Raw genomic sequence first — 288,358 nt, 5'->3', positions numbered from 1 at the left:
CTGACACTAGTTATAGATTCCGATGCTTCACTTCAGGTTTAATGTATCTCTTGGACCTTCTTGTTGACGATGAAACACAGAAATTGCATCGGAATTTAATACAAAAGGCACAATGCTGACATAAGTACAAGATGACTGACTCTTACGTACTGACTATGCTTTGAACCATTCCTGTGACACTATTTATAGAATCCGATGCTTCACTCCAGGTTTACCGTATCCCTTGGACATCCTTATTGACGATGAAACGCAGAAATGGCTTTGGAATTAAATACAAAAGTCACATTCCGACTTAAGTACAAGATGACTGACTCTTCTCACTGTCTATGTTTTGAACCATTCCTGTGACACTAGTTATAGATTCCGATGCTGCACTCCAGGTTTGCTGTGTCCCTTGGCCCTTCTTAATGACGATGAAACACAGAAATTGCATCGGAATGAAATACAAAAGGCACAATGCCGACTTAAGTACAAGAAGACTGACTCTTCTTACTGACTATGCTTTTAACCATTCCTGGGACACTAGTTAAAGATTCCGATGCTTCACTTCACGTTTACTGTATCCCTTGGACCTTCTTATTGACGATGAAACACAGAAATTGCATCGGAATGATATACAAAAGGCACAAAGCCGACTTAAGTACAAGGAGACTGACTCTTGATACTGACTATGTTTGGAACCATTCCTGTAACACTAGTTATAGATCCCGATGCTTCACTTCTGGTTTACTGTATCCCTTGAACCTTCTTATTGACGATGAAACACAGAAATTGCATCCGAATTAAATAGAAAAGGCACAATGCCGACTTAAGTACAAGAAGACTGACTCTTCTTACAGTCTATGTTTGAACCATTGCTATGACACTAGTTATAGATTCCGATGCTTCACTTCAGGTTTACTGTATCCCTCAGACCTTCTTATTGACGGTGAGACACAGAAATTGCATCGGAATAAAATACAAAAGGCACAATGCCGACTTAAGTACAAGAAGACTGACTCTTCCTACTGTCTATGTTTTGAACCATTCCTGTGACACTAGTTATAGATTCCGATGCTTCACTCATGGCTTACTGTACCCCTTGGACCTTCTTATTGACGATGAAACACAGATATTGCATCGGAATTGAATAGAAAAGGCACAATGCCGACATAAGTACAAGAGGACTGGCTCTTCCTACTCTCTATGTTTGAACCATTCCTGTGACACTAGTTATAGATTCCGATGCTTCACTTCAGGTTTAATGTATCCCTTGGACCGTCTTGTTGACGATGAAACACAGAAATTGCGTCGGAATTAAATACAAAAGGCACAATGCGGACTTAAGTACAAGAAGACTGATTCTTCTTACCGACTATGTTTGATTCATTTCTATTACACTAGTTATAGATTCCGATGCTTCAGTCCAGGTTTACTGTATCCCTTGGACCTTCTTATTGACGATGAAACACAGAAATAGCATCGCTATTTAATACAAAAGGCACAATGCCGACTTAAGTACAATAAGACTGACTCTTCTTACTGACTATGTTTTGAACCATTTCTGTGTCACTAGTTATAGATTCCGATGCTTCACTCCAGGTTTACTGTATCCCTTGGACCTTCTTATTGACGATGAAACACAGAAATTGCATCGGAATGTAATACAAAAGGCACAATGCCGACTTAAGTACAAGGCGACTGACTCTTCTTACTGACTATGCTTTTAACCATTCCTGGGACATTAGTTACAGATTCCGATGCTTCAATTCAGGTTTACTGTATCCCTTGGACCTTCTTATTGACGATGAAACACAGAAATTGCATCCGAATTAAATACAAAAGGCACAATGCCGACTTAAGTACAAGAAGACTGACTCTTCTTACAGTCTATGTTTGAACCATTGCTATGACACTAGTTATAGTTTCCGATGCTTCACTTCAGGTTTACTGTATCCCTCAGACCTTCTTATTGACGATGAGACACAGAAATTGCATCGGAATGTAATACAAAAGGCACAATGCCGACTTAAGTACAAGAAAACTGACTCTTCTTACTGACTATGTTTTAACCATTCCTGGGACACTAGTTACAGATTCCGATGCTTCACTTTAGGTTTACAGTATCCCTTGGACCTTCTTATTGACGATGAAACACAGAAATTGCATCAAAATGAAATACAAAAGGCACAATGCCGACTTAAGTACAAGAAGACTAACTCTTCTTACTGACTATGATTAGAACAATTCCTGTGACACTAGTTATAGATTCCGATGCTTCACTCCTGGTTTACCGTATCCCTTGGACATCCTTATTGACGATGAAACACAGAAATTGCATCGGAATTAAATACAAACCGCACAATGCCGACTTAAGTACAAGAAGACTGACTCTTCCTACTGTCTATGTTTTGAACCATTCGTGTGACACTAGTTATAGATTCCGATACTTCACTCCAGGTTTACTCTATCCCTTGGACCTTCTTGTTGACGATGAATTACAGAAATTGCATCCGAATTAAATACAAAAGGCACAATGCCGACTTAAGTACAAGAAGACTGACTCTTCTTGCTGTCTATGATTTTAACCATTGCTGAGACACTAGTTATAGATTCCGATGCTTCACTCCAGGTTTACTGTATCCCTTTGACCTTCTTATTGACGATGAAACACAGAAATTGCATCGGAATTAAATACAAAAGGCACAATGCCGACTAAAGTACAAGAAGACTGACTCTTCTTACTGTCTATGTTTGAACCATTCCTATGACACTAGTTATAGATTCCGATGCTTCACTTCAGGTTTAATGTATCTCTTGGACCTTCTTGTTGACGATGAAACACAGAAATTGCATCGGAATTTAATACAAAAGGCACAATGCTGACTTAAGTACAAGATGACTGACTCTTCCGTACTGACTATGTTTTGAACCATTCCTGTGACACTAGTTATAGATTCCGATACTTCACTCCAGGTTTACCGTATCCCTTGGACATCCTTATTGACGATGAAACGCAGAAATGGCATTGGAATTAAATACAAAAGTCACATTCCGACTTAAGTACAAGATGACTGACTCTTCTCACTGTCTATGTTTTGAACCATTCCTGTGACACTAGTTATAGATTCCGATGCTGCACTCCAGGTTTGCTGTGTCCCTTGGCCCTTCTTAATGACGATGAAACACAGAAATTGCATCGGAATGAAATACAAAAGGCACAATGCCGACTTAAGTACAAGAAGACTGACTCTTCTTACTGACTATGTTTTTAACCATTCCTGGGACACTACTTAAAGATTCCGATGCTTCACTTCACGTTTACTGTATCCCTTGGACCTTCTTATTAACGATGAAACACAGAAATTGCATCGGAATGATATACAAAAGGCACAATGCCGACTTAAGTACAAGGAGACTGACTCTTCATACTGACTATGTTTGGAACCAATCCTGTAACACTAGTTATAGATCCCGATGCTTCACTTCTGGTTTAATGTAACCCTTGGACCTTCTTATTGACGATGAAACACAGAAATTGCATCTGAATTAAATACAAAAGGCACAATGCCGACTTAAATACAAGAAGACTGACTCTTCTTACAGTCTATGTTTGAACCATTGCTATGACACTAGTTATAGATTCCGATGCTTCACTTCAGGTTTACTGTATCCCTCAGACCTTCTTATTGACGGTGAGACACAGAAATTGCATCGGAATAAAATACAAAAGGCACAATGCCGACTTAAGTACAAGAAGACCGACTCTTGCTACTGTCTATGTTTTGAACCATTCCTGTGACACTAGTTATTGATTCCGATGCTTCACTCAGGGCTTGCTGTATCCCTTGGACCTTCTTATTGACGATGAAACACAGATATTGCATCGGAATTGAATAGAAAAGGCACAATGCCGACATAAGTGCAAGAGGACTGGCTCTTCCTACTCTCTATGTTTGAACCATTCCTGTGACACTAGTTATAGATTCAGATGCTTCACTTCGGGTTTAATGTATCCCTTGGACCGTCTTGTTGACGATGAAACACAGAAATTGCATCGGAATTAAATACAAAAGGCACAATGCCGACTTAAGTACAAGAAGACTGATTCTTCTTACCGACTATGTTTGATTCATTTCTATTACACTAGTTATAGATTCCGATGCTTCAGTCCAGGTTTACTGTATCCCTTGGACCTTCTTATTGACGATGAAACACAGAAATAGCATCGGAATTTAATACAAAAGGCACAATGCCGACTTAAGTACAGGAAGACTGACTCTTCTTACTGACTATGTTTTGAACCATTCCTGTGTCACTAGTTATAGATTCCGATGCTTCACTCCAGGTTTACTGTATCCCTTGGACCTTCTTATTGACGTTGAAACACAGAAATTGCATCGGAATGTCATACAAAAGGCACAATGTCGACTTAAGTACAAGAAGACTGACTCTTCTTACTGACTATGTTTTTAACCATTCCTGGGACATTAGTTACAGATTCCGATGCTTCACTTCAGGTTTACTGTATCCCTTGGACCTTCTTATTGACGATGAAACACAGAAATTGCATCGGAATGAAATACAAAAGGCACAATGCCGACTTAAGTACAAGAAGACTAACTCTTCTTACTGACTATGTTTTGAACCATTCCTGTGACACTAGTTATAGATTCCGATGCTTCACTCCAGGTTTACCGTATCCCTTGGACATCCTTATTGACGATGAAACACAGAAATTGCATCGGAAGTAAATACAAACGGCACAATGCCGACTTAAGTACAAGAAGACTGACTCTTCCTACTGTCTATGTTTTGAACCATTCCTGTGACACTAGTTATAGATTCCGATACTTCACTCCAGGTTTTCTGTATCCCTTGGACCTTCTTATTGACGATGAAACACAGAAGTTGCATCGGAATTAAATAGAAAAGCACAATGCCGACTTAAGTACAAGAAGACTGACTCTTCCTACTGTCTATGTTTTGAACCATTCCTGTGACACCAGTTATAGATTCCGATGCTGCACTCCAGGTTTAATGTATCCCTTGGACCTTCTTATTGACGATGAATTACAGATATTGCATCGGAATTGAATAGAAAAGGCACAATGCCGACATAAGTACAAGAGGACTGACTCTTCCTACTCTCTATGTTTGAACCATTCCTGTGACACTAGTTATAGATTCCGATGCTTCACTTCAGGTTTAATGTATCTCTTGGACCTTCTTGTTGACGATGAAACACAGAAATTGCATCGGAATTTAATACAAAAGGCACAATGCTGACTTAAGTACAAGATGACTGACTCTTCCGTACTGACTATGTTTTGAACCATTCCTGTGACACTAGTTATAGATTCCGATGCTTCACTCCAGGTTTACCGTATACCTTGGACATCCTTATTGACGATGAAACGCAGAAATGGCATTGGAATTAAATACAAAAGTCACATTCCGACTTAAGTACAAGATGACTGACTCTTCTCACTGTCTATGTTTTGAACCATTCCTGTGACACTAGTTATAGATTCCGATGCTGCACTCCAGGTTTGCTGTGTCCCTTGGCCCTTCTTAATGACGATGAAACACAGAAATTGCATCGGAATGAAATACAAAAGGCACAATGCCGACTTAAGTACAAGAAGACTGACTCTTCTTACTGACTATGTTTTTAACCATTCCTGGGACACTAGTTAAAGATTCCGATGCTTCACTTCACGTTTACTGTATCCCTTGGACCTTCTTATTGACGATGAAACACAGAAATTGCATCGGAATGATATACAAAAGGCACAATGCCGACTTAAGTACAAGGAGACTGACTCTTCATACTGACTATGTTTGGAACCAATCCTGTAACACTAGTTATAGATACCGATGCTTCACTTCTGGTTTAATGTAACCCTTGGACCTTCTTATTGACGATGAAACACAGAAATTGCATCTGAATTAAATACAAAAGGCACAATGCCGACTTAAGTACAAGAAGACTGACTCTTCTTACAGTCTATGTTTGAACCATTGCTATGACACTAGTTATAGATTCCGATGCTTCACATCAGGTTTACTGTATCCCTCAGACCTTCTTATTGACGGTGAGACACAGAAATTGCATCGGAATAAAATACAAAAGGCACAATGCCGACTTAAGTACAAGAAGACCGACTCTTCCTACTGTCTATGTTTTGAACCATTCCTGTGACACTAGTTATAGATTCCGATGCTTCACTCAGGGCCTGCTGTATCCCTTGGACCTTCTTATTGACGATGAAACACAGATATTGCATCGGAACTGAATAGAAAAGGCACAATGCCGACATAAGTATAAGAGGACTGGCTCTTCCTACTCTCTATGTTTGAACCATTCCTGTGACACTAGTTATAGATTCAGATGCTTCACTTCAGGTTTAATGTATCCCTTGGACCGTCTTGTTGACGATGAAACACAGAAATTGCATCGGAATTAAATACAAAAGGCACAATGCCGACTTAAGTACAAGAAGACTGATTCTTCTTACCGACTATGTTTGATTCATTTCTATTACACTAGTTATAGATTCCGATGCTTCAGTCCAGGTTTACTGTATCCCTTGGACCTTCTTATTGACGATGAAACACAGAAATAGCATCGGAATTTAATACAAAAGGCACAATGCCGACTTAAGTACAGGAAGACTGACTCTTCTTACTGAATATGTTTTGAACCATTCCTGTGTCACTAGTTATAGATTCCGATGCTTCACTCCAGGTTTACTGTATCCCTTGGACCTTCTTATTGACGATGAAACACAGAAATTGCATCGGAATGTCATACAAAAGGCACAATGCCGACTTAAGTACAAGAAGACTAACTCTTCTTACTGACTATGTTTTGAACCATTCCTGTGACACTAGTTATAGATTCCGATGCTTCACTCCAAGTTTACCGTATCCCTTGGACATCCTTATTGACGATGAAACACAGAAATTGCATCGGAAGTAAATACAAACGGCACAATGCCGACTTAAGTACAAGAAGACTGACTCTTCCTACTGTCTATGTTTTGAACCATTCCTGTGACACTAGTTATAGATTCCGATACTTCACTCCAGGTTTTCTGTATCCCTTGGACCTTCTTATTGACGATGAAACACAGAAATTGCATCGGAATTAAATAGAAAAGCACAATGCCGACTTAAGTACAAGAAGACTGACTCTTCCTACTGTCTATGTTTTGAACCATTCCTGTGACACTAGTTATAGATTCCGATGCTGCACTCCAGGTTTAATGTATCCCTTGGACCTTCTTATTGACGATGAATTACAGATATTGCATCGGAATTGAATAGAAAAGGCACAATGCCGACATAAGTACAAGAGGACTGACTCTTCCTACTCTCTATGTTTGAACCATTCCTGTGACACTAGTTATAGATTCCGATGCTTCACTTCAGGTTTAATGTATCTCTTGGACCTTCTTGTTGACGATGAAACACAGAAATTGCATCGGAATTTAATACAAAAGGCACAATGCTGACTTAAGTACAAGATGACTGACTCTTCCGTACTGACTATGTTTTGAACCATTCCTGTGACACTAGTTATAGATCCCGATGCTTCACTTCTGGTTTACTGTATCCCTTGGACCTTCTTATTGACGATGAAACACAGAAATAGCATCGGAATTTAATACAAAAGGCACAATACAGGAAGACTGACTCTTCTTACTGACTATGTTTTGAACCATTCCTGTGTCACTAGTTATAGATTCCGATGCTTCACTCCAGGTTTACTGTATCCCTTGGACCTTCTTATTGACGATGAAACACAGAAATTGCATCGGAATGTAATACAAAAGGCACAATGCCGACTTAAGTACAAGAAGACTGACTCTTCTTACTGACTATGTTTTTAACCATTCCTGGGACATTAGTTACATATTCCGATACTTCACTCCAGGTTTACTGTATCCCTTGGACCTTCTTATTGACGATGAAACACAGAAATTGCATCGGAATTAAATAGAAAAGCACAATGCCGACTTAAGTACAAGAAGACTGACTCTTCCTACTGTCTATGTTTTGAACCATTCCTGTGACACTAGTTATATATTCCGGTGCTGCACTCCAGGTTTAATGTATCCCTTGGACCTTCTTATTGACGATGAATTACAGATATTGCATCGGAATTGAATAGAAAAGGCACAATGCCGACATAAGTACAAGAGGACTGACTCTTCCTACTCTCTATGTTTGAACCATTCCTGTGACACTAGTTATAGATTCCGATGCTTCACTTCAGGTTTAATGTATCTCTTGGACCTTCTTGTTGACGATGAAACACAGAAATTGCATCGGAATTTAATACAAAAGGCACAATGCTGACTTAAGTACAAGATGACTGACTCTTCCGTACTGACTATGTTTTGAACCATTCCTGTGACACTAGTTATAGATTCCGATGCTTCACTCCAGGTTTACCGTATCCCTTGGACATCCTTATTGACGATGAAACGCAGAAATGGCATTGGAATTAAATACAAAAGTCACATTCCGACTTAAGTACAAGATGACTGACTCTTCTCACTGTCTATGTTTTGAACCATTCCTGTGACACTAGTAATAGATTCCGATGCTGCACTCCAGGTTTGCTGTGTCCCTTGGCCCTTCTTAATGACGATGAAACACAGAAATTGCATCGGAATGAAATACAAAAGGCACAATGCCGACTTAAGTACAAGAAGACTGACTCTTCTTACTGACTATGTTTTTAACCATTCCTGGGACACTAGTTAAAGATTCCGATGCTTCACTTCACGTTTACGGTATCCCTTGGACCTTCTTATTGACGATGAACCACAGAAATTGCATCGGAATGATATACAAAAGGCACAATGCCGACTTAAGTACAAGGAGACTGACTCTTCATACTGACTATGTTTGGAACCATTCCTGTAACACTAGTTATAGATCCCGATGCTTCACTTCTGGTTTACTGTATCCCTTGGACCTTCTTATTGACGATGAAACACAGAAATTGCATCCGAATTAAATACAAAAGGCACAATGCCGACTTAAGTACAAGAAGACTGACTCTTCTTACAGTCTATGTTTGAACCATTGCTATGACACTAGTTATAGATTCCGATGCTTCACTTCAGGTTTACAGTATCCCTCAGACCTTCTTATTGACGGTGAGACACAGAAATTGCATCGGAATAAAATACCAAAGGCACAATGCCGACTTAAGTACAAGAAGACTGACTCTTCCTACTGTCTATGTTTTGAACCATTCCTGTGACACTAGTTATAGATTCCGATTCTTCACTCAGGGCTTACTGTATCCCTTGGACCTTCTTATTGACGATGAAACACAGATATTGCATCGGAATTGAATAGAAAAGGCACAATGCCGACATAAGTACAAGAGGGCTGGCTCTTCCTACTCTCTATGTTTGAACCATTCCTGTCACACTAGTTATAGATTCCGATGCTTCACTTCAGGTTTAATGTATCCCTTGGACCGTCTTGTTGACGATGAAACACAGAAATTGCATCGGAATTAAATACAAAAGGCACAATGCCGACTTAAGTACAAGAAGACTGATTCTTCTTACCGACTATGTTTGATTCATTTCTATTACACTAGTTATAGATTCCGATGCTTCAGTCCAGGTTTACTGTATCCCTTGGACCTTCTTATTGACGATGAAACACAGAAATAGCATCGGAATTTAATACAAAAGGCACAATGCCGACTTAAGTACAGGAAGACTGACTCTTCTTACTGACTATGTTTTGAACCATTCCTGTGTCACTAGTTATAGATTCCGATGCTTCACTCCAGGTTTACTGTATCCCTTGGACCTTCTTATTGACGATGAAACACAGAAATTGCATCGGAATGTAATACAAAAGGCACAATGCCGACTTAAGTACAAGAAGACTGACTCTTCTTACTGACTATGTTTTTAACCATTCCTGGGACATTAGTTACAGATTCCGATGCTTCACTTCAGGTTTACTGTATCTCTTGGACCTTCTTATTGACGATGAAACACAGAAATTGCATCGGAATGAAATACAAAAGGGACAATGCCGACTTAAGTACAAGCAGACTAACTCTTCTTACTGACTATGTTTTGAACCATTCCTGTGACACTAGTTATAGATTCCGATGCTTCACTCCAGGTTTGCCGTATCCCTTGGACATCCTTATTGACGATGAAACACAGAAATTGCATCGGAATTAAATACAAACGGCACAATGCCGACTTAAGTACAAGAACACTGACTCTTCCTACTGTCTATGTTTTGAACCATTCCTGTGACACTAGTTATAGATTCCGATACTTCACTCCAGGTTTACTGTATCCCTTTGACCTTCTTATTGACGATGAAGCACAGAAATTGCATCGGAATTAAATACAAAAGGCACAATGCCGACTAAAGTACAAGAAGACTGACTCTTCTTACTGTCTATGTTTGAACCATCCCTATGACACTAGTTATAGATTCCGATGCTTCACTTCAGGTTTACTGTATCCCTCAGACCTTCTTATTGACGATGAAACACAGAAATGGCATCGGAATCAAATACAAAAGGCACAATGCCGACTTAAGTACAAGAAGACTGATTCTTCTTACCGACTATGTTTGATTCATTCCTGTGACACTAGTTATAGATTCCGATGCTTCACTCCAGGTTTACCGTATCCCTTGGATATCCTTATTGACGATGAAACACAGAAATTGCATCGGAATTAAATACAAAAGGCACAATGCCGACTTAAGTACAAGAAGACTGACTCTTCCTACTGTCGATGTTTTGAACCATTCCTGTGACACTAGTTATAGATTCCGATGCTTCACTCCAGGTTTACTGTATCCCTTGTGCCTTCTTATTGACGATGAATCACAGAAATTGCATCGGAATCAAATAGAAAAGGCACAATGCCGACTTAAATACAAGAAGACTGACTCTTCCTACTGTCTATGATTTGAACCATTCCTGTGACACTAGTTATAGAATCCGATGCTTCACTCCCGGTTTACTGTATCCCTTGGACCTTCTTATTGACGATGAAACACAGAAATTGCATCCAAATTAAATACAAAAGGCACAATGCCGACTTAAGTACAAGAAGACTGACTATTCTTACTGTCTATGTTTTTAACCATCGCTGAGACACTTGTTAGAGATTCCGATGCTTCACTTCACGTTTACTGTATTCCTTGGACCTTCTTATTGACGATGAAACACAGAAATTGCATCGGAATGATATAAAAAAGGCACAATGCCGACTTAAGTACAAGAAGACTGACTCTTCATACTGAATATGTTTGGAACCATTCCTGTAACACTAGTTATAGATCCCGATGCTTCACTTCTGGTTTACTGTATCCCTTGGACCTTCTTATTGACGATGAAACACAGAAATTGCATCCGAATTAAATAAAAAAGGCACAATGCCAACTTAAGTACAAGAAGACTGACTCATCTTACAGTCTATGTTTGAACCATTGCTATGACACTTGTTATAGATTCCGATGCTTCACTTCAGGTTTACAGTATCCCTCAGACCTTCCTATTGACGATGAGACACAGAAATTGCATCGGAATGTAATACAAAAGGCACAATGCCGACTTAAGTACAAGAAGACTGACTCTTCTTACTGACTATGTTTTAACCATTCCTGGGACACTAGTTACAGATTCCGATGCTTCACTTTAGGTTTACTGTATCCCTTGGACCTTCTTATTGACGATGAAACACAGAAATTGCATCAAAATGAAATACAAAAGGCACAATGCCGACTTAAGTACAAGAAGACTGACTCTTCTTACTGACTATGTTTTTAACCATTCCTGGGACATTAGTTACATATTCCGATACTTCACTCCAGGTTTACTGTATCCCTTGGACCTTCTTATTGACGATGAAACACAGAAATTGCATCGGAATTAAATAGAAAAGCACAATGCCGACTTAAGTACAAGAAGACTGACTCTTCCTACTGTCTATGTTTTGAACCATTCCTGTGACACTAGTTATAGATTCCGGTGCTGCACTCCAGGTTTAATGTATCCCTTGGACCTTCTTATTGACGATGAATTACAGATATTGCATCGGAATTGAATAGAAAAGGCACAATGCCGACATAAGTACAAGAGGACTGACTCTTCCTACTCTCTATGTTTGAACCATTCCTGTGACACTAGTTATAGATTCCGATGCTTCACTTCAGGTTTAATGTATCTCTTGGACCTTCTTGTTGACGATGAAACACAGAAATTGCATCGGAATTTAATACAAAAGGCACAATGCTGACTTAAGTACAAGATGACTGACTCTTCCGTACTGACTATGTTTTGAACCATTCCTGTGACACTAGTTATAGATTCCGATGCTTCACTCCAGGTTTACCGTATCCCTTGGACATCCTTATTGACGATGAAACGCAGAAATGGCATTGGAATTAAATACAAAAGTCACATTCCGACTTAAGTACAAGATGACTGACTCTTCTCACTGTCTATGTTTTGAACCATTCCTGTGACACTAGTAATAGATTCCGATGCTGCACTCCAGGTTTGCTGTGTCCCTTGGCCCTTCTTAATGACGATGAAACACAGAAATTGCATCGGAATGAAATACAAAAGGCACAATGCCGACTTAAGTACAAGAAGACTGACTCTTCTTACTGACTATGTTTTTAACCATTCCTGGGACACTAGTTAAAGATTCCGATGCTTCACTTCACGTTTACGGTATCCCTTGGACCTTCTTATTGACGATGAAACACAGAAATTGCATCGGAATGATATACAAAAGGCACAATGCCGACTTAAGTACAAGGAGACTGACTCTTCATACTGACTATGTTTGGAACCATTCCTGTAACACTAGTTATAGATCCCGATGCTTCACTTCTGGTTTACTGTATCCCTTGGACCTTCTTATTGACGATGAAACACAGAAATTGCATCCGAATTAAATACAAAAGGCACAATGCCGACTTAAGTACAAGAAGACTGACTCTTCTTACAGTCTATGTTTGAACCATTGCTATGACACTAGTTATAGATTCCGATGCTTCACTTCAGGTTTACAGTATCCCTCAGACCTTCTTATTGACGGTGAGACACAGAAATTGCATCGGAATAAAATACCAAAGGCACAATGCCGACTTAAGTACAAGAAGACTGACTCTTCCTACTGTCTATGTTTTGAACCATTCCTGTGACACTAGTTATAGATTCCGATTCTTCACTCAGGGCTTACTGTATCCCTTGGACCTTCTTATTGACGATGAAACACAGATATTGCATCGGAATTGAATAGAAAAGGCACAATGCCGACATAAGTACAAGAGGGCTGGCTCTTCCTACTCTCTATGTTTGAACCATTCCTGTCACACTAGTTATAGATTCCGATGCTTCACTTCAGGTTTAATGTATCCCTTGGACCGTCTTGTTGACGATGAAACACAGAAATTGCATCGGAATGAAATACAAAAGGGACAATGCCGACTTAAGTACAAGCAGACTAACTCTTCTTACTGACTATGTTTTGAACCATTCCTGTGACACTAGTTATAGATTCCGATGCTTCACTCCAGGTTTGCCGTATCCCTTGGACATCCTTATTGACGATGAAACACAGAAATTGCATCGGAATTAAATACAAACGGCACAATGCCGACTTAAGTACAAGAAGACTGACTCTTCCTACTGTCTATGTTTTGAACCATTCCTGTGACACTAGTTATAGATTCCGATACTTCACTCCAGGTTTACTGTATCCCTTTGACCTTCTTATTGACGATGAAGCACAGAAATTGCATCGGAATTAAATACAAAAGGCACAATGCCGACTAAAGTACAAGAAGACTGACTCTTCTTACTGTCTATGTTTGAACCATCCCTATGACACTAGTTATAGATTCCGATGCTTCACTTCAGGTTTACTGTATCCCTCAGACCTTCTTATTGACGATGAAACACAGAAATTGCATGGGAATCAAATACAAAAGGCACAATGCCGACTTAAGTACAAGAAGACTGATTCTTCTTACCGACTATGTTTGATTCATTCCTGTGACACTAGTTATAGATTCCGATGCTTCACTCCAGGTTTACCGTATCCCTTGGATATCCTTATTGACGATGAAACACAGAAATTGCATCGGAATTAAATACAAAAGGCACAATGCCGACTTAAGTACAAGAAGACTGACTCTTCCTACTGTCGATGTTTTGAACCATTCCTGTGACACTAGTTATAGATTCCGATGCTTCACTCCAGGTTTACTGTATCCCTTGTGCCTTCTTATTGACGATGAATCACAGAAATTGCATCGGAATCAAATAGAAAAGGCACAATGCCGACTTAAATACAAGAAGACTGACTCTTCCTACTGTCTATGATTTGAACCATTCCTGTGACACTAGTTATAGAATCCGATGCTTCACTCCCGGTTTACTGTATCCCTTGGACCTTCTTATTGACGATGAAACACAGAAATTGCATCCAAATTAAATACAAAAGGCACAATGCCGACTTAAGTACAAGAAGACTGACTATTCTTACTGTCTATGTTTTTAACCATCGCTGAGACACTTGTTAGAGATTCCGATGCTTCACTTCACGTTTACTGTATTCCTTGGACCTTCTTATTGACGATGAAACACAGAAATTGCATCGGAATGATATAAAAAAGGCACAATGCCGACTTAAGTACAAGAAGACTGACTCTTCATACTGAATATGTTTGGAACCATTCCTGTAACACTAGTTATAGATCCCGATGCTTCACTTCTGGTTTACTGTATCCCTTGGACCTTCTTATTGACGATGAAACACAGAAATTGCATCCGAATTAAATACAAAAGGCACAATGCCAACTTAAGTACAAGAAGACTGACTCATCTTACAGTCTATGTTTGAACCATTGCTATGACACTTGTTATAGATTCCGATGCTTCACTTCAGGTTTACAGTATCCCTCAGACCTTCCTATTGACGATGAGACACAGAAATTGCATCGGAATGTAATACAAAAGGCACAATGCCGACTTAAGTACAAGAAGACTGACTCTTCTTACTGACTATGTTTTAACCATTCCTGGGACACTAGTTACAGATTCCGATGCTTCACTTTAGGTTTACTGTATCCCTTGGACCTTCTTATTGACGATGAAACACAGAAATTGCATCAAAATGAAATACAAAAGGCACAATGCCGACTTAAGTACAAGAAGACTAACTCTTCTTACTGACTATGTTTTGAACCATTCCTGTGACACTAGTTATAGATTCCGATGCTTCACTCCAGGTTTACCGTATCCCTTGGACATCCTTATTTACGATGAAACACAGAAATTGCATCGGAATTAAATACAAACCGCACAATGCCGACTTAAGTACAAGAAGACTGACTCTTCCAACTGTCTATGTTTTGAACCATTCCTGTGACACTAGTTATAGATTCCGATACTTCACTCCAGGTTTACTGTATCCCTTGGACCTTCTTATTGACGATGAACACAGAAATTGCATCGGAATTAAATAGAAAAGGCACAATGCCGACTTAAGTACAAGAAGACTGACTCTTCCTACTGTCTATGTTTTGAACCATTCCTGTGACACTAGTTATATAATCCGATGCTTCACTTCAGGTTTAATGTATCCCTTGGACCTTCTTGTTGACGATGAATTACAGAAATTGCATCGGAATTAAATACAAAAGGCACAATGCCGACTTAAGTACAAGAAGACTGATTCTTCTTACCAACTATGTTTTGATTCATTCCTGTGACACTAGTTATAGATTCCGATGCTTCACTCCCGGTTTATTGTATCCCTTGGACCTTCTTATTGACGATGAAGCAGAGAAATTGCATCCGAATTAAATACAAAAGGCACAATGCCGACTTAAGTACAAGAAGACTGACTCTTCTTACTGTCTATGATTTTAACCATTGCTGAGACACTAGTTAAAGATTCCGATGCTTAACTCCAAGTTTACTGTATCCCTTTGACCTTCTTATTGACGATGAAACACAGTAATTGCATCGGAATTAAATACAAAAGGCACAATGACGACTAAAGTACAATAAGACTGACTCTTCTTACTGTCTATGTTTGAACCATTCCTATGACACTAGTTATAGATTCCGATGCTTCACTTCAGGTTTACTGTATCCCTCAGACCTTCTTATTGACGATGAAACACAGAAATTGTATCGGAATCAAATACAAAAGGCACAATGCCGACTTAAGTACAATAAGACTGACTCTTCCTACGGTCTATGCTTTGAACCATTCCTGTGACACTACTTACAGATTCCGATGTTTCACTCCAGGTTTACCGTATCCCTTGGACCTTCTTATTGACGATGAATTACAGATATTGCATCGGAATTGAATAGAAAAGGCACAATGCCGACATAAGTACAAGAGGACTGACTCTTCCTACTCTCTATGTTTGAACCATTCCTGTGACACTAGTTATAGATTCCGATGCTTCACTTCAGGTTTAATGTATCTCTTGGACCTTCTTGTTGACGATAAAACACAGAAATTGCATCGGAATTTAATACAAAAGGCACAATGCTGACTTAAGTACAAGATGACTGACTCTTCCGTACTGACTATGTTTTGAACCATTCCTGTGACACTAGTTATAGATTCCGATGCTTCACTCCAGGTTTACCGTATCCCTTGGACATCCTTATTGACGATGAAACGCAGAAATGGCATTGGAATTAAATACAAAAGTCACATTCCGACTTAAGTACAAGATGACTGACTCTTCTCACTGTCTATGTTTTGAACCATTCCTGTGACACTAGTTATAGATTCCGATGCTGCGCTCGAGGTTTGCTGTGTCCCTTGGCCCTTCTTAATGACGATGAAACACAGAAATTGCATCGGAAAGAAATACAAAAGGCACAATGCCGACTTAAGTACAAGAAGACTGACTCTTCTTACTGACTATGTTTTTAACCATTCCTCGGACACTAGTTAAAGATTCCGATGCTTCACTTCACGTTTACTGTATCCCTTGGACCTTCTTATTGACGATGAAACACAGAAATTGCATCGGAATGATATACAAAAGGCACAATGCCGACTTAAGTACAAGGAGACTGACTCTTCATACTGACTATGTTTGGAACCATTCCTGGAACACTAGTTATAGATCCCGATGCTTCACTTCTGGTTTACTGTTTCCCTTGGACCTTCTTATTGACGATGAAACACAGAAATTGCATCCGAATTAAATACAAAAGGCACAATGCCGACTTAAGTACAAGAAGACTGACTCTTCTTACAGTCTATGTTTGAACCATTGCTATGACACTAGTTATAGATTCCGATGCTTCACTTCAGGTTTACTGTATCCCTCAGACCTTCTTATTGACGGTGAGACACAGAAATTGCATCGGAATAAAATACAAAAGGCACAATGCCGACCTAAGTACAAGAAGACTGACTCTTCCTACTGTCTATGTTTTGAACCATTCCTGTGACACTAGTTATAGATTCCGATGCTTCACTCCAGGCTTACTCTATCCCTTGGACCTTCTTATTGACGATGAAACACAGATATTGCATCGGAATTGAATAGAAAAGGCACAATGCCGACATAAGTACAAGAGGACTGGCTCTTCCCACTCTCTATGTTTGAACCATTCCTGTGACACTAGTTATAGATTCCGATGCTTCACTTCAGGTTTAATGTATCCCTTGGACCGTCTTGTTGACGATGAAACACAGAAATTGCATCGGAATTAAATACAAAAGGCACAATGCCGACTTAAGTACAAGAAGACTGATTCTTCTTACCGACTATGTTTGACTCATTTCTATTACACTAGTTATAGATTCCGATGCTTCAGTCCAGGTTTACTGTATCCCTTGGACCTTCTTATTGACGATGAAACACAGAAATTGCATCGGAATGTAATACAAAACGCACAATGCCGACTTAAGTACAAGAAGACTGACTCTTCTTACTGACTCTGTTTTTAACCATTCCTGGGACATTAGTTACAGATTCCGATGCTTCACTTCAGGTTTACTGTATCCCTTGGACCTTCTTATTGACGATGAAACACAGGAATTGCATCGGAATGAAATACAAAAGGCACAATGCCGACTTAAGTACAAGAAGACTAACTCTTCTTACTGACTATGTTTTGAACCATTCCTGTGACACTAGTTATAGGTTCCGATGCTTCACTCCAGGTCTACCGTATCCCTTGGACATCCTTATTGACGGTGAAACACAGAAATTGCATCGGAATTAAATACAAACGGCACAATGCCGACTTAAGTACAAGAAGACTGACTCTTCCTACTGTCTGTGTTTTGAACCATTCCTGTGACACTAGTTATAGATTCCGATACTTCACTCCAGGTTTACTGTATCCCTTGGACCTACTTATTGACGATGAAACACAGAAATTGCATCGGAATTAAATAGAAAAGCACAATGCCGACTTAAGTACAAGAACACTGACTCTTCCTACTGTCTATATTTTGAACCATTCCTGTGACACTAGTTATAGATTCCGATGCTTCACTTCAGGGTTAATGTATCCCTTGGACCTACTTGTTGACGATGAATTGCAGAAATTGCATCGGAATTAAATACAAAAGGCACAATGCCGACTTAAGTACAAGAAGACTGATTCTTCTTACCGACTATGTTTTGATTCATTCCTGTGACACTAGTTATAGATTCCGATGCTTCACTCCCGGTTTATTGTATCCCTTGGACATTCTTATTGACGATGAAGCACAGAAATTGCATCCGAATTAAATACAAAATGCACAATGCAGACTTAAGTACAAGAAGATTGACTCTTCTTACTGTCTATGTTTTTAACCATTGCTGAGATACTAGTTATAGATTCCGATGCTTCACTCCAGGTTTACTGTATCGCTTTGACCTTCTTATTGACGATGAAGCACAGAAATTGCATCGGAATTAAATACAAAAGGCACAATGCCGACTAAAGTACAAGAAGACTGACTCTTCTTACTGTCTATGTTTGAACCATTCCTATGACACTAGTTATAGATTCCGATGCTTCACTTCAGGTTTACTGTATCCCTCACACCTTCTTATTGACGATGAAACACAGAAATTGCATCGGAATCAAATACAAAAGGCACAATGCCGACTTAAGTACAAGAAGACTGACTCTTCCTACGGTCTATGTTTTGAACCATTCCTGTGACACTACTTACAGATTCCGATGCTTCACTCCAGGTTTACTGTATCCCTTGGACCTTCTTATTGACGATGAAACACAGATATTACATCGGAATTGAATAGAAAAGGCACAATGCCGACATAAGTACAAGAGGACTGACTCTTCCTACTCTCTATGTTTGAACCATTCCTGTGACACTAGTTATAGATTCCGATGCTTCACTTCAGGTTTAATGTATCTCTTGGACATTCTTGTTAACGATGAATCACAGAAATTGCATCGGAATTTAATACAAAAGGCAGAATGCCGACTTAAGTACAAGAAGACTGATTCTTCTTACCGACTATGTTTGATTCATTCCTGTGACACTAGTTATAGATTCCGATGCTTCACTCCAGGTTTACCGTATCCCTTGGACATCCTTATTGACGATGAAACACAGAAATTGCATCGGAATTAAATACAAAAGTCACATTCCGACTTAAGTACAAGATCACTGACTCTTCTTACTGTCTATGTTTTGAAACATTCCTGTGACACTAGTTATAGATTCCGATGCTTCACTCCAGGTTTACTGTGTCCCTTGGACCTTCTTGTTGACGATGAAACATTGAAATTGCATCGGAATTAAATAAAAAAGGCACAATGTCGACTTAAGTACAAGAAGACTGACTCTTCTTACTTACTATGTTTTGAACCATTCCTGGGACACTAGTTATAGATTCCGATGCTTCACTTCAGGTTTACTGTCTCCCTTGGACCTTCTTATTGACGATGAAACACAGAAATTGCATCGGAATTAAATAGAAAAGGCACAATGCCGACTTAAGTAACAGAAGACTGACTCTTCCTACTGTCTATGATTTGAACCATTCCAGTCACACTAGTTTTAGATTCCGATGCTTCACTTCAGGTTTACTGTATCCCTCAGACCTTCTCATTGACGATGAAACACAGAAATTGCATCGGAATTAAATACAAAAGGCGCAATGCCGACTTAAGTACAAGAAGACTGACTCTTCTTACTGACTATGTTTGCAACCCTTCCTCTGACACTAGTTATAGTTTCCGATGCTTCACTTCAGGTTCACTGTATCCCTTGGACCTTCTTATTGACGATGAGACACAGAAATTGCATCGGAATTAAATACAAAAGGCAAAATGCCGACTTCAGAACAAGAAGACTGACTCTTCTTACTGTCGATGTTTGAACCATTCCTATGACACTAGTTGTAGATTGCGATGCTTCACTTCAGGTTTACTGTATCCCTCAGACCTTCGTATTGACGATGAAACGCAGAAATTGCATCAGAAATAAATACAAAAGGCACAATGCCGACTTAAGTACAAGAAGACTGACTCTTCCTACTGTCTATGTTTGAACCATTCCTGTGACACTAGTTATAGATTCCGATGCTTCACTCCAGGTTTACCGTATCCCTTGGACATCATTATTGAGGATGAAACACATAAATTGCGTCGGAATTAAATACAAAAGGCACAATGCCTTATTACGTACAAGAAGACTGACTCTTCCTACTGTCTATGTTTTGAACCATTCCTGTGACACTAGTTATAGATTCCGATGCTTCACTCCAGTTTTACTGTATCCCTTTGACTTTCTTATTGACGATGAAACACAGAAATTGCATCGGAATTAAGTAGAAAAGGCAAAATGCCGACTTAAGTACGAGAAGACTGACTCTTCCTACTGTCTATGATTTGAACCATTCCTGTGACACTAGTTATAGATTCCGATGCTTCACTTCGGGTTTAATGTATCCCTTGGACCCTCTTGTTGACGATGAATCACAGAAATTGCATTGGAATTAAATACAAAAGGCACAATGCCGACTTAAGTACAAGAATACTGATTCTTCTTACCGACTATGTTTTGATTCATTCCTGTGACACTAGTTATAGATTCCGATGCTTCACTCCCGGTTTACTGTATCCCTTGGACCTTCTTATTGACGATCAAACACAGTAATTGCATCCGAATTAAATACAAAAGGCACAATGCCGACTTAAGTACAAGAAGACTGACTCTTCTTACTGTCTATGTTTTATCCATCGCTGAGACACTAGTTACAGATTCCGATGCTTCACTCCAGGTTTATTGTATCCCTTTGACCTTCTTATTGACGATGAAACACAGAAATTGCATCGGAATTAAATACAAAAGGCACAATGCCGACTTAAGTACAAGAAGACTGACTCTTCTTACTGACTATGATTAGAACCATTCCTGTGACACTAGTTATAGATTCCGATGCTTCACTCTAGGTTTACTGTGTCCCTTGGACCTTCTTATTAACGATGAAACACAGAAATTGCATCGGAATTAAATACAAAACCCACAGTCCGACTTAAGTACAAGATGACTGACTCTTCCTACTGTCTATGTTTTGAACCATTCCTGTGACACTAGTTATAGATTCCGATGCTTCACTCCAGGTTTACTGTGTCCCTTGGACCATCTTATTAACGATGAAACACAGAAATTGCATCGGAATAAAATACAAAAGGCACAATGCCGACTTAATTACAAGAAGATTGACTCTTCTAACTGACTATTCTTTGAACCATTCCTGGGACACTAGTTATAGACTCCGATGCCTCACTTCAGGTTTACTGTATCTCTTGGACCTTCTTATTGACGATGAAACATAGAAATTGCATCGGAATTAAATAGAAAAAGCACAATGTTGACTTAAGTACAAGAAGACTGACCCTTACAACTGTCTATGATTTGAACCATTTAAATGACACTAGTTTTAGATTCCGATGCTTCACTTCAGGCTTACTGTATCCCTCAGACCTTCTTATTGACGATGAAACACAGAAATTGCATCGGAATTAAATACAAAAGGCACAATGCCGACTTAAGTACAAGAAGACTGACTCTTCTTACTGTCTATGTTGTGAACCATTCGTGTGACACCAGTTACAGATTCCGATGCTTCACTCCTGGTTTACCGTATCCCTTGGACATCCTTATTGACGATGAAACACAGAAATTGCATCGAAATTAAATACAAAAGGCACAATGCCGACTTAAGTACAAGAAGACTGACTCTTCCTACTGTCTATGCTTTGAACCATTCCTGTGACACTAGTTATAGATTCCGATGCTTCACTCCAGGTTTACTGTATCCGTTGGACCTTCTTAATGACGATGAAGCACAGAAATTGCATCGGAATTAAATAGAAAAGGCACAATGCCGACATAAGTACAAGAAGACTGACTCTTCTTACTGTCTATGTTTTGAACCATTCCTGTGACACTAGTTATAGATTCCGATGCTTCACTATAGGTTTAATGTATCCCTTGGACCTTCTTGTTGACGATGTATCACAGAAATTGCATCGGAATTAAATACAAAAGGCACAATTCCGACTTAAGTACAAGAAGACTGATTCTTCTTACCGACTATGTTTTGATTCATTCCTGTGACACTAGTTATAGATTCCGATGCTTCACTCCCGGTTTACTGTATGCCTTGGACCTTCTTATTGACGATGAAACATAGAAATAGCATCCGAATTAAATACAAAAGGCACAATGCCGACTTAAGCACAAGAAGACTGACTCTTCCTACTGTCTATGATTTGAACCATCGCTGAGACACTAGTTATAGATTCCGATGCTTCAATCCAGGTTTACTGTATCCCCTTGACCTTCTTATTGACGATGAAACACAGAAATTGCATCTGAATTAAATACAAAAGGCACAATGCCGACTTAAGTACAAGAAGACTGACTCTTCTTACTGACTTTGTTTTGAACCATTCCTGTGACACTAGTTATAGATTCCGATGCTTCACTCCAGGTTTACTGTATCCCTTGGACCTTCTTATTGACGATGGAACACAGAAATTGCATTGGAATTAAATACAAAAGACACAATGCCGACTTAACAACAAGAAGACTGACTCTTCTAAGTGTCTATGTTTTGAACCATTCCTGTGACACTAGTTATAGATTCCGATGCTTCACTTCAGGTTTACTGTATCCCTCTGACCCTCTTATTGACGATGAAACACAGAATTTGCATCGGAATTAAATACAAAAGTCACATTCCGACTTAAGTACAAGATCACTGACTCTTCTTACTGTCTATGTTTTGAAACTTTCCTGTGACACTAGTTATAGATTCCGATGCTTCATTCCAGGTGTACTTTGTCCCTTGGACCTTCTTGTTGACGATGAAACACTGAAATTGCATCGAAATTAAATAAAAAAGGCACAATGTCGACTTTAGTACAAGAAGACTGACTCTTCTTACTTAGTATGTTTTGAACCATTCTTGGGACACTAGTTATAGATTCCGATGCTTCACTTCAGGTTTACTGTATCCCTTGGACCTCCTTATTGTCGATGAATCACAGAAATTGCATCGGAAATATATAGAAAAGGCACAATGCCGACTTAAGTACCAGGAGACTGACTCTTCCTACTGTCTATGATTTGAACCATTCCAGTGACACTAGTTTTAGATTCCGATGCTTCACATCAGGTTTACTGTATCCCTCAGACCTTCTCATTGACGATGAAACACAGAAATTGCATCGGACTTAAATACAAAAGGCGCAATGCCGACTTAAGTACAAGAAGACTGACTCTTCTTACTGACTATGTTTGCACCCCTTCCTCCGACACTAGTTATAGTTTCCGATGCTTCACTTCAGGTTCAGTGTATCCCTTGGACCTTCTTATTGACGATGAGACACAGAAATTGCATCGGAATTAAATACAAAAGGCACAATGCAGACTTCAGTACAAGAAGACTGACTCTTCTTACTGTCGATGTTTGAACCATTCCTATGACACTAGTTTTAGATTCCGATGCTTCACTTCAGGTTTACTGTATCCCTCAGACCTTCGTATTGACGATGAAACACAGAAATTGCATCGGAATTATATACAAAAGGCACAATGCCGACTTAAGTACAAGAAGACTGACTCTCCCTACTGTCTATGTTTTATACCATTCCTGTGACACTTGTGATAGATTCCGATGCTTCACTCCAGGTTTACTGTATCCCTTGTACCTTCTTATTACGATGAAACACAGAAATTGCATCGGTATCAAATAGAAAAGGCACAATGCCGACTTAAATACAAGAAGAGTGACTCTTCCTACTGTCTATGATTTGAACCATTCCTGTGACACTAGTTATAGATTCCGATGCTTCACTTCAGGTTTAATGTATCCCTTGGGCCTTCTTGTTGACGATGAATCACAGAAATTGCGTCGGAATTAAATACAAAAGGCACAATTCCGACTTAAGTACAAGAAGACTGATTCTCCCTACCGACTATGTTTTGATTCATTCCTGTGACACTAGTTATAGATTCCGATGCTTCACTCCCGGTTTACTGTATCCCTTGGACCTTCTTATTTACGATGAAACACAGAAATTGCATCCAAATTAAATACAAAAGGCACAATGCCGACTTAAGTACAAGAAGACTGACTCTTCTTACTGTCTATGATTTTAACCATCGCTGAGACACTAGTTATAGATTCCGATGCTTCAATCCAGGTTTACTGTATCCCTTTGACCTTCTTATTGACGATGAAACACAGAAATTGCATCGGAATTATATACAAAAGGCACAATGCCGACTTAAGTACAAGAAGACTGACTCTTCCTACTGTCTATGTTTTAACCATTCCTGTGACACTAGTTATAGATTCCGATGCTTCACTCCGGGTTTACCGTATCCCTTGGACATCATTATTGAGGATGAAACACAGAAATTGCATCGGAATTAAATACAAAAGGCACAATGCCGACTTACGTACGAGAAGACTGACTCTTCCTACTGTCTATGTTTTGAACCATTCCTGTGACACTAGTTATAGATTGCGATGCTTCACTTCGGGATTAATGTATCCCTTGGACCTTCTTGTTGACGATGCATCACAGAAATTGCATTGGAATTAAATACAAAAGGCACAATGCCGACTTAAGTACAAGAAGACTGACTCTTCTGACTGACTATGTTTTGAACCATTCCTGTGTCACTAGTTATAGATTCCGATGCTTCACTCCCGGTTTACTGTATCCCTTGGACCTTCTTATTGACGATGAAACACAGAAATTGCATCGGAATGTAATACAAAAGGCACAATGCCGACTTAAGTACACTAGGACTGACTCTTCTTACTGACTATGTTTTTAACCATTCCTGGGACACTAGTTACAGATTCCGATGCTTCACTTCAGGTTTACTGTATCCCTTGGACCTTCTTATTGACGATGAAACACAGAAATTGCATCGGAATTAAATACAAAAGGCACAATGCCGACTTAAGTACAAGAAGACTAACTCTTCTTACTGACTATGTTTTGAACCATTCCTGTGACACTAGTTATAGATTCCGATGCTTCACTACAGGTTTACCGTATCCCTTGGACATACTTATTGACGATGAAACACAGAAATTGCATCGGAATTAAATAGAAAACCCACAGTCCGACTTAAGTACAAGATGACTGACTCTTCCTACTGTCTATGTTTTGAAACATTCCTGTGACACTAGTTATAGATTCCGATGCTTCACTCCTGGTTTACTGTGTCCCTTGGACCTTCTTATTAACGATTGAACACAGAAATTGCATCGGAATTAAATACAAAAGGCACAATGCCGACTTAATTACAAGAAGATTGACTCTTCTAACTGACTATGCTTTGAACCATTCCTGGGACACTAGTTATAGATTCCGATGCCTCACTTCAGGTTTACTGTATCTCTTGGACCTTCTTATTGACGATGAAACACAGAAATTGCATCGGAATTAAATAGAAAGAGCACAATGTTGACTTAAGTACAACGAGACTGACCCTTCCTACTGTCTATGATTTGAACCATTCCAGTGACACTAGTTTTAGATTCCGATGCTTCACTTCAGGCTTACTGTATCCCTCAGACCATCTCATTGACGATGAAACACAGAAATTGCATCGATATTAAATACAAAAGGCACAATGCCGACTTAAGTACAAGAAGACTGACTCTTCCTACTGTCTATGCTTTGAACCATTCCTGTGACACTAGTTATAGATTCCGATGCTTCACTCCAGGTTTACTGTATCCGTTGGACCTTCTTATTGACGATGAAGCACAGAAATTGCATCGGAATTAAATAGAAAAGGCACAATGCCGACTTAAGTACAAGATGACTGACTCTTCTTACTGTCTATGTTTTAAACCATTCCTGTGACACTAGTTATAGATTCAGATGCTTCACTATACGTTTAATGTATCCCTTGGACCTTCTTGTTAACGATGAATCACAGAAATTGCATCGGAATTAAATACAAAAGGCACAATTCCGACTTAAGTACAAGAAGACTGATTCTTCTTACCGACTATGTTTTGATTCATTCCTGTGACACTAGTTATAGATTCCGATGCTTCACTCCCGGTTTACTGTATCCCTTGGACCTTCTTATTGACGATGAAACACAGAAATTGCATCCGAATTAAATACAAAAGGCACAATGCCGACTTAAGTACAAGAAGACTGACTCTTCTTACTGTCTATGCTTTGAACCATTCCTGTGACACTAGTTACAGATTCCGATGCTTCACTCCTGGTTTACCGTATCCCTTGGACATCCTTATTGACGATGAAACACAGAAATTGCATCGAAATTAAATACAAAAGGAACAATGCCGACTTAAGTACAAGAAGACTGACTCTTCCTACTGTCTATGATTTGAACCATTCCAGTGACACTAGTTTTAGATTCCGATGCTTCACTTCAGGTTTACTGTATCCCTCAGACCTTCTCATTGACGATGAAACACAGAAATTGCATCGGAATTAAATACAAAAGGCGCAATGCCGACTTAAGTACAAGATGACTGACTCTTCTTACTGACTATGTTTGCAACCCTTCCTCTGACACTAGTTATAGTTTCCGATGCTTCACTTCAGGTTCACTGTATCCCTTGGACCTTCTTATTGACGATGAGACACAGAAATTGCATCGGAATTAAATACAAAAGGCACAATGCCGACTTCAGTACAAGAAGACTGACTCTTCTTACTGTCGATGTTTGAACCATTCCTATGACACTAGTTGTAGATTCCGATGCTTCACTTCAGGTTTACTGTATCCCTCAGACCTTCGTATTGACGATGAAACGCAGAAATTGCATCGGAATTAAATACAAAAGGCACAATGCCGACTTAAGTACCAGAAGACTGACTCTTCCTACTGTCTATGATTTGAACCATTCCAGTGACACTAGTTTTAGATTCCGATGCTTCACTTCAGGTTTACTGTATCCCTCAGACCTTCTCATTGACGATGAAACACAGAAATTGCATCGGAATTAAATACAAAAGGCGCAATGCCGACTTAAGTACAAGAAGACTGACTCTTCTTACTGACTATGTTTGCCACCCTTCCTCTGACACTAGTTATAGTTTCCGATGCTTCACTTCAGGTTCACTGTATCCCTTGGACCTTCTTATTGACGATGAGACACAGAAATTGTATCGGAATTAAATACAAAAGGCACAATGCCGACTTCAGTACAAGAAGACTGCCTCTTCTTACTGTCGATGTTTGAACCATTCCTATGACACTAGTTGTAGATTCCGATGCTTCACTTCAGGATTACTGTATCCCTCAGACCTTCGTATTGACGATGAAACGCAGAAATTGCATCGGAATTAAATACAAAAGGCACAATGCCGACTTAAGTACAAGAAGACTGACTCTTCCTACTGTCTATGTTTTAACCATTCCTGTGACACTAGTTATAGACTCCGATGCTTCACTCCGGGTTTACCGTATCCCTTGGACATCATTATTGAGGATGAAACACATAAATTGCATCGGAATTAAATACAAAAGGCACAATGCCGACTTACGTACAAGAAGACTGACTCTTCCTACTGTCTATGTTTTGAACCATTCCTGTGACACTAGTTATAGATTGCGATGCTTCACTTCGGGTTTAATGTATCCCTTGGACCTTCTTGTTGACGATGAATCACAGAAATTGCATTGGAATTAAATACAAAAGGCACAATGCCGACTTAAGTACAAGAAGACTGACTCTTCTGACTGACTATGTTTTGAACCATTCCTGTGTCTCTAGTTATAGATTCCGATGCTTCACTCCAGGTTTACTGTGTCCCTTGGACCTTCTTATTAACGATTGAACACAGAAATTGCATCGGAATTAAATACAAAAGGCACAATGCCGACTTAATTACAAGAAGATTGACTCTTCTAACTGACTATGCTTTGAACCATTCCGGGGTCACTAGTTATAGATTCCGATGCCTCACTTCAGGTTTACTGTATCTCTTATACCTTCTTATTGACGATGAAACACAGAAATTGCATCGGAATTAAATAGAAAGAGCACAATGTTGACTTAAGTACAAGAAGACTGACCCTTCCTACTGTCTATGATTTGAACCATTCCAGTGACACTAGTTTTAGATTCCGATGCTTCACTTCAGGCTTACTGTATCCCTCAGACCTTCTCATTGACGATGAAACACAGAAATTGCATCGAAATTAAATACAAAAGGCACAATGCCGACTTAAGTACAAGAAGACTGACTCTTACTACTGTCTATGCTTTGAACCATTCCTGTGACACTAGTTATAGATTCCGATGCTTCACTCCAGTTTTACTGTATCCGTTGGACCTTCTTATTGACGATGAAGCACAGAAATTGCATCGGAATTAAATAGAAAAGGCACAATGCCGACTTAAGTACAAGAAGACTGACTCTTCATACTGTCTATGTTTTAAACCATTCCTGTGACACTAGTTATAGATTCCGATGCTTCACTATAGGTTTAATGTATCCCTTGGACCTTCTTGTTAACGATGAATCACAGAAATTGCATCGGAATTAAATACAAAAGGCACAATTCCGACTTAAGTACAAGAAGACTAATTCTTCTTACCGACTATGTTTTGATTCATTCCTGTGACACTAGTTATAGATTCCGATGCTTCACTCCCGGTTTACTGTATCCCTTGGACCTTCTTATTGACGATGAAACACAGAAATTGCATCCGAATTAAATACAAAAGGCACAATGCCGACTTAAGTACAAGAAGACTGACTCTTCCTACTGTCTATGTTTTGAACCATTCCTGTGACACTAGTTATAGATTCCGATGCTTCACTCCAGGTTTACTGTATCCCTTTGACCTTCTTATTGACGATGAAACACAGAAATTGCATCGGAATTAAATAGAAAAGGCAAAATGCCGACTTAAGTACAACAAGACTGACTATTCTTACTGACTATGATTTGAACCATTCCTGTGACACTAGTTATAGATTCCGATGCTTCACTCCAGGTTTACTGTGTCCCTTAGACCTTCTTATTAACGATGAAACATAGAAATTGCATCGGAATTAAATACAAAACCCACAGTCCGACTTAAGTACAAGGTGACTGACTCTTCCTACTGTCTATGTTTTGAACCATTCCTGTGACAGTAGTTATAGATTCCGATGCTTCACTCCAGGTTTACTGTGTCCCTTGGACCTTCTTATTAACGATGAAACACAGAAATTGCATCGGAATTAAATACAAAAGGCACAATGCCGACTTAGGTACAAGAAGACTGACTCTTCTAACTGACTATGCTTTGAACCATTCCTGGGACTCTAGTTATAGATTCCGATGCCTCACTTCAGGTTTACTGTATCTCTTGGACCTTCTTATTGACGATGAAACACAGAAATTGCATCGGAATTAAATAGAAAAAGCACAAGCCGACTTAAGTACAAGAAGACTGACCCTTCCTACTGTCTATGATTTGAACCATTCCAGTGACACTAGTTTTAGATTCCGATGCTTCACTTCAGGTTTACTGTATTCCTCAGACCTTCTCATTGACGATGAAACACAGAAATTGCATCAGAACTAAATACAAAAGGCGCAATGCCGACATATGTACAAGAAGACTGACTCTTCTTACTGGCTATGTTTGATTCATTCGTGTGACACTAGTTATAGATTCCGATGCTTTAGTCCAGGTTTGCTGTATCCCTTGGACCTTCTTATTGACGATGAAACACAGAAATTGCATCGGAATTAAATACAAAATGCACATTGCCGACTTAAGTACAAGAAGACTGACTCTTCTTACTGTCTATGTTTTGAACCATTCCTGTGACACTAGTTACAGATTCCGATGCTTCACTCCAGGTTTACCGTATCCCTTGGACATCCTTATTGACGATGAAACACAGAAATTGCATCGGAATTAAATACAAAAGGCACAATGCCGACTTAAGTACAAGAAGACTGACTCTTCCTACTGGCTATGCTTTGAACCATTCCTGTGACACTAGTTATAGATTCCGATGCTTCACTCCAGGTTTACTGTATCCGTTGGACCTTCTTATTGACGATGAAGCACAGAAATTGCATCGGAATTAAATAGAAAAGGCACAATGCCGACTTAAGTACAAGAAGACTGACTCTTCTTACAGTCTATGCTTTGAACTATTTCTGTGACACTAGTTATAGATTCCGATGCTTCACTATAGGTTTAATGTATCCCTTGGACCTTCTTGTTGACGATGAATCACAGAAATTGCATCGGAATTAAATACAAAAGGCACAATGCCGACTTAAGTACAAGAAGACTGATTCTTCTTACCGACTATGTTTTGATTCATTCATGTGACACTAGTTATGGATTCCGATGCTTCACTCCCGGTTTACTGTATCCCTTGGACCTCCTTATTAACGATGAAACACAGAAATTGCATCCGAATTAAATACGAAAGGCACAATGCCGACTTAAGTACAAGAAGACTGACTCTTCTTACTGTCAATGTTTTAACAATCGCTGATACACTAGTTATAGTTTCCGATGCTTCACTCCAAGATTACTGTATCCCTTTGACCTTCTTATTGACGATGAAACACAGAAATTGCATCGGAATTAAATACAAAAGGCACAATGCCGACTTAAGTACAAGAAGACTGACTCTTCTTACTGACTATGTTTTGAACCATTCCTGTGACACTAGTTATAGATTACGATGCTTCACTTCAGGTTTACTGTATCCCTCTGACCTTCTTACTGACGATGAAACACAGAAATTGCATCTTAATTAAATACATAAGGAACAATGCCGACTTAAGTACAAGAAGACTGACTCTTCTTACTGTCTATGCATTGAACCATTCCTGTGACAGTAGTTATAGTTTCCGATGCTTAACTTCAGGTTTACTTTATCCCTCTGATCTTCTTATTGACGATGAAACACAGAAATAACATCGGAATTAAATACAAAAGGCACAATGACGAATTAAGTACAAGAAGACTGACTCTTCTTATCGACTATGTTTTGAACCATTCCTGTGACACTAGTTATGGATTCCGATGCTTCATTCCCGGTTTACTGTATCCCTTGGACCTTCTTATTGACGATGAAACACAGAAATTGCATCGGAATTATATACAAAACGCAGAATGCCGACTTAACTACAAGAAGACTGACTCTTCGTACTGACTATGTTTTGAACCATTCCTGTTACACTAGTTATAGTTTCCGATGCTTCACCTCAGGTTTACTGTATCCCTCTGACCCTCTTATTGACGATGTAATACAGAAATTTCATCGGAATTCAATACAAAAGGCACATTCCGACTTATGTACAAGATGACTGACTCTACTAACTGTCTATGTTTTGAACCATTCCAGTGAAACTAGTTATAGATTCCGATGCTTCACTCCAGGTTTACTGTGTCCCTTGGACCTTCTTATTGACGACGAAACACAGAAATTGCATCGGAATTAAATACAAAAGGCACAATGCCGACTTAAGTACAAGAAGACTGACTCTTCTTACTGTCTATGTTTTGAACCATTCCTGTGACACTAGTTATAGATTCCGATGCTTCACTCCCGGTTTACTGTATCCCATGGACCTTCTTATTGAAGATGAACCACAGAAATTGCATCGGAATTAAATACAAAAGGCACAATGCCGACTTAACTACAAGAAGACTCACTCTTCTTACTGACTATGATTTGAACCATTCCTGTGACACTAGTTATAATTTCCGATGCTTCACTTCAGGTTTACTGTATCCCTCTGACCTTCTTACTGACGATGAAACACAGAAATTGCATCTTAATTAAATACAAAAGGCACAATGCCGACTTAAGTACAAGATAACTGACTCTTCGTACTGTCTATGATTTGAACCAGTCCTGTGACAGTAGTAATAGATTACGAAGCTTAACTTCAGGTTTACTGTATCCTCTGACCTTCTTGTTGACGATGAAACACAGAAATTGCAACGGAATTAAATACAAAAGGCACAATGCCGACTTAAGTACAAGAATACTGATTCTTCTTACCGACTATGTTTTGATTAATTCCTGTGACACTAGTTATAGATTCCGATGATTCACTCCCGGTTTACTGTATCCCTTGGACCTTCTTATTGACGATCAAACACAGAAATTGCATCCGAATTAAATACAAAAGGCAAAATGCCGACTTAAGTACAAGAAGACTGACTCTTCTAACTGACTATGCTTTGAACCATTCCTGGGACACTAGTTATAGATTCCGATGCCTCACTTCAAGTTTACTGTATCTCTTGGACCTTCTTATTGACGATGAAACACTGAAATTGCATCGGAATTAAATAGAAAAAGCACAATGTTGACTTAAGTACAAGAAGACTGACCCTTCCTACTGTCTATGATTTGAACCATTCCAGTGACACTAGTTTTAGATTCCGATGCTTCACTTCAGGTTTACTGTATCCCTCAGACCTTCTCATTGACGATGAAACACAGAAATTGCATCGGAATTAAATACAAAAGGCGCAATGCCGACTTAAGTACAAGAAGACTGACTCTTCTTACTGACTATGTTTGATTCATTCGTGTGACACTAGTTATAGATTCCGATGCTTCAGTCCAGGTTTACTGTATCCCTTGGACCTTCTTATTGACTATGAAACACAGAAATTGCATCGGAATTAAATACAAAAAGCACAATGCCGACTTAAGTACAAGAAGACTGACTCCTCTTACTGTCTATGTTTTGAACCATTCCTGTGACACTAGTTACAGATTCCGATGCTTCAATCCAGCTTTACCGTATCCCTTGGACATCCTTATTGACGATGAAACACAGAAATTGCATCGAAATTAAATACAAAAGGCACAATGTCGACTTAAGTACAAGAAGACTGACTCTTCCTACAGTCTATGCTTTGAAGCATTCCTGTGACACTAGTTATAGATTCCGATGCTTCACTCCAGGTTTACTGTATCCGTTGGACCCTCTTATTGACGATGAAGCACAGAAATTGCATCGGAATTAAATAGAAAAGGCACAATGCCGACTTAAGTACAAGAAGACCGACTCTTCTTACTGTCTATGTTTTGAACCATTCCTGTGACACTAGTTATAGATTCCGATGCTTCACTATATATTTAAAGTATCCCTTGGACCTTCTTGTTGACGATGAATCACAGAAATTGCATCGGAATTAAATACAAAGGGCACAACTCCGACTTAAGTACAAGAAGACTGATTCTTCTTACCGACTATGTTTTGATTCATTCCTGTGACACTAGTTATAGATTCCGATGCTTCACTCCCGGTTTACTGTATCCCTTGGACCTTCTTATTGACGATGAAACTCAGAAATTGCATCCGAATTAAATACAAAAGGCACAATGCCGACTTAAGTACAAGAAGACTGACTCTTCTTACTGTCTATGTTTTTAACCATCGCTGAGACACTAGTTATAGATTCCGATGCTTCAATCCAGGTTTACTGTATCCCTTTGACCTTCTTATTGACGATGAAACACAGAAATTGCATCTGAATTAAATACAAAAGGCACAATGCCGACATAAGTACAAGAAGACTGACTCTTCTTACTGACTTTGTTTTGAACCATTCCTGTGACACTAGTTATAGATTCCGATGCTTCACTCCAGGTTTACTGTATCCCTTGGACATTCTTATTGACGATGGAACACAGAAATTGCATTGGAATTAAATACAAAAGACACAATGCCGACTTAACAACAAGAAGACTGACTCTTCTAAGTGTCTATGTTTTGAACCATTCCTGTGACACTAGTTATAGATTCCGATGCTTCACTTCAGGTTTACTGTATCCCTCTGACCCTCTTATTGACGATGAAACACTGAAATTGCATCGGAATTAAATACAAAAGCCACATTCCGACTTAAGTACAAGATCACTGACTCTTCTTACTGTCTATGTTTTGAAACATTCCTGTGACACTAGTTATAGATTCCGATGCTTCACTCCAGGTTTACTGTGTCACTTGGACCTTCTTGTTGACGATGAAACACTGAAATTGCATCGGAGTTAAATAAAAAAGGCACAATGTCGACTTAAGTAGAAGAAGACTGACTCTTCTTACTTAGTATGTTTTGAACCATTCCTGGGACACTAGTTATAGATTCCGATGCTTCACTTCAGGTTTACTGTATCCCTTGGACCTTCTTATTGACGATGAAACACAGAAATTGCATCGGAATTAATAGAAAAGGCACAATGCCGAATTAAGTACCAGGAGACTGACTCTTCCTACTGTCTATGACTTGAACCATTCCAGTGACACTAGTTTTAGATTCCGATGCTTCACTTCAGGTTTACTGTATCCCTGAGACCTTCTCATTGACGATGAAACACAGAAATTGCATCGGAATTAAATACAAAAGGCGCAATGCCGACTTAAGTACAAGATGACTGACTCTTCTTACTGACTATGTTTGCAACCCTTCCTCCGACACTAGTTATAGTTTTCGATGCTTCACTTCAGGTTCACTGTATCCCTTGGACCTTCTTATTGACGATGAGACACAGAAATTGCATCGGAATTAAATACAAAAGGCACAATGCCGACTTAAGTACAAGAAGACTGACTCTTCCTACTGTCTATGTTTGAACCATTCCTGTGACACTAGTTATTGATTCCGATGCTTCACTCCAGGTTTACCGTATCCCTTGGACGTCATTATAGAGGATAAAACACATAAATTGCATCGGAATTAAATACAAAAGGCACAATGCCGACTTACGTACAAGAAGACTGACTCTTCCTACTGTCTATGTTTTGAACCATTCCTGTGACACTAGTTATAGATTCCGATGCTTCACTCCAGGTTTACTGTATCCCTTTGACCTTCTTATTGACGATGAAACACAGAAATTGCATCGGAATTAAATAGAAAAGGCAAAATGCCGACATAAGTACAAGAAGACTGACTCTTCCTACTGTCTATGATTTGAACCATTCCTGTGACACTAGTTATAGATTCCGATGCTTCACTTCGGGTTTAATGTATCCCTTGGACCTTCTTGTTGACGATGAATCACAGAAATTGCATCGGAATTAAATACAAAAGGCACAATGCCGACTTAAGTACAAGAAGACTGACTCTTCTTACAGACTATGATTTGAACCATTCCTGTGACACTAGTTATAGATTCCGATGCCTCACTCCAGGTTTACTGTGTCCCTTGGACCTTCTTATTAACGATGAAACACAGAAATTGCATCGGAATTAAATACAAAACCCACAGTCCGACTTAAGTACAAGATGACTGACTTTTCCTACTGTCTATGTTTTGAACCATTCCTGTGACACTAGTTATAGATTCTGATGCTTCACTCCAGGTTTACTGTGTCCCTTGGACCTTCTTATTAACGATGAAACACAGAAATTCCATCGGAATTAAATACAAAAGGAACAATGCCGACTTAAGTACAAGAAGACTGACTCTTCTAACTGACTATGCTTTGAACCATTCCTGGGACACTAGTTATAGATTCCGATGCCTCACTTCAGGTTTACTGTATCTCTTGGACCTTCTTATTGACGATGAAACACAGAAATTGCATCGGAATTAAATAGAAAAAGCACAATGCCGACTTAAGTACAAGAAGACTGACCCTTCCTACTGTCTATGATTTGAACCATTCCAGTGACACTAGTTTTAGATTCCGATGCTTCACTTCAGGTTTACTATATCCCTCAGACCTTCTCATTGACGATGAAACACAGAAATTGCATCGGAAGTAAATACAAAAGGCGCAATGCCGACTTAAGTACAAGAAGACTGACTCTTCTTACTGACTATGTTTGATTCATTCGTGTGACACTAGTTATAGATTCCGATGCTTTAGTCCAGGTTTACTGTATCCCTTGGACCTTCTTATTGACGATGAAACACAGAAATTGCATCGGAATTAAATACAAAAGGCACAATGCCGACTTAAGTACAAGAAGACTGACTCTTCTTACTGTCTATGTTTTGAACCATTCCTGTGGCACTAGTTACAGATTCCGATGCTTCACTCCAGGTTTACCGTATCCCTTGGACATCCTTATTGACGATGAAACACAGAAATTGCATCGGAATTAAATACAAAAGGCACAATGCCGACTTAAGTACAAGAAGACTGACTCTTCCTACTGTCTATGCTTTGAACCATTCCTGTGACACTAGTTATAGATTCCGATGCTTCACTCCAGGTTTACTGTATCCCTTGGACATTCTTATTGACGATGGAACACAGAAATTGCATTGGAATTAAATACAAAAGACACAATGCCGACTTAACAACAAGAAGACTGACTCTTCTAAGTGTCTATGTTTTGAACCATTCCTGTGACACTAGTTATAGATTCCGATGCTTCACTTCACGTTTACTGTATCCCTCTGACCCTCTTATTGACGATGAAACACTGAAATTGCATCGGAATTAAATACAAAAGCCACATTCCGACTTAAGTACAAGATCACTGACTCTTCTTACTGTCTATGTTTTGAAACATTCCTGTGACACTAGTTATAGATTCCGATGCTTCACTCCAGGTTTACTGTGTCCCTTGGACCTTCTTGTTGACGATGAAACACTGAAATTGCATCGGAATTAAATAAAAAAGGCACAATGTCGACTTAAGTACAAGAAGACTGACTCTTCTTACTTAGTATGTTTTGAACCATTCCTGGGACACTAGTTATAGATTCCGATGCTTCACTTCAGGTTTACTGTATCCCTTGGACCTTCTTATTGACGATGAAACACAGAAATTGCATCGGAATTAATAGAAAAGGCACAATGCCGAATTAAGTACCAGGAGACTGACTCTTCCTACTGTCTATGACTTGAACCATTCCAGTGACACTAGTTTTAGATTCCGATGCTTCACTTCAGGTTTACTGTATCCCTGAGACCTTCTCATTGACGATGAAACACAGAAATTGCATCGGAATTAAATACAAAAGGCGCAAAGCCGACTTAAGTACAAGATGACTGACTCTTCTTACTGACTATGTTTGCAACCCTTCCTCCGACACTAGTTATAGTTTCCGATGCTTCACTTCAGGTTCACTGTATCCCTTGGACCTTCTTATTGACGATGAGACACAGAAATTGCATCGGAATTAAATACAAAAGGCACAATGCCGACTTCAGTACAAGAAGACTGACTCTTCTTACTGTCGATGTTTGAACCATTCCTATGACACTAGTTGTAGATTCAGATGCTTCACTTCAGGTTTACTGCATCCCTCAGACCTTCGTATTGACGATGAAACACAGAAATTGCATCGGAATTAAATACAAAAGGCACAATGCCGACTTAAGTACAAGAAGACTGACTCTTCCTACTGTCTATGTTTGAACCATTCCTGTGACACTAGTTATTGATTCCGATGCTTCACTCCAGGTTTACCGTATCCCTTGGACGTCATTATAGAGGATAAAACACATAAATTGCATCGGAATTAAATACAAAAGGCACAATGCCGACTTAAGTACAAGAAGACTGACTCTTCCTACTGTCTATGATTTGAACCATTCCTGTGACACTAGTTATAGATTCCGATGCTTCACTTCGGGTTTAATGTATCCCTTGGACCTTCTTGTTGACGATGAATCACAGAAATTGCATCGGAATTAAATACAAAAGGCACAATGCCGACTTAAGTACAAGAAGACTGACTCTTCTTACTGACTATGATTTGAACCATTCCTGTGACACTAGTTATAGATTCCGATGCCTCACTCCAGGTTTACTGTGTCCCTTGGACCTTCTTATTAACGATGAAACACAGAAATTGCATCGGAATTAAATACAAAACCCACAGTCCGACTTAAGTACAAGATGACTGACTTTTCCTACTGTCTATGTTTTGAACCATTCCTGTGACACTAGTTATAGATTCTGATGCTTCACGCCAGGTTTACTGTGTCCCTTGGACCTTCTTATTAACGATGAAACACAGAAATTCCATCGGAATTAAATACAAAAGGAACAATGCCGACTTAAGTACAAGAAGACTGACTCTTCTAACTGACTATGCTTTGAACCATTCCTGGGACACTAGTTATAGATTCCGATGCCTCACTTCAGGTTTACTGTATCTCTTGGACCTTCTTATTGACGATGAAACACAGAAATTGCATCGGAATTAAATAGAAAAAGCACAATGCCGACTTAAGTACAAGAAGACTGACCCTTCCTACTGTCTATGATTTGAACCATTCCAGTGACACTAGTTTTAGATTCCGATGCTTCACTTCAGGTTTACTATATCCCTCAGACCTTCTCATTGACGATGAAACACAGAAATTGCATCGGAAGTAAATACAAAAGGCGCAATGCCGACTTAAGTACAAGAAGACTGACTCTTCTTACTGACTATGTATGATTCATTCGTGTGACACTAGTTATAGATTCCGATGCTTTAGTCCAGGTTTACTGTATCCCTTGGACCTTCTTATTGATGATGAAACACAGAAATTGCATCGGAATTAAATACAAAAGGCACAATGCCGACTTAAGTACAAGAAGACTGACTCTTCTTACTGTCTATGTTTTGAACCATTCCTGTGGCACTAGTTACAGATTCCGATGCTTCACTCCAGGTTTACCGTATCCCTTGGACATCCTTATTGACGATGAAACACAGAAATTGCATCGGAATTAAATACAAAAGGCACAATGCCGACTTAAGTACAAGAAGACTGACTCTTCCTACTGTCTATGCTTTGAACCATTCCTGTGACACTAGTTATAGATTCCGATGCTTCACTCCAGGTTTACTGTATCCGTTGGACCTTCTTATTGACGATGAAGCACAAAAATTGCATCGGAATTAAATAGAAAAGGCACAATGCCGACTTAAGTACAAGAAGATTGACTCTTCTTACTGTCTATGATTTGAACCATTTCTGTGACACTAGTTATAGATTCCGATGCTTCACTATAGGTTTAATGTATCCCTTGGACCTTCTTGTTGACGATGAATCACAGAAATTGCATCGGAATTAAATACAAAAGGAACAATGCCGACTTAAGTACAAGAAGACTGACTCTTCTAACTGACTATGCTTTGAACCATTCCTGGGACACTAGTTATAGATTCCGATGCCTCACTTCAGGTTTACTGTATCTCTTGGACCTTCTTATTGACGATGAAACACAGAAATTGCATCGGAATTAAATAGAAAAAGCACAATGCCGACTTAAGTACAAGAAGACTGACCCTTCCTACTGTCTATGATTTGAACCATTCCAGTGACACTAGTTTTAGATTCCGATGCTTCACTTCAGGTTTACTATATCCCTCAGACCTTCTCATTGACGATGAAACACAGAAATTGCATCGGAAGTAAATACAAAAGGCGCAATGCCGACTTAAGTACAAGAAGACTGATTCTTCTTACCGACTATGTTTTGATTCATTCATGTGACACTAGTTATGGATTCCGATGCTTCACTCCCGGTTTACTGTATCCCTTGGACCTTCTTATTGACGATGAAACACAGAAATTGCATCCGAATTAAATACAATAGGCACAATGCCGACTTAAGTACAAGAAGACTGACTCTTCTTACTGTCAATGTTTTAACAATCGCTGATACACTAGTTATAGATTCCGATGTTTCACTCCAGGTTTACTGTATCCCTTTGACCTTCTTATTGACGATGAAACACAGAAATTGCATCGGAATTAAATACAAAAGGCACAATGCCATCTTAAGTACAAGAAGACTGACTCTTCTTACTGACTATGTTTTGAACCATTCCTGTGACACTATTTATTGATTCCGATGCTTCACTCCAGGTTTACTGTATCCCTTGGACCTCCTTATTGACGATGAATCACAGAAATTGCATCGGAATTAAATACAAAAGGCACAATGCCGACCTATCTACAAGAAGACTGACTCTTCCTACTGTCTATGTTGAGAACCATTCTTGTGACACTAGTTATGATTCCGATGCATCAATTCACGTTTACTGTATCCCTGGGACCTTCTTATTGACGATGAAACACAGAAATTGCATCGGAATTAAATACAAAAGGCACATACCGACTTAAGTACAAGATGATTGACTCTTCTTACTGTCTATGATTTGAACCATTCCTGGGAAACTAGTTATAGATTCTGATGCTTCACTCCAGGTTTACTGTGTCCCTTGGAGCTTCTTATTGACGATGAAACACAGAAATTGCATCGGAATGAAATACAAAAGGCACAATATCGACTTAAGTACGAGAAGACTGACTCTTCCTACTGTCTATGTTTCGAACCATTCCTGTGACACTAGTTATAGATTCCGATGCTTCACTTCAGATTTACTCTATCCCCCTGACCGTCGTATTGACGATGAACACAGAAAATGCATCGGAATTAAATACAAAAGGCACAATGCCGACTCAAGTACAAGACGACTGGCTCTTCTTCCTGTCAATGCTTTGAACCATTCCTGTGACACTAGCATAGATTCAGATGCTTCAGTTCAGGTTTACTGTATCCAGCTGACCTTCTTATTGACGATGAAACACAGAAATTGCATCGGAATTAAATACAAAAGGCACAATGGCGAGTTAAGTACAAGAAGACCGACTCTTCTTACTGTCTATGCTTTGAACATTACTGTGACACTAGTTTTACATTCCGATGCTGCACTCCAGGTTTCCTGTATCCATTTGACCTCCTTATTGACGATGAAACACATAAATTGCATCTTAATTGAATACAAAAGGCACTATGCCGATTTAGGTACAAGAAGACTGACTCTTCTTACGGTCTGTGTTTTGAACCATTCCTGTGACTCTAGTTATGGATTCCGATGCTTCCCTTCAGGTTCACTGTATCCCTCTGACCTTCTTATTGACGATGAAACACAGAAATTGCATCGGAATTATATAGAAAAGGCACAATGCCGACTTAGGTAAAAGAAGACTGACTCTTCTTACTGTCTATGTTTTGAACCATTCCTGTGACACTAGTTATAGATTACGATGCTTCACTTCAGGTTTACTGTATCCCTCTGACCTTCTTACTGACGATGAAACACAGAAATTGCGTCTTAATTAAATACAAAAGGCACAATGCCGACTTAAGTACAAGATAACTGACTCCTCGTACTGTCTACGATTTGAACCAGTCCTGTGACAGTAGTTATAGATTCCGATGCTTAACTTCAGGTTTACTGTATCAATCATACCTTCTTATTGACGATGAAACACAGAAATTGCAACGGAATTAAATACAAAAGGCACATTCCGACTTAAGTACAAGATGACTGACTCTTCTTACTGTCTATGTTTTGAACCATTCCTGTGACACTAGTTATAGATTCCGATGCTTCACTTCAGATTTACTGTATCCCCCTGACAGTCGTATTGACGATGAACACAGAAAATGCATCGGAATTAAATACAAAAGGCACAATGCCGACTCAAGTACAAGACGACTGGCTCTTCTTCCTGTCAATGCTTTGCACCATTCCTGTGACACTAGTTTTAGATTCCGATGCTTCACTTCAGGTTTACTGTATCCCTCTGACCTTCTTACTGACGATGAAACACAGAAATTGCATCTTAATTAAATACAAAATGCACAATGCCAACTTAAGTACAAGAAGACTCACTCTTCTTACTGTCTATGATTTGAACCATTCCTGTGACAGTAGTTATAGATTCCGATGCTTCACTCCAGGTTTACTATGTACCTTGTACCATCCTATTGACGATGAAACACAGAAATTGCATCGGAATTAAATACAAAAAGCACAATGCCGACTTAAGTACATGAAGACTGACTCCTCTTACTGCCTATTTTCTGAACCATTCCTGTGACACTAGTTATAGATTTCGATGCTTCACTACAGATTTACTGTATCCCCCTGACCGTCGTATTGACGATGAACACAGAAAATGCATCGGAATTAAATACAAAAGGCACAATGCCGACTCAAGTACAAGACGACTGGCACTTCTTCCTGTCAATGCTTTGAACCATTCCTGTGACCCTAGTTATAGATTCCGATGCTTCACTTCAGGTTTACTGTATCCCTCTGACCTTCTTACTGACGATGAAACACAGAAATTGCATCTTAATTAAATACAAAAGGCACAATGCCGACTTAAGTACATGAAGACTGACTCTTCTTACTGTCTATGTTTTGAACCATTCCTGTGACAGTAGTTATAGATTCCGATGCTTAACTTCAGGTTTACTGTATCCCTCTGACCTTCTTATTGACGATGAAACACAGAAATTACATAGGAATTAAATACAAAAGGCACAAGCCGACTTCAGAACAAGAATATTGACTCTTCTTACTGTCTATGCTTTAACCATCGCTGAGACGCTAGTTATAGATTCCGATGCTTCACTCCAGGTTTACTGTATCCCTTGGACCATCTTATTGACGATGGAACACAGAAATTGCATCTGAATTAAATACAAATGGGACAATGCCGACCTATGTACAAGAATACTGACTCTTCTTACTGACTATGATTTCAACTAATCCTGTGTCACAAGTTATAGATTCCGATGCTTCACTTCAGGTTTGCTGTATCCCTCAGACCCTCTCATTGACGATGAGAAACAGAAATTGCATCGGAATGAAATACAAAAGGCGCAATGCCGACTTAAGTACAAGAAGACTGACTCTTCCTACTGTCTATGTTTTGAACCATTCCTGTGACACTACTTATAGATTCCGATGCTTCACTCCACGCTTACTATATCCCTTGGACCTTCTTATTGACGATAAAACACAGAAATTGCATCGGAATTGAATAGAAAAGGCACAATGCCGACATAAGTACAAGAAGACTGACTCTTCCTACTGTCTATGTTTTGAACCATTCCTGTGACATTAGTTACAGATTCCGATGCTTCACTTAAGGTTTAATGTATCCCTTGGACCTTCTTGTTGACAATGAAACACGGAAATTGCATCGGAATTAAATACAAAAGGCACAATGCCGACTTAAGTACAAGAAGACTGATTCTTCTTACCGACAATGTTTGATTCATTCCTGTGACACTAGTCATAGATTCTGATGCTTCAGTACAGGTTTACTGTATCCCTTGGACCTTCTTATTGACGATGAAACACAGAAATTGCATCGGAATTTAATACAAAAGGCACAATGCCGACTTAAGTATAAGAAGACTGACTCTTCTTATTGACTATGTTTTGAACCATTCCTGTGACACTAGTTATAGATTCCGATGCTTCACTCCCGGTTTACTGTATCCCTTGGACCCTCTTATTGACGATGAAACACAGATATTGCATCGGAATTACATACAAAAGGCACAATGCCGACTTAAGTGCAAGAAGATTGACTCTTCTTACTGACTATGACTTGATCCATTCCTGTGACACTAGTTATAGATTCCGATGCTTCACTCCAGGTTTACCGTATCCCTTGCACATCCTTGTTGACAATGAAACACAGAAATTGCATCGGAATGAAATATAAAAGGCACAATGCCGACATAAGTACAAGAAGACTGACTCTTCCTACTGTCTATGATTTGAACCATTCCTGTGACACTAGTTATAGATTCCGATGCTTCACTTCAGGTTTAATGTATCCCTTGGACTTTTTGTTGACGATGAATCACAGAAATTGCATCGGAATTAAATACAAAAGGCACAATGCCGACTTAAGTACAAGATGACTGATTCTTCTTACCGACTATGTTTTGATTCATTCCTGTGACACTAGTTATAGATTTCGATGCTTCATTCCCGGTTTACTGTATCCCTTGGACCTTCTTATTGACGATGAAACACAGAACATGCATCCGAATTAAACACAAAAGGCACAATCCCGACATAAGTACAAGAAGACTGACTTTTCATACTGTCTATGTTTTTAACCATCGCTGAGACACTACTTATAGATTCCGATGTTTCACTCCAGGTTTACTGTATCCCTTTGACCTTCTTATTGACGATGAAACACAGCAATTGCATCGGACTTAAATACAAAAGGCACAATGCCGACTTAAGTACAAGAAGACTCACACTTCTTACTGACTATGTTTTGAACTATTCCTGTGACACTAGTTATAGATTCCGATGCTCACTCCCGGTTTACTGTATCCCTTGGACCTCCTTAATGACGATGAAACACAGAAATTGCATCGGAATTAAATACAAAAGGCACAATGCCGACTTAACTACAAGAAGACTGACTCTTCTTACTGACTATGTTTTGAACCATTCCTGTGACACTAGTTATAGTTTCCGATGCTTCACTTCAGGTTTACTGTATCCCTCTGACCTTCTTACTGACGATGAGACACAGAAATTGCATCTTAATTAAATACAAAAGGCACATTCCGACTTAAGTACAAGATGACTGACTCTTCTTACTGTCTATGTTTTGAACCATTCCTGTGAAACTAGTTATAGATTCCGATGCTTCACTCCAGGTTTACTGTGTCCCTTGGACCTTCTTATTGACGATGAAACACAGTAATTTCATCGGAATTAAATACAAAAGGCACAATGCCGACTTGAGTACAAGAAGACTGACTCTTCTTACTGTCTATGATTTGAACCATTCCTGTGACTCTAGTTATGGATTCCGATGCTTCACTTCAGGTTTACTGTATCCCTCTGACCTTCTTACTGACCATGAAACACAGAAATTGCATCTTAATTAAATACAAAATGCACAATGCCGACTTAAGTACAAGAAGACTCACTCTTCTTATAGTCTATGATTTGAACCATTCCTGTGACAGTAGTTATAGATTTCCGATGCTTAACTTCAGCTTTACTGTATCCCTCTGACCTTCTTATTGACGATGAAACACAGAAATTGCATCGGAATGAAATACAAAAGGCACAATGCCGACTTAAGTACAAGAAGACCGACTCTTCTTATTGACTATGTTTTGAACCATTCCTGTGACACTAGTTATAGGTTCCGATGCTTCACTCCCGGTTTACTATATCCCTTGGACCTTCTTATTGACGATGAAACACAGAAATTGCATCGGAATTAAATACAAAAGGCACAATGCCTCTTAACTACAAGAAGAGTGACTCTTCTTACTGACTATGCTTTGAACCATTCCTGTGACACTAGTTATAGTTTCCGATACTTCACTTCAGGTTTACTGTATCCCTCTGACCCTCTTATTGACGATGAAACACAGAAATTGCTTTGGAATTAAATACAAAAGGCACATTCCGACTTAAGTACAAGATGACTGACTCTTCGTACTGTCTATGTTTTGAACCATTCCTGTGAAACTAGTTATAGATTCCGATGCTTCATTCCAGGTTTACTGTTTCCCTTGGACCTTCTTATTGACGATGAAACACAGAAATTGCATCGGAATTAAATACAAAAGGCTCAATGCCGACTCAAGTACAAGACGACTGGCTCTTCTTCCTGTCAATGCATTGAACCATTCCTGTTACACCAGTTATAGATACAGATACTTCACTTCAGGTTTACTGTATCCAGCTGACCTTCTTATTTACGATGAAACACAGAAATTTCATCGGAATTAAATACAAAATGCACAATGGCGAGTTAAGTACAAGAAGACCGTCTCTTCTTACTGTCTATGTTTTGAACCATTACTGTGACACTAGTCTTACATTCCGATGCTTCACTCCAGGTTTACTGTATCCATCTGACCTCCTTATTTACGTTGAAACACAGAAATTGCATCTTAATTGAATACAAAAGGCACAATGCCGACTTAGGCACAAGATGACTGACTCTTCTTACTGTCTGTGTTTTGAACCATTCCTGTGACTCTAGTTATGGATTCCGATGCTTCACTTCAGGTTCACTGTATCCCTCTGACCTTCTTATTGACGATGAAACACAGAAATTGCATCGGAATTATAAAGAAAAGGCACAATGCCGACTTAGGTACAAGAAGACTGACTCTTCTTACTGTCTATGTTTTGAACCATTCCTGTGACACTAGTTATAGATTCCGATGCTTCACTTCAGATTTACTGTATCCCCCTGACCGTCGTATTGACGATGAACACAGAAAATGCATCTGAATTAAATACAAAATGCACAATGCCGACTCAAGTACAAGACGACTGGCACTTCTTCCTGTCAATGCTTTGAACCATTCCTGTGACCCTAGTTATAGATTCCGATGCTTCACTTCAGGTTTACTGTATCCCTCTGACCTACTTACTGACGATGAAACACAGAAATTGCATCTTAATTGAATACAAAAGGCACAATACCGACTTAAGTACATGAAGACTGACTCTTCTTACTGTCTATGTTTTGAACCATTCCTGTGACAGTAGTTATAGATTCCGATGCTTAACTTCAGGTTTACTGTATCCCTCTGACCTTCTCATTGACGATGAAACACAGAAATTACATCGGAATTAAATACAAAAGGCACAATGCCGACTTCAGGACAAGAATACTGACTCTTCTTACTGGCTATGTTTTTAACCATCGCTGAGACGCTAGTTATAGATTCCGACGCTTCACTCCAGGTTTACTGTATCCCTTGGACCTACTTATTGACGATTAAACACAGAAATGGTATCGGAATTAAATACAAATGCACAATGCCGACTTAAGTACAAGAAGACTGACTCTTCTTACTGACTATATTTGGAACCATTCCTGTGACACTAGTTATAGATTCCGATGCTTCACTTCAGGTTTACTGTATCCCTTGGACCTTCTTATTGACGACGAAACACAGAAATTGCATCGTAATTAAATACCAAAGGCACTATGCCGACTTAAGTACAAGAAGACTGACTCTTCTTACTGTCTATGTTTGAACCATTCCTATGACAGTAGTTATAGATTCCGATGCTTCACTTCAGGTTTACTGTATCCCTCAGACCTTCTTATTGACGATGCAACACAGAAATTGCATCGGAATAAAATACAAAAGGCACAATGCCGACTTAAGTACAAGAAGACTGACTCTTCCTACTGTCTATGTTTTGAACCATTCCTGTGACACTACTTACAGATTCCGATGCTTCACTTCGGGTTTAATATATCCCTTGGACCTTCTTGTTGACGATGAAACACAGAAATTGCATCGGAATTAAATACAAAAGGCACAATGCCGACTTAAGTACAAGAAGACTGATTCTTCTTACCGACTATGTTGGATTCATTCCTGTGACACTAGTTATAGATTCTAATGCTTCAGTACAGGATTACTGTATCCCTGGGACCTTCTTATTGACGATGAAACACAGAAATTGCATCGGAATTTAATACAAAAGGCACAATGCCGACTTAAGTACAAGAAGACTGACTCTTCTTATTGACTGTGATTTGAACCATTCCTGTGACACTAGTTATAGATTCCGATGCTTCACTCCCGGTTTACTGTATCCCTTGGACCCTCTCATTGACGATGAAACACAGAAATTGCATCGGAATTACATACAAAAGGCACAATGCCGACTTAAGTACAAGAAGATTGACTCTTCTTACTGACTATGACTTGATCCATTCCTGTGACACTAGTTATGGATTCCTATGCTTCACTCCATGTTTACCGTATCCCTTGCACATCCTTGTTGACGATGAAACACAGAAATTGCATCGGAATGAAATATAAAAGGCACAATGCCGACATAAGTACAAGAAGACTGACTCTTCCTACTGTCTATGATTTGAACCATTCCTGTGACACTAGTTATAGATTCCGATGCTTCACTTCAGGTTTAATGTATCCCTTGGACCTTTTTGTTGACGATGAATCACAGAAATTGCATCTTAATTAAATACAAAAGGCACATTCCGACTTAAGTACAAGATGACTGACTCTTCTTACTGTCTATGTTTTTAACCATTCCTGTGAAACTAGTTATAGATTCCGATGCTTCACTCCAGGTTTACTGCGTCCCTTGGACCTTCTTATTGTCGATGAATCACAGTAATTTCATCGGAATTAAATACAAAAGGCACAATGCCGACTTAAGTACAAGAAGACTGACTCTTCTTACTGTCTATGTTTTGAACCATTCCTGTGACTCTAGTTATGGATTCCGATGCTTCACTTCAGGTTTACTGTATCCCTCTGACCTTCTTACTGACGATGAAACACAGAAATTGCATCTTAATTAAATACAAAATGCACAATGCCGACTTAAGTACAAGAAGACTCACTCTTCTTACTGTCTATGATTTGAACCATTCCTGTGACAGTAGTTATAGATTCCGATGCTTAACTTCAGCTTTACTGTATCCCTCTGACCTTCTTATTGACGATGAAACACAGAAATTGCATCGGAATGAAATACAAAAGGCACAATGCCGACTTAAGTACAAGAAGACGGACTCTTCATATTGACTATGTTTTGAACCATTCCTGTGACACTAGTTACAGGTTCCGATGCTTCACTCCCGGTTTACTATATCCCTTGGACCTTCTTATTGACGATGAAACACAGAAATTGCATCGGAATTATATACAAAAGGCACATGCCGACTTAACTACAAGAAGACTGAATCTTCTTACTGACTATGCTTTGAACCATTCCTGTGACACTAGTTATAGTTTCCGATACATCACTTCAGGCTTACTGTATCCCTCTGACCCTCTTATTGACGATGAAACACAGAAATTGCATTGGAATTAAATACAAAAGGCACATTCCGACTGAAGTACAAGATGACTGACTCTTCTTACTGTCTATGTTTTGAACCATTCCTGTGAAACTAGTTATGGATTTTGTTGCTTCATTCCAGGTTTACTGTGTCCCTTGGACCTTCTTATTGACGATGAAACACAGAAATTGCATCGGAATTAAATACAAAAGGCTCAATGCCGACTTAAGTACAAGAAGACTAACGCTTCTTACTGACTATATTTGGAACCATTCCTGTGACACTAGTTATGGATTCCGACGCTTCACTTCAGGTTTACTGTATCCCTTGGACCTTCTTATTGCCGACGAAACACAGAAATTGCATCGTAAGTAAATACAAAAGGCACAATGCCGACTTAAGTACCAGAAGACTGACTCTTCTTACTGTCTATGTTTGAACCATTCCTATGACACTAGTTATAGATTCCGATGCTTCACTTCAGGTTTACTGTATCCCTGAGACCTTCTTATTGACGATGAAACACAGAAATTGCATCGGAATTGAATAGAAAAGGCACAATGCCGACATAAGTACAAGAAGACTGACTCTTCCTACTGTCTATGTATTGAACCATTCCTGTGACACTAGTTACAGATTCCGATGCTTCACTTCAGGTTTAATGTATCCCTTGGACCTTCTTGTTGACGATGAAACACAGAAATTGCATCGGAATTAAATACAAAAGGCGCAATGCCGACTTAAGTACAAGAAGACTGATTCTTCTTACCGACTATGTTTGATTCATTCCTGTGACACTAGTTATAGATTCTGATGCTTCAGTACAGGTTTACTGTATCCCTTGGACCTTCTTATTGACGAAGAAACACAGAAATTGCATCGAAATTTAATACAAAAGGCACAATGCCGACTTAAGTACAAGAAGACTGACTCTTCTTATTGACTATGTTTTGAACCATTCCTGTGACACTTGTTATAGATTCCGATGCTTCACTCCCGGTTTACTGTATCCCTTGGACCCTCTTATTGACGATGAAACACAGAAATTGCATCGGAATTACATACAAAAGGCACAATGCCGACATAAGTACAAGATGACTGATTCTTCTTACCGACTATGTTTTGATTCATTCCTGTGACACTAGTTATAGATTTCGATGCTTCACTCCCGGTTTACTGTATCCCTTGGACCTTCTTATTGACGATGAAACACAGAACATGCATCCGAATTAAACACAAAATTCACAATGCCGACTTAAGTACAAGAAGACTGACTCTTCTTACTGTCTATGTTTTTAACCATCGCTGAGACACTAGTTATAGATTCCGATGTTTCACTCCAGGTTTACTGTATCCCTTTCACCTTCTTATTGACGATGAAACACGGCAATTGCATCGGAATTAAATACAAAAGGCACAATGCCGACTTAAGTACAGGAAGACTGACTCTTCTTACTGACTATGTTTTGAACTATTCCTGTGACACTAGTTATAGATTCCGATGCTTCACTCCCGGTTTTCTGTATCCCTTGGACCTCCTTATTGACGATGAAACACAGAAAATGCATCGGAATTAAATACAAAGACACAATGCCGACTTAACTACAAGAAGACTGACTCTTCTTACTGACTATGTTTTGAACCATTCCTGTGACAATAGTTATAGTTTCCGATGCTTCACTTCAGGTTTACTGTATCCCTCTGACCTTCTTACTGACGATGAAACACAGAAATTGCATCTTATGTAAATACAAAAGGCACATTCCGACTTAAGTACAAGATGACTGACTCTTCTTACTGTCTATGTTTTGAACCATTCCTGTGACTCTAGTTATGGATTCCGATGCTTCACTTCAGGTTTACTGTATCCCTCTGACCTTCTTACTGACGATGAAACACAGAAATTGCATCTTAATTAAATACAAAATGCACAATGCCGACTTAAGTACAAGAAGACTCACTTTTCTTACTGTCTATGATTTGAACCATTCCTGTGACAGTAGTTATAGATTCCGATGCTTAACTTCAGCTTTACTGTATCCCTCTGACCTTCTTATTGACGATGAAACACAGAAATTGCATCGGAATGAAATACAAAAGGCACAATGCCAACTTAAGTACAAGAAGACCGACTCTTCTTATTGACTATGTTTTGAACCATTCCTGTGACACTAGTTATAGGTTCCGATGCTTCACTCCCGGTTTACTATATCCCTTGGACCTTCTTATTGACGATGAAACACAGAAATTGCATCGGAATTAAATACAAAAGGCACAATGCCGACTTAACTACAAGAAGACTGACTCTTCTTACTGACTATGCTTTGAACCATTCCTGTGACACTAGTTATAGTTTCCGATACTTCACTTCAGGTTTACTGTATCCCTCTGACCCTCTTATTGACGATGAAACACAGAAATTGCATTGGAATTAAATACAAAAGGCACATTCCGACTTAAGTACAAGATGACTGACTCTTCTTACTGTCTATGTTTTGAACCATTCCTGTGAAACTAGTTATAGATTCCGATGCTTCATTCCAGGTTTACTGTGTCCCTTGGACCTTCTTATTGACGATGAAACACAGAAATTGCATCGGAATTAAATACAAAAGGCACAATGCCGACTTAAGTACAAGAAGACTGACGCTTCTTACTGTCTATATTTTGAACCATTCCTGTGACACTAGTTATAGATTCCAATGCTTCACTTCAGATTTACTGTATCCCCCTGACCGTCGTATTGACGATGAACAAAGAAAATGCATCGGAATTAAATACAAAAGGCACAATGCCGACTCAAGTACAAGACGACTGGCTCTTCTTCCTGTCAATGCATTGAACCATTCCTGTGACACCAGTTATAGATTCAGATGCTTCACTTCAGGTTTTCTGTATCCAGCTGACCTTCTTATTGACGATGAAACACAGAAATTGCATCGGAATTAAATACAAACGGCACCATGGCGAGTTAAGTACAAGAAGACCGACTCTTCTTACTGTCTATGTTTTGAACCATTACTGTGACACTAGTCTTACATTCCGATGCTTCACTCTAGGTTTACTGTATCCATCTGACCTCCTTATTGACGATGAAACACAGAAATTGCATCTTAATTGAATACAAAAGGCACAATGCCGACTTGGGCACAAGATGACTGCCTCTTCTGACTGTCTGTGCTTTGAACCATTCCTGTGGCACTAGTTGTGGATTCCGATGCTTCACTTCAGGTTCACTGTATCCCTCTGACCTTCTTATTGACGATGAAACACAGAAATTGCATCGGAATTATATAGAAAACGCACAATGACGGCTTAGGTACAAGAAGACTGACTCTTCTTACTGTCTATGTTTTGAACCATTCCTGTGACACTAGTTATGGATTCCGATGCTTCACTTCAGGTTTACTGTATCCCTCTGACCTTCTTACTGACGATGAAACACAGAAATTGCATCTTAATTAAATACAAAATGCACAATGCCGACTTAAGCACAAGAAGACTGACTCTTCTTACTGTCTATGTTTTGAACCATTCCTGTGACAGTAGTTATAGATTCCGATGCTTAAGTTCAGGTTTACTGTATCCCTTTGACCTTATTATTGACGATGAAACACAGAAATTGCATCGGAATTAAATACTAAAGGCACAATGCCCACTTAAGTACAAGAAGACTGACTCTTCTTATTGACTATGATTTGAACCATTCCTGTGACACTAGTTATAGATTCCGATGCTTCACTCCCGGTTTACTGTGTCCCTTGGACCTTCTTATTGACGATGAAACACAGAAATTGCATCGGAATTAAATACAAAAGGCACAATGCCGACTTAACTACAAGAAGACTGACTCTTATTACTGACTATGTTTGAACCATTCCTGTGACACTAGTTATAGTTTCTGATGCTTCACTTCAGGTTTACTGTATCCCTCTGACCCTCTTATTGACGATGAAACACAGAAATTGCAATGGAATTAAATACAAAAAGCACAATGCCGACTTTAGTACAAGAAGACTGACTCTTCTTACTGTCTATGTTTTGAACCATTGCTGTGACACTAGTTATAGATTCCGATGCTTCACTTCAGATTTACTGTATCCCCCTGACCGTCGTATTGACGATGAACACAGAAAATGCGTCGGAATTAAATACAAAAGGCACAATGCCGACTCAAGTACAAAACGACTGGCTCTTCTTCCTGTCAATGCTTTGAACCATTCCTATGACACTAGTTATAGATTCCGATGCTTCACTTCAGGTTTACTGTATCCCTCTGACCTTCTTACTGACGATGAAAAACAGAAATTGCATCTTAATTAAATACAAAAGGCACAATGCCGACGTAAGTACATGAAGACTGACTCTTCTTACTGTCTATGTTTTGAACTATTCCTGTGACAGTAGTTATAGATTCCGATGCTTAACTTCAGGTTTACTGTATCCCTCTGACCTTCATATTGACGATAGAACACAGAAATTGCATCTGAATTAAATACAAAAGAGACAATGCCGACTTAAGTACAAGAATACTGACTCTTCTTACTGACTATGATTTCAACCAATCCTGTGTCACTAGTTATAGATTCCGATGCTTCACTTCAGGTTTACTGTATCCCTTGGACCTTCTTATTGACGACGAAACACAGAAATGGTATCGGAATTAAATACAGAAAGCACAATGCCGACTTAAGTACAAGAAGACTGACTCTTCTTACTGTCTATGGTTTGAACCATTCCTGTGACACTAGTTATAAATTCCGATGCTTCACTCCAGGTTTACTGTATCCCTTGGACCTTCTTATTGACGATGAAACACAGAAATTGCATCGGAATTAAAATCAAAGGGCACAATGCCGACTTAAGTAGAAGAAGACTGACTCTTCTTACTGACTATGTTTTGAACCTTTCCTGTGACACTAGTTATAGATTCCGATGCTTCACTTCAGGTTTAATGTATCCCTTGGACCTTCTTGTTGACGATGAAACACAGAAATTGCATCGGAATTAAATACAAAAGGCACAATGCCGACTTAGGTACAAGAAGATTGACTCTTCTTACTGATTATGCTTTGAAACATTCCTGTGACACTACTTATAGATATCGATGCTTCACTCCAGGTTTACTGTATCCCTTGGACCTTCTTATTGTCGATCAAACACAGAAATTGCATCGGAATTATTGGAAAAGGCACAATGCCGACATAAGTACAAGAAGACTGACTCTTCCTACTGTCTATGTTTTGAACCATTCCTGTGACACTAGTTACAGATTCCGATGCTTCACTTCAGGTTTAATGTATCCCTTGGACCTTCTTGTTGACGATGAAACACAAAATTGCATCGGAATTAAATACAAAAGGCACAATGCCGACTTAAGTACAAGAAGACTGATTCTTCTTACCGACTATGTTTGATTCATTCCTGTGACACTAGTTATAGATTCTGATGCTTCAGTCCAGGTTTACTGTATCACTTGGACATTCTTATTGACGATGAAACACAGAAATTGCATCGGAATTTAATACAAAAGGCACAATGCCGACTTAAGTTCAAGATGACTGATTCTTCTTACCGACTATGTTTTGATTCATTCCTGTGACACTAGTTATAGATTTCGATGCTTCACTCCCAGTTTACTGTATCCCTCTGACCTTCTTATTGACGATGAATCACAGAAATTGCATCGGAATTATATAGAAAAGGCACAATGCCGACATAGGTACAAGAAGACTGACTCTTCATACTGTCTATGTTTTGAACCATTCCTGTGACACTAGTTATGGATTCCGATGCTTTACTTCAGGTTCACTGTATCCTTCTGAGCTTCTTAATGACGATGAAACACAGAAATTGCATCTGAATTATATAGAAAAGGCACAATGCCAACTTAGGTACGAGAAGACTGACTGTACTTACTGTCTATGTTTTGAACCATTCCTGTGACACTAGTTATAGATTCCGATGCTTCACTTCAGGTTTACTGTATCCCTCAGACCTTCTTACTGACGATGAAACACATAAATTGCATCTGAATTAAATACAAAAGGGACAATGCCGACTTAAGTACAAGAAGACTGACTCTTCTTACTGACTATGATTTCAGCCAATCCTGTGTCACTAGTTATAGATTCCGATGCTTCACTTCAGATTTACTGTATCCTTTGGACCTTCTTATTGACGATGAAACACAGAAATGGTGTCGGAATTAAATACAGAAGGCACAATGCCGACTTAAGTACAAGAAGACTGACTCTTCTTACTGTCTATGTTTTGAACCATTCCTGTGACACTAGTTATAGATTCCGATGCTTCACTCCACGTTTACAGTGTCCCTTGGACCTTCTTATTGACGATGAAACACAGAAATTGCATCGGAATTAAATACAAAAGGGACAATACCGACTTAAGTACAAGAAGACTGACTCTTCTTACTGACTATGATTTCAGCCAATCCTGTGTCACTAGTTATAGATTCCGATGCTTCACTTTAGGTTTACTGTATCCCTTGGACCTTCTTAATGACGATGAAACACAGAAATTGCATCTTAATTAAATACAAAATGCACAATGCCGACTTAAGTACGAGAAGACTCACTTTTCTTACTGTCTATGATTTGAACCATTCCTGTGAGAGTAGTTATAGATTCCGAAGCTTAACGTCAGCTTTACTGTATCCCTCTGACCTTCTTATTGACGATGAAACACAGAAATTGCATCGGAATGAAATACAAAAGGCACAATGCCAACTTAAGTACAAGAAGACCGACTCTTCTTATTGACTATGTTTTGAACCATTCCTGTGACACTAGTTATAGGTTCCGATGCTTCACTCCCGGTTTACTATATCCCTTGGACCTTCTTATTGACGATGAAACACAGAAATTGCATCGGAATTAAATACAAAAGGCACAATGCCAACTTAACTACAAGAAGACTGACTCTTCTTACTGACTATGCTTTGAACCATTCCTGTGACACTAGTTATAGTTTCCGATACTTCACTTCAGGTTTACTGTATCCCGCTGACCTTCTTATTGACGATGAAACACAGAAATTGCATCGGAATTAAATACAAAAGGCACAATGCCGACTTAAGTACAAGAAGACTGACGCTTCTTACTGTCTATGATTTGAACCATTCCTGTGACACTAGTTATAGATTCCGATGCTTCACTTCAGATTTACTGTATCCCCCTGACCGTCGTATTGACGATGAACAAAGAAAATGCATTGGAATTAAATACAAAAGGCACAATGCCGACTCAAGTACAAGACGACTGGCTCTTCTTCCTGTCAATGCATTGAACCATTCCTGTGACACCAGTTATAGATTCAGATGCTTCACTTCAGGTTTACTATATCCAGCTGACCTTCTTATTGACGATGAAACACAGAAATTGCATCGGAATTAAATACAAAAGGCACAATGCCGACTTAACTACAAGAAGACTGACTCTTCTTACTGACTATGCTTTGAACCATTCCTGTGACAATAGTTATGGATTCCGATGCTTCACTTCAGGTTTACTGTATCCCTCTGACCTTCTTACTGACGTTGAAACACAGAAATTGCATCTTAATTAAATACAAAATGCACAATGCCGACTTAAGTACAAGAAGACTCAATTTTCTTACAGTCTATGATTTGAACCATTCCTGTGACAGTAGTTATAGATTCCGATGCTTAACTTCAGCTTTACTGTATCCCTCTGACCTTCTTATTGGCGATGAAACACAGAAATTGCATCGGAATGAAATACAAAAGGCACAATGCCAACTTAAGTACAAGAAGACCGACTCTTCTTATTGACTATGTTTTGAACCATTCCTGTGACACTAGTTATAGGTTCCGATGCTTCACTCCCGGTTTACTATATCCCTTGGACCTTCTTATTGACGATGAAACACAGAAATTGCATCGGAATTAAATACAAATGGCACAATGCCGACTTAACTACAAGAAGACTGACTCTTCTTACTGACTATGCTTTGAACCATTCCTGTGACACTAGTTATAGTTTCCGATACTTCACTTCAGGTTTACTGTTTCCCTCTGACCCTCTTATTGACGATGAAACACAGAAATTGCATTGGAATTTAATACAAAAGGCACATTCCGACTTAAGTACGAGATGACTGACTCTTCTTACTGTCTATGCTTTGAACCATTCCTGTGAAACTAGTTATAGATTCCGATGCTTCATTCCAGGTTTACTGTGTCCCTTGGACCTTCTTATTGACGATGAAACACAGAAATTGCATCGGAATTAAATACAAAAGGCACAATGCCGACTTAAGTACAAGAAGACTGACGCTTCTTACTGTCTATGTTTTGAACCATTCCTGTGACACTAGTTATAGATTCCGATGCTTCACTTCAGATTTACTGTATCCCCCTGTCCGTCGTATTGACGATGAACAAAGAAAATGAATCGGAATTAAATACAAAAGGCACAATGCCGACTCAAGTACAAGACGACTGGCTCTTCTTCCTGTCAATGCATTGAACCATTCCTGTGACACCAGTTATAGATTCAGATGCTTCACTTCAGGTTTACTGTATCCAGCTGACCTTCTTATTGACGATGAAACACAGAAATTGCATCGGAATTAAATACAAAAGGCACCATGGCGAGTTAAGTACAAGAAGACCGACTCTTCTTACTGTCTATGTTTTGAACCATTACTGTGACACTAGTCTTACATTCCGATGCTTCACTCCAGGTTTACTGTATCCATCTGACCTCCTTATTGACGATGAAACACAGAAATTGCATCTTAATTTAATACAAAAGGCACAATGCCGACTTGGGCACAAGATGACTGCCTCTTCTTACTGTCTGTGCTTTGAACCATTCCTGTGACACTAGTTGTGGATTCCGATGCTTCACTTCAGGTTCACTGTATCCCTCTGACCTTCTTATTGACGATGAAACACAGAAATTGCATCGGAATTATATAGAAAACGCACAATGACGACTTAGGTACAAGAAGACTGACTCTTCTTACTGTCTATGTTTTGAACCATTCCTGTGACACTAGTTATGGATTCCGATGCTTCACTTCAGGTTTACTGTATCCCTCTGACCTTCTTACTGACGATGAAACACAGAAATTGCATCTTAATTAAATACAAAAGGCACTATGCCGACTTAAGCACAAGAAGACTGACTCTTCTTACTGTCTATGTTTTGAACCATTCCTGTGACAGTAGTTACAGATTCCGATGCTTAAGTCCAGGTTTACTGTATCCCTCTGACCTTCTTATTGACGATGAAACACAGAAATTGCATCGGAATTAAATACTAAAGGCACAATGCCGACGTAAGTACAAGAAGACTGACTCTTCTTATTGACTATGATTTGAACCATTCCTGTGACACTAGTTATAGATTCCGATGCTTCACTCCCGGTTTACTGTGTCCCTTGGACCTTCTTATTGACGATGAAACACAGAAATTGCATCGGAATTAAATACAAAAGGCACAATGCCGACTTAACTACAAGAAGACTGACTTTTCTTACTGACTATGTTTGAACCATTCCTGTGACACTAGTTATAGTTTCCGATGCTTCACTTCAGGTTTACTGTATCCCTCTGACCCTCTTATTGACGATGAAACACAGAAATTGCATTGGAATTAAATACAAAAAGCACAATGCCGACTTTAGTACAAGAAGACTGACTCTTCTTACTGTCTATGTTTTGAACCATTGCTGTGACACTAGTTATAGATTCCGATGCTTCACTTCAGATTTACTGTATCCCCCTGAGCGTCGTATTGACGATGAACACAGAAAATGCATCGGAATTAAATACAAAAGGCACAATGCCGACTCAAGTACAAAACGACTGGCTCTTCTTCCTGTCAATGCTTTGAACCATTCCTATGACACTAGTTATAGATTCCGATGCTTCACTTCAGGTTTACTGTATCCCTCTGACCTTCATATTGACGATAGAACACTGAAATTGCATCTGAATTAAATACAAAAGAGACAATGCCGACATATGTACAAGAATACTGACTCTTCTTACTGACTATGATTTCAACCAAACCTGTGTCACTAGTTATAGATTCCGATGCTTCACTTCAGGTTTACTGTATCCCTTGGACCTTCTTATTGACGACGAAACACAGAAATGGTATCGGAATTAAATACAGAAAGCACAATGCCGACTTACGTACAAGAAGACTGACTCTTCTTACTGTCTATGTTTTGAACCATTCCTGTGACACTAGTTATAAATTCCGATGCTTCACTCCAGGTTTACTGTATCCCTTGGACCTTCTTATTGACGATGAAACACAGAAATTGCATCGGAATTATTGGAAAAGGCACAATGCCGACATAAGTACAAGAAGACTGACTCTTCCTACTGTCTATGTTTTGAACCATTCCTGTGACACTAGTTACAGATTCCGATGCTTCACTTCAGGTTTAATGTATCCCTTGGACCTTCTTGTTGACGATGAAACACAGAAATTGCATCGGAATTAAATACAAAAGGCACAATGCCGACTTAAGTACAAGAAGACTGATTCTTCTTACCGACTATGTTTGATTCATTATTGTGACACTAGTTATAGATTCTGATGCTTCAGTCCAGGTTTACTGTATCCCTTGGACATTCTTATTGACGATGAAACACAGAAATTGCATCGCAATTTAATACAAAAGGCACAATGCCGACTTAAGTACAAGAAGACTGTCTCTTCTTACTGACTATGATTTCAACCAATCCTGTGTCACTAGTTATAGATTCCGATGCTTCACTTCAGGTTTACTGTATCCTTTGGACCTTCTTATTGACGATGAAACACAGAAATGGTGTCGGAATTAAATACAGAAGGCACAATGCCGACTTAAGTACAAGAAGACTGACTCTTCTTACTGTCTATGTTTTGAACCATTCCTGTGACACTAGTTATAGATTCCGATGCTTCACTCCACGTTTACTGTGTCCCTTGGACCTTCTTACTGACGATGAAACACAGAAATTTCATCGGAATTAAATACAAAAGGGACAATGCCGACTTAAGTACAAGAAGACTGACTCTTCTTACTGACTATGATTTCAGCCAATCCTGTGTCACTAGTTATTGATTCCGATGCTTCACTTCAGGTTTACTGTATCCCTTGGACCTTCTTAATGACGATGAAACACAGAAATTGCATCGGAATTAAATAGAAAAGGCACAATGCCGACTTAAGTACAAGAAGACTGACTCTTCCTACTCTCTATGATTTGAACCATTCCAGTGACACTAGTTTTAGATTCCGATTCTTCACTTCAGGTTTACTGTATCCCTCAGACCCTCTCATTGACGATGAGAAACAGAAATTGCATCGGAATTAAATACAAAAGGCGCAAAGCCGACTTAAGTACAAGAAGACTGACTCTTCTTACTGACTATATTTGGAACCATTCCTGTGACACTAGTTATAGATTCCGATGCTTCACTTCAGGTTTACTGTATCCCTTGGACCTTCTTATTGACGACGAAACACAGAAATTGCATCGTAATTAAATACAAAAGGCACAATGCCGACGTAAGTACAAGAAGACAGCCTCTTCTTACTGTCTATGTTTGAACCATTCCTATGACACTAGTTATTGATTCCGATGCTTCACTTCAGGTTTACTGTATCCCTCAGACCTTCTTATTGACGATGAACCACAGAAATTGCATCGGAATAAAATACAAAAGGCACAATGCCGACTTAAGTACCAGAAGACTGACCCTTCCTACTGTCTGTGTTTTGAACCATTCCTGTGACACTACTTATAGATTCCGATGCTTCACTCCAGGTTTACTGTATCCCTTGGACCTTCTTATTGACGATGAAACACAGAAATTGCATCGGAATTGAATGGAAAAGGCAGAATGCCGACATAAGTACAAGAAGACTGACTCTTCCTACTGTCTATGTTTTGAACCATTCCTGTGACACTAGTTACAGATTCCGATGCTTCACTTCAGGTTTAATGTATCCCTTGGACCTTCTTGTTGACGATGAAACACAGAAATTGCATCGGAATTAAACACAAAAGGCACAATGCCGACTTAAGTACAAGAAGACTGATTCTTCTTACCGACTATGTTTGATTCATTCCTGTGACACTAATTATAGATTCCGATGCTTCAGTCCAGGTTTACTGTATCCCTTGGACCTTCTTATTGACGATGAAACACAGAAATTGCATCGGAATTTAATACAAAAGGCACAATGCCGACTTAAGTACAAGAAGACTGACTCTTCTTACTGACTATGCTTTGAACCATTCCTGTGACACTAGTTATAGATTCCGATGCTTCACTCCCAGTTTACTGTATCCCTTGGACCCTCTTATTGACGATGAAACACAGAAATTGCATCGGAATTAAATACAAAAGGCACAATGCCGACTTAAGTACAAGAAGATTGACTCTTCTTACTGACTATGATTTGAACCATTCCTGTGACACTAGTTATAGATTCCGATGCTTCACTCCAGGTTTACCGTATCCATCTGACCTCCTTATTGACGATGAAACACAGAAATTGCATCTTAATTGAATACAAAAGGTACAATGCCGACTTAGGTACAAGAAGACTGATTCTTCTTACTGTCTGTGTTTTGAACCATTCCTGTGACACTAGTTATGGATTCCGATGCTTCACTTCAGGTTCACTGTATCCCTCTGACCTTCTTATTGACGATGAAACACAGAAAATGCATCGGAATTAAATACAAAAGGCACAATGCCGACTTAAGTACAAGAAGACTGATTCTTCTTACCGACTATGTTTGATTCATTCCTGTGACACTAGTTATAGATTCTGATGCTTCAGTACAGGATTACTGTATCCCTTGGACCTTCTTATTGACGATGAAACACAGAAATTGCATCGGAATTTAATACAAAAGGCACAACGCCGACTTAAGTACAAGAAGACTGACTCTTCTTATTGACTATGTTTTAAACCATTCCTGTGACACTAGTTATAGATTCCGATGCTTCACTCCCGGTTTACTGTATCCCTTGGATCCTCTTATTGACGATGAAACACAGAAATTGCATCGGAATTACATACAAAAGGCACAATGCCGACTTAAGTACAAGTAGATTGACTCTTCTTACTGACTATGACTTCATCCATTCCTGTGACACTAGTTATAGATTCCGATGTTTCACTCCAGGTTTACCGTATCCCTTGCACATCCTTGTTGACGATGAAACACAGAAATTGCATCGGAATGAAATATAAAAGGCACAATGCCGACATAAGTACAAGAAGACTGACTCTTCCTACTGTCTATGATTTGAACCATTCCTGTGACACTAGTTATAGATTCCGATGCTTCACTTCAGGTTTAATGTATCCCTTTTACCTTTTTGTTGACGATGAATCACAGAAATTGCATCTTAATTAAATACAAAAGGGACATTCCGACTTAAGTACAAGATGACTGACTCTTCTTACTGTCTATGTTTTGAACCATTCCTGTGAAACTAGTTATAGTTTCCGATGTTTCACTCCAGGTTTACTGTGTCCCTTGGACCTTCTTATTGACGATGAAACACAGTAATTTCATCGGAATTAAATAGAAAAGGCACAATGCCGACTTAAGTACAAGAAGACTGACTCTTCTTACTGTCTATGTTTTGAACCATTCCTGTGACTCTAGTTATGGATTCCGATGCTTCACTTCAGGTTTACTGTATCCCTCTGACCTTCTCACTGACGATGAAACACAGAAATTGCATCTTAATTAAATACAAAATGCACAATGCCGACTTAAGTACAAGAAGACTCACTCTTCTTACTGTCTATGATTTGAACCATTCCTGTGACAGTAGTTATAGATTCCGATGCTTAATTTCAGCTTTACTGTATCCCTCTGAGCTTCTTATTGACGATGAAACACAGAAATTGCATCGGAATGAAATACAAAAGGCACAATGCCGACTTAAGTACAAGAAGACCGACTCTTCATATTGACTATGTTTTGAACCATTCCTGTGACACTAGTTACAGGTTCCGATGCTTCACTCCCGGTTTACTATATCCCTTGGACCTTCTTATTGACGATGAAACACAGAAATTGCATCGGAATTATATACAAAAGGCACAATGCCGACTTAACTACAAGAAGACTGACTCTTCTTACTGACTATGCTTTGAACCATTCCTGTGACACTAGTTATAGTTTCCGATACATCACTTCAGGCTTACTGTATCCCTCTGACCCTCTTATTGACGATGAAACACAGAAATTGCATTGGAATTAAATACAAAAGGCACATTCCGACTGAGGTACAAGATGACTGACTCTTCTTACTGTCTATGTTTTGAACCATTCCTGTGAAACTAGTTATAGATTCCGATGCTTCATTCCAGGTTTACTGTGTCCCTTGGACCTTATTATTGACGATGAAACACAGAAATTGCATTGGAATTAAATACAAAATGCACAATGGCGAGTTAAGTACAAGAAGACCGTCTCTTCTTACTGTCTATGTTTTGAACCATTACTGTGACACTAGTCTTACATTCCGATGCTTCACTCCAGGTTTACTGTATCCATCTGACCTCCTTATTTACGTTGAAACACAGAAATTGCATCTTAATTGAATACAAAAGGCACAATGCCGACTTAACTACAAGAAGACTGACTCTTCTTACTGACTATGCTTTGAACCATTCCTGTGACACTAGTTATAGTTTCCGATACTTCACTTCAGGTTTACTGTATCCCTCTGACCCTCTTATTGACGATGAAACACAGAAATTGCATTGGAATTAAATACAAAAGGCACATTCCGACTTAAGTACAAGATGACTGACTCTTCTTACTGTCTATGTTTTGAACCATTCCTGTGAAACTAGTTATAGATTCCGATGCTTCATTCCAGGTTTGCTGTGTCCCTAGGACCTTCTTATTGACGATGAAACACAGAAATTGCATCGGAATTAAATACAAAAGGCACAATGCCGACTTAAGTACAAGAAGACTGACGCTTCTTACTGTCTATGTTTTGAACCATTCCTGTGACACTAGTTATAGATTCCGATGCTTCACTTCAGATTTACTGTATCCCCCTGACCGTCGTATTGACGATGAACAAAGAAAATACATTGGAATTAAATACAAAAGGCACAATGCCGACTCAAGTACAAGACGACTGGCTCTTCTTCCTGTCAATGCATTGAACCATTCCTGTGACACCAGTTATAGATTCAGATGCTTCACTTCAGGTTTACTATATCCAGCTGACCTTCTTATTGACGATGAAACACAGAAATTGCATCGGAATTAAATACAAAAGGCACAATGCCGACTTAACTACAAGAAGACTGACTCTTCTTACTGACTATGCTTTGAACCATTCCTGTGACAATAGTTATGGATTCCGATGCTTCACTTCAGGTTTACTGTATCCCTCTGACCTTCTTACTGACGTTGAAACACAGAAATTGCATCTTAATTAAATACAAAATGCACAATGCCGACTTAAGTACAAGAAGACTCACTTTTCTTACTGTCTATGATTTGAACCATTCCTGTGACAGTAGTTATAGATTCCGATGCTTAACTTCAGCTTTACTGTATCCCTCTGACTTTCTTATTGAGGATGAAACACAGAAATTGCATCGGAATGAAATACAAAAGGCACAATGCCAACTTAAGTACAAGAAGACCGACTCTTCTTATTGACTATGTTTTGAACCATTCCTGTGACACTAGTTATAGGTTCCGATGCTTCACTCCCGGTTTACTATATCCCTTGGACCTTCTTATTGACGATGAAACACAGAAATTGCATCGGAATTAAATACAAATGGCACAATGCCGACTTAACTACAAGAAGACAGACTCTTCTTACTGACTATGCTTTGAACCATTCCTGTGACACTAGTTATAGTTTCCGATACTTCACTTCAGGTTTACTGTATCCCTCTGACCCTCTTATTGACGATGAAACACAGAAATTGCATTGGAATTAAATACAAAAGGCACATTCCGACTTAAGTACAAGATGACTGACTCTTCTTACTGTCTATGCTTTGAACCATTCCTGTGAAACTAGTTATAGATTCCGATGCTTCATTCCAGGTTTACTGTGTCCCTTGGACCTTCTTATTGACGATGAAACACAGAAATTGCATCGGAATTAAATACAAAAGGCACAATGCCGACTTAAGTACAAGAAGACTGACGCTTCTTACTGTCTATGTTTTGAACCATTCCTGTGACACTAGTTATAGATTCCGATGCTTCACTTCAGATTTACTGTATCCCCCTGTCCGTCGTATTGACGGTGAACAAAGAAAATGAATCGGAATTAAATACAAAAGGCACAATGCCGACTCAAGTACAAGACGACTGGCTCTTCTTCCTGTCAATGCATTGAACCATTCCTGTGACACCAGTTATAGATTCAGATGCTTCACTTCAGGTTTACTGTATCCAGCTGACCTTCTTATTGACGATGAAACACAGAAATTGCATCGGAATTAAATACAAAAGGCACCATGGCGAGTTAAGTACAAGAAGACCGACTCTTCTTACTGTCTATGTTTTGAACCATTACTGTGACACTAGTCTTACATTCCGATGCTTCACTCCAGGTTTACTGTATCCATCTGACCTCCTTATTGACGATGAAACACAGAAATTGCATCTTAATTGAATACAAAAGGCACAATGCCGACTTGGGCACAAGATGACTGCCTCTTCTTACTGTCTGTGCTTTGAACCATTCCTGTGACACTAGTTGTGGATTCCGATGCTTCACTTCAGGTTCACTGTATCCCTCTGACCTTCTTATTGACGATGAAACACAGAAATTGCATCGGAATTATATAGAAAACGCACAATGACGACTTAGGTACAAGAAGACTGACTCTTCTTACTGTCTATGTTTTGAACCATTCCTGTGACACTAGTTATGGATTCCGATGCTTCACTTCAGGTTTACTGTATCCCTCTGACCTTCTTACTGACGATGAAACACAGAAATTGCATCTTAATTAAATACAAAAGGCACTATGCCGACTTAAGCACAAGAAGACTGACTCTTCTTACTGTCTATGTTTTGAACCATTCCTGTGACAGTAGTTACAGATTCCGATGCTTAAGTCCAGGTTTACTGTATCCCTCTGACCTTCTTATTGACGATGAAACACAGAAATTGCATCGGAATTAAATACTAAAGGCACAATGCCGACGTAAGTACAAGAAGACTGACTCTTCTTTTTGACTATGATTTGAACCATTCCTGTGACACTAGTTATAGATTCCGATGCTTCACTTCAGGTTTACTGTGTCCCTTGGACCTTCTTATTGACGATGAAACACAGAAATTGCATCGGAATTAAATACAAAAGGCACAATGCCGACTTAACTACAAGAAGACAGACTCTTCTTACTGACTATGTTTGAGCCATTCCTGTGACACTAGTTATAGTTTCCGATGCTTCACTTCAGGTTTACTGTATCCCTCTGACCCTCTTATTGACGATGAAACACAGAAATTGCATTGGAATTAAATACAAAAAGCACAATGCCGACATTAGTACAAGAAGACTGACTCTTCTTACTGTCTATGTTTTGAACCATTGCTGTGACACTAGTTATAGATTCCGATGCTTCACTTCAGATTTACTGTATCCGCCTGAGCGTCGTATTGACGATGAACACAGAAAATGCATCGGAATTAAATACAAAAGGCACAATGCCGACTCAAGTACAAAACGACTGGCTCTTCTTCCTGTCAATGCTTTGAACCATTCCTATGACACTAGTTATAGATTCCGATGCTTCACTTCAGGTTTACTGTATCCCTCTGACCTTCATATTGACGATAGAACACAGAAATTGCATCTGAATTAAATACAAAAGAGACAATGCCGACATATGTACAAGAATACTGACTCTTCTTACTGACTATGATTTCAACCAAACCTGTGTCACTAGTTATAGATTCCGATGCTTCACTTCAGGTTTACTGTATCCCTTGGACCTTCTTATTGACGACGAAACACAGAAATGGTATCGGAATTAAATACAGAAAGCACAATGCCGACTTAAGTACAAGAAGACTGACTCTTCTTACTGTCTATGTTTTGAACCATTCCTGTGACACTAGTTATAAATTCCGATGCTTCACTCCAGGTTTACTGTATCCCTTGGACCTTCTTATTGACGATGAAACACAGAAATTGCATCGGAATTATTGGAAAAGGCACAATGCCGACATAAGTACAAGAAGACTGACTCTTCCTACTGTCTATGTTTTGAACCATTCCTGTGACACTAGTTACAGATTCCGATGCTTCACTTCAGGTTTAATGTATCCCTTGGACCTTCTTGTTGACGATGAAACACAGAAATTGCATCGGAATTAAATACAAAAGGCACAATGCCGACTTAAGTACAAGAAGACTGATTCTTCTTACCGACTATGTTTGATTCATTATTGTGACACTAGTTATAGATTCTGATGCTTCAGTCCAGGTTTACTGTATCCCTTGGACATTCTTATTGACGATGAAACACAGATATTGCATCGGAATTTAATACAAAAGGCACAATGCCGACTTAAGTACAAGAAGACTGTCTCTTCTTACTGACTATGATTTCAATCAATCCTGTGTCACTAGTTATAGATTCCGATGCTTCACTTCAGGTTTACTGTATCCTTTGGACCTTCTTATTGACGATGAAACACAGAAATTGTGTCGGAATTAAATACAGAAGGCACAATGCCGACTTAAGTACAAGAAGACTGACTCTTCTTACTGTCTATGTTTTGAACCATTCCTGTGACACTAGTTATAGATTCCGATGCTTCACTCCACGTTTACTGTGTCCCTTGGACCTTCTTATTGACGATGAAACACAGAAATTGCATCGGAATTAAATACAAAAGGGACAATGCCGACTTAAGTACAAGAAGACTGACTCTTCTTACTGACTATGATTTCAGCCAATCCTGTGTCACTAGTTATTGATTCCGATGCTTCACTTCAGGTTTACTGTATCCCTTGGACCTTCTTAATGACGATGAAACACAGAAATTGCATCGGAATTAAATAGAAAAGGCACAATGCCGACTTAAGTACAAGAAGACTGACTCTTCCTACTCTCTATGATTTGAACCATTCCAGTGACACTAGTTTTGGATTCCGATTCTTCACTTCAGGTTTACTGTATCCCTCAGACCCTCTCATTGACGATGAGAAACAGAAATTGCATCGGAATTAAATACAAAAGGCGCAAAGCCGACTTAAGTACAAGAAGACTGACTGTTCTTACTGACTATATTTGGAACCATTCCTGTGACACTAGTTATAGATTCCGATGCTTCACTTCAGGTTTACTGTATCCCTTGGACCTTCTTATTGACGACGAAACACAGAAATTGCATCGTAATTAAATACAAAAGGCACAATGCCGACGTAAGTACAAGAAGAATGCCTCTTCTTACTGTCTATGTTTGAACCATTCCTATGACACTAGTTATTGATTCCGATGCTTCACTTCAGGTTTACTGTATCCCTCAGACCTTCTTATTGACGATGAACCACAGAAATTGCATCGGAATAAAATACAAAAGGCACAATGCCGACTTAAGTACCAGAAGACTGACCCTTCCTACTGTCTGTGTTTTGAACCATTCCTGTGACACTACTTATAGATTCCGATGCTTCACTCCAGGTTTACTGTATCCCTTGGACCTTCTTATTGACGATGAAACACAGAAATTGCATCGGAATTGAATGGAAAAGGCAGAATGCTGACATAAGTACAAGAAGACTGACTCTTCCTACTGTCTATGTTTTGAACCATTCCTGTGACACTAGTTACAGATTCCGATGCTTCACTTCAGGTTTAATGTATCCCTTGGACCTTCTTGTTGACGATGAAACACAGAAATTGCATCGGAATTAAACACAAAAGGCACAATGCCGACTTAAGTACAAGAAGACTGATTCTTCTTACCGACTATGTTTGATTCATTCCTGTGACACTAGTTATAGATTCCGATGCTTCAGTCCAGGTTTACTGTATCCCTTGGACCTTCTTATTGACGATGAAACACAGAAATTGCATCGGAATTTAATACAAAAGGCACAATGCCGACTTAAGTACAAGAAGACTGACTCTTCTTACTGACTATGTTTGAACCATTCCTGTGACACTAGTTATAGATTCCGATGCTTCACTCCCAGTTTACTGTATCCCTTGGACCCTCTTATTGACGATGAAACACAGAAATTGCATCGGAATTAAATACAAAAGGCACAATGCCGACTTAAGTACAAGAAGATTGACTCTTCTTACTGACTATGATTTGAACCATTCCTGTGACACTAGTTATAGATTCCGATGCTTCACTCCAGGTTTACCGTATCCATCTGACCTCCTTATTGACGATGAAACACAGAAATTGCATCTTAATTGAATACAAAAGGTACAATGCCGACTTAGGTACAAGAAGACTGATTCTTCTTACTGTCTGTGTTTTGAACCATTCCTGTGACACTAGTTATGGATTCCGATGCTTCACTTCAGGTTCACTGTATCCCTCTGACCTTCTTATTGACGATGAAACACAGAAAGTGCATCGGAATTAAATACAAAAGGCACAATGCCGACTTAAGTACAAGAAGACTGATTCTTCTTACCGACTATGTTTGATTCATTCCTGTGACACTAGTTATAGATTCTGATGCTTCAGTACAGGATTACTGTATCCCTTGGACCTTCTTATTGACGATGAAACACAGAAATTGCATTGGAATTTAATACAAAAGGCACAATGCCGACTTAAGTACAAGAAGACTGACTCTTCTTATTGACTATGTTTTAAACCATTCCTGTGACACTAGTTATAGATTCCGATGCTTCACTCCCGGTTTACTGTATCCCTTGGACCCTCTTATTGACGATGAAACACAGAAATTGCATCGGAATTACATACAAAAGGCACAATGCCGGCTTAAGTACAAGAAGATTGACTCTTCTTACTGACTATGACTTGATCCATTCCTGTGACACTAGTTATAGATTCCGATGCTTCACTCCAGGTTTACCGTATCCCTTGCACATCCTTGTTGACGATGAAACACAGAAATTGCATCGGAATGAAATATAAAAGGCACAATGCCGACATAAGTACAAGAAGACTGACTCTTCCTACTGTCTATGATTTGAACCATTCCTGTGACACTAGTTATAGATTCCGATGCTTCACTTCAGGTTTAATGTATCCCTTGGACCTTTTTGTTGACGATGAATCACAGAAATTGCATCTTAATTAAATACAAAAGGCACATTCCGACTGAGGTACAAGATGACTGACTCTTCTTACTGTCTATGTTTTGAACCATTCCTGTGAAACTAGTTATAGATTCCGATGCTTCATTCCAGGTTTACTGTGTCCCTTGGACCTTATTATTGACGATGAAACACAGAAATTGCATTGGAATTAAATACAAAATGCACAATGGCGAGTTAAGTACAAGAAGACCGTCTCTTCTTACTGTCTATGTTTTGAACCATTACTGTGACACTAGTCTTACATTCCGATGCTTCACTCCAGGTTTACTGTATCCATCTGACCTCCTTATTTACGTTGAAACACAGAAATTGCATCTTAATTGAATACAAAAGGCACAATGCCGACTTAGGTACAAGAAGACTGACTCTTCTTACTGTCTATGATTTGAACCATTACTGTGACACTAGTTATAGATTCCGAAGCTTCACTTCAGGTTTACTGTATCCCTCTGACCTTCTTACTGACGATGAAACACAGAAATTGCATCTTAATTAAATACAAAATGCACAATGCCAACATAAGTACAAGAAGACTCACTCTTCTTACTGTCTATGATTTCAACCATTCCTGTGACACTAGTTATATATTCTGATGCTTAACTTCAGGTTTACTGTATCCCTCTGACCCTCTTATTGACGATGAAACACAGAAATTGCATTGGAATTAAATACAAAAGGCACATTCCGACTTATGTGCAAGATGACTGACTCTTCTTACTGTCTATGTTTTGAACCGTTCCTGCGAAACTGGTGTAGATTCCGATGCTTCACTCCAGGTTTACTGTGTCCCTTGGACCTTCTTATTGACGATGAAACACAGAAAATGCATCGGAATTAAATACAAAAGGCACAATGCCGACTCAAGTACAAGACGACTGGCACTACTTCCTGTCAATGCTTTGAACCATTCCTGTGACCCTAGTTATAGATTCCGATGCTTCACTCAGGTTTACTGTATCCCTCTGACCTTCTTACTGACGATGAAACACAGAAATTGCATCTTAATTAAATACAAAAGGCACAATGCCGTCTTAAGTACATGAAGACTGACTCTTCTTACTGTCTATGTTTTGAACCATTCCTGTGACTGTAGTTATAGATTCCGATGCTTAACTTCATGTTTACAGTATCCCTCTGACCTTCTTATTGACGATGAAACACAGAAATTACATCGGAATTAAATACAAAAGGCACAATGCCGACTTCAGAACAAGAATACTGACTCTTCTTACTGTCTATGTTTTTAACCATCGCTGAGACGCTAGTTACAGATTCCGATGCTTCACTCCAGGTTTACTGTATCCCTTGGACCATCTTATTGACGATGGAACGCAGAAATTGCATCTGAATTAAATACAAATGGGACAATGCCGACTTAAGTACAATATTACTGACTCTTCTTACTGACTATGATTTCAACTAATCCTGTGTCACTAGTTATAGATTCCGTTGCTTCACTTCAGGTTTACTATATCCCTTGGACCTTCTTATTGACGATGAAACACAGAAATGGTATCGGAATTAAATACAGAAGGCACAATGCCGACTTAAGTACAAGAAGACTGACTCTTCTTACTGTCTATGTTTTGAACCATTCCAGTGACACTAGTTATAAATTCCGATGCTTCACTCCAGGTTTACTGTATCCCTTGGACCTTCTTAATGACGATAAAACACAGAAATTGCATCGGAATTAAATACAAAGGGCACAATGTCGACTTAAGTACAAGAAGACTGACTCGTCTTACTGACTATGTTTGAACCTTTCCTGTGACACTAGTTATAGATTCCGATGCTTCACTTCAGGTTTGCTGTATCCCTCAGTCCCTCTCATTGACGATGAGAAACAGAAATTGCATCGGAATTAAATACAAAAGGCGCAATGCCGACTTAAGTACAAGAAGACTGACTCTTCTTACTGACTATATTTGGAACCATTCCTGTGACACTAGTTATAGATTCCGATGCTTCACTTCAGGTTTACTGTATCCCTTGGACCTTCTTATTGACGACGAAACACAGAAATTGCATCGTAAGTAAATACAAAAGGCACAATGCCGACTTAAGTACAAGAAGACTGACTCTTCTTACTGTCTATGTTTGAACCATTCCTATGACACTAGTTATAGATTCCGATGCTTCACGTCAGGTTTACTGTATCCCTCAGACCTTCTTATTGACGATGAAACACAGAAATTGCATCGGAATTGAATAGAAAAGGCACAATGCCGACATAAGTACAAGAAGACTGACTCTTCCTACTGTCTATGCTTTTAACCATTCCTGTGACACTAGTTACAGATTCCGATGCTTCACTTCAGGTTTAATGTATCCCTTGGACCTTCTTGTTGACGATGAAACACAGAAATTGCATCGGAATTAAATACAAAAGGCGCAATGCCGACTTAAGTACAAGAAGACTGATTCTTCTTACCGACTATGTTTGTTTCATTCCTGTGACACTAGTTATAGATTCTGATGCTTCAGTACAGGTTTACTGTATCCCTTGGACCTTCTTATTGACGATGAAACACAGAAATTGCATCGAAATTTAATACAAAAGGCACAATGCCGACTTAAGTACAAGAAGACTGACTCTTCTTATTGACAATGTTTTGTACCATTCCTGTGACACTAGGTATAGATTCCGATGCTTCACTCCCGGTTTACTGTATCCCTTGGACCCTCTTATTGACGATGAAACACAGAAATTGCATCGGAATTACGTACAAAAGGCACAATGCCGACTTAAGTACAAGAAGATTGACTCTTCTTGCTGACTATGACTTGATCCATTCCTGTGACACTAGTTATAGATTCCGATGCTTCACTCCAGGTTTACCGTATCCATTGCACATCCTTGTTGACGATGAAACACAGAAATTGCATCGGAATTAAAGACAAAAGGCACAATGCCGACTTAAGTACAAGATGACTGATTCTTCTTACCGATTATGCTTTGATTCATTCCTGTGACACTAGTTATTGATTTCGATGCTTCACTCCCCGTTTACTGTATCCCTTTGACCTTCTTATTGACGATGAAACACGGCAATTGCATCGGAATTAAATACAAAAGGCACAATGCCGACTTTAGTACAGGAAGACTGACTCTTCTTACTGACTATGTTTTGAACTATTCCTGTGACACTAGTTATAGATTCCGATGCTTCACTCCCGGTTTACTGTATCCCTTGGACCTCCTTATTGACGATGAAACACAGAAATTGCATCGGAATTAAATATAAAAGGCACAATGCCGACTTAACTACAAGAAGACTGACTCTTCTTGCTGACTATGTTTTGAACCATTCCTGTGACAATAGTTATAGTTTCCGATGCTTCACTTCAGGTTTACTGTATCCCTCTGAGCTTCTTACTGACGATGAAACACAGAAATTGCATCTTAATTAAATACAAAATGCACATTCCGACTTAAGTACAAGATGACTGACTCTTCTTACTGTCTATGTTTTGAACCATTCCTGTGACTCTAGTTATGGATTCCGATGCTTCACTTCAGGTTTACTGTATCCCTCTGACCTTCTTATTGACGATGAAAAACAGAAATTGCATCGGAATTAAATACTAAAGGCACAATGCCGACTTAAGTACAAGAAGACTGACTCTTCTTATTGACTATGATTTGAACCATTCCTGTGACACTAGTTATAGATTCCGATGCTTCACTCCCGGTTTACTGTGTCCCTTGGACCTTCTTATTGACGATGAAACACAGAAATTGCATCGGAATTAAATACAAAAGGCACAATGCCGACTTAACAACAAGAAGACTGACTCTTCTTACTGACTATGTTTGAACCATTCCTGTGACACTAGTTATAATTTCCGATGCTTCACTTCAGGTTTACTGTATCCCTCTGACCCTCTTATTGACGATGAAACACAGAAATTGCATTGGAATTAAATACAAAAAGCACAATGCCGACTTTAGTACAAGAAGACTGACTCTTCTTACTGTCTATGTTTTGAACCATTGCTGTGACACTAGTTATAGATTTCGATGCTTCACTTCAGATTTACTGTATCCCCCTGACCGTCGTATTGACGATGAACACAGAAAATGCATCGGAATTAAATACAAAAGGCACAATGCCGACTCAAGTACAAAACGACTGGCTCTTCTTCCTGTCAATGCTTTGAACCATTCCTATGACACTAGTTATAGATTCCGATGCTTCACTTCAGGTTTACTGTATCCCTCTGACCTTCTTACTGACGATGAAAAACAGAAATTGCATCTTAATTAAATACAAAAGGCACAATGCCGACGTAAGTACATGAAGACTGACTCTTCTTACTGTCTATGTTTTGAACTATTCCTGTGACAGTAGTTATAGATTCCGATGCTTAACTTCAGGTTTACTGTATCCCTCTGACCTTCATATTGACGATAGAACACAGAAATTGCATCTGAATTAAATACAAAAGAGACAATGCCGACTTAAGTACAAGAATACTGACTCTTCTTACTGACTATGATTTCAACCAATCCTGTGTTACTAGTTATAGATTCCGATGCTTCACTTCAGGTTTACTGTATCCCTTGGACCTTCTTATTGACGACGAAACACAGAAATGGTATCGGAATTAAATACAGAAAGCACAATGCCGACTTAAGTACAAGAAGACTGACTCTTCTTACTGTCTATGTTTTGAACCATTCCTGTGACACTAGTTATAAATTCCGATGCTTCACTCCAGGTTTACTGTATCCCTTGGACCTTCTTATTGACGATGAAACACAGAAATTGCATCGGAATTAAATATAAAAGGCACAATGCCGACTTAACTACAAGAAGACTGACTCTTCTTGCTGACTATGTTTTGAACCATTCCTGTGACAATAGTTATAGTTTCCGATGCTTCTCTTCAGGTTTACTGTATCCCTCTGACCTTCTTACTGACGATGAAACACAGAAATTGCATCTTAATTAAATACAAAAGGCACATTCCGACTTAAGTACAAGATGACTGACTCTTCTTACTGTCTATGCTTTGAACCATTCCTGTGACTCTAGTTATGGATTCCGATGCTTCACTTCAGGTTTACTGTATCCAGCTGACCTTCTTATTGACGATGAAACACAGAAATTGCATCGGAATTATATAGAAAACGCACAATGACGACTTAGGTACAAGAAGACTGACACTTCTTACTGTCTATGTTTTGAACCATTCCTGTGACACTAGTTTTGGATTCCGATGCTTCACTTCAGGTTTACTGTATCCCTCTGACCTTCTTACTGACGATGAAACACAGAAATTGCATCTTAATTAAATACAAAAGGCACAATGCCGACTTAAGCACAAGAAGACTGACTCTTCTTACTGTCTATGTTTTGAATCATTCCTGTGACAGTAGTTATAGATTCCGATGCTTAAGTTCAGGTTTACTGTATCCCTCTGACCTTCTTATTGACGATGAAAAACAGAAATTGCATCGGAATTAAATACTAAAGGCACAATGCCGACTTAAGTACAAGAAGACTGACTCTTCTTATTGACTATGATTTGAACCATTCCTGTGACACTAGTTATAGATTCCGATTCTTCACTCCCGGTTTACTGTGTCCCTTGGACCTTTTTATTGATGATGAAACACAGAAATTGCATCGGAATTAAATACAAAAGGCACAATGCCGACTTAACAACAAGAAGACTGACTCTTCTTACTGACTATGTTTGAACCATTCCTGTGACACTAGTTATAGTTTCCGATGCTTCACTTCAGGTTTACTGTATCCCTCTGACCCTCTTATTGACGATGAAACACAGAAATTGCATTGGAATTAAATACAAAAAGCACAATGCCGACTTTAGTACAAGAAGACTGACTCTTCTTACTGTCTATGTTTTGAACCATTGCTGTGACACTAGTTATACATTCCGATGCTTCACTTCAGATTTACTGTATCCCCCTGACCGTCGTATTGACGATGAACACAGAAAATGCATCGGAATTAAATACAAAAGGCACAATGCCGACTCAAGTACAAAACGACTGGCTCTTCTTCCTGTCAATGCTTTGAACCATTCCTATGACACTAGTTATAGATTCCGATGCTTCACTTCAGGTTTACTGTATCCCTCTGACCTTCTTACTGACGATGAAAAACAGAAATTGCATCTTAATTAAATACAAAAGGCACAATGCCGACGTAAGTACATGAAGACTGACTCTTCTTACTGTCTATGTTTTGAACTATTCCTGTGACAGTAGTTATAGATTCCGATGCTTAACTTCAGGTTTACTGTATCCTTCTGACCTTCATATTGACGATAGAACACAGAAATTGCATCTGAATTAAATACAAAAGAGACAATGCCGACTTAAGTACAAGAATACTGACTCTTCTTACTGACTATGATTTCAACCAATCCTGTGTTACTAGTTATAGATTCCGATGCTTCACTTCAGGTTTACTGTATCCCTTGGACCTTCTTATTGACGACGAAACACAGAAATGGTATCGGAATTAAATACAGAAAGCACAATGCCGACTTAAGTACAAGAAGACTGACTCTTCTTACTGTCTATGTTTTGAACCATTCCTGTGACACTAGTTATAAATTCCGATGCTTCACTCCAGGTTTACTGTATCCCCTGGACCTTCTTATTGACGATGAAACACAGAAATTGCATCGGAATTAAATACAAAGGGCACAATGCCGACTTAAGTTGAAGAAGACTGACTCTTCTTACTGACTATGTTTTGAACCTTTCCTGTGACACTAGTTATAGATTCCGATGCTTCACTTCAGGTTTAATGTATCCCTTGGACCTTCTTGTTGACGATGAAACACAGAAATTGCATCGGAATTAAATACAAAAGGCACAATGCCGACTGAGGTACAAGAAGATTGACTCTTCTTACTGATTATGCTTTGAACCATTCCTGTGACACTACTTATAGATATCGATGCTTCACTCCAGGTTTACTGTATCCCTTGGACCTTCTTATTGACGATGAAACACAGAAATTGCATCGGAATTATTGGAAAAGGCACAATGCCGACATAAGTACAAGAAGACTGACTCTTCCTACTGTCTATGTTTTGAACCATTCTTGTGACACTAGTTACAGATTCCGACGCTTCACTTCAGGTTTAATGTATCCCTTGGACCTTCTTGTTGTCGATGAAACACAGAAATTGCATCGGAATTAAATACAAAAGGCACAATGCCGACTTAAGTACAAGATGACTGATTCTTCTTACCGACTATGTTTTGATTCATTCCTGTGACACTAGTTATAGATTGCGATGCTTCACTTCAGGTTTACTGTATCCTTTGGACCTTCTTATTGACGATGAAACACAGAAATTGCATCGGAATTTAATACAAAAGGCACAGTGCCGACTTAAGTTCAAGATGACTGATTCTTCTTACCGACTATGTTTTGATTCATTCCTGTGACACTAGTTATAGATTTCGATGCTTCACTCCCAGTTTACTGTATCCCTCTGACCTTCTTATTGACGATGAATCACAGAAATTGCATCGGAATTATATAGAAAAGGCACAATGCCGACATAGGTACAAGAAGGCTGACTCTTCATACTGTCTATGTTTTGAACCATTCCTGTGACACTAGTTATGGATTCCGATGCTTTACTTCAGGTTCACTGTATCCATCTGACCTTCTTAATGACGATGAAACACAGAAATTGCATCTGAATTATATAGAAAAAGCACAATGCCAACTTAGGTACAAGAAGACTGACTGTACTTACTGTCTATGTTTTGAACCATTCCTGTGACACTAGTTATAGATTCCGATGCTTCACTTCAGGTTTACTGTATCCCTCAGACCTTCTTACTGACGATGAAACACAGAAATTGCATCTGAATTAAATACAAAAGGAACAATGCCGAATTAAGTACAAGAAGACTGACTCTTCTTACTGACTATGATTTCAACCAATCCTGTGTCACTAGTTATAGATTGCGATGCTTCACTTCAGGTTTACTGTATCCTTTGGACCTTCTTATTGACGATGAAACACAGAAATGGTGTCGGAATTAAATACAGAAGGCACAATGCCGACTTAAGTACAAGAAGACTGACTCTTCTTACTGTCTATGTTTTGAACCATTCCTGTGACACTAGTTATAGATTCCGATGCTTCACTCCACGTTTACTGTGTCCCTTGGACCTTCTTATTGACGATGAAACACAGAAATTGCATCGGAATTAAATACAAAAGGGACAATGCCGACTTAAGTACAAGAAGACTGACTCTTCTTACTGACTATGATTTCAGCCAATCCTGTGTCACTAGTTATAGATTCCGATGCTTCACTTCAAGTTTACTGTATCACTTGGACCTTCTTAATGACGATGAAGCACAGAAATTGCATCGGAATTAAATAGAAAAGGCACAATGCCGACTTAAGTACAAGAAGACTGACTCTTCGTACTGTCTATGATTTGAACCATTCCAGTGACACTAGTTTTAGATTCCGATTCTTCACTTCAGGTTTACTGTATCCCTCAGACCCTCTCATTGACAATGAGAAACAGAAATTGCATCGGAATTAAATACAAAAGGCGCAATGCCGACTTAAGTACAAGAAGACTGACTCTTCTTACTGACTATATTTGGAACCATTCCTGTGACACTAGTTATAGATTCCGATGCTTTACTTCAGGTTTACTGTATCCCTTGGACCTTCTTATTGACGACGAAACACAGAAATTGCATCGTAATTAAATACAAAAGGCACAATGCCGACGTAAGTACAAGAAGAGTGCCTCTTCTTACTGTCTATGTTTGAACCATTCCTATGACACTAGTTATTGATTCCGATGCTTCACTTCAGGTTTACTGTATCCCTCAGACCTTCTTATTGACGATGAACCACAGAAATTGCATCGGAATAAAATACAAAAGGCACAATGCCGACTTAAGTACAAGAAGACTGACTCTTCCTACTGTCTATGTTTTGAACCATTCCTGTGACACTACTTATAGATTCCGATGCTTCACTCCAGGTTTACTGTATCCCTTGGACCTTCTTATTGACGATGAAACACAGAAATTGCATCGGAATTGAATAGAAAAGGCAGAATGCCGACATAAGTACAAGAAGACTGACTCTTCCTACTGTCTATGTTTTGAACCATTCCTGTGACACTAGTTACAGATTCCGATGCTTCACTTCAGGTTTAATGTATCCCTCTGCCCTTCTTACTGAAGATGAAACACAGAAATTGCATCTTAATTAAATACAAAATGCACAATGCCGACTTAAGTACAAGAAGACTCACTTTTCTTACTGTCTATGATTTGAACCATTCCTGTGACAGTAGTTATAGATTCCGATGCTTAACTTCAGCTTTACTGTATCGCTCTGACCTTCTTATTGACGATGAAACACAGAAATTGCATCGGAATGAAATACAAAAGGCACAATGCCAACTTAAGTACAAGAAGACCGACTCTTCTTACTGACTATGCTTTGAACCATTCCTGTGACACTAGTTATAGGTTCCGATGCTTCACTCCCGGTTTACTATATCCCTTGGACCTTCTTATTGACGATGAAACACAAAAATTGCATCGGAATTAAATACAAAAGGCACAATGCCGACTTAACTACAAGAAGACTGACTCTTCTTACTGACTATGCTTTGAACCATTCCTGTGACACTAATTATAGTTTCCGATACTTCACTTCAGGTTTACTATATCCCTCTGACCCTCTTATTGACGATGAAACACAGAAATTGCATTGGAATTAAATACAAAAGTCACATTCCGACTTAAGTACAAGATGACTGACTCTTCTTACTGTCTATGTTTTGAACCATTCCTGTGAAACTAGTTATAGATTCCGATGCTTCATTCCAGGTTTACTGTGTCCCTTGGACCTTCTTATTGACAATGAAACACAGAAATTGCATCGGAATTAAATACAAAAGGCACAATGCCGACTCAAGTACAAGACGACTGGCTCTTCTTCCTGTCAATGCATTGAACCATTCCTGTGACACCAGTTATAGATTCGGATGCTTCACTTCAGGTTTACTGTATCCAGCTGACCTTCTTATTGACGATGAAAAACAGAAATTGCATCGGAATTAAACACAAAAGGCACAATGCCGACTTAAGTACAAGAAGACTGATTCTTCTTACTGACTATGCTTTGAACCATTCCTGTGACACTAGTTATAGATTCCGATGCTTCACTCCCAGTTTACTGTATCCATTGGACCTTCTTATTGACGATGAAACACAGAAATTGCATCGGAATTATTGGAAAAGGCACAATGCCGACATAAGTACAAGAAGACTGACTCTTCCTACTGTCTATGTTTTGAACCATTCCTGTGACACTAGTTACAGATTCCGATGCTTCACTTCAGGTTCACTGTATCCCTCAGACCTTCTTATTGACGATGAACCACAGAAATTGCATCGGAATAAAATACAAAAGCACAATGCCGACTTAAGTACAAGAAGACTGACTCTTCCTACTGTCTATGTTTTGAACCATTACTGTGACACTACTTATAGATTCCGATGCTTCACTCCAGGTTTACTGTATCCCTTGGACCTTCTTATTGACGACGAAACACAGAAATGGTATCGGAATTAAATACAGAAAGCACAATGCCGACTTAAGTACAAGAAGACTGACTCTTCTTACTGTCTATGTTTTGAACCATTCCTGTGACACTAGTTATAAATTCCGATGCTTCACTCCAGGTTTACTGTATCCCTTGGACCTTCTTATTGACGATGAAACACAGAAATTGCATCGGAATTTAATACAAAAGGCACAATGCCGACTTAAGTACAAGAAGACTGACTCTTCTTACTGCCTATGCTTTGAACCATTCCTGTGACACTAGTTATAGATTCCGATGCTTCACTCCCAGTTTACTGTATCCCTTGGCCCCTCTTATTGACGATGAAACACAGAAATTGCATCGGAATTAAATACAAAAGGCACAATGCCGACTTAAGTACAAGAAGACTGACTCTTCTTACTGACTATGATTTGAACCATTCCTGTGACACTAGTTATAGATTCCGATGCTTCACTCCAGGTTTACCGTATCCATCTGACCTCCTTATTGACGATGAAACACAGAAATTGCATCTTAATTGAATACAAAAGGTACAATGCCGACTTAGGTACAAGAAGACTGACTCTTCTTACTGTCTGTGTTTTGAACCATTCCTGTGACACTAGTTATGGATTCCGATGCTTCACTTCAGGTTCACTGTATCCCTCTGACCTTATTGACGATGAAACACAGAAATTGCATCGGAATTATATAGAAAAGGCACAATGCCGACTTAGGTACAAGAAGACTAACTCTTCTTACTGTCTATGTTTTGAACCATTCCTGTGACACTAGTTATAGATTCCGATGCTTCACTTCAGATTTACTGTATCCCTCCGACCTTCTTACTGACGATGAAACACAGAAATTGCATCTTAATTAAATACAAAAGTCACAATACCAACTTAAGTACATGAAGACTGACTCTTCTTACTGTCTATGCTTTGAACCATTCCTGTGACAGTAGTTATAGATTCCGATGCTTAGCTTCAGGATTACTGTATCCCTCTGACCTTCGTATTGACGATGAAACACAGAAATTGCATCGGAATTAAATACAAAAGGCACAATGCCGAATTCAGAACAAGAATACTGACTCTTCTTACTGTCTATGTTTTTAACCATCGCTGAGACGCTAGTTATAGATTCCGATGCTTCACTCCAGGTTTACTGTATCCCTTTGGATCATCTTATTGACGATGAAACACAGAAATTGCATCGGAATTAAATACAAAAAGCACAACGCCGACTTAAGTACAAGAAGACTGATTCTTCTTACCGACTATGTTTGATTCATTCCTGTGACACAAGTTATAGATTCCAATGCTTCAGTCCTGGTTTACTGTATCCCTTGGAACTTCTTATTGACGATGAGACACAGAAATTGCATCGGAATTTAATACAAAAGGCACAATGCCGCCTTAAGTACAAGAAGACTGACTCTTCTTACTGACTATGTTTTGAACTATTCCTGTGACACTAGTTATAGATTCCGATGCTTCACTCCCGGTTTACTGTATCCCTTGGACCCTCTTATTGACGATGAAACACAGAAATTGCATCGGAATTAAATACAAAAGGCACAATGCCGACTTAAGTTCAAGAAGATTGACTCTTCTTACTGACTATGTTTGAACCATTCCTGTGACACTAGTTATAGATTCCGATGCTTCACACCAGGTTTACCGTATCCCTTGCACATCCTTGTTGACGATGAAACACAGAAATTGCATCGGAATTAAATCCAAAAGGCACAATGCCGGCTTAAGTACAAGAAGACTGACTCTTCCTACTGTCTATGTTTTGAACCATTCCTGGGACACTAGTTATAGATTCCGATGCTTCACTCCAGGTTTACTGTATCCCTTGGACCTTCGTATTGACGATGAAACACAGAAATTGCATCGGAATGAAATAGATAAGGCACAATGCCGACCTACGTACAAGAAGACTTACTCTTAATACTGGCTATGATTTGAACCATTCCTGTGACACTAGTTATAGATTCCGATGCTTCACTTCAGGTTTAGTGTATCCCTTGGACCTTTTTGTTGATGATGAATCACAGAAATTGTATCGGAATTAAATACAAAAGGCTCAATGCCGACTTAAGTACAAGAAGGCTGATTCTTCTTACCGACTATGCTTTGATTCATTCCTGTGACACTAGTTATAGATTCCGATGCTTCACTCCCGGTTTACTGTATCCCTTGGACATTCTTATTGACGATGAAACACAGAACATGCATCCAAATTCAATACAAATGCACAATGCCAACTTAAGTACAAGAAGACTGACTCTTCTTACTGACTATGATTTGAACCATCCCTGTGACACTAGTTATAGATTCCGATGCTTCACTCCCGGTTTACTGTATCCATCTGACCTCCTTATTGACGATGAAACACAGTAATTGCATCTTAATTGAATACAAAAGGCACAATGCCGAATTTGGTACAAGAAGACTGACTCTTCTTACTGTCTGTGTTTTGAACCATTCCTGTGACACTAGTTATGGATTCCGATGCTTCACTTCAGGTTCACTGTTTCCCGCTGACCTTCTTATTGACAATGAAGCACAGAAATTACATCGGAATTATATAGAAAAGGCACAATGCCGACATAGGTACAATAAGACTGACTCTGCTTACTGTCTATGTTTTGAACCATTTCTGTGACACTAGTTATGGATTCCGATGCTTCACTTCAGGTTCACTGTATCCCTCTGACCTTCTTATTGACGATGAAACACGGAAATTGCATCGGAATTATATAGAAAAGGCACAATGCCGACTTAAGTACAAGAAGACTGACTCTTCTTACTGTCTATGTTTCGAACCATTCCTGTGACACTAGTTATAGATTTCGATGCTTCACTTCAGGTTTACTGTATCCCTCTGATCTTCTTACTGACGATGAAACACAGAAATTGCATCTGAATTAAATACAAAAGGGACAATGCCGACTTAAGTACAAGAATACTGACTCTTCTTACTGACCATGATTTCAAAAATTCCTGTGTCACTAGTTATAGATTCCGATGCTTCACTTCAGGTTTACTGTATCCCTTGGACTTTCTTATTGACGATGAAACACAGAAATGGTATCGGAATTAAGTACAGAAGGCACAATGCCGACTTTAGTACAAGAGGACTGACTCTTCTTACTGTCTATGTTTTGAACCATTCCTGTGACACTAGTTATAAATTCCGATGCTTCACTCCAGGTTTTCTGTATCCCTTGGACCTTCTTATTGACGATGAAACACAGAAATTGCATCGGAATTCAATACAAAGGGCAGAATGCCGACTTAAGTACAAGAACACTGACTCTTCTTAATGACAATGTTTTGAACCATTCCTGTGACACTAGTTATAGATTCCGATGCTTCACTTCAGGTTTACCTTATCCCTTGGACCTTCTTATTGACGATGAAACACAGAAATTGCATCGTAATTAAATACAAAAGGCACAATGCCGACTTAAGTACAAGAAGACTGACTCTTCTTACTGTCTATGTTTGAACCATTCCTATGACACTAGTTATAGATTCCGATGCTTCACTGCAGGTTTACGGTATCCCTCAGACCTTCTTATTGACGATGAAACACAGAAATTGCATCGGAATAAAATACAAAAGGCACAATGCCGACTTAAATACAAGAAGACTGGCTCTTCCTACTGTCTATGTTTTGAACCATTCCTGTGACACCACTTATAGATTCCGATGCTTCACTCCAGGTTTACTGTATCCCTTGGACCTTCTTATTGACGATGAAACACAGATATTGCATCGGAATTTAATAGAAAAGGCACAATGCCGGCATAAGTACAAGAAGACTGACTCTTCCTACTGTCTATGTATTGAACCATTCCTGTGACACTAGTTACATATTCCGATGCTTCACTTCAGGTTTAATGTATCCCTTGGACCTTCTTGTTGACGATGAAACACAGAAATTGCATCGGAATTAAATACAAAAGGCACAATGCCGACTTAAGAACAAGAAGACTGATTCTTCTTACCAGCTATGTTTGATTCATTCCTGTGACACTAGTTATAGATTCCGATGCTTCAGTCCAGGTTTACTGTATCCCTTGAACCTTCTTATTGACGATGAAACACAGAAATTGCATCGGAATTTAATACAAAAGGCACAATGCCGACTTAACTACAAGAAGACTGACTCTTCTTACTGACTATGCTTTGAACCATTCCTGTGACCCTAGTTATAGATTCCAATGCTTCACTCCCGGTTTAATGTATCCCTTGGATCCTCTTTTTGACGATGAAACACAGATATTGCATAGGAATTAAATACAAAAGGCACAATGCCGACTTAAGTACAAGAAGATTGACTCTTCTTACTGACTATATTTTGAACCATTCCTGTGACGCTAGTTATAGATTCCGATGCTTCACTCCAGGTTCACCGTATCCCTTGCACATCCTTGTTGACGATGAAACACAGAAATTGCCTCGGAATTAAATACAAAAGACACAATGCCGACTTAAGTACAAGAAGACTGACTCTTCTTACTGTCTATGTTTTTAACCATCGCTGAGACACTAGTTATAGATTCCGATGCTTCTCTCCAGGTTTACTGTATCCCTTTGACCTTCTTATTGACGATGATACACAGCAATTGCATTGGAATTAAATACAAAAGGCACAATGCTGACTGAAGTACAAGAAGACTGACTCTTCTTACTGACTATGATTTGAACCATTCCTGTGACACTAGTCATAGATTCCGATGCTTCACTCCCGGTTTACTGTATCCATCTGACCTCCTTATTGACGATGAAACACAGAAATTGCATCTTAATTGAATACAAAAGGCACAATGCCGACTTAGGTACAAGAAGACTGACTCTTCTTACTGTCTATGTTTTGAACCATTCCAGTGACACTAGTTATGGATTCCGATGCGTCACTTCAGGTTCACTGTATCCCTCTGACCTTCTTATTGACGATGAAACACAGAAATTGCATCCGAATTAAATACAAAAGGCACAATGCCGACTTAAGTACAAGAAGACTGACTATTCTTATTAACTATGTTTTGAACCATTCCTGTGACACTAGTTATAGATTCCGATGCTTCACTCCCGGTTCACTGTATCCCTTGGACCTTCTTATTGACGATGAAACACAGAAATTGCATCGGAATTAAATACAAAAGGCACAATGCCGACTTAACTACAAGAAGACTGATTCTTCTTACTGACTATGTTTTGAACCATTCCTGTGACACTAGTTATAGTTTCCGATGCTTCACTTCAGGTTTACTGTATCCCTCTGACCCTCATATTGACGATGAAACATAGAAATTGCATCGGAATTAAATACAAAAGGCACATTCCGACTTAAGTACAAGATGAATGACTCTTCTTACTGTCTATGATTTGAACAATTCATGTGAATCTAGTTATAGATTCCGATGCTTCACTCCAGGTATACTGTGTCCATTGGACCTTCTTATTGACGATGAAACACAGAAATTGCATCGGAATTAAATCCAAAAGGCACAATGCCGACTTAAGTACAAGAAGACTGACTCTTCTTACTGTCTATGTTTAGAACCATTCCTGTGACACTAGTTATAGATTCTGATGCTTCACTTCGGATTTACTGTATCCCCCTGACCGTCGTATTCACGATGAACACAGAAAATGCATCGGAATTAAATACAAAAGGCACAATGGCGACTCAAGTGCAAGACGACTGGCTCTTCATCCTGTCTATGCTTTGCACCATTCCTGTGACACTAGTTATAGATACAGATGCTTCACTTCAGGTTTACTGTATCCAACTGACCTTCTTATTGACGATGAAGCACAGAAATTGCATCGGAATTAAATACAAAAGGCACAATGGTGAGTTAAGTACAAGAAGACCGACTCTTCTTACTGTCTATGTTTTGAACCACTACTGTGACCCTAGTTTCACATTCCGATGCTTCACTCCAGGTTTACTGTATCCATCTGACCTCCTTATTGACGATGAAACACAGAAATTGCATCTTAATTAAATGCAAAAGGCACAATGCCGACGTAGGTACAAGAAGACAGACTCTTCTTGCTGACTATGTTTTGAACCATTCCTGTGACACTAGTTACAGATTCACATGCTTCACTTCAGGTTTACTGTATCCCTTGGACCTACTTATTGACGATGAAACACAGAAATTGCATCGGAATTAAATAGAAAAGGCTCAATGCCGACTTAAGTACAAGAAGACTGACTCTTCCTACTGTCTATGATCTGAACCATTCCTGTGACACTAGTTATAGTATCCGATGCTTCACTTCAGGTTTACTGTTTACCTCTGACCCTCTTATTAACGATGAAACACAGAAATTGCATCGGAATTGAATACAAAAGGCACATTCCGACTTAAGTACAACATGACTGACTCTTCTTACTGTCTATATTTTGAACAATTCCTGTGAAACTAGTTATAGATTCCGATGCTTCACTCCAGGTTTACTGTGTCCCTTGGACCTTCTTATTGACGATGAAACACAGAAATTGCATCGGAATTAAATACAAAAGGCACAATGCCGACTGAAGTACAAGACGACTGACTCTTCTTACTGACTATGTTTTGAACCATTCCGGTGACAGTAGTTATAGATTCCGATGCTTCACTCCAGGTTTACTGTATCCCTTGGACGTCCTTATTGACGACGACACACAGAAACTGCATCGGAATTAAATACAAAAGGCACAATGCCGACTTAAGTACAGGAAGGCTGACTCTTCCTACTGTCTATGTTTTGAACCATTCCTGTGACACTAGTTATAGATTCCGATGCTTCAAGCCAGGTTTACTGTATCCCTTGGACCTTCTTATTGACGATGAAACACAGAAATTGCTTCGGAATTAAAGACAAAAGGCACAATGCCGATTTCATTACAAGAAGACTGACTCTTCTTACTGTCTATGTTTGAACCATTCCTGTGACACTAGTTATAGAGGCCGATGCTTCACTCCCGGTTTACTGTATCCCTTGGACATTCTTATTGACGATGAAACACAGAAATTGCATCGGAATTAAATACAAAAGGCACAATGCCGACTTAACTACAAGAAGACTGACTCTTCTTACTGTCTATGTTTTGAACAATTCCTGTGAAACTAGTTATAGATTCCGATGCTTCACTCCAGGTTTACTGTCTCCCTTGGACCTTCTTATTGACGATGAAACACAGAAATTGCATCGGAATTAAATACAAAAGGCACAATGCCGACTGAAGTACAAGAAGACTGATACTTCTTACTGACTATGTTTTGAACCATTCCTGTGACACTAGTTATAGATCCGATGCTATACTCCAGGTTTACTGTATCCCTTCGATTTCCTTATTGACGACGAAACACAGAAACTGCATCGGAATTAAATACAAAATTCACAATGCCGACTTAAGTACAGGAAGACTGACTCTTCCTACTGTCTATGTTTTGAACCATTCCTGTGAAACTAGTTATAGATTCCGATGCCTCACTCGAGGTTTACTGTATCCCTTGGACCTCTTATTGACGATGAAACACAGAAATTGCGACGGAATTAAATAGAAAAGGCACAATGCCGACTTAAGTACAAGAAGACTGACTCTTCCTACTCTCTATGTTTTGAACCATTCCTGTGAAACTAGTAATGGATTGCGATGCTTCGCTTCAGGTTTAATGTATCCCTTGGACCTTCTTGTTGACGATGAAACACAGAAATTGCGTCGGAATGAAATACAAAAGGCACAATGCCGACTTAAGTACAAGAAGACTGATTCTTCTTACCGACTATGATTTGATTCATTCCTGTGACACTAGTTATAGATTACGATGCTTCACTCCAGGTTTACTGTATCCCTTTGACCTTCTTATTGACGATGAAACACAGAAATTGCATCGGAATTAAATACAAAACGCACAATGCCGACTTAAGTACAAGAAGACTGACTCTTCTTTCTGACTATGTTTTGAACCATTCCTGTGTCACTAGTTATAGATTCCGATGCTTCACTCCCGGATTACTGTATCCTTTGGACCTTCTTATTGACGATGAAACACAGAAATTGCGTCGGAATTAAATACAAAAGGCACAATGCTGACTTCAGTACAAGATGACTGACTTTTCTTACTGACTATGTATTGAATCATTCCTGTGACACTAGTTATAGATTCCGATACTACACTCCAGGTTTACCGTATCCCTTGGACCTCTTTATTGACGAGGAAACACAGAAATTTTATCGGAATTAAATACAAAAGGCACTTGCATACTTAAGTACAAGAAGACTGACTCTTCCTACTGTCTATGCTTTTAACTATTCCCGTGACACTGGTTATAGATTCCGATGCTTCACTCCAGGTTTACTGTATCCCTTGGACCTTCTTATTGACGATGAAACACAGAAATTGCATCGGTATTAAATTGAAAAGGCACAATGCCGACTTAAGTACAAGAAGACTGACTCTTCCTATTGTCTATGTTTTGAACCATTACTGTGACACTAGTTATAGATTCCGATGCCTCACTCCAGGTTTACTGTATCTCTTGGACTTCTTATTGACGATGAAACACAGAAATTGCATGGGAATTAAATAGAAAAGGCTCAATGCCGACTTAAGTACAAGAAGACTGACTCTTCCTACTGTCTATGATCTGAACCATTCCTGTGACACTAGTTATAGTATCCGATGCTTCACTTCAGGTTTACTGTTTACCTCTGACCCTCTTATTGACGATGAAACACAGAAATTGCATCGGAATTGAATACAAAAGGCACATTCCGACTTAAGTACAACATGACTGACTCTTCTTACTGTCTATATTTTGAACAATTCCTGTGAAACTAGTTATAGATTCCGATGCTTCACTCCAGGTTTACTGTGTCCCTTGGACCTTCTTATTGACGATGAAACACAGAAATTGCATCGGAATTAAATACAAAAGGCACAATGCCGACTGAAGTACAAGAAGACTGACTCTTCTTACTGACTATGTTTTGAACCATTCCGGTGACAGTAGTTATAGATTCCGATGCTTCACTCCAGGTTTACTGTGTCCCTTGGACGTCCTTATTGACGACGACACACAGAAACTGCATCGGAATTAAATACAAAAGGCACAATGCCGACTTAAGTACAGGAAGGCTGACTCTTCCTACTGTCTATGTTTTGAACCATTCCTGTGACACTAGTTATAGATTCCGATGCTTCAAGCCAGGTTTACTGTATCCCTTGGACCTTCTTATTGACGATGAAACACAGAAATTGCATCGGAATTAAAGACAAAAGGCACAATGCCGATTTCATTACAAGAAGACTGACTCTTCTTACTGTCTATGTTTGAACCATTCCTGTGACACTAGTTATAGAGGCCGATGCTTCACTCCCGGTTTACTGTATCCCTTGGACATTCTTATTGACGATGAAACACAGAAATTGCATCGGAATTAAATACAAAAGGCACAATGCCGACTTAACTACAAGAAGACTGACTCTTCTTACTGTCTATGTTTTGAACAATTCCTGTGAAACTAGTTATAGATTCCGATGCTTCACTCCAGGTTTACTGTCTCCCTTGGACCTTCTTATTGACGATGAAACACAGAAATTGCATCGGAATTAAATCCAAAAGGCACAATGCCGACTGAAGTACAAGAAGACTGATACTTCTTACTGACTATGTTTTGAACCATTCCTGTGACACTAGTTATAGATTCCGATGCTACACTCCAGGTTTACTGTATCCCTTGGATTTCCTTATTGACGACGAAACACAGAAACTGCATCGGAATTAAATACAAAAGGCACAATGCCGACTTAAGTACAGGAAGACTGACTCTTCCTACTGTCTATGTTTTGAACCATTCCTGTGACACTAGTTATAGATTCCGATGCCTCACTCGAGGTTTACTGTATCCCTTGGACCTCTTATTGACGATGAAACACAGAAATTGCGACGGAATTAAATAGAAAAGGCACAATGCCGACTTAAGTACAAGAAGACTGACTCTTCCTACTCTCTATGTTTTGAACCATTCCTGTGAAACTAGTAATGGATTGCGATGCTTCGCTTCAGGTTTAATGTATCCCTTGGACCTTCTTGTTGACGATGAAACACAGAAATTGCGTCGGAATGAAATACAAAAGGCACAATGCCGACTTAAGTACAAGAAGACTGATTCTTCTTACCGACTATGATTTGATTCATTCCTGTGACACTAGTTATAGATTACGATGCTTCACTCCAGGTTTACTGTATCCCTTTGACCTTCTTATTGACGATGAAACACAGAAATTGCATCGGAATTAAATACAAAGCGCACAATGCCGACTTAAGTACAAGAAGACTGACTCTTCTTTCTGACTATGTTTTGAACCATTCCTGTGTCACTAGTTATAGATTCCGATGCTTCACTCCCGGATTACTGTATCCTTTGGACCTTCTTATTGACGATGAAACACAGAAATTGCGTCGGAATTAAATACAAAAGGCACAATGCCGACTTCAGTACAAGATGACTGACTTTTCTTACTGACTATGTATTGAATCATTCCTGTGACACTAGTTATAGATTCCGATACTACACTCCAGGTTTACCGTATCCCTTGGACCTCTTTATTGACGATGAAACACAGAAATTTTATCGGAATTAAATACAAAAGGCACTTGCATACTTAAGTACAAGAAGACTGACTCTTCCTACTGTCTATGCTTTTAACTATTCCCGTGACACTGGTTATAGATTCCGATGCTTCACTCCAGGTTTACTGTATCCCTTGGACCTTCTTATTGACGATGAAACACAGAAATTGCATCGGTATTAAATTGAAAAGGCACAATGCCGACTTAAGTACAAGAAGACTGACTCTTCCTAATGTCTATGTTTTGAACCATTCCTGTGACACTAGTTATAGATTCCGATGCTTCACTTCAGGTTTAATATATCCCTTGGACCTTCTTGTTGACGATAAAACACAGAAATTGCATCGGAATTAAATTGAAAAGGCACAATGCCGACTTAAGTAAAAGAAGACTGACTCTTCCTACTGTCTATGATTTGAACCATTCCTGTGACACTAGTTATAGATTCCGATGCCTGACTCCAGGTTTACTGTATCCCTTGGACTTCTTATTGACGATGAAACACAGAAATTGCATGGGAATTAAATAGAAAAGGCACAATGCTGACTTAAGTACAAGAAGACCGACTCTTCCTACTGTCTATAATTTGAACCATTCCTGTGACACTAGTTATTTATTTCCGATGCTTCGCTTCAGGTTTAATGTATCCCTTGGACCTTCTTGTTCACGATGAAACACAGAAATTGCATCGGAATTAAATACAAAAGGCTCAATGCCGACTTAAGTACAAGAAGACTGATTCTTCTTACCGACTATGATTTGATTCATTCCTGTGACACTAGTTATAAATTCCGATGCTTCACTTCAGGTTCACTGTATCCCTCTGACCTTCTTATTGACGATGAAACACAGAAATTGCATCGGAATTATATAGAAAAGGCACAATGCCGACTTAAGTACAAGAAGACTGATTCTTCTTACTGACTATGTTTTGAACCATTCCTGTGTCACTAGTTATGGATTCCGATGCTTCACTCCCAGATTACTGTATCCCTTGGACCTTCTTATTGACGATGAAACACAGAAATTGCGTCGGAATTAAATACAAAAGGCACAATGCCGACTTAAGTACAAGAAGGCTGACTCTTCTTACTGACTATGTATTGAACCATTCCTGTGACACTAGTTATAGATTCCGATGCTACACTCCAGGTTTACCGTATCCCTTGGTCCTCCTTATTGACGATGCAACACAGAAATTGGATCGGAATTAAATACAAAAGGCACAATGCATACTTAAGTACAAGAAGACTGACTCTTCCTACTGTCTATGCTTTTAACCATTCCCGTGACACTGGTTATAGATTCCGATGCTTCACTCCAGGTTTACTGTATCCCTTGGACCTTCTTATTGACAATGAAACACAGACATTGCATCGGTATTAAATTGAGAAGGCACAATGCCGACTTAAGTACAAGAAGACTGACTCTTCTTACTGACTATGTTTTAAAACATTCCTGTGACACTAGTTATTGATTCCGATGCTTCACTTCAGGTTTACTGTATCCCTTGGACTTTCTTATTGACGATGCAACACAGAAATTGGATCGGAATTAAATACAAAAGGCACAATGCATACTTAAGTACAAGAAGACTGACTCTTCCTACTGTCTATGCTTTTAACCATTCCCGTGACACTGGTTATAGATTCCGATGCTTCACTCCAGGTTTACTGTATCCCTTGGACCTTCTTATTGACGATGAAACACAGAAATTGCATCGGTATTAAATTGAGAAGGCACAATGCCGACTTAAGTACAAGAAGACTGACTCTTCTTACTGACAATGTTTTAAAACATTCCTGTAACACTAGTTATTGATTCCGATGCTTCACTTCAGGTTTACTGTATCCCTTGGACTTTCTTATTGACGATGAAGCACAGAAATTGCATCGGAATTAAATAGAAAAGGCACAATGCCGACTTAAGTACAGGAAGACTGTCTCTTCTTATTGACTATGTTTTGAAACATTCCTGTGACACTAGTTATAGATTCCGATGCTTCACTTCAGGTTTACTGTATCCCTTGGACTTTCTTGTTGACGATGAAGCACAGAAATTGCATCGGAATTAAATAGAAATTGCACAATGCCGACTTAAGTACAAGAAGACTGACTCTTCCTACTGTCTATGTTTTGAACCATTCCTTTGACACTAGTTATAGATTCGATGCTTCACTACAGGTTTACTGTATCCCTCCGACCTTCTTAATGACGATAAAACGCAGAAATTGCATCGGAATTAAATAAAAAGGAACAATGCCGACTTAAGAACTAGAAGACGGGCTCTTCTTACCGTCTATGCTTTGAACCTTTCCTGTGAGTGCAGTTTTAGATTATGATGCTTCACTTCAGGTTTACTGTATCCCTTGGACCTTCTTATTGACGATGAAACAAAAAAATTGCATCGGAATTAAATACAAAAGGCACAATGCCGACTTAAGAACAAGAAGACTGACTCTTCTTACTGTCTATGTTTTGAATGTTTCCTGTGAGACCAGTTTTAGATTACGATGCTTCACGTCAGGTTTACTGTATCCCTTGGACCTTCTTATTGACGATGAAACAAAGAAATTGCATCGGAATTTAATACGAAAGGCACAATGCCGACTTAAGTACAAGAACACTGTCTCTTCTTACTGACTACGTTTTGAACCATTGCTGTGACACTAGTTATAGATTCCCATGCTTCACTCCAGGTTTACTGTTTCCCTTTGACCTTCTTATTGATGATGAAACACAGAAATTGCATCGAAATTAAATACAAAAGGCACAATGCCGACTTAAGTACAAGAAGACTGACTCTTCATACTGACTATGTTTTGAACCATTCCTGTGTCACTAGTTATAGATTCCGATGCTTCACTCCCCGATTACTGTATCCCTTGGACCTTCTTATTGACGATGAAACACAGAAATTGCATCGGAATTAAATACAAAAGGCACAATGCCGACTGAAGTACAAGAAGACTGACTCTTCTTACTGGTTATGTTTTGAACCATTCCTGTGACACTAGTTATAGATTCCGATGCTACACTCCAGGTTTACCGTATCCCTTGGACCTCCTTATCGACGATGAAACACTGAAATTGCATCCTAATTAAATACAAAAGGCACAATGCATACTTAAGTACAAGAAGACTGACTATTCTTACAGTCTATGCTTTGAAACATTCCCGTGACACTAGTTACAGATTCCGATGCTTCACTCCAGGTTTACTGTATCCCTTGGACCTTCTTATTGACGATGAAACACAGAAATTGCATCTGAATTAAATAGAAAATGCACAATGCCGACTTAAGTACAAGAAGACTGTCTCTTCTTATTGACTATGTTTTGAAACATTCCTGTGACACTAGTTATAGGTTCCGATGCTTCACTTCAGGTTTACTGTATCCCTTAGACTTTCTTATTGACGATGAAGCACAGAAATTGCATCGGAATTAAATAGAAAAGGCACAATGCCGACTTAAGTACAAGAAGACTAACTCTTCCTACTGTCTATGTTTTGAACCACTCCTTTGACACTAGTTATAAATTCCGATGCTTCACTACAGGTTTACTGTATCCCTCCGACCTTCTTAATGACGATGAAACGCAGAAATTGCATCGGAATTAAATAAAAAGGAACAATGCCGACTTAAGAACAAGAAGACGAGCTCTTTTTACCGTCTATGTTTTGAACCTTTCCTGTGAGTGCAGTTTTAGATTACGATGCTTCACTTCAGATTTGCTGTATCCCTTGGACCTTCTTATTGACGATGAAACAAAAAAATTGCATCGGAATTAAATACAAATGACACAATGCCGACTTCAGAACAAGAAGACTGACTCTTCTTACTGTCTATCTTTTGAATGTTTCCTGTGAGTCCTGTTTTAGATTACGATGCTTCACGTCAGGTTTACTGTATCCCTTGGACCTTCTTATAGACGATGAAACAAAGAAATTGCATCGGAATTTAATACGAAATGTACAATGCCGACTTAAGTACAAGAAGACTGACTCTTCTTACTGACTACGTTTTGAACCATTCCTGTGACACTAGTTATAGATTCAGATGCTTCACTCCCGGTTTACTGTATCCCTTGGACCTTCTTATTGACGATGAAACACAGAAATTGCATCGTAATTAAATACAAAAGGCACAATGCCGACTTAAGTACAAGAAGACTGACTCTTGTTACTGACTATGTTTTGAATCATTCCTGTGACACTAGTTATAGATTACGATGCTTCACTCCAGGTTTACTGTATCCCTTGGACATCCTTATTGACGACGAAAAACAGAAATTGCATCGGAATTAAATACAAATGGCACAAATCCGACTGAAGTACAGGAATACTGACTCTTCTTACTGACTATGCATTGAACCATTCCTGTGACACTAGTTATAGATTCCGATGCTTCAAGCCAGGTTTACTGTATCCCTTGGACCTTCTTATTGACGATGAAACACAGAAATTGCTTTGGAATTAAATACAAAAAGCTCAATGCCGACTTAAGTACCAGAAGACTGACTCTTCTTACTGTCTATGTTTGAACCATTCCTGTGACACTAGTTATAGATTCCGATGCTTCACTTCAGGTTTACTGTATCCATCAGACCTTCTTAATGACGATGAAACACAGAAATTGCATCGGAATTAAAGACAAAAGGCACAATGCCGATTTAAGTTCAAGAAGACTGACTCTTCTTACTGTCTATGTTTGAACCATTCCTGTGACACTAGTTATAGATTCTGATGCTTCACTTCAGGTTTACTGTAGCCCTCAGACCTTCTTATTGACGATGAAACACAGAAATTGCATCGAAATAAAATACAAAAGGCACAATGCCGACTTAAGTAAAAGAAGACTGACTCTTCCTACTGTCTATGTTTTGAACCATTCCTGTGACACTAGTTATAGATTCCGATGCCTCACTCGAGGTTTACTGTATCCCTTGGACTTCTTATTGACGATGAAACACAGAAATTGCGACGGAACTATATAGAAAATGCACAATGCCGACTTAAGTACAAGAAGACTGATTCTTCATACCGACTATGATTTGATTCATTCCTGTGACACTAGTTATAGATTCCGATGCTTCACTCCAGGTTTACTGTATCCCTTTGACCTTCTTATTGACGATGAAACACAGAAATTGCATCGGAATTAAATACAAAACGCACAATGCCGACTTAAGTACAAGAAGACTGACTCTTCTTTCTGACTATGTTTTGAACCATTCCTGTGTCACTAGTTATAGATTCCGATGCTTCACTCCCGGATTACTGTATCCTTTGGACCTTCTTATTGACGATGAAACACAGAAATTGCGTCGGAATTAAATACAAAAGGCACAATGCCGACTTCAGTACAAGATGACTGACTTTTCTTACTGACTATGTATTGAATCATTCCTGTGACACTAGTTATAGATTCCGATACTACACTCCAGGTTTACCGTATCCCTTGGACCTCTTTATTGACGATGAAACACAGAAATTGGATCGGAATTAAATACAAAAGGCACTTGCATACTTAAGTACAAGAAGACTGACTATTCTTACAGTCTATGCTTTGAAACATTCCCGTGACACTAGTTACAGATTCCGATGCTTCACTCCCGGTTTACTGTATCCCTTGGACCTTCTTATTGACGATGAAACGCAGAAATTGCATCTGAATTAAATAGAAAATGCACAATGCCGACTTAAGTACAAGAAGACTGTCTCTTCTTATTGACTATGTTTTGAAACATTCCTGTGACACTAGTTATAGATTCCGATGTTTCACTTCAGGTTTACTGTATCCCTTAGACTTTCTTATTGACGATGAAGCACAGAAATTGCATCGGAATTAAATAGAAAAGGCACAACGCCGACTTAAGTACAAGAAGACTAACTCTTCCTACTGTCTATGCTTTGAACCACTCCTTTGACACTAGTTATAGATTCCGATGCTTCACTACAGGTTTACTGTATCCCTCCGACCTTCTTAATGACGATGAAACGCAGAAATTGCATCGGAATTAAATAAAAAGGAACAATACCGACTTAAGAACATGAAGACGAGCTCTTTTTACCGTCTATGTTTTGAACCTTTCCTGTGAGTGCAGTTTTAGATTACGATGCTTCACTTCAGATTTGCTGTATCCCTTGGACCTTCGTATTGACGATGAAACAAAAAAATTGCATCGGAATTAAATACAAAAGGCACAATGCCGACTTAAGTACAAGAAGACTGACTCTTCTTACTGACTATGTTTTAAAACATTCCTGTGACACTAGTTATTGATTCCGATGCTCCACTTCAGGTTTACTGTATCCCTTGGACTTTCTTATTGACGATGCAACACAGAAATTGGATCGGAATTAAATACAAAAGGCACAATGCATACTTAAGTACAAGAAGACTGACTCTTCCTACTGTCTATGCTTTTAACCATTCCCGTGACACTGGTTATAGATTCCGATGCTTCACTCCAGGTTTACTGTATCCCTTGGACCATCTTATTGACGATGAAACACAGAAATTGCATCGGTATTAAATTGAGTAGGCACAATGCCGACTTAAGTACAAGAAGACTGACTCTTCTTACTGACTATGTTTTAAAACATTCCTGTGACACTAGTTATTGATTCCGATGCTTCACTTCAGGTTTACTGCATCCCTTGGACTTTCTTATTGACGATGAAGCACAGAAATTGCATCGGAATTAAATAGAAAAGGCACAATGCCGACTTAAGTACAAGAAGACTGTCTCTTCTTATTGACTATGTTTTGAAACATTCCTGTGACACTAGTTATAGATTCCGATGCTTCACTTCAGGTTTACTGTATCCCTTGGACTTTCTTGTTGACGATGAAGCACAGAAATTGCATCGGAATTAAATAGAAATTGCACAATGCCGACTTAAGTACAAGAAGACTGACTCTTCCTACTGTCTATGTTTTGAACCATTCCTTTGACACTAGTTATAGATTCCGATGCTTCACTACAGGTTTACTGTATCCCTCCGACCTTCTTAATGACGATAAAACGCAGAAATTGCATCGGAATTAAATAAAAAGGAACAATGCCGACTTAAGAACTAGAAGACGGGCTCTTCTTACCGTCTATGCTTTGAACCTTTCCTGTGAGTGCAGTTTTAGATTATGATGCTTCACTTCAGGTTTACTGTATCCCTTGGACCTTCTTATTGACGATGAAACAAAAAAATTGCATCGGAATTAAATACAAAAGGCACAATGCCGACTTAAGAACAAGAAGACTGACTCTTCTTACTGTCTATGTTTTGAATGTTTCCTGTGAGACCAGTTTTAGATTACGATGCTTCACGTCAGGTTTACTGTATCCCTTGGACCTCCTTATTGACGATGAAACAAAGAAATTGCATCGGAATTTAATACGAAAGGCACAATGCCGACTTAAGTACAAGAACACTGTCTCTTCTTTCTGACTACGTTTTGAACCATTGCTGTGACACTAGTTATAGATTCCCATGCTTCACTCCAGGTTTACTGTTTCCCTTTGACCTTCTTATTGATGATGAAACACAGAAATTGCATCGGAATTAAATACAAAAGGCACAATGCCGACTTAAGTACAAGAAGACTGACTCTTCATACTGACTATGTTTTGAACCATTCCTGTGTCACTAGTTATAGATTCCGATGCTTCACTCCCCGATTACTGTATCCCTTGGACCTTCGTATTGACGATGAAACACAGAAATTGCATCGGAATTAAATACAAAAGGCACAATGCCGACTGAAGTACAAGAAGACTGACTCTTCTTACTGGTTATGTTTTGAACCATTCCTGTGACACTAGTTATAGATTCCGATGCTACACTCCAGGTTTACCGTATCCCTTGGACCTCCTTATTGACGATGAAACACTGAAATTGCATCCTAATTAAATACAAAAGGCACAATGCATACTTAAGTACAAGAAGACTGACTATTCTTACAGTCTATGCTTTGAAACATTCCCGTGACACTAGTTACAGATTCCGATGCTTCACTCCAGGTTTACTGTATCCCTTGGACCTTCTTATTGACGATGAAACACAGAAATTGCATCTGAATTAAATAGAAAATGCACAATGCCGACTTAAGTACAAGAAGACTAACTCTTCCTACTGTCTATGTTTTGAACCACTCCTTTGACACTAGTTATAGATTCCGATGCTTCACTACAGGTTTACTGTATCCCTCCGACCTTCTTAATGACGATGAAACGCAGAAATTGCATCGGAATTAAATAAAAAGGAACAATGCCGACTTAAGAACAAGAAGACGAGCTCTTTTTACGGTCTATGTTTTGAACCTTTCCTGTGAGTGCAGTTTTAGATTACGATGCTTCACTTCAGATTTGCTGTATCCCTTGGACCTTCTTATTGACGATGAAACAAAAAAATTGCATCGGAATTAAATACAAATGACACAATGCCGACTTCAGAACAAGAAGACTGACTCTTCTTACTGTCTATGTTTTGAATGTTTCCTGTGAGTCCAGTTTTAGATTACGATGCTTCACGTCAGGTTTACTGTATCCCTTGGACCTTCTTATAGACGATGAAACAAAGAAATTGCATCGGAATTTAATACGAAAGGTACAATGCCGACTTAAGTACAAGAAGACTGACTCTTCTTACTGACTACGTTTTGAACCATTCCTGTGACACTAGTTATAGATTCAGATGCCTCACACCCGGTTTACTGTATCCCTTCGACCTTCTTATTGACGATTAAACACAGAAATTGCATCGGAATTAAATACAAAAGGCACAATGCCGACATAAGTACAAGAAGACTGACTCTTGTTACTGACTATGTTTTGAATCATTCCTGTGACACTAGTTATAGATTACGATGCTTCACTCCAGGTTTACTGTATCCCTTGGACATCCTTATTGACGACGAAACACAGAAATTGCATCGGAATTAAATACAAATGGCACACATCCGACTGAAGTACAGGAATACTGACTCTTCTTACTGACTATGCATTGAACCATTCCTGTGACACTAGTTATAGATTCCGATGCTTCAAGCCAGGTTTACTGTATCCCTTGGACCTTCTTATTGACGATGAAACACAGAAATTGCTTTGGAATTAAATACAAAAGGCACAATGCCGACTTAAGTACCAGAAGACTGACTCTTCTTACTGTATATGTTTGAACCATTCCTGTGACACTAGTTATAGATTCCGATGCTTCACTTCAGGTTTACTGTATCCATCAGACCTTCTTATTGACGATGAAACACAGAAATTGCATCGAAATAAAATACAAAAGGCACAATGCCGGCTTAAGTACAAGATGACTGACTCTTCCTACTGTCTATGTTTTGAACCAATCCTGTGACACTAGTTATAGTTTCCGATGCTTCACTTCAGGTTTACTGTATCCCTCTGACATCCATATTGCCGATGAAACACAGAAATTGCATCGGAATTAAATACAAAAGGCACAATGCCGACTTAAGTACAAGAAGACTGACTCTTCCTACTGTCTATGTTTGAACCATTCCTGTGACACTAGTTATAGATTCCGATGCTTCACTTCAGGTTCACTGTATCCCTCTGACCTTCTTATTGACGATGAAACACAGAAATTGCATCGGAATTATATAGAAAAGGCACAATGCCGACTTAAGTACAAGAAGACTGACTCTTCTTACTGACTATGTTTTGAACCATTCCTGTGTCACTAGTTATGGATTCCGATGCTTCACTCCCGGATTACTGTATCCCTTGGACCTTCTTAGTGACGATGAAACACAGAAATTGCGTCGGAATTAAATACAAAAGGCACAACGCCGACTTAAGTACAAGAAGACTGACTCTTCTTACTGACTATGTATTGAACCATTCCCGTGACACTGGTTATAGATTCCGATGCTTCACTCCAGGTTTACTGTATCCCTTGGACCTTCTTATTGACGATGAAACACAGAAATTGCATCGGTATTAAATTGAGAAGGCACAATGCCGACTTAAGTACAAGAAGACTGACTCTTCCTACTGTCTATGTTTTGAACCATTCCTTTGACACTAGTTATAGATTCCGATGCTTCACTACAGGTTTACTGCATCCCTCCGACCTTCTTAATGACGATGAAACGCAGAAATTGCATCGGAATTAAATAAAAAGGAACAATGCCGACTTAAGAACTAGAAGACGGGCTCTTCTTACCGTCTATGCTTTGAACCTTTCCTGTGAGTGCAGTTTTAGATTATGATGCTTCACTTCAGGTTTACTGTATCCCTTGGACCTTCTTATTGACGATGAAACAAAAAAATTGCATCGGCATTAAATACAAAAGGCACAATGCCGACTTAAGAACAAGAAGACTGACTCGTCTTACTGTCTATGTTTTGAATGTTTCCTGTGAGACCAGTTTTAGATTACGATGCTTCACGTCAGGTTTACTGTATCCCTTGGACCTTCTTATTGACGATGAAACAAAGACATTGCATCGGAATTTAATACGAAAGGCACAATGCCGACTTAAGTACAAGAACACTGAGTCTTCTTACTGACTACGTTTTGAACCATTCCTGTGACACTAGTTATAGATTCCCATGCTTCACTCCAGGTTTACTGTTTCCCTTTGACCTTCTTATTGATGATGAAACACAGAAATTGCATCGGAATTAAATACAAAAGGCACAATGCCGACTTAAGTACAAGAAGACTGACTCTTCATACTGACTATGTTTTGAACCATTCCTGTGTCACTAGTTATAGATTCCGATGCTTCACTCCCCGATTACTGTATCCCTTGGACCTTCTTATTGACGATGAAACACAGAAATTGCATCGGAATTAAATACAAAAGGCACAATGCCGACTGAAGTACAAGAAGACTGACTCTTCTTACTGGTTATGTTTTGAACCATTCCTGTGACACTAGTTATAGATTCCGATGCTACACTCCAGGTTTACCGTATTCCTTGGACCTCCTTATTGACGATGAATCACTGAAATTGCATCCTAATTAAATACAAAAGGCACAATGCATACTTATGTACAGGAAGACTGACTATTCTTACAGTCAATGCTTTGAAACATTCCCGTGACACTAGTTACAGATTCCGATGCTTCACTCCAGGTTTACTGTATCCCTTGGACCTTCTTATCGACGATGAAACACAGAAATTGCTTTGGAATTAAATACAAAAGGCACAACGCCGACTTAAGTACCAGAAGACTGACTCTTCTTACTGTCTATGTTAGAACCATTCCTGTGACACTAGTTATAGATTCCGATGCTTCACTTCAGGTTTTCTGTGTCCATCAGACCTTCTTAATGACGATGAAACACACAAATTGCATCGAAATAAAGTACAAAAGGCACAATGCCGGCTTAAGTACAGGATGACTGACTCTTCCTACTGTCTATGTTTTGAACCAATCCTGTGACACTAGTTATAGTTTCCGATGCCTCACTTCAGGTTTTCTGTATCCCTCTGACCTTCTTATTGACGATGAAACACAGAAATTGCATCGGAATTAAATACAAAAGGCACAATGCCGACTTAGGTACAAGAAGACTGACTCTTCCTTCTGTCTATGTTTTGAACCATTCCTGTGACACTAGTTATAGATTCCGATGCTTCACTCCAGGTTTACTGTATTCCTTGGACCTTCTTATTGACAATGAAACACAGAACGTGCATCGGAATTAAATAGAAAAGGCACAATGCCGACTTAACTACAAGAAGACTAACTCTTCCTACTGTCTATGTTTTGAACCATTCCTGTGACACTAGTTATAGATTCCCATGCTTCACTCCAGGTTTACTGTCTCCCTTTGACCTTCTTATTGATGATGAAGCACAGAAATTGCATCGGAATTAAATACAAAAGGCACAATGCCGAATTAAGTACAAGAAGACTGACTCTTCTTACTGGTTATGTTTTGAACCATTCCTGTGACACTAGTTATAGATTCCGATGCTACACTCCAGGTTTACCGTATCCCTTGGACCTCCTTATTGACGATGAAACACAGAAATTGCATCTGAATTAAATAGAAAAGGCACAATGCCGACTTAAGTACAAGAAGACTGTCTCTTCTTATTGACTATGTTTTGAAACATTCCTGTGACACTAGTTATAGATTCCGATGCTTCAATTCAGGTTTACCGTATCCCTTGGACCTTCTAATTGACGTTGAAACACAGAAATTGCATCGGAAATAAATGCAAAAGGCACAATGCCGACAGAAGTACAAGAAGACTGACTCTTCTTACTGGTTATGTTTTGAACCATTCCTGTGACACTAGTTATAGATTCCGATGCTACACTCCAGGTTTACCGTATCCCTTGGACCTCCTTATTGACGATGAAACACAGAAATTGCATCGGAATTAAATACGAAAGGCACAATGCATACTTAAGTACAAGAAGACTGACTATTCTTACAGTCTATGCTTTGAACGATTCCCATGACACTAGTTACAGATTCCGATGCTTCACTCCAGGTTTACTGTATCCCTTGGACCTTCTTATTGACGATGAAACACAGAAATTGCATCTCAATTAAATAGAAAAGGCACAATGCCGACTTAAGTACAAGAAGACTTTCTCTTCTTATTGACTATGTTTTGAAACATTCCTGTGACACTAGTTATAGATTCCGATGCTTCAATTCAGGTTTACTGTATCCCTTGGACTTTCTTATTGACGATGAAGCACAGAAATTGCTTTGGAATTAAATACAAAAGGCTCAATGCCGACTTAAGTACCAGAAGACTGACTCTTCTTAATGTCTATGTTTGAACCATTCCTGTGACACTAGTTATAGATTCCGATGCTTCACTTCAGGTTTACTGTATCCATCAGACCTTCTTATTGACGATGAAACACAGAAATTGCATCGAAATAAAATACAAAAGGCACAATGCCGGCTTAAGTACAAGATGACTGACTCTTCCTACTGTCTATGTTTTGAACCAATCCTGTGACACTAGTTATAGTTTCCGATGCTTCACTTCAGGTTCACTGTATCCCTCTGACCTCCTTATTGACCATGAAACACAGAAATTGCATCGGAATTAAATACAAAAGGCACAATGCCGACTTAAGTACAAGAAGACTGACTCTTCCTACTGTCTATGCTTTGAACCATTCCTGTGACACTAGTTATAGATTCCGATGCTTTACTCCAGGTTTACTGTATTCCTTGGACCTTCTTATTGACGATGAAACACAGAACGTGCATCGGAATTAAATAGAAAAGGCACAATGCCGATTTAAGTACAAGAAGACTACCTCTTCCTACTGTCTATTTTTTGAACCATTCCGGTGACACTAGTTATAGATTCCCATGCTTCACTTCTGGTTTAATGTATCCCTTGGACCTTCTTGTTGACGATGAAACATAGAAATTGCATCGGAATTAAATACAAAAGGCACAATGCCGACTTAAGTACAAGAAGACTGATTCTTCTTACCGACTATGTTTTGATTCATTCCTGTGACACTAGTTATAGATTCCGATGCTTCACTCCAGGTTTACTGTATCCCTTTGAGCTTCTTATTGACGATGAAACAGAGAAATTGCATCGGAATTAAATGCAAAAGGCACAATGCCGACTTAAGTACAAGAAGACTGACTCTTCTTACTGACTATGTTTTTAACCATTCCTGTGTCATTAGTTATAGGTTCCGATGCTTCACTCACGGTTTACTGTCTCCCTTGGACCTTCATATTGACGATGAAACACAGAAATTGCATCGGAATTAAATACAAAAGGCACAATGCCGACTTAAGCAGAAGAAGACTGACTCTTCTTACTGACTATGCTTTAAACCATTCCTGTGACACTAGTTATAGATTCCGATGCTTCACTCCAGGTTTACCGTAACCCTTGGACCTCCTTATTGACGATGAAACACAGAAAAATGCATCGAAATAAAATACAAAAGGCACAATGCCGGCTTAAGTACAAGATGACTGACTCTTCCTACTGTCTATGTTTTGAACCAATCCTGTGACACTAGTTATAGTTTCCGATGCTTCACTTCAGGTTTACTGTATCCCTCTGACCTCCTTATTGACGATGAAATACAGAAATTGCATCGGAATTAAATACAAAAGGCACAATGCCGACTTAAGTACAAGAAGACTGATTCTTCTTACCGACTATGTTTTGATTCATTCCTGTGACACTAGTCATAGATTCCGATGCTTCACTCCAGGTTTACTGTGACCTTCTTATTGACGATGAAACACAGAAATTGCATCGGAATTAAATACAAAAGGCACAATGCCGATTTAAGTACAAGAAGACTGACTCTTCTTACTGACTATGATTTGAAAAATTCCTGTGACACTAGTTATGAATTCCGATGCCTCACTTCAGGTTTACTGTATCTCTTGGACTTTCTTATTGACGATGAAGCAGAGAAATTGCATCGGAATTAAATAGAAAAGGCACAATGCCGACTTAAGTACAAGAAGACTGACTCTTCCTACTGTCGATGTTTTGAACCATTCCTGTGACACTAGTTACAGATTCCGATGCTTCACTTCAGGTTTAATGTATCCCTTGGACCTTCTTGTTGACGATGAAACACAGAAATTGCATCGGAATTAAATAGAAAAGGCACAATGCCGACTTAAGTAAAAGAAGACTGACTCTTCCTACTGTTTATGTTTTGAACCATTCCTGTGACACTAGTTATAGATTCCGATGCCTCACTCCAGGTTTACTGTATCCCTTGGACCTTCTTAATGACGATGAAACACAGAAATTGCATCGGAATTAAATAGAAAATGCTCAATGCCCACTTAAGTACAAGAAGACTGAATCTTCCTACTAACTATGTTTTGAACCATTCCTGTGACACTAGGTATGGATTCCGATGCTTCGCTTCAAGTTTAATGTATCCCTTGGACCTTCTTGTTAACGATGAAACACAGAAATTGCATCGGAATTAAATACAAAAAACACAATGCCGACTTAAGTACAAGAAGACTGACTATTCTTACAGTCTATGCTTTGAACCATTCCCGTGACACTAGTTACAGAATCCGATGCTTCATTCCCGGATTACCGTATCTCTTGGACCTTCGTATTGACGATGAAACACAGAAAATGCATCGGAATTAAATACAAAAGGCACAATGCCGACCTAAGTACAAGAAGACTGACTCTTCTTACTGATTATGTTTTGAACCATTCCTGTGACACTAGTTATAGATTCCGATGCTACACTCCAGGTTTACCGTATCCCTTGGACATCCTTATTGACGACGAAACACAGAAATTGAATCGGAATTAGATACAAATGGCACAATGCCGACTTAAGTGCAGGAATACTGACTCTTCTTACTGTCTATGCATTGAGCCATTCCTGTGACACTGGTTATAGATATCGATGCTTCAAGCCAGGTTTACTGTATCCGTTGGACCTTCTTATTGACGATGAAACACAGAAATTGCTTTGGAATTAAATGCAAAAGGCAGAATGCCGACTTAAGTACCAGAAGACTGACTCTTCTTACTGTCTACGTTTGAACCATTCCTGTGACACTAGTTATAGATTCCGATGCTTCACGTCAGGTTTACTGTATCCATCAGACCTTCTTATTGACGATGAAACACAGAAATTGCATCGAAATAAAATACAAAAGGCACAATGCCGGCTTAAGTACAAGATGACAGACTCTTCCTACTGTCTATGTTTTGAACCAATCCTGTGACACTAGTTATAGTTTCCGATGCTTCACTTCAGGTTTACTGTATCCCTCTGACCTTCTTATTGACGATGAAACACAGAAATTGCATCGGAATTAAATACAAAAGGCACAATGCCGACTTAAGTACAAGAAGACTGATTCTTCTTACCGACTATGCTTTGATTCATTCCTGTGACACTAGTTATAGATTCCGATGCTTCACTCCAGGTTTACTGTATCCCTTTGACCTTCTTATTGACGATGAAACACAGAAATTCCATCGGAATTAAATGCAAAGGCACAATGCCGACTTAAGTACAAGAAGACTGACTCTTCTTACTGACTATGTTTTGAACCATTCCTGTGTCACTAGTTATAGATTCCGATGCTTCACTCCCGGTTTACTGTCTCCCTTGGACCTTCTTATTGACGATGAAACACAGAAATTGCATCGGAATTAAATACAAAAGGCACAATGCCGACTTAAGCAAAAGAAGACTGACTCTTCTTACTGACTATGCTTTAAACCATTCCTGTGACACTAGTTATAGATTCCGATGCTTCACTCCAGGTTTACCGTTTCCCTTGGACCTCCTTATTGACGATGAAACACAGAAATTGCATCGGAATTAAATACAAAAGGCACAATGCATACTTAAGTACAAGAAGACTGACTCTTCTTACTGTCTATGCTTTGAAACATTCCCGTGACACTAGTTATAGAATCCGATGCTTCACTCCAGGTTTACTGTATCCCTTGGACCGTCTTATTGACGATGAAACACAGAAATTGCATCGGAATTAAGTAGAAAAGGCACAATGCCGACTTAAGTACAAGAAGACTGACTCTACTTACTGACAATGTTTTGAAAAATTCCTGTGACACTAGTTATGGATTCCGATGCCTCACTTCAGGATTACTGTATCCCTTGGACTTTCTTATTGACGATGAAGCACAGAAATTGCATCGGAATTAAATAGAAAAGGCACAATGCCGACTTAAGTACAAGAAGACTGACTCTTCCTACTGTCTATGTTTTGAACCATTCCTGTGACACTAGTTACAGATTCCGATGCTTCACTTCAGGTTTAATGTATCCCTTGGATCTTCTTGTTGACGATGAAACACAGAAATTGCATCGGAATTAAATAGAAAAGGCACAATGCCGATTTAAGTAAAAAAAGACTGACTCTTCCTACTGTCTATGATTTGAACCATTCCTGTGACACTAGTTATAGATTCCGATGCCTCACTCCAGGTTAACTGTATCCCTTGGACCTTCTCATTGACGATGAAACACAGAAATTGCATCGGAATTAAATACAAAAGGCAGAATGCCGACTTAAGTACAAGAAGACTGACAATTCTTACAGTCTATGCTTTGAACCATTCCCGTGACACTAGTTACAGATTCCGATGCTTCACTCCCGGATTACTGTATCCCTTGGACCTTCATATTGACGATGAAACACAGAAATTGCATCGGAATTAAATACAAAAGGCACAATGCCGACTTAAGTACATGAAGACTCACTCTTCTTACTGATTATGTTTTGAACCATTCCTGTGACACTAGTTATAGATTCCGATGCTACACTCCATGTTTACCGTATCCCTTGGACCTCCTTATTGACGATGAAACACAGAAATTGCATCGGAATTAAATACACAAGGCACAATGCATACTGAAGTACAAGAAGACTGACTATTCTTACAGTCTATGCTTTGAACCATTCCCGTGACACTAGTTACAGATTCCGATGCTTCACTCTAGGTTTACTGTATCCCTTAGACCTTCTTATTGACGATGAAACACAGAAACTGCATCTGAATTAAATAGAAAAGGCACAATGCCGACTTAAGTACAAGAAGACTGTCTCTTCTTATTGACTATGTTTTGAAAGATTCCTGTGACACTAGTTATAGATTCCGATGCTTCACTTCAGGTTTACTGTATCCCTTGGACTTTCTTATTGACGATGAAGCACAGAAATTGCATCGAAATTAAATAGAAAAGGCACAATACCGACTTCAGTACAAGAAGACTGACTCTTCCTACTGTCTATGTTTTGAACCATTCCTTTGACACTAGTTATAGATTCCGATGCTTCACTACAGGTTTACTGTATCCCTCCGACCTTCTTAATGACAATGAAACGCAGAAATTGCATCGGAATTAAATAAAACGGAACAATGCCGGCTTACGAACAAGAAGACGGGCTCTTCTTACCGTCTATGTTTTGAACCTTTCCTGTGAGTGCAGTTTTAGATTACGATTCTTCACTTCAGGTTTACTGTATCCCTTGGACCATCTTATTGACGATGAAATAGAAAAATTGCTTCGGAATTAAATACAAAAGGCTCAATGCCGACTGAAGAAGAAGAAGACTGACTCTTCTTACTGACCATGATTTGAACCATTCCTGTGACACTAGTTTTAGATTCCGATGCGTCACTCCAGGTTTACTGTATTCCTTGGACCTTCTTATTGACGATGAAACACAGAACGTGCATCGGAATAAAATAGAAAAGGCACAATGCCGACTTATGTACAAGAAGACTAACTCTTCCTACTGTCTATGCTTTGAACCATTCCTGTGACACTAGTTATAGATTCCCATGCTTCACTTCAGGTTTAATGTATCCCTTGGACCTTCTTGTTGACGATGAAACACAGAAATTGCATCGGAATTAAATACAAAAGGCACAATGCCGACTTAAGTACAAGAAGACTGACTCTTCTTACTGACTATGTTTTAAAACATTCCTGTGACACTAGTTATTGATTCCGATGCTTCACTTCAGGTTTACTGCATCCCTTGGACTTTCTTATTGACGATGAAGCACAGAAATTGCATCGGAATTAAATAGAAAAGGCACAATGCCGACTTAAGTACAAGAATACTGTCTCTTCTTATTGACTATGTTTTGAAACATTCCTGTGACACTAGTTATAGATTCCGATGCTTCACTTCAGGTTTACTGTATCCCTTGGACTTTCTTGTTGACGATGAAGCACAGAAATTGCATCGGAATTAAATAGAAATTGCACAATGCCGACTTAAGAACAAGAAGACTGACTCTTCTTACTGTCTATGTTTTGAATGTTTCCTGTGAGACCAGTTTTAGATTACGATGCTTCACGTCAGGTTTACTGTATCCCTTGGACCTCCTTATTGACGATGAAACAAAGAAATTGCATCGGAATTTAATACGAAAGGCACAATGCCGACTTAAGTACAAGAACACTGTCTCTTCTTTCTGACTACGTTTTGAACCATTGCTGTGACACTAGTTATAGATTCCCATGCTTCACTCCAGGTTTACTGTTTCCCTTTGACCTTCTTATTGATGATGAAACACAGAAATTGCATCGGAATTAAATACAAAAGGCACAATGCCGACTTAAGTACAAGAAGACTGACTCTTCATACTGACTATGTTTTGAACCATTCCTGTGTCACTAGTTATAGATTCCGATGCTTCACTCCCCGATTACTGTATCCCTTGGACCTTCTTATTGACGATGAAACACAGAAATTGCATCGGAATTAAATACAAAAGGCACAATGCCGACTGAAGTACAAGAAGACTGACTCTTCTTACTGGTTATGTTTTGAACCATTCCTGTGACACTAGTTATAGATTCCGATGCTACACTCCAGGTTTACCGTATCCCTTGGACCTCCTTATTGACGATGAAACACTGAAATTGCATCCTAATTAAATACAAAAGGCACAATGCATACTTAAGTACAAGAAGACTGACTATTCTTACAGTCTATGCTTTGAAACATTCCCGTGACACTAGTTACAGATTCCGATGCTTCACTCCAGGTTTACTGTATCCCTTGGACCTTCTTATTGACGATGAAACACAGAAATTGCATCTGAATTAAATAGAAAATGCACAATGCCGACTTAAGTACAAGAAGACTAACTCTTCCTACTGTCTATGTTTTGAACCACTCCTTTGACACTAGTTATAGATTCCGATGCTTCACTACAGGTTTACTGTATCCCTCCGACCTTCTTAATGACGATGAAACGCAGAAATTGCATCGGAATTAAATAAAAAGGAACAATGCCGACTTAAGAACAAGAAGACGAGCTCTTTTTACGGTCTATGTTTTGAACCTTTCCTGTGAGTGCAGTTTTAGATTACGATGCTTCACTTCAGATTTGCTGTATCCCTTGGACCTTCTTATTGACGATGAAACAAAAAAATTGCATCGGAATTAAATACAAATGACACAATGCCGACTTCAGAACAAGAAGACTGACTCTTCTTACTGACTACGTTTTGAACCATTCCTGTGACACTAGTTATAGATTCAGATGCTTCACTCCCGGTTTACTGTATCCCTTGGACCTTCTTATTGACGATTAAACACAGAAATTGCATCGGAATTAAATACAAAAGGCACAATGCCGACATAAGTACAAGAAGACTGACTCTTGTTACTGACTATGTTTTGAATCATTCCTGTGACACTAGTTATAGATTACGATGCTTCACTCCAGGTTTACTGTATCCCTTGGACATCCTTATTGACGACGAAACACAGAAATTGCATCGGAATTAAATACAAATGGCACACATCCGACTGAAGTACAGGAATACTGACTCTTCTTACTGACTATGCATTGAACCATTCCTGTGACACTAGTTATAGATTCCGATGCTTCAAGCCAGGTTTACTGTATCCCTTGGACCTTCTTATTGACGATGAAACACAGAAATTGCTTTGGAATTAAATACAAAAGGCACAATGCCGACTTAAGTACCAGAAGACTGACTCTTCTTACTGTATATGTTTGAACCATTCCTGTGACACTAGTTATAGATTCCGATGCTTCACTTCAGGTTTACTGTATCCATCAGACCTTCTTATTGACGATGAAACACAGAAATTGCATCGAAATAAAATACAAAAGGCACAATGCCGGCTTAAGTACAAGATGACTGACTCTTCCTACTGTCTATGTTTTGAACCAATCCTGTGACACTAGTTATAGTTTCCGATGCTTCACTTCAGGTTTACTGTATCCCTCTGACATCCATATTGCCGATGAAACACAGAAATTGCATCGGAATTAAATACAAAAGGCACAATGCCGACTTAAGTACAAGAAGACTGACTCTTCCTACTGTCTATGTTTGAACCATTCCTGTGACACTAGTTATAGATTCCGATGCTTCACTTCAGGTTCACTGTATCCCTCTGACCTTCTTATTGACGATGGAACACAGAAATTGCATCGGAATTATATAGAAAAGGCACAATGCCGACTTAAGTACAAGAAGACTGACTCTTCTTACTGACTATGTTTTGAACCATTCCTGTGTCACTAGTTATGGATTCCGATGCTTCACTCCCGGATTACTGTATCCCTTGGACCTTCTTAGTGACGATGAAACACATTAATTGCGTCGGAATTAAATACAAAAGGCACAACGCCGACTTAAGTACAAGAAGACTGACTCTTCTTACTGACTATGTATTGAACCATTCCCGTGACACTGGTTATAGATTCCGATGCTTCACTCCAGGTTTACTGTATCCCTTGGACCTTCTTATTGACGATGAAACACAGAAATTGCATCGGTATTAAATTGAGAAGGCACAATGCCGACTTAAGTACAAGAAGACTGACTCTTCCTACTGTCTATGTTTTGAACCATTCCTTTGACACTAGTTATAGATTCCGATGCTTCACTACAGGTTTACTGCATCCCTCCGACCTTCTTAATGACGATGAAACGCAGAAATTGCATCGGAATTAAATAAAAAGGAACAATGCCGACTTAAGAACTAGAAGACGGGCTCTTCTTACCGTCTATGCTTTGAACCTTTCCTGTGAGTGCAGTTTTAGATTATGATGCTTCACTTCAGGTTTACTGTATCCCTTGGACCTTCTTATTGACGATGAAACAAAAAAATTGCATCGGCATTAAATACAAAAGGCACAATGCCGACTTAAGAACAAGAAGACTGACTCGTCTTACTGTCTATGTTTTGAATGTTTCCTGTGAGACCAGTTTTAGATTACGATGCTTCACGTCAGGTTTACTGTATCCCTTGGACCGTCTTATTGACGATGAAACAAAGACATTGCATCGGAATTTAATACGAAAGGCACAATGCCGACTTAAGTACAAGAACACTGAGTCTTCTTACTGACTACGTTTTGAACCATTCCTGTGACACTAGTTATAGATTCCCATGCTTCACTCCAGGTTTACTGTTTCCCTTTGACCTTCTTATTGATGATGAAACACAGAAATTGCATCGGAATTAAATACAAAAGGCACAATGCCGACTTAAGTACAAGAAGACTGACTCTTCATACTGACTATGTTTTGAACCATTCCTGTGTCACTAGTTATAGATTCCGATGCTTCACTCCCCGATTACTGTATCCCTTGGACCTTCTTATTGACGATGAAACACAGAAATTGCATCGGAATTAAATACAAAAGGCACAATGCCGACTGAAGTACAAGAAGACTGACTCTTCTTACTGGTTATGTTTTGAACCATTCCTGTGACACTAGTTATAGATTCCGATGCTACACTCCAGGTTTACCGTATTCCTTGGACCTCCTTATTGACGATGAATCACCGAAATTGCATCCTAATTAAATACAAAAGGCACAATGCATACTTATGTACAAGAAGACTGACTATTCTTACAGTCAATGCTTTGAAACATTCCCGTGACACTTGTTACAGATTCCGATGCTTCACTCCAGGTTTACTGTATCCCTTGGACCTTCTTATTGACGATGAAACACAGAAATTGCATCTGAATTAAATAGAAAATGCACAATGCCGACTTAAGTACAAGAAGACTGTCTCTTCTTATTGACTATGTTTTGAAACATTCCTGTGACACTAGTTATGGATTCCGATGCTTCACTTCAGGTTTACTGTATCCCCTTAGACTTTCTTATTGACGATGAAGCACAGAAATTGCATCGGAATTAAATAGAAAAGGCACAATGCCGACTTAAGTACAAGAAGACTAACTCTTCCTACTGTCTATGTTTTGAACCATTCCTTTGACACTAGTTATAGAGTCCGATGCTTCACTACAGGTTTACTGTATCCCTCCGACCTTCTTAATGACGATGAAACGCAGAAATTGCATCGGAATTAAATAAAAAGGAACAATGCCGGCTTAAGAACAAGAAGACTGACTCTTGTTACTGACTATGTTTTGAATCATTCCTGGGACACTAGTTATAGATTCCGATGCTTCACTCCAGGTTTACTGTATCCCTTGGACATCCTTATAGACGACGAAACACAGAAATTGCATCGGAAAAAAATACAAATGGCACAATGCCGACTTAAGTACAGGAATACTGACTCTTCTTACTGTCTATGCATTGAACCATTCCTGTGACACTAGTTATAGATTCCGATAGTTCAAGCCAGGTTTACTGTATCCCTTGGACCTTCTTATCGACGATGAAACACAGAAATTGCTTTGGAATTAAATACTAAAGGCACAACGCCGACTTAAGTACCAGAAGACTGACTCTTCTTACTGTCTATGTTTGAACCATTCCTGTGACACTAGTTATAGATTCCGATGCTTCACTTCAGGTTTTCTGTGTCCATCAGACCTTCTTACTGACGATGAAACACACAAATTGCATCGAAATAAAGTACAAAAGGCACAATGCCGGCTTAAGTACAGGATGACTGACTCTTCCTACTGTCTATGTTTTGAACCAATCCTGTGACACTAGTTATAGTTTCCGATGCCTCACTTCAGGTTTTCTGTATCCCTCTGACCTTCTTATTGACGATGAAAACACAGAAATTGCATCGGAATTAAATACAAAAGGCACAATGCCGACTTAAGTACAAGAAGACTGACTCTTCCTTCTGTCTATGTTTTGAACCATTCCTGTGACACTAGTTATAGATTCCGATGCTTCACTCCAGGTTTACTGTATTCCTTGGACCTTCTTATTGACAATGAAACACAGAACGTGCATCGGAATTAAATACAAAAGGCACAATGCCGACTTAACTACAAGAAGACTAACTCTTCCTACTGTCTAATGTTTTGAACCATTCCTGTGACACTAGTTATAGATTCCCATGCTTCACTCCAGGTTTACTGTCTCCCTTTGACCTTCTTATTGATGATGAAGCACAGAAATTGCATCGGAATTAAATACAAAAGGCACAATGCCGAATTAAGTACAAGAAGACTGACTCTTCTTACTGGTTATGTTTTGAACCATTCCTGTGACACTAGTTATAGATTCCGATGCTACACTCCAGGTTTACCGTATCCCTTGGACCTCCTTATTGACGATGAAACACAGAAATTGCATCTGAATTAAATAGAAAAGGCACAATGCCGACTTAAGTACAAGAAGACTGTCTCTTCTTATTGACTATGTTTTGAAACATTCCCTGTGACACTAGTTATAGATTCCGATGCTTCAATTCAGGTTTACCGTATCCCTTGGACCTTCTTATTGACGATGAAACACAGAAATTGCATCGGAAATAAATACAAAAGGCACAATGCCGACAGAAGTACAAGAAGACTGACTCTTCTTACTGGTTATGTTTTGAACCATTCCTGTGACACTAGTTATAGATTCCGATGCTACACTCCAGGTTTACCGTATCCCTTGGACCTCCTTATTGACGATGAAACACAGAAATTGCATCGGAATTAAATACGAAAGGCACAATGCATACTTAAGTACAAGAAGACTGACTATTCTTACAGTCTATGCTTTGAACGATTCCCATGACACTAGTTACAGATTCCGATGCTTCACTCCAGGTTTACTGTATCCCTTGGACCTTCTTATTGACGATGAAACACAGAAATTGCATCTGAATTAAATAGAAAAGGCACAATACCGACTTAAGTACAAGAAGACTTTCTCTTCTTATTGACTATGTTTTGAAACATTCCTGTGACACTAGTTATAGATTCCGATGCTTCAATTCAGGTTTACTGTATCCCTTGGACTTTCTTATTGACGATGAAGCACAGAAATTGCTTTGGAATTAAATACAAAAGGCTCAATGCCGACTTAAGTACCAGAAGACTGACTCTTCTTAATGTCTATGTTTGAACCATTCCTGTGACACTAGTTATAGATTCCGATGCTTCACTTCAGGTTTACTGTATCCATCAGACCTTCTTATTGACGATGAAACACAGAAATTGCATCGAAATAAAATACAAAAGGCACAATGCCGGCTTAAGTACAAGATGACTGACTCTTCCTACTGTCTATGTTTTGAACCAATCCTGTGACACTAGTTATAGTTTCCGATGCTTCACTTCAGGTTCACTGTATCCCTCTGACCTCCTTATTGACCATGAAACACAGAAATTGCATCGGAATTAAATACAAAAGGCACAATGCCGACTTAAGTACAAGAAGACTGACTCTTCCTACTGTCTATGCTTTGAACCATTCCTGTGACACTAGTTATAGATTCCGATGCTTTACTCCAGGTTTACTGTATTCCTTGGACCTTCTTATTGACGATGAAACACAGAACGTGCATCGGAATTAAATAGAAAAGGCACAATGCCGATTTAAGTACAAGAAGACTACCTCTTCCTACTGTCTATTTTTTGAACCATTCCGGTGACACTAGTTATAGATTCCCATGCTTCACTTCTGGTTTAATGTATCCCTTGGACCTTCTTGTTGACGATGAAACATAGAAATTGCATCGGAATTAAATACAAAAGGCACAATGCCGACTTAAGTACAAGAAGACTGATTCTTCTTACCGACTATGTTTTGATTCATTCCTGTGACACTAGTTATAGATTCCGATGCTTCACTCCAGGTTTACTGTATCCCTTTGAGCTTCTTATTGACGATGAAACACAGAAATTGCAATCGGAATTAAATGCAAAAGGCACAATGCCGACTTAAGTACAAGAAGACTGACTCTTCTTACTGACTATGTTTTTAACCATTCCTGTGTCATTAGTTATAGGTTCCGATGCTTCACTCACGGTTTACTGTCTCCCTTGGACCTTCATATTGACGATGAAACACAGAAATTGCATCGGAATTAAATACAAAAGGCACAATGCCGACTTAAGCAGAAGAAGACTGACTCTTCTTACTGACTATGCTTTAAACCATTCCTGTGACACTAGTTATAGATTCCGATGCTTCACTCCAGGTTTACCGTAACCCTTGGACCTCCTTATTGACGATGAAGCACAGAAATTGCATCGAAATAAAATACAAAAGGCACAATACCGACTTCAGTACAAGAAGACTGACTCTTCCTACTGTCTATGTTTTGAACCATTCCTTTGACACTAGTTATAGATTCCGATGCTTCACTACAGGTTTACTGTATCCCTCCGACCTTCTTAATGACAATGAAACGCAGAAATTGCATCGGAATTAAATAAAACGGAACAATGCCGGCTTACGAACAAGAAGACGGGCTCTTCTTACCGTCTATGTTTTGAACCTTTCCTGTGAGTGCAGTTTTAGATTACGATTCTTCACTTCAGGTTTACTGTATCCCTTGGACCATCTTATTGACGATGAAATAGAAAAATTGCTTCGGAATTAAATACAAAAGGCACAATGCCGACTTAAGCAGAAGAAGACTGACTCTTCTTACTGTCTATGCTTTGAACCATTCCTGTGACACTAGTTATAGATTCCCATGCTTCACTTCAGGTTTAATGTATCCCTTGGACCTTCTTGTTGACGATGAAACACAGAAATTGCATCGGAATTAAATACAAAAGGCACAATGCCGACTTAAGTACAAGAAGACTGACTCTTCTTACTGACTATGTTTTAAAACATTCCTGTGACACTAGTTATTGATTCCGATGCTTCACTTCAGGTTTACTGCATCCCTTGGACTTTCTTATTGACGATGAAGCACAGAAATTGCATCGGAATTAAATAGAAAAGGCACAATGCCGACTTAAGTACAAGAAGACTGTCTCTTCTTATTGACTATGTTTTGAAACATTCCTGTGACACTAGTTATAGATTCCGATGCTTCACTTCAGGTTTACTGTATCCCTTGGACTTTCTTGTTGACGATGAAGCACAGAAATTGCATCGGAATTAAATAGAAATTGCACAATGCCGACTTAAGTACAAGAAGACTGACTCTTCCTACTGTCTATGTTTTGAACCATTCCTTTGACACTAGTTATAGATTCCGATGCTTCACTACAGGTTTACTGTATCCCTCCGACCTTCTTAATGACGATAAAACGCAGAAATTGCATCGGAATTAAATAAAAAGGAACAATGCCGACTTAAGAACTAGAAGACGGGCTCTTCTTACCGTCTATGCTTTGAACCTTTCCTGTGAGTGCAGTTTTAGATTATGATGCTTCACTTCAGGTTTACTGTATCCCTTGGACCTTTTTATTGACGATGAAACAAAAAAATTGCATCGGAATTAAATACAAAAGGCACAATGCCGACTTAAGAACAAGAAGACTGACTCTTCTTACTGTCTATGTTTTGAATGTTTCCTGTGAGACCAGTTTTAGATTACGATGCTTCACGTCAGGTTTACTGTATCCCTTGGACCTCCTTATTGACGATGAAACAAAGAAATTGCATCGGAATTTAATACGAAAGGCACAATGCCGACTTAAGTACAAGAACAATGTCTCTTCTTTCTGACTACGTTTTGAACCATTGCTGTGACACTAGTTATAGATTCCCATGCTTCACTCCAGGTTTACTGTTTCCCTTTGACCTTCTTATTGATGATGAAACACAGAAATTGCATCGGAATTAAATACAAAAGGCACAATGCCGACTTAAGTACAAGAAGACTGACTATTCTTACAGTCTATGCTTTGAAACATTCCCGTGACACTAGTTACAGATTCCGATGCTTCACTCCAGGTTTACTGTATCCCTTGGACCTTCTTATTGACGATGAAACACAGAAATTGCATCTGAATTAAATAGAAAATGCACAATGCCGACTTAAGTACAAGAAGACTAACTCTTCCTACTGTCTATGTTTTGAACCACTCCTTTGACACTAGTTATAGATTCCGATGCTTCACTACAGGTTTACTGTATCCCTCCGACCTTCTTAATGACGATGAAACGCAGAAATTGCATCGGAATTAAATAAAAAGGAACAATGCCGACTTAAGAACAAGAAGACGAGCTCTTTTTACGGTCTATGTTTTGAACCTTTCCTGTGAGTGCAGTTTTAGATTACGATGCTTCACTTCAGATTTGCTGTATCCCTTGGACCTTCTTATTGACGATGAAACAAAAAAATTGCATCGGAATTAAATACAAATGACACAATGCCGACTTCAGAACAAGAAGACTGACTCTTCTTACTGTCTATGTTTTGAATGTTTCCTGTGAGTCCAGTTTTAGATTACGATGCTTCACGTCAGGTTTACTGTATCCCTTGGACCTTCTTATAGACGATGAAACAAAGAAATTGCATCGGAATTTAATACGAAAGGTACAATGCCGACTTAAGTACAAGAAGACTGACTCTTCTTACTGACTACGTTTTGAACCATTCCTGTGACACTAGTTATAGATTCAGATCCTTCACTCCCGGTTTACTGTATCCCTTGGACCTTCTTATTGACGATTAAACACAGAAATTGCATCGGAATTAAATACAAAAGGCACAATGCCGACATAAGTACAAGAAGACTGACTCTTGTTACTGACTATGTTTTGAATCATTCCTGTGACACTAGTTATAGATTACGATGCTTCACTCCAGGTTTACTGTATCCCTTGGACATCCTTATTGACGACGAAACACAGAAATTGCATCGGAATTAAATACAAATGGCACACATCCGACTGAAGTACAGGAATACTGACTCTTCTTACTGACTATGCATTGAACCATTCCTGTGACACTAGTTATAGATTCCGATGCTTCAAGCCAGGTTTACTGTATCCCTTGGACCTTCTTATTGACGATGAAACACAGAAATTGCTTTGGAATTAAATACAAAAGGCACAATGCCGACTTAAGTACCAGAAGACTGACTCTTCTTACTGTATATGTTTGAACCATTCCTGTGACACTAGTTATAGATTCCGATGCTTCACTTCAGGTTTACTGTATCCATCAGACCTTCTTATTGACGATGAAACACAGAAATTGCATCGAAATAAAATACAAAAGGCACAATGCCGGCTTAAGTACAAGATGACTGACTCTTCCTACTGTCTATGTTTTGAACCAATCCTGTGACACTAGTTATAGTTTCCGATGCTTCACTTCAGGTTTACTGTATCCCTCTGACATCCATATTGCCGATGAAACACAGAAATTGCATCGGAATTAAATACAAAAGGCACAATGCCGACTTAAGTACAAGAAGACTGACTCTTCCTACTGTCTATGTTTGAACCATTCCTGTGACACTAGTTATAGATTCCGATGCTTCACTTCAGGTTCACTGTATCCCTCTGACCTTCTTATTGACGATGGAACACAGAAATTGCATCGGAATTATATAGAAAAGGCACAATGCCGACTTAAGTACAAGAAGACTGACTCTTCTTACTGACTATGTTTTGAACCATTCCTGTGTCACTAGTTATGGATTCCGATGCTTCACTCCCGGATTACTGTATCCCTTGGACCTTCTTAGTGACGATGAAACACATTAATTGCGTCGGAATTAAATACAAAAGGCACAACGCCGACTTAAGTACAAGAAGACTGACTCTTCTTACTGACTATGTATTGAACCATTCCCGTGACACTGGTTATAGATTCCGATGCTTCACTCCAGGTTTACTGTATCCCTTGGACCTTCTTATTGACGATGAAACACAGAAATTGCATCGGTATTAAATTGAGAAGGCACAATGCCGACTTAAGTACAAGAAGACTGACTATTCCTACTGTCTATGTTTTGAACCATTCCTTTGACACTAGTTATAGATTCCGATGCTTCACTACAGGTTTACTACATCCCTCCGACCTTCTTAATGACGATGAAACGCAGAAATTGCATCGGAATTAAATAAAAAGGAACAATGCCGACTTAAGAACTAGAAGACGGGCTCTTCTTACCGTCTATGCTTTGAACCTTTCCTGTGAGTGCAGTTTTAGATTATGATGCTTCACTTCAGGTTTACTGTATCCCTTGGACCTTCTTATTGACGATGAAACAAAAAAATTGCATCGGCATTAAATACAAAAGGCACAATGCCGACTTAAGAACAAGAAGACTGACTCGTCTTACTGTCTATGTTTTGAATGTTTCCTGTGAGACCAGTTTTAGATTACGATGCTTCACGTCAGGTTTACTGTATCCCTTGGACCTTCTTATTGACGATGAAACAAAGACATTGCATCGGAATTTAATACGAAAGGCACAATGCCGACTTAAGTACAAGAACACTGAGTCTTCTTACTGACTACGTTTTGAACCATTCCTGTGACACTAGTTATAGATTCCCATGCTTCACTCCAGGTTTACTGTTTCCCTTTGACCTTCTTATTGATGATGAAACACAGAAATTGCATCGGAATTAAATACAAAAGGCACAATGCCGACTTAAGTACAAGAAGACTGACTCTTCATACTGACTATGTTTTGAACCATTCCTGTGTCACTAGTTATAGATTCCGATGCTTCACTCCCCGATTACTGTATCCCTTGGACCTTCTTATTGACGATGAAACACAGAAATTGCATCGGAATTAAATACAAAAGGCACAATGCCGACTGAAGTACAAGAAGACTGACTCTTCTTACTGGTTATGTTTTGAACCATTCCTGTGACACTAGTTATAGATTCCGATGCTACACTCCAGGTTTACCGTATTCCTTGGACCTCCTTATTGACGATGAATCACCGAAATTGCATCCTAATTAAATACAAAAGGCACAATGCATACTTATGTACAAGAAGACTGACTATTCTTACAGTCAATGCTTTGAAACATTCCCGTGACACTAGTTACAGATTCCGATGCTTCACTCCAGGTTTACTGTATCCCTTGGACCTTCTTATTGACGATGAAACACAGAAATTGCATCTGAATTAAATAGAAAATGCACAATGCCGACTTAAGTACAAGAAGACTGTCTCTTCTTATTGACTATGTTTTGAAACATTCCTGTGACACTAGTTATGGATTCCGATGCTTCACTTCAGGTTTACTGTATCCCTTAGACTTTCTTATTGACGATGAAGCACAGATATTGCATCGGAATTAAATAGAAAAGGCACAATGCCGACTTAAGTACAAGAAGACTAACTCTTCCTACTGTCTATGTTTTGAACCATTCCTTTGACACTAGTTATAGAGTCCGATGCTTCACTACAGGTTTACTGTATCCCTCCGACCTTCTTAATGACGATGAAACGCAGAAATTGCATCGGAATTAAATAAAAAGGAACAATGCCGGCTTAAGAACAAGAAGACTGACTCTTGTTACTGACTATGTTTTGAATCATTCCTGGGACACTAGTTATAGATTCCGATGCTTCACTCCAGGTTTACTGTATCCCTTGGACCTTCTTATCGACGATGAAACACAGAAATTGCTTTGGAATTAAATACAAAAGGCACAACGCCGACTTAAGTACCAGAAGACTGACTCTTCTTACTGTCTATGTTTGAACCATTCCTGTGACACTAGTTATAGATTCCGATGCTTCACTTCAGGTTTTCTGTGTCCATCAGACCTTCTTACTGACGATGAAACACACAAATTGCATCGAAATAAAGTACAAAAGGCACAATGCCGGCTTAAGTACAGGATGACTGACTCTTCCTACTGTCTATGTTTTGAACCAATCCTGTGACACTAGTTATAGTTTCCGATGCCTCACTTCAGGTTTTCTGTATCCCTCTGACCTTCTTATTGACGATGAAACACAGAAATTGCATCGGAATTAAATACAAAAGGCACAATGCCGACTTAAGTACAAGAAGACTGACTCTTCCTTCTGTCTATGTTTTGAACCATTCCTGTGACACTAGTTATAGATTCCGATGCTTCACTCCAGGTTTACTGTATTCCTTGGACCTTCTTATTGACAATGAAACACAGAACGTGCATCGGAATTAAATAGAAAAGGCACAATGCCGACTTAACTACAAGAAGACTAACTCTTCCTACTGTCTATGTTTTGAACCATTCCTGTGACACTAGTTATAGATTCCCATGCTTCACTCCAGGTTTACTGTCTCCCTTTGACCTTCTTATTGATGATGAAGCACAGAAATTGCATCGGAATTAAATACAAAAGGCACAATGCCGAATTAAGTACAAGAAGACTGACTCTTCTTACTGGTTATGTTTTGAACCATTCCTGTGACACTAGTTATAGATTCCGATGCTACACTCCAGGTTTACCGTATCCCTTGGACCTCCTTATTGACGATGAAACACAGAAATTGCATCTGAATTAAATAGAAAAGGCACAATGCCGACTTAAGTACAAGAAGACTGTCTCTTCTTATTGACTATGTTTTGAAACATTCCTGTGACACTAGTTATAGATTCCGATGCTTCAATTCAGGTTTACCGTATCCCTTGGACCTTCTTATTGACGATGAAACACAGAAATTGCATCGGAAATAAATACAAAAGGCACAATGCCGACAGAAGTACAAGAAGACTGACTCTTCTTACTGGTTATGTTTTGAACCATTCCTGTGACACTAGTTATAGATTCCGATGCTACACTCCAGGTTTACCGTATCCCTTGGACCTCCTTATTGACGATGAAACACAGAAATTGCATCGGAATTAAATACGAAAGGCACAATGCATACTTAAGTACAAGAAGACTGACTATTCTTACAGTCTATGCTTTGAACGATTCCCATGACACTAGTTACAGATTCCGATGCTTCACTCCAGGTTTACTGTATCCCTTGGACCTTCTTATTGACGATGAAACACAGAAATTGCATCTGAATTAAATAGAAAAGACACAATGCCGACTTAAGTACAAGAAGACTTTCTCTTCTTATTGACTATGTTTTGAAACATTCCTGTGACACTAGTTATAGATTCCGATGCTTCAATTCAGGTTTACTGTATCCCTTGGACTTTCTTATTGACGATGAAGCACAGAAATTGCTTTGGAATTAAATACAAAAGGCTCAATGCCGACTTAAGTACCAGAAGACTGACTCTTCTTAATGTCTATGTTTGAACCATTCCTGTGACACTAGTTATAGATTCCGATGCTTCACTTCAGGTTTACTGTATCCATCAGACCTTCTTATTGACGATGAAACACAGAAATTGCATCGAAATAAAATACAAAAGGCACAATGCCGGCTTAAGTACAAGATGACTGACTCTTCCTACTGTCTATGTTTTGAACCAATCCTGTGACACTAGTTATAGTTTCCGATGCTTCACTTCAGGTTCACTGTATCCCTCTGACCTCCTTATTGACCATGAAACACAGAAATTGCATCGGAATTAAATACAAAAGGCACAATGCCGACTTAAGTACAAGAAGACTGACTCTTCCTACTGTCTATGCTTTGAACCATTCCTGTGACACTAGTTATAGATTCCGATGCTTTACTCCAGGTTTACTGTATTCCTTGGACCTTCTTATTGACGATGAAACACAGAACGTGCATCGGAATTAAATAGAAAAGGCACAATGCCGATTTAAGTACAAGAAGACTACCTCTTCCTACTGTCTATTTTTTGAACCATTCCGGTGACACTAGTTATAGATTCCCATGCTTCACTTCTGGTTTAATGTATCCCTTGGACCTTCTTGTTGACGATGAAACATAGAAATTGCATCGGAATTAAATACAAAAGGCACAATGCCGACTTAAGTACAAGAAGACTGATTCTTCTTACCGACTATGTTTTGATTCATTCCTGTGACACTAGTTATAGATTCCGATGCTTCACTCCAGGTTTACTGTATCCCTTTGAGCTTCTTATTGACGATGAAACACAGAAATTGCATCGGAATTAAATGCAAAAGGCACAATGCCGACTTAAGTACAAGAAGACTGACTCTTCTTACTGACTATGTTTTTAACCATTCCTGTGTCATTAGTTATAGGTTCCGATGCTTCACTCACGGTTTACTGTCTCCCTTGGACCTTCATATTGACGATGAAACACAGAAATTGCATCGGAATTAAATACAAAAGGCACAATGCCGACTTAAGCAGAAGAAGACTGACTCTTCTTACTGACTATGCTTTAAACCATTCCTGTGACACTAGTTATAGATTCCGATGCTTCACTCCAGGTTTACCGTAACCCTTGGACCTCCTTATTGACGATGAAACACAGAAATTGCATCGAAATAAAATACAAAAGGCACAATGCCGGCTTAAGTACAAGATGACTGACTCTTCCTACTGTCTATGTTTTGAACCAATCCTGTGACACTAGTTATAGTTTCCGATGCTTCACTTCAGGTTTACTGTATCCCTCTGACCTCCTTATTGACGATGAAATACAGAAATTGCATCGGAATTAAATACAAAAGGCACAATGCCGACTTAAGTACAAGAAGACTGATTCTTCTTACCGACTATGTTTTGATTCATTCCTGTGACACTAGTCATAGATTCCGATGCTTCACTCCAGGTTTACTGTGACCTTCTTATTGACGATGAAACACAGAAATTGCATCGGAATTAAATGCAAAAGGCACAATGCCGACTTAAGTACAAGAAGACTGACTCTTCTTACTGACTATGTTTTGAACCATTCCTGTGTCATTAGTTATAGGTTCCGATGCTTCACTCCTGGTTTACTGTCTCCCTTGGACCTTCTTATTGACGATGAAACACAGAAATTGCATCGGAATTAAATTCAAAAGGCACAATGCCGACTTAAGCAAAAGAAGACTGACTCTTCTTACTGACTATGCTTTAAACCATTCCTGTGACACTAGTTATAGATTCCGATGTTTCACTCCAGGTATACCGTAACCCTTGGACCTCCTTATTGACGATGAAACACAGAAATTGCATCGGAATTAAATACAAAAGGCACAATGCATACTTAAGTACAAGAAGACTGACTCTTGTTACTGTCTATGCTTTGAACCATTCCCGTGACACTAGTTATAGATTCCGATGCTTCACTCCAGGTTTACTGTATCCCTTGGACCGTCTTATTGACGATGAAACACAGAAATTGCATCGGAATTAAATACAAAAGGCACAATGCCGATTTAAGTACAAGAAGACTGACTCTTCTTACTGACTATGATTTGAAAAATTCCTGTGACACTAGTTATGAATTCCGATGCCTCACTTCAGGTTTACTGTATCCCTTGGACTTTCTTATTGACGATGAAGCAGAGAAATTGCATCGGAATTAAATAGAAAAGGCACAATGCCGACTTAAGTACAAGAAGACTGACTCTTCCTACTGTCGATGTTTTGAACCATTCCTGTGACACTAGTTACAGATTCCGATGCTTCACTTCAGGTTTAATGTATCCCTTGGACCTTCTTGTTGACGATGAAACACAGAAATTGCATCGGAATTAAATAGAAAAGGCACAATGCCGACTTAAGTAAAAGAAGACTGACTCTTCCTACTGTTTATGTTTTGAACCATTCCTGTGACACTAGTTATAGATTCCGATGCCTCACTCCAGGTTTACTGTATCCCTTGGACCTTCTTAATGACGATGAAACACAGAAATTGCATCGGAATTAAATAGAAAATGCTCAATGCCCACTTAAGTACAAGAAGACTGAATCTTCCTACTAACTATGTTTTGAACCATTCCTGTGACACTAGGTATGGATTCCGATGCTTCGCTTCAAGTTTAATGTATCCCTTGGACCTTCTTGTTAACGATGAAACACAGAAATTGCATCGGAATTAAATACAAAAAACACAATGCCGACTTAAGTACAAGAAGACTGACTATTCTTACAGTCTATGCTTTGAACCATTCCCGTGACACTAGTTACAGAATCCGATGCTTCATTCCCGGATTACCGTATCTCTTGAACCTTCGTATTGACGATGAAACACAGAAAATGCATCGGAATTAAATACAAAAGGCACAATGCCGACCTAAGTACAAGATGACTGACTCTTCTTACTGATTATGTTTTGAACCATTCCTGTGACACTAGTTATAGATTCCGATGCTACACTCCAGGTTTACCGTATCCCTTGGACATCCTTATTGACGACGAAACACAGAAATTGAATCGGAATTAGATACAAATGGCACAATGCCGACTTAAGTGCAGGAATACTGACTCTTCTTACTGTCTATGCATTGAGCCATTCCTGTGACACTGGTTATAGATATCGATGCTTCAAGCCAGGTTTACTGTATCCGTTGGACCTTCTTATTGACGATGAAACACAGAAATTGCTTTGGAATTAAATGCAAAAGGCAGAATGCCGACTTAAGTACCAGAAGACTGACTCTTCTTACTGTCTACGTTTGAACCATTCCTGTGACACTAGTTATAGATTCCGATGCTTCACTTCAGGTTTACTGTATCCATCAGACCTTCTTATTGACGATGAAACACAGAAATTGCATCGAAATAAAATACAAAAGGCACAATGCCGGCTTAAGTACAAGATGACAGACTCTTCCTACTGTCTATGTTTTGAACCAATCCTGTGACACTAGTTATAGTTTCCGATGCTTCACTTCAGGTTTACTGTATCCCTCTGACCTTCTTATTGACGATGAAACACAGAAATTGCATCGGAATTAAATACAAAAGGCACAATGCCGACTTAAGTACAAGAAGACTGATTCTTCTTACCGACTATGCTTTGATTCAGTCCTGTGACACTAGTTATAGATTCCGATGCTTCACTCCAGGTTTACTGTATCCCTTTGACCTTCTTATTGACGATGAAACACAGAAATTCCATCGGAATTAAATGCAAAGGCACAATGCCGACTTAAGTACAAGAAGACTGACTCTTCTTACTGACTATGTTTTGAACCATTCCTGTGTCACTAGTTATAGATTCCGATGCTTCACTCCCGGTTTACTGTCTCCCTTGGACCTTCTTATTGACGATGAAACACAGAAATTGCATCGGAATTAAATACAAAAGGCACAATGCCGACTTAAGCAAAAGAAGACTGACTCTTCTTACTGACTATGCTTTAAACCATTCCTGTGACACTAGTTATAGATTCCGATGCTTCACTCCAGGTTTACCGTATCCCTTGGACCTCCTTATTGACGATGAAACACAGAAATTGCATCGGAATTAAATACAAAAGGCACAATGCATACTTAAGTACAAGAAGACTGACTCTTCTTACTGTCTATGCTTTGAAACATTCCCGTGACACTAGTTATAGAATCCGATGCTTCACTCCAGGTTTACTGTATCCCTTGGACCGTCTTATTGACGATGAAACACAGAAATTGCATCGGAATTAAGTAGAAAAGGCACAATGCCGACTTAAGTACAAGAAGACTGACTCTACTTACTGACAATGTTTTGAAAAATTCCTGTGACACTAGTTATGGATTCTGATGCCTCACTTCAGGTTTACTGTATCCCTTGGACTTTCTTATTGACGATGAAGCACAGAAATTGCATCGGAATTAAATAGAAAAGGCACAATGCCGACTTAAGTACAAGAAGACTGACTCTTCCTACTGTCTATGTTTTGAACCATTCCTGTGACACTAGTTACAGATTCCGATGCTTCACTTCAGGTTTAATGTATCCCTTGGATCTTCTTGTTGACGATGAAACACAGAAATTGCATCGGAATTAAATGGAAAAGGCACAATGCCGACTTAAGTAAAAAAAGACTGACTCTTCCTACTGTCTATGATTTGAACCATTCCTGTGACACTAGTTATAGATTCCGATGCCTCACTCCAGGTTTACTGTATCCCTTGGACCTTCTTATTGACGATGAAACACAGAAATTGCATCGGAATTAAATACAAAAGGCAGAATGCCGACTTAAGTACAAGAAGACTGACAATTCTTACAGTCTATGCTTTGAACCATTCCCGTGACACTAGTTACAGATTCCGATGCTTCACTCCCGGATTACTGTATCCCTTGGACCTTCATATTGACGATGAAACACAGAAATTGCATCGGAATTAAATACAAAAGGCACAATGCCGACTTAAGTACATGAAGACTCACTCTTCTTACTGATTATGTTTTGAACCATTCCTGTGACACTAGTTATAGATTCCGATGCTACACTCCATGTTTACCGTATCCCTTGGACCTCCTTATTGACGATGAAACACAGAAATTGCATCGGAATTAAATACACAAGGCACAATGCATACTGAAGTACAAGAAGACTGACTATTCTTACAGTCTATGCTTAGAAACCATTCCCGTGACACTAGTTACAGATTCCGATGCTTCACTCTAGGTTTACTGTATCCCTTAGACCTTCTTATTGACGATGAAACACAGAAACTGCATCTGAATTAAATAGAAAAGGCATAATGCCGACTTAAGTACAAGAAGACTGTCTCTTCTTATTGACTATGTTTTGAAACATTCCTGTGACACTAGTTATAGATTCCGATGCTTCACTTCAGGTTTACTGTATCCCTTGGACTTTTTTATTGACGATGAAGCACAGAAATTGCATCGAAATTAAATAGAAAAGGCACAATACCGACTTCAGTACAAGAAGACTGACTCTTCCTACTGTCTATGTTTTGAACCATTCCTTTGACACTAGTTATAGATTCCGATGCTTCACTACAGGTTTACTGTATCCCTCCGACCTTCTTAATGACAATGAAACGCAGAAATTGCATCGGAATTAAATAAAACGGAACAATGCCGGCTTACGAACAAGAAGACGGGCTCTTCTTACCGTCTATGTTTTGAACCTTTCCTGTGAGTGCAGTTTTAGATTACGATTCTTCACTTCAGGTTTACTGTATCCCTTGGACCATCTTATTGACGATGAAATAGAAAAATTGCTTCGGAATTAAATACAAAAGGCACAATGCCGACTTAAGAACAAGAAGACTGACTCTTCTTACTGACCATGATTTGAACCATTCCTGTGACACTAGTTATAGATTCCGATGCGTCACTCCAGGTTTACTGTATTCCTTGGACCTTCTTATTGACGATGAAACACAGAACGTGCATCGGAATAAAATAGAAAAGGCACAATGCCGACTTATGCACAAGAAGACTAACTCTTCCTACTGTCTATGCTTTGAACCATTCCTGTGACACTAGTTATAGATTCCCATGCTTCACTTCAGGTTTAATGTATCCCTTGGACCTTCTTGTTGACGATGAAACACAGAAATTGCATCGGAATTAAATACAAAAGGCACAATGCCGACTTAAGTACAAGAAGACTGATTCTTCTTACCGACTATGCTTTGATTCATTCCTGTGACACTAGTTATAGATTCCGATGCTTCACTCCAGGTTTACTGTATCCCTTTGACCTTCTTATTGACGATGAAACACGGAAATTCCATCGGAATTAAATGCAAAGGCACAATGCCGACTTAAGTACAAGAAGACTGACTCTTCTTACTGACTATGTTTTGAACCATTCCTGTGTCACTAGTTATAGATTCCGATGCTTCTCTCCCGGATTACTGTCTCCCTTGGACCTTCTTATTGACGATGAAACACAGAAATTGCATCGGAATTAAATACAAAAGGCACAATGCCGACTTAAGCAAAAGAAGACTGACTCTTCTTACTGACTATGCTTTAAACCATTCCTGTGACACTAGTTATAGATTCCGATGCTTCACTCCAGGTTTACCGTATCCCTTGGACCTCCTTATTGACGATGAAACACAGAAATTGCATCGGAATTAAATACAAAAGGCACAATGCATACTTAAGTACAAGAAGACTGACTCTTCTTACTGTCTATGCTTTGAAACATTCCCGTGACACTAGTTATAGAATCCGATGCTTCACTCCAGGTTTACTGTATCCCTTGGACCGTCTTATTGACGATGAAACACAGAAATTGCATCGGAATTAAATAGAAAAGGCACAATGCCGACTTAAGTACAAGAAGACTGACTCTACTTACTGACAATGTTTTGAAAAATTCCTGTGACACTAGTTATGGATTCCGATGCCTCACTTCAGGTTTACTGTATCCCTTGGACTTTCTTATTGACGATGAAGCACAGAAATTGCATCGGAATTAAATAGAAAAGGCACAATGCCGACTTAAGTACAAGAAGACTGACTCTTCCTACTGTCTATGTTTTGAACCATTCCTGTGACACTAGTTACAGATTCCGATGCTTCACTTCAGGTTTAATGTATCCCTTTGGATCTTCTTGTTGACGATGAAACACAGAAATTGCATCGGAATTAAATAGAAAAGGCACAATGCCGACTTAAGTAAAAAAAGACTGACTCTTCCTACTGTCTATGTTATGAACCATTCCTGTGACACTAGTTATAGTTTCCGATGCCTCACTCCAGGTTTACTGTATCCCTTGGACCTTCTTATTGACGATGAAACACAGAAATTGCATCGGAATTAAATACAAAAGGCACAATGCCGACTTAAGTACAAGAAGACTGACTCTTCTTACTGATTATGTTTTGAACCATTCCTGTGACACTAGTTATAGATTCCGATGCTACACTCCATGTTTACCGTATCCCTTGGACCTCCTTATTGACGATGAAACACAGAAATTGCACCGGAATTAAATACACAAGGCACAATGCATACTGAAGTACAAGAAGACTGACTATTCTTACAGTCTATGCTTTGAACCATTCCCGTGACACTAGTTACAGATTCCGATGCTTCACTCTAGGTTTACTGTATCCCTTAGACGTTCTTATTGACGATGAAACACAGAAACTGCATCTGAATTAAATAGAAAAGGCACAATGCCGACTTAAGTACAAGAAGACTGTCCCATCTTATTGACTATGTTTTGAAACATTCCTGTGACACTAGTTATAGATTCCGATGCTTCACTTCAGGTTTACTGTATCCCTTGGACTTTCTTATTGACGATGAAGCACAGAAATTGCATCGAAATTAAATAGAAAAGGCACAATACCGACTTCAGTACAAGAAGACTGACTCTTCCTACTGTCTATGTTTTGAACCATTCCTTTGACACTAGTTATAGATTCCGATGCTTCACTACAGGTTTACTGTATCCCTCCGACCTTCTTAATGACAATGAAACGCAGAAATTGCATCGGAATTAAATAAAAAGGAACAATGCCGGCTTACGAACAAGAAGACGGGCTCTTCTTACCGTCTATGTTTTGAACCTTTCCTGTGAGTGCAGTTTTAGATTACGATTCTTCACTTCAGGTTTACTGTATCCCTTGGACCATCTTATTGACGATGAAATAGAAAAATTGCTTCGGAATTAAATACAAAAGGCACAATGCCGACTTAAGAACAAGAAGACTGACTCTTCTTACTGACCATGATTTGAACCATTCCTGTGACACTAGTTATAGATTCCGATGCTTCACTTCCGGTTTACTGTATCCCTTGGACTTTCTTATTGACGATGAAACACAGAATTTGAATCGGAATTTATTACAAAAGGCACAATGCCGACTTAAGTACAAGAAGACTGACTCTTCTAAATGACTACGTTTTGAACCATTCCTGTGACACTACTTATAGATTCAGATGCTTCACTCCCGGTTTACTGTATTCCTTGGACCTTTTTATTGACGATGAAACACAGAAATTGCATCGGAATTAAATACAAAAGGCACAATGCCGACTTAAGTACAAGAGGACTGACTCTTGATCCTGACTATGTTTTGAACCATTCCTGTGACACTAGTTATAGATTCCGATGCTTCACTCCGGGTTTACTGTATCCCTTGGACATCCTTCTTGACGATGAAACACAGAAATTACATCGGAATTAAATACAAATGGCACAATGCCGACTTAAGTACAAGAATACTGACTCTTCTTTCTTTCTATGCATTGAACCATTCCTGTGACACTAGTTATACATTCCGATGCTTCAAGCCAGGTTTACTGTATACCTTGGACCTTCCTGTTGACGGTGAAACACAGTAATTGCATCGGAATTAAATACAAAAGGCACAATGCCGACTTAAGTACAAGAAGACTGATTCTTCTTACCGACTATGTTTTGATTCATTCCTGTGACACTAGTTATAGATTCCGATGCTTCACTCCAGGTTTACTGTATCCCATTGACCTTCTTATTGACGATGAAACACAGAAATTGCATCGGAATTAAATACAAAAGGCACAATGCCGACTTAAGTACAAGAAGACTGACTCTTCTTACTGACTATGCTTTGAACCATTCCTGTGTCACTAGTTATAGATTCCGATGCTTCACTCCCGGTTTACTTTCTCCCTTGGACGTTCTTATTGACGATGAAACACAGAAATTGCATCGGAATTAAATACAAAAGGCACAATGCCGACTTAAGTAAAAGAAGGCTGACTCTTCTTACTGACTATGCTTTAAACCATTCCTGTGACACTAGTTATAGATTCCGATGCTTCACTCCAGGTTTACCGGATCCCTTGGACGTCCTTATTGACGATGAAAGACAGAAATTGCATCGGAATTAAATACAAAAGGCACAATGCATACTTAAGTACAAGAAGACTGACTCTTCTTACTGTCTATGCTTTGAACCATTCCCGTGACACTAGTTATAGATTCCGATGCTTCACTCCTGGTTTACTGTATCCCTTGGACCGTCTTATTGACGATGAAACACAGAAATTGCATCGGAATTAAATAGAAGAGGCACAATGCCGACTTAAGTACAAGAAGACTGACTCTTCTTACTGACTATGTTTTGAAAAATTCCTGTGACACTAGTTATGGATTCCGATGCCTCACTTCAGGTTTACTGTATCCCTTGGACTTTCTTATTGACGATGAAGAACAGAAATTGCATCGGAATTAAATAGAAAAGGCACAATGCCGACATAAGTACAAGAAGACTTTCTCTTCTTACTGTCCTTGTTTTGAACCATTAATGTAACACTAGTTATAGATTCTGATGCCTCACTCCAGGTTTTCTGTATCCCTTGGACCTTCTCATTGACGTTGAAACACAGAAATTGCATCAGAATTAAATACAAAAGGCAAAATGCCATCTTAAGTACAAGAAGACTGACTCTTCTTACTGACTATGTTTTGAACCATTTCTGTGACACTAGTTATAGATTTTGAAGCTGCACTCCAGGTTTACTGTATCCCTTGGACCTTCGTATAGACGATGAAACACAGAAATTGCATCGGAATTAAATAAAAAAGACACAATGCCGACTTAAGTACAGGAAGACTGACTCTTGTTACTGACTATGTTTTGAACCATTCCTGTGACAGTAGTTATTGATTCCGATGCTTCACTTCAGGTTTACTGTATCCCTTGGACTTTCTTATTGACGATGAATCACAGAAATTGCATTGGAATTAAATAGAAAAGACACAATCCCGGCTTAAGTACAAGAAGATTGACTCTTCCTGCTGTCTATGATTTGAACCTTTCCTGTGATACTAGTTATAGATTCCGATGTTTCACTTCAGGTTTACTGTATCCCTCTTACCTTCTTATTGACGATGAAAGACTGAAATTGCATCGGAATTAAATACAAAAAGCACAATGCCGACTTAAGTACAGGAAGACTAACTCTTCCAACTGTCTAAGTATTGAATCATTCCTGTGACGCTAGTTATAGATTCCGATACTTCACTTCAGGTTTACTGTATCCCTCTTACCTATTTATTGACAATAAGACACAGATATTGCATCGGAATTAAATACAAAAAGCACAATGCCGAGTTAAGTACAAGAAAACTGACTCTTACTACTGTCTATGTTTTGACCCATTCCTGTGATGCTAGTTATAGATTCCGATGCTTCACTTCAGGTTTACTGTATCCCTTGGACCTTCTTATTGACGATTAAAGCCATAAATTGCATCGGATTTAAATACAAAAGGCACAATTCCGACTTGAGTACAAGAAGACTGACTCTTCTTACTGACTATGTTTGAACTATTCCTGTGACAGTAGATATAGATTCCGATGCTTAACTTCATGTTTACTGTATCCCTCTGACCTTCTTATTGACGATGAAACTCAGAAATTGCACCGGAATTAAATACAAAAGGCACAATGCCGACTTAAGTACAAGAATACTGACTCTTCTTACTGTCTATGTTTTGAACCATCCCTGTGACACTAATTATAGATTCCGATGCTTCACTCCAGGTTTACTGTATCCCTTGGAACTTCTTATTGTCGATGAAACACAGACATTGCTTCGGAATTAAATACAAAAGGTACAATGCCGATTTAAGTGCAAGAAGACTGACTCTTCTTACAGACTATGCTTTTAACCATCCCTGTGACACTAGTTATAGATTCCGATGTTTCACTTCAGGTTTACTGTATCCCTTGGACCTTCTTATTGACGATGAAACACAGAAATTGGATCGGAATTAAATAAAAAGGCACAATTCCGAATTAAGTACAACAAGACTGACTCTTTCTACTGTCTATGTTTTGAACCATTCCTGTGACACTAGTTATAGATTCCGATGCTTCACTTCGGGTTTACTGTGTCACTTTGACCTTCTTATTGACGATGGAACACAGAAATTGAGTCGGAATTAAATACAAAAGGCACAATGCCAAATTAAGTACAAGAATACAGACTCTTCTTTCTGTCTATGTTTTGAACCATTCCTGTGACACTAGTTATAGATTCCGATGCTTCACTTCAGGTTTATTGTATCCCTTGGACTCTCTTATTGACGATGAAGCACAGAAATTGCATCGGAAATAAATAGAAAAGGCACAATGCCGACTTAAGTACAAGAAGACAGACTCTTCCTACTGTCTATGTTTTGAACCATTCCTGTGACACTAGTTATAGATTCCGATGCTTCACTTCAGGTTTACTGTATCCCTTGGACCTTCTTATTGACGATGAGATACAGAAATTGAGTAGGAATTAAATACTAAAGGAACAATGCCGACTTAAGTACAAGAAGACTGATTCTTCTTACTGTCTATGTTTAGAACCATTCCTGTGTCACTTGTTATAGATTCCGATGATTCACTCCTGGTTTACGGTATACCTTGGACCTTGTTATTGACGATGAAACACAGAAAATGCATCGGAATTAAATACAAACGGCACAATGCCGACTTAAGTACAAGAAGACTGACTCTTCTTACTGACTGCTTTTAACCATTCCTGTGACACTTGTTATGGATTCCGATGCTTAACGTCAGGTTTGCTGTATCCCTCTGACCTACTTATTGATGATGAAACACAGAAATTGCATCGGAAATAATTCAAAAGGCACAATGCCGACTTAAGTACATGAATACTGACTCTTCTTACTGTCTATGTTTTGAACCATTCCTGTGACACTAGTTATAGATTCCGATGCTTCACTTCAGGTTTACTGTATCCCTTGGACTTTCTTTTGACGATGAAGCACAGAAATTGCATCGAAATTAAATAGAAATGCACAATACCGACTTAAGAACAAGAAGACTGACTCTTCCTACTGTCTATGTTTTGAACCATTCCTTTGACACTAGTTATAGATTCCGATGCTTCACTACAGGTTTACTGTATCCCTCCGACCTTCTTAATGACGATGAAACGCAGAAATTGCATCGGAATTAAATAAAAAGGAACAATGCCGGCTTACGAACAAGAAGACGGGCTCTTCTTACCGTCAATGTTTTGAACCTTTCCTGTGAGTGCAGTTTTAGATTACGATGCTTCACTTCAGGTTTACTGTATCCCTTGGACCATCTTATTGACGATGAAATAGAAAAATTGCTTCGGAATTAAATACAAAAGGCACAATGCCGACTTAAGAACAAGAAGACTGACTCTTCTTACTGACCATGATTTGAACAATTCCTGTGACACTAGTTATAGATTCCGATGCTTCACTTCAGGTTTACTGTATCCCTTGGACTTTCTTATTGACGATGAAACACAGAATTTGCATCGGAATTTATTACAAAAGGCACAATGCCGACTTAAGTACAAGAAGACTGACTCTTCTTACTGACTACGTTTTGAACCATTCCTGTGACACTAGTTATAGATTTAGATGCTTCACTCCCGGTTTACTGTATTCCTTGGACCTTTTTATTGACGATGAAACACAGAAATTGCATCGGAATTAAATACAAAAGGCACAATGCCGGCTTAAGTACAAGAGGACTGACTCTTGATACTGACTATGTTTTGAACCATTCCTGTGACACTAGTTATAGATTCCGATGCTTCACTCCGGGTTTACTGTATCCCTTGGACATACTTATTGACGATGAAACACAGAAATTACATCGGAATTAAATACAAATGGCACAATGCCGACTTAAGTACAAGAATACTGACTCTTCTTCCTTTCTATGCATTGAACCATTCGTGTGACACTAGTTATAGATTCCGATGCTTCAAGCCAGGTTTACTGTATCCCTTGGACCTTCTTGTTGACGATGAAACACAGTAATTGCATCGGAATTAAATACAAAAGGCACAATGCCGACTTAAGTACAAGAAGACTGATTCTTCTTACCGACTATGTTTTGATTCATTCCTGTGACACTAGTTATAGATTCCGATGCTTCACTCCAGGTTTACTGTATCCCATTGACCTTCTTATTGACGATGAAACACAGAAATTGCAATCGAATTAAATACAAAAGGCACAATGCCGACTTAAGTACAAGAAGACTGACTCTTCTTACTGACTATGCTTTGAACCATTCCTGTGTCACTAGTTATTGATTCCGATGCTTCACTCCCGGTTTACTGTCTCCCTTGGACCTTCTTATTGACGATGAGACACAGAAATTGCATTGGAATTAAATACAAAAGGCACAATGCCGACTTAAGTAAAAGAAGGCTGACTCTTCTTACTGACTATGTTTTAAACCATTCCTGTGACACTAGTTATAGATTCCGATGCTTCACTCCAGGTTTACCGTATCCCTTGGACCTCCTTATTGACGATGAAACACAGAAATTGCATCGGAATTAAATACAAAAGGCACAATGCATACTTAAGTACAAGAAGACTGACTCTTCTTACTGTCTATGCTTTGAACCATTCCCGTGACGCTAGTTATAGATTCCGATGCTTCACTCCTGGTTTACTGTATCCCTTGGACCGTCTTATTGACGATGAAACACAGAAATTGCATCGGAATTAAATAGAAAAGGCACAATGCCGACTTAAGTACAATAAGACTGACTCTTCGTACTGACTATGTTTTGAAAAATTCCTGTGACACGAGTTATGGATTCCGATGCCTCACTTCAGGTTTACTGTATCCCTTGGACTTTCTTATTGACGATGAAGAACAGAAATTGCATCGGAATTAAATAGAAAAGGCACAATGCCGACATAAGTACATGAAGACTTTCTCTTCTTACTGTCCTTGTTTTGAACCATTAATGTGACACTAGTTATAGATTCTGATGCCTCACTCCAGGTTTTCTGTATCCCTTGGACCTTCTCATTGACGTTGAAACACAGAAATTGCATCAGAATTAAATACAAAAGGCAAAATGCCGGCTTAAGTACAAGAAGACTGACTCTTCTTACTGACTACGTTTTGAACCATTTTTGTGACACTAGTTATAGATTCCGAAGCTGCACTCCAGGTTTACTGTATCCCTTGGACCTTCGTATAGACGATGAAACACAGAAATTGCATCGAAATTAAATAAAAAAGACACAATGCCGACTTAAGTACAGGAAGACTGACTCTTGTTACTGACTATGTTTTGAACCATTCCTGTGACAGTAGTTATTGATTCAGATGCTTCACTTCAGGTTTACTGTATCCCTTGGACTTTCTTATTGACGATGAAACACAGAAATTGCATTGGAATTAAATAGAAAAGACACAATCCCGGCTTAAGTACAAGAAGACTGACTCTTCCTGCTGTCTATGATTTGAACCTTTCCTGTGACACTAGTTATAGATTCCGATGCTTCACTTCAGGTTTACTGTATCCCTCTTACCTTCTTATTGACGATGAAAGACTGAAATTGCATCGGAATTAAATACAAAAAGCACAATGCCGACTTAGGTACAGGAAGACTAACTCTTCCAACTGTCTAAGTATTGAATCATTCCTGTGATGCTAGTTATAGATTCCGATACTTCACTTCAGGTTTACTGTATCCCTCTTACCTTTTTATTGACAATGAAACACAGATATTGCATCGGAATTAAATACAAAATGCACAATGCCGAGTTAAGTACAAGAAAACTGACTCTTACTACTGTCTATGTTTTGACCCATTCCTGTGACGCTAGTTATAGATTCCGATGCTTCACTTCAGGTTTACTGTATCCCTTGGACCTTCTTATTGACGATTAAAGCCATAAATTGCATCGGATTTAAATACAAAAGGCACAATTCCGACTTGAGTACAAGAAGACTGACTCTACTTACTGACTATGTTTGAACTATTCCTGTGACAGTAGTTATAGATTCCGATGCTTAACTTCATGTTTACAGTATCCCTCTGACCTTCTTATTGACGATGAAACTCAGAAATTGCACCGGAATTAAATACAAAAGGCACAATGCCGACTTAAGTACAAGAATACTGACTCTTCTTACTGTCTATGTTTTGAACCATCCCTGTGACACTAATTAAAGATTCCGATGCTTCACTCCAGGTTTACTGTATCCTTTGGAACTTCTTAATGTCGATGAAACACAGACATTGCATCGGAATTAAATTCAAAAGGTACAATGCCGATTTAAGTGCAAGAAGACTGACTCTTCTTACAGACTATGCTTTTAACCATCCCTGTGACACTAGTTATAGATTCCGATGTTTCACTTCAGGTTTACTGTATCCCTTGGACCTTCTTATTGACGATGAAACACAGAAATTGGATCGGAATTAAATAAAAAGACACAATGCCGAATTAAGTACAACAAGACTGACTCTTTCTACTGTCTATGCTTTTAACCATCCCTGTGACACTAGTTATAGATTCCGATGTTTCACTTCAGGTTTACTGTATCCGTTGGACTATCTTATTGACGATGAAGCACAGAAATTGCATCGGAAATAAATAGAAAAGGCACAATGCCGACTTAAGTACAAGAAGACAGACTCTTCCTACTGTCTATGTTTTGAACCATTCCTGTGACACTAGTTATAGATTCCGATGCTTCACTTCAGGTTTACTGTATCCCTTGGACCTTCTTATTGACGATGAGATACAGAAATTGAGTAGGAATTAAATACTAAAGGAACAATGCCGACTTAAGTACAAGAAGACTGATTCTTCTTACTGTCTATGTTTTGAACCATTCCTGTGTCACTAGTTATAGATTCCGATGCTTCACTCCTGGTTTACGGTATACCTTGGACCTTGTTATTGACGATGAAACACAGAAAATGCATCGGAATTAAATACAAACGGCACAATGCCGACTTAAGTACAAGAAGACTGACTCTTCTTACTGACTGCTTTTAACCATTCCTGTGACACTTGTTATTGATTCCGATGCTTAACTTCATGTTTGCTGTATCCCTCTGACCTACTTATTGATGATGAAACACAGAAATTGCATCGGAAATAATTCAAAAGGCACAATGCCGACTTAAGTACAAGAATACTGACTCTTCTTACTGTCTATGTTTTGAACCATTCCTGTGACACTAGTTATAGATTCTGATGCTTCACTTCCGGTTTACTGTATCTCTCTTACTTTCTTATTGACGATGAAACACAGAAATTGCATCGGAATTTAATACAAAAAGCACAATACCGACTTAATTACAAGAAGACTGACTCTTCCTACTGTCTATGTCTTTGAACCATTCCTGTGACACTAGTTATAGATTCCGATGCTGCACTCCAGGTTTACTGTATCCCTTGGACCTTCTTATTGACGATAAAACACAGATATTGCATCGGAATTAGATACAATAGGCACAATGGCGACTTAAGTACAAGAAGAATGACTTTTCTAACTGTCTATTATTTGAACCAGTCATGTGACACTAGATATAGATTCCGATGCTTCACTCCAGGTTTACTGTATCCCTTGGACCTTCGTATAGACGATGAAGCACAGAAATTGCATCGGAATTAAATAAAAAAGGCACAATGCCGACTTAAGTACAGGAAGACTGACTCTTCTTACTGACTATGTTCGAACTATTCCTGTGACAGTAGTTATAGATTCCGATGCTTAACTTCAGGTTTACTGTATCCCTCTGACCTTCTTATTGACGATGAAACTCAGAAATTGCACCGGAATTAAATACAAAAGGCTCAATGCCGACTTAAGTACAAGAATACTGACTCTTCTTACTGTCTATGTTTTGAACCATCCCTGTGACACTAATTATAGATTCCGATGCTTCACTCCAGGTTTACTTTATCCCTTGGAGCTTCTTATTGTCGATGAAACACAGACATTGCATCGGAATTAAATACAAAAGGTACAATGCCGATTTAAGTGCAAGAAGACACACTCTTCTTACTGACTATGTTTTAACCATCCCTGTGACACTAGTTATAGATTCCGATGCTTCACTTCAGGTTTACTGTATCTCTTGTACCTTCTTATTGACGATGAAACACAGACATTGCATCGGAATTAAATATAAAAGGTACAATGCCGACTTAAGTACAAGAGGACTGACTCTTCTTACTGACTATGCTTTGAACCACTCCTGTGACAGTAGTTATAGATTCCGATGCTTCACTTCAGGTTTACTGTATCCCTCAGACCTTCTTATTGACGATGAAACACAGAAATTGCATCGGAATTAAATACAAAAGGCACAATGCCGACTTAAGTACAAGAATACTGACTCATCTTACCATCTATGTTTTGGACCATCGCTGGGACACTAGTTATAGATTACGATGCTTCACTCCAGGTTTACTGTATCCCGTGGACCTTCTTATTGACGATGAAACACAGAAATTGTATCGGAATTAAATACAAAAGGCACAATGCCGACTTAAGTACAAGAAGACTGAATCTTCCTACTGTCTATGTTTGAACCATTCCTGTGACACTAGTTATAGATTCCGATGCTTCACTCCCGGTTTACTGTATCCCTTGGACATTCTTATTGACGATGAAACACAGAAATTGCATCGGATTTAAATAGGAAAGGCACAATGCAGACTTAAGTACAAGAAGACTGCCTCTTCCTACTGCCTATGTTTTGAACCATTCCTGTGACACTAGTTATAGATTCCGATGCTTCACTTGAGGTTTACTGTATCCCTCTGACCTTCTTATTGACCATTAAACACAGAAATTGCATCGGAATTAAATAGAAAAGGCACAATGCTGAATTAATTACAAGAAGACTGACTCTTCTTACTGTCTATATTTTGAACCATTCATGTGACACTAGTTATGGATTCCGATGCTTCAGTCCAGGTTTACTGTATCCCTTGGACCTTCTTATTGACGATGACACACAGAAATTGCATCGGAATTACATACAAAAGGCACAATGCCGACTTAAGTACAAGAAGACTGACTCTTCTTACTGACTATGTTTTGAACCATTCCTGTGCCACTAGTTATAGATTCTGATGCTTCACTTCAGGTTTACTGCATCCCTTGGACCTTCTTATTGACGATGAAACACAGAAATTGCATCGGAATTAAATAAAAAATGCACAATGCCGACTTAAGTACAAGATGATTGACTCTTCATACTGTCTTTGTTTTGAACCATTCCTGTGACACTAGTTACAGATTCCGATGCTTCACTCCAGGTTTACTGTATCCCTTGGACCTTCTTATTGACGATGAAACACAGAAATTGCATCGGAATTAAATACAAAAGGCACAATGCCGACTTAAGTACAAGAATACTAACTCTTCTTACTGGCTATGTTTTGAACCATCGCTGAGACACTAGTTATAGATTCCGATGCTTCACTCCAGGTTTACTGTTTTCTTTGGACCTTCTTACTGACGATGAAACACAGAAATTGCATCGGAATTAAATACAAAAGGCACAATGGCGATTTAAGTAAAAAAATACTGACTCTTCTTACTGTCTATGATTTGAACCATCCCTGTGACACTAGTTATAGATTCCGATGCTTCACTCCAGGTCCACTGTAACCCTTGGACCTTCTTATTGACGATGAAACACAGACATTGCATCGGGATTAAATACAAAAGGTACAATGCCGACTTAAGTACAAGGAAACTGACTGTTCTTACTGACTATGCTTTGAACCATTCCTGTGACACTAGTTATAGATTCCGATGATTCACCCCACGATTACTGTATGCCTTGGACCTTCCTATTGACGATAAAACACAGAAATTGCACCGGAATTAAATACAAAAGGCACAATGCCGACTTAAGTACAAGAAGACTGACTCTTCTTACTGTCTATGTTTTGAACCATTCTTGTGACACTAGTTATAGATTCCGATGCTTCACTCCTGGTTTACTGTATCCTTTGGACCTACTTAGTGACGATGAAACACAGAAATTGCCTCGGAATTAAATACAAAAGGCACAATGATGACTTAAGTACAAGATGATTGACTCTTCTTACTGTCTTTGTTTTGAACCATTCCTGTCACACTAGTTACAGATTCCGATGCTTCACTCCAGGTTTACTGTATCTCTTGGACGTTCTTATTGACGATGAAACACAGAAATTGCATCGGAATTAAATACAAAAGGCACAATGCCGACTTAAGTACAAGAAGACTGACTCTTCTTACAGTCTTTGTTTTGAACCATTCCTGTGCCACTAGTTATAGATTCCGATGCTTCACTCCAGGTTTAATGTATCCCTTGGATCTTCTTATTGACCCTGTAACACAGACATGGCATCGGAATTAAATACAAAAGGCACAATGCCGGCTTAAGTACAAGAAGACTGACCCTTCTAACTGACTATGTTTGAATCATTCCTGTGACACTAGTTATAGATTCCGATGCTTCACTTCAGGTTTACTGTATCCCTTGGACTTTCGTATTGACGATGAAGCACAGAAATTGCATCGGAATTAAATAGAAAAGGCACAATGCCGACTTAAGTACAAGAATACTGACTCTTCCTACTGTCTATGGTTTGAACCATTCCTGTGACACTAGTTATAAATTCCGATGCTTCACTTCAGGTTTACTGTATCCCTCTGACCTTCTTATTGACGACGAAACACAGACATTGCATCGGAAATAAATACAAAAGGCACAATGCCGACTTATGTACAAGAAGACTGACTCTTCCCACTGTCTATGTTTTGAACCATTCATGTGACACTAGTTATAGATTCCGATGCTTCACTTCGGGTTTACTGTATCCCTTGGACATTCTTAGTGACGATGAAACACAGAAATTGCCTCGGAATTAAATACAAAGGGCACAATGATGACTTAAGTACAAGATGATTGACTCTTCTTACTGTCTTTGTTTTGAATCATTCCTGTGACACTAGTTACAGATTCCGATGCTTCACTCCAGGTTTACTGTATCCAGATGACCTTCTTATTGACGAGGAAACACAGAAATTGCATCGGAATTAAATACAAAAGGCACAATGCCGACTGAAGTACAAGAATACTGACTCTTCTTACTGTCTATGTTTTGAACCATCCCTGTGAGACTAGTTATAGATTCCGATGCTTCTCTCCAGGTTTTCTGTATCACTTGGACCTTCTTATTGACGATGAAAAACAGAAATTGTATCGGAATGAAATACAAAAGGCATAATGTCGACTTAAGTACAAGAAGATTGACTCTTCATACTGATTATGTTTTGAACCATTCCTGTGACACTAGTTATAGATTCCAATGCTTCACTTCAGGTTTACTGTATCCCTTGGACCTTCTTATTGACGATGAAACACAGATATTGCATCGGAATTAAATAGAAAAGGCACAATGCCGACTTAAGTACAAGAAGACTGACTCTTCCTACTGTCTATGATTTGAACCATTCCTGTGACACTAGTTCTTGATATCGATGCTCACTACAGGTTTACTGTATCCCTCTGACCTTCTTACTGACGATGAAACACAGAAATTGCACCGGAATTAAAAACAAAAGACACAATACCGACTTAAGTAAGGGAAGACTGACTCTTCTTACTGACTATGATTTGAACCATACCTGTGACAATAGTTATAGATTCCGATGCTTCACTCCAGGTTTACTGTATCCCTTGGACGTCCTTATTGACGATGAAACACAGAAATTGCATTGGAATCAAATACAAAAGGCACAATGCCGACTTAAGTACAAGAAGACATACTCTTCTTACTGTCTATGCTTTGAACCATTCCTGTGACACTAGTTATAGATTCCGATGCTTCACTCTTGGTTTACTGTATCCCTTGGACCTTCTTATTGGCGATAAAACACAGAAATTGCATCGGAATCAAATAGAAAAGGCACAATGCCGGCTTAAGTACAAGAAGACTGACCCTTCTTACTGACTATGTTTGAATCATTCCTGTGAAACTAGTTATAGATTCCGATGCTTCACATCAGGTTTACTGTATCCCTTGGACTTTCGTATTGACGATGAAGCACAGAAATTGCATCGGAATTCAATAGAAAAGGCACAATGCCGACTTAAGTACAAGAATACTGACTCTTCCTACTGTCTATGGTTTGAACCATTCCTGTGACACTAGTTATAAATTCCGATGCTTCACTTCAGGTTTTCTGTATCCCTCTGACCTTCTTATTGACGACGAAACACAGAAATTGCATCGGAAATAAATACAAAAGGCACAATGCCGACTTATGTACAACAAGACTGACCCTTCCCACTGTCTATGTTTTGAACCATTCATGTGACACTAGTTATAGATTCCGATGCTTCACTTCGGGTTTACTGTATCCCGTGGACCTGCTTAGTGACGATGAAACACAGAAATTGCCTCGGAATTAAATACAAAGGGCACAATGATGACTTAAGTACAAGATGATTGACTCTTCTTACTGTCTTTGCTTTGAACCATTCCTGTGACACTAGTTACAGATTCCGATGCAGCACTCCAGGTTTACTGTATCCAGATGACCTTCTTATTGGCGATAAAACACAGAAATTGCATCGGAATCAAATACAAAAGGCACAATGCCGACTTAAGTACAAGAAGACTGACTTTTCTTACTGTCTATGTTTGAAGCATTCCTGTGACACTAGTTATAGATTCCGATGCTTCACTCCAGGTTTACTGTATCCCTTGGACCTTCTTAACGACGATGGAACACAGAAATTGCACCGGAATTAAATACAAAAGGCACAATGCCGACTTAAGTACAAGAAGACTGACTCTTCTTACTGTCTATGTTTTTAACCATTCCTGTGACACTAGTTATAGATTCCGATGCTTCACTTCAGGTTTACTGTATCCCTTGGACCTTCTTAATGACGATGATACACAGAAATTGACTCGGAATTAAATAAAAAACGCACAATGCTGACTTAAGTACAAGAAGACTGACTCTTCTTACTGACTATGTTTTGAACCATTACTGTGACAATAGTTATAGATTCCGATGCTTCACTTCAGGTTTACTGTATCCCTCTGACCTTCTTATTGACGATGAAACACATATAATGCATCGGAAATAAATACACAAGGCACAATTCCGACTTAAGTACAAGATGACTGACTCATATTACTTTGTTTGTTTTGAACCATTCCTGTGACACTAGTTATAGATTCCGATGCTTCACTTCAGGCTTACTGTATCCCTTGGACTTTCGTATTGACTATGAAGCACAGAAATTGCATCGGAATTAAATAGAAAAGGCACAATGCCGACTTAAGTACAAGAAGGCTGACTCTTCTTACTGACTATGTTTGAACCATTCCTGTACCACTAGTTATAGATCCTGATGCTTCACTTCAGGTTTACTGTATCCCTTGGACTTTCTTGTTGACGATGAAACACCGAAATTGCATCGGAATTAAATACAAAAGGCACAATGCCGACTTAAGTACAAGAACTATGACTCTTCTTACTGACAATGTTTTGAACCATTCCTGTGACACTTGTTATAGATTCCGATGCTTCACTTCAGAATTACTGTATCCCTCTGACCTTCCTATTGACGATGAAACACAGGAATTGCATTGGAATTAAATACTAAAGGCACAATGCCGAATTAAGTACAAGAAGACTGACTCTTCTAACTGTCGATGATTTTAACCATTCCTGTGACACTAGATATATATTCCAATGCTACACTCCAGGTTTACTGTATCCCTTGGACCTTCTTATTGACGATGAAAGACAGAAATTGCATCGGAATTAAATAAAAAAGGCACAATGACGACTTAATAACAAGAAGACTGACTCTTCTTACTGTCTACGCTTTTAACCATTGCTGTGACACTAGTTATAGATTCCGATGCTTCACTGCAGGTTTACTATACACCTTGGACCTTCTTAGTGACGATGAAATACAGAAATTGCTTCGGAATTAAATAGAAAAGGCACAATGCCGACTTAGGTACAAGAAGACTGACTCTTCCTACTGTCTATGTTTTGAACCATTCCTGTGACACTAGTTATAGCTTCCGATGCTTCACTTGAGGTTTACTGTATCCCTCTGACCTTCTTATTGACGAGGAAACACAGAAATTGCATCGGCATTAAATACAAAAGGCACAATGCCGACTTAAGTACAATAAGACTGACTCTTCCACTGTCTATGATTTGAACCATTCCTGTGACACCAGTTACAGATTCCGAAGCTTCACTTCAGGTTTACTGTATCCCTTGGACCTTCTTATTGACGATGAAACACAGAAATTGCATCGGAATTAAATACAAAAGGCACAATGCCGACTTAAGTTCAAGAAGACTGACTTATCTCACTGACTATGTTTTGAACCATTCCTGTGACTCTAGTTATAGAATCCGATGCTTCACTTCCGGTTTACTGTATCCCTTGGACCTTCTTAGTGACAATGAAACACAGAAACTGCCTCGGAATTAAATACAAAAGGGACAATGATGACTTAAGTACAAGATGATTGACTCTTCTTACTGTCTTTGTTTTGAACCATTCCTGTGACACTAGTTACAGATTCCGATGCTTCACTCCAGGTTTACTGTAACCAGATGACCTTCTTATTGACGATGAAACACAGGAATTGCATCGGAATTAAATACAAAAGGCCCAATGCCGACTTATGTACAACAAGACTGACTCTTCCCACTGTCTATGTTTTGAACCATTCATGTGACACTGCTCATAGATTCCGATGCTTCACTCCAGGTTTACTGTATCCCTTGGACCTTCTTACTGACGATGAAACACAGAAATTGCATCGGAATTAAATATAAAAGGCACAATGCCGACTTATGTACAACAAGACTAACTCTTCCCACTGTCTATGTTTTGAACCATTCATGTGACACTAGTTATAGATTCCGATGCTTCACTTCCGGTTTACTGTATCCCTTGGACCTTCTTAGTGACGATGAAACACAGAAACTGCCTCGGAATTAAATACAAAAGGCACAATGATGACTTAAGTACAAGATGATTGACTCTTCTTACTGACAATGTTTTGAACCATTCCTGCGACACTAGTTATAGATTCCGTTGCTTCACTCCAGGTTTACTGTATCCCTTGGACCTTCCTAACGACGATGGAACACAGAAATTGCACCGGAATTAAATACAAAAGGCAAAAAGCCGACTTAAGTACAAGAAGACTGACTCTTCTTACTGTCTATGTTTTGATCCATTCCTGTGACACTAGTTATAGATTCCCATGCTTAACTTCAGGTTTACTGTATCCCTAGGACCTTCTTAATGAAGATGAATCACAGAAATTGCCTCGGAATTAAATAAAATACGCACAATGCTGACTTAAGTACAAGAAGACTGACTCTTCTTACTGACTATGTTTTGAACCATTCCTGTGACACTAGTTATAGATTCCGATGCTTCACTTCAGGTTTACTGTATCCCTCTGACCTTCTTATTGACGATGAAACACAGATACTGCATCGGAATTAAATACACAAGGCACAATTCCGACTTAAGTACAACATGAGTGACTCTTCTTACTGTCATTGTTTTGAACCATTCCTGTGATACTAGTTATAGAGTCCGTTGCTTCACTCCACGTTTACTGTATCGATTGCCCTTCTTATTGACGATGAAACACAGTTATTGTATCGGAATAAAATACAAAAGGCACAATGCCGACTTAAGTACTAGAAGACTGACTGTTCTCCCTGACTATGTTTTGAACCATTCCTGTGACACTAGTTATAGATTCCCGTGCTTCACTCGAGATTTACTGTATCCCTTGGACCTTCTTACTGACGATGGAACACAGAAATTGCATCGGAAATTAATACAAAAGGCACAATGCCGACTTAAGTACAAGAAGACTGATACTTCTTACTGACTATGCTTTGAACCATTCCTGTGACACTAGTTATAGATTCCGATGCTTCACTCCCGGTTTACTGTATCCCTTGGACCTTCTTATTGACGGTGAAACACAGAAATTGCATCGGAATTAAATACAAAAGGCACAATGCCGACTTAAGTACAAGAAGACTGACTCTTCTTACTGACTATGTTTTGAACCATTCCTGTGACACTAGTTATGGATTCCGATGCGTCACTTGAGGTTTACTGTATCCCTCTGACCTTCTTATTGACGATGAAACACAGATATTGCGTCGGAATTAAATACAAAACGCACAATGCCGAATTAAGTACAAGAAGACTTACTCTCCTTACTGTCTATGTTTTGAACCATTCATGTGACTCTAGTTATAGATTCCGATTCTTTACTCCAGGTTTACTGTATCCCTTGGACCTTCTTATTGACGATGAAACGCAGAAATTGCATCGGGATTAAATACAAAAGGCACTATGCCGACTTAAGTACAAGATGACTGACTCTTCTTACTGACTATGTTTTGAACCATTCATGTGACACTAGTTATAGATTTCGGTGCTTAACTTCAGGTTTACTCTATCCCTAGGACCTTCTTATTGACGATGAAAGACAGAAATTGCATCGGAATTAAATACAAAAGGCACAATGCCGACTTCAGTACAAGAAGACTGACTCTTCTTGCTGTCTATGATTTGAACAATTCCTGTGACACTAGCAATAGATTCCGATGCTTCACTCTAGGTTTACTGTATCCCTTAGACCTTCTTATTGACGATGAAACCCAGAAATTGCATCGGAATTAAATGAAAAAGGCACAATGCCGACTTAAGTAGAAGAAGACTGACTCATCTTACTGTCTATGTTTTGAACCATTCCTGTGCCACTAGTTACAGATTCCGATGCTTCACTCCAGGTTTACTGTATCCCTTAGACCTTCTTATTGACGATGAAACACAGAAATTGCTTCGGAATTAAATAAAAAAGGCACAATGCCGACTTTAGTACAAGAAGACTGACTCTTCTAACTGACTAAGTTTTGAACCTTTCCTGTGACACTAGGTATAGATTCCGATGCTTCACTTCAGATTTACTGTATACCTCTGACGTTCTTATTGACGATGAAACACGGATATTGCATCGGAAGTAAATGCAAAAGGCACAATTCCGTTTTAAGTACAAGAAGACAGACTCTTCTTACTGTCTATGATTTGAACCATTCCTGTGACACTAGTAAAAGATTCCGATGCTTCACTCTAGGTTTACTGTATCCCTTGGACCTTCTTATTAACGATGAAACACAGAAATTGCATCGGAATTAAATAAAATAGGCACAATGCCGACTTAAGTGCAAGAAGACTGACTCTTCCTACTGTCTATGTCTTGAACCATTCCTGTGACACTAGTTATAGATTCCGATGCTTCACTACAGGTTTACTGTATCCCTCTGACCTTCTTATTGACGATGAAACACAGAAATTGCATCGGAATTAATTACAAAAAGCACAATGCCGACTTAAGTACAAGAAGACTGACTGTTCTTACTGACTATCTTTTGAACCATTCCTGTGACACTAGTTATAGAGTCCGGTGCCTCACTTCAGGTTTACTGTATCCCCTGGTCCTTCTTATTGACGATGAAACACAGAATTTGCATCGGAATTAAATACAAAATGCACAATGCCGACAAAAGTACAAGAATACTGACTCTTCTTACTGTCTATATTTTGAATTATCCCTGTGACACTTGTCATAGATTCCGATGCTTCACTCCAGGTTTACTGTATCCCTTGGACCTTCTAATTGACGATGAAACACCGAAATTGCATCGGAATCAAATACAAAAGGCACAATGCCGACTTTAGTACAAGAAGATTGACTCTTCTTACTGACTATGTTTTGAACCTTTCCTGTGAGACTAGTTATAAGTTCCGATGCTTCACTTCAGATTTACTGTATCCCTCTGACGTCCTTATTGACGATGAAACACAGATATTGCGTCGGAAGTAATCCCAAAAGGCACAATGCCGAATTAAGTACAGGAAGACTGACTCCTCTTGCTGTCTATGATTTGAACCATTCCTGTGACACTAGCAATAGATTCCGATGCTTCACTCTAGGTTTACTGTATCCCTTAGACCTTCTTATTGACGATGAAACACAGAAATTGCATCGGAATTAAATAAAAAAGGCACAATGCCGACTTAAGTAGAAGAAGACTGACTCATCTTACTGTCCATGTTTGAACCATTCCTGTGCCACTAGTTACAGATTCCGATGCTTCACTCCAGGTTTACTGTATCCCTTGGACCTTCTTATTGACGATGAAACACAGCAATTGCGTCGGAATTAAATAGAGAAGGCACTATGTCGACTTAAGTACAAGAAGACTGACTCTTCCAACTTTCTATGTTTTTCCCATTCCTGTGGCACTAGTTATAGATTCCGATGCTTCACTTCAGGTTTACTGTATCCCTCTGACCCTCTTATTGACGATGAAACACAGAAATTGCAACGGAATTAAATACAAAAGGGACAATGCCGACTTAAGTACAAGAAGACTGACTCTTCGTCTGTCTATGTTTTGAACCATTCCTGTGACACTAGTTATAGATTCCGATGCTTCACTCTAGGTTTACTGTATCCCTTGGACCTTCTTATTGACGATGATATACAGAAATTGCATCCGAATTAAATACAAAAGGCACAATGCCGACTTTAGTACAAGAAGACTGACCCATCTTACTGTCTATGTTTTGAACCATTCCTGTGACACTAGTTACAGATTCCGATGCTTCACTACAGGTTTACTGTATCCCTTGGACCTTCCTATTGACGATGAAACACAGCAATTGCGTCGGAATTAAATAGAGAAGGCACAATGTCGTCTTAAGTACAAGAAGACTGACTCTTCCAACTTTCTATGTTTTTACCATTCCTGTGACACTAGTTATAGATTCCTATGCTTCACTTCAGGTTTACTGTATCCCTCTGACCCTCTTATTGACGATGAAACACAGAAATTGCAACGGAATTAAATACAAAAGGGACAATGCCGACTTAAGTACAAGATGACTGACTCTTCGTCTGTCTATGTTTTGAACCATTCCTGTGACACTAGTTATAGATTTCGATGCTTCACTTCAGGTTTACTGTATCCCTTGGACCTTCTTATTGACGATAAAACTCAGAAATTGCATCGGAATTAAATACAAAAGGCACAATGCCGACTTAGTACAAGAAGACTGACTCTTCTTACTGCCTATGTTTTGAACCATTCCTGTGACACTAGTTATAGATTCCGATGCTTCACTCCAGGCTTACTGTATCCCTCTGACCTTCTTATTGACGATGAAACACAGAAATTGCATCGGAATTAAATACAAAAGGCACAATGCCGAGGTAAGTACAAGAAGACTGACTCTTCTTACTGAGTATGTTTTGAACCATTCCTGTGACACTAGTTATAGATTCCGATGCTTCACTAAAGGTTTACTATATCCCTTGGACCTTCTTATTGACGATGAAACACAGAACTTGGGTCGGAGTTAAATAGAAAAGCCACAATGCCGACTTAAGTACAAGAAGACTGACTCTTCCTATTGTGTATGTTTTGAACCATTCCTGTGACACTAGTTATAGATTCCGATGCATCACATCATGTTTACTGCATCCCTCTGACCTTCTTATTGACGATGAAACACAGAAATTGCATCGGAATTAAATAGAAAAAGCACAATGCCGACTTAGGTGCAAGAAGACTGACTCTTCCTACTGTCTATATTTTGAACCATTCCTGTGTCACTAGTCATAGATTCCGATGCTTCACTCCAGGTTTACTTTATCCCTTGGACCACCTTATTGACGATGAAACACAGAAATTGCATCGGAATTAAACACAAAATACTTAAGTACAAGAAGACTGACTCTTCTTACTGACTATGATTTGAACCATTCATGTGACACTAGTTTTAGATTCCGGTGCTTCACTTCAGGTTTACTGTATCCCTCTGACCTTCTAATTGACGATGAAACACTGAAATTGCATCGGAATTGAATACTAAAGGCACAATGCAGAATTAAGTACAAGAAGACTGACTCTTCTTACTGACTATGATTTGAACCATTCATGTGACACTAGTTTTAGATTCCGGTGCTTCACTTCAGGTTTACTGTATCCCTCTGACCTTCTAATTGACGATGAAACACAGAAATTGCATCGTAAATAAATACAAAAGGCACAATGCCGGCTTAAGTACAAGAAGGCTGACTCTTCTTACTGACTTTGTTTTGAACCATTCCTGTGACACTAGTTATAGATTCTGATGCTTCACTTCAGGTATACTGTATCCCTTGGATCGTCTTATTGACGATGAAACACAGAAGTTGCATCGGAATTAAATACAAAAGGCACAATGCCGACTTAAGTGCAAGAGTACTGACTCTTCTTACTGTCTATGTTTTGAACCATCACTGTGACACTAGTTATAGATTCCAATGCTTCACTCCAGGTTTACTGTATCCCTTGGACCTTCTTATTGACGATGAAACACTGAAATTGCATCGGAATTAAATACAAAATGCACAATGCCGACTTTAGTACAAGAAGACTGACTCTTCTTACTGACTATAATTTGATTCATTCCTGTGACACTAGTTATAGATTCCGATGCTTCACTCCCGGTTTACTGTATCCCTTGGACCTTCTTATTAACGATGAAACACAGAAATTGCATCGGAATTAAATACAAATGGCACAATGCCGACTTCTGTACAAGAAGACTGACTCTTCTTACTGACTAAGTTTTGAAACATCCTGAGACACTAGTTATAGATTCCGATGCATCACTTCAGGTTTACTGTATCCCTCTGACCTTCTTATTGACGATGAAACACAGAAATTGCATCGGAATTAAATACAAAAGGCACAATGCCGGATTAAGTACAAGAAGACTGACTTTTCTTACTGTCTATGTTTTGAACCACTTATGTGACACTAGTTATAGATTCCGATGTTTCACTCCAAGTTTACCGTATCCCTTGGACCTTCTTATTGACGATGAAACACAGAAATTGCATCGGAATTAAATACAAAAGGCACAATGCCGACTTAAGTACAAGAATACTGACTCTTCTTGCAGACTATGTTTTGGACCAATCATGTGACACTTGTTATAGATTCCGATGCTTCACTTCAGTTTTACTGTATCCCTTGGACCTTCTTATTGACGATGAAACACAGAAATTGCATCGGAAATAAATACAAAAGGCACAATGCCGACTTAAGTACAAGAAGACTGACTCTTCTTACTGACTATGCTTTGAACAAATCCGGTTACACTAGTTATAGATTCCGATGCTTCACTCCTGGTTTACGGTATCCCTTGGACCTTCTTATTGAAGATGAAACACTGATATTGGATCGGAATTAAATACAAAATGCACAATGCCGACTTTAGTACAAGAAGACTGACTCTTCTTACTGACTATGATTTGAGTCATTCCTGTGACACTAGTTATAGATTCCGATGCTTCACTTCAGGTTTCCTGTACCCCTTGGACCTTCTTATTGACGATGAAGCACAGAAATTGCATCGAAATTAAATACAAATGGGACAATGCCGACTTCTGTACAAGAAGACTGACTCTTCTTACTGACTATGTTTTGAAACATTCCTGTGGTCCTAGTTATAGATTCCGATGCTTCACTTCAGGTTTACTGTATCCCTCTGACCATCTTATTGACGATGAAACACACAAATTGCATCGGAATTAAATACAGAAGGCACAATGCCGGATTAAGTTCAAGAAGACTGACTCTTCTTACTGTCTATGTTATGAACCATTCATGTGACACTAGTTATGGATTTCGATGCTTCAATCCAGGTTTACTGTATTACTTGGATCTTCTTATTGACGATGAAACACAGAAATTGCATCGGAATTAAATACAAACGGCACAACGCCGACTTATGTATACGAAGACTGACTCTTCTTACTGACTATGTTTGTACCATTCCTGTGACACTAGCTATAGACTCTGATGCTTCACTTCAGGTTTACTGTATCCCTTGGTCCTTCTTATTGAAGATGAAACACAGAAATTGCATCGGAATTAAATACAAAAGGCACAATGCCGACTTAAGTACAAGAGTCCTGACTCTTCTTACTGTCTATGTTTTGAACCATCCCTGTGACACTAGTTATAGATTCCGATGTGTCACTCCAGGTTTACTGTATCCCTTGGACCTTCTTATTGACGATGAAACACAGAAATTGCATCGGAATTAAATACAAATAGCACAATGCCGGCTTCTGTACAAGAAGACTGACTCTTCTTACTGACTAAGTTTTGAAACATTCCTGTGACACTAGTTACAGATTCCGATGCTTCACTCTAGGTTTACTGTATCCCTCTGACCTTCTTATTGACGATGAAACACAGAAATTGCATCGGAATTAAATACAAAAGGCACAATGCCGGATTAAGTACAAGAAGACTGACTCTTCTTACTAGCTATGTTTTGAACCATTTATGTGACACTAGTTATAGATTCCGATGTTTCACTCCAAGTTTACTGTATCCCTTGGACCTTCTTATTGACGATGAAACACAGAAATTGCATCGGAATTAAATACAAAATGCACAATGCCGACTTAAGTACAAGAATACTGACTCTTCTTACTGACTATGATTTGATTCATTCCTGTGACACTAGTTATAGATTCCGATGCTTCACTTCAGGTTTCCTGTATCCCTTGGACCTTCTTATTGACGATGAAGCACAGAAATTGCATCGAAATTAAATACAAATGGCACAATGCCGACTTCTGTAGAAGGAGACTGACTCTTCTTACTGACTATGTTTCGAAACATTCCTGTGGTCCTAGATATAGATTCCGATGCTTCACTTCAGGTTTACTGTATCCCTCTGACCTTCTTGTTGACGATGAAACACACAAATAGCATCGGAATTAAATACAGAAGGCACAATGCCGGATTAAGTACAAGAAGACTGACTCTTCTTACTGTCTATGTTATGAACCATTGATGTGACACTAGTTACGGATTTCGATGCTTCACTTTATGTTTACTGTGTTACAGGTTTACTGTATCCCATGGTACTTCTTATTGAAGATGAAACACAAAAATTGCATCGGAATTAAATACAAAAGGCCCAATGCCGACTTAAGTACAAGAGTACTGACTCTTCTTACTGTCTATGTTTGAACAATCCCTGTGACACTAGTTATAGATTCCGATGCTTCACTCCAGGTTTACTGTATCCCTTGGACCTTCTTATTGACGATGAAACACTGAAATTGCATCGGAATTAAATACAAAATGCACAATGCCAACTTTAGTACAAGAAGACTGACTCTTCTTACTGACTAAGTTTTGAAACATTCCTGTGACACTAGTTATAGATTCCGATGCTTCACTTCAGGTTTACTGTATCCCTCTGACCCTCTTATTGACGATGAAACACAGAAATTGCATCGGAACTAAATACAAAAGGCACAATGCCGGATTAAGTACAAGAAGGCTGACTCTTCTTACTGTCTATGTTTTGAACCATTTATGTGACACTAGTTATAGATTCCGATGTTTCACTCCAAGTTTACTGTATCCCTTGGACCTTCTTATGGACCACAAAACACAGAAATTGCATCGGAATTAAATACAAAAGGCACAATGCCTACTTAAGTACTAGAAAACTGACTCTTCTTACTGTCTATGTTTTGAACCATTCCTGTGACACTAGTTATAGATTCCGATGCATCACATCATGTTTACTGCATCCCTCTGAGCTTCTTATTGACGATGAATCACAGAAATTGCATCGGAATTAAATACAAAAGGCACAATGCCGACTTAAGTACAAGAAGACTGACTCTTCCCACTGTCTATGTTTGAACTATTCCTGTGACACTAGTTATAGATTCCGATGCTTCACTTCAGGTTTACTGTATCCCTTGGACCTTCTTATTGACGATGAAACACAGCAATTGCATCGGAATTAAATAGAAAAGGCACAATGCCGACTTAAGTGCAAGAAGACTGACTCTTCCTACTGTCTATATTTTGAACCATTCCTGTGTCACTAGTCATAGATTCCGATGCTTCACTCCAGGTTTAGTTTATCCCTTGGACCTCCTTATTGACGATGAAACACAGAAATTGCATCGGAATTAAATACAAAAGGCACAATGCCGACTTAAGTACAAGAAGACTGACTCTTCTTACTGACTATGATTTGAACCATTCCTGTGACACTAGTTATAGATTCCGATGCATCACATCATGTTTACTGCATCCCTCTGAGCTTCTTATTGACGATGAATCACAGAAATTGCATCGGAATTAAATACAAAAGGCACAATGCCGACTTAAGTACAAGAAAACTGACTCTTCCCACTGTCTATGTTTGAACTATTCCTGTGACACTAGTTATAGATTCCGATGCTTCACTTCAGGTTTACTGTATCCCTTGGACCTTCTTATTGACGATGAAACACAGCAATTGCATCGGAATTAAATAGAAAAGGCACAATGCCGACTTAAGTGCAAGAAGACTGACTCTTCCTACTGTCTATATTTTGAACCATTCCTGTGTCACTAGTCATAGATTCCGATGCTTCACTCCAGGTTTAGTTTATCCCTTGGACCTCCTTATTGACGATGAAACACAGAAATTGCATCGGAATTAAATACAAAAGGCACAATGCCGACTTAAGTACAAGAAGACTGACTCTTCTTACTGACTATGATTTGAACCATTCATGTGACACTAGTTTTAGATTCCGGTGCTTCACTTCAGGTTTACTGTATCCCTGTGACCTTCTAATTGACGATGAAACACTGAAATTACATCGGAATTAAATACTAAAGGCACAATGCCGAATTAAGTACAAGAAGACTGACTCTTCTTACTGTCGATGCTTCGAACCATTCCTGTGACACTAGTTATAGATTCCGATGCTTCACTCCAGGTTTACTGTATCCCTTGGACTTTCTTATTGACGATGAAACACAGAAATTGCATCGTAAATAAATACAAAAGGCACAATGCCGGCTTAAGTACAAGAAGACTGACTCTTCTTACTGACTTTGTTTTGAACCATTCCTATGACACTAGTTATAGATTCTGATGCTTCACTTCAGCTATACTGTATCCCTTGGATCTTCTTATTGACGATGAAACACAGAAGTTGCATCGGAATTAAATACAAAAGGCACAATGACGTCTTAAGTACAAGAAGACTGACTCTTCATACTGACTATGTTTAAACCATTCCTGTGAAACTAGTTATAGATTCCGATGCTTGACTTCAGATTTACTGTATCCCTCTGACCTTCTTATTGACGATGAAACACAGAAATTGCATCGGAATTAAGTACTAAAGGCACTATGCCGAATTAAGTACAAGAAGACTGACTCTTCCAACTGTCTATGTTTTGAACCATTCCTGTTAGACTAGTTATGGATTCCGATGCTTCACTTCAGGTTTACTATATTACTTATACCTTCTTATTGACGATGAAACACAGAAATTGCATCGGAATTAAATACAAATGGCACAACGCCGACTTATGTATAAGAAGACTGACTCTTCTTACTGACTATGTTTGAACAATTCCTGTGTCACTAGCTATAGACTCTGATGCTTCACTTCAGGTTTACTGTTTCCCTTGGTCCTTCTTATTGAAGATGAAACACAGAAATTGCATCGGAATTAAATACAAATGCACAATGCCGACTTAAGTACAAGAGTATTGACTCTTCTTACTGTCTATGTTCGGAACCATCCCTGTGACACTAGTTATAGTTTCCGATGCTTCACTCCTGGTTTACTGTATCCCTTGGACCTTCTTATTGACGATGAAACACTGAAATTGCATCGGAATTAAATACAAAATGCACAATGCCGACTTTAGTACAAGAAGACTGACTCTTCTTACTGACTATGATTTGATTCATTCCTGTGACACTAGTTACAGATTCCGATGCTTCACTCCAGGTTTACTGTATCCCTTGGACCTTCTTATTGACGATGAAACACAGAAATTGCATCGGAAATAAATACAAATGGCACAATGCCGACTTCTGTACAAGAAGACTGACCCTCCTTACTGACTAAGTTTTGAAACATTCCTGTGACACTAGTTATAGATTCCGATGCTTCACTTCAGGTTTACTGTATCCCTCTAACCTTCTTATTGACGATGAAACACAGAAATTGCATCGGAATTAAATACAAAAGGCACAATGCCGGATTAAGTACAAGAAGACTGACTCTTCTTACTATCTATGTTTTGAACCATTTATGTGACACTAGTTATAGATTCCGATGTTTCACTCCAAGTTTAGTGTATCCCGTGGACCTTCTTATTGACGATGAAACACAGAAATTGCATCGGAATTAAATACAAAAGGCACAATGCCGACTTAAGTACAAGTATACTGACTTTTCTTACTGACTATGTTTTGGACCATTCATGTGACACTTGTTATAGATTCCGGTGCTTCACTTCAGTTTTACTGTATCCCTTGGACCTTCTTATTGACGATGAAACACAGAAATTGCATTGGAAATAAATACAAAAGGCACAATGCCGACTTAAGTACAAGAAGACTGACTCTTCTTACCGTCTATGTTATGAACCATTCATGTGACACTAGTTATAGATTCCGATGCTTCACTCCAGGTTTACTGTATCCTTTGAACCTTCTTATTGAAGATGAAACACTGATATTGCATCGGAATTAAATACAAAATGCACAATGCCGACTTTAGTACAAGAAGACTGACTCTTCTTACTGACTATGATTTGTTTCATTCCTGTGACACTAGTTACAGATTCCGATGCTTCACTTCAGGTTTCCTGTATCCCTTGGACCTTCTTATTGACGATGAAGCACAGAAATTGCATCGGAATTAAATACAAATGGCACAATGCCGACTTCTGTACAAGAAGACTGACTCTTCTTACTGACTATGTTTTGAAACATTCCTGTGGTCCTAGTTGTAGATTCCGATGCTTCTCTCCAGGTTTACTGTATCCCTTGGACCTTCTTATTGACGATGAAACACAGAAATTGCATCGGAATTAAATACAAAAGGCACAATGCCGAGTTAAGTACAAGAAGACTGACTCTTCTTACTGCCTATGTTTTGAACCATTCATGTGACACTAGTTATGGATTTCGATGCTTCACTTCAGGTTTACTGTGTTACAGGTTTACTGTATCCCTTGGTCCTTCTTATTGAAGATGAAACACAGAAATTGCATCGGAATTAAATACAAAGGGCCCAATGCCGACTTAAGTACAAGAGTACTGACTCTTCTTACTGTCTATGTTTTGAACCATCCCTGTGACACTAGTTATAGATTCCGATGTTTCACTCCAGGTTTACTGTATCCCTTGGACCTTCTTATTGACGATGAAACACTGAAATTGCATCGGAATTAAATACAAAATGCACAATGCCGACTTTAGTACAAGAAGACTGAATCTTCTTACTGACTAAGTTATGAAACATTCCTGTGACACTAGTTATAGATTCCGATGCTTCACTCTAGGTTTACTGTATCCCTCTGACCTTCTTATTGACGATGAAACACAGAAATTGCATCGGAATTAAATACAAACGGCACAACGCCAACTTATGTATACGAAGACTGACTCTTCTTACTGACTATGTTTGAACCATTCCTGTGACACTAGCTATAGACTCTGATGCTTCACTTCAGGTTTACTGTATCCCTTGGTCCTTCTTATTGAAGATGAAACACAGAAATTGCATCGGAATTAAATACAAAAGGCACAATGCCGACTTAAGTACAAGAGTCCTGACTCTTCTTACTGGCTATGTTTTGAACCATCCCTGTGACACTAGTTATAGATTCCGATGCTTCACTCCAGGTTTACTGTATCCCTTGGACCTTCTTATTGACGATGAAACACAGAAATTGCATCGGAATTAAATACAAATAGCACAATGCCGGCTTCTGTACAAGAAGACTGACTCTTCTTACTGACTAAGTTTTGAAACATTCCTGTGACACTAGATACAGATTCCGATGCTTCACTCTAGGTTTACTGTATCCCTCTGACCTTCTTATTGACGATGAAACACAGAAATTGCATCGGAATTAAATACAAAAGGCACAATGCCGGATTAAGTACAAGAAGACTGACTCTTCTAACTGGCTATGCTTTGAACGATTTATGTGACACTAGTTATAGATTCCGATGTTTCACTCCAAGTTTACTGTATCCCTTGGACCTTCTTATTGACGATGAAACACACAAATTGCATCGGAATTAAATACAGAAGGCACAATGCCGGCTTAAGTACAAGAAGACTGACTCTTCTTACCGTCTATGTTATGAACCATTCATGTGACACTAGTTATAGATTCCGATGCTTCACTCCAGGTTTACTGTATCCCTTGGACCTTCTTATTGACGATGAAACACAGAAATTGCATCGGAATTAAATACAAAAGGCACAATGCCGAGTTAAGTACAAGAAGACTGACTCTTCTTACTGCCTCTGTTTTGAACCATTCCTGTGACACTAGTTATAGACTCCGATGCTTCTCTCCAGGTTTACTGTATCCCTTGGACCTTCTTATTGACGATGAAACACAGAAATTGCATCGGAATTAAATACAAAAGGCACAATGCCGAGTTAAGTACAAGAAGACTGACTCTTCTTACTGCCTATGTTTTGAACCATTCCTGTGACACTAGTTATAGATCCCGATGCTTCTCTCCAGGTTTACTGTATCCCTTGGACCTTCTTATTGACGATGAAACACAGAAATTGCATCGGAATTAAATACAAACGGCACAACGCCAACTTATGTATACGAAGACTGACTCTTCTTACTGACTATGTTTGAACCATTCCTGTGACACTAGCTATAGACTCTGATGCTTCACTTCAGGTTTACTGTATCCCTTGGTCCTTCTTATTGAAGATAAAACACAGAAATTGCATCGGAATTAAATACAAAAGGCACAATGCCGACTTAAGTACAAGAGTCCTGACTCTTCTTACTGGCTATGTTTTGAACCATCCCTGTGACACTAGTTATAGATTCCGATGCTTCACTCCAGGTTTACTGTATCCCTTGGACCTTCTTATTGACGATGAAACACAGAAATTGCATCGGAATTAAATACAAATAGCACAATGCCGGCTTCTGTACAAGAAGACTGACTCTTCTTACTGACTAAGTTTTGAAACATTCCTGTGACACTAGATACAGATTCCGATGCTTCACTCTAGGTTTACTGTATCCCTCTGACCTTCTTATTGACGATGAAACACAGAAATTGCATCGGAATTAAATACAAAAGGCACAATGCCGGATTAAGTACAAGAAGACTGACTCTTCTAACTGGCTATGCTTTGAACGATTTATGTGACACTAGTTATAGATTCCGATGTTTCACTCCAAGTTTACTGTATCCCTTGGACCTTCTTATTGACGATGAAACACACAAATTGCATCGGAATTAAATACAGAAGGCACAATGCCGGCTTAAGTACAAGAAGACTGACTCTTCTTACCGTCTATGTTATGAACCATTCATGTGACACTAGTTATAGATTCCGATGCTTCACTCCAGGTTTACTGTATCCCTTGGACCTTCTTATTGACGATGAAACACAGAAATTGCATCGGAATTAAATACAAAAGGCACAATGCCGAGTTAAGTACAAGAAGACTGACTCTTCTTACTGCCTCTGTTTTGAACCATTCCTGTGACACTAGTTATAGACTCCGATGCTTCTCTCCAGGTTTACTGTATCCCTTGGACCTTCTTATTGACGATGAAACACAGAAATTGCATCGGAATTAAATACAAAAGGCACAATGCCGAGTTAAGTACAAGAAGACTGACTCTTCTTACTGCCTATGTTTTGAACCATTCCTGTGACACTAGTTATAGATCCCGATGCTTCTCTCCAGGTTTACTGTATCCCTTGGACCTTCTTATTGACGATGAAACACAGAAATTGCATCGCAATTAAATACAAAAGGCACAATGCCGGGTTAAGTACAAGAAGACTGACTCTTCTTACTGCCTATGTTTTGAACCATTCATGTGACACTAGTTATGGATTTCGATGCTTCACTTCAGGTTTACTGTGTTACAGGTTTACTGTATCCCTTGGTCCTTCTTATTGAAGATGAAACACAGAAATTGCATCGGAATTAAATACAAAGGGCCCAATGCCGACTTAAGTACAAGAGTACTGACTCTTCTTACTGTCTATGTTTTGAACCATCCCTGTGACACTAGTTATAGATTCCGATGTTTCACTCCAGGTTTACTGTATCCCTTGGACCTTATTATTGACGATGAAACACTGAAATTGCATCGGAATTAAATACAAAATGCACAATGCCGACTTTAGTACAAGAAGACTGAATCTTCTTACTGACTAAGTTATGAAACATTCCTGTGACACTAGTTATAGATTCCGATGCTTCACTCTAGGTTTACTGTATCCCTCTGACCTTCTTATTGACGATGAAACACAGAAATTGCATCGGAATTAAATACAAACGGCACAACGCCGACTTATGTATACGAAGACTGACTCTTCTTACTGACTATGTTTGAACCATTCCTGTGACACTAGCTATAGACTCTGATGCTTCACTTCAGGTTTACTGTATCCCTTGGTCCTTCTTATTGAAGATGAAACACAGAAATTGCATCGGAATTAAATACAAAAGGCACAATGCCGACTTAAGTACAAGAGTCCTGACTCTTCTTACTGTCTATGATTTGAACCATCCCTGTGACACTAGTTATAGATTCCGATGCTTCACTCCAGGTTTACTGTATCCCTTGGACCTTCTTATTGACGATGAAACACAGAAATTGCATCGGAATTAAATACAAATAGCACAATGCCGGCTTCTGAACAAGAAGACTGACTCTTCTTACTGACTAAGTTTTGAAACATTCCTGGGACACTAGTTACAGATTCCGATTCTTCACTCTAGGTTTACTGTATCCCTCTGACCTTCTTATTGACGATGAAACACAGAAATTGCATCGGAATTAAATACAAAAGGCACAATGCCGGATTAAGTACAAGAAGACTGACTCTTCTTACTGGCTATGTTTTGAACGATTTATGTGACACTAGTTATAGATTCCGATGTTCCACTCCAAGTTTACTGTATCCCTTGGACCTTCTTATTGACGATGAAACACAGAAATTGCATCGGAATTAAATACAAAATGCACAATGCCGACTTAAGTACAAGAATACTGACTCTTCTTACTGACTATGATTTGATTCATTCCTGTGACACTAGTTATAGATTCCGATGCTTCACTTCAGGTTTCCTGTATCCCTTGGACCTTCTTATTGACGATGAAGCACAGAAATTGCATCGAAATTAAATACAAATGGCACAATGCCGACTTCTGTACAAGAAGACTGACTCTTCTTACTGACTATGTTTCGAAACATTCCTGTGGTCCTAGTTATAGATTCCGATGCTTCACTTCAGGTTTACTGTATCCCTCTGACCTTCTTATTGACGATGAAACACACAAATTGCATCGGAATTAAATACAGAAGGCACAATGCCGGATTAAGTACAAGAAGACTGACTCTTCTTACTGTCTATGTTATGAACCATTGATGTGACACTAGTTATGGATTTCGATGCTTCACTTTATGTTTACTGTGTTACAGGTTTACTGTATCCCTTGGTCCTTCTTATTGAAGATGAAACACAAAAATTGCATCGGAATTAAATACAAAAGGCCCAATGCCGACTTAAGTACAAGAGTACTGACTCTTCTTACTGTCTATGTTTTGAACCATCCCTGTGACACTAGTTATAGATTCCGATGCTTCACTCCAGGTTTACTGTATCCCTTGGACCTTCTTATTGACGATGAAACACTGAAATTGCATCGGAATTAAATACAAAATGCACAATGCCGACTTTAGTACAAGAAGACTGACTCTTCTTACTGACTAAGTTTTGAAACATTCCTGTGACACTAGTTATAGATTCCGATGCTTCACTTCAGGTTTACTGTATCCCTCTGACCCTCTTATTGACGATGAAACACAGAAATTGCATCGGAACTAAATACAAAAGGCACAATGCCGGATTAAGTACAAGAAGGCTGACTCTTCTTACTGTCTATGTTTTGAACCATTTATGTGACACCAGTTATAGATTCCGATGTTTCACTCCAAGTTTACTGTATCCCTTGGACCTTCTTATTGACGATGAAACACAGAAATTGCATCGGAATTAAATACAAAAGGCACAATGCCGAAGTAAGTACAAGAAGACTGACTCTTCTTACTGCCTATGTTTTGAACCATTCCTGTGACACTAGTTATAGATTCCGATGCTTCACTCCAGGTTTACTATATCCCTTCGACCTTCTTATTGACGATAAAACACAGCACTTGCGTCGGAGTTAAATAGAAAAGCCACAGTGACGACTTAAGTACAAGAAGACTGACTCTTCCTATTGTGTATGTTTTGAACCATTCCTGTGACACTAGTTATAGATTCCGATGCATCACATCATGTTTACTGCATCCCTCTGAGCTTCTTATTGTCGATGAATCACAGAAATTGCATCGGAATTAAATACAAAATTCACAATGCCGACTTAAGTACAAGAAGACTGACTCTTCCCCCTGTCTATGTTTGAACTATTCCTGTGACACTAGTTATAGATTCCGATGCTTCACTTCAGGTTTACTGTATCCCTTGGACCTTCTTATTGACGATGAAACACAGCAATTGCGTCGGAATTAAATAGAAAAGGCACAATGCCGACTTAAGTGCAAGAAGACTGACTCTTCCTACTGTCTATATTGTGAACCATTCCTGTGTCACTAGTCATAGATTCCGATGCTTCACTCCAGGTTTACTTTATCCCTTGGACCTCCTTATTGACGATGAAGCACAGAAATTGCATCGGAATTAAATACAAAAGGCACAATGCCGACTTAAGTACAAGAAGACTGACTCTTCTTACTGACTATGATTTGAACCATTCATGTGACACTAGTTTTAGATTCCGGTGCTTCACTTCAGGTTTACTGAATCCCTGTGACCTTCTAATTGACGATGAAACACTGAAATTGCATCGGAATTAAATACTAAAGGCACAATGCCGAATTAAGTACAAGAAGACTGACTCTTCTTACTGTCGATGCTTCGAACCATTCCTGTGACACTAGTTATAGATTCCGATGCTTCACTCCAGGTTTACTGTATCCCTTGGACCTTCTTATTGACGATAAAACACAGAAATTGCATCGTAAATAAATACAAAAGGCACAATGCCGGCTTAAGTACAAGAAGACTGACTCTTCTTACTGACTTTGTTTTGAACCATTCCTGTGACACTAGTTATAGATTCTGATGCTTCACTTCAGGTATACTGTATCCCTTGGATCTTCTTATTAACGATGAAACACAGAAGTTGCATCGGAATTAAATACAAAAGGCACAATGACGTCTTAAGTACAAGAAGACTGACTCTTCATACTGACTATGTCTGAACCATTCCTGTGACACTAGCTATAGACTCTGATGCTTCACTTCAGGTTTACTGTTTCCCTTGGTCCTTCTTATTGAAGATGAAACACAGAAATTGCATCGGAATTAAATACAAAAGGCACAATGCCGACTTAAGTACAAGAGTACTGACTCTTCTTACTGTCTATGTTCGGAACCATCCCTGTGACACTAGTTATAGTTTCCGATGCTTCACTCCAGGTTTACTGTATCCCTTGGACCGTCTTATTGACGATGAAACACAGAAATTGCATCGGAATTAAATACAAAAGGCACAATGCCGGATTAAGTACAAGAAGACTGACTCTTCTTACTATCTATGTTTTGAACCGTTTATGTGACACTAGTTATAGATTCCGATGTTTCACTCCAAGTTTAGTGTATCCCGTGGACCTTCTTATTGACGATGAAACACAGAAATTGCATCGGAATTAAATACAAAAGGCACAATGCCGACTTAAGTACAAGTATACTGACTTTTCTTACTGACTATGTTTTGGACCATTCATGTGACACTTGTTATAGATTCCGGTGCTTCACTTCAGTTTTAGTGTATCCCTTTCACCTTCTTATTGACGATGAAACACAGAAATTGCATTGGAAATAAATACAAAAGGCACAATGCCGACTTAAGTACAAGAAGACTGTCTCTTCTTACCGTCTATGTTATGAACCATTCATGTGACACTAGTTATAGATTCCGATGCTTCACTCCAGGTTTACTGTATCCTTTGAACCTTCTTATTGAAGATGAAACACTGATATTGCATCGGAATTAAATACAAAATGCACAATGCCGACTTTAGTACAAGAAGACTGACTCTTCTTACTGACTATGATTTGTTTCATTCCTGTGACACTAGTTATAGATTCCGATGCTTCACTTCAGGTTTCCTGTATCCCTTGGACCTTCTTATTGACGATGAAGCACAGAAATTGCATCGGAATTAAATACAAAAGGCACAACGCCGACTTATGTATAAGAAGACTGACTCTTCTTACTGACTATGTTTTGAAACATTCCTGTGGTCCTAGTTATAGATTCCGATGCTTCACTTCAGGTTTACTGTATCCCTCTGACCTTCTTATTGACGATGAAACACACAAATTGCATCGGAATTAAATACAGAAGGCACAATGCCGGCTTAAGTACAAGAAGACTGACTCTTCTTACCGTCTATGTTATGAACCATTCATGTGACACTAGTTATAGATTCCGATGCTTCACTCCAGGTTTACTGTATCCCTTGGACCTTCTTATTGACGATGAAACACAGAAATTGCATCGGAATTAAATACAAAATGCACAATGCCGACTTAAGTACAAGAATACTGACTCTTCCTACTGACTATGATTTGATTCATTCCCTGTGACACTAGTTATAGATTCCGATGCTTCACTTCAGGTTTCCTGAATCCCTTGGACCTTCTTATTGACGATGAAGCACAGAAATTGCATCGAAATTAAATACAAATGGCACAATGCCGACTTCTGTACAAGAGGACTGACTCTTCTTACTGACTATGTTTCGAAACATTCCTGTGGTCCTAGTTATAGATTCCGATGCTTCACTTCAGGTTTACTGTATCCCTCTGACCTTCTTATTGACGATGAAACACACAAATTGCATCGGAATTAAATACAGAAGGCACAATGCCGGATTAAGTACAAGAAGACTGACTCTTCTTACTGTCTATGTTATGAACCATTGATGTGACACTAGTTATGGATTTCGATGCTTCACTTTATGTTTACTGTGTTACAGGTTTACTGTATCCCTTGGTCCTTCTTATTGAAGATGAAACACAAAAATTGCATCGGAATTAAATACAAAAGGCCCAATGCCGACTTAAGTACAAGAGTACTGACTCTTCTAACTGTCTATGTTTTGAACCATCCCTGTGACACTAGTTATAGATTCCGATGCTTCACTCCAGGTTTACTGTATCCCTTGGACCTTCTTATTGACGATGAAACACTGAAATTGCATCGGAATTAAATACAAAATGCACAATGCCGACTTTAGTACAAGAAGACTGACTCTTCTTACTGACTAAGTTTTGAAACATTCCTGTGACACTAGTTATAGATTCCGATGCTTCAATTCAGGTTTACTGTATCCCTCTGACCCTCTTATTGACGATGAAACACAGAAATTGCATCGGAACTAAATACAAAAGGCACAATGCCGGATTAAGTACAAGAAGGCTGACTCTTCTTACTGTCTATGTTTTGAACCATTTATGTGACACTAGTTATAGATTCCGATGTTTCACTCCAAGTTTAGTGTATCCCTTGGACCTTCTTATTGACGATGAAACACAGAAATTGCATCGGAATTAAATACAAAAGGCACAATGCCGAGGTAAGTACAAGAAGACTGACTCTTCTTACTGCCTATGTTTTGAACCATTCCTGTGACACTAGTTATAGATTCCGATGCTTCACTCCAGGTTTACTATATCCCTTGGACCTTCTTATTGACGATGAAACACAGAACTTGCGTCGGAGTTAAATAGAAAAGCCACAGTGCCGACTTTAGTACAAGAAGACTGACTCTTCTTACTGACTAAGTTTTGAAACATTCCTGTGACACTAGTTATAGATTCCGATGCTTCAATTCAGGTTTACTGTATCCCTCTGAGCTTCTTATTGACGATGAATCACAGAAATTGCATCGGAAATAAATACAAAAGGCACAATGCCGACTTAAGTACAAGAAGACTGACTCTTCCCACTGGCTATGTTTGAACTATTCCTGTGACACTAGTTATAGATTCCGATGCTTCACTTCAGGTTTACTGTATCCCTTGGACCTTCTTATTGATGATGAAACACAGCAATTGCATCGGAATTAAATAGAAAAGGCACAATGCCGACTTAAGTGCAAGAAGACTGACTCTTCCTACTGTCTATATTTTGAACCATTCCTGTGTCACTAGTCATAGATTCCGATGCTTCACTCCAGGTTTACTTTATCCCTTGGACCTTCTTATTGACGATGAAACACAGAACTTGCGTCGGAGTTAAATAGAAAAGCCACAGTGCCGACTTTAGTACAAGAAGACTGACTCTTCATACTGACTAAGTTTTGAAACATTCCTGTGACACTAGTTATAGATTCCGATGCTTCAATTCAGGTTTACTGTATCCCTCTGAGCTTCTTATTGACGATGAATCACAGAAATTGCATCGGAATTAAATACAAAAGGCACAATGCCGACTTAAGTACAAGAAGACTGACTCTTCTTACTGACTATGATTTGAACCATTCATGGGACAATAGTTTTAGATTCCGGTGCTTCACTTCAGGTTTACTGTATCCCTGTGACCTTCTAATTGACGATGAAACACTGAAATTGCATCGGAATTAAATACTAAAGGTACAATGCCGAATTAAGTACAAGAAGACTGACTCTTCTTACTGTCGATGCTTCGAACCATTCCTGTGACACTAGTTATAGATTCCGATGCTTCACTCCAGGTTTACTGTATCCCTTGGACCTTCTTATTGACGATGAAACACAGAAATTGCATCGTAAATAAATACAAAAGGCACAATGCCGGCTTAAGTACAAGGAGACTGACTCTTCTTACTGACTTTGTTTTGAACCATTCCTGTGACACTAGTTATAGATTCTGATGCTTCACTTCAGGTATACTGTATCCCTTGGTCCTTCTTATTGAAGATGAAACACAGAAATTGCATCGGAATTAAATACAAAAGGCGCAATGCCGACTTAAGTACAAGAGTACTGACTCTTGTTACTGTCTATGTTCGGAACCATCCCTGTGACACTAGTTATAGTTTCCGATGCTTCACTCCAGGTTAACTGTATCCCTTGGGCCTTCTTATTGACGATGAAACACTGAAATTGCATCGGAATTAAATACAAAATGCACAATGCCGACTTTAGTACAAGAAGACTGACTCTTCTTACTGACTATGATTTGATTCATTCCTGTGACACTAGTTATAGATTCCGATGCTTCACTCCAGGTTTACTGTATCCCTTGGACCTTCTTATTGACGATGAAACACAGAAATTGCATCGGAAATAAATACAAATGGCACAATGCCGACTTCTGTACAAGAAGACTGACCCTTCTTACTGACTAAGTTTTGACACATTCCTGTGACTTTAGTTATAGATTCCGATGCTTCACATCAGGTTTACTGTATCCCTCTAACCTTCTTATTGACGATGAAACACAGAAATTGCATCGGAATTAAATACAAAAGGCACAATGCCGGATTAAGTAAAAGAAGACTGACTCTTCTTACTATCTATGTTTTGAACCATTTATGTGACACTAGTTATAGATTCCGATGTTTCACTCCAAGTTTAGTGTATCCCGTGGACCTTCTTATTGACGATGAAACACAGAAATTGCATCGGAATTAAGTACAAAAGGCACAATGCCGACTTAAGTACAAGTATACTGGCTTTTCTTACTGACTATGTTTTGGACCATTCATGTGACACTTGTTATAGATTCCGGTGCTTCACTTCAGTTTTACTGTATCCCTTGGACCTTCTTATTGACGATGAAACACAGAAATTGAATTGGAAATAAATACAAAAGGCACAATGCCGACTTAAGTACAAGAAGACTGACTCTTCATACTGACTATGTTTGAACCATTCCTGTGAAACTAGTTATAGATTCCGATGCTTGACTTCAGATTTACTGTACCCCTCTGACCTTCTTATTGACGATGAAACACAGAAATTGCATCGGAATTAAATACTAAAGGCACAATGCCGAATTAAGTACAAGAAGACTGACTCTTCCAACTGTCTATGTTTTGAACCATTCCTGTTAGACTAGTTATGGCTTCCGATGCTTCACTTCAGGTTTACTATATTACTTATACCTTATTATTGACGATGAAACACAGAAATTGCATCGGAATTAAATACAAAAGGCACAACGCCGACTTATGTATAAGAAGACTGACTCTTCTTACTGACTATGTTTGAACCATTCCTGTGACACTAGCTATAGACTCTGATGCTTCACTTCAGGTTTACTGTTTCCCTTGGTCCTTCTTATTGAAGATGAAACACAGAAATTGCATCGGAATTAAATACAAAAGGCACAATGCCGACTTAAGTACAAGAGTACTGACTCTTCTTACTGTCTATGTTCGGAACCATCCCTGTGACACTAGTTATAGTTTCCGATGCTTCACTCCAGGTTAACTGTATCCCTTGGGCCTTCTTATTGGCGATGAAACACTGAAATTGCATCGGAATTAAATACAAAATGCACAATGCCGACTTTAGTACAAGAAGACTGACTCTTCTTACTGACTATGATTTGATTCATTCCTGTGACACTAGTTATAGATTCCGATGCTTCACTCCAGGTTTACTGTATCCCTTGGACCTTCTTATTGACGATGAAACACAGAAATTGCATCGGAAATAAATACAAATGGCACAATGCCGACTTCTGTACAAGAAGACTGACCCTTCTTACTGACTAAGTTTTGAAACATTCCTGTGACACTAGTTATAGATTCCGATGCTTCACTTCAGGTTTACTGTATCCCTCTAACCTTCTTATTGACGATGAAACACAGAAATTGCATCGGAATTAAATACAAAAGGCACAATGCCGGATTAAGTACAAGAAGACTGACTCTTCTTACTATCTATGTTTTGAACCATTTGTGTGACACTAGTTATAGATTCCGATGTTTCACTTCAGTTTTACTGTATCCCTTGGACCTTCTTGTTGACGATGAAACACAGAAATTGCATTGGAAATAAATACAAAAGGCACAATGCCGACTTAAGTACAAGAAGACTGACTCTTCTCACCGTCTATGTTATGAACCATTCATGTGACACTAGTTATAGATTCCGATGCTTCACTCCAGGTTTACTGTATCCTTTGAACCTTCTTAATGAAGATGAAACACTGATATTGCATCGGAATTAAATACAAAATCCACAATGCCGACTTTAGTACAAGAAGACTGACTCTTCTTACTGACTATGATTTGTTTCATTCCTGTGTCACTAGTTATAGATTCCGATGCTTCACTTCAGGTTTCCTGTATCCCTTGGACCTTCTTATTGACGATGAAGCACAGAAATTGCATCGGAATTAAATACAAAAGGCACAACGCCGACATATGTATAAGAAGACTGACTCTTCTTACTGACTATGTTTTGAAACATTCCTGTGGTCCTAGTTATAGATTCCGATGCTTCACTTCAGGTTTACTGTATCCCTCTGACCCTCATATTGACGATGAAACACACAAATTGCATCGGAATTAAATACAGAAGGCACAATGCCGGCTTAAGTACAAGAAGACTGACTCTTCTTACCGTCTATGTTATGAACCATTCATGTGACACTAGTTATAGATTCCGATGCTTCACTCCATGTTTACTGTATCCCTTGGACCTTCTTATTGACGATGAAACACAGAAATTGCATCGGAATTAAATACAAAAGGCACAATGCCGAGTTAAGTACAAGAAGACTGACTCTTCTTACTGCCTATGTTCTGAACCATTCCTGTGACACTAGTTATAGATTCCGATGCTTCTCTCCAGGTTTACTGTATCCCTTGGACCTTCTTATTGACGATGAAACGCAGAAATTGCATCGGAATGATATAAAAAAGGCACAATGCCGACTTAAGTACAAGAAGACTGACTCTTCTTACTGACTATGTTTTGGACCATTCATGTGACACTTATTATAGATTCCGGTGCTTCACTTCAGTTTTACTGTATCCCTTGGACCTTCTTATTGACGATGAAACACAGAAATTGCATCGGAAATAAATACAAAAGGCACATTGCCGACATAAGTACAAGACGACTGACTCTTCTTACTGACTATGATTTGATTCATTCCTGTGACACTAGTTATAGATTCCGATGCTTCACTTCAGGTTTCCTGTATCCCTTGAACCTTCTTATTGACGATGAAGCACAGAAATTGCATCGAAATTAAATACAAATGGCACAATGCCGACTTCTGTACAAGAAGACTGACTCTTCTTACTGACTATGCTTTGAAACATTCCTGTGGTCCTAGTTATAGATTCCGATGCTTCACTTCAGGTTTACTGTATCCCTCTGACCTTCTTATTGATGATGAAACACACAAATTGCATCGGAATTAAATACAGAAGGCACAATGCCGGATTAAGTACAAGAGGACTGACTCTTCTTACTGTCTATGTTATGAACCATTCATGTGACACTAGTTATGGATTTCGATGCTTCACTTCAGGTTTACTGTGTTACAGGTTTACTGTATCCCTTGGTCCTTCTTATTGAAGATGAAACACAGAAATTGCATCGGAATTAAATACAAAAGGCCCAATGCCGACTTAAGTACAAGAGTACTGACTCTTCTTACTGTCTATGATTTGAACCATCCCTGTGACACTAGTTATAGATTCCGATGTTTCACTCCAGGTTTACTGTATCCCTTGGACCTTCTTATTGACGATGAAACACTGAAATTGCATCGGAATTAAATACAAAATGCACAATGCCGACTTTAGTACAAGAAGACTGACTCTTCTTACTGACTAAGTTTTGAAACATTCCTGTGACACTAGTTATAGATTCCGATGCTTCACTTCAGGTTTACTGTATCCCTCTGACCTTCTTATTGACGATGAAACACAGAAATTGCATCGGAATTAAATACAAAAGGCACAATGCCGGATTAAGTACAAGAAGGCTGACTCTTCTTACTGTCTATGTTTTGAACCATTTATGTGACACTAGTTATAGATTCCGATGTTTCACTCCAAGTTTACTGTATCCCTTGGACCTTCTTATTGACGATGAAACACAGAAATTGCATCGGAATTAAATACAAAAGTCACAATGCCGACTTAAGTACAAGAATACTGACTCTTCTTACTGACTATGTTTTGGACCATTCCTGTGTCACTAGTCATAGATTCCGATGCTTCACTCCAGGTTTACTTTATCCCTTGGACCTTCTTATTGACGATAAAACACAGAAATTGCAATGAAATTTAATTCAAGCGGCACATTGCCGACTTCTGTACAAGAAGACTGACTCTTCTTACTGACTATGTTTTGAAACATTCCTGTGGTCCTAGTTATAGATTCCGATGCTTCACTTCAGGTTTACTGTATCCCTCTGACCTTCTTATTGACGATGAAACACACAAATTGCATCGGAATTAAATACAGAAGGCACAATTCCGGATTAAGTACAAGAAGACTGACTCTTCTTACCGTCTATGTTATGAACCATTCATGTGAAACTAGTTATAGATTCCGATGCTTCACTCCAGGTTTACTGTATCGCTTGGACCTTCTTATTGACGATGAAACACAGAAATTGCATCGGAATTAAATACAAAAGGCACAATGCCGAGTTAAGTACAAGAAGACTGACTCTTCTTACTGCCTATGTTTTGAACCATTCCTGTGACACTAGTTATAGATTCCGATGCTTCTCTCCAGGTTTACTGTATCCCTTGGACCTTCTTATTGACGATGAAACGCAGAAATTGCATCGGAATTATATAAAAAAGGCACAATGCCGACTTAAGTACAAGAAGACTGACTCTTCTTACTGACTATGTTTTGAACCATCCCTGTGACACTAGTTATAGATTCCGATGTTTCACTCCAGGTTTACTGTATCCCTTGGACCTTCTTATTGACGATGAAACACAGCAATTGCATCGGAATTAAATACAAAAGGCACAATGCCGACTTAAGTACAAGAAGACTGACTCTTCCCACTGTCTATGTTTGAATTATTCCTGTGTCACTAGTCATAGATTCCGGTGCTTCACTTCAGGTTTACTGTATCCCTGTGACCTTCTAATTGACGATGAAACACTGAAATTGCATCGGAATTAAATACTAAAGGTACAATGCCGAATTAAGTACAAGAAGACTGACTCTTCTTACTGTCGATGCTTCGAACCATTCCTGTGACACTAGTTATAGATTCCGATGCTTCACTCCAGGTTTACTGTATCCCTTGGACTTTCTTATTGACGATGAAACACAGAAATTGCATCGTAAATAAATACAAAAGGCACAATGCCGACATAAGTACAAGAAGACTGACTCTTCTTACTGACTTTGTTTTGAACCACTCCTGTGACACTAGTTATAGATTCTGATGCATCACTTCAGGTATACTGTATCCCTCTGACCTTCTTATTGACGATGAAACACAGAAATTGCATCGGAATTAAGTACTAAAGGCACAATGCCGAATTAAGTACAAGAAGACTGACTCTTCCCACTGTCTATGTTTTGAACCATTCCTGTTAGACTAGTTATGGATTCCGATGCTTCACTTCAGGTTTACTGTATTACTTATACCTTCTTATTGACGATGAAACACAGAAATTGCATCGGAATTAAATACAAAAGGCACAACGCCGACTTATGTATAAGAAGACTGACTCTTCTTACTGACTATGTTTGAACCATTCCTGTGACACTAGCTATAGACTCTGATGCTTCACTTCAGGTTTACTGTATCCCTTGGCCCTTCTTATTGAAGATGAAACACAGAAATTGCATGGGAATTAAATACAAAAGGCACAATGCCGACTTAAGTACAAGAGTACTGACTCTTCTTACTGTCTATGTTTTGAAACATCCCTGTGACACTAGTTATAGATTCCGATGCTTCCCTCCAGGTTTACTGTTTCCCTTGGACCTTCTTATTGACGATGAAACACTGAAATTGCATCGGAATTAAATACAAAATGCACAACGCCGACTTTAGTACAAGAAGACTGACTCTTCTTACTGACTATGATTTGATTCATTCCTGTGACACTAGTTATAGATTCCGATGCTTCACTCCAGGTTTACTGTATCCCTTGGACCTTCTTATTGACGATGAAACACAGAAATTGCATCGGAAATAAATACAAATGGCACAATGCCGACTTCTGTACAAGAAGACTGACCCTTCTTACTGACTAAGTGTTGAAACATTCCTGTGTCACTAGTCATAGATTCCGATGCTTCACTCCAGGTTTACTTTATCCCTTGGACCTTCTTATTGACGATAAAACACAGAAATTGCAATGAAATTAAATACAAGCGGCACAATGCCGACTTCTGTACAAGAAGACTGACTCTTCTTACTGACTATGTTTTGAAACATTCCTGTGGTCCTAGTTATAGATTCCGATGCTTCACTTCAGGTTTACTGTATCCCTCTGACCTTCTTATTGACGATGAAACACACAAATTGCATCGGAATTAAATACAGAAGGCACAATGCCGGATTAAGTACAAGAAGACTGACTCTTCTTACCGTCTATGTTATGAACCATTCATGTGACACTAGTTATAGATTCCGATGCTTCACTCCAGGTTTACTGTATTCCTTGGACCTTCTTATTGACGATGAAACACAGAAATTGCTTCGGAATTAAATACAAAAGGCACAATGCCGAGTTAAGTACAAGAAGACTGACTCTTCTTACTGCCTATGTTTTGAACCATTCCTGTGACACTAGTTATAGATTCCGATGCTTCTCTCCAGGTTTACTGTATCCCTTGGACCTTCTTATTGACGATGAAACGCAGAAATTGCATCGGAATTATATAAAAAAGGCACAATGCCGACTTAAGTACAAGAAGACTGACTCTTCTTACTGACTATGTTTTGAACCATCCCTGTGACACTAGTTATAGATTCCGATGTTTCACTCCAGGTTTACTGTATCCCTTGGACCTTCTTATTGACGATGAAACACAGCAATTGCATCGGAATTAAATACAAAAGGCACAATGCCGACTTAAGTACAAGAAGACTGACTCATCCCACTGTCTATGTTTGAATTATTCCTGTGTCACTAGTCATACATTCCGATGCTTCACTTCAGGTTTACTGTATCCCTTGGACCTTCTTATTGACGATGAAACACAGCAATTGCATCGGAATTAAATAGAAAAGGCACAATGCCGACTTAAGTGCAAGAAGACTGACTCTTCCTACTGATTATGATTTGAACCATTCATGTGACACTAGTTTTAGATTCCGGTGCTTCACTTCAGGTTTACTGTATCCCTGTGACCTTCTAATTGACGATGAAACACTGAAATTGCATCGGAATTAAATACTAAAGGTACAATGCCGAATTAAGTACAAGAAGACTGACTCTTCTTACTGTCGATGCTTCGAACCATTCCTGTGACACTAGTTATAGATTCCGATGCTTCACTCCAGGTTTACTGTATCCCTTGGACTTTCTTATTGACGATGGAACACAGAAATTGCATCGTAAATAAATACAAAAGGCACAATGCCGACTTAAGTACAAGAAGACTGACTCTTCTTACTGACTTTGTTTTGAACCATTCCTGTGACACTAGTTATAGATTATGATGCATCACTTCAGGTATACTGTATCCCTCTGACCTTCTTATTGACGATGAAACACAGAAATTGTATCGGAATTAAATACTAAAGGCACAATGCCGAATTAAGTACAAGAAGACTGACTCTTCCCACTGTCTATGTTTTGAACCATTCCTGTTAGACTAGTTTTGGATTCCGATGCTTCACTTCAGGTTTACTGTATTACTTATACCTTCTTATTGACGATGAAACACAGAAATTGCATCGGAAATAAATAGAAAAGGCACAATGCCGACTTAAGTACAAGAGTACTGACTCTTCTTACTGTCTATGTTTTGAAACATCTCTGTGAAACTAGTTATAGATTCCGATGCTTCCCTCCAGGTTTACTGTTTCCCTTGGACCTTCTTATTGACGATGAAACACTGAAATTGCATCGGAATTAAATACAAAATGCACAACGCCGACTTTAGTACAAGAAGACTGACTCTTCTTACTGACTATGATTTGATTCATTCCTGTGACACTAGTTATAGATTCCGATGCTTCACTCCAGGTTTACTGTATCCCTTGGACCTTCTTATTGACGATGAAACACAGAAATTGCATCGGAAATAAATACAAATGGCACAATGCCGACTTCTGTACAAGAAGACTGACCCTTCTTACAGACTAAGTGTTGAAACATTCCTGTGACACTAGTTATAGATTCCGATGCTTCACTTCAGGTTTACTGTATCCCTCTAACCTTCTTATTGACGATGAAAAACAGAAATTGCATCGGAATTAAATACAAAACGCACAATGCCGGATTAAGTACAAGAAGACTGACTCTTCTTACTATCTATGTTTTGAACCATTTATGTCACCCTAGTTATAGATTCCGATGTTTCACTCCAAGTTTACTGTATCCCGTGGACCTTCTTATTGACGATGAAACACAGAAATTGCATCGGAATTAAATACAAAAGGCACAATGCCGACTTAAGTACAAGAATACTGACTCTTCTTACTGACTATGTTTTGGACCATTCATGTGACACTTGTTATAGATTCCGGTGCTTCACTTCAGTTTTACTGTATCCCTTGGACCTTCTTATTGACGATGAAACACAGAAATTGCATTGGAAATAAATACAAAAGGCACAATGCCGACTTAAGTACAAGAAGACTGACTCTTCTTACTGACTATGTTTTGAACCATTCCTGTGACACTAGTTATAGATTCCGATGCTTCTCTCCAGGTTTATTGTATCCCTTGGACCTTCTTATTGACGATGAAACACTGAAATTGCATCGGAATTAAATACAAAATGCACAACGCCGACTTTAGTACAAGAAGACTGACTCTTCTTACTGACTATGATTTGATTCATTCCTGTGACACTAGTTATAGATTCCGATGCTTCACTCCAGGTTTACTGTATCCCTTGCACCTTCTTATTGACGATGAAACACAGAAATTGCATCGGAAATAAATACAAATGGCACAATGCCGACTTCTGTACAAGAAGACTGACCCTTCTTACTGACTAAGTGTTGAAACATTCCTGTGTCACTAGTCATAGATTCCGATGCTTCACTCCAGGTTTACTTTATCCCTTGGACCTTCTTATTGACGATAAAACACAGAAATTGCAATGAAATTAAATACAAGCGGCACAATGCCGACTTCTGTACAAGAAGACTGACTCTTCTTACTGACTATGTTTTGAAACATTCCTGTGGTCCTAGTTATAGATTCCGATGCTTCACTTCAGGTTTACTGTATCCCTCTGACCTTCTTATTGACGATGAAACACACAAATTGCATCGGAATTAAATACAGAAGGCACAATGCCGGATCAAGTACAAGAAGACTGACTCTTCTTACCGTCTATGTTATGAACCATTCATGTGACACTAGTTATAGATTCCGATGCTTCACTCCAGGTTTACTGTATCCCTTGGACCTTCTTATTGACGATGAAACACAGAAATTGCATCGGAATTAAATACCAAAGGCACAATGCCGAGTTAAGTACAAGAAGACTGACTCTTCTTACTGCCTATGTTTTGAACCATTCCTGTGACACTAGTTATAGATTCCGATGCTTCTCTCCAGGTTTACTGTGTCCCTTGGACCTTCTTATTGACGATGAAACGCAGAAATTGCATCGGAATTATATAAAAAAGGCACAATGCCGACTTAAGTACAAGAAGACTGACTCTTCTTACTGACTATGTTTTGAACCATCCCTGTGACACTAGTTATAGATTCCGATGTTTCACTCCAGGTTTACTGTATCCCTTGGACCTTCTTATTGACGATGAAACACAGCAATTGCATCGGAATTAAATACAAAAGGCACAATGCCGACTTAAGTACAAGAAGACTGACTCATCCCACTGTCTATGTTTGAATTATTCCTGTGTCACTAGTCATAGATTCCGATGCTTCACTTCAGGTTTACTGTATCCCTTGGACCTTCTTATTGACGATGAAACACAGCAATTGCATCGGAATTAAATAGAAAAGGCACAATGCCGACTTAAGTGCAAGAAGACTGACTCTTCCTACTGATTATGATTTGAACCCTTCATGTGACACTAGTTTTAGATTCCGGTGCTTCACTTCAGGTTTACTGTATCCCTGTGACCTTCTAATTGACGATGAAACACTGAAATTGCATCGGAATTAAATACTAAAGGTACAATGCCGAATTAAGTACAAGAAGACTGACTCTTCTTACTGTCGATGCTTCGAACCATTCCTGTGACACTAGTTATAGATTCCGATGCTTCACTCCAGGTTTACTGTATCCCTTGGACTTTCTTATTGACGATGGAACACAGAAATTGCATCGTAAATAAATACAAAAGGCACAATGCCGACTTAAGTACAAGAAGACTGACTCTTCTTACTGACTTTGTTTTGAACCATTCCTGTGACACTAGTTATAGATTCTGATGCATCACATCAGGTATACTGTATCCCTCTGACCTTCTTATTGACGATGAAACACAGAAATTGTATCGGAATTAAATACTAAAGGCACAATGCCGAATTAAGTACAAGAAGACTGACTCTTCCCACTGTCTATGTATTGAACCATTCCTGTTAGACTAGTTTTGGATTCCGATGCTTCACTTCAGGTTTACTGTATTACTTATACCTTCTTATTGACGATGAAACACAGAAATTGCATCGGAAATAAATAGAAAAGGCACAATGCCGACTTAAGTACAAGAGTACTGACTCTTCTTACTGTCTATGTTTTGAAACATCTCTGTGACACTAGTTATAGATTCCGATGCTTCCCTCCAGGTTTACTGTTTCCCTTGGACCTTCTTATTGACGATGAAACACTGAAATTGCATCGGAATTAAATACAAAATGCACAACGCCGACTTTAGTACAAGAAGACTGACTCTTCTTACTGACTATGATTTGATTCATTCCTGTGACACTAGTTATAGATTCCGATGCTTCACTCCAGGTTTACTGTATCCCTTGGACCTTCTTATTGACGATGAAACACAGAAATTGCATCGGAAATAAATACAAATGGCACAATGCCGACTTCTGTACAAGAAGACTGACCCTTCTTACAGACTAAGTGTTGAAACATTCCTGTGACACTAGTTATAGATTCCGATGCTTCACTTCAGGTTTACTGTATCCCTCTAACCTTCTTATTGACGATGAAAAACAGAAATTGCATCGGAATTAAATACAAAAGGCACAATGCCGGATTAAGTACAAGAAGACTGACTCTTCTTACTATCTATGTTTTGAACCATTTATGTCACCCTAGTTATAGATTCCGATGTTTCACTCCAAGTTTACTGTATCCCGTGGACCTTCGTATTGACGATGAAACACAGAAATTGCATCGGAATTAAATACAAAAGGCACAATGCCGACTTAAGTACAAGAATACTGACTCTTCTTACTGACTATGTTTTGGACCATTCATGTGACACTTGTTATAGATTCCGGTGCTTCACTTCAGTTTTACTGTATCCCTTGGACCTTCTTATTGACGATGAAACACAGAAATTGCATTGGAAATAAATACAAAAGGCACAATGCCGACTTAAGTACAAGAAGACTGACTCTTCTTACTGACTATGTTTTGAACCATTCCTGTGACACTAGTTATAGATTCCGATGCTTCTCTCCAGGTTTATTGTATCCCTTGGACCTTCTTATTGACGATGAAACCCAGAAATTGCATCGGAATTATATAAAAAAGGCACAATGCCGACATAAGTACAAGAAGACTGACTCTTCTTACTGACTACGCTTTGAACAATTCCGGTGACACTAGTTATAGATTCCGATGCTTCACTCCAGGTTTACTGTATCCTTTGGACCTTGTTATTGAAGATGAAACACTGTTATTGCATCGGAATTAAATACAAAATGCACAATGCTGACTTTAGTACAAGAAGACTGACTCTTCTTACTGACTATGATTTGTTTCATTCCTGTGACACTAGTTATAGATTCCGATGCTTCACTTCAGGTTTCCTGTATCCCTTGGACCCTCTTATTGACGATGAAGCACAGAAATTGCATCCCAATTAAATACAAATGGCACAATGCCGACTTCTGTACAAGAAGACTGACTCTTCTTACTGACTATGTTTTGAAACATTCCTGTGGTCCTAGTTATAGATTCCGATGCTTCACTTCAGGTTTACTGTATCCCTCTGACCTTCTTATTGACGATGAAACACACAAATTGCATCGGAATTAAATACAAAAGGCACAATGCCGACTTATGTACAAGAAGACTGACTCTTCTTACTGACTATGTTTTGAACCATTCCTGTGACACTAGCTATAGACTCTGATGCTTCACTTCAGGTTTACTGTTTCCCTTGGACCTTCTTATTGAGGATGAAACACAGAAATTGCATCGGAATTAAATACAAAAGGCACAATGCCGACTTAAGTACAAGAAGACTGACTCTACTTACTGTCTATGTTTTGAACCATTCCTGTGACAGTAGTTATAGATTCCGATGCTTCACTTCAGGTTTACTGTATCTCTTGGAACTTCTTATTGCCGACGAAACACTGAAATTGCGTTGGAATTAAATACAAAAGGCACAATGAAGACTTAAGTACAAGAAGACTGACTCTTCTTACTGCCTATGTTTGAACCATTCCTGTGTCACTAGTTATAGATTCCGATGCTTCACTCCAGGTTTACTATATGCCTTGGACCTTCTTATTGACGATGAAGCACAGAAATTGCATAGGAATGAAATAGAAAAGGCACAATGCCGACTTATGTATAAGAAGACTGACTCTTCCCACTGTCTATGTTTTGAACCATTCCTGTTACACTAGTTATAGATGTCGATGCTTCACTTCAGGTTTACTGTATCCCTTGGACCTTCTTATTGACGATGAAACACAGAAATAGCATCGGAATTAAATACAAAAGGCACAATTCCGACTGTAGTACAAGAAGACTGACTCTTCTTACTGACTATGTTTTGATTCATTCCTGTGACACTAGTTATAGATTCCGATGGTTCACTCCAGGTTCTTTGTATCCCTTGGACCTTCTTATTGACGATGAAACATAGAAATTGCATCGGAATTAAATACAAAAGGCACAATGCCGAATTATGTACAAGAAGACTGACTCCTCATACTGTCTATGTTTTGAACCATTCATGTGACACTAGTTATTGATTCCGATGCTTCACTCCAGGTTTACTGTATCCCTTGGTCCTTCTTATTGACGATGAAACACAGAAATTGCATCGGAAATAAATACAAAAGGCACAATGCCGACTTAAGTACAAGAAGACTGACTCTTCTTACTGACTATGTTTTGAACCATTCCTGTGAGACTAGTTATAGATTCTGATGTTTCAATTCAGGTTTACAGCATCTCTTGGACCTTCTTATTGACGATGAAACACAGAAATTGCACCGTAATTACATACAAAAGGCACAATGCTGATTTAAGGACAAGAGGATTGACTCTTCTTACTGACTATATTTTGAACCATTCCTGTGACACTAGTTATAGATTTCGATGCTTGACTTCAGATTTACTGTATCCCTCTGACCTTCTTATTGACGATGAAACACAGAAATAGCATCGGAATTAAATACTAAAGGCACAATGCCGCATTAAGTGCAAGAAGACTGACTCTTCTTACTGTCGATTCTTCGAACCATTCCTGTGACACTAGTTATAGATTCTGATGCTTTACTCCAGGTTTACTGTATCACTTGGAACTTCTTATTGACGATGAACACAGAAATTGCATCGGAATTAAATACAAAAGGCACAATGCCGACTTATGTACAAGAAGACTGACTCTTCTTACTGACTATGTTTTGAACCATCCCTGTGACACTAGTTATAGATTCCGATGTTTCACTCCAGGTTTACTGTATCCCTTGGACCTTCTTATTGACGATGAAACACTGAAATTGCATCGGAATTAAATACAAATGCACAATGCCGACTTTAGTACAAGAAGACTGACTCTTCTTACTGACTAAGTTTTGAAACATTCCTGTGACACTAGTTATAGATTCCGATGCTTCACTTCAGGTTTACTGTATCCCTCTGACCTTCTTATTGACGATGAAACACAGAAATTGCATCGGAATTAAATACAAAAGGCACAATGCCGGATTAAGTACAAGAAGGCTGATACTTCTTACTGTCTATGTTTTGAACCATTTATGTGACACTAGTTATAGATTCCGATGTTTCGCTCCAAGTTTACTGTATCCCTTGGACCTTCTTATTGACGATGAAACACAGAAATTGCATCGGAATTAAATACAAAAGTCACAATGCCGACTTAAGTACAAGAATACTGACTCTTCTTACTGACTATGTTTGGACCATTCCTGTGTCACTAGTCATAGATTGCGATGCTTCACTCCAGGTTTACTTTATCCATTGGACCTTCTTATTGACGATAAAACACAGAAATTGCAATGAAATTAAATACAAGCGGCACAATGCCGACTTCTGTACAAGATGACTGACTCTTCTTACTGACTATGTTTTGAAACATTCCTGTGGTCCTAGTTATAGATTCCGATACTTCACTTCAGGTTTACTGTATCCCTCTGACCTTCTTATTGACGATGAAACACAGAAATTGCATCGGAATTAAATACAGAAGGCACAATGACGGATTAAGTACAAGAAGACTGACTCTTCTTACCGTCTATGTTATGAACCATTCATGTGACACTAGTTATAGATTCCGATGCTTCACTCCAGGCTTACTGTATCCCTTGGACCTTCTTATTGACGATGAAACACAGAAATTGCATCGGAATTAAATACAAAAGGCACAATGCCCACTTAAGTACAAGAAGACTGACTCTTCCCACTGTCTATGTTTGAATTATTCCTGTGTCACTAGTCATAGATTCCGATGCTTCACTTCAGGTTTACTGTATCCCTTGGACCTTCTTATTGACGATGAAACACAGCAATTGCATCGGAATTAAATAGAAAAGGCACAATGCCGACTTAAGTGCAAGAAGACTGACTCTTCCTACTGATTATGATTTGAACCATTCATGTGACACTAGTTTTAGATTCCGGTGCTTCACTTCAGGTTTACTGTATCCCTGTGACCTTCTAATTGACGATGAAACACTGAAATTGCATCGGAATTAAATACTAAAGGCACAATGCCGAATTAAGTACAAGAAGACTGACTCTTCTTACTGTCGATGCTTCGAACCATTCCTGTGACACTAGTTATAGATTCCGATGCTTCACTCCAGGTTTACTGTATCCCTTGGACTTTCTTATTGACGATGAAACACAGAAATTGCATCGTAAATAAATACAAAAGGCACAATGCCGACTTAAGTACAAGAAGACTGACTCTTCTTACTGACTTTGTTTTGAACCATTCCTGTGACACTAGTTATAGATTCTGATGCCTCACTTCAGGTATACTGTATCCCTTGGATCTTCTTATTGACGATGAAACACAGAAGTTGCATCGGAATTAAATACAAAAGGCACATTGCCGTCTTAAGTACAAGAAGACTGACTCTTCTTATTGACTATGTTTGAACCATTCCTGTGAAACTAGTTATAGATTCCGATGCTTGACTTCAGATTTACTCTATCCCTCTCACCTTCTTATTGACGATGAAACACAGAAATTGCATCGGAATTAAATACTAAAGGCACAATGCCGAATTAAGTACAAGAAGACTGACTCTTCCCACTGTCTATGTTTTGAACCATTCCTGTTAGACTAGTTATGGATTCCGATGCTTCACTTCAGGTTTACTGTATTACTTATACCTTCTTATTGACGATGAAACACAGAAATTGCATCGGAATTAAATACAAAAGGCACAACGCCGACTTATGTATAAGAAGACTGACTCTTCTTACTGACTAAGTTTGAACCATTCCTGTGACACTAGCTATAGACTCTGATGCTTCACTTCAGGTTTACTGTATCCCTTGGCCCTTCTTATTGAAGATGAAACACAGAAATTGCATCGGAATTAAATACAAAAGGCACAATGCCGACTTAAGTACAAGAGTACTGACTCTTCTTACTGTCTATGTTTTGAAACATCCCTGTGACACTAGTTATAGATTCCGATGCTTCCCTCCAGGTTTACTGTTTCCCTTGGACCTTCTTATTGACGATGAAACACAGAAATTGCATCGGAAATAAATACAAATGGCACAATGCCGACTTCTGTACAAGAAGACTGACCCTTCTTACTGACTAAGTGTTGAAACATTCCTGTGACACTAGTTATAGATTCCGATGCTTCACTTCAGGTTTACTGTATCCCTCTAACCTTCTTATTGACGATGAAACACAGAAATTGCATCGGAATTAAATACAAAAGTCACAATGCCGGATTAAGTACAAGAAGACTGACTCTTCTTACTATCTATGTTTTGAACCATTTATGTGACACTAGTTATAGATTCCGATGTTTCACTCCAAGTTTACTGTATCCCGTGGACCTTCTTATTGACGATGAAACACAGAAATTGCATCGGAATTAAATACAAAAGGCACAATGCCGACTTAAGTACAAGAATACTGACTCTTCTTACTGACTATGTTTTGGACCATTCATGTGACACTTGTTATAGATTCCGGTGCTTCACTTCAGTTTTACTGTATCCCTTGGACCTTCTTATTGCATTGCATTCTTATTGCATTGGAAATAAATACACAAGGCACAATGCCAACTCAAGTACAAGAAGACTGACTCTTCTTACTGACTATGTTTTGAACCATTCCTGTGACACTAATTATAGATTCCGATGCTTCTCTCCAGGTTTACTATATCCCTTGGACCTTCTTATTGACGATGAAACGCAGAAATTGCATCGGAATTATATAAAAAAGGCACAATGCAGACTTAAGTACAAGAAGACTGACTCTTCTTACTGACTACGCTTTGAACAATTCCGGTGACACTAGTTATAGATTCCGATGCTTCACTCCAGGTTTACTGTATCCTTTGGACCTTCTTATTGAAGATGAAACACTGATATTGCATCGGAATTAAATACAAAATGCACAATGCCGACTTTAGTACAAGAAGACTGACTCTTCTTACTGACTATGATTTGTTTCATTCCTGTGACACTAGTTATAGATTCCGATGCCTCACTTCAGGTTTCCTGTATCCCTTGGACCTTCTTATTGACGATGAAGCACAGAAATTGCATCGGAATTAAATACAAATGGCACAATGCCGACTTCTGTACAAGAAGACTGACTCTTCTTACTGACTATGTTTTGAAACATTCCTGTGGTCCTAGTTATAGATTCCGATGCTACACTTCAGGTTTACTGTATCCCTCTGACCTTCTTATTGACGATGAAACACACAAATTGCATCGGAATTAAATACAAAAGGCACAATGCCGACTTATGTACAAGAAGACTGACTCTTCTTACTGACTATGTTTTGAACCATTCCTGTGACACTACCTATAGACTCTGATGCTTCACTTCAGGTTTACTGTTTCCCTTGGACCTTCTTATTGAGGATGAAACACAGATATTGCATCGGAATTAAATACAAAAGGCACAATGCCGACTTAAGTACAAGAAGACTGACTCTACTTACTGTCTATGTTATGAACCATTCCTGTGACAGTAGTTATAGATTCCGATGCTTTACTTCAGGTTTACTGTATCTCTTGGAACTTCTTATTGCCGACGAAACACTGAAATTGCATCGGAATTAAATACAAAAGGCACAATGAAGACTTAAGTACAAGAAGACTGACTCTTCTTACTGCCTATGTTTGAACCATTCCTGTGTCACTAGTTATAGATTCCGATGCTTCACTCCAGGTTTACTATATGCCTTGGACCTTCTTATTGACGATGAAGCACAGAAATTGCATAGGAATGATATAGAAAAGGCACAATGCCGACATATGTATAAGAAGACTGACTCTTCCCACTGTCTATGTTTTGAACCATTCCTGTTACACTAGTTATAGATTCTGATGTTTCACTTCAGGTTTACAGCATCTCTTGGACCTTCTTATTGACGATGAAACACAGAAATTGCACCGTAATTAAATACAAAAGGCTCAATCCTGATTTAAGTACAAGAAGACTGACTCTTCTTACTGACTATATTTTGAACCATTCCTGTGACACTAGTTATAGATTTCGATGCTTGACTTCAGATTTACTGTATCCCTCTGACCTTCTTATTGACGATGAAACACAGAAATAGCATCGGAATTAAATACTAAAGGCACAATGCCGCATTAAGTGCAAGAAGACTGACTCTTCTTACTGTAGATGTTTTGAACCATTCCTGTGACACTAGTTATAGATTCCGATGCTTCACTCCAGGTTTACTGTATCCCTTGGACCTTCTTAATGACGATGAAACACAGAAATTGCATCGGAATTAAATAAAAAAGGCACAATGCCGACTTAAGTACAAGAAGACCGACGCTACTTACTGTCTATGTTTTGAACAATTCCTGTGACACTAGTTATAGATTCCGCTGCTCCACTCCAGGTTTGCTATATCCCTTGCACCTTCTTATTGACGATGAAACACAGAAATTGCATAGGAATGAAATAGAAAATGCACAATGCCGACTTCAGTACAAGAAGACTGACTCTTCCTACTGTCTATGTTTTGAACCATTCCTGTGACACTAGTTATAGATTCCGGTGCTTCAGTTCAGGTTTACTGTATCCCTCTGACCTTCTTATTGACGATGAAACACAGAAATTACATCGGAATTGAATACATAAGTCACAGTGCCGACTTAAGTACAAGACGACTGACTTTTCACACTGTCTATGTTTTGAACCATTCCTGTTACACTAGTTATAGATTCCGATGCTTCACTTCAGGTTTACTGTATCCGTTGGACCTTCTTATTGACCATGAAACACAGAAATTGCATCGGAATTAAATACAAAAGGCACAATGCCGACTTATGTACAAGAAGACTGACTCTTCTTACTGACTATGTTTTGAACCATTCCTGTGACACTAGCTACAGACTCTGATGCTTCACTTCAGGTTTACTGTATCCCTTGGACCTTCATATTAAAGATTAAACACAGAAATTGCATCGAAATAAAATACAAAAAGCACAATGCCGACTTAAGTACAAGCATACTGACTCTTCTTACTGTCTATGTTTTGAACCATCCCTGTGACACTAGTTACAGATTCCGATGCTTCACTTCAGGTTTACTGTATCCCTCTGACCTTCTTATTGACGATGAAACACTGAAATTGCATCGGAATTAAATACATTAAGGCACAATACCGACTTAAGTACAAGAAGACTGACTCTTCTTACTGACTATGTTTTGAGCCATTCCTGTGACACTAGTTATGGATTCCGATGCATCACATCAAGTTTACTGTATCCCTCTGACCTTCTTATTGACGATGAAACATAGAAATTGCATCGGAATTAAATACAAAAGGCACAATGCCGACTTAAGTACAAGAAGACTGACTCTTCCCACTGTCTATGTTTGAACTATTCCTGTGACACTAGTTATAGATTCCGATACTTCACTTCAGGTTTACTGTATCCCTTGGACCTTCTTATTGACGATGAAACACAGCAATTGCAACGGAATTAAATAGAAAAGGCACAATGCCGACTTAAGTGCAAGAAGACTGACTCTTCCTACTGTCTATGTTCTGAACCACTCCTGTGTCACTAGTCATAGATTCCGATGCTTCACTCCAGGTTTACTTTATCCCTTGGACCTTCTTATTGACGATGAAACACAGAAATTGCATCGGAATTAAATACAAAAGGCACAATGCCGACTTAAGTACAAGAAGACTGACTCTTCTTACTGACTATGTTTTGAGATATTCCTGTGACACTAGTTATAGATTCCGATGCTTCACTTCAGGTTTACTGTATCCCTCTGACCTTCTTATTGACGATGAAACACAGAAATTGCATCGGAATTAAATACAAAAGGCACAATGCCGAATTAAGTACAAGAAGACTGACTCTTCTTACTGTCTATGTTTTGAACCATTCTTGCGACACTAGTTATGGATTCCGATGCTTCACTCCAGGTTTACTGTATCCCTTGGACCTTCTTAGTGACGATGAAACACAGAAATTGCATCGGAAATAAATACAAATGTCACAATGGCGACTTAAGTACAAGAGGTCTGACTCTTCTTACTGACTATGATTTGAACCATTCATGTGACACTAGTTTTAGATTCCGGTGCTTCACTTCATCTTTACTGTATCCCTCTGACCTTCTAATTGACGATGAAACACTGAAATTGCATCGGAATTAAATACTAAAGGCACAATGCCGAATTAAGTACAAGAAGACTGACTCTTCTTACTGTCGATGCTTCGAACCATTCCTGTGACACTAGTTATAGATTCCGATGCTTCACTCCAGGTTTACTGTATCCCTAGGACCTTCTTATTGACGATGAACACAGAAATTGCATCGGAATTAAATACAAAAGGCACAATGCCGACTTATGTACAAGAAGACTGACTCTTCTTACTGACTATGTTTTGAACCATTCCTGTGACACTAGTTATAGATTCCGATGCTTCACTCCAGGTTTACTGTATCCCTTGGACCTTCTTATTGACGATGAACACAGAAATTGCATCGGAATTAAATACAAAAGGCACAATGCCGAGGTAAGTACAAGAAGACTGACACTTCTTACTGCCTATGTTTTGAACCATTCCTGTGACACTAGTTATAGATTCCGATGCTTCACTCCAGGTTTACTATATCCCTTGGACCTTCTTATTGACGATGAAACACAGAACTTGCGTCGGAGTTAAATAGAAAAGCCATAATGCCGACTTAAGTACAAGAAGACTGACTCTTCCTATTGTGTATGTTTTGAACCATTCCTGTGACACTAGTTATAGATTCCGATGCATCACATCAAGTTTACTGCATCCCTCTGACCTTCGTATTGGCGATGAAACACAGAAATTTCATCGGAATTAAATACAAAAGGCACAATGCCCACTTAAGTACAAGAAGACTGACTCTTCCCACTGTCTATGTTTGAATTATTCCTGTGTCACTAGTCATAGATTCCGATGCTTCACTTCAGGTTTACTGTATCCCATGGACCTTCTTATTGACGATGAAACACAGCAATTGCATCGGAATTAAATAGAAAAGGCACAATGCCGACTTAAGTGCAAGAAGACTGACTCTTCCTACTGATTATGATTTGAACCATTCATGTGACACTAGTTTTAGATTCCGGTGCTTCACTTCAGGTTTACTGTATCCCTGTGACCTTCTAATTGACGATGAAACACTGAAATTGCATCGGAATTAAATACTAAAGGCACAATGCCGAATTAAGTACAAGAAGACTGACTCTTCTTACTGTCGATGCTTCGAACCATTCCTGTGACACTAGTTATAGATTCCGATGCTTCACTCCAGGTTTACTGTATCCCTTGGACTTTCTTATTGACGATGAAACACAGAAATTGCATCGTAAATAAATACAAAAGGCACAATGCCGACTTAAGTACAAGAAGACTTACTCTTCTTACTGACTTTGTTTTGAACCATTCCTGTGACACTAGTTATAGATTCTGATGCCTCACTTCAGGTATACTGTATCCCTTGGATCTTCTTATTGACGATGAAACACAGAAGTTGCATCGGAATTAAATACAAAAGGCACAATGCCGTCTTAAGTACGAGAAGACCGACTCTTCTTATTGACTATGTTTGAACCATTCCTGTGAATCTAGTTATAGATTCCGATGCTTGACTTCATATTTACTCTATCCCTCTGACCTTCTTATTGACGATGAAACACAGAAATTGCATCGGAATTAAATACTAAAGGCACATTGCCGAATTAAGTACAAGAAGACTGACTCTTCCCACTGTCTATGCTTTGAACCATTCCTGTTAGACTAGTTATGGATTCCGATGCTTCACTTCAGGTTTACTGTATTACTTATACCTTCTTATTGACGATGAAACACAGAAATTGCATCGGAATTAAATACAAAAGGCACAACGCCGACTTATGTATAAGAAGACTGACTCTTCTTACTGACTAAGTTTGAACCATTCCTGTGACACTAGCTATAGACTCTGATGCTTCATTTCAGGTTTACTGTATCCCTTGGCCCTTCTTATTGAAGATGAAACACAGAAATTGCATCGGAATTAAATACAAAAGGCACAATGCCGACTTAAGTACAAGAGTACTGACTCTTCTTACTGTCTATGCTTTGAAACATCCCTGTGACACTAGTTATAGATTCCGATGCTTCCCTCCAGGTTTACTGTTTCCCTTGGACCTTCTTATTGACGATGAAATACAGAAATTGCATCGGAAATAAATACAAATGGCACAATGCCGACTTCTGTACAAGAAGACTGACCCTTCTTACTGACTAAGTGTTGAAACATTCCTGTGACACTAGTTATAGATTCCGATGCTTCACTTCAGGTTTACTGTATCCCTCTAACCTTCTTATTGACGATGAAACACAGAAATTGCATCGGAATTAAATACAAAAGTCACAATGCCGGATTAAGTACAAGAAGACTGACTCTTCTTACTATCTATGTTTTGAACCATTTATGTGACACTAGTTATAGATTCCAATGTTTCACTCCAAGTTTACTGTATCCCGTGGACCTTCTTATTGACGATGAAACACAGAAATTGCATCGGAATTAAATACAAAAGTCACAATGCCGGATTAAGTACAAGAATACTGACTCTTCTTACTGACTATGTTTTGGACCATTCATGTGACACTTGTTATAGATTCCGGTGCTTCACTTCAGTTTTACTGTATCCCTTGGACCTTCTTATTGCATTGCATTCTTATTGCATTGGAAATAAATACACAAGGCACAATGCCGACTTTAGTACAAGAAGACTGACTCTTCTTACTGACTATGTTTTGAACCATTCCTGTGACACTAATTATAGATTCCGATGCTTCTCTCCAGGTTTACTATATCCCTTGGACCTTCTTATTGACGATGAAACGCAGAAATTGCATCGGAATTATATAAAAAAGGCACAATGCAGACTTAAGTACAAGAAGACTGACTCTTCTTACTGACTACGCTTTGAACAATTCCGGTGACACTAGTTATAGATTCCGATGCTTCACTCCAGGTTTACTGTATCCTTTGGACCTTCTTATTGAAGATGAAACACTGATATTGCATCGGAATTAAATACAAAATGCACAATGCCGACTTTAGTACAAGAAGACTGACTCTTCTTACTGACTATGATTTGTTTCATTCCTGTGACACTAGTTATAGATTCCGATGCTTCACTTCAGGTTTCCTGTATCCCTTGGACCTTCTTATTGACGATGAAGCACAGAAATTGCATCGGAATTAAATACAAATGGCACAATGCCGACTTCTGTACAAGAAGACTGACTCTTCTTACTGACTATGTTTTGAAACATTCCTGTGGTCCTAGTTATAGATTCCGATGCTACACTTCAGGTTTACTGTATCCCTCTGACCTTCTTATTGACGATGAAACACACAAATTGCATCGGAATTAAATACAAAAGGCACAATGCCGACTTATGTACAAGAAGACTGACTCTTCTTACTGACTATGTTTTGAACCATTCCTGTGACACTACCTATAGACTCTGATGCTTCACTTCAGGTTTACTGTTTCCCTTGGACCTTCTTATTGAGGATGAAACACAGAAATTGCATCGGAATTAAATACAAAAGGCACAATGCCGACTTAAGTACAAGAAGACTGACTCTACTTACTGTCTATGTTTTGAACCATTCCTGTGACAGTAGTTATAGATTCCGATGCTTCACTCCAGGTTTACTGTATCTCTTGGAACTTCTTATTGCCGACGAAACACTGAAATTGCATCGGAATTAAATACAAAAGGCACAATGAAGACTTAAGTACAAGAAGACTGACTCTTCTTACTGCCTATGTTTGAACCATTCCTGTGTCACTAGTTATAGATTCCGATGCTTCACTCCAGGTTTACTATATGCCTTGGACCTTCTTATTGACGATGAAGCACAGAAATTGCATAGGTATGATATAGAAAAGGCACAATGCCGACATATGTATAAGAAGACTGACTCTTCCCACTGTCTATGTTTTGAACCATTCCTGTTACACTAGTTATAGATTCTGATGTTTCACTTCAGGTTTACAGCATCTCTTGGACCTTCTTATTGACGATGAAACACAGAAATTGCACCGTAATTAAATACAAAAGGTTCAATCCTGATTTAAGTACAAGAAGACTGACTCTTCTTACTGACTATATTTTGAACCATTCCTGTGACACTAGTTATAGATTTCGATGCTTGACTTCAGATTTACTGTATCCCTCTGACCTTCTTATTGACGATGAAACACAGAAATAGCATCGGAATTAAATACTAAAGGCACAATGCCGCATTAAGTGCAAGAAGACTGACTCTTCTTACTGTAGATGTTTTGAACCATTCCTGTGACACTAGTTATAGATTCCGATGCTTCACTCCAGGTTTACTGTATCCCTTGGACCTTCTTAATGACGATGAAACACAGAAATTGCATCGGAATTAAATAAAAAAGGCACAATGCCGACTTAAGTACAAGAAGACCGACGCTACTTACTGTCTATGTTTTGAACAATTCCTGTGACACTAGTTATAGATTCCGCTGCTCCACTCCAGGTTTACTATATCCCTTGGACCTTCTTATTGACGATGAAACACAGAAATTGCATAGGAATGAAATAGAAAATGCACAATGCCGACTTCAGTACAAGAAGACTGACTCTTCCTACTGTCTATGTTTTGAACCATTCCTGTGACACTAGTTATAGATTCCGGTGCTTCAGTTCAGGTTTACTGTATCCCTCTGGCCTTCTTATTGACGATGAAACACAGAAATTACATCGGAATTGAATACATAAGTCACAGTGCCGACTTAAGTACAAGACGACTGACTTTTCACACTGTCTATGTTTTGAACCATTCCTGTTACACTAGTTATAGATTCCGATGCTTCAATTCAGGTTTACTGTATCCGTTGGACCTTCTTATTGACCATGAAACACAGAAATTGCATCGGAATTAAATACAAAAAGCACAATGCCGACTTATGTACAAGAAGACTGACTCTTCTTACTGACTATGTTTTGAACCATTCCTGTGACACTAGCTACAGACTCTGATGCTTCACTTCAGGTTTACTGTATCCCTTGGACCTTCATATTAAAGATTAAACACAGAAATTGCATCGAAATAAAATACAAAATGCACAATGCCGACTTAAGTACAAGCATACTGACTCTTCTTACTGTCTATATTTTGAACCATCCCTGTGACACTAGTTACAGATTCCGATGCTTCACTTCAGGTTTACTGTATCCCTCTGACCTTCTTATTGACGATGAAACACTGAAATTGCATCGGAATTAAATACATTAAGGCACAATACCGACTTAAGTACAAGAAGACTGACTCTTCTTACTGACTATGTTTTGAGCCATTCCTGTGACACTAGTTATGGATTCCGATGCATCACATCAGGTTTACTGTATCCCTCTGACCTTCTTATTGACGATGAAACATAGAAATTGCATCGGAATTAAATACAAAAGGCACAATGCCGACTTAAGTACAAGAAGACTGACTCTTCCAACTGTATATGTTTGAACTATTCCTGTGACACTAGTTATAGATTCCGATACTTCACTTCAGGTTTACTGTATCCCTTGGACCTTCTTATTGACGATGAAACACAGCAATTGCAACGGAATTAAATAGAAAAGGCACAATGCCGACTTAAGTGCAAGAAGACTGACTCTTCCTACTGTCTATGTTTTGAACCACTCCTGTGTCACTAGTCATAGATTCCGATGCTTCACTCCAGGTTTACTTTATCCCTTGGACCTTCTTATTGACGATGAAACACAGAAATTGCATCGGAATTAAATACAAAAGGCACAATGCCGACTTAAGTAAAAGAAGACTGACTCTTCTTACTGACTATGTTTTGAGATATTCCTGTGTCACTAGTTATATATTCCGATGCTTCACTTCAGGTTTACTGTATCCCTCTGACCTTCTTATTGACGATGAAACACAGAAATTGCATCGGAATTAAATACAAAAGGCACAATGCCGAATTAAGTACAAGAAGACTGACTCTTCTTACTGTCTATGTTTTGAACCATTCTTGCGACACTAGTTATAGATTCCGATGCTTCACTCCAGGTTTACTGTATCCCTTGGACCTTCTTAGTGACGATGAAACACAGAAATTGCATCGGAAATAAATACAAATGTCACAATGGCGACTTAAGTACAAGAGGTCTGACTCTTCTTACTGACTATGATTTGAACCATTCATGTGACACTAGTTTTAGATTCCGGTGCTTCACTTCAGCTTTACTGTATCCCTCTGACCTTCTAATTGACGATGAAACACTGAAATTGCATCGGAATTAAATACTAAAGGCACAATGCCGAATTAAGTACAAGAAGACTGACTCTTCTTACTGTCGATGCTTCGAACCATTCCTGTGACACTAGTTATAGATTCCGATGCTTCACTTCAGGTTTACTGTTTCCCTTGGACCTTCTTATTGAAGATGAAACACAGAAATTGCAACGGAATTAAATACAAAAGGCACAATGCCGACTTAAGTACAAGAATACTGACTCTACTTACTGTCTATGTTTTGAACTACTCCTGTGACAGTAGTTATAGATTCCGATGCTTCACTTCAGGTTTACTGTATCCCTTGGAACTTCTTATTGCCGATGAAACACTGAAATTGCATCGGAATTAAATACAAAAGGCACAATAAAGACTTAAGTACAAGAAGACTGACTCTTCTTACTGTCTATGTTTGAACCATTCCTGTGTAACTAGTTATAGATTCCGATGCTTCACTCCAGGTTTATTATATGCCTTGGACCTTCTTATTGACGATGAAACACAGAAATTGCATAGGAATGAAATAGAAAAGGCATATTGCCGACTTATGTACAAGAAGAATGACTCTTCCCACTGTCTATGTTTTGAACCATTCCTGTTACACTAGTTATAGATTTCGATGCTTCACTTCAGGTTTACTGTATCCCTTGGACATTCTTATTGACGATGAAACACAGAAATAGCATCGGACTTAAATAGAAAAGGCACAATGCCGACTTAAGTGCAAGAAGACTGACTCTTCCTACTGTCTATGATTTGAACCATTCTTGTGTCACTAGTTATAGATTCCGATGCTTCACTCCAGGTTTTATGTATCCCTTGGACCTTCTTATTGACGATGAAACACAGCAATTGCTTCGGACTTAAATAGAAAAGGCACAATGCCGACTTAAGTGCAAGAAGAGTGACTCTTCCTACTGTCTATGTATTGAACCATTCCTGTGTCACTAGTTATAGATTCCGATGCTTCACTCCAGGTTTTATGTATCCCTTGGAACTTCTTATAGACGATGAAACACAGAAATTGCATCAGAATTAAATACAAAAGGCACAATGCCGACGTAAGTACAAGAAGACTGACTCTTCTTACTAACTATGTTTAGAAACCATTCCTGTGACACTAGTTATGGATTCCGATGCTTCACTTCAGGTTTACTGTATTCCTCTGACTTTCTTATTAACGATGAAACACAGAAATTGCATCGGAATTAAATACAAAAGGCACAATGCCGAATTAAGTACAAGAAGACTGACTCTTCATACTGTCTATGTTTTGAACCATTCATGTGACACTAGTTATTGATTCCGATGCTTCACTCCAGGTTTACTGTATCCCTTGGTCCTTCGTATTGACGATGAAACACAGAAATTGCATCGGAATTAAATACTAAAGTCACAATGGCGACTTAAGTACAAGAAGTCTGACTCTTCCTACTGACTATGATTTGAACCATTTATGTGACACTAGTTATAGATTCCGGTGCCTCACTTCAGGTTTGCTGTATCCCTTGGACCTTCTTATTGACGATGAAACACAGAAATTGCATCGGAAATAAATACAAAAGGCACAATGCCGACTTAAGTACAAGAAGACTGACTCTTCTTACAGACTATGCTTTGAACCATTCCTGTGACACTAGTTATAGATTCTGATGATTCACTTCAGGTTTACAGCATCTTTTGGACCTTCTTATTGACAATGAAACACAGAAATTGCATAGGAATTAAATAGAAAAGGCACAATGCCGACTTAAGTACAAGAAGACTGACTCTTCCTACTGTCTATGTTTTGAACCATTCCTGTGACACTAGTTATAGATTCCGGTGCTTCAGTTCAGGTTTACTGTGTCCCTCTGACCTTCTTATTGACGATGAAACACAGAAATTACATCGGAATTGAATACAAAAGTCACAATGCCGACTTAAGTACAAGACGACTGACTTTTCACACTGTCTATGTTTTGAACCATCCCTGTTACACTAGTTATAGATTCCGGTGCCTCACTTCAGGTTTGCTGTATCCCATGGACCTCCTTATTGACGATGAAACACAGAAATTGCATCGGAATTAAATACAAAAGGCACAATGCCGACTTAAGTACAAGAATACTGACTCTTCTTACTGTCTGTGATTTGAACCATCCCTGTGTCACTAGTTATAGACTCTGATGCTTCACTTCAGGTTTACTGTTTCCCTTGGACCTTCTTATTGAAGATGTAACACAGAAATTGCATCGGAATTAAATACAAAAGGCACAATGCCGACTTAAGTACAAGAAGACTGACTCTACTTACTGTCTATGTTTTGAACCATTCCTGTGACAGTAGTTATAGATTCCGATGCTTCACTTCAGGTTTACTGTATCTCTTGGAACTTCTTATTGCCGACGAAACACTGAAATTGCATCGGAATTAAATACAAAAGGCACAATGAAGACTTAAGTACAAGAAGACTGACTCTTCTTACTGCCTATGTTTGAACCATTCCTGTGTCACTAGTTATAGATTACGATGCTTCACTCCAGGTTCACTATATGCCTTGGACCTTCTTATTGACGATGAAGCACAGAAATTGCATAGGAATGAAATAGAAAAGGCACAATGCCGACTTATGTATAAGAAGACTGACTCTTCCCACTGTCTATGTTTTGAACCATTCCTGTTACACTAGTTATAGATGTCGATGCTTCACTTCAGGTTTACTGTATCCCTTGGACCTTCTTATTGACGATGAAACACAGAAATAGCATCGGAGTTAAATACAAATGGCACAATTCCGACTGTAGTACAAGAAGACTGACTCTTCTTACTGACTATGTTTTGATTCATTCCTGTGACACTAGTTATAGATTCCGATGGTTCACTCCAGGTTCTTTGTATCCCTTGGACCTTCTTATTGACGATGAAACATAGAAATTGCATCGGAATTAAATACAAAAGGCACAATGCCGAATTATGTACAAGAAGACTGACTCCTCATACTGTCTATGTTTTGAACCATTCATGTGACACTAGTTATTGATTCCGATGCTTCACTCCAGGTTTACTGTATCCCTTGGTCCTTCGTATTGACGATGAAACACAGAAATTGCATCGGAATTAAATACTAAAGTCACAATGGCGACTTAAGTACAAGAAGTCTGACTCTTCCTACTGACAATGATTTGAACCATTCATGTGACACTAGTTGTAGATTCCGGTGCCTCACTTCAGGTTTACAGCATCTCTTGGACCTTCTTATTGACGATGAAACACAGAAATTGCATCGGAATTAAATACAAAAGGCACAATGCTGATTTAAGTACAAGAAGACTGACCCTTCTTACTGACTATATTTTGAACCATTCCTGTGACACTAGTTACAGATTTCGATGCTTGACTTCAGATTTACTGTATCCCTCTGACCTTCTTATTGACGATGAAACACAGAAATAGCATCGGAATTAAATACTAAAGGCACAATGCCGCATTAAGTGCAAGAAGACTGACCCTTCTTACTGTCGATGTTTTGACCCATTCCTGTGACACTAGTTATAGATTCCGATGCTTCACTCCAGGTTTACTGTATCCCTTGGACCTTCTTAATGACGATGAAACACAGAAATTGCATCGGAATTAAATAAAAAAGGCACAATGCCGACTTAAGTACAAGAAGACCGACGCTACTTACTGTCTATGTTTTGAACAATTCCTGTGACACTAGTTATAGATTCCGCTGCTTCACTCCAGGTTTACTATATCCCTTGGACCTTCTTATTGACGATGAAAGACAGAAATTGCATAGGAATGAAATAGAAAATGCACAATGCCGACTTCAGTACAAGTAGACTGACTCTTCCTACTGTCTATGTTTTGAACCATTCCTGTGACACTAGTTATAGATTCCGGTGCTTCAGTTCAGGTTTACTGTATCCCTCTGACCTTCTTATTGACGATGAAACACAGAAATTACATCGGAATTAAATACAAAAGTCACAGTGCCGACTTAAGTACAAGACGACTGACTTTTCACACTGTCTATTTTTTGAACCATTCCTGTTACACTAGTTATAGATTCCGATGCTTCACTTCAGGTTTACTGTATCCGTTGGACCTTCTTATTGACCATGAAACACAGAAATTGCATCGGAATTAAATACAAAAGGCACAATGCCGACTTATGTACAAGAAGACTGACTCTTCTTACTGACTATGTTTTGAACCATTCCTGTGACACTAGCTACAGACTCTGATGCTTCACTTCAGGTTTACTGTATCCCTTGGACCTTCATATTGAAGATTAAACACAGAAATTGCATCGAAATAAAATGCAGAAAGCACAATGCCGACTTAAGTACAAGCATACTGACTCTTCTTACTGTCTATGTTTTGAACCATCCCTGTGACACTAGTTACAGATTCCGATGCTTCACTTCAGGTTTACTGTATCCCTTGAACCTTCTTATTGACGATGAAACACTGAAATTGCATCGGAATTAAATACATTAAGGCACAATACCGACTTAAGTACCAGAAGACTGACTCTTCTTACCGACTATGTTTTGAGCCATTCCTGTGACACTAGTTATAGATTCCGATGCATCACATCAGGTTTAGTGTATCCCTCTGACCTTCTTATTGACGATGAAACACAGAAATTGCGTCGGAATTAAATACAAAAGGCACAATGCCGACTTCAGTACAAGAAGACTGACTCTTCCCACTGTCTATGTTTGAACTATTCCTGTGACACTAGTTATAGGTTCCGATGCTTCACTTCAGGTTTACTGTATCCCTTGGACCTTCTTATTGACGATGAAACACAGCAATTGCAACGGAATTAAATAGAAAAGGCACAATGCCGACTTAAGTGCAAGAAGACTGACTCTTCCTACTGTCTATGCTTTGAACCACTCCTGTGTCACTAGTCATAAATTCCGATGCTTCATTCCAGGTTTACTTTATCCCTTGGACCTTCTTATTGACGATGAAACACAGAAATTGCATCGGAATTAAACACAAAAGGCACAATGCCGACTTAAGTACAAGAAGACTGACTCTTCTTACTGACTATGTTTTGAGCCATTCTTGCGACACTAGTTATAGATTCCGATGCTTCACTCCAGGTTTACTGTATCCTTTGGACCTTCTTATTGACGATGAAACACAGAAATTGCATCGGAAATAAATACAAATGGCACAATGGCGACTTAAGTACAAGAGGTCTGACTCTTCTTACTGACTATGATTTGAACCATTCATGTGACACTAGTTTTAGATTCCGGTGCTTTACTTCAGCTTTACTGTATCCCTCTGACCTTCTAGTTGACGATGAAACACTGAAATTGCATCGGAATTAAATACTAAAGGCACAATGCCGAATTAAGTACAAGAAGACTGACTCTTCTTACTGTCGATGCTTCGAACCATTCCTGTGACACTAGTTATAGATTCCGATGCTTCACTCCAGGTTTGCTGTATCCCTTGGACCTTCTTATTGACGATGAACACAGAAATTGCATCGGAATTAAATACAAAAGGCACAATGCCGACTTATGTACAAGAAGACTGACTCTTCTTACTGACTATGTTTCGAACCATTCCTGTGACACTAGCTATAGACTCTGATGTTTCACTTCAGGTTTGCTGTTTCCCTTGGACCCTCTTATTGAAGATGAAACACAGAAATTGCAACGGAATTAAATACAAAAGGCACAATGCCGACTTAAGTACAAGAATACTGACTCTACTTACTGTCTATGTTTTGAACCATTCCTGTGACAGTAGTTATAGATTCCGATGCTTCACTTCAGGTTTACTGTATCCCTTGAAACTTCTTATTGCCGATGAAACACTGAAATTTCATCGGAATTAAATACAAAAGGCACAATAAAGACTTAAGTACAAGGAGACTGACTCTTCTTACTGTCTATGTTTGAACCATTCCTGTGTAACTAGTTATAGATTCCGATGCTTCACTCCAGGTTTATTATATGCCTTGGACCTTCTTATTGACGATGAAACACAGAAATTGCATAGGAATGAAATAGAAAAGGCACATTGCCGACTTATGTACAAGAAGAATGACTCTTCCCACTGTCTATGTTTTGAACCATTCCTGTTACACTAGTTATAGATTTCGATGCTTCACTTCAGGTTTACTGTATCCCTTGGACCTTCTTATTGACGATGAAACACAGAAATAGCATCGGACTTAAATAGAAAAGGCACAATACCGACTTAAGTGCAAGAAGACTGACTCTTCCTACTGTCTATGTTTTGAACCATTCCTGTGTCACTAGTTATAGATTCCGATGCTTCACTCCAGGTTTTATGTATCCCTTGGACCTTCTTATTGACGATGAATCACAGCAATTGCATCGGACTTAAATAGAAAAGGCACAATGCCGACTTAAGTGCAAGAAGACTGACTCTTCCTACTGTCTATGCTTTGAACCATTCCTGTGTCACTAGTTATAGATTCCGATGCTTCTCTCCAGGTTTTATGTATCCCTTGGACCTTCTTATAGACGATGAAACACAGAAATTGCATCAGAATTAAATACAAAAGGCACAATGCCGACTTAAGTACAAGAAGACTGACTCTTCTTACTAACTATGTTTAGAAACCATTCCTGTGACACTAGTTATGGATTCCGATGCTTCACTTCAGGTTTACTGTATTCCTCTGACTTTCTTATTAACGATGAAACACAGAAATTGCATCGGAATTAAATACAAAAGGCACAATGCCGAATTAAGTACAAGAAGACTGACTCTTCATACTGTCTATGTTTTGAACCATTCATGTGACACTAGTTATTGATTCCGATGCTTCACTCCAGGTTTACTGTATCCCTTGGTCCTTCGTATTGACGATGAAACACAGAAATTGCATCGGAATTAAATACTAAAGTCACAATGGCGACTTAAGTACAAGAACTCTGACTCTTCCTACTGACTATGATTTGAACCATTCATGTGACATTAGTTATAGATTCCGGTGCCTCACTTCAGGTTTGCTGTATCCCTTGGACTTTCTTATTGACGATGAAACACAGAAATTGCATCGGAAATAAATACAAAAGGTACAATGCCGACTTAAGTACAAGAAGACTGACTCTTCTTACTGACTATGCTTTGAACCATTCCTGTGACACTAGTTATAGATTCTGATGTTTCACTTCAGGTTTACAGCATCTCTTGGACTTTCTTATTGAAAATGAAACACAGAAATTGCATAGGAATTAAATAGAAAAGGCACAATGCCGACTTAAGTACAAGAAGACTGAGTCTTCCTACTGTCTATGTTTTGAACCATTCCTGTGACACTAGTTATAGATTCCGGTGCTTCAGTTCAGGTTTACTGTGTCCCTCTGACCTTCTTATTGACGATGAAACACAGAAATTACATCGGAATTGAATACAAAAGTCACAATGCCGACTTAAGTACAAGACGACTGACTTTTCACACTGTCTATGTTTTGAACCATCCCTGTTACACTAGTTATAGATTCCGATGCTTCACTTCAGGTTTACTGTATCCCTTGGACCTTCTTATTGACGATGAAACACAGCAATTGCAACGGAATTAAATAGAAAAGGCACAATGCCGACTTAAGTGCAAGAAGACTGACTCTTCCTACTGTCTATGCTTTGAACCACTCCTGTGTCACTAGTCATAGATTCCGATGCTTCATTCCAGGTTTACATTATCCCTTGGACCTTCTTATTGACGATGAAACACAGAAATTGCATCGGAATTAAATACAAAAGGCACAATGCCGAATTAAGTACAAGAAGACTGACTCTTCATACTGTCTATGTTTTGAACCATTCATGTGACACTAGTTATTGATTCCGATGCTTCACTCCAGGTTTACTGTATCCCTTGGTCCTTCGTATTGACGATGAAACACAGAAATTGCATCGGAATTAAATACTAAAGTCACAATGGCGACTTAAGTACAAGAACTCTGACTCTTCCTACTGACTATGATTTGAACCATTCATGTGACATTAGTTATAGATTCCGATGCTTCACTTCAGGTTTACTGTATCCCTCTGACCTTCTTATTGACGATGAAACACAGAAATTGCATCGGAATTAAATACAAACGGCACAATGCCGAATTAAGTACAAGAAGACTGACTCTTCTTACTGACTATGTTTTGAGCCATTCCTGTGACACTAGTTATAGATTCCGATGCTTCACTCCAGGTTAACTGTATCCCTTGGACCTTCTTATTGACGATGAAACACAGAAATTGCATCGGAATTAAATACAAAAGGCACAATGCCGACTTAAGTACAAGAAGACTGACTCTTCTTACTGACTATGTTTTGAGCCATTCCTGTGACACTAGTTATAGATTCCGATGCTTCACTTCAGGTTTACTGTATCCCTCTGACCTTCTTATTGACGATGAAACACAGAAATTGCATCGGAATTAAATACAAACGGCACAATGCCGAATTAAGTACAAGAAGACTGACTCTTCTTACTGTCTTTGTTTTGAACCATTCTTGCGACACTAGTTATAGATTCCGATGCTTCACTCCAGGTTTACTGTATCCCTTGGACCTTCTTATTGACGATGAAACACAGAAATTGCATCGGAAATAAATACAAATGGCACAATGGCGACTTAAGTACAAGAGGTCTGACTCTTCTTACTGACTATGATTTGAACCATTCATGTGACACTAGTTTTAGATTCCGGTGCTTCACTTCAGCTTTACTGTATCCCTCTGACCTTCTAATTGACGATGAAACACTGAAATTGCATCGGAATTAAATACTAAAGGCACAATGCCGAATTAAGTACAAGAAGACTGACTCTTCTTAGTGTCGATGTTTCGAACCATTCCTGTGACACTAGTTATAGATTCCGATGCTTCACTCCAGGTTTGCTGTATCCCTTGGACATTCTTATTGCCGATGAACACAGAAATTGCATCGGAATTAAATACAAAAGGCACAATGCCGACTTATGTACAAGAAGACTGACTCTTCTTACTGACTATGTTTTGAACCATTCCTGTGACACTAGCTATAGAGTCTGATGCGTCACTTCAGGTTTACTGTTTCCCTTGGACCTTCTTATTGAAGATGAAACACAGAAATTGCAACGGAATTAAATACAAAAGGCACAATGCCGACTTAAGTACAAGAATACTGACTCTACTTACTGTCTATGTTTTGAACCATTCCTGTGACAGTAGTTATAGATTCCGATGCTTCACTTCCGGTTTACTGTATCCCTTGGAACTTCTTATTGCCGATGAAACACTGAAATTGCATCGGAATTAAATACAAAAGGCACAATAAAGACTTAAGTACAAGGAGTCTGACTCTTCTTACTGTCTATGTTTGAACCATTCCTGTGTAACTAGTTATAGATTCCGATGCTTCACTCCAGGTTTATTATATGCCTTGGACCTTCTTATTGACGATGAAACACAGAAATTGCATAGGAATGAAATAGAAAAGGCACAATGCCGACTTATGTACAAGAAGAATGACTCTTCCCACTGTCTATGTTTTGAACCATTCCTGTTACACTAGTTATAGATTTCGATGCTTCACTTCAGGTTTACTGTATCCCTTGGACCTTCTTATTGACGATGAAACACAGAAATAGCATCGGACTTAAATAGAAAAAGCACAATGCCGACTTAAGTGCAAGAAGACTGACTGTTCCTACTGTCTATGTTTCGAACCATTCCTGTGTCACCAGTTATAGATTCCGATGCTTCACTCCAGGTTTTATGTATCCCTTGGACCTTCTTATTGATGATGAAACACAGCAATTGCATCGGACTTAAATAGAAAAGGCACAATGCCGACTTAAGTGCAAGAAGACTGACTCTTCCTACTGTCTATGCTTTGAACCATTCCTGTGTCACTAGTTATAGATTCCGATGCTTCACTCCAGGTTTTATGTATCCCTTGGACCTTCTTATAGACGATGAAACACAGAAATTGCATCAGAATTAAATACAAAAGGCACAATGCCGACTTAAGTACAAGAAGACTGACTCTTCTTATTAACTATGTTTAGAAACCATTCCTGTGACACTAGTTATGGATTCCGATGCTTCACTTCAGGTTTACTGTATTCCTCTGACTTTCTTATTAACGATGAAACACAGAAATTGCATCGGAATTAAATACAAAAGGCACAATGCCGAATTAAGTACAAGAAGACTGACTCTTCATACTGTCTATGTTTTGAACCATTCATGTGACACTAGTTATTGATTCCGATGCTTCACTCCAGGTTTACTGTATCCCTTGGTCCTTCGTTTTGACGATGAAACACAGAAATTGCATCGGAATTAAATACTAAAGTCACAATGGCGACTTAAGTACAAGAACTCTGACTCTTCCTACTGACTATGATTTGAACCATTCATGTGACATTAGTTATAGATTCCGGTGCCTCACTTCAGGTTTGCTGTATCCCTTGGACCATCTTATTGACGATGAAACACAGAAATTGCATCGGAAATAAATACAAAAGGCACAATGCCGACTTAAGTACAAGAAGACTGACTCTTCTTACTGACTATGCTTTGAACCATTCCTGTGACACTAGTTATAGATTCTGAAGTTTCACTTCAGGTTTACAGCATCTCATGGACCTTCTTATTGACAATGAAACACAGAAATTACATCGGAATTGAATACAAAAGTCACAATGCCGACTTAAGTACAAGACGACTGACTTTTCACACTGTCTATGTTTTGAACCATCCCTGTTACACTAGTTATAGATTCCGATGCTTCACTTCAGGTTTACTGTATCCGTTGGACCTTCTTATTGACCATGAAACACTAAAATTGCATCGGAATTAAATTCAAAAGGCACAGTGCCGACTTAAGTACTAGAAGACTGACTCTTCTTACTAACTATGTTTGAACCATTTTTGTGACTCTAGTTATAGATTCCGATGGTTCACTCCCGGTTTACTGTATCCCGTGGACCTTCTTATTAACGATGAAACACAAAAATTGCATCGGAATTAAATACAAAAGGCACAATGCCGACATAAGTATAAGAAGACTGACTCTTCTTACTGATTATATTTGAACCATTCCTGTGACACTAGTTATAGATTCCGATGCTTCACTCCAGGTTTACTGTATCCCATGGACCTCCTTATTGACGATGAAACACAGAAATTGCATCGGAATTAAATACAAAAGGCACAATGCCGACTTAAGTACAAGAAGACTGACTCTTCTTACTGACTATGTTTTGAGCCATTCCTGTGACACTAGTTATAGATTCCGATGCTTCACTTCAGGTTTACTGTATCCCTCTGACCTTCTTATTGACGATGAAACACAGAAATTGCATCGGAATTAAATACAAAAGGCACAATGCCGAATTAAGTACAAGAAGACTGACTCTTCTTACTGTCTATGTTTTGAACCATTCTTGCGACACTAGTTATTGATTCCGATGCTTCACTCCAGGTTTACTGTATCCCTTGGACCTTTCTTATTGACGATGAAACACAGAAATTGCATCGGAAATAAATACAAATGGCACAATGGCGACTTAAGTACAAGAAGTCTGACTCTTCTTACTGACTATGATTTGAACCATTCATGTGACACTAGTTTTAGATTCCGGTGCTTCACTTCAGCTTTACTGTATCCCTCTGACCTTCTAATTGACGATGAAACACTGAAATTGCATCGGAATTAAATACTAAAGGCACAATGCCGAATTAAGTACAAGAAGACTGACTCTTCTTACTGTCGATGCTTCGAACCATTCCTGTGACACTAGTTATAGATTCCGATGCTTCACTCCAGGTTTACTGTACCCCTTGGACCTTCTTATTGACGATGAACACAGAAATTGCATCGGAATTAAATACAAAAGGCACAATGCCGAATTATGTACAAGAAGACTGACTCTTCTTACTGACTACGTTTTGAACCATTCCTGTGACACTAGCTATAGACTCTGATGCTTCACTTCAGGTTTACTGTTTCCCTTGGACCTTCTTATTGATGATGAAACACAGAAATTGCAACGGAATTAAATACAAAAGGCACAATGCCGACTTAAGTACAAGAATACTGACTCTACTTACTGTCTATGTTTTGAACCATTCCTGTGACAGTAGTTATAGATTCCGATGCTTCACTTCAGGTTTACTGTATCCCTTGGAACTTCTTATTGTCGATGAAACACTGAAATTGCATCGGAATTAAATACAAAAGGCACAATAAAGACTTAAGTACAAGAAGACTGACTCTTCTTACTGTCCATGTTTGAACCACTCCTGTGTAACTAGTTATAGATTCCGATGCTTCACTCCAGGTTTATTATATGCCTTGGACCTTCTTATTGACGATGAAACACAGAAATTGCATAGGAATGAAATAGAAAAGGCACAATGCCGACTTATGTACAAGAAGAATGACTCTTCCCACTGTCTATGTTTTGAACCATTCCTGTAACACTAGTTATAGATTTCGATGCTTCACTTCAGGTTTACTGTATCCCTTGGACCTTCTTATTGACGATGAAACACAGAAATAGCATCGGACTTAAATAGAAAAGTCACAATGCCGACTTAAGTGCAAGAAGACTGACTCTTCCTACTGTCTATGTTTTGAACCATTCCTGTGTCACTAGTTATAGAATCCGATGCTCCACTCCAGGTTTTATGTATCCCTTGGACCTTCTTTTTGACGATGAAACACAGCAATTGCATCGGACTTAAATAGAAAAGGCACAATGCCGACTTAAGTGCAAGAAGACTTACTCTTCCTACTGTCTATGTTTTGAACCATTCCTGTGTCACTAGTTATAGATTCCGATGCTTCACTCCAGGTTTTATGTATCCCTTGGACCTTCGTATAGACGATGAAACACAGAAATTGCATCAGAATGAAATACAAAAGGCACAATGCCGACTTAAGTACAAGAAGACTGACTCTTCTTACTAACTATGTTTAGAAACCATTCCTGTGACACTAGTTATGGATTCCGATGCTTCACTTCAGGTTTACTGTATTCCTCTGACTTTCTTATTAACGATGAAACACAGAAATTGCATCGGAATTAAATACAAAAGGCACAATGCCGAATTAAGAACAAGAAGACTGACTCTTCATACTGTCTATGTTTTGAACCATTCATGTGACACTAGTTATTGATTCCGATTCTTCACTCCAGGTTTACTGTATCCCTTGGTCCTTCGTATTGACGATGAAACACAGAAATTGCATCGGAATTAAATACTAAAGTCACAATGGCGACTTAAGTACAAGAAGTCTGACTCTTCCTACTGACTATGATTTGAACCATTCATGTGACACTAGTTATAGATTCCGGTGCCTCACTTCAGGTTTGCTGTATCCCTTGGACCTTCTTATTGACGATGAAACACAGAAATTGCATCGGAAATAAATACAAAAGGCACAATGCCGACTTAAGTACAAGAAGACTGACTCTTCTTACTGACTATGCTTTGAACCATTCCTGTGACACTAGTTATAGATTCTGATGTTTCACTTCAGGTTTACAGCATCTCTTGGACCTTCTTTTTGACAATGAAACACAGAAATTGCATAGGAATTAAATAGAAAAGGCACGATGCCGACTTAAGTACAAGAAGACTGACTCTTCCTACCGTCTATGTTTTGAACCATTCCTGTGACACTAGTTATAGATTCCGGTGCTTCAGTTCAGGTTTACTGTGTCCCTCTGACCTTCTTATTGACGATGAAACACAAAAATTGCATCGGAATTAAATACAAAAGGCAAAATGCCGACATAAGTATAAGAAGACTGACTCTTCTTACTGATTATTTTTGAACCATTCCTGTGACACTAGTTATAGATTCCGATGCTTCACTCCAGGTTTACTGTATCCCATGGACCTCCTTATTGACGATGAAACACAGAAATTGCATCGGAATTAAATACAAAAGGCACAATGCCGACTTAAGTACAAGAAGACTGACTCTTCTTACTGACTATGTTTGAATCATTGCTGTGACACTAGTTATAGATTCCGGTGCTTCACGTCAGGTTTACTGTATCCCTTGGGCCTTCTTATTGACTATGAAACACAGAAATTGCGTCGGAGTTAAACACAAAAGGCACAATGCCGACTTAAGTACAAGAATACTGACTCTTCTTACTGTCTATGATTTGACCATCCCTGTGTCACTAGTTATAGATTCCGATGCTTCACTTCAGGTTTACTATATCCCTTGGACCTTCTTATTGACGATGAAACACAGAACTTGCGTCGGAGTTAAATAGAATAGCCACAATGCCGACTTAAGTACAAGAAGACTGACTCTTCCTATTGTCTATGTTTTGAACCATTCCTGTGACACTAGTTATAGATTCCGATGCATCACATCAGGTTTACTGTATCCCTCTGACCTTCTTATTGACGATATAACACAGAAATTGCATCGGAATTAAATACAAAAGGCACAATGCCGACTTAAGTACAAGAAGACTGACTCTTCCCACTGTCTATGTTTGAACTATTCCTGTGACACTAGTTATAGATTCCGATGCTTCACTCCAGGTTTACTTTATCCCTTGGACGTTGTTGTTGACGATGAAACACCGAAATTGCATCGGAATTAAATACAAAAGGCACAATGCCGACTTAAGTACAAGAAGACTGACTCTTCTTACTGACTATGTTTTGAGCCATTCCTGTGACACTAGTTATAGATTCCGATGCTTCACTTCAGGTTTACTGTATCCCTCTGACCTTCTTATTGACGATGAAACACAGAAATTGCATCGGAATTAAATACAAAAGGCACAATGCCGAATTAAGTACAAGAAGACTGACTCTTCCTACTGTCTATGTTTTGAACCATTCTTGCGACACTAGTTATAGATTCCGATGCTTCACTCCAGGTTTACTGTATCCCTTGGACCTTCTTACTCACGATGAAACACAGCAATTGCATCGGAAATAAATACAAATGGCACAATGGCGACGTAAGTACAAGAGGTCTGACTCTTCTTATTGACTATGATTTGAACCATTCATGTGACACTAGTTTTAGATTCCGGTGCTTCACTTCAGGTTTACTGTATCCCTCTGACCTTCTAATTGACGATGAAACACTGAAATTGCATCGGAATTAAATACTAAAGGCACAATGCCGAATTAAGTACAAGAAGACTGACTCTTCTTACTGTCGATGCTTCGAACCATTCCTGTGACACTAGTTATAGATTCCGATGCTTCACTCCAGGTTTACTGTATCCCTTGGACCTTCTTATTGACGATGAACACAGAAATTGCATCGGAATTAAATACAAAAGGCACAATGCCGACTTATGTACAAGAAGACTGACTCTTCTTACTGACTATGTTTTGAACCATTCCTGTGACACTAGCTATAGACTCTGATGCTTCACTTCAGGTTTACTGTTTCCCTTGGACCTTCTTATTGAAGATGAAACACTGAAATTGCATCGGAATTAAATACAAAAGGCACAATGAAGGCTTAAGTACAAGAAGACTGACTCTTCTTACTGTCTATGTTTGAACCATTCCTGTGTCACTAGTTATAGATTCCGATGCTTCACTCCAGGTTTATTATATGCCTTGGACCTTCTTAATGACGATGAAACACAGAAATAGCATCGGAATTAAATACAAAAGGCACAATTCCGACTTTAGTACAAGAAGACTGACTCTTCTTACTGTCTATGTTTGATTCATTCCTGTGACACTAGTTATAGATTCCGATGGTTCACTCCAGGTTCTTTTTATCCCTTGTACCTTCTTATTGACGATGAAACATAGAAATTGCATTGGAATTAAATACAAAAGCACAATGCCGAATTAAGTACATGAAGACTGGCTCTTCTTACTGACTATGTTTTGAACCATTCCTGTGACACTAGTTATAGAATCCGATGCTTCAATTCAGGTTTGCCGTATCCCTTGGACCTTCTTATTGACGATGAAACACAGCAATTGCATCGGACTTAAATAGAAAAGGCACTATGCCGACTTAAGTGCAAGAAGACTGACTCTTCCTACTGTCTATGTTTTGAACCATTCCTGTGTCACTAGTTATAGATTCCGATGCTTCACTCCAGGTTTTATGTATCCCTTGGACCTTCTTATAGACGATGAAACACAGAAATTGCATCAGAATTAAATACAAAAGGCGCTATGCCGACTTAAGTACAAGAAGACAGACTCTTCTTACTGACTATGTTTAGAAACCATTCCTGTGACAATAGTTATGGATTCCGATGCTTCACTTCAGGATTACTGTATTCCTCTGACCTTCTTATAAACGATGAAACACAGAAATTGCATCGGAAATAAATACAAAAGGCACAATGCCGAAATAAGTACAAGAAGACTGACTCTTCATACTGTCTATGTTTTGAACCATTCATGTGACACTAGTTATTGATTCCGATGCTTCACTCCAGGTTTACTGTATCCCTTGGTCCTTCGTATTGACGATGAAACACAGAAATTGCATCGGAATTAAATACTAAAGTCACAATGGCGACTTAGGTACAAGAAGTCTGACTCTTCCTACTGACTATGATTTGAACCATTCCTGTGACACTAGTTATAGATTCTGATGTTTCACTTCAGGTTTACAGCATCTCTTGGACTTTCTTATTGACGATGAAACACAGAAATTGCATCGGAATTAAATACAAAAGGCACAATGCCGATTTAAGTTCAAGAAGACTGACTCTTCCTACTGTCTATGTTTTGAACCATTCCTGTGTCACTAGTTAAAGGTTCCGATGCTTCACTCCAGGTTTACTGTATCCCTTGGACCTTCTTAATGACGATGAAACACAGAAATTGCATCGGAATTAAATAAAAAAGCCACAATGCCGACTTAAGTACAAGAAGGCCGACGCTACTTACTGTCTATGTTTTGAACCATTCCTGTGACACTAGTTATAGATTCCGATGCTTCACTCCAGGTTTACTATATCCCTTGGACCTTCTTATTGACGACGAAACACAGAAATTGCATAGGAATTAAATGGAAAAGGCACAATGCAGACCTAAGTAGAAGAAGACTGACTCTTCCTACTGTCTATGTTTTGAACCATTCCTGTGACACTAGTTATAGATTCCGGTGCTTCAGTTCAGGTTTACTGTATCCCTCTGACCTACTTATTGACGATGAAACACAGAAATTACATCGGAATTGAATACAAAAGTCACAATGCCGACTTAAGTACAAGACGACTGAATTTTCACACTGTCTATGTTTTGAACCATTCCTGTTACACTAGTTATAGATTCCGATGCTTCACTTCAGGTTTACTGCATCCGTTGGACCTTCTTATTGACCATGAAACACAGAAATTGCATCGGAATTAAATACAAAAGGCACAATTCCGACTTATGTACAAGAAGACTGGCTCTTCTTACTGACTATGTTTTGAACCATTCCTGTGACACTAGCTATAGTCTCTGATGCTTCACTTCAGGTTTACTGTATCCCTTGGACCTTCTTATTGAAGATTAAACACAGAAATTGCACCGGAATAAAATACAAAAAGCACAATGCCGCCTTAAGTACAAGCATACTGACTCTTCTTACTGTCTATGTTTTTGAACCATCCCTGTGACACTAGTTACAGATTCCGATGCTTCACTTCAGGTTTACTGTATCCCTTGGACCTCCTTATTGACGATGAAACACAGAAATTGCATCGGAATTAAATACAAATGCACAATGCCGACTTAAGTACAAGAAGACTGACTCTTCTTACTGACTATGTTTTGAATCATTCTTGTGACACTACTTATAGATTACGGTGCTTCACGTCAGGTTTACTGTATCCCTTGGACCTTCTTATTGACTATGAAACACAGAAATTGCATCGGAGTTAAACACAAAAGGCACAATGCCGAATTAAGTACAAGAATACTGACTCTTCTTACTGTCTATGATTTGAAACATACCTGTGTCACTAGTTATAGATTCCGATGCTTCACTCCAAGTTTACTGAATCCCTTGGACCTACTTATTGACGATGAAACACAGAAATTGCATCGGAATTAATTACAAAAGGCACAATGGCGACTTAAGTACAAGAAGACTGACTCTTCTTACTGGCTACGTTTTGAACCATTCATGTGACACTAGTTATAGATTCCGGTGCTTTACTTCAGGTTTACTGTATCCCTTGGACCTTCGTATTGACGATGAAACACAGAAATTGCATCGGAATTAAATACAAATGGCATATTGCCGAATTAAGTACAAGAAGACTAACTCTTCTTACTGACTATGATCTGAACCATTCCTGTGACACTAGTTATAGATACTGATGCTCCACTTCAGGTTTACTGTATCCCTTAGACCTTCTTATTGACGATGAAACACAGAAATTGCATCGGAAATAAATACAAAATGCACAATGCCGACTTAAGTACAAGAAGACTGACTCTTCTTACTGACTATGCTTTGAACCATTCCTGTGACACTAGTTATAGATTCCTATGCTTCACTTCAGGTTCACTGTATCCCTCTGACCTTCTTATTGACGATGAAACAAAGAAATAGCATGGGAAGTAAATACTTAAGGCACAATGCCGAATTAAGTACAAGAAGACTGTCTCTTCTCACTGTCGATGATTTGAACCATTCCTGTGACACTAGTTATAGATTCCGATGCTTCGCTCCAGGTTTACTATATCCCTTGGACCTTCTTGTTGACGATGAAACACAGAAATTGCATCGGAGATAATTAGAATAGGCACAATGCCGCCTTAAGTACAAGAAGACTGACTCATCCTACCGTCTATGTTTTGAACAATTCCGGTGACACTAGTTATAGATTCAGATGCTTCACTTCAGGTCTACAACATCCCTCTGACCTTATTGGCGATGAAACACAGAAATTGCATCGGAATTAAATGCAAATGGCACAATGCCGACTTAAGTACAAGAAGACTGACTCTTCCCACTGTCTATGTTTTGAAAAATTCCTGTGACACTAGTTATAGATTCCGATGCTTCACTTCAGGTTTACTGTATCCCTGTGCCCTTCTTATTGACGATGAAACACAGAAATTGCAACTGAATTAAATACAAATGGCACAATGCCGACTTAAGTACAAGAAGACTGACTCTTCTTACTGACTATGTTTTGAACCATTATTGTGACACTAGTTATAGTTTCCGATGCTTCACTTCAGGTTTACTGGATCCCTTGGACCTACTTATTGACGATGAAACACAGAAATAGCATCGGAATTAAATACAAAAGGCACAATGCCGACTTAAGTACAAGAATACTGACTCTTCTTACGGACTGTGCTTTGAACCATTATTGTGACACTAGTTATAGATTTCGATGCTTCACTTCAGGTTTACTGTATCGGTTGGACCTTCTTATTGACGATGAAACACAGAAATTGCATCGGAATTAAGTACAAAAGGCACAAGGTCGACTTAAGTACAAGAAGACTGACTCTTCTTACTGACTATGTTTAAAACGAATCAATTCGACACTAGTTATAGATTCTGATGCTTCACTTCAGGTTTACTGTATACCTTGGACCTTCTTATTGGCGATGAAACACAGATAATGCATCGGAATTAAATACAAAAGGCACAATGCCGACTTAAGTACATCAAGACTGACTCATCTTACTGTCTATGCTTTGAACCATTCCTGTGACACTAGTTATAGATTCCGATGCTTCACTCCACTTTTTCTGTATCCCTTGACGATTAATCACAGAAATTGCATCGGAATTAAATACAAAAGGCACAATGCCGACTTCACTACAAGAAGACTGACTCTTCTTACTGACTATGTTTTGAACAATTCCTGTGACACTACTTATAGATTCCGATGCTTCACTTCAGGTTTACTGTATCCCTCTGACCTTCGTATTGACGATAAAACACAGAAATTACATCGGAATTAAATACAAAAGGCACAATGCCGACTTAAGTACAAGAAGACTGACTCTTCTTACTGTCTATGCTTTGAACCATGCCTGTGACACTAGTTATAGATTCCGATGATTCACTTCAGATTTACTGTATCCCTCCGACGTTCTTATTGACGATGAAACACAGAAATTGCGTCGGGATTAAATACAAAAGGCACAATGCCGAATTAAGTACAAGAAGACTGACTCTTCTTACTGTCTATGTTTTGAACCATTCCTGTGACACTAGTTATAGATTCCGATGCTTCACTCTAGGTATACTGTATCCCTTGGACCTTCTTATTGACGATGAAACAAAGAAATTGCATCGGAAATAAATAAAAATGCACAAAGCCGACTTAAGTACAAGAAGACTGACTCTTCTTACTGTCTATGTTTTGAACCTTTCCTGTGACACTAGATACAGATTCCGATGCTTCACTCCAGGTTTACTGTATCCCTTGGACCTTCTTATTGACGATGAAACACAGAAATTGCATCGGAATTAAATAGAAAAGGCACAATGCCGACTTAAGTACAAGAAGACTGCCTCTTCTTATTGTCAACTTTTGAACCATCCCTGTGACACTAGTTATAGATTCCGATGCTTCACTCCAGGTTTACTGTATCTCTTTGACCTTCTTATTGACGATGAAACACAGAAATTGCATCGTAATTAATTACAAAAGCACAATGCCGACTTAAGTACAAGAAGACTGACTCTTCTTACTGACTATGTTTTGAAGTATTCCTGTGACACTAGTTATAGATTCCGATGCTTCACTTGAGGTTTACTGTATCCTTCGGACCTTCTTATGGACGATGAAACACAGAAATTGCATCGGAATGAAATACAAAATGTACAATGCCGACTGAAGTACGAGAAGACTGACCCTTCCATCTCTCTATGTTTTGAACCATTCCTGTGACACTAGTTATAGATTCCGATGCTCCACTTCAGGTTCACTGTATCCCTCTGACCTTCTTATTGACGATGAAACACAGAAATTGCATCGGAATTAAATACAAAAGGCACAATGCCGAATTAAGGACAAGAAGACTGACTCTTCCCACTCTCTATGTTTTGAACCATTCCTGTGACACTAGTTTTTAATTCCGATGCTTCACTTGAGGTTAACTGTATCCTTCGGACCTTTTTATTGACGATGAAAAACAGCAATTGCATCGGAATTAAATAGAGAAGGCACAATGCCGACTTAAGTGCAAGAAGACTAACTCTTCCTACTGTCTATGTTTTAAACCATTCCTGTGACACTAGTTATAGATTCCGATGCTTCACCTTATGTTTACTGTATCCCTCTGCCCTTCTTATTGACGATGAAACAAAGAAATTGCAACTGAATTAAATACAAATGGCACAATGCCGACTTAAGTACAAGAAGACTGACTCTTCTTCTGTCTATGTTTTGAACCATTCCTGTGACACTAGCTATAGATTTCGATGCTTCACTTCAGGTTTACTGTATCCATTGGACCTTCTTATTGACGATGAAACAAAGAAATTGCATCTGAATTAAATACAAAAGGCACAATGCCGACTTAAGGACAAGAAGACTGACTCTTCTTACTGACTATGTTTTGAACTATTATTGTGACAATAGTTATAGATTCCGATGCTTCACTTCAGGTTTACTGGATCCCTTGGACCTACTTATTGACGATGAAACACAGAAATAGCATCGGAATTATATACAAAAGGCACAATGCCGACTTAAGTACAAGATTACTGACTCTTCTTACTGACTATGCTTTGAACCATTCCTATGACGCTAGTTATAGATTCCGATGCTTCACTTCAGGTTTACTCTATCCCTTGGACCCTCTTATTGACGATGAAACACTGCAATTCCATCGGAATTAAACAGAAAAGGCACAATGCCGACTTAAGAACAAGAAGACTGACTCTTCTTACTGACCATTATTTGAACCATTATTGTGACACTAGTTATAGATTTCGATGCTAGTTATAGAATTAAAAACAAAAGGCACAATTCCGACTTAAGCACAAGAAGAATGACTCTGCTTAATGTCTATGTTTGGAACCATTTCTGTGATACTAGTTATAGATTTCGATGTTTGGCTTCAGGTTTACTGTATCCCTCTGACCTTCTTATTGACGATGAAACACAGAAATTGCATCAGAATTAAATACAAAAGGCACTATGCCGAATTAAGTACAAGAAGACTGACTCTTCCTACTCTCTATGTTTTGAACCATTCCTGTGACACTAGTTTTTTATTCCGCGGCTTCACTTGAGGTTTACAGTATCCTTCGGACCTTCTTAGGGACGATGAAACACAGAAATTGCATCGGAATGAAATTCAAAAGGTACAATGCCGACTGAAGTACAAGAAGACTGACCCTACCATCTCTATATGTTTTGAACCATTCCTGTGACACTAGTTATAGATTCCGATGCTTCACTTCAGGTTTACTGTATCCCTCTGACCTTCGTATTGACGATGAAACACAGAAATTGCATCGGAATTAAATAGAGAAGGCAGAATACCGACTTAACTGCAAGAAGACTGACTCTTCTTACTGACCATGCTTTGCACCATTCCTGTGACGCTAGTTATAGATTCAGATGCTTAACATCAGGATTACTGTATCCCTTGGACCTTCTTATTGACGATGAAACACAGAAATTGCATCGGAATTAAATACAAAAGGCACTATGCCGAATTAAGTACAAGAAGACTGACTCTTCCTACCCTCTATGTTTTGAACCATTCCTGTGACACTAGTTTTTTATTCCGATGCTTCACTTGAGGTTTACTGTATTCTTCGGACCTTCTTATGGACGATGAAACACAGAAATTGCGTCGGAATGAAATTCAAAAGGTACAATGCCGACTGAAGTACAAGAAGACTGACCTTTCCTTCTCTCTATGTTTTGGACCATTCCAGTGACACTAGTTATAGATACCGATGCTTCACTCCAGGTTTACTGTATCATTTGGACCTTCTTATTGACGATGAAACACAGAAATTGCATCGGAATTATATACGAAAGGCACAATGCCGACTTAAGTACAAGAAGACTGACTCTTCTTACTGACTATGTTTTGAACCATTCCTGTGACACTAGTTATAGATTCCGATGCTTCACTTCAGGTTTACTGTATTCCTCTGACCTTCTTATTGTCGATGAAACACAGAAATTGCATCGGAATTAAATACAAAAGGCACAATGCCGAATTAGGTACAATAAGACTGACTCTTCTTACTGTCTATGTTTTGAACCATTCATGTCACACTAGTTAAAGATTCCGATGCTTCACTCCAGGTTTACTGTATCCCTTGGACCTTCTTATTGACGATGAAACACAGAAATTGCATCGGAATTAAATACAAAAGGCACAATGGCGACTTAAGTACAAGCAGTCTGACCTTTCTTTTTGACTATGATATGAACCATTCATGTGACACTAGTTATAGATTCCGGTGCTTCACTTCAGGTTTACTGTATCCCTTGGACCTTCTTATTGACGATGAAACACAGAAATTGCATCGGAAATAAATACAAAAGGCACAATGCCGACTTAAGTACAAGAAGACTGACTCTTCTTACTGACTATGCTTTGAACGATTCCTGTGACACTAGTTATAGATTCTAATGCTTCACTTCAGGTTTACTGTATCCCTTGGACCTTCTTCTTGACGATGAAACACAGAAATTGCATCGGAATTAAATACAAATGGCACAATGCCGACTTAAGTACAAGAAGACTGACTCTTCTTACTGACTATGCTTTGAACAATTCCTGCGACACTAGTTATAGATTCCGATGCTTGACTTCAGATTTACTATATCCCTCTGACCTTCGTATTGACGATGAAACACAGAAATTTCATCGGAATTAAATACTAAAGGCACAATGCCAAATTAAGTACAAGAAGACTGACTCTTCTTACTGTCGATGTTTTGAACCATTCCTGTGACACTAGTTATAGATTCCGATGCTTCACTCCAGGTTTACTGTATCACATGGACCTTCATATTGACGATGAAACACAGAAATTGCATCGGAATTAAATAAAAAAGGCACAATGCCGACTTAAGTACAAGAAGACTGGCGCTACTTACTGTCTATGTTTTGAACCATTCCTGTGACACTAGTTATAGATTCCGATGCTTCACTCCAGGTTTACTATATCCCTCGGACCTTCTTATTGACGATGAAACACAGAAATTGCATAGGAATTAAATAGAAAAGGCACAATGCCGACTTAAGTACAAGAAGACTGACTCTTCCTACTGTCTATGATTTGAACCATTCCTGTGACACTAGTTATAGATTCCGGTGCTTCAGTTCAGGTTTACTGTATCCCTCTGACCTTCTTATTGACGATGAAACACAGAAATTGCATCGGAATTAAATACAAAAGTCACAATGCCGACTTAAGTACAAGAAGATTGACTCTTCCCACTGTCTATGCTTTGAAACATTCGTGTTACACTAGTTATAGATTCCGATGCTTCACTTCAGGTTTACTGTATCCGTTGGACCTTCTTATTGACGATGAAACACAGAAATTGCATCGGAATTAAATACAAAAGGCACAATGCCGACTTATGTACAAGAAGACTGACTGTTCTTACTGACTATGTTTTGAACCATTCCTGTGACACTAGCTATAGACTCTGATGCTTCACTTCTGGTATACTGTATCCCTTGGACCTTCTTATTGACGATGAAACACTGAAATTGAATCGGAATTAAATACAAAAGGCACAATGCCGAATTAAGTGCAAGAAGACTGACTCTTCCTACGCTCTATGTTTTGAACCATTCCTGTGACACTAGTTTTTTATTCCGATGCTTCACTTGAGGTTTACTGTATCCTTCGGACCTTCTTATTGACGATGAAACACAACAATTGCATCGGAATTAAATAGAAAAGGCACAATGCCGACTTAAGTGCAAGAAGACTGACTCTTCCTACTGTCTATGTTTTGAACCATTCCTGCGTCACTAGTTATAGATTCCGATGCTTCACTCCAGGTTTACCGTATCCCTTGGACCTTCTTATTGACGATGAAACACAGAAATTGCATCGGAATTAAATACAAAAGGCACAATGCCGACTTAAGTACAAGAAGACTGACTCTTCTTACTGACTATGTTTGAACCATTCCTGTGACACTAGTTATAGATTCCGATGCTTCACTTCAGGTTTACTGTATCGCTTTGACCTTCTTATTGACGATGAAACACAGAATTTGCATCGGAATTAAATACAAAATGCACAATGCCGACTTAAGTACAAGAAGACTGACTCTTCTTACTGACTATGTTTGGAACCATTCATGTGACACTAGATATAGATTCCGATGCTTCACTCCATGTTGACTGTATCCCTTGGACCTTCTTATTGCCGATGAAACATAGAAGTTGCATCGGAATTAAATCCAAAAGGCACAATGGCGACTTAAGTACATGAAGTCTGACCTTTCTTACTGACTATGATTTGAAACTTTCATGTGACACTAGTTATAGATTCCGGTGCGTCACTTCAGGTTTACTGTATCCCTTGGACCTCCTTATTGACGATGAAACACAGAAATTGCATCGGAATTAAATAGAAAAGGCAGAATACCGACTTAACTACAAGAAGACTGACTCTTGTTACTGACCATGCTTTGCACCATTCCTGTGACGCTAGTTATAGATTCCGATGCTTAACATCAGCATTACTGTATCACTTGGGCCTTCTTATTGACGATGAAACACAGAAATTGCATCGGAATTAAATACAAAAGGCACTATGCCGGATTAAGTACAAGAAGACTGACTCTTCCTACCCTCTATGTCTTGAACCATTCCTGTGACACTAGTTTTTTATTCCGATGCTTCACTTGAGATTTACTGTATCCTTCGGACCTTCTTATGGACGATGACACACAGAAATTGCGTCGGAATGAAATTCAAAAGGTACAATGCCGACTGAAGTACAAGAAGACTGACCTTTCCTTCTCTCTATGTTTTGAACCATTCCTGTGACACTAGTTATAGATTCCGATGCTTCACTTCAGGTTTACTGTATTCCTCTGACCTTCTTATTGTCGATGAAACACAGAAATTGCATCGGAATTAAATACAAAAGGCACAATGCCGAATTAGGTACAAGAAGACTGACTCTTCTTACTGTCTATGTTTTGAACCATTCATGTCACACTAGTTATCGATTCCGATGCTTCACTCCAGGTTTACTGTATCCCTTGGACCTTCGTATTGACGATGAAACACAGAAATTGCATCGGAATTAAATACAAAAGGCACAATGCCGACTTATGTACAAGAAGACTGACTTGTCTTACTGACTATGTTTTGAACCATTCCTGTGACACTAGCTATAGACTCTGATGCTTCACTTCTGGTATACTGTATCCCTTGGACCTTCTTATTGAAGATGAAACACAGAAATTGCATCGGAATTAAATACAAAAGGCACAATGCCGACTTAAGTACAAGTAAACTGACTCTTCTTACTGTCTATGTTTTGAACCATCCCTGTGACACTATTTATAGATTCCGATGCTTCACTTCAGGTTTACTGTATCCCTTGGACCTTCTTATTGACGACGAAACACTGAAATTGAATCGTACTTAAATACAAAAGGCACAATGCCGACTTTAGTACAAGAAGACTAACTCTTCTTTCAGACTATGTTTTGATTCATTCCTATGACACTAGTTATAGATTCCGATGCTTCACTCCAGGTTTACTGTATCCCTTGGACCTTCTTATTGACGATGAAACACAGAAATTGCATCGGAATTAAATACAAAAGGAACTATGGCGACTTAAGTACAAGAAGACTGACTCTTCTTACTGGCTACGTTTTGAACCATTCATGTGACACTGGTTATAGATTCCGGTGCTTCTCTTCAGGTTTACAGTATCCCTTGGACCTTTGTATTACGATGAAACACAGAAATTGCATCGGAATTAAATACAAAAGGCACAATGCCGACTTAAGTGCAAGAAGACTGACTCTTCTTACTGACAATGCTTTGAACCATTCCTGTGACACTAGTTATAGATTCTGATGCTTCACTTCAGGTTTACTGTATCCCTCTGCCCTTCTTATTGACGATGAAAACAGAAATTGCAACTGAATTAAATACAAATGGCACAATGCCGACTTAAGTACAAGATGACTGACTCTTCTTCTGTCTATGTTTTGAACCATTCCTGTGACACTAGTTATAGATTTCGATGCTTCACTTCAGGTTTACTGGATCCCTTGGACCTTCTTATTGACGATGAAACACCGAAGTAGCATCGGAATTAAATACAAAAGGCACAATGCCGACTTATGTACAAGATTACTGACTCTTCTTACTGACTATGCTTTGAACCATTCCTGTGACACTAGTTATATATTCCGATGTTTCACATCAGGTTTACTGTATCCCTTGGACCTTCTTATTGACGATGAAACACTGCAATTGCATCGGAATTAAATAGAAAAGGCACAATGCCGACTTAAGTACAAGAAGACTGACTCTTCCTACTGTCTATGTGTTGAACCATTACTGTGACACTAGTTATAGATTCCGATGCTTCGCTTCAGGTTTACTCTACCCCTCTGTCCTTCTTATTGACGATGAAACACAGATATTGCAACGGGATTAAATACAAAAGGCACAATGCCGAATTAAGTACAAGAAGACTGACTCTTCCTACCCTCTATGTTTTGAACCATTCCTGTGACACTAGTTTTTTATCCCGATGCTTCACTTGAGGTTTACTGTATCCTTCGGACATTCTTATTGACGATGAAACACAACAATTGCATCGGAATTAAATAGAAAAGGCACAATGCCGACTTAAGTGCAAGAAGACTGACTCTTCCTACTGTCTATGTTTTGAACCATTCCTGCGTCACTAGTTATAGATTCCGATGCCTCACTCCAGGTTTACTGTATCCCTTGGACCTTCTTATTGACGATGAAACACAGAAATTGCATCGGCATTAAATACAAAAGGAACAATGCCGACTTAAGTACAAGAAGACTGACTCTTCTTACTGACTATGTTTTGAACCATTCCTGTGACCCTAGTTATAGTTTCCACTGCTTCACTTCAGGTTTACTGTATCTCTTTGACCTTCTTATTGACGATGAAACCACAGAAATTGCATCGGAATTAAATACAAAATGCACAATGCCGAATTAAGTACAAGAAGACTGACTCTTCTTACTGTCTATGTTTTGAACCATTCATGTGACACTAGATATAGATTCCGATGCTTCACTCCAGGTTGACTGTATCCCTTGGACCTTCTGATTGACGATGAAACATAGAAGTTGCATCGGATTTAAATCCAAAAGGCACAATGGCGACTTAAGTACATGAAGTCTGACCTTTCCTACTGACTATGATTTGAACCATTCATGTGACACTAGTTATAGATTCTGGTGCTTCACTTCAGGTTTACTGTATCCCTTGGACCTTCTTATTGACGATGAAACACAGAAATTGCATCGGAAATAAATACAAAAGACACAATGCCGACTTAAGTACAAGAAGACTGACTCTTCTTACTGACTATGTTTTGAACCATTCCTGTGACACTAGTTATAGATTCTGATGCTTCACTTCAGGTTTACTGTATCCCTTGGACCTTCTTATTGACGATGAAACACAGAAACTGCATCGGAATTAAATACAAAAGGCACAATTCCGTTTCAAGAACATGAAGACTGACTCTTCTTACTGACTATGTTTTGAACCATTCATGTGACACTAGTTATAGGTTCCGATGCTTCACTTCAGGTTTACGGGATCCCTTGGACCTACTTATTGACGATGAAACACAGAAATAGAATCGCAATTAAATACAAAAGGCACAATGCCGACTTAAGTACAAGAATACTGACTCTTCTTACTGACTATGCTTTGAACCATTCCTGTGACACTAGTTATAGATTCCGATGCTTCACTCCAGGGTTTCTGTATCCCTTGGACCTTGTCATTGACGATGAAACTCAGAAATTGCACGGAATTAAATCCAAAAGGCACAGTGCCGAATTAAGTACAAGAATACTGACTCCTCTTACTGTCTATGTTTTGAACCATCCCTGTGACACTAGTTATGGATTCCGATGCTTCACTCCAGGTTTCCTGTATCCCTCTGCCCTTCTTATTGACGATGAAACACAGAAATTGCAACGGAATTAAATACAAAAGGCACTATGCCGAATTAAGTACAAGAATACTGACTCTTCTTACTGACTATGCTTTGAACCATTCCTATGACGCTAGTTATAGATTCCGATGCTTCACTTCAGGTTTACTCTATCCCTTGGACCCTCTTATTGACGATGAAACACTGCAATTCCATCGGAATTAAATAGAAAAGGCACAATGCCGACTTAAGTACAAGAAGACTGACTCTGCTTACTGTCTATGTTTTGAACCATTCCTGTGACACTAGTTACAGATTCCGATGCTTTACTCCAGGTTTACTGTATCCCTTGGGCCTTCTTTTTGACGATGAAACACAGAAATTGCTTCGGAATTATGTACAATAGCCACAAGGCCAATTTAAGTACAAGAAGACTGACTCTTCTTACTGACTATATTTAGAACGATTTCTGTGACACTAGTTACAGATTCTGATGCTTCACTTCAGGTTAACTGTATCCCTTGGACCTTCTTATTGACGATGAAACACAGAAATTGCATCGGAATTAAATACAAAAGGCACAATGCCGACTTAAGAACAAGAAGACTGACTCATCTTACTGACCATTATTTGAACCATTTTTGTGACACTAGTTATAGATTTCGATGCTAGTTATAGAATTAAAAACAAAAGGCACAATTCCGACTTAAGCACAAGAAGAATGACTCTGCTTACTGTCTATGTTTGGAACCATTTCTGTGATACTAGTTATAGATTTCGATGTTTGGCTTCAGGTTTACTGTATCCCTCTGACCTTCTTATTGACGATGAAACACAGAAATTGCAACGGAATTAAATACAAAAGGCACTATGCCGAATTAAGTACAAGAATACTGACTCTTCTTACTGACTATGCTTTGAACCATTCCTGTGACACTAGTTTTTTATTCCGAGGCTTCACTTGAGGTTTACTCTATCCCTTGGACCCTCTTATTGACGATGAAACACTGCAATTCCATCGGAATTAAATAGAAAAGGCACAATGCCGACTTAAGTACAAGAAGACTGACTCTGCTTACTGTCTATGTTTTGAACCATTCCTGTGACACTAGTTACAGATTCCGATGCTTTACTCCAGGTTTACTGTATCCCTTGGGCCTTCTTTTTGACGATGAAACACAGAAATTGCTTCGGAATTATGTACAATAGCCACAAGGCCAATTTAAGTACAAGAAGACTGACTCTTCTTACTGACTATATTTAGAACGATTTCTGTGACACTAGTTACAGATTCTGATGCTTCACTTCAGGTTAACTGTATCCCTTGGACCTTCTTATTGACGATGAAACACAGAAATTGCATCGGAATTAAATACAAAAGGCACAATGCCGACTTAAGAACAAGAAGACTGACTCATCTTACTGACCATTATTTGAACCATTTTTGTGACACTAGTTATAGATTTCGATGCTAGTTATAGAATTAAAAACAAAAGGCACAATTCCGACTTAAGCACAAGAAGAATGACTCTGCTTACTGTCTATGTTTGGAACCATTTCTGTGATACTAGTTATAGATTTCGATGTTTGGCTTCAGGTTTACTGTATCCCTCTGACCTTCTTAGGGACGTTGAAACACAGAAATTGCATCGGAATGAAATTCAAAAGGTACAATGCCGACTGAAGTACAAGAAGACTGACCCTACCATCTCTATATGTTTTGAACCATTCCTGTGACACTAGTTATAGATTCCGATGCTTCACTTCAGGTTTACTGTATGCCTCTGACCTTCGTATTGACGATGAAACACAGAAATTGCATCGGAATTAAATGGAGAAGGCAGAATACCGACTTAACTACAAGAAGACTGACTCTTGTTACTGACCATGCTTTGCACCATTCCTGTGACGCTAGTTATAGATTCCGATGCTTAACATCAGCATTACTGTATCACTTGGGCCTTCTTATTGACGATGAAACACAGAAATTGCATCGGAATTAAATACAAAAGGCACTATGCCGGATTAAGTACAAGAAGACTGACTCTTCCTACCCTCTATGTTTTGAACCATTCCTGTGACACTAGTTTTTTATTCCGATGCTTCACTTGAGATTTACTGTATCCTTCGGACCTTCTTATGGACGATGACACACAGAAATTGGGTCGGAATGAAATTCAAAAGGTACAATGCCGACTGAAGTACAAGAAGACTGACCTTTCCTTCTCTCTATGTTTTGAACCATTCCTGTGACACTAGTTATAGATTCCGATGCTTCACTTCAGGTTTACTGTATTCCTCTGACCTTCTTATTGTCGATGAAACACAGAAATTGCATCGGAATTAAATACAAAAGGCACAATGCCGAATTAGGTACAAGAAGACTGACTCTTCTTACTGTCTATGATTTGAACCATTCATGTCACACTAGTTTTAGATTCCGATGCTTCACTCCAGGTTTACTGTATCCCTTGGACCTTCGTATTGACGATGAAACACAGAAATTGCATCGGAATTAAATACAAAAGGCACAATGCCGACTTAAGTACAAGAAGACTGACTCTTCTTACTGACTATGTTTTGAACCATTCCTGTGACCCTAGTTATAGTTTCCACTGCTTCACTTCAGGTTTACTGTATCTCTTTGACCTTCTTATTGACGATGAAACCACAGAAATTGCATCGGAATTAAATACAAAATGCACAATGCCGAATTAAGTACAAGAAGACTGACTCTTCTTACAGTCTATGTTTTGAACCATTCATGTGACACTAGATATAGATTCCGATGCTTCACTCCAGGTTGACTGTATCCCTTGGACCTTCTTATTGACGATGAAACATAGAAGTTGCATCGGATTTAAATCCAAAAGGCACAATGGCGACTTAAGTACATGAAGTCTGACCTTTCTTACTGACTATGATTTGAACCATTCATGTGACACTAGTTATAGATTCTGGTGCTTCACTTCAGGTTTACTGTATCCCTTGGACCTTCTTATTGACGATGAAACACAGAAATGGCATCGGAAATAAATACAAAAGACACAATGCCGACTTAAGTACAAGAAGACTGACTCTTCTTACTGACTATGTTTTGAACCATTCCTGTGACACTAGTTATAGATTCTGATGCTTCACTTCAGGTTTACTGTATCCCTTGGACCTTCTTATTGACGATGAAACACAGAAACTGCATCGGAATTAAATACAAAAGGCACAATTCCGTTTCTAGAACATGAAGACTGACTCTTCTTACTGACTATGTTTTGAACCATTCATGTGACACTAGTTATAGGTTCCGATGCTTCACTTCAGGTTTACGGGATCCCTTGGACCTACTTATTGACGATGAAACACAGAAATAGGATCGCAATTAAATACAAAAGGCACAATGCCGACTTAAGTACAAGAATACTGTCTCTTCTTACTGACTATGCTTTGAACCATTCCTGTGACACTAGTTATAGATTCCGATGCTTCACTCCAGGGTTTCTGTATCCTTTGGACCTTGTCATTGACGATGAAACTCAGAAATTGCACGGAATTAAATCCAAAAGGCACAGTGCCGAATTAAGTACAAGAATACTGACTCCTCTTACTGTCTATGTTTTGAACCATCCCTGTGACACTAGTTATGGATTCCGATGCTTCACTCCAGGTTTCCTGTATCCCTCTGCCCTTCTTATTGACGATGAAACACAGAAATTGCAACGGAATTAAATACAAAAGGCACTATGCCGAATTAAGTACAAGAATACTGACTCTTCTTACTGACTATGCTTTGAACCATTCCTATGACGCTAGTTATAGATTCCGATGCTTCACTTCAGGTTTACTCTATCCCTTGGACCCTCTTATTGACGATGAAACACTGCAATTCCATCGGAATTAAATAGAAAAGGCACAATGCCGACTTAAGTACAAGAAGACTGACTCTGCTTACTGTCTATGTTTTGAACCATTCCTGTGACACTAGTTACAGATTCCGATGCTTTACTCCAGGTTTACTGTATCCCTTGGGCCTTCTTTTTGACGATGAAACACAGAAATTGCTTCGGAATTATGTACAATTGCCACAAGGCCAATTTAAGTACAAGAAGACTGACTCTTCTTACTGACTATATTTAGAACGATTCCTGTGACACTAGTTACAGATTCTGATGCTTCACTTCAGGTTAACTGTATCCCTTGGACCTTCTTATTGACGATGAAACACAGAAATTGCATCGGAATTAAATACAAAAGGCACAATGCCGACTTAAGAACAAGAAGACTGACTCTTCTTACTGACCATTATTTGAACCATTTTTGTGACACTAGTTATAGATTTCGATGCTAGTTATAGAATTAAAAACAAAAGGCACATTCCGACTTAAGCACAAGAAGAATGACTCTGCTTACTGTCTATGTTTGGAACCATTTCTGTGATACTAGTTATAGATTTCGATGTTTGGCTTCAGGTTTACTGTATCCCTCTGACCTTCTTATTGACGATGAAACACAGAAATTGCATCAGAATTAAATACAAAAGGCACTATGCCGAATTAAGTACAAGAAGACTGACTCTTCCTACTCTCTATGTTTTGAACCATTCCTGTGACACTAGTTTTTTATTCCGAGGCTTCACTTGAGGTTTACAGTATCCTTCGGACCTTCTTAGGGACGATGAAACACAGAAATTGCATCGGAATGAAATTCAAAAGGTACAATGCCGACTGAAGTACAAGAAGACTGACCCTACCATCTCTATATGTTTTGAACCATTCCTGTGACACTAGTTATAGATTCCGATGCTTCACTTCAGGTTTACTGTATCCCTCTGACCTTCGTATTGACGATGAAACACAGAAATTGCATCGGAATTAAATAGAGAAGGCAGAATACCGACTTAACTACAAGAAGACTGACTCTTGTTACTGACCATGCTTTGCACCATTCCTGTGACGCTAGTTATAGATTCCGATGCTTAACATCAGCATTACTGTATCACTTGGGCCTTCTTATTGACGATGAAACACAGAAATTGCATCGGAATTAAATACAAAAGGCACTATGCCGGATTAAGTACAAGAAGACTGACTCTTCCTACCCTCTATGTTTTGAACCATTCCTGTGACACTAGTTTTTTATTCCGATGCTTCACTTGAGATTTACTGTATCCTTCGGACCTTCTTATGGACGATGACACACAGAAATTGGGTCGGAATGAAATTCAAAAGGTACAATGCCGACTGAAGTACAAGAAGACTGACCTTTCCTTCTCTCTATGTTTTGAACCATTCCTGTGACACTAGTTATAGATTCCGATGCTTCACTTCAGGTTTACTGTATTCCTCTGACCTTCTTATTGTCGATGAAACACAGAAATTGCATCGGAATTAAATACAAAAGGCACAATGCCGAATTAGGTACAAGAAGACTGACTCTTCTTACTGTCTATGATTTGAACCATTCATGTCACACTAGTTTTAGATTCCGATGCTTCACTCCAGGTTTACTGTATCCCTTGGACCTTCGTATTGACGATGAAACACAGAAATTGCATCGGAATTAAATACAAAAGGCACAATGCCGACTTATGTACAAGAAGACTGACTCGTCTTACTGACTATGTTTTGAACCATTCCTGTGACACTAGCTATAGACTCTGATGCTTCACTTCTGGTATACTGTATCCCTTGGACCTTCTTATTGAAGATGAAACACAGAAATTGCATCGGAATTAAATACAAAAGGCACAATGCCTACTTAAGTACAAGAAAACTGACTCTTCTTACTGTCTATGTTTTGAACCATCCCTGTGACACTATTTATAGATTCCGATGCTTCATTTCAGGTTTACTGTATCCCTTGGTCCTTCTTATTGACGACGAAACACTGAAATTGAATCGTACTTAAATACAAAAGGCACAATGCCGACTTTAGTACAAGAAGACTGACTCTTCTTTCAGACTATGTTTTGATTCATTCCTATGACACTAGTTATAGATTCCGATGCTTCACTCCAGGTTTACTGTATCCCTTGGACCTTCTTATTGACGATGAAACACAGAAATTGCATCGGAATTAAATACAAAAGGAACTATGGCGACTTAAGTACAAGAAGACTGACTCTTCTTACTGGCTACGTTTTGAACCATTCATGTGACACTAGTTATAGATTCCGGTGCTTCTCTTCAGGTTTACTGTATCCCTTGGACCTTTGTATTACGATGAAACACAGAAATTGCATCGGAATTAAATACAAAAGGCACAATGCCGACTTAAGTGCAAGAAGACTGACTCTTCTTACTGACTATGCTTTGAACCATTCCTGTGACACTAGTTATAGATTCTGATGATTCACATCAGGTTTACTGTATCCCTCTGCCCTTCTTATTGACGATGAAAACAGAAATTGCAACTGAATTAAATACAAATGGCACAATGCCGACTTAAGTACAAGATGACTGACTGTTCTTCTGTCTATGTTTTGAACCATTCCTGTGACACTAGTTATAGATTTCGATGCTTCACTTCAGGTTTACTGGATCCCTTGGACCTTCTTATTGACGATGAAACACCGAAGTAGCATCGGAATTAAATACAAAAGGCACAATGCCGACTTATGTACAAGATTACTGACTGTTCTTACTGACTATGTTTGAACCATTCCTGTGACACTAGTTATATATTCCGATGTTTCACATCAGGTTTACTGTATCCCTTGGACCTTCTTATTGACGATGAAACACTGCAATTGCATCGGAATTAAATAGAAAAGGCACAATGCCGACTTAAGTACAAGAAGACTGACTCTTCCTACTGTCTATGTGTTGAACCATTACTGTGACACTAGTTATAGATTCCGATGGTTCGCTTCAGGTTTACTCTACCCCTCTGTCCTTCTTATTGACGATGAAACACAGATATTGCAACGGAATTAAATACAAAAGGCACAATGCCGAATAAAGTACAAGAAGACTGACTCTTCCTACCCTCTATGTTTTGAACCATTCCTGTGACACTAGTTTTTTATTCCGATGCTTCACTTGAGGTTTACTGTATCCTTCGGACCTTCTTATTGACGATGAAACACAACAATTGCATCGGAATTAAATAGAAAAGGCACAATGCCGACTTAAGTGCAAGAAGACTGACTCTTCTTACTGTCTATGTTTTGAACCATTCATGTGACACTAGATATAGATTCCGATGCTTCACTCCAGGTTGACTGTATACCTTGGACCATCTTATTGACGATGAAACATAGAAGTTGCATCGGATTTAAATCCAAAAGGCACAATGGCGACTTAAGTACATAAAGTCTGACCTTTCTTACTGACTATGATTTGAACCATTCATGTGACACTAGTTATAGATTCTGGTGCTTCACTTCAGGTTTACTGTATCCCTTGGACCTTCTTATTGACGATGAAACACAGAAATTGCATCGGAAATGAATACAAAAGACACAATGCCGACTTAAGTACAAGAAGACTGACTCTTCTTACTGACTATGTTTTGAACCATTCCTGTGACACTAGTTATAGATTCTGATGCTTCACTTCAGGTTTACTGTATCCCTTGGACCTTCTTATTGACGATGAAACACAGAAACTGCATCGGAATTAAATACAAAAGGCACAATTCCGTTTCAAGAACATGAAGACTGACTCTTCTTACTGACTATGTTTTGAACCATTCATGTGACACTAGTTATAGGTTCCGATGCTTCACTTCAGGTTTACGGGATCCCTTGGACCTACTTATTGACGATGAAACACAGAAATAGAATCGCAATTAAATACAAAAGTCACAATGCCGACTTAAGTACAAGAATACTGACTCTTCTTACTGACTATGCTTTGAACCATTCCTGTGACACTAGTTATAGATTCCGATGCTTCACTCCAGGTTGACTGTATCCCACTGACCTTCTTATTGACGATGAAACACAGAAATTGCACGTAATTTAATCCAAAAGGCACAATGCCGAATTAAGTACAAGAATACTTACTCTTCTTACTGTCTATATTTTGAACCATTCATGTGACACTAGTTATAGATTCCGGTGCTTCACTTCAGGTTTACTGTATCCCTTGGACCTTCCTATTGACGATGAAACACAGAAATTGCATCGGAAATAAATACAAGAGGCACAATGCCGACTTAAGTACAAGAAGACTGACTCTTCTTACTGACTATGTTTTGAATCATTCATGTGACACTAGATATAGATTCCCATGCTTCACTCCAGGTTTACTGTATCCCTTGGACCTTCCTATTGACGATGAAACACAGAAATTGCATCGGAAATGAATACAAAAGGCACAATGCCGACTTAAGTACAAGAATACTGACTCTTACTACTGCCTATACTTTGAACCATTCCTGTGACAGTAGTTATAGATTCCGATGCTTCACGTCAGGTTTACTGTATCCATTGGACCTTCTTATTGACCATGATACACAGATATTGCATCGGAATTAAATACAAAAGGCACAATGCCGACTTAAGGACAGGAAGACGGGAGCTTCTTACCGTCTATGATTTGTACCTTTCCTGTGAGACCAGTTTTAGATTACGATGCTTCACTTCAGGTTTGCTGTATCCCTTGGATCTTCTTATTAACGATGAAACACAGAAACTGCATCGAAATTAAATACTAAATGCACAATGCCGTCATAAGTACACGAAGACTGACTCTTCTTACTGTCAGTTATGAACCTACCCTGTGAGACCGGTTTTAGATTCCAGTGCTTCACCTCAAGGTTACTGTATCCCCTTGGACCATCTTATTGACGATGAAACAACAAAATAGCATCGGAATTAAATACAAAAAGCACAATGCCGACTTAAGTACAAGAAGAAAGACTCTTCTTACTGTCTATGTTTTGAATGTTTCCTGTGGGACCAGTTTTAGATTACGATGCTTTAATTCAGGTTTACTGTATCCATTGGGCCCTCTTACTGACGATGAAACACAGAAATTGCATCGGAATTAAATACAAAGGGCACAATGCCGACATAAGTACAAGAGGATAGAACCTTCTTACTGTCTATGTTTTGAACCATTCATGTGACACTAGTTATAAATTCCAATGCTTCACTCCTGGATTTCTGTATCCCTTGGACCTTCTCATTGACGATGAAACTCAGAAATTGCACGGAATTAAATCCAAAAGGCACAGTGCCAAATTAAGTACAAGAATACTGACTCCTCTTACTGTCTATGTTTTGAACCATCCCAGTGACACTAGTTACGGATTCCGATGCTTCACTCCAGGTTTCCTGTATCCCTCTGCCCTTCTTATTGACGATGAAACACAGAAATTGCAACGGAATTAAATACAAATGGCACAATGCCAACTTAAGTACAAGAAGACTGACTCTTCTTCTGTCTATGTTTCGAACCATTCCTGTGACACTAGTTATAGATTTCGATGCTTCACTTCAGGTTTACTGTATCCCTTGGACCTTCTTATTGACGATGAAACACAGAAATTGCATCGGAATTAAATACAAAATGCACAATGCCGACTTAAGGACAAGAAGACTGACTCTTCTTACTGACTATGTTTTGAACCATTCCTGTGACACTAGTTATAGATTCCGATGCTTCACTTCAGGTTTACTGTATCCCACTGACCTTCTTATTGACGATGAAACACAGAAATTGCACGTAATTTAATCCAAAAGGCACATTGCCGAATTAAGTACAAGAATACTTACTCTTCTTACTGTCTATATTTGGAACCATCCCTGTGACACTAGTTATGGATTCCGATGCTTCACTCCAGGTTTACTGTATCCCTCTGACGTTCTTATTGACGATGAAACACAGAAATTGCATCGGAATTAAATACAAAAGGCACAAGGGCGACTTAAGTACAAGTAGTCTGACCTTTCTTACTGACTATGATATGAACCATTCATGTGACACTAGTTATAGATTCCGGTGCTTCACTTCAGGTTTACTGTATCCCTTGGACCTTCCTATTTACGATGAAACACAGAAATTGCATCGGAAATAAATACAAAAGGCACAATGCCGACTTAAGTACAAGAAGACTGACTCTTCCTACTGACTATGTTTTGAATCATTCATGTGACACTAGATATAGATTCCGATGCTTCACTCCAGGTTTACTGTATCCCTTGGACCTTCCTATTTACGATGAAACACAGAAATTGCATCGGAAATAAATACAAAAGGCACAATGCCGACTTAAGTACAAGAAGACTGACTCTTCTTACTGACTATGTTTTGAATCATTCATGTGACACTAGATATAGATTCCGATGCTTCACTCCAGGTTTACTGTATCCCTTGGACCTTCCTATTGACGATGAAACACAGAAATTGCATCGGAAATAAATACAAAAGGCACAATGCCGACTTAAGTACAAGAATACTGACTCTTCTTACTGACTATGCTTTGAACCATTCCTGTCACACTAGTTATAGATTCCGATGCTTCACTTCAGGTTTACTGTATCTCTTGGACCTTCTTATTGACGATGAAGCACTGCAATTGCATAGGAATTAAATGGAAAGGGCACAATGCCGACTTAAGTACAAGAAGACTGACTCTTCCTACTGTCTATGTGTTGAACCATTCCTGTGACACTAGCTATAGATTCCAATGCTTCACTTCAGGGTTACTGTACCCCTCTGCCATTCTTATTGACGATGAAACACAGGAATTGCAACGGAATTAAATACAAATGGCACAATGCCAACTTAAGTACAAGAAGACTGACCCTTCTTCTGTCTATGTTTCGAACCATTCCTGTGACACTAGTTATAGAATTCGATGCTTCACTTCAGGTTTACTTTATCCCTTGGACCTTCTTATTGACGATGAGACACAGAAATTGCATCGGAACAAAATACAAAAGCCACAATGCCAACTTAATTACAAGAAGACTGACCCTTTCTACTGTCGATGTTTTGAACCATTCCTGTGACACTAGTTATAGATTCCGATGCTTCACTCCAGGTTTACTGTATCCCTTGGACCTTCTTATTGACGAAGAAACACAGAAATTGCATCGGAATTAAATAGAAAAGGCACAATGCCGACTTAAGTACAAGATGACTGACTCTTCCTACTGTACATGTTTTGAACCATTCCTGTGACACTAGTTATGGATTCCGATTCTTCACATCAGGTTTTATGTATCCCTTGGACCTTCTTGTTGACGATGAAACACAGAAATTGCATCGGAATTAAATACAAAAGGCACAATGCCGACTTAAGAACAAGAAGACTGATTCCTCTCACTGACAATGTTATGATCCATTCCTGTGACACTAGTTATAGATTACGATGCCTCACTCCAGGTTTACTGTACCCCTTTGACCTTCTTATTGACGATGAAACACAGAAATTGCATCGGAATTAAATACAAAACTCACAATGCCGACTTAAGTACAAGAAGTCTGACTCTTCTTACTGACTATGTTTTGAACCATTCCTGTGACGCTAGTTATAGATTCCGATGCTTCACTCCCGGTTTACTGTATCCCTTGGACCTTCTTATTGACGATGAAGCACTGCAATTGCATAGGAATTAAATGGAATGGGCACAATGCCGACTTAAGTACAAGAATACTGACTCTTCCTACTGCCTATATTTTGAACCATTCCTGTGACAATAGTTATAGATTCCGATGCTTCACGTCAGGTTTACTGTATCCCTTGGACCTTCTTATTGACCATGATACACAGATATTGCATCGGAATTAAATACAAAAGGCACAATGCCGACTTAAGGACAAGAAGACGGGAGCTTCTTACCGTCTATGATTTGTACCTTTCCTGTGAGACCAGTTTTAGATTACGATGCTTCACTTCAGGTTTGCTGTATCCCTTGGATCTTCTTATTAACGATGAAACACAGAAACTGCATCGGAATTAAATACTAAATGCACAATGCCGTCATAAGTACACGAAGACTGACTCTTCTTACTGTCTGTTACGAACCTACCCTGTGAGACCGGTTTTAGATTCCAGTGCTTCACCTCAGGGTTACTGTATCCCCTTGGACCATCTTATTGACGATGAAACAAAAAAATAGCATCGGAATTAAATACAAAAGGCACAATGCCGACTTAAGTACAAGAAGAATGACTCTTCTTACTGTCTACGTTTTGAATGTTTCCTGTGGGACCAGTTTTAGATTACGATGCTTTAATTCAGGTTTACTGTATCAATTGGGCCTTCTTACTGACGATGAAACACAGAAATTGCATCGGAATTAAATACAAAGGGCACAATGCCGACATAAGTACAAGAGGATAGAACCTTCTTACTGTCTATGTTTTGAACCATTCATGTGACACTAGTTATAAATTCCAATGCCTCACTCCAGGATTTCTGTATCCCTTGGACCTTCTCATTGACGATGAAACTCAGAAATTGCACGGAATTAAATCCAAAAGGCACAGTGCCAAATTAAGTACAAGAATACTGACTCCTCTTACTGTCTATGTTTTGATCCATCCCTGTGACACTAGTTATGGATTCCGATGCTTCACTCCAGGTTTCCTGTATCCCTCTGCCCTTCTTATTGACGATGAAATACAGAAATTGCAACGGAATTAAATACAAATGGCACAATGCCAACTTAAGTACAAGAAGACTGACTCTTCTTCTGTCTATGTTTCGAACCATTCCTGTGACACTAGTTATAGATTTTGATGCTTCACTTCAGGTTTACTGTATCCCTTGGACCTTCTTATTGACGATGAAACACAGAAATTGCATCGGAATTAAATACAAAATGCACAATGCCGACTTAAGGACAAGAAGACTGACTCTTCTTACTGACTATGTTTTGAACCATTCCTGTGACACTAGTTAAAGATTCCGATGCTTCACTTCAGGTTTACTGTATCCCACTGACCTTCTTATTGACGATGAAACACAGAAATTGCACGTAATTTAATCCAAAAGGCACAATGCCGAATTATGTACAAGAATACTTACTCTTCTTACTGTCTATATTTTGAACCATCCCTGTGACACTAGTTATGGATTCCGATGCTTCACTCCAGGTTTACTGTATCCCTCTGACGTTCTTATTGACGATGAAACACAGAAATTGCATCGGAATTAAATACAAAAGGCACAATGGCGACTTAAGTACAAGTAGTCTGACCTTTCTTACTGACTATGATATGAACCATTCATGTGACACTAGTTATAGATTCCGGTGCTTCACTTCAGGTTTACTGTATCCCTTGGACCTTCCTATTGACGATGAAACACAGAAATTGCATCGGAAATAAATACAAAAGGCACAATGCCGACATAAGTACAAGAAGACTGACTCTTCTTACTGACTATGTTTTGAATCATTCATGTGACACTAGATATAGATTCCGATGCTTCACTCCAGGTTTACTGTATCCCTTGGACCTTCCTATTGACGATGAAACACAGAAATTGCATCGGAAGTAAATACAAAAGGCACAATGCCGACTTAAATACAAGAAGATTGACTCTTCTTACTGACTATGCGTTGAACCACTCCTGTGACACTAGTCATAGATTCCGATGCTTCACTTCAGGTTTACTATATCCCTTGGACCTTCTTATTGACGATGAAGCACTGCAATTGCGTAGGAATTAAATGGAAAGGGCACAATGCCGACTTAAGTACAAGAAGACTGACTCTTCCTACTGTCTATGTGTTGAACCATTCCTGTGACACTAGTTATAGATTCCGATGCTTCACTTCGGGGTTACTGTACCCCTCTGCCATTCTTATTGACGATGAAACACAGAAATTGCAACGGAATTAAATACAAATGGCACAATGCCAACTTAAGTACAAGAAGACTGACCCTTCTTCTGTCTATGTTTCGAACCATTCCTGTGACACTAGTTATAGAATTCGATGCTTCACTTCTGGTTAACTTTATCCCTTGGACCTTCTTATTGACGATGAGACACAGAAATAGCATCGGAACAAAATACAAAAGCCACAATGCCAACTTAATTACAAGAAGATTGACCCTTCCCACTGTCTATGTTTTGAACCACTCCTGTGACACTAGTTATAGATTCCGATGCTTCACTCCAGGTTTACTGTATCCCTTGGACCTTCTTATTGACGATGAAACACAGAAATTGCATCGGAATTAAATAGAAAAGGCACAATGCGGACTTAAGTACAAGATGACTGACTCTTCCTACTGTACATGTTTGAACCATTCCTGTGACACTAGTTATACATTCCGATGCTTCACATCAGGTTTAATGTATCCCTTGGACCTTCTTGTTGACGATGAAACACAGAAATTGCATCGGAATTAAATACAAAAGGCACAATGCCGACTTAAGTACAAGAAGACTGATTCCTCTTACTGACTATGTTATGATTCATTCCTGTGACACTAGTTATAGATTACGATGCCTCACTCCAGGTTTACTGTACCCCTTTGACCTTCTTATTGACGATGAAACACAGAAATTGCATCGGAATTAAATACAAAACTCACAATGCCGACTTAAGTACACGAAGTCTGACTCTTCGTACTGACTATGCTTTTGAACCATTCCTGTGACGCTATTTATAGATTCTGATGCTTCACTCCAGGTTTCCTGTATCCCTTGGACCTTCTTATTGACGATGAAACACAGAAATTGCACGTAATTTAATCCAAAAGCACAATGCCGAATTAAGTACAAGAATACTTACTCTTCTTACTGTCTATATTTTGAACCATCCCTGTGACACTAGTTATAGATTCCGATGCTTCACTTCAGGTTTTCTGTATCCCACTGACCTTCTTATTGACGATGAAACACAGAAATTGCACGTAATTTAATCGAAAAGGCACAATGCCGAATTAAGTACAAGAACACTTACTCTTCTTACTGTCTATACTTTGAACCATCCCTGTGACACTAGTTATGGATTCCGATGCTTCACTCCAGGTTTACTGTATCCCTCTGACGTTCTTATTGACGATGAAACACAGAAACTGCATCGGAATTAAATACAAAAGGCGCAATGGCGACTTAAGTACAAGTAGTCGGACCTTTCTTACTGACTATGATATGAACCATTCATGTGACACTAGTTATAGATTCCGGTGCTTCACTGCAGGTTTACTGTATCCCTTGGACCTTCCTATTGACGATGAAACACAGAAATTGCATCGGAAATAAATACAAAAGGCACAATGCCGACTTAAGTACAAGAAGACTGACTCTTCTTACTGACTATGTTTTGAATCATTCATGTGACACTAGATATAGATTCCGATGCTTCACTCCAGGTTGACTGCATCCCTTGGATCTTCTTATTGACGATGAAACATAGAAGTTGCATCGGAAATAAATCCAAAAGGCACAATGGCGACTTAAGTACATGAAGTCTGACCTTTCTTACTGACTATGATTTGAACCATTCATGTGACACTAGTTATAGATTCCGGTGCTTCGCTTCAGGTTTACTGTATCCCTTGGACCATCTTATTGACGATGAAATACAGTAATTGCATCGGAAATAAATACAAAAGGCACAATGCTGACTTAAGTACAAGAAGCCTGACTCTTCTTACTGACTATGTTTTGAACCATTCCTGTGACACTAGTTATAGATTCTGATGCTTCACTTCAGGTTTACTGTATCCCTTGGACCTTCTTATTGACGATGAAACACAGAAATTGCATCGGAAATAAATACAAAAGGCACAATGCGGACTTAAGTACAAGAAGATTGACTCTTCTTACGGACTATGTTTTGAACCATTCCTGTGACACTAGTTATAGATTCTGATGCTTCACTTCAGGTTTACTGTATAACTTGGACCTTCTTATTGACGATGAAACACAGAAATTGCATCGGAATCAAATACAAGATGCACAATGCCGACTTAAGTACAAGAAGACTGACTCTTCTTACTGACTATGATTTGAACCATTCCTGTGACACTAGTGATAGATTCCGATGCATGACTTCAGATTTACTGTATCCCTCTGACCTTCTTATTGACGATGAAACACAGAAATTGCATCGGAATTAAATACTAATGGCACAATGCCGAATTAATTACAAGAAGACTGACTCTTCTTACTGTCGATGTTTTGAACCATTCCTGTGACACTAGTTATAGATTCCGATGCTTCACTCCAGGTTCACTGTATCCCTTAGACCTTGTTATTGACGATGAAACACAGAAATTGCATCGGAATTAAATAAAAACGGCACAATGCCGACTTAAGTACAAGAAGTCTGACGCTACTTACTGTCTATGTTTTGAACCATTCCTGTGACAATAGTTATAGATTCCGATGCTTCACTCCAACTTTACTATATCCCTTGGACCTTCTTATTGAAGATGAAACACAGAAATTGCATCGGAATTATATACAAAAGGCACAATGGCGGCTTAAGTACAAGAAAACTGACTCGTCTTACTGTGTATGTTTTGAACCATCCCGGTGACACTAGTTACAGATTCCGATGCTTCACTTCAGGTTTGCTGTATCCGTTGGACCTTCTTATTGACGATGAAACACAGAAATTGCGTCAGAATTAAATACAAAAGGCATGATGCCGACTTAAGTACAAGAAGACTGACTCTTCTTACTGACTATGTTTTGAACCATTCCTGTGACACTAGTTATAAACTCTGATGCTTCACTACAGGTTTACTGTATCCCTTGGACCATCTTATTGACGATGAAACACAGAAATTGCATCGCAATTAAATACAAACAGCACAATGCCGACTTAAGTACAAGAAGACTGACTCTTCTTACTGACTATGCTTTGAACCATTCCTGTGACACTAGTTATAGATTCCGATGCATCACTTCAGGTTTACTTTATCCCTTGGACCTTCTTATTGACGATGAAACACAGCAATTGCATCGGAATTAAATAGAAAAGGCACAATGCCCACTTAAGTACAAGAAGACTGACTCTTCCTACTGTCTATGTTTTGAATCATTCCTGTGACACTATTTATAGATTCCGATGCTTCACTTCCGGTTTACTGTATCCCTCTGCCCTTCTAATTGACGATGAAACACAGAAATTGCAACTGATTTAATACAAATATCACAATGCCGACTTAAGAACAACAAGACTGACTCTTCTTCTGTCTATGTTTTGAACCATTCCTGTGACACTAGTTATAGATTTCGATGCTTCACTTCAGGTTTACTGTATCCCTTGGACCTTCTTATTGACGATGAAACACAGAAATTGCATCGGAATTAAATTCAAAAGGCACAATGCCGTTTTAAGAACAAGAAGACTGACTCTTCTTACTGACTATGTTTTGAACCATTCATGTGACACTACTTATGGATTCCGATGCTTCACTTCAGGTTTACGGGATCCCTTGGACCTACGTATTGACGATGAAACACAGAAATAGAATCGGAATTAAATACAAAAGGCACAATGCTGTCTTAAGTACAAGAATACTGACTCTTCTTACTGACTATGCTTTGATTTATTCCTGTGACACTAGTTATAGATTCCGATGCTTCACTTCAGGTTTACTGTATCCCTTGGACCTTCTTATTGACGATGAAGCACTGCAATTGCATCGGAATTAAATGGATAGGGCACAATGCCGACTTAAGTACAAGAAGACTGACTCTTACTACTGTCTATGTGTTGAACCATTCCTGTGACACTAGTTATAGATTCCGATGCTTCACTTCAGGGTTACTGTACCCCTCTGCCATTCTTATTGACGATGAAACACAGAAATTGCATCGGAAGTAAATACAAAAGGCACAATACCGACTTAAGTACAAGAAGACTGATTCCTCTTACTGACCATGTAATGATTCATTCCTGTGACACTAGTTATAGATTACGATGCCTCACTCCAGGTTTACTGTACCCCTTTGACCTTCTTATTGACGATGAAAGACAGAAATTGCATCGGAATTAAATACAAAACTCACAATGCCGACTTAAGTACAAGAAGTCTGACTCTTCTTACTGACTATGTTTTGAACCATTCCTGTGGCGCTAGTTATAGATTCCGATGCTTCACTCCCGGTTTACTGTATCCCTTGGACCTTCTTATTGACGATGACACACAGAAATTGCATCGGAATGAAATACTAAAGGCACAATGCCGACTTAGGTACAAGAAAACTGACTCTTCTTACTGACTATGTTTTGAACCATTCCTGTGACACTAGTTATAGATTCCGATGCGTCCCTCCAGGTTTACTGTATCCCTCTGATCTACTTATTGACGATGAAACACAGAAATTGCATCGGAATTAAATAAAAAGGAACAATGCCGACTTAAGTACAAGAAGACTGACTCTTCCTACTGCCTATATTTTGAACCATTCCTGTGACAGTAGTTATAGATTCCGATGCTTCACGTAAGGTTTACTGTATCCCTTGGACCTTCTTATTGACCATGATACACAGATATTGCATCGGAATTAAATACAAAAGGCACAATGCCTACTTAAGGACAAGAAGACGGGAGCTTCTTACCGTCTATGATTTGTACCTTTCCTGTGAGACCAGTTTTAGATTCCGATGCGTCCCTCCAGGTTTCCTGTATCCCTTGGATCTTCTTATTAACGATGAAACACAGAAACTGCATCGGAATTAAATACTAAATGCACAATGCCGTCATAAGTACACGAAGACTGACTGTTGTTACTGTCTGTTATGAACCTACCCTGTGAGACCGGTTTTAGATTCCAGTGCTTCACCTCAGGGTTACTGTGTCCCCTTGGACCATCTTATTGACGATGAAACAAAAAAATAGCATCGGAATTAAATACAAAAGGCACAATGCCGACATAAGTACAAGAAGAATGAATCTTCTTACTTTCTTTGTTTTGAATGTTTCCTGTGGGACCAGTTCTAGATTACGATGCTTTAATTCAGGTTTACTGTATCCATTGGGCCTTCTTACTGACGATGAAACACAGAAATTGCATCGGAATTAAATACAAAGGGCACAATGCCGACATAAGTACAAGAGGATAGAACCCTCTTACTGTCTATGTTTTGAACCATTCATGTGACACTAGTTATAAATTCCAATGCTTCACTCCAGGATTTCTGTATCCCTTGGACATTCTCATTGACGATGAAACGCAGAAATTGCACGGAATTAAATCCAAAAGACACAGTGCCGAATTAAGTACAAGAATACTGACTCCTCTTACTGTCTATGCTTTGAACCATCCCTGTGACACTAGTTATGGATTCCGATGCTTCACTCCAGGTTTACTGTATCCCTCTGCCCTTCTTATTGACGATGAAATACAGAAATTGCAACGGAATTAAATACAAATGGCACAATGCCAAATTAAGTACAAGAAGACTGACTCTTCTTCTGTCTATGTTTCGAACCATTCCTGTAACACTAGTTATGGATTTCGATGCTTCACTTCAGGTTTACTGTACCCCTTGGACCTTCTTATTGACGATGAAACACAGAAATTGCATCGGAAATAAATAAAAAAGGCACAATGCCGACTTAAGTACAAGAAGACTGACTCTTCTTAATGACTATGTTTTGAACCATTCCTGTGACACTAGTTATAGTTTCTGATGCTTCACTTCAGGTTTACTGTATCCCTTGGACCTTCTTATTGACGATGAAACACAGAAATTGCATCGGAATTACATACAAAAGGCACAATGCCGACTTAAGTACAAGAAGACTGACTCTTCTTACTGACTATGCTCTGAACCATTCCTGTGACACTAGTTATAGATTCCGATGCTTGACTTCAGATTTACTGTATCCCTCTGACCTTCTTATTGACGATGAAACACAGAAATTGCATCGGAATTAAATACTAAAGGCACAATGCCGAATTAAGTACAAGAAGACTGACTCTTCTTACTGTCGATGTTTTGAACCATTCCTGTGACACTAGTTATAGATTCCGATGCCTCACTCCAGGTTTACTGTTTCCCATGGGCCTTCATATTGACGATGAAACACAGAAATTGCATCGGAATTAAATAAAAAAGGCACAATGCCGACTTAAGTACAAGAAGACTGGCGCTACTTACTGTCTATGTTTGAACCATTCCTGTGACACTAGTTATAGATTCCGATGCTTCACTCCAGGTTTACTATATCCTTTGGACCTTCTTATTGACGATAAAACACAGAAATTGCATAGGAATTAAATAGAAAAGGCACAATGCCGACTTAAGTACAAGAAGACTGACTCTTCCTACTGTCTATGTTTTAAACCATTCCTGTGAAACTAGTTATAGATTCCGGTGCTTCAATTCAGGTTTACTGTATCCCTCTGACCTTCTTATTGACGATGAACCACAGACATTGCATCGGAATTAAATACAAAAGTCACAATGCCGACTTAAGTACAAGAAGACTGACTCTTCCCACTGTCTACGTTTTGAAACATTCCTGTTACGCTAGTTATAGATTCCGATGCTTCACTTCAGGTTTACTGTATCCGTTGGACCTTCTTATTGACGATGAAACACAGAAATTGCATCGGAATTAAATACAAAAGGCACAATGCCGACTTATGTACAAGAAAACTGACTCTTCTTACTGCCTATGCTTTGAACCATCCCTATGACACTAGTTATAGATTCCGATGCTTCACTTCAGGTTTACTGTATCCCTTGGACCTTCTTATTGACGATGAAACACTGAAATTGCATCGGAATTAAATACAAAAGGCACAACGCCGACTTTAGTACAAGAAGACCGACTCTTCTTTCAGACTATGATTTGATTCATTCCTATGACACTAGTTATACATTCCGATGCTTCACTCCAGGTTTACTGCATCCCTTGGACCTTCTTATTGACGATGAAACACAGAGATTGCATCGGAATTAAATACAAAAGGCACTATGGCGACTTAAGCACAAGAAGACTGACTCTTCTTACTGGCTACGTTATGAACCATTCAATAGGCACTGGTTATAGATTCCGGTGCTTCTCTTCAGGTTTACTGTATCCCTTGGACCTTCGTATTACGATGAAACACAGAAATTGCATCGGAATTAAATACAAAAGGCACAATGCCGACTTAAGTGCAAGAAGACTGACTCTTCTCACTGACTCTGCTTTGAACCATTCCTGTGACACTAGTTAAAGATTCTGATGCTTCACTTCAGGTTTACTGTATCCCTCTGCCCTTCTTATTGACGATTAAACACAGAAATTGCAGCTGAATTAAATACAAATGGCACAATGCCGACTTAAGTACAAGATGACTGAGTCTTCTTCTGTCTATGTTTTAAACCATTCCTGTGACACTAGTTATAGATTTCGATGCTTCACTTCAGGTTTACTGGATCCCTTGGACCTACTTATTGACGATGAAACACAGAAGTAGCATCGGAATTAAATACAAAAGGCACAATGCCGATTTAAGTACCAGAATACTGACTCTTCTTACTGACTATGCTTTGAACCATTCCTGTGACACTAGTTATATATTCCGATGTTTCACTTCAGGTTTACTATATCCCTTGGACCTTCTTATTGACGATGAAACACTGCAATTGCATCCGAATTAAATAGAAAAGGCACAATGCCGACTTAAGTACAAGAAGACTGACTCTTCCTACTGTCTATTTGTTGAACCATTACTGTGACACTAGTTATAGATTCCGATGCTTCACTTCAGGTTTACTGTACCCCTCTGCCCTTCTTATTGACGATGAAACACAGATATTGCAACGGAATTAAATACAAAAGGCACAATGCCGAATTAAGTACAAGAAGACTGACTCTTCCTACTCTCTATGTTTTGAACCATTCCGGTGACATTAGCTTTTTATTCCGATGCTTCACTTGAGGTTTACTGTATCCTTCGGACCTTCTTATTGACGATGAAAGACAGCAATTGCATCGGAATTAAATAGAAAAGGCACAATGCCGACTTAAGTGCAAGAAGACTGACTCATCCTACTGTCTATGATTTGAACCATTCCTGCGTCACTAGTTATAGATTCCGATGCTTCACTCCAGGTTTACTGTATCCCTTGGACCTTCTTATTGACGATGAAACACAGAAATTGCATCGGAATTAAATACAAAAGGCACAATGCCGACTTATGGACAAGAAGACTGACTCTTCTTACTGACTATGTTTTGAACCATTCCTGTGACACTAGTTATAGATTCCGATGCTTCACTTCAGGTTTACTGTATGGCTCTGACCTTCTTATTGACGATGAAACACAGAAATTGCATCGGAATTAAATACAAAAGGCACAAAGCCGAATTAAGTACAAGAAGACTGACTCTTCTTACTGTCTATGCTTTGAACCATTCATGTGACACTAGATATAGATTCCGATGCTTCACTCCATTTTTACTGTATCCCTTGGACCTTCTTATTGACGATGAAACATAGAAGTTGCATCGGAATAAAATCCAAAAGGCACAATGGCGACTTAAGTACATGAAGTCTGACCTTTCTTACTGACTATGATTTGAACCATTCATGTGACACTAGTTATAGATTCCGGTGCTTCACTTCAGGTTTACTGTATCCCTTGGACCTTCTTAATGACGATGAAACACAGAAATTGCATCGGAAATAAATACAAAAGGCACAATGCCGACTTAAGTACAAGAAGACTGACTCTTCTTACTGATTATTTTTGAACCATTCCTGTGACACTAGTTATAGATTCTGATGCTTCACTTCAGGTTTACTGTAGCCCTTGGACCTTCTTATTGGCGATGAAACACAGAAATTGTATCGGAAATAAATACAAAAGGCACAATGCCGACTTAACTACAAGAAGACTGACTCTTCTTACGGACTATGCTTTGAACCATTCCTGTGACACTAGTTATAGATTCTGATGCTTCACTTCTGGTTTACTGTATCCCTTGGACCTTCTTATAGACGATGAAACACAGAAATTGCATCGGAATCAAATACAAGAGGCACAATGCCGACTTAAGTACAAGAAGTCTGACTCTTCTTAATGACTATGTTTTGAACCATTCCTGTGACACTAGTTATAGATTCCGATGCTTCACTTCAGGTTTACTGTATCCGTTGGACCTTCTTATTGACGATGAAACACAGAAATTGAGTCGGAATTAAATACAAAAGGCACAATGCCGACTTAAGTACATTAAGACTGACTCTTCTTACTGACTATGTTTTGAACCAATCCTGTGACACTAGTTATAAACTCCGATGCTTCAAGACAGGTTTACTGTATCCCTTGGACCATCTTATTGACGATGAAACACAGAAATTGCATCGCAATTGAATACAAACGGCACAATGCCGACTTAAGTAAAAGAAGACTGACTCTTCTTACTGACTATGTTTGAACCATTCCTGTGACACTAGTTATAGATTCCGATGCTTCACTTCAGGTTTACTTTATCCCTTGGACCTTCTTATTGACAATGAATCACAGCAATTGCATCGGAATTAAATAGAAAACGCACAATGCCGACTTAAGTAGAAGAAGACTGACTCTTCCTACTGCACATGTTTTGAACCATTCCTGTGACACTAGTTATAGATTCCGATGCCTCATATCAGGTTTAGTGTATCCCTTGGAACTTCTTGTTGACGATGAAACACAGAAATTGCATCGGAATTAAATACAAAAGGCACAATGCCGTCTTAACTACAAGAAGACTGATTCCTCTTACTGACTATGATATGATTCATTCCTGTGACACTAGTTATAGATTTCGATGCTTCACTTCAGGTTTACGGGATCCCTTGGACCATCTTATTGACGATGAAACACAGAAATTGCATCGCAATTGAATACAAACGGCACAATGCCGTTTTAAGAACAAGAAGACTGACTCTTCTTACTGACTATGCTTTGAACCATTCATGTGACACTAGTTATAGATTCCGATGCTTCACTTCAGGTTTACGGGATCCCTTGGACCTACTTATTGACGATGAAACACAGAAATAGAATCGAAATTAAATACAATAGGCACAATGCCGACTTAAGTACAAGAAGACTGACTCTTCTTCTGTCTATGTTTCGAACCATTTCTGTGACACTAGTTATAGATTACGATGCTTCACTTCAGGTTTACTTTATCCCTTGGACCTTCTTATTGACGATGAAACACAGAAATTGCATCGGAATAAAATACAAAAGGCACAATGTCAACTTAAGTACAAGAAGACTGACCCTTCCCACTGTCTATGTTTTGAACCATTCCTGTGACACTAGTTATAGATTCCGATGCTTCACTCCAGGTTTACTGTATCAATTGGACCTTCTTATTGACGATGAAACACAGAAATTGCATTGGAATTAAATAGAAAAGGCACAACGCCGACTTAAGTACAAGTTGACTGACTCTTCCTACTGCACATGCTTTGAACCATTCCTGTGACACTAGTTATAGATTCCGATGCCTCATATCAGGTTTAGTGTATCCCTTGGACCTTCTTGTTGACGATGAAACACAGAAATTGCATCGGAATTAAATACAAAAGGCACAATGCCGTCTTAACTACAAGAAGACTGATTCCTCTTACTGACTATGATATGATTCATTCCTGTGACACTAGTTATAGATTACGATGCCTCACTCGAGGCTTACTGTACCCCTTTGACCTTCTTATTGACGATGAAACACAGAAATTGCATCGGAATTAAATACAAAACTCACAATGCCGACTTAACTACAAGAAGACTGACTCTTCTTACTGACTATGTTTTGAACCATTCCTGTGACGCTAGTTATAGATTCCGATGCTTCACTCCCGGTTTACTGTATCCCTTGGACCTTCTTATTGACGATGACACACAGAAATTGCATCGGAATTAAATACAAAAGGCACAATGCCGACTTAGGTACAAGAAAACTGACTCTTCTTACTGACTATGTTTTGAACCATTCCTGTGACACTAGTTATAGATTCCGATGCTTCACTCCAGGTTTACTGTATCCCTCTGATCTTCTTATTGACGATGAAACACAGAAATTGCATCGGAATTAAATAAAAAGGCACAATGCCGACTTAATTACAAGAAGACTGACTCTTCCTACTGCCTATATTTTGAACCATTCCTGTGACAGTAGTTAGAGATTCCGATGCTTCACGTCAGGTTTACTGTATCGCTTGGACCTTCTTATTGACCATGATACACAGATATTGCATCGGAATTAAATACAAAAGGCACAATGCCGACTTAAGGACAAGAAGACGGGATCTTCTTACCGTCTATGATTTGTACCTTTCCTGTGAGACCAGTTTTAGATTACGATGCTTCACTTCAGGTTTGCTGTATCCCTTGGATCTTCTTATTAACGATGAAACACAGAAACTGCATCGGAATTAAATACTAAATGCACAATGCCGTCATAAGTACACGAAGACTGACTCTTCTTACTGTCTGTTATGAACCTACCCTCTGATACCGGTTTTCGATTCCAGTGCCTCACCTCAGGTTTACTGTATCCCCTTGGACCATCTTATTGACGATGAAACAAAAATATAGCATCGGAATTAAATACAAAAGGCACAATGCCGACTTAAGTACAAGGAGAATGACTCTTCTTACTGTCTGTGTTTTGAATGTTTAATGTGGGACCAGTTTTAGATTACGATGCTTTAATTCAGGTTTACTGTATCCATTGGGCCTTCTTACTGACGATGAAACACAGAAATTGCATCGGAATTAAATACAAAGGGCACAATGCCGACATAAGTACAAGAGGATGGAACCTTCTTACTGTCTATGTTTCGAACCATTCACTCCAGGATTTCTGTATCCCTTGGACCTTGTCATTGACGATGAAACTCAGAAATTGAACGGAATTAAATCCAAAAGGCACAGTGCCGAATTAAGTACAAGAAAACTGACTCTTCTTACTGTCTATATTTTCAACCATCCCTGTGACACTAGTTATGGATTCCGATGCTTCACTCCAGGTTTACTGTATCCCTCTGACGTTCTTATTGACGATGAAACACAGAGATTGCATCGGAATTAAATACAAAAGGCACAATGCCGACATAAGTTCAAGAAGACTGACTCTTCTTTCTGTCTATGTTTTGAACCATTCATGTGACAGTAGTTATAGATTCCGATGCTTCACTTCAGGTTTACTGTATCCCTAGGACCTTCGTATTGACGATGAAACACAGAAATTGCATCGGAATTAAATACAAAAGGCACAATGCCGACTTAAGTACAAGAAGACTGACTCTTCTTACTGACTATGTTTTGAACCATTCCTGTGACACTACTTATAGATTCTGATGCTTCACTTCAGGTTTACTGTATCCCTTAGACCCTCTTATTGACGATGAAACACAGAAATTGCAACTGAATTAAATACAAAAGGCACAATGCCGACTGAAGTACAAGAAGACTGACTCTTCTTCTGTCTATGTTTTGAACCATTCCTGTGACACTAGTTATAGATATGATGCTTCACTTCAGGTTTACTGTATCCCTTGGACCTTCTTATTGACGATGAAACACAGAAATAGCATCGGAATTAAATACAAAAGGCACAATTCCGACTTAAGTACAAGAATACTGACTCTTCTTACTGACTATGCTTTGAACCATTCCTGTGGCACTAGTTATAGATTCCGATGCTTCACTTCAGGTTTACTGTATCCCTTGGACCTTCCTATTGACGATGAAACACTGCAATTGCATCGGAATTAAATGGAAACGGCACAATGCCGACTTAAGTACAGTAGACTGGCACTTCCTACTGTCTATGTGTTGAACCATTCCTGTGACACTAGTTATAGATTCCGATGCTTCACTTCAGGTTTACTGTACCCCTCTGCCCTTCTTATTGACGATGAAACTCAGAAATTGCAACGGAATTAAATACAAATGGCACAATGCCAACTTAAGTACAAGAAGACTGACTCTTCTTACTGACTATGTTTTGAACCATTCCTGTGACACTAGTTATAGATTCCGATGCTTCACTTCAGGTTTACTGTATCCCACTGACCTTCTTATTGACGGTGAAACACAGAAATTGCACGGAATTAAATCCAAATAGAACAGTGCCGAATTAAGTACAAGAATACTGACTCTTCTTACTGTCTATGTTTTGAACCATCCTTGTGACACTAGTTATGGTTTCCGATGCTTCACTCCAGGTTTACTGTATCCTTCTGACATTCTTATTGACGTTGAAACAAAGAAATTCCGTCGGAATTAAATACAAAACGCACAATGCCCAATTAAGTACAAGAAGACTGGCTCTCCTTACTGTCTATATTTTGAACCATTCCTGAGACACTAAATATAGATTCCGATGCCTCACTCTAGGTTTACTGTATCCCTTGGACCTTCTTATTGACGATGAAACACAGAAATTCCATCGGTATAAAATACAAAAGGCACAATGCCAATTTAAGTACAAGAAGACTGACCCGTCCCACTGTCTATGTTTTGAACCACTCCTGTGACACTTGTTATAGATTCCGATGCTTCACTTCGGGTTTAATGTATCCCTGGGACCTTCTTGTTGACGATGAAACACAGAAATTGCATCGGAATTAAATACAAAAGGCACAATGCCGACTTAAGTACAAGAAGACTGACTCTTTTTACTGACTATGTTTTGAACCATTCCTGTGACACTAGTTACAGATTCCGAAGCGTCACTCCAGGTGTTCGGTATCTCTTGGACCTCCATGTTGACGATGAATCACAGAAATTGCATCGGAATTAAATACAAAAGGCACAATGCCGACTTAAGTACAAGAACACTGACTCTTCTTACTGTCTATGCTTTGAACCATTCCTGTGACACTAGTTATAGATTCCGATGCTTCACTCCAGGTTTACTGTATCCCTCTGATCTTCTTATTGACGACGAAACACAGAAATTGCATCGGAATCAAATTAAAAGGCACAATGCCGACTTAAGAACAAGAAGACGGGCTCTTCTTACCGTCTGTGTTTTGTACCTTTCCTGTGAGCCCAGTTTTAGATTACGATGCTTCACTTCAGGTTTACTGTATCCCTTGGACCTTCTTATTATCGATGAAACACAGAAACTGCATCGGAATTAAATACAAAATGCACAATGCCGTCATAAGTACATGAAGACTGACTCTTCTTACTGTCTGTTATGAACCTACCCTGTGAGACCGGTTTTAGATTCCAGTGCTTCACCTCAGGGTTACTGTATCCGTTGGACCATCTTATTGACGATGAAACAAAAAAATAGGATCGGAATCAAATACAAAAGGCACAATGCCGACTTAAGTACAAGAGGACTGACTCTTCTTACTGTCTATGTTTTGAATGTTTCCTGTGGGACCAGTTTTAGATTACGATGCTTCACTTCAGGTTTACTGTATCTATTGGGCCTTCTTATTGACGATGAAACACAGAAATTGCATCGGAATTAAATACAAAGGGCACAATGCCGAAATAAGTACAAGAAGACTAAACCTTCTTGCTGTCTATGTTTAGGCCCATTCATGTGACACTAGTTATAGATTCCAATGTTTCACTCCAGGTTTTCTGTATCCCTTCGACCTCCTCATTGACGATGAAGCTCAGAAATTGCACGGAATTAAATCCAAAGGGCACAGTGCCGAATTAAGTACAAGAATACCGACTCTTCTTACTGTCTATGTTTTGAACCATCCCAGTGACACTAGTTATGGGTTCCGATGCTTCACTCCAGGTTTACTGTATCCCTCTGCCCTTCTTATTGACGGTGAAACACAGAAATTGGCATGGAATTAAATACAAATGGCACAATGCGAACTTAAGTACAAGAAGACTGACTCTTCTTACTGACTTTGTTTAGAACCATTCCTGTGACACTAGTTATAGATTCCGATCCTTCACTTCAGGTTTATCGTATCCCTTCGACCTTCTTGTTGACGATGAAACACAGAAATTGCATCGGAATTAAATACAAAATGCACAGTGCGAATTATGTACAAGAATTCTGACTCTTCTTACTGTCTATATTTTGAACCATCCCTATGACACTAGTTATGGATTCCGATGCTTCACTCCAGGTTTACTGTATCCTTCTGACGTTCTTATTGACGATGAAACAGAGAAATTCCGTCGGAATTAAATACAAAAGGCTAAATGCCGACTTAAGTACAAGAAGACTGACTCTTCTTACTGACTATGTTTTGAACCATTCCTGTGACACTAGTTATAGATTCCGATGCTTCACTCCCGGTTTACTGTATCCCTTGGACCTTCTTATTGACGATGAAACACAGAAATTGCATCGGAATTAAATACAAAAGGCTAAATGCCGACTTAAGTACAAGAAGACTGACTCTTCTTACTGACTATGTTTTGAACCATTCCTGTGACACTAGTTATAGATTCCGAACCGTCACTCCAGGTATACTGTATCCCTTGGACCTCCTTATTGACGATGAAACACAGAAATTGCAACGGAATTAATTACAAAAGGCTCAATGCCGACTTAAGTACTAGAAGACGGCCTCTTCTTACCGTCTATGTTTTGTACCTTTCCTGTGAGACCAGTTTTAGATTACGATGCTTCACTTCAGGTTTACTGTATCCCTTCGTCCTTCTTATTAACGATGAAACACAGAAATTGCATCGGAAATAAATACTATTTGCACAATGCCATCATAAGTACACGAGAACTGACTCTTCTTACTGTCTGTTATGAACCTACCCTGAGAGACCTGTTTTAGATTCCAGTGCTTCACCTCAGGGTTACTGTATCCCTTGGACGATCTTATTGTCGATGAAACAAAAAAATTGCATCGGAATTTAATACAATAGGCACAATGCCGACTTAAGTACAAGAAGACTGACTCTTCTTACCGTCTATGTTTTGAATGTTTCCTGTGGGACCAGTTTTAGATTACGATGCTTCACTTCAGGTTTACTGTATCCATTGGGCCTTCTTGTTGACGGTGAAACACAGAAATTGCATCGGAATTAAATACAAAGGGCACAATGCCGAATTAAGTACAAGAAGACTGTCTCTCCTTACTGTCTATATTTTGAACCATTCCTGTGACACTAGTTATAGATTCCGATGCTTCACTGCAGGTTTACTGTGTCCCTTGGACCTTCTTATGGGCGATGTAACACAGAAATTGCATGGGAATTAAATAGAAAAGGCACAATGCCGACTGAAGTACAAGAAGACTGACCCTTCCTACTGTATATGTTTTGAACCATTCCTGTGACACTAGTTATAGATTCCGATGCTTCACTTCAGGTTTAATGTATCCCTTGGAACTTCTTGTTGACGATGAAACACTGAAATTGCATCGGAATTAAATACAAAAGCACAATGCAGACTTAAGTACAAGAAGACTGATTCTTCTTACTGACTATGCTTTGATTCATTCCTGTGACACTAGTTATAGATTCCGATGCCTCCCTCCAGGTTTACTGTATCCCTTTGACCTTCTTATTGACGATGAAACACAGAAATTGCATCGGAATTAAATACAAAAGGCGCAATGCCGACTTAAGTACAAGAAGACTGACTCTTCTTACTGTATATGTTTTGAATGTTTCCTGTGGGACCAGTTTTCGATTACGATGCTTCACTTCAGGTTTACTGTATTCATTGGGCCCTCTTATTGACGGTGAAACACAGAAATTGCATCGGAATTAAATACAAAGGGCACAATACCGACATAAGTACAAGAAGACTGAACCATCTTACTGTCTATGTTTTGAACCATTCATGTGACACTAGTTATAGATTCCAGTGCTTCACTCCAGGTTTTCTGTATCCCTTGGACCTTCTCATTGACCATGAAACACAGAAATTGCATCAGAATTAAATACAAAAGGCACAATGCCGGCTTAAGTACAAGAAGACTGACTCTTCTTACTGACTACGTTTTGAACCATTCCTGTGACACTAGTTATAGATTCCGATGCTTCACTTCAGGTTTACAGTATCCCTTGGACTTTCTTATTGACGATGAAACACAGAAATTGCATTGGAATTAAATAAAAAAGGCACATTCCCGACATAAGTACAAGAAGACTGTCTCTTCAAACTGTCTATGATTTGAACCATTCCTGTGACACTAGTTATAGATTCCGATGCTTCACTTCAGGTTTGCTGTATCCGTCTTACCTTCTTATTGACGATGAAACACAGAAATTGCATCGGAATTGAATACAAAAAGCACAATGCGAATTAAGTACAAGAAGACTAACTCTTCCTACTGTCTGTGATTTGAACCATTCCTATGACACTAGTTATACATTCCGATGCTTCACTTCAAGTTTACTGTATCCCTCTTACCTTTTTATTGACGATGAAACACAGAAATTGCATCGGAATTAAATACAAAACGCCCAATGAAGACTTAAGTACAAGAAGACTGACCCCTCCTACTGTCTATGTTTGAACCAATCCTGTAACACTAGTTATAGATTCCGATGCTTCACTTCAGGTTTACTGTATCCCTTGGACATTCTTATTGACGATTAAAGACATAAATTGCATCGGAATTAAATACAAAAGGCACAATGCCGACTTGAGTACAAGGAGACTGACTCTTCTTACTGACTATGTTTTAAACCATTCCTGTGACAGTAGTTATAGATTCCGATGCTTAGCTTCAGGTTTACTGTATCCCTCTGACCTTCTTATTGACGATGAAACTCAGAAATTGCATCGGAATTAAATACAAAAGGCACAATGCTGACTTAAGTACAAGAATACTGAGTCTTCTTACTGTCTATGATTTGGACCATTCTTGTGGCACTAGTTTAAGATTCCGATGCTTCACTTTAGGGTTACTGTATCCCTTGGACCTTCTTATTGACGATGAAACACAGACATTGCATCGGAATTAAATACAAAAGGTACGATGCCGACTTAAGTTCAAGAAGACTGACTCATCTTACTGTCTATTTTTCCAACCATTCTTGTGACACTATTTATAGATTCCGATGCTTCACTCCAGGTTTACTGTATCCCTTGGACCTTCTTATTGACGATGAAACACAGAAATTGCATCGGAATTAAATACAAACGGCACAATGATGACTTAAGTACAAGAAGACTGACTCTTCTTACTGACTTTGTTTTGAACCATTCCTGTGACACTAGTTATAGATTCCGATGCTTCACTTCAGGTTTACTGTTTCCCTTGTTCCTTCGTATTGAAGATGAAAGACATAAATTGCGTCGGAATTAAATACAAAAGGCACAATGCCAACTTGAGTGCAAGAAGACTGACTCTTCTTATTGAGTATGTTTTGAACCACTCCTGTGACAGTAGTTATAGATTCCGATGCTTAACTTCAGGTATACTGTATTCCTCTGACCTTCTTATCGACGATGAAACACAGAAATTGCATCGGAATTAAATACAAAAGGCACAATGCCGAATTAAGTACAAGAAGACTGACTCTTCTTACTGACTATGTTTTGATTCATTCCTGTGACACTAGTTATATATCCAAGGCTTCACTCCAGGTTTACTGTATCCCTTGGACCTTCTTATTGACGATGATACACAGAAATTGCATCGGAATGCCGACTTAAGTACAAGAAGACTGACCGTTCTAACTGACTATGTTTTGAACCATTCCTGTGACACTAGTTATAGATTCCGATGCTTCACTTCAGGTTTACTGTATACCTCTTACCCTCTTATTGACGATGAAACACAGAAATTGCATCGGAATTAAATACAAAATGCACAATTCCGACTTATGTACAAGATGACTGACTCTTCTTACAGTCTTCGTTTTGAACCATTCCTGTGACACTAGTTATAGATTCCGATGCTTCACTCCAGGTATACTGTATCCCTTGGACCTCCTTATTGACGATCAAACACAGAAATTGTATCGGAATTAAATACAAAAGTCACAATGCCGACTTAAGTACAAGAAGACAGACTCTTCTTACTGTCTATGTTTTGAACCATTCCTGTGACACTAGTTATAGATTCCGATGCTTCACTCCATGTTTACTGAATCCCTTGGACCTTCTTATTGACGATAAAACACAGAAATTGCATCGGAATTAAATAGAAAAGTCATAATGCCGACTTAAGTACAAGAAGACTGACCCTTCTTATTGACTATGTTTTGAACCATTCCTGTGACACTAGTTATAAATTCCGATGCTTGACTTCAGGTTTACTGTATCCCTCTGACCTTCTTATTGACGATGAAACACAGAAATTGCATCGGAATTAAATACAAAATGCACAATTCCGACTTATGTACAAGATGACTGACTCTTCTTACAGTCTTCGTTTTGAACCATTCCTGTGACACTAGTTATAGATTCCGATGCTTCACTCCAAGTTTACTGTATCCCTTGGACCTTCATATTGACGATGAAACACAGAAATTGTATCGGATTAAAATACTAAAGGCACAATGCCGATTTAAGTACAAGAAGACTGACTCTTCTTACTGACTATCATTTGAACCATTCCTGTGACACTAGTTATAGATTAAGATGCTTCACTTCGGGTTTACTGTATCCCTTGGACCTTCTTATTGACGATGAAACACAGAAATTGCATCGGAATTAAATAGAAAAGGCACAATGCCGACTTAGGTACAAGAAGACTGACTCTTCCTACCGTCTATGATTTGAACCATTCCTGTGACGCTAGTTTTAGATTCCGATGCTTCACTTCAGTTTTACTGTATCCCTCTGACCTTCTTATTGACGATGAAACACAGAAATTGCATCGGAATTCAATACAAAATTCACAATGCCGCCTTAAGTACACGAAGACTGACTCTTCTTTCAGAGTATGTTTTGAACCTTTCCTGTGAAACTAGTTATAGATTGCCATGCTTCACCTCAGGTTTAGTGTATCCCTTGGACCTTCTTATTGACGATGAAACACAGAAAGTGCATCGGAATTAAATACAAAAGGCACAATGCCGACTTAAGTTCAAGAGGGCTTACTCTTCTTACTGTCTATGTATGAACCATTCCTGTGGCACTAGTTATAGATTCCGATGCTTCACTTCAGGTTTACTGTATCCCTCTGACCTTCGTATTGACGATGAGACACAGAAATTGCATCGGAATTAAATACAAAAGACACATTGCCGAATTAAGTACAAGAATACTGACTCTTCTTACTGTCTCTGTTTTGAACCATTCCTGTGACACTAGTTATAGATTCCAATGCTTCACTTCAGGTTTACTGTGTCCCTCTTACCTTCTTATTGACGATGAAACACAGAAATTGCATCGGAATTAAATACAAAAGTCACAATGCCGACTCAAGTACAAGAAGACTGGCTCTTCTCACTGTCTATGTTTTGGACCTTTCCTGTGAGACCGGTTTTAGATTCCGATGCTTCACTTCAGGTTTACTGTAACCCTCTTACCTTCATATTGACGATGAAACACAGAAATTGCATCGGAATTAAATACAAAAGTCACAATGCCGTCTCAAGTACAAGAAGACTGGCTCTTCTTACTGTCTATGCTTTGGACCTTTCCTGTGAGACCGGTTTTAGATTCCGATGCTTCACTTCAGGTTTACTGTATCCCTCTTAACTTCTTATTGACGATGAAACACAGAAATTGCATCGGAATTAAATACAAAAATCACAATGCCGACTTAAGTACAAGAAGACTGACTCTTCCTACTGTCTATGTTTTGAACCATTGCTGTGACACTAGTTACAGATTCCGCTGCTGCACTTCAGGTTTACTGTATCCCTCTGACCTTCTTATTGACGATGAAACACAGAAATTGCATCGGAATTAAATACAAAAGGCACAATTCCGACTTAAGTACAAGATGACTGACTCTTCTTACTGTCTATGTTTTGAACCATTCCTGTGACACTAGTTATAGATTACGATGCTTCACTTCAGGTTTACTGTATCCCTTGGACCTTCTTATTGAAGATGAAAGACATAAATTGAATCGGAATTAAATACAAAAGACACAATGCCGACTTGAGTGCAAGAAGACTGACTCTTCTTAATGACTATGTTTTGAACCACTCATGTGACAGTAGTTATAGATTCCGATGCTAATCTTCAGGTTTGCTGTATCCCTCTGACCTTCGTATTGACGATGAGACACAGAAATTGCATCGGAATTAAATACAAAAGACACATTGCCGAATTAAGTACAAGAATACTGACTCTTCTTACTGTCTCTGTTTTGAACCATTCCTGTGACTCTAGTTATAGATTCCAATGCTTCACTTCAGGTTTACTGTGTCCCTCTTACCTTCTTATTGACGATGAAACACAGAAATTGCATCGGAATTAAATACAAAAGTCACAATGCCGACTCAAGTACAAGAAGACTGGCTCTTCTCACTGTCTATGTTTTGGACCTTTCCTGTGAGACCGGTTTTAGATTCCGATGCTTCACTTCAGGTTTACTGTATCCCTCTTACCTTCTTATTGACGATGAAACACAGAAATTGCATCGGAATTAAATACAAAAGTCACAATGCCGTCTCAAGTACAAGAAGACTGGCTCTTCTTACGGTCTATGCTTTGGACCTGTCCTGTGAGACCGGTTTTAGATTCCGATGCTTCACTTCAGGTTTACTGTATCCCTCTTAACTTCTTATTGACGATGAAACACAGAAATTGCATCGGAATTAAATACAAAAGGCACAATGCCGACTTAAGTACAAGAAGACTGACTCTTCCTACTGTCTATGTTTTGAACCATTGCTGTGACACTAGTTATAGATTCCGCTGCTGCACTTCAGGTTTACTGTATCCCTCTGACCTTCTTATTGACGATGAAACACAGAAATTGCATCGGTATTAAATCCAAAAGGCAGAATACCGACTTGAGTACAAGAAGACTGACTCTTCTTACTGACTATGTTTTGAACCATTCCTGTGACAGTAGTTATAGATTCCGATGCTACACTTCAGGTTTACTGTATCCCTTGGACCTTCTTGTTCACGATGACACATTGAAATTGCATCGGAATTAAATACAAAAGGCACAATGCCGAATTAAGTACAAAAAGACTGACTCTTCTTACTGACTATGTTTTGATTCATTCCTGTGACACTAGTTATATATCCGATGCTTCACTCCAGGTTTACTGTATCCCTTGGACCTTCTTATTGACGATGATACACAGAAATTGCATCGGAATGCCGACTTAAGTACAAGAAGACTGACCCTTCTAACTGACTATGTTTTGAACCATTCCTGTGACACTAGTTATAGATTCCGATGCTTCACTTCAGGTTTACTGTATACCTCTTACCCTCTTATTGACGATGAAACACAGAAATTGCATCGGAATTAAATACAAAATGCACAATGCTGACTTAAGTACAAGAAGGCTGACTCTTCCTACTGTCTACGTTTTGAACCATTCCAGTGACACTAGTTGTAGATTCCGATGCTTCACTTCAGGATTTCTGTATCCCTTGGACCTTCTTAATGTAGATGAAAGACATAAATAGCATCGGAATTAAATACAAAAGACACAATGCCGACTTGAGTGCAAGAAGACTGACTCTTCTTACTGACTATGCTTTGAACCATTCCTGTGACACTAGTTATAGATTCCGATGCTTCACTCCAGGTTTACTGTATCCCTTGGACCTCCTTATTGACGATCAAACACAGAAATTGTATCGGAATTAAATACAAAAGTCACAATGCCGACTTAAGTACAAGAAGACAGACTCTTCTTACTGTCTATGTTTTGAACCATTCCTGTGACACTAGTTATAGATTCCGATGCTTCACTCCATGTTTACTGAATCCCTTGGACCTTCTTATTGACGATAAAACACAGAAATTGCATCGGAATTAAATAGAAAAGGCATAATGCCGACTTAAGTACAAGAAGACTGACCCTTCTTATTGACTATGTTTTGAACCATTCCTGTGACACTAGTTATAAATTCCGATGCTTGACTTCAGGTTTACTGTATCCCTCTGACCTTCTTATTGACGATGAAACACAGAAATTGCATCGGAATTAAATACAAAATGCACAATTCCGACTTGAGTACAAGATGACTGACTCTTCTTACAGTCTTTGTTTTGAATCATTCCTGTGACACTAGTTATAGATTCCGATGCTTCACTCCAAGTTTACTGTATCCCTTGGACCTTCATATTGACGATGAAACACAGAAATTGTATCGGAAAAAAATACTAAAGGCACAATGCCGATTTAAGTACAAGAAGACTGACCCTTCTTACTGACTATCATATGAACCATTCCTGTGACACTAGTTATAGATTAAGATGCTTCACTTCGGGTTTACTGTATCATTTGGACCTTCTTATTGACGATGAAACACAGAAATTGCATCGGAATTAAATAGAAAGGCACAATGCCGACTTAGGTACAAGAAGACTGACTCTTCCTACCGTCTATGATTTGAACCATTCCTGTGACACTAGTTTTAGATTCCGATGCTTCACTTCAGTTTTACTGTATCCCTCTGACCTTCTTATAGACGATGAAACACAGAAATTGCATCGGAATTCAATACAAAATTCACAATGCCGCCTTAAGTACACGAAGACTGACTCTTCTTTCTGAGTATGTTTTGAACCTTTCCTGTGAAACTAGTTATAGATTCCCATGCTTCACCTCAGGTTTAATGTATCCCTTGGACCTTCTTATTGACGATGAATCACAGAAAGTGCATCGGAATTAAATACAAAAGGCACAATGCCGACTTAAGTTCAAGAGGACTTACTATTCTTACTGTCTATGTATGAACCATTCCTGTGGCACTAGTTATAGACTCCGATGCTTCACTTCAGGTTTACTGTATCCCTCTGACCTTCGTATTGACGATGAGACACAGAAAATGCATCGGAATTAAATACAAAAGACACATTGCCGAATTAAGTACAAGAATACTGACTCTTCTTACTGTCTCTGTTTTGAACCATTCCTGTGACACTAGTTATAGATTCCAATGCTTCACTTCAGGTTTACTGTATCCCTCGTACCTTCTTATTGACGATGAAACACAGAAATTGCATCGGAATTAAATAAAAAATGCACAATGCCGACTTAAGTACAAGAAGACTGACTCTTCCTACAGTCTATGTTTTGAACCATTCCTGTGACACTAGTTATAGATTACGATGCTTCACTTCAGGTTTACTGTATCCCTTGGACCTTCTTATTGAAGATGAAAGACATAAATTGAATCGGAATTAAATACAAAAGACACAATGCCGACTTGAGTGCAAGAAGACTGAATCTTCTTAATGACTATGCTTTGAACCACTCCTGTGACAGTAGTTATAGATTCCGATGCTAATCTTCAGGTTTGCTGTATCCCTCTGACCTTCGTATTGACGATGAGACACAGAAATTGCATCGGAATTAAATACAAAAGACACATTGCCGAATTAAGTACAAGAATACTGACTCTTCTTACTGTCTCTGTTTTGAACCATTCCTGTGACACTAGTTATAGATTCCAATGCTTCACTTCAGGTTTACTGTGTCCCTCTTACCTTCTTATTGACGATGAAACACAGAAATTGCATCGGAATTAAATACAAAAGTCACAATGCCGACTCAAGTACAAGAAGACTGGCTCTTCTCACTGTCTATGTTTTGGACCTTTCCTGTGAGACCGGTTTTAGATTCCGATGCTTCACTTCAGGTTTACTGTATCCTTCATACCTTCTTATTGGCGATGAAACACAGAAATTGCATCGGAATTAAATACAAAAGTCACAATGCCGTCTCAAGTACAAGAAGACTGGCTCTTCTTACTGTCTATGCTTTGGACCTTTCCTGTGAGACCGGTTTTAGATTCCGATGCTTCTCTTCAGGTTTACTGTATCCCTCTTAACTTCTTATTGACGATGAAACACAGAAATTGCATCGGAATTAAATACAAAGAGCACAATGCCGACTTAAGTACAAGAAGACTGACTCTTCCTACTGTCTATGTTTTGAACCATTCCTGTGACACTAGTTATAGATTCCGCTGCTGCACTTCAGGTTTACTGTATCCCTCTGACCTTCTTATTGACGATGAAACACAGAAATTGCATCGGAATTAAATACAAAAGGCACAATTCCGACTTAAGTACAAGATGACTGACTCTTCTTACTCTCTTTGTTGTGAACCATTCCTGTGACACTAGTTATAGATTCCGATGCTTCACTCCAGGTTAACTGTATCCCTTGGACCTTCTTATTGACGATGATACACAGAAATTGCATCGGAATGCCGACTTAAGTACAGGAAGACTGACCCATCTTACTGACTATGGTTTGAACCATCCTGTGACACTAGTTATAGATTCCGATGCTAAAATTTCAGGTTTGCTGTATCCCTCTGACCTTCTTATTGACGATGAAACACAGAAATTGCATCGGAATTAAATACAAAAGTCACAATGCCGACTCAAGTACAAGAAGACTGGCTCTTCTCACTGTCTATGTTTTGGACCTTTCCTGTGAGACCGGTTTTAGATTCCGATGCTTTACTTGAGGTTTACTGTATCTCTCTTACGCTCTTATTGACGATGAAACACCGAAATTGCATCGAAATTAAATACAAAATGCACAATGCTGACTTAAGTAAAAGAAGGCTGAATCTTCCTACTGTCTATGTTTTGAACCATTCCTGTGACACTAGTTATAGATTCCGACGCTTCACTTCTGGTTTTCTGTATCCCTTGGACCTTCTTCTTGAAGATGAAAGACATAAATAGCATCGGAATTAAATACAAAAGACACAATGCCGACTTGAGTGCAAGAGGACTGACCTTCTTACTGTCTATGTTTTGAACCATTCCTGTGACAGTAGTTATAGATTCCGATGCTAATCTTCAGGTTTGCTGTATCCCTCTGACCTTCTTATTGACGATGAAACACAGAAATAGCATCGGAATTAAATACAAAAGTCACAATGCCGGCTCAAGTACAAGAAGACTGGCTCTTCTCACTGTCTATGCTTTGGACCTTTGCTGTGAGACCGGTTTTAGATTCCGATGCTTCACTTCAAGTTTACTGTATCCCTCTTACGCTCTTATTGACGATGAAACACCGAAATTGCATCGAAATTAAATACAAAATGCACAATGCTGACTTAAGTACAAGAAGGCTGACTCTTCCTACTGTCTATGTTTGAACCATTCCTGTGACACTAGTTATGGATTCCGACGCTTCACTTCAGGTTTTCTGTATCCCTTGGACCTTCTTATTGAAGATGAAAGACATAAATAGCATCGGAATTAAATACAAAAGAGACAATGCCGACTTGAGTGCAAGAAGACTGACTCTTCTTACTGACTATGCTTTGAACCATTCCTGTGACAGTAGTTATAGATTCCGATGCTTCACTTCAGGTTTACTGTATCCCTTGGACCTTCTTGTTGACGATGAAACATTGAAATTGCATCGGAATTAAATACAAAATTCACAATGCCGATTTAAGGACAAGAAGACCGACTCTTCTTACTGACTATGTTTTTATTCATTCCTGTGACACTAGTTATAGATTCCGATGCTTCACTTCAGGTTTACTGTATCCCTCTTACCCTCTTATTGACGATGAAACACAGAAATTGCATCGGAATTAAATACAAAATGCACAATGCTGACTTAGGTACAAGAAGGCTGACTCTTCCTACTGTCTATGTTTTGAACCATTCCTGTGACACTAGTTATAGATTCCGATGCTTAACTTCAGGTTTTCTGTATCCCTTGGACCTTCTTATTGAAGAAGATTGACATAAATAGCATCGGAATTAAATACAAAAGACACAATGCCGACTTGAGTCAAGAAGACTGACTCTTCTTACTGACTATGTTTTGAACCATTCCTGTGACACTAGTTATAGATTCCGATGCTTCACTCAAGGTTTACTGTATCCCTTGGACCCCCTTATTGACGATCAAACACAGAAATTGCATCGGAATTAAATACAAACGGCACAATGCCGACTTAAGTACAAGAAGACAGACTCTTCTTAATGTCTATGTTTTGAACCATTCCTGTGACACTAGTTACAGATTCCGATGCTTCACTCCAGGTTTACTGTATCCCTTGGACCTTCGTATTGACGAAAAAACACAGAAATTGCATCGGAATTAAATAGAAAAGGCATAATGCCAACTTAACTTCAAGAAGACTGACCCTTCTTACTGACTATGTTTTGAATCATTCCTGTGACACTAGTTATAAATTCCGAAGCTTCACTTCAGGTTTACTGTATCCCTCGTACCTTCTTATTGACGATGAAACACAGAAATTGCATCGGAATTAAATACAAAAGGCACTATTCCGACTTAAAAAAAAGATGACTGACTCTTCTTACTGTCTTTGTTTTGAACCATTCCTGTGACACTAGTTATAGATTCCGATGCTTCACTCCAGGTTTACTGTATCCCTTGGACCTTCTTATTGACGATGATACACAGAAATTGCATCGGAATGCCGACTTAAGTACAAGAAGGCTTACACTACTTACTGACTATGTTTTGAACCATTCCTGTTACACTAGTTATAGATTCCGATGTTTGACTTCAGGTTTACTGTATCCCTTGCACCTTCTTACTGGCGACGGAACACATAAATTGCATCGGAATTAAATACAAAAGGCACAATGCCGACTTATGTACAAGAAGACTGACTCTTCTTAATGACTATGTTTTGAACCATTCCTGTGACACTAGTTATAGGCTCTGATGCTTCACTTCAGGTTTACTGTATCCCTTGGACCTTCTTATTGAAGATGAAACACTGAAATTGCATCGGAACTAAATACAAAAGGCACAATGCCGACTTAAGTAAAAGAATACTGACTCTTCTTACTGTCTATGTTTTGAACCTTTCATGTTACACTAGTTATAGATTCCGATGCGTCACTTCAGGTTTACTGTATCCCTTGCAGCTTCTCATTGGGGATGAAACAAAGAAATTGCATCGGAATTAAATACAAAAGATACCATGCCGACTTATGTACAAGAAGACTGACTCTTCTTACTGACTATGTTTTGAACCATTCCTGTGACACTAGTTATAGACTCTGATGCTTGACTTCAGGATTACTGTATCCCTCTGACCTTCTTATTGACGATGAAACACAGAAATTGCATCGGAATTAAATACAAAATGCACAATTCCGACTTAAGTACAAGATGACTGACTCTTCTTACTGTCTATGTTTTGAACCTTTCATGTGACACTAGTTGTAGATTCCGATGCTTCACTCCAAGTTTACTGTATCCCTTGGACCTTCATATTGACGATGAAACACAGAAATTGTATCGGAATAAAATACTAAAGGCACAATGCCGATTTAAGTACAAGAAGACTGACTCTTCATACTGTCTATGATTTGAACCATTCCTGTGACACTAGTTCTGGATTCCGATGCTTCACTTCAGTTTTACTGTATCCCTCTGACCTTCTTATTGACGATGAAACACAGAAATTGCATCGGAATTCAATTCAAAAGTGACAATGCCGCCTTAAGTACACGAAGACTGACTCTTCTTTCTGACTATGTTTTGAACCTTTCCTGTGAAACCAGTTATAGATTCCCATGCTTCACCTCAGGTTTAGTGTATCCCTTGGACCTTCTTATTGACGATGAAACACAGAAAGTGCATCGGAATTAAATACAAAAGGCACAATGCCGACTTAAGTTCAAGAGGAATTACTCTTCTTACTGTCTATGTTTGAACCATTCCTGTGGCACTAGTTATAGATTCCGATGCTTCACTTCAGGTTTACTGTATCCCTCTGACCTTCTTATTGACGTTGAAACACAGAAATTGCGTCGGAATTAAATACAAAATGCACAATGCCGACTTAAGTACAAGAAGACTGACTCTTCCTACTGTCTATGTTTTGAACCATTCCTGTGACACTAGTTATTGATTTCGATGCTTCACTTCAGGTTTACTGTATCCCTTGGACCTTCTTATTGAAGATGAAAGACATAAATTGCATCGGAATTAAATACAAAAGACACAATGCCGACTTGAGTGCAAGAAGACTGACTCTTCTTAATGACTATGTTTTGAACCACTCCTGTGACAGTAGTTATAGATTCCAATGCTAATCTTCAGGTTTGCTGTATCCCTCTGACCTTCTTATTGACGATGAAACACAGAAATTGCATCGGAATTAAATACAAAAGTCACAATGCCGACTCAAGTACAAGAAGACTGGCTCTTCTCACTGTCTATGTTTTGGACCTTTCCTGTGAGACCGGTTTCAGATTCCGATGCTTCACTTCAGGTTTACTGTATCCCTCTTACCTTCTTATTGACGATGAAACACAGAAATTGCATCGGAATTAAATACAAAAGTCACAATGCCGTCTCAAGTACAAGAAGACTGGCTCTTCTTACTGTCTATGCTTTGGACCTTTCCTGTGAGACCTGTTTTAAATTCCGATGCTTCACTTCAGGTTTACTGTATCCCTCTTACCTTCTTATTGACGATGAAACACAGAAATTGCATCGGAATTAAATACAAAAAGCACAATGCCGACTTAAGTACAAGAAGCCTGACTCTTCATACTGTCTATGTTTTGAACCATTCCTGTGACACTAGTTATAGATTCCGCTGCTGCACTTCAGGTTTACTGTATCCCTCTGACCTTCTTACTAACGATGAAACACAGAAATCGCATCGGAATTAAATACAAAAGGCACAATTCCGACTTAAGTACAAGATGACTGACTCTTCTTACTGTCTTTGTTGTGAACCATTCCTGCGACACTAGTTATAGATTCCGATGCTTCACTCCAGGTTTACTGTATCCCTTGGACCTTCTTGTTGACGATGAAACATTGAAATTGCATCGGAATTAAATACAAAGTTCACAATGCCGACTTAAGTACAAGAAGACCGACTCTTCTTACTGACTATATTTTTATTCATTCCTGTGACACTAGTTATAGATTCCGATGCTTCACTCCAGGTTTACTGTATCCCTTGTACCTTCTTATTGACGATGATACACAGAAATTGCATCGGAATGCCGACTTAAGTACAAGAAGACTGACCCTTCTTACTGACTATGTTTTGAACCATTCCTTTGACACTAGTTATAGATTCCGATGCTTCACTTCAGGTTTACTGAATCCGTCTTACCCTCTTATTGACGATGAAACACAGAAATTGCATCGGAATTAAATACAAAATGCACAATGCTGACTTAGGTACAAGAAGGCTGACTCTTCCTACTGTCATTGTTTTGAACCATTCCTGTGACACTAGTTATAGATTCCGATGCTTCACTTCAGGTTTTCTGTATCCCTTGGACCTTCTTATTGAAGAAGAAAGACATAAATGGCATCGGAATTAAATACAAAAGACACAATGCCGACTTGAGTCAAGAAGACTGACTCTTCTTACTGACTATGTTTTGAACCATTCCTGTGACACTAGTTATAGATTCCGATGCTTCACTCAAGGTTTAGTGTATCCCTTGGACCTCCTTATTGACGAAAAAACACAGAAATTGCATCGGAATTAAATAGAAAAGGCATAATGCCGACTTAACTTCAAGAAGACTGACCCTTCTTACTGACTATGTTTGAACCATTCCTGTGACACTAGTTATAAATTCCGAAGCTTCCCTTCAGGTTTTCTGTATCCCTTGCACCTTCTTACCGGCGATGAAACACAGAAATTGCATCGGAATTAAATACAAAGGGCACAATGCCGACTTATGTACAAGAAGACTTACTCTTCTTACTGACTATGTTTTGAACCATTCCTGTGACACTTGTTATAGACTCTGATGCTTCACTTCAGGTTTACTGTATCCCTTGGACCTTCTTATTGAAGATGAAACACTGAAATTGCATCGGAACTAAATACAAAAGGCACAATGCCGACTTAAGTGAAAGATTACTGACTCTTCTTACTGTCTATGATTTGAACCATCCCTGTGACACTAGTTATAGATTCCGATGCTTCACTCCAGGTTTACTGTATCCCTTGGACCTTCTTATTGACGATGAAACAAAGAAATTGCAACGGAATTAAATACAAAAGGCACAATGCCGACTTTAGTACAAGAAGACTGATTCTTCTTACTGACTATGTTTTGATTCATTCCTGTGACACTAGTTATAGATTCTGATGCTTCACTGCAGGTTTACTGTATCCCTTGGACCTTCTTATTGACGATTAAACACAGAAATTGCATCGGAATTAAATAAAAAAGGCACAATGCCGACATAAGTACAAGAGGATTGACTCATCTTACTGTCTATGATTTGTACCATTCCTGTGACACTAGTTACAGATTCCAATGCTTCACTCCAGGTTTAGTGTATCCCTTGGAACTTCTTATTGACGATGAAACACAGAAATTGTATCGGAATTAAATACAAACGGCACAATGCCGACTTAAGTACAAGAAGACTGACTCTTCTTACTGACTATGCTTTGAACCATTTATGTGACACTAGTTATAGATTCCGATGCTTCACTTCAGGTTTACTGTATCCCGTGGACCATCTTATTGACGATGATACACAGCAATTGCATCGGAATTAAATAGAAAAGACACAATGCCGACGTAAGTGCAAGAAGACTGACTCTTCTTACTGTCTATGTTTGAAACTTTCATGTTACACTAGTTATAGATTCCGATGTTTCACTTGAGGTTTACTGAATCCCTTGCACCTTCTTATTGTCGATGAAACAAAGAAATTGCATCGGAATTAAATACAAAAGATACCATGCCGACTATGTACAAGAAGACTGACTCTTCTTACTGACTATGTTTTGAACCATTCCTGTGACACTAGTTGTGGTGTCACCGCCAGACACCACACTTGCTAGGTGGTAGTTTAAATCGGCCGCGGTCCATGTAGTACATGTCGGACCCGCGTGTCGCCACTGTGGTCGCAGACCTAGCGCCACCACCAAGGCAGGTCTCGTGATACGAGAGTGGACTCGACCCCAGTTGTACGCGAACCTAGCTATCGCCCAGTTGTACGCGAACCTAGCTATCGCCCAGTTGTACGCGAACCTAGCTATCGCCCCAGTTGTACGAGAACCAAGCTACCGCCCAGTTGTACGCGAACCTAGCTATCGCCCAGTTGTACGAAGCCTTTCTCTCTCATTAGCCGAGAGACAGAATAGCCATCAGAAGTTAATGGCTACGAACTAGCAAGGCGCCAGTTGTATTAGTGCCTATAGCTTACAAGTATTCAAGAGAGATGTATTCCAAGGAATAAAGAAAAGATAAGTAAAAAGCATCTACATACTTTTCTTCTTATTCATTCATAAGTTCTCATGTTCCAGACTTCACGCCCGTATGCGTTATTGCCGTGCGTGCACTATCGGCTACAGCTTTAGTTTAGCATTCCTTTTCAGCAATCAACATCACGGTGTCGGTCCAGCTACCGACACTACAATTATTGGCGACGAGATAAAGAGTTTGTATTAATTCATTTGCACCATTGGCCGATTTCAAGTGTTCTGATTGCTTACATTTAATAGTGTCATGGCTTCGCCACAATCTCCAGATGTACTGTCCGAATTTTATCGCTTGCAGAATCAGCAGACGCAGGCGTTACTGGATGCCCTTGGACAGCTCGTCCAGGGTCAACGTGCGCTGCACACCGATGCGGCCGCAGCCGCTTCTTCGCTACCGCTGCCACTGAACGCTGTTGCACCTCCCTGTCGACCATACGTGGCAGCCGATGAGACCTGGCAAGAGTGGTCTCGTCAGTTCGCCTTTCACATGGCTGCCTACAGAATTCAAGGTAATGAGCGGCAGCCGTTTTTGCTTTCTTGTGTCGGTGTGTCCACATACCGTGTGATAGTGAAATTGTTTCCCCGACGAGACGTAGCAACTCTGTCCTACGAGGAAATTTTGTCTGCATTAGATGCCTATTTCAAAGAAACAGTTAATGTGGTTGCAAAACGGTATACGTTTTTTCGTACAAAACGTACGGCCGGTCAAACTAATAGGGAGTGGGTAGCAACATTGCAAGGACTTACTAGGGACTGTGCCTTTGAATGTGACTGTGGTCTTTCTTATTCAGATACAATGGTGCGTGATGCAATTGCACAGAACGTTTCTGATGTTCGTATACGGGAGCAAATTTTGAAACTAGTTAATCCCTCCCTTCAACAAGTGATAGACATATTGGATAGACAGGACACACTTGACTGTGCTCAGGAATCTTTTGAGACTTCGCCAGCTGTGTGTAACATTAACCGGCCCGCCGGGCGCGCTCGCGCAACGCGGCCCGGTCAACTGCCCTCGCGGCCGTCCGCACAGCTGACGCCGCGCGCTAAGCCAGGTGTGCCGCGCCAGCCCACAAATGCAGTGAAATCATGCCCGCGGTGTGCTACTCGACATTCGCGTGAACATTGCCCGTCACGCCAAGCTATTTGCTTTTTCTGCCATAAGAAAGGACATGTTCAAAGTGTTTGCCAGAAAAAGCTCAGATCAGTCCATCTCAATCATTCCAGGCCCTTTGCTTCGCGCCGGATTCGAACCAAGGACGCTCAGGCTCGTGGACCTTCGCATATGGACATTCATGTCGTTAATTCCACTTCGTCCAGTGACACTTTCTCTAACTGTAACTGTGTTCGTCCCACAAAAACTGTGCGTCGACGTCGCCGGAAATCACGTCAATTAGCAAGTGATTCTGTACCAGTGTCTGTTCCAATTGCACAAAACAGTCGCTCTTGTCGTCAGCAGAACAATAAACTTTTTGTGGACTTAGACTTTGACGGCCAAGTGATACCATTCCAGCTCGATACCGGAGCTGCAGTTTCATTGCTCAATCACGACACATACAAACAACTGGGCGCACCTCCGTTGCGTGCCGCAAATGTTAAGCTAACTACATATTCCGGACAGAAAATTCCTGTGTTAGGACAGTGCAGCCTTCTTGCAACATTCAAGGGACAAACAAAACTTGTGTCATTTTACGTTCTTCGTTCTTCTTCGGCAGTGAACTTGTTTGGTCTAGATTTATTTAAGTTGTTTAACATGTCTATTGTAAATCAGGTCCTATCTGTGAATCAGACTGTGCCTCCAGACAGTGTTTCGCGGCTGTGTGACGAATTTGCAGACATTTTTGCACCGGGCTTAGGTTGCGCTAAAAACTATGAAGCACATTTAGCACTGAAGGTAAACGCGCAACCGAAATTTTTCAGGGCGCGCAATGTTCCCCACGCATTGCGTGATGAGGTCGCAAGAACGTTACACGATCTAGAATCACAAGGTGTGAGTGAATGTGCGCAATGCCTCTTCTCTTTCAGCTCCGCTTCATCGCGTACGCCGTGCAGGTGTTCCGTTCGTCTGGACGACGGAATGCGAACGCGCCTTTCGCCAGTTGAAATCGGCGTTGCTTTCTAATACTTGCCTTACGCCATTCGATCCCCAGAAACCCCTTTTGTTGATGGTAGATGCATCGGATTTCGGGATCGGTGCTGTGCTTGCGCACAAAGTTGGCTCCCATGATCGCCCTATTGCCTTTGCGTCCAAATTGCTCTCGTCTGCGCAAAGAAATTATTCACAGATAGAGAAAGAAGCTTTGGCTCTCGTGTTTGGTGTTACTAAGTTCCATGATTTCTTGTATGGTCGTCACTTTACCATCATCACTGACCACAAACCTTTGACATCGCTTTTTCATCCGACCAAGCCTGTACCTCCACGTACAGCGCAGAAATTCATTCGCTGGTCTATTTTCCTCTCGCAGTACCGCTACGATATCTTGTATCGGTCCACTGCTAAGCACGGAAACGCCGATGCGTTGTCCCGTTTGCCTGTTGCTGAGGATAAAGCATTCGATTCTTCCGAACTTGCTTGCATGTTCATTGATTCGGAAACCGATGAAGTGGTCGAATCGTTTCCGATTGATTTTCGTCGTGTCGCTACAGCCACAGCTGCTGACCCTGTCCTTGCTACTGTTTTACGTTTTGTTGCTACGCAATGGCCTTTGTCAAAGTCTCGGATCGAGGATCCGTTGGTTCGCCGATTTTTTGCTCACAAGGAGAGACTTTTTGTTCGACGTGGTGTTTTGTTGTTGCGTTCTGATAACGATCAGTCCAGAGTCGTGGTCCCACGTTCGTTACAGTCCTCTGTTTTACGGCTTCTTCACCAAGGACATTGGGGTATAGTGCGAACGAAACAACTTGCTCGTCAGCACTGTACTTGGTTCGGAATCGATGCTGCGATTACGAATATGTGTTCTTCGTGCCCGGCGTGTGCCGAACAACAGTCCGCACCGCCGCGGAAAGTCTTTGCGTGGCCAAAAGCCACTTCCCCTTGGCAACGCTTGCACGTTGATTTTGCTGGTCCGTTCTGGAATGCTCGGTGGTTGGTTCTGGTCGACGCCTTCAGTAATTTTCCTTTTGTTGTCCGGATGTCTTCCACGACGTCCTCCGCCACCATCCAAGCGTTGTCTGCTATCTTTTGCATTGAAGGTCTTCCGCAGACTATTGTTTCCGACAATGGCCCACAATTCATGTCCGCTGAATTTCAGTCATTCTGCCAGGCCAATGGTATTCAACATCTGACATCCGCGCCGTTTTCGCCTCAGTCCAACGGTGCCGCTGAACGTTTGGTCCGGACTTTCAAGTCACAGATGTTGAAATTGAAAGAGTCGCATTCTCGGGAGGACGCATTGTTGCTCTTTTTGTCTTCGTATCGCTCTCAGCCCCGAGATGGTCGCTCGCCGGCTGAGTTGCTCCACGGTCGTCCTCATCGCACCTTGATGTCTTTGCTGCATCCGCCGCATCAGGTTCCTGTGCAGCGGCATACTCCTGCTTTTGCTCCAGGCGACGTTGTATTTTATCGCAACTATCGCGGTTCACGGCGTTGGCTCGCAGGGCGCATTCTTCGCTGCCTCGGCCGCGCGATGTATTTGGTTTTGGGGGCCTCTGGTGCGGTGCGTCGGCATCTCAATCAGCTGCGCCTCTGTCGTCGCTCGGGTTCTGCCGCTCCCCGTCTGCTTTCAGCGACGGTGCCGTCCGGTCAGCGCCCTGGGGACCCATCTACTGGCTCGCCTCATCCCCAGGTGTTACCGACGATGCCTTCCATTTTGCCCCATGGCGGCGCGCCGCCGCCGCCGCAGCAGCAGCAGCAGCAGCAGCCGCCGCCGCCGCCGACCGCATTCGACGCTTCGTTGCAGCCGCCAAGCGCCTCCCAGGGTCGCGCGCGCCGCCGATCGCTTCCCGTGACCAGCTGTCCTCCGCCATGGAACGCCCGCCCGCTCCGGACCACATGACGTCATCGCGCGTCGGCTGCCCCGACGCAATGGAAATTGATCCTTCGGTCCCTCCTGTCTCTTTACGGGCGCATACACCACATGTTGACGTGCACCCTGGACTAGTTTTGCAGGCGTTTCCTAGCTCCCCTCGGACCGGATGGCCGGGTGCGGGTGGCACAGCCTCGCCTGTTGTTAGGCTCCCCACCTCATCGCATACGTCAACATGTGGTCCTCCCCACGGCGGGCGGAAGCCTTATCTCACGACCGTTCGCCGATTTGCGGGGGAGGAATGTGGTGTCACCGCCAGACACCACACTTGCTAGGTGGTAGTTTAAATCGGCCGCGGTCCATGTAGTACATGTCGGACCCGCGTGTCGCCACTGTGGTCGCAGACCTAGCGCCACCACCAAGGCAGGTCTCGTGATACGAGAGTGGACTCGACCCCAGTTGTACGCGAACCTAGCTATCGCCCAGTTGTACGCGAACCTAGCTATCGCCCAGTTGTACGCGAACCTAGCTATCGCCCCAGTTGTACGAGAACCAAGCTACCGCCCAGTTGTACGCGAACCTAGCTATCGCCCAGTTGTACGAAGCCTTTCTCTCTCATTAGCCGAGAGACAGAATAGCCATCAGAAGTTAATGGCTACGAACTAGCAAGGCGCCAGTTGTATTAGTGCCTATAGCTTACAAGTATTCAAGAGAGATGTATTCCAAGGAATAAAGAAAAGATAAGTAAAAAGCATCTACATACTTTTCTTCTTATTCATTCATAAGTTCTCATGTTCCAGACTTCACACCCGTATGCGTTATTGCCGTGCGTGCACTATCGGCTACAGCTTTAGTTTAGCATTCCTTTTCAGCAATCAACATCACGGTGTCGGTCCAGCTACCGACACTACACTAGTTATAGACTCTGATGTTTCACTTCAGGTTTACTGTATCCCTTGGACCTTCTTATTGAAGATGAAACACAGAAACTGCATCGGAACTAAATACAAAAGGCACAATGCCGACTTAAGTAAAAGAATGCTGACTATTCTTACTGTCTATGTTTTGAACCATCCCTGTGACACTAGTTATAGATTCCGATGCTTCACTCCAAGTTTACTGTATCCCTTGGACCTTCTTATTGACGATGAAACACAGAAATTGCATCGGAATTAAATACAAAAGGCACAATGCCGACTTTAGTACAAGAACACTGACTCTTCTTACTGACTATGTTTTGATTCATTCCTGTGACACTAGTTATAGATTCCGATGCTTCACTCCAGGTTTACTGTATCCCTTGGACCTTCATATTGACGATGAAACATAGAAATTGCATCGGAATGAAATACATAAGGCACAATGCCGACTTTAGTACAAGAAGACTGACTCTTCTTACTGACTGTCTTTTGAACCATTCCTGTGACACTAGTTATAGATTCCGATGCTTCACTTCTGATTTACTGTATCCCTCTGACGTTCTTATTGACGATGAAACACAGAAATTGCGTCGGAATTAAATACATAAGGCACAATGCCGAATTAAGTACAAGAAGACTGACTCTTCTTACTGTCTATGTTTTGAACCATTCCTGTGACACTAGTTGTAGATTCCGATGCTTCACTCTAGGTTTACTGCATCCCTCTGACCTTCTTATCGACGTTGAAACACAGAAATTGCATCGGAGTTATATACGAAAGCCACAATGCTGACATAAGTACAAGAAGACTGACTCTTCCCACTGTCTATGTTTTGATTCATTCCTGTGACACTAGTTATAGATTCCGATGCTTCACTCCAGGTTAACTGTATCCCTTGGACCTTCTTATTGACGATGATACACAGAAATTGCATCGGAATGCCGACTTAAGTACAAGAAGACTGACCCATCTTACTGACTATGTTTTGAACCATTCCTGTGACACTAGTTATAGATTCCGATGCTTCACTTCAGGTTTCCTGTATCCCTCTTACGCTCTTATTGACGATGAAACACAGAAATTGCATCGAAATTAAATACAAAATGCACAATGCTGACTTAAGTACAAGAAGGCTGACTCTTCCTACTGTCTATGTTTTGAACCTTTCCTGTGACACTAGTTATAGATTCCGACGCTTCACTTCAGGTTTTCTGTATCCCTTGGACCTTCTTATTGAAGATGAAAGACATAAATAGCATCGGAATTAAATACAAAAGACACAATGCCGACTTGAGTGCAAGAAGACTGACTCTTCTTACTGACTATGTTTTGAACCATTCCTGTGACAGTAGTTATAGATTCCGATGCTTCACTTCAGGTTTACTGTATCCCTTGGACCTTCTTGTTGACGATGAAACATTGAAATTGCATCGGAATTAAATACAAAATTCACAATGCCGACTTAAGTACATGAAGACCGACTCTTCTTACTGACTATGTTTTTATTCATTCCTGTGACACTAGTTATAGATTCCGATGCTTCACTCCAGGTTTACTGTATCCCTCTGACCTTCTTATTGACGATGAAACACAGAAATTGCATCGGAATTAAATACAAAAGGCACTATTCCAACTTAAGTAAAAGATGACTGACTCTTCTTACTGTCTTTGTTTTGAACCATTCCTGTGACACTGGTTATAGATTCCGATGCTTCACTCCAGGTTTACTGTATCCCTTGGACCTTCTTATTGACGATGATACACAGAAATTGCATCGGAATGCCGACTTAAGTACAAGCAGGCTGACCCTACTTACTGACTATGTTTTGAACCATTCCTGTTGCACTGGTTATAGATTCCGATGCTTGACTTCAGGTTTACTGTATCCCGTGCACCTTCTTACTGGCGATGAAACACAGAAATTGCATCGGAATTAAATACAAAAGGCACAATGCCGACTTATGTACAAGAAGACTGACACTTCTTACTGTCTATGTTTTGAACCATTCCTGTGACACTACTTATAGACTCCGATGCTTCACTTCAGGTTTACTGTATCCCTCTTACCCTCTTATTGACGATGAAACAAAGAAATTGCATCGGAATAAATACAAAAGGCACAATGCTGACTTTAGTACAAGAAGACTGACTCTTCTTACTGACTATGTTTTGATTCATTCCTGTGACACTAGTTATAGATTCCGATGCTTCACTGCAGGTTTACTGTATCCCTTGGACCTTCTTATTGACGATTAAACACAGAAATTGCATCGGAATTAAATAAAAAAGGCACAATGCCGACATAAGTACAAGAGGATTGACTCATCTTACTCTCTATGATTTGTACCATTCCTGTGACACTAGTTACAGATTCCGATGCTTCACTCCAGGTTTAGTGTATCCCTTGGACCTTCTCATTGACGATGAAACACAGAAATTGTATCGGAATTAAATACAAACGGCACAATGCCGACGTAAGTACAAGAAGACTGACTCTTCTTACTGACTATGCTTTGAACCATTTATGTGACACTAGTTATAGATTCCGATGCTTCACTTCAGGTTTACTGTATCCCTTGGACCATCTTATTGACGTTGATACACAGCAATTGCATCGGAATTAAATAGAAAAGACACAATGCCGACTTAAGTGCAAGATGACTGACTCTTCTTACTGTCTATGTTTTGATTCATTCCTGTGACACTAGTTATAGATTCCGATGCTTCACTCCAGGTTTACTGTATCCCTTGGACCTTCTTATTGACGATGAAACATAGAAATTGCATCGGAATGAAATACATAAGGCACAATGCCGACTTTACTACAAGAAGACTGACTCTTCTTACTGACTGTGTTTTGAACCATTCCTGTGACACTAGTTATAGATTCCGATGCTTCACTCCAGTTTTACTGTATCCCTTGGACCTCCTTATTGACGATCAAACACAGAAATTGTATCGGAATTAAATACGAAAGGCACAATGCCGACTTAAGTACAAGAAGACAGACTCTTCTTACTGTCTATGTTTTGAACCATTCCTGTGACACTAGTTATTGATTCCGGTGCTTTACTCCATGTTTACTGAATCCCTTGGACCTTCTTATTGACGATAAAACACAGAAATTGCATCGGAATTAAATAGAAAAGGCATAATGCCGACTTAAGTACAAGAAGACTGACCCTTCTTACTGACTATGCTTTGAACCATTCCTGTGACACTAGTTATAAATTCCGATGCTTGACTTCAGGTTTACTGTATCCCTCTGACCTTCTTATTGACGATGAAACACAGAAATTGCATCGGGATTAAATACAAAATGCACAATTCCGAATTAAGTACAAGATGACTGACTCTTCTTACAGTCTTTGTTTTGAACCATTCCTGTGACACTAGTTATAGATTCCGATGCCTCACTTCAGTTTTACTGTATCCCTTGGACCTTCTTATTGAAGATGAAAGACATAAATTGCATCGGAATTAAATACAAAAGACACAATGCTGACTTGAGTGCAAGAAGACTCACTCTTCTTAATGACTATGTTTTGAACCACTCCTGTGACAGTAGTTATAGATTCCGATGCTAATCTTCAGGTTTGCTGTATCCCTATGACCTTCTTATTGACGATGAAACACAGAAATTGCATCGGAATTAAATACGAAAGTCACATGCCGACTCAAGTACAAGAAGACTGGCTCTTCTCACTGTCTATGTTTTGGACCTTTCCTGTGAGACCGGTTTTAGATTCCGATGCTTCACTTCAGGCTTACTGTATCCCTCTTCCCTTCTTATTGACGATGAAACACAGAAATTGCATCGGAATTAAATACAAAAGTCACAATGCCGTTTCAAGTACAAGAAGACTGGCTCTTTTTACTGTCTATGCTTTGGACCTTTCCTGAGAGACCGGTTTTAGATTCCGATGTTTCACTTCAGGTTTACTGTATCCCTCTTACCTTCTTATTGACGATGAAACACAGAAATTGCATCGGAATTAAATACAAAAAGCACAATGCTGACTTAAGTACAAGAAGACTGACTCTTCCCACTGTCTATGTTTTGAACCATTCCTGTGACACTAGTTATCGATTCCGCTGCTGCACTTCTGGTTTACTGTATCCCTCTGACCTTCTTATTGACGATGAAACACAGAAATTGCATCGGAATTAAATACAAAAGGCACAATTCCGACTTAAGTACAAGATGACTGACTCTTCTTACTGTCTTTGTTGTGAACCATTCCTGTGACACTAGTTATAGATTCCGATGCTTCACTCCTGGTTTACTGTATCCCATGGACCTTCTTGTTGACGATTAAACATTGATATTGCATCGGAATTAAATACAAAAGGCACAATGCCGACTTAAGTACAAGAAGACTGAGTCTTCTTACTGTATATGATTTGATTCATTCCTGTGACACTAGTTATAGATTCCGATGCTTCACTCCAGGTTAACTGTATCCCTTGGACATTCTTATTGACGATGATACACAGAAATTGCATCGGAATGCCGACTTAAGTACAAGCAGGCTGACCCTACTTACTGACTATGTTTTGAACCATTCCTGTTGCACTGGTTATAGATTCCGATGCTTGACTTCAGGTTTACTGTATCCCGTGCACCTTCTTACTGGCGATGAAACACAGAAATTGCATCGGAATTAAATACAAAAGGCACAATGCCGACTTATGTACAAGAAGACTGACACTTCTTACTGTCTATGTTTTGAACCATTCCTGTGACACTAGTTATAGACTCCGATGCTTCACTTCAGGTTTACTGTATCACTCTTACCCTCTTATTGACGATGAAACAAAGAAATTGCATCGGAATTAAATACAAAAGGCACAATGCTGACTTTAGTACAAGAAGACTGACTCTTCTTACTGACTATGTTTTGATTCATTCCTGTGACACTAGTTATAGATTCCGATGCTTCACTGCAGGTTTACTGTATCCCATGGACCTTCTTGTTGACGATTAAACATTGATATTGCATCGGAATTAAATACAAAAGGCACAATGCCGACTTAAGTACAAGAAGACTGACTCTTCTTACTGTATATGATTTGATTCATTCCTGTGACACTAGTTATAGATTCCGATGCTTCACTCCAGGTTAACTGTATCCCTTGGACATTCTTATTGACGATGATACACAGAAATTGCATCGGAATGCCGACTTAAGTACAAGAAGGCTGACCCATCTTACTGACTATGTTTTGAACCATTCCTGTGACACTAGTTATAGATTCCGATACTTCACTTCAGGTTTACTGTATCCCTCTTACGCTCTTATTGACGATGAAACACAGAAATTGCATCGAAATTAAATACAAAATGCACAATGCTGACTTAAGTACAAGAAGGCTGACTCTTCCTACTGTCTATGTTTTGAACCATTCCTGTGACACTAGTTATAGATTCCGATGCTTCACTCCAGGTTAACTGTATCCCTTGGACCTTCTTATTGACGATGATACACAGAAATTGCATCGGAATGCCGACTTAAGTACAAGAAGACTGACCCATCTTACTGACTATGTTTTGAACCATTCCTGTGACACTAGTTATAGATTCCGACGCGTCACTTCGGGTTTTCTGTATCCCTTGGAACTTCTTATTGAAGATGAAACACATAAATAGCATCGGAATTAAATACAAAAGGCACAATGCCGACTTTAGTGCAAGAAGACTGACTCTTCTTACTGACTATGTTTTGAACCATTCCTGTGACAGTAGTTATAGATTCCGATACTTCACTTCAGGTTTACTGTATCCCTTGGACCATCTTGTTGACGATGAAACATTGAAATTGCATCGGAATTAAATACAAAATTCACAATGCCGACTTAAGTACAAGAAGACCGACTCTTCTTACTGACTATGTTTTTATTCATTCCTGTGACACTAGTTATAGATTCCGATGCTTCACTCCAGGTTTACTGTATCCCTTGTACCTTCTTATTGACGATGATACACAGAAATTGCATCGGAATGCCGGCTTAAGTACAAGAAGACTGACCCTTCTTACTGACTATGTTTTGAACCATTCCTTTGACACTAGTTATAGATTCCGATGCTTCACTTCAGGTTTACTGTATCCCTCTTACACTCTTATTGACGATGAAACACAGAAATTGCATCGCAATTAAATACAAAATGCACAATGTTGACTTAGGTACAAGAAGCCTGACTCTTCCTACTGTCTATGTTTTGAACCATTCCTGTGACACTAGTTATAGATTCCGATGCTTCACTTCAGGTTTTCTGTATCCCTTGGACCTTCTTATTGAAGAAGAAAGACATAAATAGCATCGGAATTAAATACAAAAGACACAATGCCGACTTGAGACAAAAAGACTGACTCTTCTTACTGACTATGTTTTTAACCATTCCTTTTACACTAGTTATAGATTCCGATGCTTGACTTCAGGTTTACTGTATACCTTGCACCTTCTTACTGGCGATGAAACACAGAAATTGCATCGGAATTAAATACAAAAGGCACAATGCCGAGTTTAGTACAAGAAGACTGACTCTTCTTACTGACTATGTTTTGATTCATTCCTGTGACACTAGTTATAGATTCCGATGCTTCACTGCAGGTTTACTGTATCCCTTGGACCTTCTTATTGATGATTAAACACAGAAATTGCATCGGAATTAAATAAAAAAGGCACAATGCCGACATAAGTACGAGAGGACTGACTCATCTTACTGTCTATGATTTGTACCATTCCTGTGACACTAGTTACAGATTCCGATGCTTCACTCCAGGTTTAGTGTATCCCTTGGACCTTCTTATTGACGATGAAACACAGAAATTGCATCGGAATTAAATACAAACGGCACAATGCCGACTTAAGTACAAGAAGACTGACTCTTCTTACTGACTATGCTTTGAACCATTTATGTGACACTAGTTATAGATTCCGATGCTTCACTTCAGGTTTACTGTATCCCTTGGACCTTCTTATTGAAGATGAAACACTGAAATTGCATCGGAACTAAATACAAACGGCACAATGCCGATTTAAGTAAAAGAATACTGACTCTTCTTACTGTCTATGATTTGAACCATCCCTGTGACACTAGTTATAGAATCCGATGCTTCACTCCAGGTTTACTGTATCCCTTGGACCTTCTTATTGACGATGAAACACAGAAATTGCATCGGAATTAAATACAAAAGGCACAATGCCGACTTTAGTACAAGAAGACTGACTCTTCTTACTGACTATGCTTTGATTCATTCCTGTGACACTACTTATAGTTTCCGATGCTTCACTGCAGGTTTACTGTATCCCTTGGACCTTCTTATTGATGATTAAACACAGATATTGCATCGGAATTAAATAAAGAAGGCACAATGCGGACATAAGTACGAGAGGACTGACTCATCTTACTGTCTATGATTTGTACCATTCCTGTGACACTAGTTACAGATTCCGATGCTTCACTCCAGGTTTGGTGTATCCCTTGGACCTTCTTATTGACGATGAAACACAGAAATTGTATCGGAATTAAATACAAACGGCACAATGCCAACTTAAGTACAAGAAGACTGACTCTTCTTACTGACTATGCTATGAATCATTTATGTGACACTAGTTATAGATTCCGATGCTTCACTTCAGGTTTACTGTATCCCTTGGACCATCTTATTGACGATGATACACAGCAATTGCATCGGAATTAAATAGAAAAGACACAATGCCGACTTAAGTGCAAGAAGACTGACTCTTCTTACTGTCTATGTTTTGAACCATCCCTGTGACACTAGTTATAGATTCCGATGCTTCACTTCAGGTTTACTGTATACCTTGCACCTTCTTATTGGCGATGAAACAAAGAAATTGCATCGGAATTAAATACAGAAGATATCATGCCGAGTTATGTACAAGAAGACTGACTCTTCTTACTGACTATGTTTGAACCATTCCTGTGACACTAGTTATAGACTCTGATGCTTCACTTCAGGTTTACTGTATCCCTTGGACCTTCTTATTGAAGATGAAACACAGAAACTGCATCGGAACTAAATACAAAAGGCACAATGCCGACTTAAGTAAAAGAATACTGACTATTCTTACTGTCTATGTTTTGAACCATCCCTGTGACACTAGTTATAGATTCCGATGCTTCACTCCAGGTTTACTGTATCCCTTGGACCTTCTTATTGACGATGAAACACAGAAATTGCATCGGAATTAAATACAAAAGGCACAATGCCGACTTTAGTACAAGAACACTGACTCTTCTTACTGACTATTTTTTTATTCATTCCTGTGACACTAGTTATAGATTCCGATGCTTCACTCCAGGTTTACTGTGTCCCTTGGACCTTCTTATTGAAGATGAATCACAGAAACTGCATCGGAACTAAATACAAAAGGCACAATGCCGACTTAAGTAAAAGAATACTGACTATTCTTACTGTCTATGTTTTGAACCATCCCTGTGACACTAGTTATAGATTCCGATGCTTCACTCCAGGTTTACTGTATCCCTTGTACCTTCTTATTGACGATGATACACAGAAATTGCATCGGAATGCCGACTTAAGTACAAGAAGACTGACCCTTCTTACTGACTATGTTTTGAACCATTCCTTTGACACTAGTTATAGATTCCGTTGCTTCACTTCAGGTTTACTGTATCCCTCTTACACTCTTATTGACGATGAAACACAGAAATTGCATCGCAATTAAATACAAAATGCACAATGTTGACTTAGGTACAAGAAGCCTGACTCTTCCTACTGTCTATGTTTTGAACCATTCCTGTGACACTAGTTATAGATTCCGATGCTTCACTTCAGGTTTTCTGTATCCCTTGGACCTTCTTATTGAAGAAGAAAGACATAAATAGCATCGGAATTAAATACAAAAGACACAATGCCGACTTGAGACAAAAAGACTGACTCTTCTTACTGACTATGTTTTTAACCATTCCTTTTACACTAGTTATAGATTCCGATGCTTGACTTCAGGTTTACTGTATACCTTGCACCTTCTTACTGGCGATGAAACACAGAAATTGCATCGGAATTAAATACAAAAGGCACAATGCCGAGTTTAGTACAAGAAGACTGACTCTTCTTACTGACTATGTTTTGATTCATTCCTGTGACACTAGTTATAGATTCCGATGCTTCACTGCAGGTTTACTGTATCCCTTGGACCTTCTTATTGATGATTAAACACAGAAATTGCATCGGAATTAAATAAAAAAGGCACAATGCCGACATAAGTACGAGAGGACTGACTCATCTTACTGTCTATGATTTGTACCATTCCTGTGACACTAGTTACAGATTCCGATGCTTCACTCCAGGTTTAGTGTATCCCTTGGACCTTCTTATTGACGATGAAACACAGAAATTGCATCGGAATTAAATACAAACGGCACAATGCCGACTTAAGTACAAGAAGACTGACTCTTCTTACTGACTATGCTTTGAACCATTTATGTGACACTAGTTATAGATTCCGATGCTTCACTTCAGGTTTACTGTATCCCTTGGACCTTCTTATTGAAGATGAAACACTGAAATTGCATCGGAACTAAATACAAACGGCACAATGCCGATTTAAGTAAAAGAATACTGACTCTTCTTACTGTCTATGATTTGAACCATCCCTGTGACACTAGTTATAGAATCCGATGCTTCACTCCAGGTTTACTGTATCCCTTGGACCTTCTTATTGACGATGAAACACAGAAATTGCATCGGAATTAAATACAAAAGGCACAATGCCGACTTTAGTACAAGAAGACTGACTCTTCTTACTGACTATGCTTTGATTCATTCCTGTGACACTACTTATAGTTTCCGATGCTTCACTGCAGGTTTACTGTATCCCTTGGACCTTCTTATTGATGATTAAACACAGATATTGCATCGGAATTAAATAAAGAAGGCACAATGCGGACATAAGTACGAGAGGACTGACTCATCTTACTGTCTATGATTTGTACCATTCCTGTGACACTAGTTACAGATTCCGATGCTTCACTCCAGGTTTACTGTATCCCTTGGACCTTCTTATTGACGATGAAACACAGAAATTGCATCGGAATTAAATACAAAAGGCACAATGCCGACTTTAGTACAAGAACACTGACTCTTCTTACTGACTATTTTTTTATTCATTCCTGTGACACTAGTTATAGATTCCGATGCTTCACTCCAGGTTTACTGTATCCCTTGGACCTTCTTATTGAAGATGAATCACAGAAACTGCATCGGAACTAAATACAAAAGGCACAATGCCGACTTAAGTAAAAGAATACTGACTCTTCTTACTGTCTATGATTTGAACCATCCCTGTGACACTAGTTATAGATTCCGATG

The sequence above is a fragment of the Schistocerca piceifrons genome, unplaced genomic scaffold (genome assembly GCF_021461385.2).
Source record: "Schistocerca piceifrons isolate TAMUIC-IGC-003096 unplaced genomic scaffold, iqSchPice1.1 HiC_scaffold_1544, whole genome shotgun sequence".
NCBI lineage: Eukaryota > Metazoa > Arthropoda > Insecta > Orthoptera > Acrididae > Schistocerca > Schistocerca piceifrons.
The sequence above is the reverse complement of the archived record's forward strand: the minus strand, read 5'-3'. Positions refer to the sequence as shown.